The sequence below is a fragment of the Natator depressus genome, chromosome 5 (assembly GCF_965152275.1).
Source record: "Natator depressus isolate rNatDep1 chromosome 5, rNatDep2.hap1, whole genome shotgun sequence".
NCBI classification, from domain to species: domain Eukaryota; kingdom Metazoa; phylum Chordata; order Testudines; family Cheloniidae; genus Natator; species Natator depressus.
In genome coordinates, this window is record NC_134238.1 from 106147938 (window position 1) to 106436295 (window position 288358).

Below are 288358 nucleotides of genomic sequence, written 5' to 3' on the forward strand. Positions count from 1 at the left end.
ACTTAAACTGGGAACTAGGACTAAGACAAGACCATCAGCTCATCACACACAGGTCATATGGCAACAACTCTTGATTTTTTTTTTTTTTTTTACTCCCTTGAAAGTTCTACTGGGACTATGCAGGATTCCAATCATGTTATGAATGCCCAGATCCCATTACCTAAAAAGGTTTAAGAAAGATAATTCTTTAGCATAAAGAGAGAGGGTGCTAAGCTAGTTCTTAAGATTCCTCTTGACATTCAATAAGATTTGGTAAAACTAAGTGGGAAGCTGTAGTTAAAGAAAGGGTATTCTGTCCTTTCCCTGTGTATTCTGTCCTATATAAATTGCATCACACTGAACAGCAATTTGTAGGGTTAGGATTTTTGTTTTAGTTTTCTGGGGCTTGGGGCCCTTCTTTCATAAACTGTCCCCAACGACTGTCTCAAATGTATTCATTGTTCAGAATTATTCAACAAGGCCTAGATTTTTAGAGATATTTAGGTGTTGCTCTGCACAGCTCCTCTAAAAAATTGGGCCCAATTACTTCATGAAAACATAGTTCAGAATATGGTTCATAAACCACTTGCCAGAGCATTGCTTCATGTATCTGAGGCACATGATTTGTAATTTGAACTATTTATATCAGAAGCACAGAGAACCTATATCCAGCTTGGTATCTTTCCATGCCCTGACTAGTTGAGTACCACCTCCGTTCACAGGAGGGGAAAGACAAAGGAGCCTGATTCTCCATATGTCACAATCTTGTAATGATATTGAGTGTAATGGCGTCAAAAATACAGAGCCTGAGAAACAAGTAGAAGAAATTACTCCTTTGTGCATCTGTTGTAAAACTGAGCTAGCACAGCAATCTAGTGGATTAGGACTGGACTGGGAGTTGGAGGCATCTTGTTCTGACAGATTTCCTGCCTAAGCCTCTGGTTCCTCATTTGCAAGTCCTCCTTTTCTTTTAACTAATGTTTGTAATTGCAAAGTAAATGATGAGTGGGAACAGAACTCAAACTTTTTGTCCCAGTCCTATGCTAATTATTCTAGTCCACAGAAGTTCTAGAGGTAGGTTCTACAGGTGGCTTCTCAACAAACTCTTCACTTGTGAAAGGGTCACCTTGACATTTTTGGTTTGTGCTTTTGTTTGCAGTCTCTTTGCTACAAGAAACGTACTCTCTTGAAATTTCACAGAAATAGAAATTGTTTAATTATAGGCACTACTATACTAGCAACAAATTTACAATTGTATTGCCTTTGGTCACCAGCACACAATCTTAACTGTGGTTAGCACAGGACAAAATAATCAGTACCCAGAGCAAACCAATCTCATCCACTTCAAGGTAAATTGTGGAGGTAAAATCTGCTTAGTTATACTCCAGATTTACACTGTAACATCACTGGAGTTACTGCAGATTTACAGCAGTGTAACAAAGCAGAATTTGGTCGATCTCCCACGTTTGTTTGGAGAGGATGGGGCGAGCACACGTCCAGACCTTTGAACTCACAAAATGTTTGTGGGTTTTTTTTCTGTTCCCCTCACACACATCCCAGATGTACTCCGTAACTGGTAGAATCCAAAGTAATGTCTGCTGAGAATACAAAGCATGTGGAAGAACTGACTTCTTACTTGGCTATCCCTGCCAACATGTTGGTTTTGCATCCAATTTGGAATAAAGCCTGATGCCTTAAAGTTTGGCTTCCAATAAGAGAGTCGTGGTTTTTTTTCCCCCCTATAAACACTCCGATTCATCCTGGTGACCTCCATGTCAAGGCATACATCTTTACTTTTTCTTTTTTTTTTTTTTTTCTTCATGCTGTTACAAAATTTCCACACCTGGACTACTTTCTGCAGTAACAATCTGCTAAATCTCAAAAATTGATTTCAACTTGTCAGAAAGGTCTACAGGAATGTTGTGGCGCACAGGGGGAATAGTTGAAGTATGTAGTAAGTTTAGGGCTCTCGTCCCTTCTATTATTCCCCTTACCTTGTAACTAGTCAGCACATTTGGGTTCAGTTTGTAACATACCATTTTACAACCTCTCCAGAGGCCTCGGGTAGCTCAGCTTGCATCTTCCTCTGTAACTGAGGTCTCTCTTGAAGGACTGCTTATTTCCATTCCCAGTTGTATCCTCTGAAAGCCACCTTTTCCTCTTTAAGATTATATACTGTGCTTCCAACGCATGCCCAAGCTCTTACTGATATCAGGGTACATTCAGATTGAATAAAGAATTGTCCCATGTGAGCTGCCACTTGACAGATATCAGATTCATGCTCCCTCCATACAAATTCCCTCTTCTCCTTCAGGATGCTGGGTACCCCGATGCCTCTCATTAAAATGAGGTGGGTCCAGTTTACAAGGTACGTTCATTACAATCACCTTCATATGAGTGGTGTACCTATCCATTTCTATCTTTAGATAAGAAATAGAATGCTATAAGGGACTGCCCTAACCATTATTCCCTCTGAGTTCTATGTAGCTATTGTGTAGCTGTAGCTATGCAGTTCTCCAATAAGTACAGCACTGATGTACCAAGCACATAACTGATAGTCTGATGATGATCAGGTTTAACTGAAAGTATTTCTTCTAGGAATATACAATATTCCCAACCCAAACGCTGAAAAATACTGAGTCAGGACCCCCAAAGTCATGTGTTGCTTAAAAATCATGGGTTTTTAAATGATAAAATGCAGGCTGGTTTTTATTTTCATTTGGTTTGAGCCATTTAGGGTGAACTTGCTTCATACTGCCAAGCTTTTCATCACACCCATGAAGTCTAGGTACTTTTTTTTTTTTTTTTTTTTTTTTTAAGTGAAAGGTGAGATTCTCATTCAATCTCTTGGGGGTTTTTTTTGTTTTTTTTAAAAGCAGCTAAGACTTTAAGAAAAGCACCAAATATCATCCGAGTTGGCAACTCTGAGAATAGCATGTGATTGAAGTAGCTGTAGGATTTTTTTTTTTAAACAAAAAGGTTGCATTTATATTTTGAAATTACTGGTCAGGACAATATTTATTTTGTGGTCAGAGTTAAAGGTGTTGACAAAATATGCAGTACTTTTTGCTTACATGTGGTGTAAGACTTATGTTCTTAACTACTTGTTTCCTGCTTAAGAGCTTGAGTTTTTTGTAAATGATGGGATGGCTATGTAGATTGTTGTCATTCATCAGCCTCCATCTATTTTAAAATTCAATAATTTGTCTTTGAAACTTCCCAGGGTTTCCCCTTCCCACCCTCCCCCCACTGCCCCCGGCAGAGATTTGGAGGAGGGTTGTTCTGGAACTAAATGAAGACAAACTGAATTTAAATGAAAAATAGTTCTGGCTAGTTTGGAGGTGGATGATTAACTTATTCTTTGTATCCATATCTCTTTCACATCAGTTATGTTGAGAGTCATGTTTAGTTTTCAAATAGTGATAATTCCATAAATGCTTGACTATTCCTGCCTGCCTCAAACTGCCTCTTGCATACGCCAATGTTAAAACCAATTTGTTTCCAACTTTTTGGGGTAAAGTGACTTTGCTGATAGGAAGGATACTGAAAATCATTAGGCACTAACTACCAAAAAGAACCCATAAAGGAACAGTTTCATTTTTTTTTTTCACCTCAAAAAGTACTTTGTCATTTTTTTTCAAGATTTTTTAAAATTGTCAATGCAACTTACTCTTTCAATGTAAAAGCATAATGTGAGAGTTATACCTATTGTCAGGAACTTCATAAGGTATGCAGAAAAGAGGCCATTCCTGCAGTCTGTAGGACGTCCCAGGCTTGAGCAATTGATTCTTCTTGCAAGGCCCAGAACCCAATATTTACTGTGCCCTCAATTTTGACTTTCATGCACCCAGCCAGTCATACCCATCTACTTCATACCTCTAAAGATTCAGTGGAGATATTATGAAGACTAGCAAGTTCATGAGGCTTACACACAGTACGTTGCTCCTTTTAAAATGCACTTGGTATTCCCTGAAGGCCTGGGGAATCCTTACATTGGCTTTCAATGGAAAGATCATTAGGGATCTGATTGTGTCCACTGAAGTCAATGGCAAAGCTGCCATTTCTCTGAACTTTTGAAGCAAGAATTAAACTCCAAAAGTCTTCCTAGTCTTAGAGAAGTATAAGAAAATGATATCCTGGTTCAAAAGAATAATAGTAATAAAACAGGGTTAAACACTCAGTCTCATAGGTAAAGTCTCTTAGTTTGAAAGCCTTGTTGCTTGTCAACAAACGTGATCTGTCTTGAAGACAAAGGAACTTTTGAATTAAACTGAAAACTATAGGTTAGGTAATTTATTTTTCTCAGTTGCTATTTTCTTACTGGGGGAATTATATCTGCTTTCAGTCACTAAATAATAAAAAGCAGTGGGTTCTGGCAACACATCCTTTTCCCTATTTTCCACTTGGTTTATCATACCAGGGAAGGTTTTTTTTACAAGTGCTCTTTTGACTGCATTCAAAATAAAATTCTTCAAGAAAGAAATTCTTGGCTTGCTTCAAGAAAGAGTGTATTGATTGGTGGTATTTTACTTAGCCACTGAGTTTAAAAAAAAAAAGCAAAAAACCTCTTCCATCACACATAACTTGATGAATGGGTTTGGAGGAGAGCAGAACTGATTGTACTCTCTCCATTTGTTGTTCCAGTTGACACTTGTGGCTGGACGAGGGAAGTATCCATTTCATCAATAGAGCAAATGAGTCATGCAGATGCTATTCAGTTTAGGAGCACTATGGGAGGACATACATCTTTTCTGAGAGCTGCCATATGCTTTTCTCTCTTATGTGGATGAGAAATAAATAGCCATGAACATGCCCTTCCAACAATACACTGAGAGTGCACTTGTATTTAAATTTAAAATGCTCTATTCCCCATAAACAGACTTCGGTGCTCATTGAAATGGAGAGAGGGCTAAAGTGAAGCTACTCACTCAATCTGCATTTCATCATCACTTTAGTCTCCATTCTGTGTGTCACAGTGGCCTCATTTTAGCATGTATTTACATTTTAAGCATGAGTAGTCCTGTTTAAATCAGTGGGACTACTCACGTGCCTAGGAATTTAGCTGGATCAGGGCCAGTAAGTATTTGTCATTTTTCAGCATGTGCTAACTATGAAAATGTGTCAAAAACCCCTACTAATAACTTGAACTCTCTGGATTATTTACAAATCTAAAGGATTGATTAACCTAAATAAGGATTAATTTTTCCTTCTATGGATTTTGAATGGCTTTTAAAATTAAAAAGTCAGCATCTGCATTACTGACCCTCATGCATCTTTCATCTTGTTTTTCTGTCTTGTGGATTTAAAAGATTTTTTAAATTGCAACAAGTCTACTTATCTCTGTGCAAATCCTGCTGAAACATCTGTCTCCTACTTCAATAAAACTTCAGACACCTTAACAATCTCAACTTTGGAAAAGTGCATATAAAAATGTGTACAGATTATTTTAAATCAGTTGAAACAGAATACCAACAAGCTAATGAGTTAGATATGTCATCATAGAAATGTTCAGGTATTAAAATGTGCACAACCCTAAGGATACATACCCAGTTCTTGTCCTTATGCCAGATATTTGGCTGTCCCACCTAGCTGATATCATTGTCTATTATTCAGACAAATATTGTCTCATTGTTTCCTTGTATTCCCCCATCTTTCAGTTGTCTCTTATTTACACACACACTTTAAAAATATCCCTGCCAGAAAGAGTTAAATTGTATTCTGTAGTACAGTGGAGACCGTGGTACATGACTAGGACTCCTATGTGCTACAATAATAAAAATAATAAAGAATTTATTCCCGAACCACAAAACATCCACCATAACTTATCAACTTGGAAAGCAGACATGAGTTCTGGGACATCTTAAAAAAACATTTTATTCAGTGAAGATCTCTTCCCATTTTCCACCTTCTCCAAGTCTGTCTGCTTAGAGACAGTGGTGTGTTTTTTGCCATCTGAAGAATGCCTACTCATGCTAGCGCTCATTAAGCTAGCTTGCCAAAAACAGAGCAACAGTGGCATGGGCTTGCTACCCTGTATAAACCCACCTGCACCCCAAGGGCGCATATTTGGGGCATCTAACCTGTGCCTCCACTTGCCGCTGCCCATGCTACCATGGCTACATTACTAGTTCTAGCCCACTAATTCTCATCGAGATAGCATGAGGATATCTACATGAGCTTGGAATCATGCCTCTAGCTCCAAGTGAAGGCGTAGTCTATGTGTCATGGCAATTTTCCTTCAGCTAGGGAGTCCTCTGGTATGGTAATTAATAAAACAAAAGGGACTCAAATTATGCAACGTGTGTTCCCAGGCTCCCCTGCTTGGGGAGTGAGGTTTTTTGTTGTATTTTTTTTAAGACAGTTTGTTTCTCTAACCCCTATTCCCAGTCACTTTGTGGTGGGGAGTACTGAAAAGGTGTATTATATATGAAAATATGCACAAAAATCTGTCTTAGTGTTCGGCACTACAGAAAAAACTATAGCATCTAGGACATGACTTACTCTAAAGGAATAAAATTGACTGCAGCCCATTAGAACATTTTGTATAACACTTTGTGTTTCTGTCCACAGCCTGCAAATGGTTAGAATGGACAGCCTTTCAGTAGGTTTAATAAATAGGTACAGCTTCACTGTTGCAGTGTGAACCAATTGAGAACTGGCTAGAAAAGGGAAATCCAAAATGAAAATGTGTTTCCCCCCCCCCCCCCCAAGTTCTGTATCAGAATAATAAATCAAACATTTTTTTGCAGTAAGGGATTTCCCAAAACATTCAGTTTGGGGACAACCAATATAGAATCCTTCCTCCCAGAAGGCTTTTGTCAATTTAACTTTCAGCCTGCAGGGAGAAAACACAGCTGACAAGACCCTCTCAGGCACATAGCCACCAGCTAGCTGTCATTTTGATTTTTCTGCAAATTTGTGTGTGTGTGCATGTGTGTGTGTAAAAAGGGCATTTGCCATCAGCAGATTATTCTGATGGAAAATTCCCAACCACCTGTATTGAGAACACAATAACTAACTGAATCAATTCCATTTGTTGTTCCATAGTGCACTGGTGGCCTGAAATCTTCCATAATGCAGTACTTCAGGGAGCTGAGTGAGGAATGAAGGGGTAGATACCCAAAAGACATTGCAACTGAAATGGTTTAAGGCAGTACTAGTGTAGACAGAGGGCAGAATTTAAACTGTTTCTGCATGACTAATGTGTGTGGTTAGACATTGATAGACGTTTGGCTGCATGTGTGTGTTCTCTCTGTATGCTGCCCAAGCCCTGCACAGACAGCTGGCATGGCAGACCTCAAGCTAACTACCCCATGACTACAAGATCCATTAAGGGATGAAGGCACCCAGCCAGGTTTATTGACGATGAAGCACGGTACTAGTATCCCACAGACTTTACCAGACCCTAATACTTGTATGCCCATAACAATGGACCATCTCATTGAATGGCGGGACTTTCCATTCCTCCCTAGGCTAGAAAAAGATTCCCTCCTGAGATACATTTTTATACTCCCATACAAACAAGTTAGTACTGCTCCTCTGATATAGTTAGTTACCACCCCCTGAGGTCACCTAGTTATCACCCATCATCGTGTACCTGTTGGTTCAATCAAAACATCTCTATTATGTACTGTCATTCTGACCTATCTTTTAGGAGTGGTCAGTGTGTTCCTGTTCTCCTCGGGGAATGTTTTTCTACCACACGTGATATCAGGATGTTCTGGTACTACTTGATATTGGTATGTATGTGCATGAGCACTCTGTGTGACTAGCACTTCTTAGGGATGTGTATTTCTTCAATATCAGCCCTGTTCTTACCAAATTCTGTGAGCAGGTCCTGCCTCATACCAGGCCTCTGATATAAGAATTCGTCTCAGGCTCTCTTCCAATTATATTGTGAACCAACTGAAATGTTAGGTTTCAGAGTAGCAGCCGTTTTAGTCTATATTCGCAAAAAGAAAAGGAGTACTAGTGGCACCTTAGAGACTAACCAATTTATTTGAGCATAAGCTTTTGTGAGCTTATGCTCAAATAAATTGGTTAGTCTCTAAGGTGCCACTAGTACTCCTTTTCTTTTAACTGAAATGTTAGTAATTGAGGCAGTTCAAGCACAAACTGTTCAGGTCTCTAATATAGCTGAGTATGCATGCTTAGGTCTCAGTGCCTAGGAGCCATGCACACCTATGATACTGTAGTAGTAATTCAGTGATGTATTTAATCTTCCATGGGTGATACATATGGAGAAATAAGTTCATCTCAAGCCATCTCAGTTTTTTCTGTGCATGGTTTAAAAATCTGATAGTCATTCTCCTGGACTCCTTGAAGAGTTCCCCCATCACTGGCAATTAGTAGTACTTTTCCAACTTCTGTAGCTAGCCAACAAGTCTCCAAATCATGAGATCATGCAATATCTTTTTTGCATGCAGAGGACAGAATACTTTTTAATATGGGTTTTTACCCTTTGACTTGACAAGGGGACAGCATTCCAAATGTCTCTGTAAGCTAACAAGAGCCTCCATAATGAGGAATGGAGAGTAATAAACTTTTTTTTTCTCTGTCGCAAATCACTAAGCAATTAATATAATCTTTCAAATTTAGGCTTCATAAGCAAGGAGGGAGATCGGGAGACTAATTTATAATCCAGATGTCATAATTTTAATAAAAAAATTTAGTTTGCTCGTTGGAAAGAGGTCTGGCTTCAGTTTCTAATCTTCTTATACTCTCTTAAAAGACTTATTTTCCCTCTGACAATCATACCTTGGAAACAGAAACCTTTAAAATGTTTTACCAGATAAGTCCTGGTGCAGTTTTCTGTATGATACTTGCAGTGCAGCTTCAAGGAAAATTTGACACACTTTCTTGGAGCAGGAATGAAAGCTGAGATTTCCTTGTGTGTCCACATTTTTTGGAAATATGACATAAGTGAAATATAACCAACATTATTCCCAGGGCTAATTGGACTGATTATCATGGCTTCTGTCCAGTCCTACATAAATCTGTTTTTTTAAGTTACTAAAATTAGAAACAACATGTTTTCAAGGGCCCATATTTTTTTAAAGAATTCGTCTTGCTGTGCTGAGAGTAGCAGTGCCTAACTGATATAGGAGCCTAAATCTCAAGTGCTTCAATCCATTGTGAATATGAGGTTTAGGCTCCTAAATTAGGCATTGCTGCTCACAGCACAGCCACACTGGGGACCAGATTTTTTTTAAACAAGGTGTTTAAGTGCCCTAGTAGACATAATCAAGTGATGGGAATAAGAAATCTACTCTAAGGCACCAGTTCCAGGAAGATGAATTATTTTTAAAACTGTGTGTGTCTAATATATATAATATATCAGAAATGAACAGGCTTTAGGGCTAAATCCTCTACTGGGGTAAATTGGTATCGTGCCGTAGACTTTTATGGAGCTATGCCAATTTACCTCAGCTGAGGATCTAGCCCGTATATAATATATGGGCTACTGTATTCTCTATGTTGTCCTCATTTAGTTTTTCATATGCCACAGATTCTTTCTGTTGACAAACGCACACTGTATATAACGTGATGCAGTGTTTTTAGGTCTGTAGACAGCATGAAATGAGAGTTTTGAATGCTATGAACTGACCTGCTTACTTCACCTTTATGTCTAGAGAGTCTGGAAAATTCACTGCACCTCTATTAAATATCAGCCTTTTAGAACTTAGTGTTGCTGGGAAAGGGTGTGAGAGATGCTCTTGTATTGGGCTTCAACTGCTGATGCAGAGAGTCCTATGCCAGTAAAAATGAATACAATTGTTTGCAATAAGCATAGGAATTATGGGCCAAATGGTGAACTACTTAGCTTTCACTTAGTTTTATGGGTAAATCTCACCCTCTTTTTGTGCACTTCAGTGGTGCATGGGCCTTGCATTGGTCCACGGCACGGGAGGGAATTTCTCCCTTATTCATGCAATGCACATTGTCATTAATAGGAATAAAAGCACTGAAAGATTTAACATTTGGCTGGATGCAAACATCTATTTTTTTTTATTTTATTTTATTTTTTATTCCAAAAGTTGGATATGATCATGAGCTCCCTCTAGCTCTCTTGTCTAGGTACATTTGCACTCCTATGGCCATCCTGAGCACCTGCTGTATGTGTGATACAAATCTGAAGATGTTTGCCAAATCTGCTGGTCCCAGCCAGTAGTGAGTACCTGGTATGCAAAGATGAAAAAATATTTGGATGAGGGTTATCTGATACGTTGTAACAATATTTGTATGTGCTGAACTCAGGGGTGAGTTCACCTCCAAAGCAGGGTATGTTATAGTTTCACATCGCATGAGCTCTGCTGGATGAGGGCGGCTTTAATCTCTGCCAGAAGCTCAATAGGACCCCAGCTGACACAGGCTGCCATGGCACTGTGCTGAATTGCCACATCCTTCCCCTAGATGCCCCCTCATTAAGAACACACAACCTCTTCTCACCTAAACCCCCAAACTCTGCACCACTACAGTCCACTCCAGGCAGATTTTCTTCTGCTGAGATGTACCTTATGTGAACCTGGTTCATAAACTTCACACTGCTGCAATTCTGAGCTTCCTAACGTTTTAACACCCACATTCCCAGCATAGGTTACTCACCATATATAATGTCTTTTATTTTACAAAGTGGAAAATTATATGCATAATAAACCAGCAAGAAACCTCCTTGCAAATTCTGCACTGTCCTCTCCAGTAGGGATGGTATGATTTCCCCTTAGCGGCTCTCTTGCTGCAATGAGTTTCACACTTAAACACTGCTTTACACAATGGCCATGTGTAAAAGAGATACCTGGGACTTGTATTACCCTGGTTTTTTTGTGTGAATACTTGTCATTCATTCACCCTGCTGAAAGCTTTGAAGTTAACTATTTTTGTTTTAATTTACAATATATCTTTGTTTTCAATTCAACATTTCCAGCTAAATAAACATGGACCGAAAAGTGCAATTGTGCTTTGAAATATGTCTCTCTAAAAATGGCATTACCAGCCGACATTCCTGAAACAATGTTAGATCAATTGTGCTGCGTTTACACATGAAAAGATTTTTTTGTTTTTTCTAACATGAAGTCCTGTAAACTCAGTCTGGATTCTGAGTTAAGCTGGGTTCTCATTCTTCTGGATCATTGATAGTAATGAAGGTTTTGCAGACCAAATTAGTCCCTATGTAATCCCAATGCAATCCCTTTTACCTTCATCGGTCATAAGGAATTCTGTTAATGCATAAGGTGGAGTAGAATCCATCTGCGCTCGTGCGCTCTCTCCTCCCCCTATGAATTCTGCAGGGCTTACAGAAATAAATACCAGTAAAAACTTATGCAAAATGAGTAGATTTGAGTAAGGTGGTATATGTTTTAGACAGTCATTTTGCAAAATAAAATCATGTTTAATTTTAAATATTTAAGCCATTTCTTAGGCTGAAGACCTTTCAATCTAACGTGCTCTTTAAAAAGGTCAGATCTAAACACAGTTCAGATGCAGATCAGAACTCTGCCAGTGGAATCCATCCCTAGAAACAAACCTTTTTAGAATAATGATTTTGCTCAACTTTCAGAGAGAGGCAGCTTATCTAAAATGGGGATTTGTGGCTCTCAATATGCTGTTTTTTTTTTCTAGCCGAAATCTGCCAAGCACAAGGACGTTGGTGTGGGGGAAGGGCCTGGTGTGTTATGCTAAAGAGTAAAACTGTAAATATGTAATACCCAATGCAAACAGCTGTTGTCTTGGTAACAAGACAAACTCAAACTACACTCACACTGACACCATGAGACGTTATTAGATTTCTTTCTAGGGTACATGTGAGCTTACTTGGCTGTTATCCTATCAGGGGGGCACCAAGTGGAGTGAGATGGGAATCTGCACAGCCATTGCTTGCAGAAGTGCCTGCCCAGCAAACAAACTACTGCAAACCAGCATGCCTACTGCCTTGCAAACTCAGTAAACAATCCCAAGGTAGCCACAGTGGTAGGGTTTGTGTGAAACCAAGATTTCATTGTAATATTGAACTGAAAACCAGGATCTCTGCGCAGGGCGGGGTAGACTCCTACAGCAGTTTATCTTCCAGTCAAAATAAATCCATCCTGCATAAATGTACAGGATGTCAGTGTCAAATACTGTACCTGGATTTTTAAACGGGCAAGATAATTTTATGGTAAATAAAGGTTGGGCTGAAGGGGAAGAAGCTTATCATAAGCCTCCTGCCATTCATACACATCAATGCACTATGCGGGCTTTCATATGAGGTATTGGCCATTGCTAGATGCCAGATACTAGACATAATGTACCAATGATTTGATACAATATGTCAAATTCTATGTTCCTGGCCAATGAGGTAATGGCAGTGAAATTGCCATGTACATAATTTCCTTCAAAATGAACCTCTTTCCAATTGATTATTAGTTCTTCTAATATTTCTTCCTCATTACTAGTAGATCCCTGCTGACACACATTGTTTGTTCTGGCATGGATTCTATTATCAGAGAGCCAATTGCTTTAATATTCTATTCCAACTTATGTTCGCTTACATAAGGCTTGATTAACCAAACGCGTTAAGCTGTCTGAAAGACAAAATTAGAGCTAAATGAGTTTGGAAAACCACCGCTGTGAAGAGAGTGCTTCATAAAAATAATACTGGGGTTTTTTTGTTTTTGTTTTTTCTTTTGAAAGCTCTCCAAGTGTGTGACGCTGAAGAGAGCTTTAGGAAAGCCATGGTTGCACAGCTCCAAAAAGCTTATTTTAGAGCAAACCCAGCAAAAGTGGTGTGAAAAATAAGTTTTGCAAAAAGCAACATGTTTTCTCTCTCATAGTTCAGACCTTCTACAAACCTTCATCTTCTCCAATGTCCCATTCACATTTTGACAACTTTAGATTGTTGAAAAACAGCTGAGGAAAGGAGGGCTTCAATTTTCAAAATGTTGCATGAAAAATATAAAATGTCCGTGTATTTTGTGGCATGAATGCAAACTTCATTGGAATTATACAACACAAAGCTTCAACTTAGCACAAAAATATGGCCTATCCACATTTTCCAACGCCTCTGTTTTTGCAATGAAAGTTAATTTTTAAGCAGCTGTATTCTCCACTCCCCCCCTCCCCTCGTTATTTATAAAGCGGCTATTGCCACTGTACCTATGTCCACACCACACACGACTTTCAGCAGTGTGTAGGATACGTGTAGCTATACACTGCATTGAAAAGCAAGCTGTGTCCTCATGGGGGTGTGTACCTACATGTGTCAGTGACAGGCTCTGGCAGGAGGGAGGCAGCAAGGAAAGGCTGAGCCTTTTTCCCAGCAGGTCCTGGCAACGGGGAGCTTTCTCCTCTGCTGGAGTCTTACCCACTGCTGGAGCATTTCCCCACTGTGGGGAAGCTGCCAGAGCCTTTTCCCCATTGCTGCGTCTTTGCCAGAGTCTTTTCCTGGGGCCGGGAAAGGCACCAGTAGCAGGGAGGCAGTGCACCACCACGTGACTAACAATAGCAGTGTAGATGGGAGGACACAGCATGGGTAAGCAGAGAGCCATGTAGGTTATATACTCGGATACCTACCCATCCCCTTCACGTGCATCTATACTCAATGTGCAAAAGCTGTGCCTGGCTGGCACCACTGCTCCTTAAATCTGCCGACATACTCTACATGCCATCGAAAGAGGCGTGAAGTGTAGGTGTAGCCTATAGGTACTTGCATACCACAAACAATGCAAAATGTTTATAGGTAGGATGTAGGCATCTATATAAATAAAAGGCATCTGGACATTGATCTGGATCCACTCCACTCTTTTACAGAGAGGGAACTGGTCAGTCTTCTAGATTGACCAGCTGGTATCTGCTAAAGGGCCTCAAAGATTCTGGCACCCATATTGCTTCTAGAAAGAAATATGCTTTAGTATGAGTGTCTATTATATACATTTTATTAAAACTTTTGACTACAATTAAAATCAAGAAAACCAAGTTATTAGCATTTTCTTAGTTAACTTTAAAATAAAACAAATTTCTTTCAGTATTGGAGTGGAGTTAAATGATAAAATAAGTACCAAAAATAATTAGTCCTCAATGAAGTTCTAAGAGGAAGGTTGAGGGTGGAAGTTGTTTGGTAAAATTTGTTAGCTGGGCTTTATAACTAAAGCCAATCAAATCTGTAATTTCAGACTAAGTCACTTAATACTACAATCAAAATATCACATGTCTGAACCATAATCTCAGTTAATTTCCTAAAGCTTCCCTTTCAAACCTCAATTCTTTTGTAGTGGCTAAATCTTTCCTCCCCCCTAAGAATGGATATTGTAATACAGACTTTAACAGACCACTCTTGATGAGCAGAAATTTAACAATGCTTATTTACCAACAATTATGGTAATTTTCAGGTCTTTCAGGCCAAGTAAAGGCATTCTTTAAAGCATGCTCAATGTTTAAAAGATGATATTTAGGGCTGTACGGACCTGGAAACTCTTTTGGGTATCTTCCCTGTCTGGACTCTGTGGGTGAGCTCACACACCTACATGCACATACACACTTTCATCCTAAAAATAAAGAAAATGGAATGTTTCGCTTTGACATTTTTGGCACTCGCCTAGTCCGGTTGGCGGTTCTGTCACCATCTGCCATGTAACTTTCGGAAGCCTTTGTGCCTTTGCAGATATGGGTCAGTGCCCTGACACCAATAGCCAGCCCACAAGCATAAGGTCTAATCCTGTTTCTCACTAGCCTAGTTATTTCTTGTAGGTTGATACCAACAGTCCTTCCACACTGAAGTCTCCCCAAATACATCCTCCCTGAATTCTTAATTACCAGACATTTGGACTGTTCCCGTGTATGTGTGTGACACACACACACCCTCCACTGAAACCAGTTCACTTGGAAATACATACACATGTAGTTTTGCAAACCAGAGACCTGCTTGCATGAAAATAAACAAGTTTTTGTTTAATAGAAAAACCACAGATTCAAAGATGAAATAGTAAGGGAGAGAACCTGTACAAGTTACACAGAAAATAAACATAAAGATGAAACTCAGGTATTACTCTTTCATATTAGATACAATCCCTTTTCTAATACAAGTTACCTATTGCCTTATAAACAGTTTCTCAGCATAGCCCTTAGCTAGAGGAGGGATCTAGTGGTCATGGACAGTATCCAACCTCGAGACTGATGGTTTTTAACCACAATCTGAGGGACAATGTCAGATCTGTTTTTAAAAGGCTTTTGCCTTTTTATTTTCCTTCCTTCCTTCCCTGTTCTCTGTTTATGGTGACTCATGATTATTTAGAGTGGGGACATTCTGTCTTGATGTGAGAGCCAGGGTGGCGTTTTCAGTTGTCTCAACGTCTTTCCATTAATTCTAACGGTCCATCATTGTCTCTTTCTGGGCTGGCCCAGGATAGTTGGGAGATGCTCCTCCCTGCCTGACTGCTCAAGGCCCTGCTTTATGAGACATAGCAAAGATTATGAGCACAATTTTCTAGATACACAAATACATAAAGTCACAACCACAGTCTGTATTCATATCTCAATGACCATCAAGATCGGAACATTACATGCTTTCCTAAAAGACCTTACTCAATATATTTTTATAGTACAATAGCATTGTAAGCAATCAATTGATTTTTAACTGCCCATTTCAGGTGTTTTAAACTTTTTGTTCTCCCCTTGGGAAGTCTGGACCTGACAGTCACCCTAGATCTCTGCCAGTCCCCTCTTTCTTGCAGAACCTCTCTATAGGGCCTTTGGGGAAACCCAATATGAGGCCTTCTCTGGATCCATGCAACTCCGTCCAATCAAGTTTGAATTCAGTTGTAGTTTGCAAGCATCAGTTTGGAAATGTCCCATTTAAACCAGCAATTTTAGTTACTTTGAAAGCACATCAAGGTGCAACCCATTTAAAATATACAATTGTATATTTATATAAGGTCCATATGCTCATACAAGCTCTTCTCCTCACACAAACCATTTCAGTTCTTCATCCTGTTCTAAGTGTAGTCCCAACCCCTGATTCCAAGCACAATATTAGTTCTCCAACCTCTGTAGGTTCATTCATCAGATGTCATTGAGCGTGCTATCAGAATTTCTTCTACTCCGTATTTTTTTTTAGGGAATACTACAGCAGAGAAGTGTGTTTCACAGTATGACCTCAAAATACACAGGGATCCAGGGAAATAGGAGGAGGATGATTTATTTATATTGCAGTAATGCCAATAGGCCGCAGCCAGTGATTGCCGCTCCATTTTGCGAGGCACAGTACCAATGAGTAAAACAAAATAGTCGGTCTCTGCCTCAGAGTTCATAGTCTATAATTAAGAAAGATACAACTGGTGGCCAAACAGACAATTTTGTACGGGATGGTAGACCAGTTGAAACTAAGGACAGGTATATTTGCATAAAATTAGTAGTCTGAGTGTCTCCAGGCTAGCCAATGATAGAAGGATGTGCTCTGCAGGCACCAGAGCAGAAGACGGTTTTGAGGAGGGATTTAAAAGAAGACAAAGGTGGTGACTCTATGAATTTCAACTGTGTAAGAGTCAGCAGAGGAGAAACCAGGGAAGTGTTTGCAGGGAAACAAATAGGAGAACAAGGCTGGAGTCATTAGCAGACCAGGGATGGGAGTTGACATTGCAATAAGAAATTCAATTTGGTATGTATGGTGGAGGTAAATAGTTAAGGCCCATAGAAGTGCTTAAAAATAAAACACAAACAAAAAAAACCCTTGTCTTTGATGTAGCAAAGAACTTGTTATACACAAATAAGGTTCAGAAAAAAGGGCCAGGAAGAGGAGCCAGAAGCATTTTGAATAGACTTGAGGGAGAGGCTCAAGGATGTTCCTGAGTTTTGGGCTTGCTGCTATGTCTCTAACTCCCACAAGTCTGTATCTAGTTTCTGATTAAACATAGTGTACTACATATCATAACTACCATGAAGTGTTCCTGAAGGAGAAGCAGTCTGTGAGGTAATGTGGGCCTAGCTCAATGAAGGCTTTGTATTATTTGCTATTACAGTAGCACCTACAATGTGCTAAGCACTGTCCACCCACACATGGGAACTCAGAGTACAGCACTATCTCATGTTTTAAGAATTCTCCAGTGAGTTGGGTTCAGATAACATTTTATGAACATATACATTGAGATCCAGTCTTACTGCCTAACAGCTCAGGAATCAACTGTTCAGTCAGCTGCTCCTGTCACTCAGAACATTGGGAAAACCTTAAAGGTACAATTGCCCACTATGGTCCTGATCCAACTCCCATTAAAATCAAATAGTTTTTATTGAACCAGGCACCTAGGAAGCAGGCATTCTAGGCCCTGATTCAGTAAAGCATTAAGGTCAATGGGGGTTTAAGTATGTGCTTAAATGCTAGGCTGAGTAGAAACATTTTGTTCAATTGGGACCCTCGGTACAGTTGCAACATTGGCTTTTTAGTGAGTGGGGTCAAAGATTTAGTTGACCATATCTGCAAACTGATTAGGCCTTGATCCTGATTTTTTCCCCTCAGGTTTTAACCACTGTAACTACAGTTTCAGAGTAGCAGCCGTGTTAGTCTGTATTCACAAAAAGAAAAGGAGTACTTGTGGCGCCTTAGAGACTAACAAATTTATTTGAGCATAAGCTTTCGTGAGCTACAGCTCACTTCATCGGATGCATTCAGTGGAAAATACAGTGGGGAGATTTATATACACAGAGAACATGAAACAATGGGTGTTACCATACACACTGTAACAAGAGAGTGATCACTTAAGATGAGCTAATACCAGCAGGAGAGTGGGGCGGGGGGGAGAAAACCTTTTGTAGTGATAATCAAGGTGGGCCATTTCCAGCAGTTCACAGAACATCTGAGGAACAGTTTCGGGGGGGAATAAACATGGGGAAATAGTTTTACTTTGTGTAATGACCCATCCACTCCCAGTCTCTATTCAAGCCTAAGTTAATTTTATCCAGTTTGCAAATTAATTCCAATTCAGCAGTCTCTTGTTGGAGTCTGTTTTTGAAATTTTTTTGTTGAAGAATTGCCACCTTTTAGGTCTCTAATCGAGTGACCAGAGAGATTAAAATGTTCTCCAACTGGTTTTTGATTTTAAATGGAATTACTCCTGATTTTCTGACTGTGAAATAAGAATACAGGCTTGATAATTAGCATGATCAAGTATAGCCATCCCCTTTGTTTTTATTTTTCATCATTCATTTTCAAACCTGTGGAGATCCTAGTTCTAGTGACAGCCATTTGATTCACAATTAGTAATAACCAGAGTAAAAATATGGTATTCTACCAATAAATACTTGTAAATGGCTATTTTCCCTGCTTACCTTATTACAAAAATCCCATCGCTAACAATGATCCCATTAAAATGCCTGAAATACAAATGTAGAGGTATGCTAAAACCTAAAGTCATTTTGCACGTTACAGTATTACTTTTTCTAAAAGAAAATATTCTGCACCTCATTCTGCTCCCATTTATTTTGGAGTAAATCCAGAATAACTCCACTGGCTTCCATGGAGCTGCTTTGGATCTCCATTAGTGTCAGTGATATCAGATCCTCGCTCTCTGGGGAGATTGAGATATGTTCATAAGTTTCATACGTTGAGTTTGTGACACGGATCTCAATGTTTTTCGCAGGTGGTATGTATCTTTATTTTATTACCCTTGATGATGGATTTCCAACTGACATGCCAACTAATTTTCTGAATCTCTCTCTTATGATAGTGTTTAAATATCGCTGATCACTAAGGTCCAAATCCTTTTCTCAAGGTGCAGCCCAGTTAAACAGCTTGTGTGCTGGGAGCTTTTGCGAAACCTGGTAGGACAATAACGCTCAGCAGCACAAGAGCCCGTCTGGGATAATTAGTTACTAGGGTTGTAGTTGCTGTGCGGGCTTCCATGAGGGGTTTTGGCCAGTGGATCCACAGTCCCAAATCCATCAGCCAAAGCATAACTCTAGCCTATGGCACTGGAACCCTGTGGACCTATGTTCTTTGGGTGCGTGGGATATGTAGAATAGCTGCACAGGCTTCCTGCATAGGCTCCCTACCCTCTCCATACTTCCACTACAATGACTGGTGTGAAGTCATTATTCTTGTTTGGACTGAAGAATTTGGGCCAAAGGAAAAATCCCCCCCGAACAGAGTGCTGGGAATGTGTACCTGACAAGGATTCTTTCCAACAAATTCTTTTCTAACTATGCAAGAAGAATAATTCTCCCTTTTGATTTGCAGATTGTTGCCAAGACTTCACAACATCTGTTTTCAGTCTAAAATCTGAGGTTTTTTTTTATTATTATTAAAATCCCAGCTTTCCTCCAGTAATGGTTATCTTAAATTGGGAGGCTTGTGAATGTTTTTTTTTTTAAAAAAAAATCTAATCTTCTAATTTTGGAGCATCTGTAGTCACTAAAATAAAATGACAAGAAAATGTATTATAAATTGATATAAATTAGAGAGGGGAAAAGACCAGATTCATCCCTGGTGCAAGTTGCTGACGTCAGGCACTCAGTAACTGAACTAACGAGCATAGTATAAAGCTTAGATAGATTAGGTGTCTGGTGTCTGAAGAGTACTGCACTGAGGAAGAATTTAACCATTTAGGTGTAGCCCATTACATTGTCAGTACAAGATTTTGTTTCCTTCTGAGAACAAGCTCACGTGGAACCACATCATACATACTGGAGTTCAGCAAAGCTCTCCCATTGCACCATTCTTTAGGAGGGTGCATCATATCCTGTCCTCCATGGTTAGTCAGCTCCACACGTCAGCTAGTGGGGAGGGCAGAATAGCAGATCTGCCTACTTTTGACTCTTTAGGGATGCCTTGCACCCCAAGGCATGCTGGGAGGGGAGCAATCACTGTGCCGGGTAAAGCACAGGGACTGCTAGGGGGGGCTGGTCCAGGCTCATTACACCTTACCACACCCATGGAAAGGCCAGTTATGATCTAGACCTAGAAAATTAGCAACATCCTGGAATTGCAGCAGAAACATGCTCATTAAACCAATAAATAACCACACACACACAAAAAACATGAGAAAAATGAGCTAAACCTCACCTTGTCGCTCTTATAAATAAGCTGTGCCACCGTAGAGTTTGTGTAGACGCTACCTATTCCAATGGGAGAGGCTATCCCATTGGCATAGTTAATCACTTCCCTGAGAGGCTGTAGCTAGGTCAACGGAAGAAGCACTATCTACATGGGGACTTTGGTCAGCTCAACAATGCCATTTGGGGGGTGAATTTTTCACACCCCGACTGACTTCGTTAAACTGATTATAATTTTCTAGTATAGACCAGGTTTAAGTGACTTGCCCAAGAATGCAAGAGGTCTCTAATAAAGCCAAGATTTGAACTCAAAGTTTGAGTCTTTTGCCAAGTGCCTTCAGCACAAGGCCATGCTTCCTTGACTGCCTCAGTTTGGTTACCATGATCCATAGATGAATCTGGTTCTTCTGCTTACAATCAGTGAGTAATATTTTACATGGGTATGACACTCTGTATCTCAGGGGAATGCCCTGCACCCTCATGTTCATCCTTATAATACAATTGTGTGGTATCTAATGCAAAGTTTGTTATGTCGGGTGTCTTCATAAGGCTCATGATGCACTGAGCATTGTTGTTATAGTAATGTTATAGGTTGTAATTTCATATATATAGTTATGAGCCTGAAAATGCGTCCTCATGGATTAAAACAAGCCCAGGCAAAACTCTCTAGGAGCAGAGAGACTGTTCACACCTCATCAGGGCATGTATGAGACAAACCCAGCCCAGCCTCACGGGAACAAAGGACACTGGCCTAGGCAGCAACAAAGGATCTGTTGGACTCTCCAGTGAGTCACCTCACTTCCCTTGGTCAGTCAGGGACTACGATGAGGTAATGCTTACCTGACCCTGAAGGGGGGGGCACAAAGCCAAGAGGGAAGAAAGAACATGATAAAAAGGACATGTTTAATATGCTTTTCCTCTCTCTTCCACCTCCATCTACAGACATCACCAAGCAACCGAAGGGCTGATCAAAGGGGAGAGCCTGGCTGAAGGGCAATCGGACAGCCTGTGGTGAAAAGCATCTAAGTTTGTAAGGGCATTGAAAGTGTTAAGATCAGCTTAGAATGTGTTTTGCTTTTATTTCATTTGACCAAATCCGACACGTTTGTGCTTTGACTTATAATCACTTAATCTATCTTTTATAGTTAATAAATGTGTTTGTTTTTATTCTACCTGAAGCAGTGCATTTGATTTGACGCATCAGAGACTACTCTGGGGATAATAAGCCTGGTACATATCAATTTCTTTGTTCAAATTGATGAACTCATATAAGCTTGCAGTGTCTAGTGGGCATAACTGGACACTGCGAGATGGAAGTTCCTGGGGTTGTGTCTGAGACAGGAGATATTGTCATTTGGTTGCACAATCCAAGCATTTTATATGCCAGAAGCTGTGTGTGAACAGCCCAGGAGTGGGGGTTCTCACAGCAGAGCAGGTAAGGTTGGCTCCCAGAGTAAAGGATTGGAGTGACCTAGCAGATCACCAGTCCAGATAACACGAGGGGAATGTTACAATGGGCAACTGACATGGCAGCACTTTTAGAGAGATGTTCAGTTAATGAAAGGAAAAAACTAGAAAAACAAGAACCTTAAATTCATTCTCTCTTTGTTTTTCCCTCTTTCATTCTCTGAGATAAAGAAATCTCTGTGTGTGGACTAACATCCTTATTTTCTGCAGACCCACGTCTTAAAATAACATGAAGAAAATTTTCTGGCACCTTGAAAAAGTTAAACATAAACCCATTACACTGAGCATTTGTTCTCTTGATTCACTTACTCATATTGGAGGGCTGCGTTCTTTCAAAAATTGGAACAGTATGGCAGATGTGGCTAAAAGAAAATTTAAAAATTTAATAGTACTTAAATTTTCTTGTTTTATCTTCTGGGACACAGGCCCTAGCATTTGCCTTGTGTGTTTTGATACTTCAATTTCTGATCTCGGCTAAACCTGGGTAAAAATCCCACAAAGCTCAAAAACATTTCTGAAGTTTGCTTATTTCATGTGAATTAGTTCACCTGTCCTGAATAATATGCCAATTGCAATAAAAAAAGCTTCTAAGACAGAAAATGCCTTCGAGAGACATATGGCAATTGAAAAGTTAAGTTTGTATGTAGTCTGGAAAAAAAGTTATATAATTTTCAACAAGCAAACCCCAATGTCCTTGTATCAACATTCTGTCATGTACTAAAAACCCTAGCCAGTTTGCTTTAACATTGAACACTAAAAGCTTTTGCTTGAGGTTTGAATATCTCAACTTAAAGTTATCTGAATTCTTGTATTCCTGACACCCATTGCAAGCCCCAAGCCTGTGAAATTTGTTGATGAAGAAGGCTATTGAATATGGAAGTCCCTATTCATAAACACATTCCTCTCCTGATAAGTCAGTTATTTAGGGCTGAATGTTCAGTGTGATGTATAAGGAAATTCATGTGCAGTGCTTGGCATTCCTATTTCGTTATGCATGATTCCCACCAATCTTGGTGGAAAATGGCTCTTCATTCTATTAGGCTATAAATTGCAAATTCCCTTGTCACTTTGATATAGTATATTAATACACAAATCTCAATTTTAACCATTTATTTACATAGTACATCTTTAATTTATCACATGAAGAGCACTGTGTGTTTTGAGATCACCCAGAACATGCAAAAGATAAGACTTCTAAGGTTGCTTATTGCTTTCCTTAATTCTTAAATACGTCCATGAATCTTGTAGCATCCAGATGAGGTACTAGTAACACTGGCTTGAGTCAGAATTGCATTACAGAGAATCTCTCTCAGATGAGATTCAATTCCTAGTGTAACTCCAATGAAGTCAATGGAATTATACCAGGCCAATAGTGTACGAAAATTATAAAGTTATTAAGGTAACTAAGACATGAAATGTTGAGATCTCTAATTGAAATAGGTAGCAAAGATATTCCCAAAGCTGAACTCTGGATCCAAACCCAACCTACCACTGCAAAAATATTAGCTGATTTTCCAGTCTGGATCCACATTTTTTGCTCATTCCCACCATTAATATTTGCACAGAACTCTGGGCATATCTGAAAGGTTTTTCTCCGCTTACTGTGCTTTAGCTACCCTCAGAACCTGGAGTGAAATGACTCCAATGGCTGATGGTTCTCTCACAAAAGCTGTATAAATAGACATATGAGTAATTTAAATCAGATTTTATGTATTTTGGGAATTTTTTTTAGGATTAAATTCTGCATTATTAGCAAGTGACAACCCAAATCTTAATCCAAAACCAATACACACTTTCATTAGGTTTAAATATACTTTTTTGTGCTTACTTAGCTTTTTCACAAAAAGTGACTTAGTTTAGTGGCATGGTGGTACTAAATAAAACAATTGTAGCTAATATTAATATCTGATTTTTTTTTTATTTCCAGAAATAAACTTTATTAAGCTAGTGTTAAGGTTAGGAGCAGACATCAGAAACTCAAGGTTGTGGGAGGGGGATGAAGTCATACAAGATTGTCATGTCATCTTTAACTGCATGCCAAAAGTTTCAAACGGTAGTTCATCAAAGCACACTATGGGGCTCGTAGTGCATGGTAACAGACTCCACGCCGCCAGTTAGTGCTGGCATGCTAGTGCACTATAGATTCAATTCTCAGGCTTGCTGCACATTAAATAAGTCCGTAATGACTGGGAGAAACCTGTTCAGTACACAAGGTGTGGCAAATACTTGTTGACAGGTGGTGGGTAAAGAGATGTTTAAGTATATCTGAAAAGGGGAGTTCCTCTGGAGATGATTAAGCATCCTGGCATAGTTGTCAACATGATAAATGCATTTGAATGAGCTAAAACATCCCCAATCAGTGAAGTGGTGAAAGAGGAGGGTGGGGTTGTATCTGTGGGGTGGTTTATGCCAGGTGGGAGTAGGGACCAATTTGGGACACTTCTAAAAAGTGATGCAGTGTTCCAAGAATTTCCCCAAGCACCTCATGTAATCAGCACATTTCTACAGTCTCATGTTTGGTGGTATATGTTTCTGCTCAGTTAAGCTGTAGGAAACACCTACCAGTATGTGCATGGAAGCGTACACTGGGGCAGGGGTTGCCAGACACATGGCAGACAAATGGAGAAAACGTTCCATGCCATGTTCTAGGCCACTGAGTGCTGTACAGCTATTATTCATGGCCTGTCTCTGCTCTCTCCAGCAATAATACTAGGATACCCTTCCCTAGCCACATGCACAGTGTGAATCTAAACTTATTAGTCACTATCCTGGTTCCAACTTAGTCCATCCTTCACTTTAGAACCAGGGGTTGGTTTGTTATCCTTTATTGCAGTCACACCCCTGTAGACTATTCAATGATCCTTTTCTCACCTAATCCTATGTGTTTGCACAATGGGCCCCTGATCTTCATTGAGACCTTTATCACTGCTAAGTACCACAACGTACATAATATAATTTTAAAAAAATCCCTTGACTTTTCAGTTTATTCTTGTATTTTTTTCCATCTTCCTTTTGTTCAGTAACTCAGCCACCAATCCTAATAGCTGCTGTCAGTTTACACTGAAGAAGTCCTCGCCACCAAAGTGTGCTTCTTTATGCGCAATCTTCCCTTTTAAGGGAGTAATCACCTCAAAATTGCTTTTAATTATATAAAATCTTAACAATTTCCTTTTTTCTCTACTTTTTCTTATATCAAACTTAAACCTACTTTTTAGTTTAAATTATCAGATTAATGAAAGTTATTAGATGAGAATTGGATCTTATTTAAAGAAAAAAGTCTTTTAAAATTCAGGGAATTGTGTGTGTGACTAAATCAAGTATAGACAAAAACTCTTGACAGCACTCCAGATTGTTTGTACTCTGTCTTATGTATACCCTGGCCAAGAATTAAACATCACATCTGTTATATTGTGTGTGTCTGTGTGTGTGTGTGTGTGTGTGTGTGTGTGTGTGTGTGTGTGTGTGTGTGTGTGAAAATATATAAAATATAAAAAAATATATGGCCTCAGGAACAGCAATTCACAGCTTTCCACACACCTACTCCTGACTGGGGTCAGGGCTAGAAAAAGCTTACAGTGGCTGCATTCTCTTACCAGCACCCTCACCGTTCCGATCAGCAGAAAGCAAGGAATTCAGCAGGTGGTTGGAAAAGTTAGGAAAGGAATGGTGACTCTACAGTGCTTATAATGTTATAAACTTATAATGTTGCACTTTTTTATTGCTCACTCTATCCAACAACAATGGAAAAAGATATTTGTTTGATCTTTCTGATAGGATGATCAGCTATGATCTAGTTAATGTCATTGAGCAACTTGATATTACCAACAGCCAATGTTAATCATGAGATTTTGGTTGGTTCTTTGACCCTTTGGGGAGTCACATTGTCAAGACTTTTCTCTGCAGCCATGAAGACTGGACACTTTTTTTTTTTTTTAAATAAAAAGAGAGGAAATTCTCACATACTCACAGGTCTCCAGATGCTGGGGCTTTAAGAAAAACACCAAATAGTGCAAAACTCACATTAAAGCTGTGCAAAGTTGGCAACATTTACTTGTTTCAAAGTTAACACCCTGTGAGAGGATTGTGGAAAGTTCACACCCCTCTTACAGCTGCTGTTTTGAGCTATGTGCGGGTGCAGGAAGAGAAAATTCCAATGTTTTATATTTGAAAGATTTCCCTGGAAACCAGAAGGGCTGGGCTATTTAATTTTTGAATAGTAGTAGGGATAATATAAACCTCCAGGAAGTCCCAGTGCAGCACCAGTCTGAACAGTGGGCAAGACAAGAAAAGTAGAGCTATGTTCATCAGCATTGTGATGAAAAATGTAACTTGCCTTTGCAACAAGCCAGATCTTTTCTCACATAGCTCTCTATTTCTGAGTTCTTGCACCACACCTAATGATGACATCTGCATGAAGAAAGGCAAAGAATTACCCAGGTATTTCAAAGTCTATATGTATCCCCTGGATTTTCGGTTACTAAACTGCACCCAGTACATTGTGTTTTATGTATCACCTGGATGTATCCCATGTCAGTGAAGAAAACAAATAATTGAAGCATTATGTGCCTTGTAAACCACCGTTCTTCAAGAGGAATAAAATGTGTCAGACAATTGAGAAGAACTAGTGTGAATTTAGGGTGGGATTTTCAAAAATGCTGACACGAATTAGGAGCACAAAGCTCATTGACTTTCAGTGGGACTTGTGCTCCTAAATCACTTAGGTTGGGTGCTTTTGAAAATCCCACCCTACCTCTCATCTCTGTTGTATCTGAAGTCATGTTAAAGTCAACAACAGAGAAAATAGTAACCAATTCTCTGACAACAATCCACAGAGAAAAAATTAAATAAGAAATACTGGATTTGGTGATTGCATTTTTTTAATCATGGTTTCGTGTAAGTCAAATGCCAGGTTCAAAGCAAAATAACTAGTTAATCTGTATCTATTGCCCTAGAGAAATTGGTATCTTAGGGTTAGGGTCAAGGACAGCAAACTATAGCTAGTGTTATGGAAATGTAATGTTCTGTGACTTAACAATACAGGCTTCTGCTACCCAAATAAATCTGATGTAAAATTATTTGAGGGGTGGGGATTAACCCTTCATTCCAGTCTGATTTTTCTATGGCATGTTGATGCAACCTCTGAGTAATGCTTTATATATTCTAAATAATAAGCAAATGGATGGAAATAGCATGGGCCAAGTTATCTGTGGCATAACTGCATCCAAATGAAATCAATGGTGGTGTTCTGTAGTGTCACTTACAATGAACCACACTGTATATCAATTATAAGTAATTTGGCTATTGTTCTTGTTCCTTTTCCTGTAACCTTGGTCTATTGTCTATCCTTGGATTATGAACTCCTTAAACCAAACACTGTTCTTGAATTTTTTGGAAAGTGCCTGGAATGTTGTGGGTGCTGCAGTAAATGAATAAGTAATAATGAGTCCACAACTCCAATTTCTGAAGACTTTTTTTCTAAACAGAATAGCTACCCTAAGAAAAATATGTACAAGTTAAATATTTGGCGAGATCTTCAAGTCACTGGAGCTATGGTGACTTATACTCGCTGAGGCACTAGCTATCTTTCTTTATTTTACTTAATTTTCTTTTGCAAACCTAGCTTGCAATAACCAATATGACTTTTTCTTCTGATCTGAACTGAAGGCATTGTGTTTTGTTTAAAACTTAGTAATTAGCATATTTTAAAAAAAGTAGTTACTTAACAAAAAGAACGTGTATATTTTAAGGTTTGTACTAACCAACCTATCCACACCAGCACAATTACACCACAGTATTTATAAAATGACTAAATAGGGCCAGATCTGTGCCTGAACTCCCTTGAATTTTGTAGAGGTTCTGAGCCAGAGCCATGTTCTTCTGTTTGCAGCCATCACTGTAAGATGGAGCTGATCCAGAATGCTAGACCCTAGCCCCTTCAAATTTTGGGAAATTCCATTAGATTTAAATGGAGATCTTTACTTTTCTTCTAAGAAAAGCCAGCCTATCATAACACACTTTCTTTATAAAGAATTATAAAATGAGCTATGCAGTTGGTATCCATGTGCTTGAATATGTGTGAGAGAAACTAAAGTCACTTTTGAGAAAGGGAACAATGTGTTGTATTAAGCAGAAAATACAATAAAAAGCATATTTCATCGACAGGAGTGCATAGATTTTCATGCTAATTTGTTGGAAATAAATTGTGATGCCCTAAAACTAAAATACGCAACCAGTGGTTACACACCCTGTTTTAAAAAAAAAACAGACCTCTATTTATATGTGTGTAGCATGATTTTTGTTTGTTAATTTTGGCACTTATTTGTTTAACATTCGTTCTTTCAAGATCCATCAACTTCAGTAAGTTTGTTGATACCTGTGGGAAATAAATTTAATCCATCTAGAAAAATATTTCCATGCTAGTACACATCTATCTTTCTTTCTAGGTATTTCTACTATGTACATCACTGTGCTGTGCAACAATAAAAAAGAAATTAAACTTATCAGCACAGATCACTAACCTCTTTTCTGATGCTTGTTATGAGACCACAGTTACGTTATATAAGCCTGATCCCATGTCATGTGACTAGGGCCAGGAAATGAAGATCAGTCTGTAATCAGCACTCCAGTGTGTCACCCCTTAATTATAGGGACTACCACATGCCTTACTAAACATACAATCCTATGCCCTTGAAGTAAGTGAAAATTTGCCACTGACTTCAGTGGGGCTGGGAGTGATTGCTTGTATACAGTTCTACCACGCCAATCAACATGTTGGTTTATATCAGAGGTGGACAAACTATGGCCTGTGGGCCACATCCAGCCCACGGGACTGTCCTGCCTGGCCCTTGAGCTCCCAGCCAGGGAGGTTAGCCCCTGTCCCCTCTCTTGCCATGCCGCCAGCACTCTGGACGGTGGGGCTGTGAGCTCCTGCCAGGGAGCACGGTGATGTGGCTGGCTCTGGCTGAGCCATGCGGCTGCCAGATGTGCTGCTCTGAGCGGCATGGTAAGGGGGCGGGGAGCGGGGGGGCTGGATAAGGGGCAGGGGGTCTCGGGGGGGCAGTCAGGGGAAAGGGAGCAGGGGGCAGTTTTATGGAGCAGAGGTTGGGGGGGTCAGACGATGGGGAATGGGGGGTTGGATAGGCGTGGGAGTCCCGGGGGGTGTGGATAGGGGTTGGGGCAGTCAGGGGACAGGGAGTAGGGGGGGTTGGGGTCCCAGGGGGCTCCCAGCAGGGAGCGATCAGGGGATAAGGGGCGGGTTGCATGGGTTGGAGGTTCTGAGGGGGGCAGTTAGGGGGTGGGAAGTGGGAGGGTGCAGATAGGGGGCAGGTGCCAGGATGTTTGGGGAGGCACAGCCTTCCCTACCCGACCCTCCATAGAATTTCAGAACCCTGATGTGGCCCTCAGGCCAAAAGGTTTGCCCATCCCTGGTTTATATTAACTAATAAAACTAGAATCTGGTTTCTCAACATTGTTAGGCCACTCTGCTTGATTGGTAGTTTCTAAAGGAAAATACAACACTTTGATATTTGTGTGTTCAAACTATAGGCATGAACTACTACCCTCGTCCAAGCACCCTTAAACATTGGTGAAGGCTTTGAAATCTAGTTCTAAATTTCATGGCTTTGGCCCACTTCTGCTGTAGGCTTTGCCTGCGTGGTGGGATGGGACAGAAGAATTCAAGAGTGATGTTAAGAACAAACCACTGGGCATCTCTACCAATTAAAATTTTCATCAAACAAGAATGAATCCAGGAATTCTGGACTATTAATTCTGAGCACAAATCTTTTGGTTCACAACATTCTCCTCTCCTGAGAACATATGGCGTGCAACATATTTACCAGCTTTTCTCATGAGATAACTGTGACAAGTGACATAATTACATTATTACAGAGCTGTTACAAATAGACAAGCAAAGCATGATAAAAATAAAAGTTGTAAATCACTAACTGTAAATCATCAAGTTTCAAGAACAGCACCAGGGAGTGTTTAAGTAACTCCAGCTGTTCTAACTCTATGAGGTTTGGACAGGCTTAGATAATACATAGTTTATCATGTCCTAATAAGGACTATTTCATTTTCAGAGGAAAGGAAGCAGAAAGAAAGAGAGAAAGCAAGTGTGAGAAAGCAAATGTCTTTCTTTTCATAAAAAGACTTTGAGGTTTTAAATCGAAATGCTCCTTACATAAATAGCTGGACTGTTGTGTTCTTTCTCCAGGTCAGGCTATCAGGATGATGACAGGCAACAACTTAGTGGATTTTTAACTCTGACGCTCTCTCCCAGGAGATGGTCATTTAAATCCTAGAGCCATGAATATTCTCCCATCCTCAAAGCTTTGCCTTGTTAAAGAAGAATGGAGAGGATTCTCTTCAGTGCCCAACCGTATGGCCTTTAGGCTCCATCTCCCCATGTTGCTGTAGCCAAGCCATAGGATGCGCCTATGATAGTAAAACAGCAAGTTCTAACAGTCCATTAAAACAAGGCCCCATTACCCAACAGGGAAATTATTGGGCTCAGAATAAGAGTAACTGAGTTATATACAGGAGGTCAGAGTAGATGATCTAATGGTCCTTCTGGCCTTAAACGCTGTGAATCTAGGAAAATATTAAATGGTTAGAATTTATATCTATGCTATATGAGGATAATATGATGCATCATATGTTAGATGACCAACTTTCATATATATATATATATACAGTGGTTACAGAAAAGCCCTAAAATCAGTATGAAAAATTCTTTCAAAACTAAAGACAGTAATATTTTAGCAGTTCCTCTGAGGCCTGGTCTATAATTCATAGTTAGGCTGACATAAGGATTTTACATCAACCTAACTCAGTAAGCATCTACGCTAAAATGTAGCTCCCAATACACTGACTTAATAACTCCGCCGCCGCGAGAGGCACAGCGCTCAGGTCGATGTAGTTTGGGTCAATGCAGTGTCAGTGTAGACACTGCGTTGTTTACATTGACTGTTGCTTCTTTTCAGAAGCTGTCCCAAAATGCCCTACACTGGCAGTTAAATCTGTGCAAGCGCTCCTGGTGAAGACGTGCACCACTGACGCAAGAAGTGTAGTGTGGACATGCAAAAGCGATTTAATTATTGTGGTGGCTGTATGGTAACGTAACTTAGGTTGACTAAGCGTAGACTTAGATTTTGTAGTATAGACTTGCCTTAAGCTTTCTTTAATAACGACTTCCTTCTGAATGTCAAGCTTTTCAGAATGTGAATTTCCTGTGAATTTCAACAATCTTCTGAGCTGGAGCTCTGATTTAGAAGCAGTAATTCAAGGTGGTATAAATCTGATGAGTTGATTAAGGGACCGATTAACACTGATGTAAATTGGGAGCAACTCCATGGCAGTCAATGGACTTACCCCAGGATCAGGCCCTAAATTATACTACTCAAGTGGTAAGAGAGAGTGGAGAATACTTGGGACCCATGCTAACAGAGATTGTAACTGTGATCTGTTGTGGTCACTCTGTCACTGCTTCTCACACTGTTGTGGTCACTCTGTCACTCTCTGCACTGCAGCTCCTCTTAGTGGGACCAGTTAGGAGGGGCAGGGGGGCAAATGCCCTCCCCCCCCCCGCCAAAAAAAAAGATTTTTGCTCAAAGTTCTGTAGTCTGCATAGCTACGGAGGCCACAGACCAGCCACTTTTAAGGAGTGGTCCGGTACTAAATCTGTGAGGCTGCTTCTGGAGTGGTTTGGATCTCTGGCTGTGTGGTCACAACGCCACTGAAATTTGATCCAGCCATTCCTCTGTACAGATGGAGGAACAGGTGGGCCAAATTTCAGTGAGTGGTGGTGTGACCTAGTGCTGGGTTTACAATGGCACCAGTGGCACCCTGGATCTGGGCCCATGCTCAGAAGGCCCCGACCTGCTCCACTTGCACTGCGCCCTGAGACCCCACCAGCCCGCTGGATCCCCCCTGCCCACCACTTGCTCCTTTCGGCCTAAAGGGTTGTGCAAGGTGCTGTGCATTTGTGAGGTGGGGCTATGGCCATAGGGAGTCAGGGGGGGTGGTTTTACAGAACTGCTGAATTTCCCTGGGGGTGCTTGACCCCAGTTCTGCCCCAGGCCCCGCCCCCACTCCACCCCTGCCCTGCTTCTTCCTGCCCCATTCCACACCCTCCCCTGAGCACCCTCCGCCTCTTCCTGCCCCTGTTCTTCCCTCTCTTCCCCAATGCCTCCTGCCTACTGCTGAACAGCTGATCAGAAGTGGGCAGGAGGCGCTGGGGGCGAGGGGAAGGATCTGAGCAGCGGGGCCATCAGTGGGTGTTCAGCACACACTATTTTGGCACCCAGGGAGTTGGCACCAATGGGGTTTTGGGCAGGAGGGCTGTGTGGCATGGCATGGGCTTGCCCCTGAGGAGAAGGAGCATGCTGGCAGCACAGGGCCGGGCAGGCCACTGTGCGTCTGGCAAAGGCAGTTTGTAAATAGTGCCCTCACACTGGGCTGGGCAGGGTGGGGCCACCCCTGCCATGCCATGCCATGCCATGCCATGCCACATTGACCCTGGCTGGCCCCTTGCTCCAGGGACTGACCTCCCCGTGCCATGCTCTACTGCCCCCATGGGGGCCCACAAATATGTTTGGTGCTGGGCCCACAAAAGGTTAATCTGGCCCTGTTGTGATCAGGCACATGGGGTCACAATGCTACTAAAATTTGGCACTGCTGTCCTGCCCTCCAGACGAAGGAGCGGCTGAGCCAAATGGTGCTTCAACCTAAAGTACAGGGAGTCTGATCCCCTACAGCAGAGTGCAGGGGAGCCTACCGAGAACTCAGCTCCTGGTGGCATCACCTCATGCATTATGTGGATGAGAGAGAGAGAGGAGGTTCCTCGACGAAAGGAGACCCAAGGTCCCTGTTGGAGTGTGGAGGGGGAACAAGCAGGGACCAGGGCAGGGTCCCTCCTCCTCCCTGCTCCCAAGAAAAATCTGTGTTAGCACCACTGGCTCCTCTCCTCTTATTTTTTATTTTACTGCACATTGTGTGGCACTTGCTTACTTGTCGTTGAACGTTACCATTATGGTTTTGTATGATGCAGTTGCTGTTTGTGTCATGCCAAATCTGCTTGCTGTCGTGAATAGTAAGTGTGTTGCAATTCATCATACTTCCTGGAAGCAGATGGACCTGACATCCTTTACAGCATCCTTTACAGCATCCTTTGCACAGGGCAATTAAAAAATGTATCCATTGTTGAAAATGGGTATCAGCAACTGCTCCAGCTGAACCAGTGCTGAATGGGGTTTAACTGCAAGCATAGACGAAAACTATTCAAATCTGAAACTGTTTCAGGAAACCCTAGTTCAAACTGGTTAAAATCTATGGATGAAATACTGTGTATAAGAGCTTAAGTGTTATAATTAGATCATTTCAAACCTCTTTCCTTTGAAAGAGGACACACATGGGGGACATAGGCCCAGGGTGCCTTGTGTCACTATCACAGCTCTCTGACACTCCTCAAACTCATCCCTAGATCTCCTCATCTCACAATCATGGCTCTTCCAAGCTGTTCCAACTAATCCCTCCACCATTCAACACAGTTACACCTAACAATAAATGCAGCTGGAGTGCATGCGGATAATTCCCAGTGGCTATTAACTGGGGAAGAGTTAAGGTTTCACGAGCATTTACCTTAAGTCTGTGTTTCGTGGTTTTCAGAAGTTTGAGTTTTGCTGAGCTCATCATTCTGGAAGGGCACAAACTATCACCGGGCCACCTGAACTCTGCATTAATGAAGTTTTTTGCCATGTAATCTGGAAGCTTTTCTTGGTTAAAATCAATATAAACTCATGGAGAGAGACTCAGGGGTATACAGTATCACTGTTTTGAGACTTTTGGAGATGAGAAGATCCCATGTCCTTGATCCATATTTTCAAAATGTGAAATTCAGAGGGACTCGGTCTGGAGGTGACAGAATGTGCCATATCTAGGACACAGTCCTGCACACTCTCAACACACCTTGAAGTCAGTGAAAGTTGAGGGGACACAGTACTTTTGCAGGATTGATTGTGCATACAGACTTAGCAGGTAGGGGTAAAGCAAGGATGAGCTAAGAGGACAGTGTTTGATAGTGTACTGGACTTGAGAAATAAAGAAAGACTCTTGACATCTGTCCCCAGTCAAAAGGATGAACAGCACGGTGGAAAAATGTTAGTGACTTTTTTGCTATGCTTTTTGTATAATACTGTAGTTTACGTGAAGACAGTTTGACTGTATTGGAAGCTGCTATGTAATATGAGGGCGGTTTGATTAATAGCTGTTGAGAAGATGTTATACATAACCAAATTTTCATGGAAGGCACAGCTCACAGAGTTTAATTTCCAGCATATAAATTCTATTGGCATGTCTTTCCATTCTCAGTATTCCACCAACCTCAATTCCTCAAAATGAAAGACCGCATGAACCTCTACATAAATTGATACATATAATTGGTCAGTCCTGTTGCCTGAGAAATATTAAGGATCCTTTGTGCACCATATATTTAAGAACAGGTCCAGCAGTATATTGTATTTTGTGGTCCTCTTAGTGACGATTTATTATTAACAATAGCAGCCAAAACTAGATGCATTCCTGACACAGTTAGAGAGGTCCCTGTTCTGAAGAGTTTACATCTATTGAGGCAATATGCAGAAAATGGAGCAGGGGTGAGCAAGGGATACAATATTGTCCTGTTTTTCCTTAACCCCTATTATACTACCTCTCAGTCCTTGAACTTTGCCTAATCTTATTTACAGTTTTCTCTGTTTTTATTGCTTAACCTGTTTTCCCTCAAACCTTGTCCAGTCACCATTTGCTTTTTGCTTTTAGCTCCCTATTCCTTTCCAGATTTTTTAAAACCCACTAACCACCCTTCTTATTTAGAACACATCCTATTCACATCACATCCTCCGCCACCCAACCCCAGTACACACAGCAACCCCGATCCGCTCTTCCAGCATTATGGGCTCAATTCTGCAAGGTGCTGAGCACTCTAGCATAATATAGCAAAACATTGAAGCACATGCGTCCCTTTAGGCATGTGAGTAGTTCCACTGAAGTCTATGTATGTGTTTTAAGTGTTTTCTGTTGGACATTAAGTGAGACTTTGGCTATGTCTAGACTGCAAAATAAAAAACCACCACCACCACCATCACCAGTGGCAGTGAGTCCCAGAGCCCAGGTCAATTGACTCAGGATCATGGGTCTTGGGCTACAAGGCTAAATAGCAGTGTAGATGTTCCCAGTCAGGCTCTGAAACCCAGCAAGCAGGGGTGGGTCTCAGAGCCTAAGCTCCAACTTGATCAGGAATGTCTACACTGCTATTTTTAGCTCTGTAGCATGAGCCCGAGTCAGTTAGCCTGGGCTCTGAGACTCGCTGATGCCTTCCCCCCCCCCCCCCGGCCCCGTTTGTTTTTGCAGTGTAGATGTACCTTTAAGGCCTTGTGGGTGAGTGAGTGGCACAGGAAGGCAACTTCAAAGCCCTCCAGGGTGAAATGTACAAATGTCAGCTGGCAGCTACTGATGGGAAATTCGGACAGTCTTCTTTTCAAATTACTTTCAGATTTTTTCCTGAGAGTTGCAGCAAAGCATTCAAAGATGGCATGAACACAGAAAATTAATTACCTTCTCAGCAGTGCCAATTCACATGATTTTATCACAAGTCTCACTGTTTTGCTTAAAGTCCCAGCTCCTGGAGTCATGTATTTATGAGAGAATCTCAACTTTCATTTTAAAAAGAATAAATGTCTAGCCCTCTTGTTTGCAGTGAAAAGCTTGAAAACATGCTATGTATACTACCGGCTAAGAAATGAGAAGACAAATACAATTAACTGAAAATATATTATTAAAAACATCTCATGGGTTTGGTTTGGTTTAGGCCTGTCTAATGGTTTTGGAATACTTGTGGATGCCAATACTCCTTCTCACCATCCAGGTAAGAGTTAAAGTGCATTGGCAAGGCAGTGTGGTGAGGGATAAATATTTCAGTGCTGTACAGCCACAAGAGCCTTTACTTCTAAACCTGAATCTTAAATTTAGTCTTTGCCCACACAGGCAGCTAGAGAAGTCATTCATTGCAACAGCGTGTGGGCAGGACTCTCTCTGTCTACTTCAGGCAATAGCTGAGCGGCTTCTATCTGCACTAGCTACAAAACGTAGACCAGCCTTATTAAGTAGCTTATAGTTGGTTCCTGCACAAAGCAGATCTATCCCAGCAAAGTAACAACTAGTTTTTCTGTAGTTCATAGCAAGGCAATGTGACAGATATGAAGTACTTCTCTATTTTGTGGCCTGGCTGGCAGTTTCAAAAGCACTAAGAATGGCATTTGAGAGTGAGTGGCTCTTGGTAGACACCTGATCAGGACAAAGGTGTTCTCTCTTCTGAAAGTCAAAGATCGTTCTATGACACATCTTTTCCAAACGTATGTTACGTTAGTAAAGCATTAGCTAACAGCTCAAATAGTTTTCGTCAAGGCAGTGAAGTTATCCATTATACAGGAGAACTTGTGCAACACAGAACAAATGAGGTCAGAAATCTGTGAATTTATATAACGTGATTTTTTTAGAACGGGGAAGGACATTTGCCCTGTCTGAAATAAATACGTGGTTGGAAAAATCTTGTCAACTTTACTGCACTGGACAAAAGTGACCTGTTTTAACACTAAATAAAATGAGTGCAAATGAGGACCAACAAGTCCATGGTAAAACCACATTGGTTCCAGAACAGCTGCAGTCACAGCACCAACAGTGTCTGCAATTATTTTTCCCACAGCAAAAGACAGACACATTACCCTGTCCTAAGTAACTACGCTGCTTTAAAAATGAATCCTCTTTTTTAAAACCTTCATGGACCTAGCCTAACTTCCTTCATTGACCGTGACTTTCTCTAGACTCACATTTCTGGTCCTGGAATTTGTCTAGTGCTGCCTGCTTGTCTCGTAATGCCGTATCACCACTTAGGGCATGAGAACCTTTTCCTTCGCAGCTTCTGCCTTCCTGGCTCTGTGCAAATCTCATCTGAATATATGGGGGGCTCTTGCCCCAGTGCCAGTACGTCTTTCTGTCTCACTCCCTTCTCCTGTTCATTATTCTGTCACTCTCCGACTGTTAACAATGTTTAAACGTTTTGCGATACCTTGAGTTCAATGGAGCCAGGATTTCAGTCTTTCTTCTGTGCTCAAGTCTCTCTAGCTTGGGCCAAGGGGTTCAGGCCGGCTCGTAGTCAGGCAGCTTGTGCATACTGCTGCCTGTGCTGCGATGCCCGCACTGCTAGCTTGAGCAGTGCTAGCATGTGTCTGTCTGGTTACATCCACAGGAGAGTGCTTCCTAGCCCAGGCAGACAGACACGTGCTAGGTCTGCTTGAGCTAGTAGACTAAAAATAGCAGTGTAGGCATTGTAACAGGCTGTGGTACAAGCTAGCTGCCCCAGTCAGTACAAGCCTACCCGATTCCCTCAGCCCAAGTTTGGGTGGCTAGTCTGAGCCGCCACCCATGCCGCAACATTTGGGGGGAGGGATAGCTCAGTGGTTTGAGCATTAGCCTGCTAAACCCAGGGTTGTGAGTTCAATCCTTGAGGGGGCCATTTAGGGATCTGGGGCAAAAATTGGGGATTGGTCCTGCTTTGAGCAGGGGGTTGGACTAGATGACCTCCTGAGGTCCCTTCCAACCCTGATATTCTATGATCCTCACAGCTATTTTTAGCATGCTAGCTTCAGTAGAGCTCTACCTGAGCTGTGAGGTATGCTCCTGGCTGCAGTGTAGACACACGCTTTGAGTTCAAATGTTGTGCTGCCTGGGGACCCCAATGTGCAGCATGGAGGTGAAAGACAAAGACTAGCACAAGCTTTGAAGCAAAACAATTCTCATACAAGCAGAAAGATTGGAATCCACTGAGTATGCAGGTGGGTATATTTACCTGAAATGGAAGGTGGCCAGGCTATGGGAGGACTAGCAAGGCAAGGATTAGCATGTGTGAACTGGCTCTCTTGCACTGCAGTATGGCTCCAATGTCAGTAATAGCAAAACCAAACCAGAGAGCAGAGCTTGGGAGATAAATCCCACTTTGATTTGCTCTTTGACAGTGGCTATCTAATGGTACATAAAACCCCCTGAGATATAAATTACAGCTTGTTTTTAAAAAGTTCCCATCCTTTGCTAAGATCAGTGTTGTTTTCCCCCACATAATGTAGGTGTTATACTGATAGAAATTAGAGGTGGAAAAGATCTTTTAAGTCTAGTTTTTCCTTTGTTAGCGTAAGATTTTTCCCAAAAGGTCCCCCCCACCCCACGCTTTATCAAGTCGAGTTTTAAAATAATTTCTACCACTTGCTTTTGAGATTATTCCAGCCTCTAATAGGTCTCACTTTTAGGAAATATTTCCTAGATATTCAACTTAAATAATCCTCTTCTGAATTTCATCCTATAACTCTTAGATAGAAGTTCCCACCCCACTCCTTTCTCCCTCTTGAGTGTTTTCATTTTTCAAATGCTTCCAAACCATCATTATTTCACGCTGGCCTTCACTTAGCCAAGTTCAATTATATTGGTTCTTTAGTCTTTACTTCTAAGATTTTCTAACACGCCCCCCCCCAACCATTTTTTTACTGTGCTCTGAATTTCCTCCAGTTTGTTGACATTTTTCTTGTAGTGAGGTTCCAGAATTGAATGCAATTTTTTAGGTATGATATCATATAAAGAGACTAAACCCGCTATTAGATTAATGTTATATAGATTTACACACACTCTATTTTAAGGCTTATAGAGAGGCAGCTTTGTATAGATTTTCAAATGCACCTGAGAAGATGTGTGCTGCAGGGATACTGGCTGGAGTTTTTAGACCTTTGTGGAATGAAGAGAATGTGATACGGCCAGGCCTTACCACAGTGGGTGAAATTCTGGCTTTTATTATTTATACTGGAGATTACTTGGAGGTCCATAAAGATTTCATAATCTGATTAACTGATATTCAGAGATGCTGCACAGCACCAGCTCCTGTTGACTTTAAGAAGCTACCTGTGTACTGCAGGAGGGAGGAGAGAGTCACTTAAGTAGTAGGTACCTTGATCTAGTTTTCTAACTTTAGGTTCCCAAATTTGGAAAATTTTAGCGAGAATAGAGTTTCTCCTCCTAAAATATTTTAAATGAAATATTGCACTTTACCAGGCCTTCCCCAAGGAAATATTACACTTAGATTTTGTGGTTAAATAAGGATGTGATTTAGGAAAAGGCTAATGCACACTGTCACAACAGTGTTGCAGATATCTCTTGATCTGTTTAGCTGCATAAACTATCTTACGCATGTTGCTGTATCTTATGATGGCCGTTAGTCATTGCAGTCATTAACACAATGCTGCTTCTTCACCTTTGCTTTCTCCCATGAATTGGGGTTGTCAGCTCTTGATCTTTGTTTCCAAGCTTTCCTGTCAAGTGCATCTTCCAAGCTCACACTGACCTTCATATCCTCAAACCACCTTTTTCTGGGTCTTTCTAATGGTCTCTGTCCTATGACTATTAGATGTTGTACATGTTAGCCAATATAGCCCACATCTCATCTCATATGACTCAGCCATCTCAGTTGGTACTCCCTCAGCTTTTCTGTGAGGAGGCGCTATCTGCATCGTGATTTATAGGCTATGCAATTAAATGTGATCAGCTCTTGTCTTACCCAGTTTCCACCTGCGCATTCTCCCACAATTGAGGAAGAAGGCAGTTTTAGGTTAAAAAAGCACCTGCTGTAGATGGGAGTGAAGGCAGCTATATATATATATATATATTTGTTTATATATATATAACAAATGGAAGAAAGAGGGTATTATCAGAAGGTATGCATTGTAGAAAATTGATAAGGGAAGCAAGGGGACACAAAGAGAAATCTATAGCCAGTAGAGTTGAGGACATTCAGGAGTTTTTAAAGTGTATTAGGAGCAAAAAGAATCCTAGCACAGGTATTGGTCCATTAGTAGGTGGAAATGGTCATCAATGAAAAGGAAGAAGTGTTCAATCAACATTTCTATTCTGCATTTGGGGAAAAAAACATGTAGTCCTATCATATGATCACACTTTTTCCATTCCACCAGTATCTCAGGAGGAAGTTACACAGCAGCTACTACACTTATACATTTTAAAATCAGCAGGTCCAGATAACTAGCATCCAAGAATTTTAAAAGAGCTAATGGTCAGATTGGGGAAAATATAATAATATTTGGCATCCATGGATCTCAAAGCTCAGTTTTACAGATAGTGAAACTGAGGCACAGAAAGTGACTTGCTCAAGGTCAGACAGTTGTTAGTAGCAAACTGACAAAGAAAACCCATCAATCCTTCCAGTCTGGTGTCCCATCCAATAAAGTAAATGGCCTCTAGTGAAAACAAATTTCCACTTATGATCCCAGGATATACTACTCACCATGGTCACAATCCCATTCCCTTACTTACCACAGCCACTTCCCATATGCTGCTCCAAATCTCAGCCAAAGCAGAGCAACATATGAAACTAACAGCTTCTGAGGCACTAATGATACCATGCTTGGCTACAGGTGAGAAGTGGAGCAGTGTGGGGATGAAGGGCAAGATTTACACTAGTGTAACAGAGCAGAATCGGACCCTATTCATGGTTGCCTGATAGCTGAAATTAAAATCCAAGCTGAGAAACATTTAAAAACTCCATGTACTGAATACCTGAAGATACTAGCATGATGTGATTAGGAGAAAGAAGTGGATAGAAAATGTGTGCACCCTAGATGACCAGCTAGCATGGCTGCTGTTGCACTTGCATATCAGTAATTCTGATCTAGTTAAACCCAACCTGAGTCACAGTGTAAAAGTTATTGTCAGAGTAGGAAGTGAAACCAAATGCACTGATAAGATTAGTCTGAAGCATACTACTTGAAACGTCCACTATCTTGTAAATAGCATTTTGTAACTCAGGAACATTGGTTTAAGGCCAGTTTCTATGCTAGATCTTCCCACTATTGATTCTGAGGAATGTTTAGCACAGAAAACAATACATTTTAACTAATTTTTAAAAAAATCCTAATAAATTCCCTTGGTACTTCCTGGTTCACCGGTTTATAACCACAACATTCCCTGTAACATTTCTAAGTACCACCCTTTTCCTTCTGTCTAGAAAGTAAAAACTCTTATTAAGGTCATATCTCCCTTTTTATCACTCTAACATTCTCCTCTGCGCCCCCCGCCCCGTCCCATTATAGTGTTTTAGGCCAGAAGGGACCACAAGGTCATCTAGTCTGACCTTCTGTATATCACAGCCACCAACACCACCCACACACTAACCGAACAGTCAAAATGAGACCATAGTATTACAGCCCACAGGAGAATAAACTATTATGTTAGGCAGAGAATAGGAAGGACTTGGGTGCATCAGTGCCTCAGGCCCCCACAGGGGCAAAGAAATCATTAAGTGAGATATACCCAGATAATCCTGTCAAATGACCTGCACCCACACACTGCAGAGAAAATTGAAAACCCTCTAAGGCCACTCACTGTCAGTTTGACCTGGGGGAAAATTCCTTCCCAGACCCAACCAGGCCATCAGTTAGACCCTAAGCATGTGAACGAGAACAAGCCAGCCAAGTACCTCAGAGAAAAACTCCTCAGAACACTTTCCCAATGTCCCATCTCCAGCTGTGGCCATCCCTGATGCTTCAGGGGAAGGAGATTTTTAAAAAATCCCTCCCAGAATACATACAAAATGCAGCTACTAAGATTATCTTCCTTCTTTGCTGTTTTAATTATATTGCTTCCCCAGTGCTCTGGAACTGACTCCCTATAGATTTCTGCATAGAGTTTAAGGTGTTGATTTTGACCTATAAAGCCCTAAATAAATATTGGGTCCTGCCTGCCTGAGACATCACATCTCTGTCCCCAGGCCATTTTACTACAGCCAGAACTCCAGATGCCCCGCAACTGACGTCTCCTGGTATAAAGGTGAATGAGCTCCCAACAGGGTCATCATCATCCTCATGTTCCGATTATGCCTCTGTTGTTTAGGATAGCGACGAACTTCCTCTACTCCTGTCTGTTTCTGGTAAGTTTTACAATGGTTCCCCAGCTGTGCCACAGGTTTTGCAGCTCAGCTTCCACAGCTCTTGGCCAAGTTGTTTTCGGGCAGCCTCATTTTCGCTTGCCTTCAGGTGTCCATCTTATTGATACTCTGGTGATGGAATCAGTTTCCACCTGAAGCACATGGCAAATCCATGTCCAGTGCCTCCTGGCAATGATGGTGCTCATATCCTCTTGGCTGCACTGTGTCAATAGATCTTGGTTTGAGACTGGGCCAAAAGATATGGAGGATTTTTCTGAGGCAGGTTATATGGAATGAAGGGTGTTACCCATAAACTGACCTCATTTTTAGACCCTTTTCCCCCATCTTGGTTCAAAATAGCCTGAATGTGTTGACTGTCAAGTCAGGGTACTGTCAGAGCTAAGATTTGTGGGACAAGGGAGTGTTGTTTGAACTTAATTATTCTGTTTAGAATTGTTTCCCCTGATCTTGGTGAGGGGGAGGGGACAGGAACTGCTACTGATTCTCTCTTTATTTGATTGTCATTTTAGTTTTTGTCAAAAAGCCAGGAGAGTCCCTTTTTAGTGCATATTTAAGATATATCACAATAAATAAATCAAGGGACTTTCTGAGTTTGCCCAAGGTGCCTTTACAACTGCCAAAGCAAGACATGGGGACAGACTCAGTCTTTTAGGTAGCCAGGACTCAGACCATATGGAGCTTTATATGTCAATATCAAAAGGAAAGAGGCTCCTTTCTTTAAAGGCCCCTGTTTCAGGAAAGCTTCTATGTTCAGATCAGCTGGTAAGCACATGCTTAATTCCCAGTGTTTAAAGTTATGCACATGCTTAAGCATATGCTTAAATGATCTAGTACCACCATACTTTGGAGAAAAGACTAGAAATTTGGGGGTGGGAAGTTAGTGGGTTTCAGAGATATCTCTGATACCAGTAACTAACATATCTTTTGCAGTTCCCATGCCTACCTCTGGCCCAGTTATAAGCCCTTGAAAAATCTCAATTTATACATTCTCAGAAGAGACTTGTTAGCGTTTGGCAGCTAAATTCTCCAAAGGTTGCATCTGTACTGGGCATGCTTCAATCTGGCAATAGAGGGTGGAGCAGGACTTCCTTTGCAATTGCTGCTTCCTGCTGCCAGGGGCCAAATGCAGAAGTACAAGAGCCGGACGGTGGGGGCAAGGGCAGTGGAGGGAATAGATTGTGAAAAGAATCCTCATGATTATTGGACTGGGGTGGGTGGTGGAGACTAGGACTGGCTGGGCAAAAAGACTGGGACTAGAAGCTGATGGGGAAATAATATGTGATCGTGTAATTAAAGATGGCTTCATAACGGGTCTGCACAAGGGGCTGGATTAAGGTTGCTTCTTGTTTGTTCTGGTTAAATAAGAATCACGTCAAAATCAAAATTTCCTAGTTTCAGAATGTGGCATGCTCCTTTATGTCATAATAAACCTGACAGATCTTTCCACTAGCCTTTCTCTAATGTGCTGTGTCTGTAGCCTTGATGTTTCCGGGTGTTTGGCAGGATTTACATCACAACCAGACTTTGGCTTAAAATATGTACATTTGGATGTAACATAGACAAGTGATGTGGCCATCACTAGAAAGAGCCAAGAATGTGTTATGTGAGCCAGCAAACTGAATGTTCCTTACTGCACTTGAACTCTCACTGATTGCTGTTTTATTGTCTGTAACAGTAGTTGCAGATATTTATTTATGGGGATATTTATACTGTGAGCACTGGAAGCTTTCAGTGAGCAGATGTAACACACCCTGCACCATGGTCAGTTTTGCCACAAGGTAAGTTTATGCTTTACAGATCTACTTCAAAATTGTGCTATTTCATTTAATCACTTAATGCAAAGGCAGCTGTATATTATATTTGCTTTAACTCTACTTATATGGATTATCTGTCAAACGCCTCATTATAGTATTCTGAAAGATGTGGAGGGGGAGGGAAACTAATTATACAGGCTGAGGGGAAATGAACATTTTGAAGCTGAAATTCAGATTTAACCTTCCCAGGTTACACACAAATACTGGCAGTCTAGAAAATTGTCAATGAAATGCGAGTATTCCATATGAGACACTCCACTTTAGAAATGTGCTTGTCTTTAAATATCTGCCACCCTACAGAATATTTGCTGCCTAGCCACAATTGGCCTCCTGTCTGAGTGTCACTGCACTGCACTGCATGAGGGACTGCACTCTGCAAAGGGCATATGCAATGTACTGGAGACCATAAAGGAAGGCTAGCTAACCCTCTCTGTGCTTGAACTTGTGCTAACCAGCCTGGCCTAACTTTAATTTTAGTTTGGTTTAGGAATCCAAATGCAAAATTCTGACTTTCTGAGTGAAAGATGCTGGGGAAAGGAGTGGAGTGCTAGTGGATTTGGGGAGGGTTTTCTCTTTTTGCCTGAGTAGGACAGAATAGCTCAGGATGCCGAAGGGAAACGTGCTCGGCAGAGCTCCTCCTTGATACTCTGAAGTGAAGAAGTTCTACAGAGTACCTGCTGCCACCCACAGCCCCTGTGCGGGGAGGGGAGGGGAGGTGGGGTAGGCCAGGTCACCAAGTCAGCTGATGCACTAGGGTTGTAAGCCCTGGGAATGGGATGATGGGTGGGTGTATAAAGCCTCCCCACAGCCAGTCCCCAACCCACCCATGCAAGATAGAGCAGAATTGTGCCCATAATCTTTTCAGTTGATTAATGCTTACTCTTCCCATTATACAATCCATCCATCATTGACGCACAGTTTTGTGTATTTGTGTACTCTCAAGTCATCTTTCCATCTAGTTTTGGTCCATAAGCAGCTTGTCTATGGATTACATTAATTCCAGCCTCCATTTATCAATAAATAATGTGCTGTCTTTATGATACTTAAGAGTTGCTACAACTGAATCAGAACTCACAATTTAGGCACAAAGAAAATTAAGACCCCACCTACACTGGACTGAGAATTATGTTTAATTACCATTCATTCATTTTTAAATGTATAAAGAGTGCTTACCACAATTGTCCCTGGACACATACAGTGTGCCAAATCCTGAAGTCCTTGTTATGTGGTTGTAGGGTGACCAGATGACAAGAACAAAATATCGGGACACATGGGGGGGCAGCCACAGGCTCACCGCCGTACCAGGGCCAGCTCTAGGTTTTTTGCCACCCCAAGGGAAAAAAAAAGCTGTCGAAGCAAAATATCGGGACAAATGGCGTCCCGACCGTACATCAGTCAGGATGCGGGATAAACAACTAAATATTGGGACGTCTGGTCACCCTATGTGGTTGGCATTCTTGCAGTCTTGAGGTAGTGAATGAGCCTGGCCCACGCAATGTGTTATGGTCCTGACTTTACAACATAAAGAGAGAGCTTCACTATTTCCCATCTTTCTTTTCTTCATGGGGCCCCTCCCAATTTTCAGTGTGGCTTCACTCATAGCCAGGATGCTTCATTGAGTGTAATGGAAAAGCCTAGCTCATGAAAAAGAAATAGACTCACTCACTTGGGCAGCTGTGGCCCTTGTTCACTTTTTGGGGAAGGGGCCTGACTTCCTAAAGAGACTTGAAGACAAAGGAAACAAGTTTGTCAAGTTAATTTTCCTCTGGTTTTTACTGCTGATTTTTTTCTCTGCTTCTCAAGGGAACCAAGTGGGGCTATAAGGCCCCAAATCACCTTGTATTCTGATGCTCATGATTTCTGAACCCCTTACTGTGTGGCTCTCCACTGACCATAAAACCTCAACCAGCAGTGGCCTCTTGTAAACATTGTCAAGGCCAAGGGATTAGTCAGCAGTGTTCCCAGAATTCTGATTTCTGGTTCGTTCTTGTGTTGAAAAGTGAAGTGAGCAAAGTTTTCCACGTGGTGAGTTTTTAAAAGCAATCTATTTGGCATTGGTGAGGCCTCATCTGAAGTACTGTGTCCAGTTTTGGGCCCCATGCTACAAGAAGGTTGTGGAAAAATTGGAAAGAGTCCAGCAGAGGGCAATGAAAATGATAAGGGGGCTCAAGCACGTGATTTATGAGGCAAGGCTGAGGGAACTGGGATTATTGAGTCTGCAAAAGAGAAGAACGAGGGAGGATTTGATAGCTACTTTCAACTACCTGAAAGGAGGTTCCAAAGAGGATGGATCTAGACTTTTCTCAGTGGTAGCAGACGACAGAACAAGGAGTAATGGTCTCAATTTGCAGTGGGGGAGGTTTAGGTTGGGTATTAGGAAAAACTTTTTCACTAGGAGGGTGGAGAAGTACTGGAATGGGTTACCTAGGGAGCTGGTGAAAGCTCCTTCCTTAGAGGTTTTTAAGGTGGGGCTTGACAAAGCCCTGGCTGGGATGATTTAGTTGGGGATTGGTCCTGCTTTGAGCAGGGGGTTGGACTATACAACCTCCCGAGTTCCCTTCCAACTCTGATATACTATGATTCTATCATGGTGAAGCCTCACTGAAAGCTGGACTGATGCCAGTGGAAAGGCATCTGTACTCAAAGGGGAAGGCCAGATGCAGTTTGCTGAGTTCTGGTCTCACTTACCCAAGTATAAATCTGGAGTAACTCCATTGTCTTCAGTAGAGTTAATCTGTAGTTACACCAGTGTAAATGACATCAGAGTTTGGCACTCAATAGGAATTTATGTACTCTTAGATCTTAACAGTTTTTTTGTATTTTAAGTAAAGGCTTTTAAGTGTTGGTGTCCTTTTAAAGAAAGGTCAAACATAAATGGAATGGAAGCCTTGGAGAAACTTTTAAGTGGCTATTTAAATTTTGAGGTTACTGATTTAGATTGGTCCTTAGTTTGGATTTCACAGTAGCTAAGAAATAAAATAAAACTGAAAAAATGTTAAAGGACTAGATTTTCTTCTCATTTAAATTGTGTTACCTCCACTGATTTTAATAGAAACACACCTGATTTACACCAGACGAAGAGGAGAATCTTAATAGCTTTTTTTGCTATTCCTACTGATATTATTTGTACTGCTACTACAATTTCTTTGTACAGACTGGAATCCAATAAGACATTTTGTTTAAAAAACAGACTTTAAATGTAAAAGCCCATTAGTTATATATTATTGGATATGGTGATGAACTGGCTATGCACATTACTGCTCTCTGTTGGACAAAATCAGAACTCCTTTTCTTGGTGTCAAAGTCCGTTATATTGTTAGCAGCAATTCTCCTTAACTCCAGTTTAATAATGGCTTGCACTTCTGGAGAGGGAGCACCACAAAAAAAAAAAAACAAATTTAGAGAAAGAAACCTTTCTATTTAAAGTAATAGAATTTAAGGCCAGAAATGACCATCAGATCACACCAGATCATCATCCTGTATATCCTAGGCCACCAACACCACCAAGCACCCGCACGTGGAACCCAATAACCAAAATTACAACATAGTATGTCAGCACACAAGAGACTAGACTATTAGTTGGTGGCAGCAGGTCCCATAATCAAGACTGTCCTTCATATGAAGTTACTGAATTACATAATGCATCTCTTATAAGTGACCCCCAAACACAGCCCAGCAGAGAAGTTGCAGGCTCATATCATTTTATTATTACTATGTTTTTAAAAAAAATAGCTTGGACCTTTTCCCTACCCTATTATGAGTTAGAATGGGTGTAAAAACAATGTCAGTCTGTGCCACTTTCTTTTGGTTAAATTTTAATCTTTTAATCATAAAGGATTGTTCTCAGCCTCTTTCACCACTCAATTAATAAACACAGCCTTTTCAACAGGATCTGATAAAGATCAGTTTTGCTGGAACTTGTTTTTAATGCTCTTAGCTACCAAACAGCTTCCCGGCCATTGGCATCTGGAGGGAAATGAATCATGGCACAACCTCTCTGTAAAGCTTGCTGCATTTCAGAGTGCAGTAGAATTGTATGGCCAAGACATGCTTAGTATAATTGTATATGTGCAATAAATGAATAAGCCCACAAAGGGCAGGGGGTGGGGGCTTGTTGTGAAGCATTTGAGGTACATGCTGATTTTTAGCCCATCTTCTAGTCTGCATTTAACTGTTTTGCTAGTTTGCCTGCTGTGACTAGCTGTCCATTAAACAAGAATGCCTGCCACTGGCTACAAGAATGATTGGCAGATCTTGTTCCCCTCCAAGTTAGTGTAGACCCTTATCACCAAGGAAAGTTTGCCCCTTCAAGCCAGAATGGAGGGCATTGGCAAGGGGGTGTATTCATTCAACTTTAACGGTGGAGAAATAGATGAGCAATCCTTAGTACTGCTTAATCCCTTATCATGTTTAAACACACTCTTCCTTCAGTCACTGAAAGGAAAAGTTGAATTTTCACAGAAAACTGTCAAGCAGTGATGCTCTGGATGGGCTGTGTTTGCAAGCAAACCTCAAGACTTCCCCTGCATCATCTGATAACAGGTTGTTATTTCTGGAAGAAACAGCTCACTGGCTGAAATTCTTCATGTTTAAACAGCATTGACTCATGAGCCTCTGAAAAGCTTCATCAGCAACAGCCAAGGCACTGTTCTTGAAGGCCAATGTCAAGGAAATGAAGCATGCTACAGCAAATTAGCCTCTGGAATAATTGCATATGCTTGGGTGTTAATCTGTTTAATATAATTTTATCAGCAAAACACTAGAGCTTGATGACTTGTCTTGATTACAAGTCTGCCCTTGGATATAAGCATATGGGAGGTTTAACTGCATCCACGCTCCCATCAATCACTTCCAAACTGGAACATTTCATGTTCATGCCATTAACTGTAGAGGTAAATTTTCAAAGTACCACCTGGGAATTATGTGTACAAATCCTGTTAATGAATAATAACAGGATTTGTGAGTACCTACAGCAGAATGCTTTGAAAATGTATCCAGTCACGTATTTTTCAGGGGCTAACAGAGTTTGGTGCAAATTTCTTATCACTATGTGGGCAAAGTACTACACTCCAGCGTATGTATATTCCTGCACACTGCCATAAAATCTGCGTATAGAATGCACAGATAAAACACTAGATTCTGCTGTGTCAGGATGTGAGCCAGTTGAAAAAGATGAGCCATATGCAGGCAGGCAGGCATACATACATATACAGTACAAATAGATGATGATCCAAACATCTGTGAACTTCCGCTTTTCTGATGCATGCCTCTGGAGTTGATTGGATTGATTTAGATGGTCTTTTATTGACGAAATGTGTCATTATTGTTTTACCTTTTAAAAGCATTAGATTAAAACCATCAGTCACTAGTAGTGCTTCCTGGGTTTTCACTAGTAAAGTCAGTGATAGTACTATGTAACCTCGTCTGTGTCACCATGGCTTGAATTTAGCTTTTCAGCAAAAATGTATCAGAGAATTTTATAAGGGCTGGAGTGAAGCTTCAGAAGTGACAGGCATAATTGACATTTTTTTGTTTAGTTCTTGCTCGAACTCATTTCAAGAACAAAGGACAACCATATGCTTATGTTTTGGTTGTTGGGTTGTTTGTTGTTGTCGTCGTTATTGTTTAACCCTCCAAAGCATTCACTTTTGAAGCCCTTGATTTCAGTGGGCTTTGGAGCAAGCCTTATAATATTGAGAAGAGGACTGGAGTGAGGATGTAGGTATCTCTGTTTGTCTAATTTCATTTTGTTTAAGTGGGGAGGCGGTTATATGGAAGTTTTAAATCTAGGAGCAGGTGCAATAAACTCACATGAATAGTCTGAATAGTCACCATTAGGCCACTGGTCAGAGTTAAAGCACTAAGCAAGGCAGTCCTGGTGGTTGTTTTTTTGTTTGGTTCCCCCCCCCCCCCCCGCCATAATAAACTTTCAGATCCTACACTAGTGACAAGTTACCTTGATTCTCTAGTGCTATCTAGTGGTCAAAGAGGAAAAACAGTTAACATGCATAGATGCAAGTAGACAGGTCTCCTTAGTTTGGGCAGTAGTTTTCAAACTTTTTAGTCTGAGTACCCCTTTCCAAATAATGTAGTCTACTGCATACCCCCCATCTGCGATAGGATCATAATATACCTGTAAAACAGAAAAAAAAGGTCTGTAAGGGATAACACAATGCAACACAATGCACAAGCCTTGGAGCATATTGTCCAGGATACTATTATTATTTATTATTATAATGAACAATTTTATTATATATACTTTTGATTTGGATAAAAATAATCCTTCAAACAAGTTTCTGTTTGTTGTAAACATTAAACTGGAAATGTTCAATATCATTTTATTGTAATTAATTAAAATGAATGAAGCCTCTGCTGCAGGCTCTATTCTGAAGGCAGCACCCCCATCAGCAGCTGCGCAGAAGTAAGGCGAGCAATGAGGGCGCTCTCTGCCTGTGTCTGGGCGTAGGGGGTGTTCTGTCCCATCTGCATGACAGTGCAGGGGCTCTCCAGCCATTTGCCTGGAGGTTTAGCGGTTTTGAATCCCTTTGGTGGCGAAGGGGAGATTTGGGGTCCTCTCATCCCCTTGCAGGAATGTCTGAGGACTCCAATCCCTCTGCATGGGTGAGTGGGGAGGGTTGGGGGTGTTCCCATCCCACTGCACGGGAGTTCAGAGAGTGGGTAAGTTGTGGTGAGGCGACATCTGCTGAGGGCAGCACATCCAGGAACAATTGCAGGGGCAATTTTAGAGGCCTGGAGAGGGACTGGGATCCCGCAGGTCCTGTAGAACCCACTACCATAATAGCAGGAGCAGATAAAATTTCAATAAACAATGTGGGACTGGATATTGCGAGGCGGGACAGGAGTGGGATTTAAAAAAATAGTCCTCCCCTCCAGCAAACCACCTAAATACCCCCGCCAGCAGCTGCTGCTCTCTGGCTGCCCAGCTCTGAAGTTCTGCACTGCTGCGGGCGGCAGCGGTGCCTTCAGAGCTGGGCATCTGGAGAGCAGCGGCTGCAGGCCAGGAGCCCTGTGGCGCTTCCCCCTCCCCCGCCTATAGAAATCAAACTACACCTATGAATGTCCACCATTACAGGGTTTTTCTTGTGTACTCCCTGACACGAACTCGGGTACCCCTAGAGCTACGCATACCCCAGTTTGAAAATCACTGAGGGGGGGGTTAGGGTATGTCTACACAGCAGCTGGGAGTGTGCCTTCGAGCCTGGGTCCACAGTCCTGTGGTCGTGGGGCACATGCTAAATATAGCTGTGTAGACGTCACTTTGAGGTTCCATCTTGGGCTGGCGCTTGGGCTCTCCAGCCCTCCTTAGGCATGAGACCCCACGCTGCAATTTCTATACAGCTCCCTGGCAGCAGAACTGGTATGGTTCTGCTGAGTTGGCAAGGGACTGGGTGTAGGGAATGAGTAGTCACTGCCACCGAGCTTTGCTCTGCATGAGCTCCCTTTGTAGATCCCCCATCTTGCCCTAAGGGGCGGGGGGCTGTATATGAGCACTCTGAAGCCTCAGAAAGAGGATTCCTCCTGATTGCCCCCATGCATCTGCCCAGGGCCTAAACTGTCTTTGTGGCCCAGGTAGTGCGTTCAGGCCTCATGCTTAGCTCAGCACTAAGCTCAAGTGAAGGGGGTGTCATAAAATAAGAACTGTGAATGGGGGATTCATCAAGGCCAGGGGCTGCAGTTGTGGCGCCACAGGTCATGGAATGGCATCCTGCTACTGCAGCCTTGGGCTTGCCACAGACCCTATGGCTGCAGCCCACCTCTTCTATGGGGGGAGTGGGAGAAGTGGCCAATAGAGCCACATTATTACAGCGCCACCAGTTTCACCTCCGCTCTCAGGCGCTGTGCTGCCACGGCCCCACCCTGAAACACCCCAGTTCACAGGGGGGAAAAAAATCCCGTGCTCTGCAGCACACACGGGTAAGTGAATAAGCTTCCCAAATCATCCACCGTGTTTAATGGAACCCCTCTTGGTCCATTAGCGGTAGGCCCGCTGTAGCCATTAAGGAGTGGGCAAGATTTATCCCTTAAATAGTAAAAATTGTCCCCAATATTATAAGCATGGACTTGGCATCAGTGTATGGGGCTTGATGGCCCACTCTATTATTCAAGCTGTGTGCCACTGTAACTCCACTAACTTTAAGGGTATTCTACCACCATCAAACTGGAGTAACAGTGGTGAATCAAACCCATTAGTGCCAGTGAGAGTCCCAACTGTGGGTGCCGATGCAGGCACTGGATCACATACATGTTCCCTAATTGATCAGCAACGACTCAGCGTTAACCGGGACAACTTTAATTGAGGAGTAGCTGTACTGCCAGTATCTAACTCATTACTGTGCACAGCACTTGGTAAATTGGTGCATGAAAGGTCCACTCGGCTGCTAAAGTTTAACTTGCTTCCGTAGTGAGTCAGTAGAAGGGTTTTGGCTGAGGTGTGTGCATCATGGTAAAAACTATCCAATCTGTCAATATACTTAAGTGATTGCTGAAAAAATGTTACCTCTACTGTCATTGGAAAGGTTAAATTATCAAGAGCACTGTGCATTAAGTTAGGACTAACTTCATTGAAAGAATTCCTATCACACAATCATGCTTCACAGACGTCATCCGTCTCCCCCCTGATATTTTTCTTCCTTTGTTGTGTTACTTATATTGAAAAGTGTACTGTATAGGCATTAGGTAAAGTGGTTTGGGTGCCCACTTATGGGGCCTTCGTTAAGAAGCCATTCAGAACCCTGCTTGAGCAGCAGTGTACACAGGGAGTTGGGTCTTGCATGTTTGTACATAAAGCTTAAACGAAGATGACATCAAAACCATACACGTCCTAGTGTTTAGCGTGACTATTTATACTAAAGAGTGGGCCAACCCAAAACTAAGGGTGAAAATGCCATTGAACTGGACATACTAGAAATGTGAACCTGGAGCAAATTTTACAGATGACCCCTTTGCTCATAAGTGTATGTGTGTGTGTGTGTGTCTGAAGGGAAAGGACACAAATCCAGACTCGGATCTAGCCTCTATCAATAGTAAAAGTGCATCAATGACTGACAAAAAGAAGACCATGATTGGATTGTTGTATATGAAAAGGAGAAGTACATGGGCTGTGCTCTCGCCCTGCTGGAGCCCCTACAGTTGGTTTTGGGGGGAAAAAATCATGAGAAATGTGCGCGGGACACAGCTTCCCTCCCTGAAATTAGCTAGAGCAAAACCAGAAACCTAGCTCCCCGTTAGGCACCTAGGACCTGGGCTCAGGTGAACACATGATGCTGTATTTTATATTCAAATGAGGTTTTACTAATAAATGTAAAGCTTTGTAGTGTTCATAATAATTAAGTATGCACCGTCTGCCTACCTCTGCACGTGCAGCAAGCTCACCCCAAAACAACCTTAATTTTACTCCACGAATACATGTCACTTGCCCATGTCAATCCCAAGCTACAAAAATTGACATATCCAGTGTGATATCCCAATTGGTGGACTTCCTAGGGAGAAATCTAATATAAGGAGTTGTATTATTCTTGTTTGTTGCAGGTAACAGAACTGGCAAAGATTAGTACATATTTGAAACTAGCCTCGCTTTAATCCTCAGAATAATTTCATTCAAACAATATTTCTTTGTGGCTGTACGGAGTCTTTGAGTTAAAGAATCAGATTTTGAAAACCCAGCTTCCATTTTGTCTGCTGGAAATACTTGGGAGTCATAACTACACCGAAGGGTGACACATCATGAACTGAATGGTCTACCTCGAATGCGTGACCTGGGTCACAAAGGTTAATAATACCCTTACCCTGTGACAGGGATCAGTATCCTCTGACTCTGTGGTTCCTGAGAGTCAATTCTTGCAGGTGCAAGTTCATAGCAAATATTATGTATGAGCACTCATATCATCTCAACATCTATGCATCTCATTAGCTGTCTAATTCATTTAAAGCACATCCTCATTTGTACCCAAAAAACTGCAGTTGCCAAAAACCAAGGCATGGTTGAGTACAGGCTGAAAATCTGGCCCACAGGGTGTGCTGCAGAACCTGGTCAGTAAGAAAAGGTAGAGACAGGATCATGAAGTTTGGGATGATTCAGAAGAAAAATGAATATGGGTAGATGAGCCACACACAAGAATCAGTGATTGTCGCCCCATCTACTGTACGTCCCAGGCACTGGCTACATTTTCACCCCCAGCTCCTGTTCCCTTCCACACAGAATTATTCACACATTATTGATCTTTACAGAAATACCAGCGCGTTAGAAGAATTGTAACCCAAAGAGAGCCAACTGTTTTAATATGAAAAATTAAACCAAATGAAATATGTTAATATGTGAGGGGTAGACTTTAGGCATTGTTGTATTATCACAGAAACCCCCATGGCTAACGCACCTGTTTGTTATGGATGCCATGTGAAGTACTACATCTTTACTTTAGGTTTTTTTTCTGCTGAAAAACACTCTACAAAGTAGTTACATAAAACCTGCATATATTATCATAGACCTCATTCATTTTCCACTTCATCAGCTGTTTGAAAATTACTGTATTTACTATTTGGGTTTAGTACTAAGCCTGCACTTTAAGTGCTAATAGAAAGTTCCCAAATTCCTTAATCTCAGTTGTGTGTGGGCAGACGTGTAGACCAAGTGATTTATTCAGGGTCAAGCCAGCTATCTGGCAGAGCCAGAATTAGAACTCAGCTTGATTCCTATCCCATGACATGCTTCCTCCCATGGAATAAGTTCTAGATTTAACCCACTTCCCAAGTGAAGTGCACAAAAGCACCATGAATAGACAAAAAACTGTGTATCACAATAGCTGTGTTGGGCTATCCCATTACCCCATGGACTATTTTTATATGCTGAAGGCATAGGGCTGGTTAAGTCTGCCAAGATGGGCAGAGAGAGAAAAAAATTAACCAATGTTTCCAAATAAACATAGTTTTTACCCAATCAGAATGCATTCTTAAATAAGTGGATAACAAGTCAGACATTTACTCGCTGAGCACTGAAATTGAAACTGGTCCTCACCTGCTTTTAGCAGGCCAGCTGCTAATTCTGCAGCAGGCGAATGATGTTTGCAATCACCTAACTGCAGATGCCCTTTCAGCTTCTAAATGCAATCAGACACTAACACCTCTAGTATAGCACTCAGTTACTTAAGGTTAGTTATATTGATAAGTAATGCAAATCGCACATTCATGGCCTTTAAAAAAAAAATCTTTTGTACAGAATTCACTATTCCTGATCTAATACCGTCACTGTGTCGCACAGATTTTATTGCTAAAGGCTGTTTTCTAAAATGTGGCTCAAAGGAGAAGATTAGGTGGGTTTCTTTCTTGTAAAAACATTTTGCCACTGAAGTAATTTTTTGGTATGACAATGCTGGCAATAAAAAACAGCAGTCAAGCAAAAATAAAGAAAGGTTGTAGTGTGCCAGTATCTTCCCTCTGAGACGTAAACAAAGTTTTCAGGGTCTGCACTGTCTAATCTCATATCCGTTCTCTTTAATTGCTATTCAGCATTATTAGGGGAACCGCATCCATTTTTTATGTATAGTTTCAAATTATTATTCTGTCAGGAATAACAATATTGATCCCATTGTGGAAGCATTTTCCCTAGTGAAAAGAAAGGTTGAGGGCAGGGGAGGAGGAAAACAATTCAAAGGGAAGCTTGTCCTAGTTCTGCAGTAGAAATGAGGTCATATTCCATCACCAGAGACATTATTACAATAAAGTCTGAAATTTGTGTGTCCACTGTCAGTAAGTGGAAGTTTTGCTAAAATCAATAGGATATTGTTACATGCTTACAGCAACCTTACTATAGTGACCAGTAACTCCAAACATTTGAGATCTGGAAAGGTGCCATGGCAGATCCATGATCCAGTAGTTGGAAAGGAACAAAAATAAATATATGTATAATGTAGTTTTAAAGGCTTTTATGCACTAAAGTGGTCCCTGTGTGCAACGTCCTTAGTAACATTTGTAAAAGTAAGTCTTCATCTCTTCCCAACTGCATCATATGTGCCATGGGCAAGAAACAGACTCATAGATACTAAGGTCAGAAGGGACCATTATGATCATCTAATACTTGATATACAGAAATAACTTAGCCATTCTACAAAAATGTGGGTTTTGTTTCTACAAATCAGTGGAAAGGAAAAGAACTGTGTAACATGGATTACATCTTCTAGCTTGGCAAAATATTGGATTTGCAAAACGTAACAGTTTGGTTAATCATTGCTGAATATTTAGCCATTGTGCTCTGTTCCTGCAACAGTACGTGCCCCTTTGCCATTGAAGAGCAGAACAAATAGGTCCATTAAGCAGGTGCAATTTTTGCCGTGTAATATATACAGCTCATGTTCTTGTTTTTATGGGCGTGATTCCTGCAGAGGATGAATAATCTCAACCCCACTGGATTCAGCACTGATCTGGCCTGCTGTGAAACCCCAACAGGGCTGTCCTTACCCCTATGCAAAGCATGCAGCTGTGTAGGGCACCAGGAAATTTGGGGCACCACATTTCCTTGTGCCCTGCGTAGCTGCGTGCTGCTCCAGCTCTTCCCCAGGGTCCTGCCCCTACTCCACCCCCTGACCTCTTCCCCTAGGCCCCCTCCCAGCCCCACCCCTGCGAGCTCTTCAGCTGGGCTGGGCCTGCACTCACCGCAGCGGGAATGTAGTGACCTGGCCTCAGCCACGCTGCCGGTGAATGGTGGTGGGGGGGGGGGGATAGCCCTGAATTGCTAGGGATAGCCCTGAACCCCAACCACAAATTAAAGCCTTCTTTCCCTGATGGACAGCCTCTTGCAAAACAGGACTATCATTGCCGGGGGTGAGAAATTTGCACCCCTGCAAGTCAGCTGTGTTCAATCCAGACCCACATTTTTCACACATCTGTTTATCTTATTAAAAGTCAAGCACTTAGCAGGATTCAACTAAAGGGTGAGAGATCTCTATGGGTTTGGCCCTCTGAAATGTTGAGCCTTCCTTCTGATGCCAATCCTCCAAAGCACTACTTAACTTTAAGCACAGGAGTAGAGCCATCAAAGTAACTGAAAAACGAGTGCTTTGCAGAATCAGGGCCACAGGGCTTAGCACCTTGCAGGACCGAGTCCAATTACGTTAGATAGGGTTAACTACACAATAATGAAAGAGAAAAAAAAGTTTGGCTGGATAATCAGCCCCTTGCCATCAGTGGTTGGTGTATACACTGCAGCATAAGTGATTCCATAGTTGTCCACTATGTGGTATCTTGTGCGTTTCTCTGAGGAAGCAGTATAGCCACGGTCAAAGACAGTCTAGCTGGGTCACTGCTCCAGCAATTCCTGTGTCCCTAATCTAATTTTATTTTCACTGATTTTTCCATTTGACAACTTGGAGAAAAAGAACTTGCCAATTTCACATTTACTTCTAGTCCAATGGTTCTCAAACGTCTTTTTTTGCGAACCACTTGAAAATTGCTGAGGGTCTTGGCAGACTACTTAATGATCTTTCCAAATGTTGCCTGTACCATCTGCTAACTATTGTGAAGCGCTTTGGATAAAAGCACTATATAAAAAAAACCCTAATAATAAACAACTTTTTTTGTTCTACAAATAAAAGCATACAACTCATATTTTAATAATAATTAGTCTTACCTTTCTAATGCGATGGATGTGCCCTCCCTGGCCACTGCAGCCCTGCATGTCCCAAATCCCCCCCCCCACTCCCTCTTCTCACCCCACTACCCCCTCCCAATTACTGCCTATTCCCCCCAAGGCCACTACCTACCTCACTGTGCATCCTTTCCAGGGTCCAGGCACCTAATTAGTGGAGCCATGCCTGCGCAGCTCCACTAATTAGGTGGGTGGCCCTTCATTCTCTCATGTGCGGTCGCCCAGGCACGCATTTTAGAGGGAACTATCCGCGGACCACCTGAATGGAGCTTGCAGACCATGGGTGGTCCACGGACCACAGTTTGAGAACCTCTGTTCTAGTCAGTTTTGATGTCTGGGTCTCCAGAATTAGCTGGAAGACAGTACTGCAGTGTTTGGAATGCAGCTATGCAACATTTAAATATAGTTTTTAGTGGAAAAGTTAAAAGAATTCTTGATGCATTTATAGCATTAATCCCAGTTTTGTTAAATCTGATGATGTTATTTTACAAAACCTAAATTGTGGGCCTAATACCAACCCTTTAATAATGGGAAAAAACAACTCCATCACAAAGCAACCACAAATACACCTGTAACTTTATTAATTCACCACTTACAGCTTCATATTTATTTTCTTGAATCCTGCATTTAGACACAAAGGCAATAATAAAATATCTGTACACTACTTCTGTTACAAATATAGATAATATTTGAAGAGACTTTACATACTCTAACTTAGGCATTTCACACACTACACTGGAATGAGTACAGGCTAATAATGCATCACCAGTTGCCTCAAGTACTGGCACCATCTGTTTTTCTTAGCCTATTGTATGGTAACATCTCAAATAATTACTGAAAAAGAGAGATTTTTTAGTTAATCCACTTATATTTAGCTATCAATTCACAAGTAATAGCTCTCAAACACTCCTAACCCTGCTGTTTTTCACTCAGTAAAATTGCATATTTCTCTAGCACAGTTTGAATGTGCCCCCGCTTTAGAACTCAATAATTAAATATTATAAACAACTGACATGGTGCTCCAGCTGCTATAGGGGTTTGCTGGTCAATATGCAATCTTGCAGCTACATGAATGTACACCGTGGGCGGCACCCTCGCCTAAAGGAACACCAGTGCTCACATGACCTTTGACATTTCTTCCTCTCTAAAGGTTTTAAAGACATATTGTATTTAGTGACAAGGTTCAATCACAGATGGGGCTTGACCAAGCAGATACATATGAGGCAAAAGTGGGGAAACTGACCGTTAGGGAATCCACAAGTAAGGTCCAGGGACAACACTTTATAGTGAGAAGCCAGGAGCATTGTTCCTAGATCTTTACAGGGCTCCATCTTACATATCAGTGTCTGGCTTGTAAGTGTTCAATAATTTAGAACTCCTTCCAGCAGCTGGAAGGACTAAGGGACTTCTTTCTCTGCCCATCCTTTCCTCTCCTGCATGCTTTCTGACTAGGGTGAAGATGAAGAGGAACCTCTATCATTTGCCCTACTTTTGGACTCCTCTCTACTGGGGGGGGGGGTCTTTATTACTCTACCCCTCCTCTATCCCTTCTTTTGGGTCCTCCTCCTCTCTGAATGTCTTCAGTATCTGCTTCTGCTTAGACCAGTGGTGAGCCACATGTGGCCCATAAGGGTAATCTGATTGTGGGCCACGAGACATTTTACTGGCATTGGCCATCTGCAGGCATGGCTCCCCGCAGCTCCCAGTAGCAGTCACAGTTTGCCTTTCCCGCCCACTGGGAGCTGCGGGGAGCCATGCGTGGGGATGGTCAACGTCAGCAAAATGTCTCACGGCCTGCAATCAGATTACTGTGATGGGCTGCATGTGGCCCGTGGGCCGCAGGTTGTCCACCACTGGCTTAGAGCAATAGCAGCAGCATGAAATTGACTCCACACCTGTTTCCACTGGGCTCTGACTAGTGACACGGTAGCTAGCCAGAGTGGTTAATTTTTGCTGTTGCTTCAAGAAGCTCTGAGCAGCAGTGACACTGGAGCTGCCATTCTGCAAACTTAGGAAGAGGACAGTGTTCATTTTACTGTTCACATCGGGAACATTATCTTCACACCCACCAAGCTTAGGAACTTCACTACTTTAAAAGAGAAGCCTAAATCCTTGTGATATTGCAGGTGCAGTAGGGCTCCCTCATTCACCAGGGAAAGTTTCCTGCAAGTGGATTTTTCAACCCCCGAGCACCAAAAAAACCAACCCTACCTCTCCATTATTTTGCTTCTGGAGCATGGAATTAGCAGCACTGACTTTCTAACTAATTTTTCCATCTATCTTCTTTTGTTCAACTGTTGTTCCTCCTGTGACTTTATTTCTGCTTTTTAAATATTCTTAGTTATCTCCTTCCCCCTTGACTGTTTAGTGCACACATTCTCCCTCCCACACCTATCTCAAATATTCAAAGCCTCTTTGCAAAACATTCCAGTTTTGCAATGTGGTTACTAATGTAAACTTTCATGTTCTGGTGGATCACTGTATTCATTACAATAATAATAAAAAACCTTAAGTCTTTGCCAGAGACTACATAAGCCCATCCAGTGATTCGACAGTAGGACAAATACTTCTATTGTGTTCAAAAATACAATTAAGTGTTATTTTTTTCTTCAGTGATGTAACAGTCTGGTCAAGCTGGAATAGTAAGATGGCTACATAAACTTTGCTATGTGGAATGTAGATAATGGGATCTTGTTGATCCTATTCTTTGGACAGCCAATTCATGAGAGAACAGTCAGAGTGACAGTCCCTTTTGTCCTTTTTAGAAGAGCAACTGCTTCTTCATGGGTCACCCCTTCTAAGCTCTGCCCATTGACAGCAATGATTTGATCCCCTCTCTTCAGCCGTCCGTCCTCTGCTGCTGCACCCTGAAATTAAACAGCATGTAACTGCAGACATGCATTTCTGAAACTCCTGGTTTTATAGCTGTTCACAGAGAAATCTAAAGAGGATCTTAGTAAGATGGGTTCAATATACAGCACACATTAAACTTTTCTGCTTGAGAAAGGCTACGCTGATCAGTTTTCACTATTACAAACCCAGGCTCATTTTGTCCTTAGTAGGTGCTGGTTCTACCTGCCTATAGGTTTTTGCATAAAGTTTCCACTGTGCAAACTAAGCAGGTGGATTCACGAAAGTCCTCATCACCTTATTAGTGGAATGAAATTTACAGCATGGGAACGATGTACTACATACATTCTATAAGTCAGATCTATGGAATTTTTAAACTCCTTCAGCCATCTTGGTTTGGCTGGCAAAGTTCTCAACAATTCAAATTAGAAATCGAATCCAGATCTGAACCTAAACGTCAAGGTATGGAGGTCTTCCAACTTGGTTATCTGACTCAGGCCTGCTATACACCAAGTTCAGATGAGGATGTGAACTTCTCCAAAGTTAAGATTTGGATCCAGTGTTTCTGGCCTATATTTGATTCCAATATTCATAGCAAATAATTCAAACTAACCCCAAGCACTGCTTGAAGAGAATGCAAACTAAACGGAGGAAGGGGAGGGTGCAATTGTCCAAAGTGGACAACTAAATTACAACCTCAAATCCAAGTGTTTGATGGGAGCAAATGGGAATTCTGAAAATTGGGCCCAGTTTACTTAAAGCCTCAAACTGCAGACACAATTTAAAATGGTATCTGCATTCCTGCTTGGAGAAGACAAACAATGAAATAAACAGTCCAGAACCCACTGGCTTTTCCCCAGGCCGTATTAATAAACCAGCTGCTGAGCATGAGCACTGAATTGTTTGAGTAGTTTTACACCTGTGCACTTACCTTTGCAAATACTGTCTTAACGTAGATGGGTAAATCTCCATGAGGACTGCCATATCCTCCCACAATACTAAAGCCTAGACCATCCTGTCCTCGATCTAGAGTAATGGTCTTATACTGAGGGGGCCTACAACAGAGAAAAGAAGTTATCCTGTTTCTTTTGTGAATGTCTAGTCCAGTATGTGGATTGTTCAGCAAAGAGGCTCTTAAACTTTCCTTTGCTGAGAACTCTACATAGGATTTTAAGTATATTGCAGTGAATAGTTCAGTTCATGTCAACCACTGTAATCCTGCTTAATGCCATAGGCTGGTTACTTATTTACAGTTTCCTTTCATAACTTCTCCATGGTATTTAACCTTCTGTCTGCAGAAGTTTATTCATTCTGTCATTTAATTCACTGCATAATTGTATGATGCTTATTACCTATGGATAAGTAAGTATCATGGAGCTCAGAGAGAAACAAAATAAACCCCACAAAAACTACATTATTTTAAAAAACCCTCCCTCCCCCAAAACTCATATATAAGAGAAAATCAAAAATAGCTCCAACCAATTCCTAAGTCTGGGTTAGTCATTCCTGTTCTCTTCTGTTGCTTGGCCTTGTATTTTTATAAATTTGCAATGTTTTGACAGACTAAAAGAACTATAGAACTTACAATTTGAATCACATGTTTTTCACCACTCCTCCAGTAGATAATATACACTGTATACCTAGAAGTTTGTGGGCTGATTTTCAGTGATGGTCTACTTTGAAATAATTTAATTTTTCAACCACAAAGAACTGTGCCCATATTTTCATACTCAGGATGGGAATATTAGCAGATAGGCATCCAACTATTTGTTTGCGCACACACATCAAGTATTTAAATATCAACTAATGTTTGTGTCTGCAATAAACTGCAGGTACAATTTTGTATAAAATTAAAACACCAACACCCTGCCCCAAGAACAAAAAAAACCCCAACCACTGCGGAGGTTGTGTTGGCCCAGGAAATCAGGTGACCTATCAAAATCTATGAAGCCCCCAAAACACTCTCTCGGGCAGTAAATGGACTGCTGTGCCTTCCAGCATACCCGACAAGTCAACAAACTCAGGCTCTGATGGACTGGCAGGGAGAGTGAGTTCTAGAGTCAACAGCCACGTACTTAAAATGCCCTGACATTTAAGCCAGGGGGCAATTAGCTTAAGTACTTCAGCTAATCTCAAGTACAACACAAGGAATGAAGCAGTCTCTGCGGTGCTGCAATCAAATTGTATCATAGCTCTCTGGGTCAAAACCAGCATAGTGAATTGTACTCTGAAATGAACCAGAATGTCCTATGTGGCCTAAGGAGCCCAGTTATATGCTTCCTGTGACAGTCATGACTAGGCTGGCAGGACACCTCACTCTGAACATGCTGCAAATTCTAGGCAGTTTTCAAGAGCAGTCCCAGCTAGTGGGCCCTACAGTAACCCAATTAGAAAGGATCCATCAAGGATAATATATGCACTTACCCTAAATCATCCTGAAAGATGCTGCTTGAGGTGAGTGCTGCAAATGAAAGGCTGGAAGCTGGTGGATCCTGTTGCTGACCAGTTACGACACTTACATCCCCTCCGGCCACCACCTGAGAGGGCACATTGTAGATAGCAGTGAAATGAGGAAGGTGACGCTCGGACAACTGAGCCCACCATGATTAACACCACAGTATTTACAAAGGTGAAATGACCAAAACAGGTTTTTGCAACAAATGAGACTTTTCTTCCTTTCAGCTAAAATAAGACTAAGTGGTAACTTTGGAGCAAAATATGGAGAGGATGTGAAAACTGCACAACATAACCCTCCAACCCCCTATATTCTCTGGCTACATTTTCCTCAGAACTGGGCAGTTGTGTGTTACTTTTGGTTTTTCAGCCTCAGAATCAAAACTGCAAAGTGCATTCTAAACATCAGTGCAGAGAAACTCCTTACCTGCAGTTCAACAGTGCCTGAAGCATTTTTCAGTAGGCTGACAGCTTGGGAGTGTGTCATGCCCTCAGTGGATGTTCCACAAATATTAACAATCCTATCCCCAACCTACAGAAGAGAAAATTAAAGAGCTAGCCATTAATAAGAAGCTATGTCACCAAGATCTACATGCCATTTTTACAACACAAAATAAGAGGATATCCTTTCCATGAAGAATACTTGAACTGAGTAACTGGATCTTGCTAGCAGGATTTGCAAAAAATATATCATATCAAGGAAATATTTACCACCTGTCTACAGCATATTCTTGATCTTAGATACAACAAAGTCTTTGGCCCAGATCTTCAGCTGGTTTAAATCAATGCAGCTTTAGTGAATTCAATAAAGCTTCAGCAATTTACGCCACCTGAGAATCTGGCCCTTTGATTCCAGTGCAAGTCATAATTCTCTAGTGGTAACTGGTGAAACAGCCCTGATTCTGTAGTAGTTATTGAGGTTTATATCCTCAAAGACCTGAATCTACTTGTGGATAATATAATCACATACACTACAGAGATGTCAGTATTATAGTTTGCATAGCTGTCATTAGACATTAGAAGTCAACACATACATACCTCTGATATTTCAATCAGTAGACGACAGTCATACATTTACACATTCTGGGAAAACAGACCAATGTAGCATATTATCATCAGGTCCCCCAGGTTCAAATGCAGCTTGGAATAATCCAGTGCAACTCTCAGGGGAATACATGGGCCACATTCAGTGGTGATGCAAACTGGTCTTAAACCAGACATAAATGGCTGCAAGTGGTAATACACTAATTCATACCAATTTTGCACTCAGTGGGTGTATAAAACAAGAATAGCCTACACACAGAGATGGGTAAGTTGAATGTGCTGCAGGAAAAGCAACTAACAGAAGGATGTAAAATAAATCGCATAATTGCAGGCATTGGGGAGGCTGCTGACTGCTGTGCCAATAATCAGGACAGATGTGGGATCTATTTATCTACACATAAGAGCTGCCATATGGGATAGCTCAGGATACTGGGCAAGATTAACCATATCTCTGACAGTGGCCCATATCAGAGCTTTAGGGGGAGTGTATAGAACAATGCAATTATAGAGTGATCCACCCGTTCCCTCCCCCCCCCGGCTTCTGGTAGTCAGAGGTTTAAGGTCAACCCAAAAATGGGGTTGCATTTTTGACCATCTTGGCTAATAGCCATTGATGGACGTACCCTCCATGAATTTATCCAGCTCTTTTTGAACCCAGTTATACATTTGGCAATCACAACACCTCATGGCAATGACTTCCACAGTTGTGTGTGGTATGAAAAAGTATTTCCTCTTGTTTGTATTTAACCAACTGCCTATTAATTTCATTGAGTGATACCTGGTTTTTGTATTGTGTGAAAGGATAAATAACACTTCTCTATTAACTTTCTCCACCAAGCTCTTCATTTTGGTATCTGAAAGCCATGCTGGCTCCATATTCCAAGGTTGCTTTAAGGTTTTCTCCCGAATTGCTAATGTTTGTGAAAAAAAATTCTGTACTCTAAACCGATCTAAAACTACTATACTCTTGATTTGAATGGGAGAAATTCCTGGCATGGCCTGAAGTGCTAGTGAATACACCATGTATTCTACTCCAGAAGTGGGCAAACTATGGCCCGCGGGATACATCTGGCCCACGGGACTGTCCTGCCCAGCCCTTGAGCTCCCAGCTGGGGAGGCTAGCCCCCGGCCCCTCCCGCGCAGCCTCAGCTCACCACGCCGCCAGTGCTCTGACCTGCTGATCCTGCCGGGCTTTCCAATAAGCCAGTCCTGCTGCTCTGAGCAGCATGGTAAGGGGGCAGGGAGCAGAGGGGTTGGATAAAGGCAGGAGGTCCCGGGGGGCAGGGAGCAGTTAGGGGCAGGGGATACCGGGGGGCAGACAGAGGGGCGACTGGATGGGGCAGAGGTTCTGGGGGACGGGGGGGCGGTCAGGGGACGGGGAACAGGGCGGTTGGATATGTGTGGGAGACCTGCGGGGCCTGTCAGGGGGCGGGGGTGTGGACAGAGGTCAGAGCAGTCAGGGGACAGGGAACGGGGTGGGGGGGTGGGTTGGATAGGGGGTGGGATTCCAGGGGTGGTTAGGGGCGGGGGGTCCCAGGAGGGGGCAGTCAGGGAACAAGGAGCAGGGGGGGTTGGATGGGTCGGGGGTGAGGAGGGCAGTCAGGGGGCGGGAAGTAGGAGGGGTGGGTAGGAGCGGGGGCCAGGCTGTTTGGGGAGGCACAGCTTTCCCTACCTGGCCCTCCATACAATTTTGCAACCCCGATGTGGCCCTTGGGCCAAAAAGTTTGCCCACCCCTGCTCTACTCTGTGACCAAGGCAGAGTAATTTATTCAGCATCATCATATTAAGCTTTTTTACCAACCTCCTTTCTTAGCAATTAACTTACTCTGAGTTTCTGAGTTTGAGCTGCAACTCCATTTGGGTGCATCATGGCAATAAATATGGGAACATCTCCCAGGGGACTTCCTACTCCTCCAGCAATGCTCACTCCTAGGGAATCTGCAGGACCCTGTTACAGTAAGGAAAACAGATTAAGACACTGCTTGAGAGAAAATACACAATTACCTTTAGGCCCAGATTTTCAAGACTGACTAGTGATTTTGGGTACCCAACTTAAAGCCTCTAAAAGGGGCCTGATTTTCAGACAGCACTGAACACCCACCCTCAAAGTCAGGCCTCTTTACAGTGTCTTAAGACAGGCACCCTAAAACTAATGAATGGAAAAAATAACTATTCACTTATGAAGAATTCAGTCCTAATTCCTTCAGGTCAATGTACAGGGAGGGGATATGGCACTCCTACTCCTCTTCACTTTCATTCCACTATTGCAAATTCCTCAAAGCTTGTCAGTTTGTCTTCATGAAGGGTCTTTCACATAGTGTGTCACAAGAAACTTCACCGAGAGAAGTAGGAGAAAGCACCCTGTTTTTTAAAATAGTTTCTCAGGGAGAAAAAAAGGAAAAATAAAGTTGAAATGTAAAACGTGTACAGATGCTAGTAAGCAAGCAACAGAGTACAGGGACGGGAGAATGGAAAATAGTAATGGGAGAAGGAACAATGAATTGTTTGGTTCACTACCACTGAGAATTTTTTACTCTAACCAAGAAGATGCGAATCTCTGTTCCTTCTACCTTCACTGTTGCCCTGTAGATTGCCTGGCAGGCATTTTGAGCTCACACCTCTGTGACATCTGACTGGCTATTCTGTCTTGATTTTTTACTATACAGAGCCCTTATTGCTGAAGTTGCAGAATGAAGCCTCTGATAACCACTGGGCAGAATAAGGCTCCCTCGCACCAATGACTGGGAAGCGTAGCCAATAATGAGGTTTAGTAAATGTGATACTGTGGGGTAGGGCGGGAGTGTTGGCTTGTAGACTCACCCAAAGCTTTTATAACAATGACACAAGCACTGAGGAAGCCATGTAACAATTTAACTCCCCTTGCACAATGTTCATCTCTCAGGGGAAATAAAAGAGATGAGAAAAAGAGCAAACTTGTCCACAGTGAAAGAATCAAGAATCTCAACCTAAAGCTGTTTAGCTTAAGTTCTGCTAAAAAAAAAAAAAAAAATTCAGACATGATTCAATCCAGCTGCCATTTGTGTGGTGCAAATTACATGTGTATGTATCACATTTGCATGAAATTGGTTTCACTTTGCAGCCTGATTTTCCCCTCCCCCCCCCACACCCCTTCTTACATTGTTTTTACACCTATGCAACTCCCTGACTTCAGGGGAGTTGCTCCTGATTTTATAACCAGGCCTATCAATCATGCACACCAGTGACAGACTATACATGAGCAAAATCTATTTGAGCTCAATTTATATGAACAAACTAGGTTTTGAGCATGCAGATTCTGTCACTGCACTCAAATAGCGGCCATGATTTGAAATTGCCCCCTTATAGGCCTGTGCTTTAAGAAGAGGATCTACCGATTTTGTATCTGTAAGTAATAGGGCTAGCTGTGGTGATGTACACTACTTTCGTAACACTGCAAATATAGAAAGAGGAAGCATACTCCTCCTAGTGTATTGCTGCTGTATGACACACACAGCAGTAACAGCTTTAGAAAGTTCAAAATAACATTTCAGCACAGTGTAAAAATCTATTTATAGAAGGGACAGAGAGAATAAAGTAGCTAAAATAAATCCATGCAATGAAAAGCCCTGAATGTCAAGCCAACTGAAACAATAAATAATACTGGGAAAATAAAAGAGCCTGATTTTGCTGATATTTGCATATAAATCAGGAAGTCAGTGGAACTGCACAGGTGTAAAACTGGTGTGAGAAACTGATTTCAGAATCTGTATACTGATGATTTTATTAAATATACAGTACAGTTAAAAATAGTCATAGTATAAGTACATCCTAACTGAAAATGATTCAATAAGAAAAATATGATAAAAAGTGGGACTGTAAATCCTAAACTCTGTTTACTCTGGATTTAACTCAATGTGACAAAAATAAAAATATGGCTCAAACTCATGCTAATTCTTTGTCCCTTAAATTTTCAAAGTAGGTTATAGGAATCTAGATGCTTGACTCAGACTGATATTAAACCTAGGGGCTGGATGTAAACCTGCCAATAGTGTGTTTGTTCTATAAAATGGATTAACTAACAAAACTAGACATATGTTCATGAAAACCTAAAATATCTTTCACAAGTCTCAGGACATGGCACTGCCTCTCTCCAATAGGTAAAAATCTAGGACCAGAGCCTCGGTGGGTGTAAACACACTAATTTATAGCGGCTGAGGGGTTCCAGTTCCCTGCACATTTTTACAGTATGACTTACCTTTTTTATTTCAACCGTTCTTAATCCTTGTATTTCAGATGATACTGTGAAACGATAAAAATAAATATATAAAAGGTTGGGTAAGATTTTAAAGTAAGCTCTCCATTATAGCCATAAAAACAGTTATAATGATTTTAGCTTTTGCTCTATTATAGTAACGTGCCTGGACATCTGCTCTCATTACATTAATAAGACTGAACTACTTTTGAGATGGCAGGGACTAGGTGTATTTTACACAAAAATAAAAAAGATACCCAGTCATTCATTTTCTGAATAATATATATATTCTGGAATAAAGACGGTCAGGTTTATTCAATCTGAGCAATTAACAAAACAGACTTAGGGCAATAATGACTTCCTTGTAATTTAAACATGAGAAAACTGTTACTCATCTTTCCTGATTTAACTACACAAAATCTGCTACTGTCCACAGATTCACATGTGGGATGCATGAGATAGTTTAATGGAAGATATACTTACTTTTGATGAGAGTCTCTGATTTAACAACTTGCGTTCTTATAATACAACATAAGGTATGACAAGCTGCCACAGTTATGCTTATAAAGGGCTATAAAATGATACCTATGTGGGTTTTTTTTTTTTTTTTTTACAATAATTGCCCTATCAGCATTTTGGACTTGAATTACAAGGAACTGTTTTTATGCCTACAGTTCAAAAGAGTATCTAGCACTTCAGACAAACAAAAAAGATACCTCAGCTACTGATTCACAGACAGGATAACGGGGAGAAGTTTTAGATATAGAATATGAAAGGCACCAAATGAATCTTACGTGCATTCTTCTTAAGACCGCTTTCAAAGCCCTCAGATGGGTTGGAACCAGAAGGTGGGAAACTGAATGATGACAGGCTGCCACTTCCTTCACTCACCTAAAATATAACATCACATTGGGATTATACCATAGTCTTCAAACTTCTAGCTTGCTGGAAAGTAAAATTATGAGCTCCAGTGCTATTTTACTACCTTCCTCTTGTGCCTAGTAAGAAATGATGTACTGTGAGACTAACAATAACTCCTCTATATCCTCAGAGCATTCTGGAGGGCTCTCTTAGTTGAAGGTTTGTGGTTGCATAGCTAAAACCTTCCACAGCCTTTAGAAATATTGCTTCTAGGAGCCCAAATTCTGCCCTCAGATTAACTCATGGAACTTCCTATGACTTTGCTGGAGTTTTATGGGTGTAACTGATGACAATGTTCTGACAAAAGTTAAAAAATGAAGGACAGAGTATAGAACATTGACAAAGAAGATAGGGGCACCCTAACAAATGATTCTATTGTTTCTCTCTTTCTCCTGGAAATCAATCCACACCATCCATTTGCCTCCACTGTCTGTAACCACATCATCAGCCATGACTATAAAAATACTTTCTCCTCCCCATATCTTCTTTGTCTTAAAATCTGCTCTGTAATTCTTGTGATTTTAATTTCTCCATTCAGTTTACATTTCAACTGAAAACACGCATTTTGCCCTAGTATGTACTCACTTGTTAATTCAGAAGCTATATAAATAAAGTTTTGAGGCCAGACTGTCCTCTCAGCTGTGTGTGCATACCTCTCATTAGAACTCTGACATCAGTTGCGCGTGTACACATATCTGAGGGGACAAGGTGACTGATTATAGAATATCAGGGTTGGAAGGGACCTCAAGAGGTCATCTAGTCCAAACCCCTGCTCAAAGCAGGACCAATCCCCAATTTTTGCCCCAGATCCCTAAATGGCCCCCTCAAGGATTGAACTCACAACCCTGGGTTTAGCAGGCCTATGCTCAAACCACTGAGCTATCCCTCCCCCGATGTTGTGTTACTTTATGTCATTACTAGACTAAAAGGCTTTATAGATATTTCAAGTAAAAATTACTCATTATACATTTCTACTGGCTTAACGGCCTGGGTTACAGCTTGATTCTGCATTTTCACCTTAGCCAAATTCTGAAGGTCCATATATATTTAAGGAGGACCAAATGCTGCAGTCCTTACTCAATCCTAACTCCTAGTGAAAAATGCATCCAGGTCAAATCCTGCAATCTTCACCTCAATCCTAACTAATCTGACCTGAGTTTTTTAGGCTCAGGTCCTTGATGGTCTTTGCTGATGAACATTTTTAGGCAGAGAAATCTTCATAAAAATTCTGAGTCTTTGAAAAATAAAGTTTATAATGAAAACACTGAGGCACATCACCATAGCAGTACAATCTGAACTGTTTAATATCAAGAACACATTCAAGCTATGCCCCGCGTGCGCCCCCTCCCTGCCACGGTATTGGTATAAACAGCAGTGTAGATGACAAAGCACTGCTTAGACATGCCAGAACCTTAGGGTATATACCAGAGGTGGGCAAACTGCGGCCCTCCTGCCTGGCCCCTGAGCTCCTCCCCCACTGTTCCCCCTCCCCCACAGCCTCAGCTCACTGCGCTGCTGGTGCAATGCTCTGGGCGGCGAGCTCCTGGGCAGCACAGCTGCAGAGCCCGGCCTGACCCGGTGCTGCGCAGGGTGTGGCTGACTCCAGCCAGGTGGCATGGCTGTAGCGCCGCCAGCCACCGGTGCTCCAGGCAGCACTGTAAGGGGACAGGGAGCGAGGGGCAGAGGGGGTTGGATAGAGGGAAGGGGCGGTGGTCAGGGGATGGAGGTGTGGATAGGGGTCAGGGCGGTCAGAGGGCAGGGAACAGGGGGTTGAATGGGGGCAGAGTTCCCGAGGGGGCAGACAGGAAGGAGGGGAGTTGGATGGGGCGGTGGGGGGCAGTCAGGGGCAGGGGTTCCGGGGGCGGTTAAGGAGAAGGGGTGATTGGATGGGGCAGGCTACCAGGGGGGCAGTCAGGAATGAGAGGAGGGGTTGGATGGGGTGGCGGGGGGCTGTCAGGGGCAGGGGTTCTGGGGGAGGTCAGGGGACAGGGAACAGGGGGGTTTGGATGGAGCAGGAGTCCGGGGGGCCCAGCAGGGGGCCAGAAGCGGGGGGGGGGTGCATTGAGGGTGGGGGCCGGGCCACACCCCCCTCCCCTAACCGGCCCTCCATACAATTTCCAAAACCCGATGCAGCCCTCAGGCCAAAAAGTTTGCCTGTCCCTGGTATATAACCTACATGGCTCTCTACATGCCCACGTCTACACTACTATTTTTAGCAATGTAATGTCCCGTTACCTCAGCCCTTCCCCGCAACGGGCAAAGGCTTCAATAGCAGGGAAAGACTCTGGTAGAGTAGCAGGGAAAGTCTCTGACAGCTCCCCATTGCTGGAGTTTTTCCCCACTGCAGGGAGGTGCTGGAGCCTTTCCCTGCCCAAGGGAAATACTCTGGCATCAGGGAAAGGCTCTGGTGGGGGAGGCAGAGGGGAAAGGCACCGGGACCTGCCGTAGCCAGAACCTTTCCTCCCTGCCAGAGCCTTTCACTCCCCTGTATAGCAACGCACTGCAGTGTGGATGCAGCCTGTTTTTCACTGCAGTGTTTAGCTGCACGTACCCTGCATGTCATCCACAGTGCAGAAAAGGCATCAGATATGGAAACTGATAAAGATCAAACACTTTTTAGTTATGTCAGAATTAATTAGTAGAGCTGATTGGAAAAGCTTGACAAAGACCAAAATTTCTATTTTCTGACTGGGTCTATTAACCATTTAAAACCCTGTTGTTTTCTCAGTCTTTTCAATGGATTGCACACTTCTGTAGGAATATCAGAGCAGTGTGGTAGAGAGCTGAATAAAATACCTAATGGACAGTAATCTAGAACAGAAGGGGCATTCTTAAGTTAAGGGCCTGACCCAGCTAGAATATGAGCACCCTCCAATTCTCACTGATTTCAGTGGGAGTTAGAGTTCTCTGCACCTCCTAGGAGAGGGCCCTAAAATCATGACCAGGCAATGCAGCAAAGGGGTAAACTTTATCCATGGGATAATATTTGGCTGTATCATGCTTTCAACACATAATATGATAAAGTTAACATACGACATGGCTATGAAAAAGCTGTGAAGTACATAAAAGCTGCTTTTTTTTAATCTCATCCTCGGCACACCTATATGGAAAATCTTTGTCACTTTAAAAATCAATAAAAGCAAATAAAGGGAATTATTTAACCAGAGTTGATTTCTTCCAAACTAAACAGCTTCACAGTTACAAACCTGGCTGCTTTGGGATGTTCTTCTCTCAGAATGGAATGGACCTGCTTTTATTCTTCCAACTTCTAGTCTTACAATACCTAATGAACACTGAAGAACAGGAAATTTATAACGCAGTTCCCAACCGTGAAAGGACCCATTAATGTACTAATATTAAAAGGCATATATTAGTTACTGATGATGGAAATAATAAGACTTATGGAAGGTGTATAAACACAGGCCCCAATCCTGCAATACGGACTGCACAGGTAAAGCTCATTGCAGGATCAGAGCCAGAACTGGACAGTATTTTTCCAATTATATACTGTGAAATAAAATACATGGCAGAATATTTGGATTAAAAATGAACATTACAGTTCAGATGCCAAAATTACACTAAGGGCGTAATCCTGTTCCCATTCACTTAAATGGGAGTAGCATGTAAAATTCACTTTCAAGATGTAGCTATTCAGTAAACAAAAACATTTTTAAAAATCATGAAAGTGAAGAATTTTCGAATTCCGGGTACCAAAACAGGCCATATAATCTACAGATTTACTCCACATTTACGATAGTGTAACTGAGAACATGGCATTTAAATTGGTATTTAGAAATGTAAAATGGCAACTGAAACTAGTATCTACCTTTGCTTAACACCAATGTAACTGAAATGAGGATCTGCAGGGAGATTTTTAATGCACAAATGTGGTGTGAGTGCCCTACTCCTTCAGACTTCCAATGGGAAATTGGTCCTTAAATGCCATTCGGACCTTTGAAAAATCTCTTCTTTTGTGTTTAAGCTTCCAATTGTACGATTTGGATGCACACATTAGATGGCCACAAGGAAACTGATGTTACATTAGGAATGAATTTAGTTCACAGAAATGAAGAAAACTTTGATAGAATGGTGAAGGAACTTAACATACATGTAAGCACAAAGATACCAGAATGGTAGGTTCACTATAACAACCTAGACAAACATAAAGACATTACAATGTTGCAGACAGTTGTTTGTAAAAACAACTTAATCTTCGGTGTAAAGGCCTATTTTGCAGCCCATTTAAATATAGAGATTTCAGGCTTTTGTCACTGTTTTGCTTTTCCTCCTTCTCTTCCTTTGGGAGTTCACTATTATAAAATCCTATTTCCACGTAGGTGAGTGTGCAGCGATTTGAGAGGATTGCAGAAGTGCCATTACTCTGTTATGGTTTAGCTGTATTACCTTAAGAGAGGCTCACAACTTGTACTCCAGGGCCACCTGGAGGTGGGGAGGGAGTGGCAACAAGCCCCAAACAGAGGGGTGTTGTGACCTGGTGTACAGGTTTGCAGCACCACTCAGATTTGGCCCAGGGGAACCACCAAGGCCCATGATGGAGGAACTACCAAGTTAAATGTGAGTAGTGCTGCGACCCCATGCACCAGCTCTCAATGCCCAGAGCAGGAAGCCGGACTCAGCCCCGTGGGACAGGAGGTGAGCTGCCGCTTTGCAGTGAGTGCGGTGCAAACTCACTCTCCAACGCCCTCTCGACCATAGCCTCCCCTTAGTGGTAATTTTTTTGGAAGGGTGGAGGGGCCTCATTTTCAGATATTGCCCGTGGCCCCCCACACCGTCAGTGCAGCCCTGATTAAGAGAATTGGCTGAAGAACTCTAATTTTTAGCAGATCTTGGAACAATGGGGAAGTTCAAGAGGACTGGGAAAAAAGCTAATGTGCCAATATTTAAGAAGGGTAAATGTGGCTACCTGGAAACTATGGGCTGGTTAAACCTGACATCAACCCCCAGAACAAAATGAAGGAAAAGGCCGATATGGGACTAAATCAGTAAAGAATTAAAATATGGTAGCATTATTAATACCAAACAATATAGTTTTATGGAAAATAGGTTTTGTCAGACAAATCTGATTTTGAGAGATCACAATTGATAAAAGCACCTGTACCTACATAATATAATTTGACTTAGTCCTGAATGACATTCTGATGATAAAAATATTACCCTTAAACAAAAATCAATGCAATCCATATAAAATGGATTAAGAATTGGTTAAATCATAGATCACAAAAAGTAACTGTAAATGGGGAATCATCATCCAATTGGGATAATCTAGCTGGGTCATGAAGAACCTGGTTTTGGCCCAGTGCTATTCAATATCTTTACCAATGATCTGGAAGAAAATATAAAATCATTGATGGTAAAATTTGCAGATGACAGAAAAAATAGGTGAAGTGGTAAACAATGAAGTGGACAGGTCAGTTACACAGACTGACCTAGATCGCTTGGAAAGGTGGGATCCACTGAACACCATGAGTTTTAACATAGCCAAATGCCAAGGCACACATCTCAGAATAAAGATCATAGGTCACATTTATAAAATGGGGTTGGGTAGAGAAACTGTGTCCTCGAAATCAAATGACTCTAAAAAGGACTGAGGGGCCTGGTAGATAACAGCTGAACATGAGCTCCCAATGTAACGTTGTAGCTAAGAGGACAAATGCAATTCTGGGATGTACAAGTAGGGGAATATCAAGAGGAGTAGGGAGATAGTATTACCTCCATATACAGAACTAGTGAGACTGTTACTGGAATAGTGTGTCCAGTTCTGGTGTTCACACTTAAAGGAGGCAGAAAATATAGAAAGGGTCAGAAGAGAGCTCCAAAAATAAATCTGAGGTCTGAAAAATACATCTTATGAGAGATGAAAGAAGCTCCATCTATTTAATTTATCCAAGAGAAGGCTATGAGAAGAGCTGATTGAAAAATCTTCCAACACAATAGTTTTCTGTTAGAAAATACTGCTACAAAAGAATCAAAATGCTGTGCAGGAACAAAACAAAAAAGTCAAATGCAAAGCTCCTCATCGGGCAGAAATTCCAGTTCTCGAACTGTTCTAGTTATGAGGTTACTTCATCATAATGCACAAGTACCTATAACAGGAAGAGATTTCTCATGGACAGCTCTTTAATTTAGCAGAAAAACATACAGCAAGATCCAGAGGCTGGAAGCTGAAGCTCGGGAAGTGCAGACTAGAAATAAGGGGCACATTTTTAACCGTGAGTGTCCTTAATCACTGGAACAATTTACCTAGGGATGTGGTGGGTTCCCCATCATGTGAAGTCTTTAAAACAAGACTGGATGTTTTTCTAAAAAATATGCTATAGTTCAATCAGAAGTTATGGGCTTGAGACAGAAATTACTGGGTGAGGTTCTTTGGCCTGCGTTATTCAGGAAGTCAGACTAGATGATCTTCTAGATTTAAGATATATGAATCTGTGTGCCACCAACACGACTAATTTCAGCTAGGAATATGCATAAGGTAAAACACCAAATCTGTACACCTTTATAGTTTGGGGAAGTTCAGATCTGGCTCCAAAGTTCTTCACTACCTCATCCCGCTCTATGATGGTCTGAATATGAACCCTGGATCCAATCTGAACTTCGAGACAGTTTGACTCCAGATCTAAACTCTGCAGCTAGTCCCCACCTCTGTTTTTACAATTACCTTTAACAAAGCAGCAACAGCCTCCTGGTTAGCATTTCGAACATCTTCTCCATTTACTGTTAATATCTGGTCTCCCTGCATCAGTCTCCCATCTGTATCTGCTATTCCTCCTTTGACAATGTCTGACACAAACACCCCTGTATCATTTCTGAAAACACATAATTTTATTCTGCTTTAAACTTGTCACTCTTTGTACCATTTCATTATCCATATTGTAATAAGACTTTTGCTTAGAACTGAGAAACTGTTTACTAGAATTTCTGGTTAGTAAATGTGGGCTAGATCTCACCATTCCACCCTTACTCACATGGAGTAGTATCTTACTTCCGGAGTAATCCCCTGAAAAGGGGGCCAAATAATTGTTTTTTTATTTTTGTTTTGTTTAAAAAAGAAACAACTGACATTGTTTGACAACATGCTAGCACAGAGCAGATTTACTGAGACAGACAATTTGTGTATGGTGGAGGAGCAAAGTTTGAGGAGGGAAGGTTCATCTGTTCATTCCCCTAACCCTGGGCTGGCTCTGTGGTCCAAGGGTTAGGTCTTGAGTAGGGTACATCAGTGTAGTTCCATTGACTTCATACCTTTTCCCAACAATACTTAATCCAAGGCCTTTGCCTGGCTTCTTTTGAAGCTCTATATTCAGTACGTCATACATATCTTCCTCCTTGTACTGGGCCTCATCCCTGTAGACAGTGAGACGGACTTTTTGGGGTGTCTGTCTGAGAACACTTATTGCTTCATCATGCGTGGCATTCCTGAGGTCAATTCCATTCACCTGCAATGTAACCACATGTTGATTGAGTACCTTCCTGAGTTAAATGACTAAAGAGTTCATAGGGATTTAAAAGTGATATACACAAGACTGCACCTCTAAAATCTGATCTCCCGCCCAGAGCCTTCCATCTTTGGATGCTGCTCCTTCTTCATATACTTCATGGATAATAATAGCTCCCTGTGGATTAACAATAAAAATACATAGCACACAGAAGAACACCTCTCATATGCACGGCAACTGGTCGAAGCTTTGGCTTTGGAGAAAGCTTTTGAAAAATCCTAGTATGAGAAGACAAGACTGTAACCAAATACAGGCAAACTAAGTAATCAGCAGGCTGTAAGAGAACTCAGGTTCTCAATTCTAAAGGCAAAAGATCTTTAAAGAAGTCACTTTCTTCTGCTTTAAAAAGTGTGATTACAAAAATATTTGTGGTTCAAGCTTAAATCAATTCAGAGCAGCAAGTCTCAGACAGACAGATATTGTCTCCAGTCACTTGTTGAAATAATATATTCACCTTCAGAGAAACATTCTCTATTAGGGACTTTAAATTGGTACTGTCATCTCATTATGAAGTATCACTGATTTTTACGAACCAGTAAGGTGTCTGCTCCCCCAACAATGCTCAATCCAAGTCCAGTGCGTCCCTTGGAGATATCAATGGTTGTTTCACATCCTGGGATGATGGGACAAGTAGCTGGGTCAGAGGCTAATGTGGCTGGAGTTGAGGACCTGCTTGTATCTAAACACAGCAATTAAACATGCTGGTTACAGTGAGTGGCCACAATAACTGGGAAAAAAAAGAACTTTAAAATAACATTTTGAGAGATCATTGACAGCCTTACAAGAATAGCTGCAAATGGACCCAAAATTCAACCTACCCTAATTACTTATCTGATTTTAAAAATACTCCCAAGAAATAAAATTATACAGCCTCTGGTCCTCCCCTTTCTCCAAAAGAAGAGCTGTGCTCTGGTTAAAATCACAATTCCTAATCTTGGTGCCCAACCATCACCAGGTCCATGATACTCAGTTTGTTGAGATTGCGGACAAAGATGTGTACACTGCATGTGGCCTTATTTCTTCACTGCCTGGGCCACACCTTGCTCTCATGCATGTGCATACAATGTGCAGCCAGTGAAGTTACCAGAAGCTGTGTGCACTTATCTGAGGGCAGATTTGGCACCAATGTATCTGCTCCAAAAAAAGAGTAATTCATAGATTCAAAGGTCAGAAGGGACCATTAGGATCATCTAGTCTGACCTCCTGCACAACGCAGGCCACAGAATCTCACCCACCCACCCACTCCTGCGATAAACCTCTCACCTATGTCTGAGCTATTGAAGTCCTCAAATCATGGTTTAAAGACTTCCAGGAGCAGAGAATCCTCCAGCAAGTGACCCGTGCCCCATGCTATAGAGGAAGGCGAAAAACCTCCAGGGCCTCTTCCAATCTGCCCTGGAGGAAAATTCCTTCCTGACCCAAATATGGCGAACAGCTGAACCCTGAGCATATGGGCAAGATTCACCAGCCAGATACCCAGGAAAGAATTCTCTGTAGTAACTCAGATCCCATCCCATCTAACATCCCATCACAGGCCATTGGGCCTTTTTACCATGGATATTTAAAGATCAATTAATTGTGAAAAACATATTATCCCATCATACCATCTCCTCCATAAACTTATCAAGTTTAATCTTAAAGCCAGATAGGTCTTTTGCCCCCACTGCTTCCCTTGGAAGGCTATTCCAAAACTTCACTCCTCTGATGGTTAGAAACCTTCGCCTAATTTCAAGTTTAAACTTCCCAATGACCAGTTTATATCCATTTGTTCTTGTGTCCACATTGGTACTAAGCTTAAATAATTCCTCTCCTCTCCGGTATTTATGTTCTCTATAAATACACCAGAGGGAATCATGTCTCCCCTCAACCTTCTTTTGGTTAGGCTAAACAAGCCAAGCTCCTTGAGTCTCCTTTCATAAGACAAGTTTTCCATTCCTCGGATCATCCTAGTAGCCCTTCTCTGTACCTGTTCCAGTTTGAATTCATCCTTCTTAAACATGGGAGACCAGAACTGCACACAGTATTCCAGGTGAGGTCTCACCAGTGTCTTGTATAACAGTACTAAAACCTCCTTATCTCTACTGGAAATACCTCGCCTAATGCATCCCAAGACCGCATTAGTTTTTTTTCACAGCCATATCACATTGGCGGCTCATAGTCATCCTGTGATCAACCAATACTCCAAGGTCCTTCTCCTCCTCCGTTACTTCTAATTGATGCATCCCCAGCTTATAACTAAAATTCTTGTTATTAATCCCTAAATGCATGACCTTACACTTCTCACTATTAAATTTCATCCTATTACTATTACTCCAGTTTACAAGGTCATCCAGATCTTCCTGTATGATAGCCCAGTCTCTCTCTAAATTGGCAATACCTCCCAGCTTTGTATCATCCGCAAACTTTATTAGCACACTCCCACTTTTTGTGCCGAGGTCCGTAATAAAAAGATTAAATAAGATTGGTCCCAAAACCGATCCCTGAGGAACTCCACTGGTAACCTCCCTGCAGCCTGACAGTTCACCTTTCAGTATGACCCGCTGTAGTCTCCCTGTTAACCAATTCCTTATCCATCTTTCAGCTTTCATATTGATCTCCATCTTTCCCAATTTAACTAATAATTCCCCATGTGGCACAGTATCAAACGCCTTACTGAAATCTAGGTAAATTAGATCCACTGTGTTTCCGTTGTCTAAAAAGTCTGTTACTTTCTCAAAGAAAGAGATCAGGTTGGTTTGGCATGATCTACCTTTTGTAAAATCATGTTGTATTTTGTCCCATTTACCATTGACCTCAATGTCCTTAACTACTTTTTCCTTCAAAATTTTTTCCAAGACCGTGCATATTACAGATGTCAAACTAACAGGCCTGTAGTTACCCGGATCACCTTTTTTTCCCTTACTTAAAAACAGGAACTATGTTAGCAATTCTCCAATCATACGGTACAACCCGAGTTTACAGATTCATTAAAAATTCTTGCTAATGGGCTTGCAATTTCATGTGCCAATTCCTTTAATATTCTTGGATGACGATTATCTGGGCCCCCCGCTTTAGTCCCATTAAGCTGTTCGAGTTTCTCTTCTACCTCAGATATGCTAATATCTACCTCCATATCCTCAGTCCCATTTGTCATGCTACCATTATCCCTAAGATCCTCATTAGCCGTATTAAAGACTGAGGCAAAGTATTTGTTTAGATATTGGGCCATGCCTAGATTATCCTTGACCTCCACTCCATCCTCAGTGTTTAGCGGTCCCACTTCTTCTTTCTTTGTTTTCTTCTTATTTATATGGCTATAGAACCTTTTACTATTGGTTTTAATTCCCTTTGCAAGGTCCAACTGTACTTGACTTTTAGCCTGTCTCACTTTATCCCTACGTGTTCTGACCTCAATAAGGTAGTTTTCCTTGCTGATCCCTCCCATCTTCCACTCCCTCTATGCTTTCTGCTTTTTCTTAATCACCTCTCTGAGATGCTTGCTCATCCAGCTTGGTCTACAACTCCTACCTATGAATTTTTTCCTCTTTCTTGGGATGCAGGCTTCTGATAGCTTCTGCAGCTTTGTTTTAAAGTAATCCCAGGCCTCCTCTGCCTTTAGATCCATAAGTTCTTCAGTCCAATCCACTTCCTAACTAATTTCCTTAATTTTTGAAAGTCAGCCCTTTTGAAATCAAAAACCCTAGTCACCCATTTATTTTTATCCTTCCGTTCAGTTTGAACTGAATTAGCTCATGATCACTTGAACCAAGATTGTCACCTACAACCATTTCTTCTATGAGGTCCTCACTACTCACCAAAACCAAATCTCAAATGGCATCCCCTCTAGTCGGTTCAGCAACTACTTGATAAAGGAATCCATCAGCTATCGCATCTAGGAAAATCTGAGCCCTAATATTATTACTAGCACTTGTCCTCCAGTCTATATCTGGGAAGTTAAAGTCTCCCATGATCATACAGTTTCCATTAGTATTTACTCCATTAAAAACGTTAAAAAGGGCTCTGTCCATATCCAAATTAGATCCCGGCAGTCTATAGCACACCCCAAGCACTATCACAGGGGAGGCTCTAGTAGTTTTCTTCCGCAATGTGATTTTTGCCCAGACGGACTCTATCTTATCCTTTCTATTGCTTCTTATTTCTTTACATCCTACCTCATCATTGATATACAATGCTACTCTACCACCTTTACCTTTATTTCTGTCTTTCCTAAACAGCACATACCCTTCAATACCTGTAGTCCAGTCATGACTACTAATCCACGATGTTTCTGTTACCCCTATAATATCTGGTTTCATTTCCTGCACCAGTAGCTCTAGTTCCTCCATTTTGCTACCTAGGCTCCTCGCACTGGTGTACAAATGTCTTAATTTTTGCTGTTTGGCCTTGCTCACATTCTGTACCCGATTAGGCACGGTCATTCTACAGCCATTCTTATCACAGGTAACAAGTGCCTACTATACTGTAATGTCATGCATGCATGTACACTGTCCCTGGTTTTACAACATATGCCTATATACAGCAATATACCTGATCAATTGGGGCCATTGGATGGATATCCTTGCTTTCCTTTATGCTTTGAAAAATGTATTAGGGAGGCAGTGTTGCTGAATCATGGAAGTCTAGGGCTGGACGGGACCTCAAGAGGTCATCTAGTCCAACCTCCTATGCGGAGGCAGGATTAAGTATACCTAGGCAATCCCTGACAGGTGTTTGTCTATGACCAGAGAAGGGGATTAGGAATGAGAACTTCTGGGTTTTATTTCTACCTGTACCACTGATGAGCTAGAGTGCCCACAACCAAGTCATTTAACCAAAGTTTTCAAACTTGGCTGTCTAAAGTTAGGCACCTAAATCCTAAATAAATAGAAGGAAGCTGATTTTTAGAGGTTCCACTCAAGCAGCTAGAGGGAAACTAGAAAAATAAATAATTGTTTATATCAGCATATGCACCTATTTTCATTGTATGCATGTAGGGCCAGATTGTTTCACTCAGATCGCGGCCTAGACTGGTGGTGCTGCAGTGCCCACTGCTCCAGGAAGAACAAGAGTATCCAACCGTTCACTAACATATAGGGGGAAACGGAACTCCTGCACAATCCTTTAGGATGGAGCAGGATGCTTTTCTCTGTCTTCCTCCCTCTGCACCTGGGCAGTGTGGAGGTAGAGTAAGGTCATAGCCCTGTTGCTTTCCTGCTCCACTTAGGTTGCTCACCAACCATAATGTGCTAGAAAGGAAGCAATTTCTGCACTCAGAAAAGCACAGGGATGCAATTGTGACTGGTCTGGGAGCAGAGGTGCAAGAAAGTGAAGGAAAGCTCTGAAGACATTCATAAGGCTCTTCATTTTTTATCACTTAGCCCACTGTTGAGACTATAGACAACAGAAGTGCTCTTACTTTTAATTGTCTCTGGTTCTGGTGATCCAGAAGAAGGAATCATCAGCGACTGTTGGATGTTCTTCCGCTCGCCTGTGTTAGCACTGCAAAGTGGTGGTGTTGGTGTTTGAAGAGATGTTTGACTATCATGTTCAACTGAGTTGATTGTGAGCTTCACTGTGGTCTTTGATGTCTTCAGCAGACTGATAAACTTATTGAATAATAAAGAGAACAGCCAATGATCCAACTGTAACACTTACAGAGATCAGTCATAGCAATTGCTCCATGATCAGGAGCAAAAGGTCAGACACACCTGTTGTTCTTGGAGACAGGAATGAAGAAGATCAATATTTTGGATGATGAGTGGCAAAACAGTTAATTATTGTGGGCCAGACCATTATCTGGTGTAAATCAGATTAGCTCAACTGACTTCAGTGAAACTATGCCCATTTCTACTGAGGATATGGCACACAATCTATGTTAGCCTTCCTGGATGCTACACTATACGTTGATAGTTATTAGAACAAAATCAGAAAACTAGGAGTAAGTACTAATGTTGGTGCAGACCCCAATACTGCTCCCACTGAAGTAAATGTCAAAACTGACATCAATAGGAGTAGGAGCAGGCCATCCAATGGCTTTGATTAAATGTTTGGTTTGGGGGGGAAAATATGGTAAAACTAATATTTGAATTATGGAGGGGATGTTGGAGAGGAAAGCAAGGTGGGGGCAAATACAGGGCCTTGTTGTGAGGCCCAGCGGGTCTCAAATGCAGGCCTGCAAAACTGTCAGGCAGCAGACACCTCCATGCTGCCATACTGTGTCAGCTATGACCAGCTCATGCTCAATTACCCACAATCCACTGAGGACACAAGACCACAGAAAGTCCCTCCTCAAAAAGTATGACAGGAAGCAGCCTCATGGCTCCTGATTGGCTCCTTACCCTATATAACCCCAAGGGGAATCCCAGGAAGCATCCAGGCAACAGCGCAGATCTCCTGTTGCTGCTATGACCATTCCTACTCCCTGTTCTTGAACTCCGGGCTTCAATCTCGGCTTAACTTGGATCTCGCCTCCTGACCAGGTCCCCGAAACCTCACTCAGACTCTGATCCCCGATATCAACCCCAGCCCAACTTGACTACGAAATCCTCTGGTATTCAGCTTTAGAGTTGATCCTGCTCTGACCTGTGGTCCCAACTTCCCTAGGTCATGATCCTGACAGACATATAGAGCATCCTTCAAATCCCATTGACTTCAAAATTACTTCAGTGAGAGTGGATGGTGCTCAGCACCTCCCAGGATCATGCTTTTAAAGTATATTTCAAATTGGAACAGTGACTTTGTAAAATTGACACCTTGGGCAACAGATCTGTTCTTTACTCCAAACCACATCTGCTTCCTCTACAGATAACAATGAATTTTACTGTCTGCTAACTCTGCAGAGCCAATACAGGTCTGGGAGAGAGAGATGGATTCTATTCCAGCTGTGCTGTATCCAACAGAATTTGCTAACTCAGTTCTAACTGCAGAGTGACTATTAGTGTAACAAAGAATGAGCCAGAAAGAGCCCAGGTTGAGTTTGCAGAGCTGGAAATTAGGGGGGCGGAAATTGCCCATTGAGTTAAATTTTATCTGGAAGCCACAGAGCCAACGAACTTGGAACCCCACAATACCATTTTTACAGTCATTTCGCAGAGTGTCACCACAGTATAATGATTTGCTGTCAGGAATTATGCTTTCCCAAAGAGAATGACATGTTACTGTAGAATACATGTGTGTGGTTCTAATACTAAGGGACCATCATCCTCAGGCTAACATCCACACTCCAGTGCTCAGCCAGAGCATAACCACATAAGATTTCCTGCACAGGGTGCTCTGCAATTTTAGAAGAAGGGTCTGAATTTGCCTCATACAACTGCTATAGTCCTTTTATTCCTAAAGTACCTTTTCTATAGGATAGCCCACAACAACTTCATCATCCACTGCAAGGACCTGATCCCCAACTCTGATCCGTCCATCCTGGGAAATAAAATTGACCAAAAAAAGATTAATGCAGGATTTTTCTTCCTCAATGGTTTACCATCCTCTTTCCCAAATGGGACTTCATTTACAATTCTCACCTTTGCTGCTGCACCATGATCTGTTAAGCTTTTAATAACCACTCCATTAAGTGTGTCTTCTTCACTGATGGCAATACCCAGTCCCCCTTGATCCTGTGGGAATAGGAATGTACAGTCAATAAGGTGCTACATTTATCAAAGTTGAACTACACATATTCACATGAGCCTACTGAAGTTTGTAGATGTCACAGAAGTTTGAGGTTTCATGAAGGACTCAAAGCTTGAAAAAAATATTAAAGACTTATTTGGAAAGGACTCGCTTTCTCATGAACAGGATAGAGAATCTCAATAAGCTTGAAATGCTTTGAATTCTAAATTTCAGTGAGGGGAAAAGCGGTGGACATGTTGTTCCTTGACTTTAGCAAAGCTTTTGACACTGTCTCCCACAGTATTCTTGCCAGCAAGTTAAAGAAGTATGGGCTAGATGAATGGACTATAAGGTGGATAGAAAGTTGGCTAAATTGTCGGGCTCAATGGGTAGTGATCAATGGCTCCGTGTCTAGTTGGCAGCCGGTATCAAGTGGAGTGCCCCAAGGGTTGGTCCTCGGGCCGGTTTTGTTCAATATCTTCATAAATGATCTGGAGGATGGTGTGGATTGCACCCTCAGCAAGTTTGCAGATGACACTAAACTGGGAGGAGAGGTAGATACGCTGGAGGGTAGGGATAGGATACAGAGGGACCTAGACAAATTAGAGGATTGGGCCAAAAGAAATCTGATGAGGTTCAACAAGGACAAGTGCAGAGTCCTGACAAGTATACATTATTCCTGGATATGCTGTCCTTAGGATTTGGTGCTTACAGTCTGCTAATTAAGTTACTTGGAGCAATTTAGTCAATGATTTCACCTGGACAGTCACAGGTAAGTCCTAACCAAACTTTGCTCTGTGCTCTCAATCCAAACAGTTTTGTTTAGGTCAAACAAGTTCACAGAAGGAAGGAGATGGTGCAACCCCAAAATGTACCATGGAGGTTCTACCACACTTAGTTTTCCAGTGCAGCATAGCTGGCCTTCCTACATCTGTCTCCTGACTCCCTTGCCTACCTTTTCTTGATTGCACTGAGACCTCCAAAATCTCCAGAAGTGTCTGTGCTGGGGCCCCTGCTGCTGTTTACTGACAACTTTGCATCTGAGACAAGCAGTGCATTATTCCTGGGAAATATAGCTATGGGACGTGCTAGATTTCAACTACATGGGAGGAGGGCCTAGCTGAGATGCTGAGGAGTTCTGGGCACAACTGCTGCTTTAGGAAGAGTTTTTGGGACCACCTGCAAATAGAATAAAATTGCCAGTGGTCCGTCTCATCCTCCAAGGGAAGGGACAGTCCCTCTGTTTCCAAAGGGACATAATCACAGAAGAGAAACCCTGTGGCAATAATCTTGCACTGATCTAAATTTAGTTAAAATATAAATTTACCTTGGGGAGTTCCACATGCTGAATATTTGTATATATATTGAAGTCTATTGCCGTAACAGGACTTGTAGCACTTGGTTCACCCTGAGAGAGGAAGACAATTTAGCAATGCACAACTGTATTTTAAAAATAGGCATTTGGTGTACCCTTAAAAATTGAACAAGCATACATAGATATGGTGAGTCTGACTCCCCCCTCAAGCCAATTTTACCCTGGTATAATTTCAATGACTTTCCTGGAGCTACTCCTTATTTACATCAGTGTAAATTGAGAGCAGAATCAGGACCAAAATGTTGAACAGCTGTGCTAAAACCCCATTTGGTTTTCCACAAGGACTTTTTCTGCTGTAAAATATAACAACTATTAGAGTATTTTTCTACCCAGAAAGCTGTTAATCAGCTCAAATAGACTCACACAATGTTTAGATTACCTCTTGATTTTGAGGAGTCCCTGCGGGGGAAGGTAAAGATTCTACTGATTTCCCAGGGCAAACGGCCATCTGATTCACTGCATCTTTATTTCTGCAATATATTAAAGCATATATGTGTTGAAGCATCACCATAGTTCTTTTCACAAGTTTAATTTTGCTACCCTTCATTTCTTATTTTGTTTTATTTTTGGCAGTCACTATGCAGATCAAAATACAAAAAAGAAAATACATAACCTGTAAAGTCCAAATGTTGGACTTACAGAAGTACATCACCAAAATTACCTGGGTGACAAAACTGTGATATTGGGAAGACTTTTTTATATAAAAACAGCTTGTGAAAAAACTTCATTTTAAACATGTTAAAGATTACTATCTCTAGGAAAGACACTTTAAGCACTGCTTACCTGATAAAGATGATTTTTACTTTAGATGGTGCACATTTGATTATCGAGGAAGCATTCTGATGAGTTCTTCCATAGAGAATTTGTCCATTGATCTAGATGAAGGAGAATGGCAAATATGGCTCAGAATGTGTATTTCCTTAAATTTTCACCAGTTTAAAAGTGATCTACAACAAACACTTATCTTCTTTCACCATCACGAGCTAAACATCATTTTGAAAATTTACTCTGCAATATACAACACTCTGTTTTCACCCCTCTAGTTCACAACATTCCTCCCAATTGCTTGTCTGGCTATAGACTCTCTCTCTGCTGAAAATGTCCTTCTCTAGGTTACAATGGCTTGCCTTTAGGCATATCATTTATTTCCATTTGTCATTGATCACCTCATGACTCACTAGCAGTGGATATAACAGAGTCATAGGAAAAGGCTACCAGTTATAAGTACAAGTAAATGAACTGCCTCTATCCAACAAGAAAGTTGTTATTATTCATTGATCCTCAAAACAGTGCCCAGAACTTTACAAAAAGGGTTCCCACTGTAAAGCACTGAGAGCTGGATCCTGTAACCATTTATGCACATGTGCAACTTTACTTGCTTGAGTAGTCTTATTGAAGCTGAAGGGAATTTTCATGTCAGGAAAGTTACTCCTGTGTTTTTGCACAATCAGGCACTCATTTACTCAGACAATGCTGTTTACAAGCAACACTTGATGGCGCAATCACAAAAGCTGTGGTGAGCACCTGGAGAGAGAATTGTGGAAGCATTTTAAAGGAAGGATTTGAAGGAGAGTATGGAGGCATGAGGAGAAGGAAGGAATTACAAGCACAGAAGTAGCATGGAAGACAGCTACAAAGAGACGTGTGAGGGGAGGACAGGAGAGGGGGTGGTTAGCAGGAAGGCTCTGGAGGAGCAAAAGTAGTGAGATCATCATAAGAACGGCAATACTGTGTCAGAGCAAAGGTCCACCTAGCCCAGTATCCTGATTTCTGACAGTAACCAATGTCAGGTGCACCAGAGGGAATGAACACAACAGGTAATCATCAAGTGATCCATGCCCTGTTGCCCATTCCCAGCTTCTGGCAAACAGAGGCTAGGGACACCATCCCTGCCCATCCTGGCTAATAGCCACTGATGGACCTATCCTCCATGAATTTATCTAGTTCTTTTTTGAACCCTGTTATAGTCTTGGCCTTCACAAGATTGGTGTGGCAGAGAGCCCTCAGTGTCCATTTAGCGCAGCAATGAATGAATGAATGGCTCCAGCTCTCAGTGCCTTAGGGTGGGAACTCTTGTTTGTACAGTTCTGGGCACTGTTTGGAGGGTCAATGAATGTTGATCCCGCACGATCAAGCCCTATATGAAAAGGGATTTTGACTGATTTGAACAAGTCCTTTGTAGTGAAAACTGGGCCCTGCAGCCAGTATGTGAATACACTCATCTCAGTGGATCCCCCCAGTCACAGATCCCATAGCGCTTCCGCTGGTCTGAAAGTGCTTGTTTCTGCATCAGCCTATTTGGAACTGGTACAGTGCCTCTCAGGAGTTGCTGAGCCTCCCTGCCCCCACATCCCCTCTCCACTGGCATTCCCTTTTGCACAGCTTTTGCACATTCCCACCACACAGCTGAAGTGCTAGGGATGGCCTTGCCAGGTCTGTGCAACAGGCAGAATCTCACCCTTCACCAAAAGGAAAAGGAGTGCAAACGTTATAAGAGAGCAACTGCTGCAACTGCCATCTATTGAACTGAGACAATATTTTAAAAAAAATGTGGTTTAGAATGAGGCTCCTGTCTGTGCAATGAGGGTCCTGATATCATTGGATACCATGTGAAAGCAGCCTGAATAGGTTATTAAATCATTAGAGCCCAGTATACAAATACAGCTGTTCCAGATTTCTTTCTTCCTTTTCATTTCTTGTGACAGATGTATAAACAATACATATATATTACAACATTTTTAAGCAGACAGAGCTGTAACTAGAATGGCTTGCAGCAGTCCACAGAACCTAGTGGGAGAGCCTCAGAAGGACTATCACTGTATGACCCACTACTTTTCTTAGTTCACAAACTAACTCCTCCTTCTCACCCTGCCCCATGATGCCAAAGCTGCGTTCTTCACTTATTGTATATCAAATTTTATGCAGTAGTGGTCTGACTGAAGAAAATAAAACTCCCAACCCCAACCATTAGGCACATACCAGAATGAAAATGTGATTTCAAAGAAATAATGATCGTATTACTCAATAGTTAACTCAAGGCTATATATTGCACCAAGAAACTACCACTCTACTGCCTTTATAGTCAACATGTTTGGTTTTAAGTACAATTGCTAGAAACTTACCTCTAGTAACTCATCTGCAATCTGTAACCTGCCATCTTTTCCAGCTGCCCCATTTGGATCAATTCCCACTATGAAGACACTCATCCTGGACCGATCCTTGTTGCCAGCAAGGCTAAGTCCCAAACCAGTCCTTCCTTTTTCCAGCTCTATCATGTGCAGGTCCCCTGGTAGATTTCCATAACGCTGTGTGATCTTTTCTAAATGTAAGGGGGAGAAAAGTTGTGGGCAGAAGGGCTTGAATTCATATTAGAACACTTTACAGGTCATTCAGCTCATCAGCTTTAGTGTGCAACAGGCATTATCCAACAGCATAATCCCTGCATGACTGAAGCAGCACAAACCACTCCCTTTTCAAGCTAAAACTGTCACCTGTAACAATGCTTCCAGTTGCTTGGGGGCTGGGTATAATATGAACATTTTTTAAATTCTTTTCTCTGGGTTTGTTCCCTGATACCAATAAATAAAACATCTTTCACATGGACACATGGCTGGTGAGACAAAGGCAGCTGGGAGACTGAGTCAGCCAGTTGAGCTCCTCAGCAAAGGAAAGCAGGTTTTTCCCCCTTAACTGGTAGGTACTCTGCAAGAACGGATCTTCAATGGCAGGAAAACATTGCACTGCGAACACCACTGCTAGCTCTTCCTCAGCCTGTACCTGTGGGGTCCCTGCCCAGAGAGGCATCCTGATCCTGTAGGCTCCCACCCAGCTCATGGTCTTGACCTGCTGGGAATGCAGCCTGCACGTCCTTGCTGAAGAAAGCCAGGAAGGGAGAACCCCCCAGTGCAAGAGGCATCTGTTGGTGGAGTCACTCAGGAAGCAGGTAAGAGAGCTGCAGGAGGCTCATTTGCCAGGAGTACAAGGACTTCACTGACAGGATGCACATGAAGACGTCCAGGATGGATGATGCAGTCAGCTGAAACAGAATACAGCAGCACCAGAGGAAGGAGGAGGACCAGCTGCTCTGTGGGGAGGAGACAACTGGCTGCTAGCTAGCTTGGGCAGCAGACAGTGCTCCAGTCCACACCCAAGAACTGGTATGCTGTACAGAAAACAGGAGGAGAGGAGCAGGCCCCAATGGCTGAGGAGCCAACTCATGCCAGGGCTGCGAGGTTCACGGCCACCACACCTAAGAGGAAGAGATATAGGGGGGTGATGGTCAGGGACTCCCTTTTGAGGGGGATGGAGGCATCCATCTTCTGACCTGATGTCCCAGGAGATGTGCTGCCTGACTGGAGCCCATGTCTGAGACTTTGTGGAAAAGCTGCCAAGGCTCATCTGTCCCTCTGACAACAACCCCATGCTGCTCATTGATGTGGGCATTTGAGAACTCATTGAGGACAGATGAGGTCCCAGAGGACTGGAGAAGGGCAAACATAGTACCTATCTTTAAAAAGGGAAACAAAGGGGATCCAGGGAATTATAAACCAACCAGTCTAACTTTGATACCTGGAAAGATACTGGAACAAATTATTAAACAATCTACAGGATAATAGGGTAATAAGTAACAACCAACATGAATTTGTCAAGAACAAACCTTGCCAAACCAATCTCTTTTCCATTTTTAACAGGGTTACTAGCCAAATGGATGGGGGTGAAGCTGGAGATGTGATATATCTTGATTTTAGTAAGGCTTTTGACAGTCCCAAATGAGACTCTTATAAGCAAACTAGGGAAATCTGATCTAGATGAAATTACTATAAAGATACATACATAACTGGTTGAAAGACCATATCAAAGCATAATTATTAATGGTTCACTGTCAAACTGGGAGGATGTTGCTAGTGGGGTCTCGCAGTGTTCTGTTCTGAAACCAGTATTATTCAATATTTTCATTCATGACTTAGATAATGGGGTGGACCGTATACATATAAAATTTGTGGATGATGCCAAGCCTGGAGGGATCACAAGCATTCTGGAGGACAGAATTAGAATTCAAAATGGCCACGACAAACTGGTGAACTGGTCTGAAATCAACAAGATGAAATTCAATAAAAACGAGCGAAGAACTTCACTTAGGAAGGAAAAATCAAAGCAGCCAATCAGAGCCCAGCAGGCTCAGATAAAAGGAGCTGCAAGGTCTGAACAGGTCAGTCCCTGGCTAGGACCAGAGGGGCAAGGAAAGGTGGAAGGTGCCCCACTCTAAAGCCCTGCAGCAGGACTGGAATCCCGCAGGACCGCTGCCATAATAGCAGGAGTGGTATTTAAAAAAAAAAAAAATCCCATGCAGGGCTCTACTCCACTCTGGTCAAAAGAGCTTGATGGGTTGCATTTGCTAGGAGCTCTAGCCTTAAGGTATTGAACAGAGGTAAAAAAGAGACCGGAAGGGAAGACGCCCAGGGAACGCAGCAGTGACCAACCAAGGAAGCAGTAAGTGGCTGCTGTTTATAGGGTCCATAGGTTGGGACCCGGAGTAGTGAACAGGCCCAAGTTCCCCCACCAGCCACTGGGAAAGTGGCCTAAGGCCTGAAAAGGGAACAGGGCTTGGTTAGAAGACCGAGTGAAGGGCGGGACTTAAAAGGACTGAGGACCCTGGTGAAAGCTGACATTTTGTTGAACTCTTTGCTACCCTGGAAGGGGTTCATCCATTTTGACTCTGGGACCTAGCTGGAGGGCTGAGCCACTGAAGACCTGCCTAGCAAAGTCAACAACCTACAAAAGGTGTCCAGAGCAGGAAAAGGCCTGAAGTATCAGAAGGCACTCAAGATGTGACTCCATGACAGATGGTCTGGGTACACTTGGTACTCAGTCAGTGTGGGAGAATGGACTAGGCAACCTCTCGAGGTCCCTTCCATTCCCACGTTTCTAGGAGTCTATGGTTACCTCCCACCCCAAAGATTTTTTCTAAAAGCACTAGTCCCCCTGCCTGCCCACCCACACCCATATTTTAACTGCAGGTGAGATTACATTCAGATAACAGAACTGTATATGCGATTACCATGGGTGACATATACTACACTGAAATTGTTATTGCGGTTCATTATGTGCAGGGCAGAACCTACATTTACCAGGACTAGCAGTGAAACTGAATGCACAGAACAAGGGCAAATGATTTTGTGTTTCAAGAATGTGCAGCTGTCCAAGCAAAGTGAAAGCTGAAAGTCACATTTTATACCCAGATAGATGAAAATGAAGGAGTTCAACCTGAGCCCCAACCTACTCCACATCATTGCTATTTCAATGCTGAACTTTTCAAATAGCACAAAAAATAAACTTACTCCAGCTGTAACCAAACTCATCATCATCTTCCACATCCTCTTCCATTTTGCTGGAAGATGATTGTGCAATTTCACAGCTCATTCCTGAAAATGCTGAAGGAGGGGGCAGAGGCAAGTTACTAAATGAAGTCTTTCCTGGCTCTGAATCTGACTGACTGGATGCCTGTGGAGAACAAGAAAAATGCCATGACTAAATATATGCAGACTCTAGAGCAGAGCAATCTAGTACATGAAAATATCAAAACGGCAATGACTATGGCTTTGAAATTAAATAACAAGCACCAGGAATTCTAAACAAAACACAGAGAGGCATCGGGAGATCAGAGATGTAAAGAACACTAGGCAAGAAGGAGTAAGTCTCCAAATGTATTTTTAACCAAACAGAACTGACATTAAAAGCCCAATTCAGTGAAGTTTTGTGTGTTGCTTTATGCCTGAGAAACAACCTTGTGTGAAAACTTAATTGAATTTTTTCAATATTCAATTTGCACAGACTTTCTTTTTTTATATCTAAAGAAAAAAATTGACAATTTCTTCTGCTATAATTTTGTATATACACAAACAAGGGAGAGATGGAGGAATGGAGTTAAGGTAGCTTTGAAGAATCTTGTAAAAAAGAAGACTATTTAGTTGAAATGTTGGTAGAACGGCCAATTAAAAAAAAAAAAAAAAAAGACTGTGAAGAACACAAGAATACCTTCTTCCAAGGTATTCTTGTGTTCTATACTTTCTTTACTTGTCTTCTATACAACCTATGAATAATCATGTCAAAAGGGAGAAAGATTTGGCCATAAAAAGGGGTGGGGGAACACCTACTCTTGGTCTTGTGGTTAATTTCTATTAAAAAAAATAAAAAACAAAACTATATGCACACAAATTACTACTGCAAATCATGGTCAAATCCTCAACTCCTTAGTCCTGGCAAAACTTCCATTATACAGTCAGGTTGCTTGAGGGAAATGTGATCAAGAACTGTATGATTTGGCTCCATCTTCTTAACTTGTATCATTTTTATTTATTTGGCACTGTGATCAATAGTAAACAATAGGCCAGAATGGGCCATGAGGGCTTGGTAATTGATAAGTCAGGTGATGAGAATCGCAACTGATAGATGTCCTATGAAAAACAGTACCATTTTAGGTTTCAGAGTAGCAGCCGTGTTAGTCTGTATCCGCAAAAAGAAAAGGAGTACTTGTGGCACCTTAGAGACTAACAAATTTATTTGAGCATCAGCTTTCTTGAGCTACAGCTCACTTCATCGGATGCATGCAGTGGAAAATACAGTGGGGAGATTTTATATACACAGAGAACATGAAACAATGGGTGTTACCATACACACTGTAACAAGAGTGATCAGGTAAGGTGAGCTATTACCAGCAGGAGAGTCGGAGGGGGGTGGGGGAGGGAGGAACCTTTTGTAGTGATAATCAAGGTGAACCATTTCCAGCAGTTGACAAGAACGTGTGAGGAACAGTATTGGGGGGGGAGGATATAAACATGGGGAAATAGTTTTACTTTGTGTAATGACACATCCACACCCAGTCTTTATTCAAGCCTAAGTTAATTGTATCCAGTTTGCAAATTAATTCCAATTCAGCAGTCTCTCGTTGGAGTCTGTTTCTGAAGTTTTTTTATTGAAGAATTGCCACTTTTAGGTCTGTAATCGAGTGACCAAAGACATAGGGTAGGGTAGGTTCCTATATTTCCCTATACCGGAAACCTATTGATCGCTATGCCTACCTACATGCCTCCAGCTTTCATCCAGACCACATCACACGATCCATTGTCTACCGCCAAGCTCTAAGATACAACTGCATTTGCTCCAACTCCTCAGATAGAGACAAACATCTACAAGATCTCTATCAAGCATTCTTACAACTACAGTACCCACCTGCTGAAGTGAAGAAACAGATTGACAGAGCCAGAAGAGTACCCAGAAGTTACCTGCTACAGGACAGGCCCAAAGAAGAAAATAACAGAACACCACTAGCCATCACCTTCAGCCCCCAACTAAAACCTCTCCAACACATCATCAAGGATCTACAACCTATCCTGAAGGACGACCCATCACGCTCACAGATCTTGGGAGACAGGCCAGTCCTTGCTTACAGACAGCCCCCCAACCTGAAGCAAATACTCACCAGCAACCACACAACAAAAACACTAACCCAGGAACCTATCCTTGCAACAAAGCCTGTTGCCAACTATGTCCACATATCTATTCAGGGGACACCATCATAGGGCCTAATCACATCAGTCACACTGTCAGAGCTTGTTCACCTGCACATCTATCAATGTGATATATGCCAGCAATGCCCCTCTGCCATGTACATTGGCCAAACTGGACAGTCTCTACATAAAAGGATAAATGGACACAAATCAGACATCAAGAATTATAACATTCAAAAACCAGTCGAAGAACACTTCAATCTCTTTGGTCACTCGATTACAGACCTAAAAGTGGCAATTCTTCAACAAAAAAAACTTCAAAAACAGACTCCAACGAGAGAATTAATTTGCAAACTGGATACAATTAACTTAGGCTTGAATAAAGACTGGGAGTGGATGTGTCATTACACAAAGTAAAACTATTTCCCCATGTTTATTTTCCCCCCTACTGTTCCTCACACGTTCTTGTCAACTGCTGGAAATGGCCCACCTTGATTATCACTACAAAAGGTTCCTCCTGCCCTCCAGCCCCCCCCCCCCCCCGGCTCTCCTGCTGGTAATAGCTCACCTTACCTGATCACTCTTGTTAAAGTGTGTTTGGTAACACCCATTGTTTCATGTTCTCTGTGTATATAGGTTTCAGAGTAACAGCCGTGTTAGTCTGTATTTGCAAAAAGAAAAGGAGTACTTGTGGCACCTTAGAGACTAACCAATTTATTTGAGCATAAGCTTTCGTGAGCTACAGCTCACTTCATCCTTCATCACTTCATATCCCTCACATTAGATATAGCACACACTTAGAACAACAAGACAGATGCTGGTGGCTGACAGAATGGTACAAAAGACTCAGTCTTACACAAGCAATTACTGCTATACACAACCTTCCCTTGGCACTTGGAGCTTTAAGTGAATGTGAGACATTTGAATTGTTTTGAATACATTGTGCAGAAAGCATCTGAGAGTTCAAAGCAAACTGCTGAAATTCCTAAATGCCAGCTGGGATGATGTAGGGTATTAGATCAGTCTTTATGAGAACTGAGATACTTACTAGAACCTAAATTGTGGGAGCACTCTCTGAAAAACTCAAAACACCAATGTGGACACGGAGGGTGATGTTTCATAAACCAGTGGTTCCCAAAGCTGGTCCGCCGCTTGTTCAGGGAAAGCCCCTGGCGCGCCGGACGGGTTTGTTTACTTGCCGCATCTGCAGGTTCAGCCGATCGCGGCTCCCACTGGCCAGGGTTCACCATTCCAGGCCAGTGGGGGCTGCGGAAAGCGGCGCGGGCCAAGGGACACGCTGGCTGCCCTTCCCGCAGCCCCCATTGGCCTGGAGCAGCGAACCGTGGCCAGTGGGAGCCACGATCAGCCGAACCTGCGGACGTGGCAGGTAAACAAATTGGTCCGGTGTGCCAGGGGCTTTCCCTGAACAAGCGGCGGACCAGCTTTGAGAACCACTGTCATAAACCACACTTACTACAAAAGAGTTCCTAAACTTCAGAATTGTTAGCAAAAGCACACATTAGCGTTCATGCTGTACTTTTATGCTTAAAATGCATATTCCTAACTGAAAAAAGTAAGTAGAAGAATTTTACCTCAAGGTGAGGGTACAGGAGTTCCAGAAACTCAATAAGCACTTCCTATATATTCACTGGAGGCCATATAACCTTAAATTAATGCAGGTGTTTGTGGGAGGGTGGGGGGAGCGGGGGGAGTCTACACAAAGATTAGAGAAGGACATGAAACAACTAACTCAGTGTAGTACACAATTTCTAACTCAAAGTAATGCATCATTTTAGTCTTGCTCTTTGTGAACAATGGAAGTGCCTAAAATGTTGCAGTACTCAATACAATGATCAAGACAACAATAAGATGGTTTGCTATCCAGTAGCTCTGGAAAGATGGGTGTACTTCTGTATGTACGAATGAAATTCCAGTGGATTTATCATTAAAATAAAGCACAAAGTGCCATATATTGATGAACAAGGAACATTTCCTTATGTCTCGCTATATGTACATGTATAAACTCTGCACCTGTTTAAGTTTAAGCAAATGCTGATATGAAAGCCAATGAATGCTCGAAGTCTTCTCTGCAAGCAAAGAGTAAAACAAATAAGGTCCTAACAATAATTAAAAATGTACAGGACCAAATTCTGTATTCCAAATCACTGTAAGTTATGCATGCATCTCCAAGGACAGAATCTGGCCCTTTTATTTACACACAAGACTTCTGTTCTCTGAATTGGGCCCTAACACAAGGCTAAAATATTTTGACTCTTGACATACCGAAATGCAAACATCTGACAACACATGGAGCCTTCTGGCTACCCATGGGGCTCTGGTCACAACCAAGCATGTATTTATAATGGCAGTGAATGGATAGCAGTATCACTTTCAATGTAGCAGACCCATTTGGAAGGAAGATCAGTACTTTCCAAAATTACCACAGGCCACGTACAAACAGGCATAAACAAAACACAGCACAAAAAGGATGTGTGACACAATCACAAGTTACTGTAACTTTCACATGGAGACAAACCTTAAATGGTGTGGGGGCAAAAGGGTTAGTTGGGGAACAATGGAAGGCAACCCTAACAGGATTCTGCACATCCTACAGTAACAGAAAACAGCAATCCATATATTACAGTACCTTTGACAATATGTAGCATTAGCAATATGAACTCATGTTCATATATTTTTAAGTGACAGGTGCATTTTATAAACTGCAGTAAATTCACACATTTTATTTCAAAATGGACAAAATAGCTTACATGACCTAATTAACCCCTGATTCAGCAAGGTATCTTACTGAATCAGGGCCTTCATAACTTTCTCCACAAAAATCTGGCAGAAAAACCAAAAAAATGTCCTCGGGGGTAGGGTTCAGATGGCGGTGGCAGGTGGTTTTGACTTTTCTAATATTTGCAAGCACATAAGTTTTTGCATGTAATTATGTGCAACATAATTTTTTTGTAATAACTGTTTATTTAGAAATTATATGCAATTACCTCTGTTACACTTCTACTGTCACTACGTCAAAACTATAAGTGTGGGTATAGATTTCAAAAACATACATACGCAGTTTTACAGTCAGTCTATGCTCTTTATACATTTTGAGATTTTGTTATGAGATTAAGGGAAAAATACAAAAATTGAAGAAGCACGGATTTACAGCTGAATTGATCCCCCAGATGCATGAGCAGCTACAAGTGACTGTGCAAAATCAGAGCTGTATGCATGTACATGCAGATAGGATTTGGCCTTTAATCAGAGATGCGTCAGAGGTCTAGTTGCATTAGCACCAATTACGAAGAGAAGAATCTAACTTTTCTAGATTTCAAAAAAATTTTGGCACCCTGCTTGTGGTACAGGGCAAGAATTTCCAAAAAAACCCTCAAAAAGTTGTCACCATCTTACAATGTGAGGTATTGACACATTGTTCATGGCAAAAATAAAATAGGAAATTCCCAACCACACTCATACAGAGAAAGGACCAACATACAAACAACTGATAACAAAGTACCTCTGTCCTTGAAAAAAGCCATTTCATATTAGGCTGAGATTTTCAAAACTACCAAACTCCTCTAGGGGGCTCTGAAAATCTCAGTCTTAAGAGGTTACGATTACATATCTGGCATTTGTACAATACTTCTACACATTCTTATTTATCATGGAAAATTTCCATCCTCACCAGCACAGAATTTTACCCAAATGTGGAAAAAATACAAACAGAGAAGGACACACAAGTGGTGCAGAAGCACATAAATAACGTTTGGTGAACCAATAAAGACCATCAGGTGTCATCCAACCTTGTTAGTGTTGAACGGAGGAGAATCAGCGAATGGCTTAGTGCTGCTGATGGTAGCAGGCCCATAGAAAAGGTTGTGCTGCGTGAAAGGCAGCTACAAAGAAAACAAAAGGAACCAAACAACAAAGAAGGTAGGTTTAAAATAAAACCTTGTGGCTTACAGAACAGACCACAAGGTTTCTTGTGTTAACAATGCCCATGTCATACGCTATGCTAAAGACATCTGTGAGCGAAGGCAGGCGAGGCTGTACATTTACATTTGTCTGATACACATTGGTGACATTAAATGATGGGGAGAAGAACAGTCTACCAGTTTTATCCTCCTCATAGATTATGGCCCTCTTCCCTCATTCTATAGGAAGTATGAAGTTAGTATTTCTTTTCCACTATTACATATAGGGAGGATTTCTAAAGGCACAAATGGCAGTCAGGCACCCAACTCCCACTGAAAGCCAACAGGAATTAGGCACATAAGTGCCATTTGTACCTCCGAAAATCTCCCCTTATAGTCTTTTGATCCAATCCTCATGGTCCTTACTTAGGTCAAACTCCCATTGATATAAATGGCAGCTTTTTTGCTGAATAAGGAATTCAGAATTGGTATACAGAGCATAGAAGCACATTCATAAACATACTAAGTGTCTTAAAATGTCATGAGTGAGAAGATGAAAAATTTGCCTTCTTTGATTATTATCTGATGATAGCCAAATGCTTCAATGAATCTATATTGAAACGTCACTAATTCACATTTATGACCTGGATACAAATTCTGCAAATCAGGAAAAGAATAAACATAAGAACAATTTGTAGAAAATGTAGTGCAAAATTTAGGTTGTGCTTTTATTTTGACAAGTAAACAGCAGCATACTAATAAATGGGCAGCAGGATATTTTCCAGAAGTAATTAAGTTTTAGTAATACAGGATCTTATTATAGCACATTGTCATTAAATATGTGCAGCTAAGTGGGAGGGACCACTTTTTTAGTAAGCTTTATTGGGTTTATGGCTAAACAAAATAAGAATTAGCTGGCTTTTCCTAAGACAATGCTAGTTACTTTCCTCTTGTCATTTACTGTCAACATTTTTAACCTTTGGTTTCTGCCATTGATGCAGTTCTCGTACTGTATTGTAGGACCAGAATGGTTTTGAAACAAACGTGCTCACTTAAAAGAAAGAGGCAACCACTCTGATGTTCTATAGTAGATGGGAGTGTCCTAAATTCATGCAAATAAATTGTACAAGGGAACCAGCTGCTATGCTGGCCAAAATTCTTTGCAGCTATGAGCCTAACACTTTTGGAAAACAGGCAGCGCAGTGCTTAGAAAGGAATACCCCTTGTACCACAGTTACATAATCAAGACATGCTTAAGTAGTGGGTAAAAGGAAAAGTGCAAACTTTAGTACGGATAAAAGGAAAAAAGATAAAAAACAGCAGGAGAATTTTTTTGGGGGGGAATACATCAAAAATCACTGTTATCTGGGCCTGTCTGCTCAGCGGAGTAATGAACCTTATGGGGGTCTGACTTCTGAAGTGCACGAACATGTTGCACATTAATTGCTCCATACAGAGCCTGCTGGTGCACATCAAAGGTTCCCTACCACCCTCTGATGTACTAGCGGTGTGCACTGCTGCTCTGTATAGAAAAGCCCTTTATCTTACCATGTAAAGGAATCTCTGAACCAGCTAAAACATTTGTTGTTTTTCAAAAAACACTAAAAATTGGAAAATACATTGTTCAATATTCATATTCAGGCATCAGTTTACCAAATAAAATTGATCTAATTTGCCAGTGTAACATTTCTTGGATCTACAGTATTTTACAGTTTGAAGGACGGAGCGATGTTAAGACAAGGGATCCATTGTGACAATGCCACTCACAAACTTGAGAGAGAACATTTTCCCTATGAGAAGAATTTCTGTTTACACATGCAATGTCTTCTAAGTACTATTTGTGAAATTAATATTCCTATGTAACCATCAGATTTGCCGCCTGCATTAAGAGTTTAAACTATCTTGACAGAGTGTTATATAAATAAAATTAACATAACACATATTTTGTGCATAAATAATCAAGCTCTAGTAATAACACAGAAAATCAATCCCCAACCATTCATATTTGTGCCTCAAATATTTCTGACATAATGATATGTCAACGAAAAAACACTGGCTGCCCTGACTTCTATCCCATGCCACTATGTTGAAGTTATTGAGACTGTGCAAGGGGTAAATCAGGGCACTGTTTAGGGAATTACCTTCATGTAATCTAAAAAAGATTGTTGTCAACAATACCATCGTGCAAGAAAGCACACTTGTACATAGCAAAACAAAAGGAACCACTAGCATAAAAATATTTAGTTATTTGAGCAAACAAAGCATTCAAAAAATGCATAAGGGTGAAGCCCTGCAATGTGGCTGGAGATACGCTCATCTCAATCGGTAATTCTTACTTAAAAATAAACAGAGCAGAGTCATTATGTAGCACAGATGTGGCGCATAACTGCTTGCATGGAGAACTACTAAATTTGTTTCCAGCAGACAACACAGCCCATTCATATTATCTGGGCCACACTCTAATCTCCATGTACAATATCTTGAAGAATACAACGGTGGAAAATCTGACTCTCTTTAAACAGTCATTTTTAGCAGATGTGTTGTTGCACCATACTAAAGACTGTTATTGTCTGCATGCAGCTAGCTGTCTGGATGAGTACACATGAACGAAGACTGGAAATTCCCTCACAAGTTCTTACTATATGTACAGATGTAAGTTTCAAATGATTAAGATAGTAAAAAGTGTTGTTTTAAAAATTATATCACAAAGCATGTGTACAGTGAAAAGCATGTGCAATGCCTTGCTTTACATACGAAAGTATGGATATTTTAATAAACAGTCAATTTTAAAATACAGTAAAGCTAGTTGGGGGTAGAGAAACAGAACAAGTAGAACTGTAATTTTAAAAATTCCTGAAGGAACATTCATATATACACAAAAAGTCATCTGTGATGAAGTAAAAGCATCACTCTCATCCTAAACATTCATTAAACAACATCAATCTTGCCCATATCTTAGCAAATGCACAATACTCATTTTAGCAGCCTGAGTATCAATAGCCAACATTCAGGAAAACTATTCCATGCAACGTTACCTGAGATGACTGACGATAAAATGGGTTAGTAGGTTTCTGCCCACTGAGAGCAGAGGTTGATGAAGAGCTATTGAGAGATTCTGGCTGGGAAACAAAAGTTATGAGACAACTAGTAAATAAACATGCAGATTACATAGATTCTACAATGAGGAAGTTTAGTTTCAGGTGATGCAAGCTACTATTTTAAAGCTTATTAGCTTGTGTTTGCATTTTCCATGCAGTTTAATGAAGGAAAAATTATCTTTGTGTACTTCTAGGTCCTTTCATTAATGCTCACTTAATATAACAACAATTGTTGCCGTATATTTCGCATGCATTTGGACACAATATCAATCTCTAAGACTTGTTTTTAGATAGGCTCCTTCCTTTCTCCTCAACAATCAATCATTCTGGAGGCTTTTCAAAATACTTTGAAGCAAGCATACTATAGGTCAATTCCAAATCAATTTCATTCTAAATGGAAATAATATTTAAAAATCAAACCTTTGTTCCTATAATGCTCTGTTTGAGATGGAACCTGCAGGATTAAATATCTCCCCCCACCCCAAAAATAATATCAGCTTGGACATTTATTTAAACTATCCCTATTTTTTGTCTCTTTTTCACATTTAAGATGCTTACCCTTGATCTGTTTATAATGCTCTGTACCATAAAGACTACAGGGTTGCCTGCCTTCCGTATGGCTTCCACAGCTTGTTCATGGCTTGCGTCTCTGAGGTCAATTCCATCCACCTGAAAATCGGAAGGCCTCAGCTTAACATTACACAAAACTTAAAGTATAATGAAGCAACTTCTAAGATTTTGATTTTGGATCGTCTATTGCAGCCTGAGCCAAAGGCCTCTGCACTCAGCAGAACGATCCCCACTGACTTCAACATATGTTGAATCAGGTCCTTAGGCACCAACAACGTACAGACTGGATTTTCAAAGGCCTCTAAGAGCTTATCTACATGGCACAGCAATGCACACTAGAGGGATGTGAATTCTAAAATGCATCAACATGCTATGCACTAACTGCCACACGTAGACCCCACCGGTGCACACTAAACGTTCCCTAGTGTATGTTAACTTAGGGTATGTCCACACTGGCAAGTTTCTGAGCAACAAGTGATACCACTTTTATTAAAGCTCTGGAATTAATAAACAATTGTCGCATGCTCACACTGTGCTCCTTGTGATGGTGGACCGCATCCACATTAGCAGCTCTTGCAACGGCGAAGAGAGCAGTGCATTGTGGTAGCTATCCCACTGTGGGACTAGCTGCAGGGTGCTTTGGGAAGGGTTTGCAATGCCTCATGGGGCAGGCACAGCATCACATGATGCAGGTTTCCCAATCCCATTGTTCCATGGACATCCTACTGCACGGTCAGCTGCTTTTCAACTGAAGTGGGGGGCGGGGAGGGCAGAGTGTGTGACAGGGAGTGTGTGTGTGTATGGAGTGGGGGGAGAGACTTTCTGCGCTGTAATGTCTTTACACTGCCAATACAGCGCTGGAACCTCTGCGCTTTAAGGCTTATGACTCTCGTCAAGGTGGGTTTTTTTGCAACACTCTAACTGAGGAGTTTCTGCGCACTAAGTGGCTTGACAGTGTGTACACTTTGGGAGTTACACTGCAGAAAGCTGCTTTACTGTGCAGTAACTTGCCAGTGTAGACAAGGCCTTACTGTTGCTACATTAGACAAGTCCAAAGGGACACAGACACCCACCTTTAATTCTGGGAATTTTGGTGCCTATCGCCCTTAGGCTCTTTTGAAATCCCAGCCATATAATTTAGGCTTTCAATATTCTAAAGGATTTTAGAACTGGCTATTCATCTGCTTCATTCAAGTTCCATGTCGATATTTTGTCCCAAAAGCCATGGTTATAGAATATGTAATAATATGAAAGCAATGTCAGAGTTTGCCAACAATTGCTTCAAGTCATTTATGGCTCAGAATCAGGGCTGTTTATACCTACCTCACTGAGTGAATGTGAGGTTTAATTATATGATACTTACAAAGCACGTGAAGATCCCTGGTGGAGGAGGAGCATTATATAAGTGCAAAGTACTATTTTTTAATGTTAGACAATTTTTCCTTGTTACATTCCCCTCTGCCCCCCAAAACTAGTTTTAGCTCAGAATTGAAAAAATTTCTTCCTCCCTAAACAAAATATTTACAAAGGATGGCTAAGAACAATTCTTTGAGATGTAACATACTCTCTCTTTCGCTCTCCGTATAACATGTACTGATGTGATGATTAAAAAAAAGTTTATCTTGGTATCCAAGGAAAATCCTTGTTATGGTGAGGTTAGCATTAGAAAAGCATATTCATAATGGCTATAATAATAGCTAAAAACCAAGATACAAGTGTTATTTGTTAGTAGTACTTGCATAAGAAGCCATATAGTGAGAGTTACTTCTGCCTCTTTAATTTCATACGTTATCTGAGACTTAACCATCCAATGTAAAATAAAGAGAAGGAAAACCATTTAAGATAGCAGATTCTAAATCTATTAGGAAAAAAACAGTATTGTTATCACTCTATCACTTCCAATGACCGAAGTAGTGGCAGGTGCTAACTAGAGAGCAGAGCCAGGTTATGTTACAGTATAAGAAAGGGAAACTATACGTACATGTCCAGACATACATGGTCACTATATATATCTATATATAGATATATATATACGCGCATACACACACACTATATCTATAGTCGTCTAGTTAACATGTGTATTCCCCCACATACACTTCTGCAAGTTTCATTTTCTGGGACAGTCCATATGCTCATTAAAACCAAATGACTCACTTATATTGACCATTAATGGCATTTCTAGCCATTCTGCAAAGTAAAAGCAGTTCTCATCCTTGATATAACCAATGTGTTCATACATCAGAGACAGACCAAAACATTTAGGCCAACGTCAGCCATTACTGAATACTAGTCTATTTGTGCTATTATATAAAACCAATACCTAATAGAGCTCTGCACTGGTGCTTAGATAGGAGGTCATCTAAGTGCCTGGATGAAGCTGTAACTTTTTATTATGTAAGTGCTTATTTATACAATGTGTTATAAATGGGTCCTCTCCAGCCCAAATTCCACCTTCATACCTGTTGGCCAATGGAAGCTCTGCAGTCCTCTCTGGCTGTTTACTGTAGAAGCTATTCTGACGCCCTGCATCTCTGTCCTATACACTGTCCATGTAATTCCAGTTTAAACATTACCCACTTAAAACCACCCTATCTGAGAGGCAGAATCACAGACTCTGCCATCTGGGTTGCCATGTACTTAATGAATGGCAACCAGGGTCCAGACGTCATAAAGAATAGTGCATTTCCTGACAACCTAAGATACGGGGTGGAGTATTAACTGACAGCCAGCTGAAAAACAGTTTTAGGAAGAATGTCGCTAAATCTTGGCTGCCAACTTTGCTCCAAAGCTGAACCAGGGTGGAGTGAAGGTGAGGGCATCATCCCTGCAGAGATGGCAAAAAGGGGATCAGTGTTCAGGAGAAAAAAGTCTCCCCCTAACCTAGTTGCAGGGGTGGAAAAGTTTCTCTGTGTCCCACAAGTTTGGCTCTAACCCCCTCTCTATTAGCAGCTAAGCAGAGCTTTATGTACTCCCACCCGGACACGGAGACTAAGTGGAGATGAAAGACAGGGTCTGGATAGGCGCTAACATGCAGGTAAGTGGGATGTCTATTTGCAGTTCTCCTCCTCTTTATGGCCATCTCTTTAACTACCCTATGCAGCTGCATGAAACATGGTAATCGTTCTCCTGAATCAGCTGGTCTAAATAGGGGCTAGGATCCAGGACCTTGTGCATCCCTGTGTTACTCTGAAGACTATGTACATTTGAGGCTGTATGTAAGCCTCAGGCCCTTTGCATGTAAAACACACACAGGATAGGACTATGGTTATAATGCAGTAACTACATTTGGTATACCACGTGGTAAAACTCTTAAGGGCTGCCAGTAGTGCGGACAGTAATGGAGACATTGGAGGGGTGCGGTACTCAGAGTGCTACCTACATTCCATTGTGGTGGTGGTGGTGGTTTTATATTCAGAAATATTTAAATAAAAAAGTGACAACTGTACGCCATGTAGGCCCTGGGTTTGTAGGCACAAAATCTAGTTGCTGGCCCTGTACCATGATGGCTGATGAGAAAAAAAAATCACAATCACTTGCTTTGCCATAACAAAATGATGTCCACAAGCAGACATTTGCAAGGTTGATGTATATACATGGGAAAAATTAAAGCACATTATAAGTTTGCATGGTACCTCCACTATTCTATCTCCAGTTTTTAAAGTTCCATTTTTGCCAGCGGGGCTGTCTTCCAGAATGTGTTTGATAAAGATTCCCCTCATCACTTCACCATTGCTCAGCCGACTCCCCATCCCTCGTCCACCAACGATGCTGATTCCCAACGACTTGCTAGGTTCTCTCCAAAGCTCAACCCTACAATGACAAAAAAAACAAAAAGGAATGCATTGTATCTACATCACAGCCTCTCGTCTACAAATTCCAAAGGCCTGTCATTTGTACAATTCTATGGAACATATCTGAGAAAAATTCTTCCTTGGATGTTTTCATGCCTTTCTAGGACAGTGGGTTGGGAATGACCAACAAGTCTATTTAGTGTCTAACTTTTGTCTACTGCCCTCCATTTATTTTGGGCTTCTAGCTAACCCTCGTATATCCTATGTGAGCTACAGCAAGAATAACATATTCTGAAACTGCGAAACCACCTGAACAACATCCTATACAGATACAGAAAACACCCTCCTGGCCACTATGGATGCCCTCTACACAAACATTCCACACAAAGATGGACTACAGGCCATCAGGATCAGTATCCCCGATAGTGTCACGGAAAATCTGGTGGCTGACCTTTGTGACTTTGTCCTCACCCATAACTATTTCACATTTGGGGACAATATATACCTTCAAGTCAGCGGCACTGCTATGGGTACCCGCATGGCCCCACAGTATGCTAACATTTTTGTGGCCGACTTAGAACAACGCTTCCTTAGCTCTTGTCCCCTAATGCCCCTACTCTTCTTGCGCTACACTAATGACATCTTCATCATCTGGACCCATGGAAAAGAAGCCTTTTAGGAATTCCACCAGGATTTCAACAATTTCCATCCCACGATCAACCTCAGCCTAGACCATCCACACAAGTGGATTGACCTCAGCCTAGACCAATCCACACATTTCCTGGACACTACTGTGCTAATAAGCAATGGTCACATAAACACCACCCTATACTGGAAACCTACTGACCACCTACATGCCTCCAGCTTCCAGGACACACCACACGATCCATTGTCGACAGCCAAGCTCTACGATACAACCGTATTTGCTCCAATCCCTCAGACAGAGACAAACACCTACAAGATCTCCATCAAGCATTCTTAAAACTACAATACCCACCTGCTGAAGTGAAAAAAACAGATTGACAGAGCCAGAAGAGTACCCAGAAGTCACCTACTACAGGACAGGCCCAACAAAGAAAATAACAGAATGCCACTAGCTGTCACCTTCAGCCCCCAACTAAAACATCTCCAGTGCATCATCAAGGATCTACAACCTATCCTGAAGGACAATCCCTCACTCACAGACCTTGGGAGGCAGGTCACTTACAGACAGCCCCCCAACCTGAAGCAAATACTCACCAGTAACCACACACCACACAACAAAACACTAACCCAGGAACCTATCCTTGCAACAAAGCCCGATGCCAACTCTGTCCACATATTTATTCAAGTGACACCATCAAAGGACCTAATCACATTAGCCACGCCATCAGGGGCTCGTTCACCTGCACATCTACCAATGTGATATATGTCATCATGTGCCAGCAATGCCCCTCTGCCATGTACATTGGCCAAACCGGACAGTCTCTACGCAAAAGAATAAATGGACACAAATCTGACATCAGGAATCAGAACATTCAAAAACTGGTAGGAGAACACTTCAACCTCTCTGGCCACTCAGTAAAAGATGTAAGGGTGGCAATTTTGCAACAGAAAAGCTTCAAAAACAGACTCCAACGAGAAACTGCTGAGCTTGAATTAATATGCAAAACTAGATACCATTAACTTGGGTTTGAACAGAGATTGGGAGTGGCTGGGTCATTACACATGACCTATTTCCTTAAGTTAAGTATCCTCACACCTTCTTGTCGTGAACTGTCTAAATGGGCCATCTTGATTATCACTACAAAAGTTTTTTTCTCCTCCTGATAATAGCTCATCTTAACTAATTAGCCTCTCTCAGTTTGTATGGTAACTTCCAACTTATCTGTATGTATACATATATCTTACTATATGTTCCATTCTATGCATCCGATGAAGTGGGCTGTAGCCCACGAAAGCTTGTGCTCTAATAAATTTGTTTGTCTCTAAGGTGCCACAAGTACTCCTGCTCTTTTTATAACTGGAAGGCTACCTCCAAGAGCTTGGATATCATCCCACTCATATATGTAAAGAGTTAATTTTGTAGTCCCCTGGCTTAGGCTTATCAGTGCAAATTAAATTTAAAACTAATCTTCCCAGGCACTCAGCACACAAGTTGGATCACAGGGATTTAGGCTGACTGCAGTAAAAATAAATATGCCCTATTTGTGTAATGCACAGATATAAACACTATTTTGACTGCTTCCTTATTTACTTTACAGTATTGGAAAGGATCCACTATAGTTCCAATTTCAATACACCGATGTTTATGAGAGAGTGTCATTCAACTGGGAATCCATACTCACCGTCTGGGCTGGTTCCAGTGACTGTAAGCTGCATTCTGAAGTTCGCTTTCTTCTCCCTCCCCCTCTTCACGTTCAGGTAGTTCTGGAATTTCTCTGCTAATAAATAAGAGCAAACAAAGTACATTTAAAATCCTAATAAATTCCCAGGTGTCGTTATGCAACGAACACCAAACGGATCTAACGGACAGAATGAGAATTTTTACAGATTATGGAGGTAGCCGTGCTTTTACATGAGAAAATAGCGAGTAAAAAAGTGCTTTAGTATCTAGCACATTTCTAAGTGTTCCCCTTATATTGTAAGAAAGATTTTAAATTCTTATGGTACAGCTGTGAACCATCTGGAGTCACCACCCTCCCAGTAAGCTTCTGATATAATATATCCTGTGTGTAGGAATTCCTGTTCCACTCTCTTCAATTAAGCTTTCACCAATGACAACCACAGAGTAGAATACTCTGCATTTCTAAATGGGAGTGGAGCCAAAATTTAAACAAATTGAAGTTTAGTTTCCAAAGGGAAAAAAATAACAGCTATAATTTTCAAAAGTGATAAGTGGTTTTGGTACCCAACTTGAAACACTCTGAAGGTGATCTGCACCCTCTCTCTCTCTGAAAATCAGGTTTGTTTAAAGTGTCTCAAGCTGAGATGGAGGCATGCAGTATTGTTAGTCACTTTTGAAAATCCTGGCCAATAATTCTAATGATTTTCTGAGGCCTAGGAGAATGCTGAGAAAAGTTCATTCTGTGACTAGAAATTCACATCTAATTGTTGCAACATACATTCTAGATGGAACAGAAATGTCATTTTCAAATTTTGAAAGAGTACAGCTAATAAGACATAATATTTGAATTTTTTTCTGAAACCCCCCTCCCCATCCCCTATAACTGCTTGATTTCACAGAATATTCCCATTGTCTCACAAATCTGACAATGTTGAAATATCAGTATTTTTTCAGTATTTTGTTGCTTTAAAAAACTATTTAATTAATGAAGCGTATTCCCAACCAATATTTACATACACACCATCTTCTAATTCAGTGAGAGGCCTAGAAAGGGATGAAGTTAACTAGAATAGGATATAAATGGTGTATACTCACCTCTTTTCAGACACATATATATTAACCTTACAAAAATGTAATGGAAAACTTCTAGCCAGGCACAAAAATCTACTTATAGAATCACAGAATATTAGGGTTGGAATGGAACTCGGGAGGTCATCTAGTCCAACCCCCTGCTCAAAGCAGGACTAATCCCCAACTAAATCATCCCAGCCAGGGCTTTGTCAAGCCTGACCTTAAAAACCTCTAAGGAAGGAGATTCCACCACCTCCCTAGGTAACCCATTCCAGTGGTTCACCACCTTCCGAGTGAAATAGTGTTTCCTAATATCCAACCTAAACCTCCCCCACTGCAACTTGAGACCATTACTCCTTGTTCTGTCATCTGCTACCACTGAGAACAGTCTAGATCCATCCTCTTTGGAACCCCCTTTCAGGTAGTTGAAATTAGCTATCAAATCCCCCCTCATTCTTCTCTTCTGCAGACTAGGTAATCCCAGTTCCCTCAGTCTCTCCTCATAAGTCATGTGCTCCAGCCCCCTAATCATTTTTGTTGCCCTCTGCTGGACTCTATAATTTTTCCACATCCTTCTTGTAGTGTGGGGTCCAAAACTGGACACAGTACTCCAGATGAGGCCTCACCAATGCCGAATAGAGGGGAACGATCACGTCCCTTGATCTGCTGGCAATGCCCCTACTTATACAGCCCAAAATGCCATTACCCTTCTTGGCAACAAGGGCATACTGTTGACTCATATCCAGCTTCTTGTCCACTGTAACCCCTAGGTCCTTTTCTGCAGAACTGCTGCCTAGCCACTCATTCCCTAGTCTGTAGCAGTGCATGAGATTCTTCCATCTTAAGTGCAGGACTCTGCACTTATCCTTGTTTAACCTTATCAAATTTCTTTTGGCCCAATCCTTTAATTTGTCTAGGTCCCTCTGTATCCTATCCCTACCCTCCAGCATATTTTACCACTCCTCCCAGTTTAGTGTCATCTGCAAACTTGCTGAGGGTGCAATCCACACCATCCTCCATATTAATATTAATGAAGATATTGAACAAAACCAGCCCCCGGACCGACCCTTGGGGCACTCCACTTGACACTGGCTGCCAACTAGACATGGAGCCGTTGATCACTACCTGTTGAGCCCGATGATCTAGCCAGGTTTCTATCCATCTTACAGTTCATTCATTCAGTCCATACTTCTTTAACTTGCTGGCAAGAATACTGGAAGAGTGCTTTACTTGCCAGTGCTTTACCATAATGATAAAGAAAAAATATTGATATGAGCAAAAGTCTGCAATACTGATGTCCATGCATGGGAAGAGTTAAAGCAAAGAGCCCTTACAGTAGGATAATAGGAGAACATATTGATTCACCTTACAGTGTGTGCAGAAAAGAGATTGAGTGGTATTGTGTCTTCTGGTTGTTGTCCCAAACTGGCTTTGTACTCTTCCAAATGTTCTGCTGGCACATATATAATCCTGCAATAAAACACAAAACAAAAACACACAAAAGCAAAACAGAAGTCATGGGTCATGCCTCAGGTAACCTAAGGAAACGCTGAGTGATAGCCTTTTCAGACCACCTCAAGTATCAATTGATGTGAAACGGATAGCCCAGGTACAAGGAAGGACGATTTGCAACTATGCAAACCATATCCCTAATTAAGCAGTCACATTACTATGCATCTGTAGTCATGTTAGCTCCTGTCCACTTCATCAAGCTATCTGGTGCTCATCACACCATTTTTCATTTCTAATACTGGAAGTTGTACAGTTCAGTCATGGCAAAGATTGTCCTGCTGAAGGACTGGTTTACAACAAAAAGCCCTCGGCATCAACATGCTGAAGAACATGACTGGTGTGCAGCAGTGCTACTGTCCCTTTCTGGAAGCTTGTTTACACACATTTTACAGTAGCTTTTATGATTTCCATCAAGGTTTGATTTTTGTTCTCCACAGTTCCTGTGAAAACACTCTAACAAACAGAAAAAGAATGGCAGGTAGATGCAATAACAGCCGTGAGGGTGATGCATACACAGAGTAAGAAGCCTGAACAACACATCATCAGCAAAACAGTAGAGGGGAAGAGAGTACAGGAAAATAATACCGGTTCCTCGTTTTTCAGCCAGTGCTAATGACAATGGTGTCTTTATGGGGGCAGGGAGGAGTCCAAAAAGCCCTTCAGCATTCTTACCAATTAAAAGAATGGATCATTCCAATATAGTCAAACAGGAGAATGATGCTGATAGAACATTCTCTGCAGCTGGGTATTTGAGAACAGTTCCAAAGAATATGACAAGAACCTAAATAACCTGGGGAATCACAGTTTCTTTCCCCATTTTTTCCCGAAAAACTCTTAAAAGTTCCAGAAAACAAAAATCTTTTGGTCCAGATCTTGTCCTACACTGGAAGAAAAAACTTACTAGTTTCAAACTGAGGTCTACCCTGCCAGTCATCTGGTTGTGGAAAAGGCAAGGCAATTTATTCTCCCACAGAATGGGCATGGAGACAAGCCTGGCAAATGCACAGACATCCCAAGTTCCAGGAGAAGGGAAATCCTGCAACACTCAGTGTATCTGTACAGGCCTGGGATATTTGCATAGAAGCCCAATTCCTTTTCACTACTCCACAAAAGTATCCCTTATCTTGTGCTCCCATTTGTTTTCAACTGCACATGATAAGGGAGTAAAGGGAAGAGCACGTAGAAGGAACTTACATAAAACAATGCTGTCAACCCTACAGCTTTGCGGTATAAAATTGATGGCAAAGAAAAGCTCCCTCCACTGTCCCTGACAAGGCATGCACCACTCCCCACCATACAATCAAAGTGTCTCAAAAATGCACAAGGGGCTTCCACTGAGGAAGGGAGAAATAATGCCCCTTCTACTCAATCCTCTCTAATAAAATAGTTTCCCTTTGGCTGAAATTCCAGGTTTTCCCACCCTCCATGTTGTTTGGTTTTATTTCTTAAGACCTATAGCCTTTTGTGCCTGGGCCATCATGAAAATGCCCCCATTCAAACACTAGTGCCAATTACTGAGTGCTTTTCAGTTCTGAAACACAAAATGCCAATACAAAACTTTCAGAGCAACGCCACAGCCTGCTACTTGCATTTCCTCAAGAGTAGGACATCAATAGGAATCTTAGTTTTATATGATAAAAAAAACCTCTGATAATAAACAACATAAAAATCTGCATCTTTCCACGATTAAAATGAAATGCTGAACTTTTTCATTTCCCTAGTCACAATATATACAGGTATCACTTGAACACAATGTTTTATTGACAGTAGAACCCTGTTTATCGGAGCCTCCATTATTTGGCTCTCCATATTAACTGAATCACGAGCCACCCAGAGCTGAGGTGGAGGCTGGCTACCCAACCCCAAAGCTGCTGTCAGCCCCAGGCAGGTGGTAGCATAGTTAATACAGAGAGACAGATATGGAGGCTCAGATAAATGGAGTTCTACCGTATATGTTTTTATTTTTTCACAAAATGTAAAAACTAAAGATTCTCACAAATGTTTTTCCATGGCGAACAGATTTCTAGGATTCTTGTACATCACTAATGGACATACACTACTACAACACATTTATATTATCAGGCCTAGGTTCTGAAATGGAAAAAAAAAAGACCAAATCAAACTTTTCATAAAACTATTTTGTTTTTGTTCCCTTTGTTTCTCCACATTTTACAATAAGTTCCCTTGTCACTCAACCTCACCTCTCCAGCTGTGAGTGTCATAAATGGGAACAAAGAGTTAGAGCTGCTCTGACATAGCAACACAACTACTACTTTTGCAGGCTAGCTCATAAGAATTCCTGCCATTATAAAAGCCATAAAAACATTAAAATGTCATTTAAACAAGAGAAAAGCATCCATTGATCTAGTTATTTCCACCCTTCACTCAAATTAATCAAATTCACCTTAATACAAATGCAGACATAAACAGCAAACCATAATAAAGTATTTTTAAAAGGTATCTGCTATAAAGAATTCAGGACCATAAACAGCCCTGAGGCTGCTCTAAATTGTGCTTGCAGGTGGTCTGACCCCCAGGGTCATGAGACTGCCATGGTGATATAATTCCACCTTTGTCTCCCCTGGAGTCTTCCACCAAGAGCTCATCCATACCCAAGAATCAGGACCTAAAAGACCAGATTAAAAAGAAAAAAAAAACCAACAGTGTATTGTTTCAAGGGATCACATCTACAAAAGTCTCACAAGTGTCTTATCTTCATCATTATGTTTGCAAATGTGAACATGGTAAACCAGACTTCCTAATTAATTCCATTATAATGTTTTATATAAACAATATGGTCCAAATTTTGCCCTGAGATAGGCACAAACAAATCCTACTGATTTAAATCAGTGGAAGCTATTCTCATGTGTCTGAAGAAAGAACTGGACCCAACAGCTCAAGTTTTACCAGTCCTCTGTCTACAGTAAATATACCAAAGCAAACACATAATTTGAATGCACTTAGCACTTAAATAAATACAGTACAACTTTGCTAATTTAAATTGCCCTAATCCACACACCCTATCATTTGCACACAAAATCTGCCTCTCTCTTCTCAGCTAAGACTTGATAGAGGTGTCCATTTGTGAATTTGTTTTTTATGTAGCCAATTATAAAGGCTTCAGTTATTTTACAAAATATGCTACAGAATATTTGGTAGTACACCAGAAAGTATCAGCATGAATAAAAAATGAAGTTATGCTTGTCATACATGAAGTTATATTCTGTGTGGGGAGGTTACTGCGATTAGCAAGTCAACAATTTCCAAAATTCAGTCATCTGTAATCAACTCCCCAGTCATTCCTGCGATTAGCTAGGTTCTACTGTAACGTTAGTACCATTTAGAATTCTCCCCCCTTTCTCCCTATATTTACACCATGTTACTCAAATGAAATTATAGAACTAGATCTAGTGGAATAACCAAAATTGTAGGGAGGTAGGCTCTGCATGAGAGCATACGGTACAATGCCCTAACAAAGGAAAACTATTAAAAGCCCTCTTTTATTGGGGCTGCTCTCTTTGGGACAGATTATGGGCTAGTCTCTGCAAGATGTTGACTGCCATTTTCAGTGAGAGCTGGGGGCACTCAGTGCCTCCAGGAATTGCTCAATACCTTGAATGATCAAATCATCGGTGACCAGGGGCCTAGGACTCTGAGGGTTCCCAGGCATTGGGCCACTGGAACACTGTGGTTCTTAGTGCTGAGAGACAGAAATAAAGATAACATTGTTCTACTCCAACATTGAAAAGGCTCATCCATAGGAGAAACTGACACCAGCTTTAAAACTTACTCCAAAATGTGGTCAGGAAGAAGGATGGAGAAGTGAAACAAACTGCTGGGGGGGAGGGGATTGGGGAGACAGGGAGGACATACAAATCAGAGAAACAAGGGTAAATGAGTGAATTATAGTTGCATTGTATTTCTGATCTGTAAGAGGTTAAAATGTCGAAGTTTAATAACTTCCTCTCCTTTATAACAGTCAGTTTTATATTGAAAATGTTGCTATTTCCTTTCTGATGAGATGTAAAAAAAATGTTTTAACATACACTTTGCAAAGAAAGCAGTGACAATGGAAACACCAAATGGTGTAGATATAAAAACATTTCGTAAACACAACACCGCATGCAGTACAAAAGGAACATTCATTGCATGCTTGGTCAAACAGCCACACAAAAACCTTTAAACACTGAGAGAAGAAACAAACTGAGTAACGAAGTATGTACACATTCAGGACAAGTTACTGGAGTCAACATACAGTTTACTTTATAACTACACCAAACCTTTTTGTTACATGTGGAGAAAATAAAACATTAGTGCCAAAGAAAATATGACACTGAGATTAATCCAGATATCAGTACATCCACATATGTATCAATTCCAATGATTGTTCTCTTACACACAAGCTATTAGGATACATTCTATATGGATAATACGACTGAAATAAAATAAAGTAAAAATCAGCAATTTTTCAGAAACCAGTGTTTTTAATACAGTCTGAGGAAGTATGCTCCAATCTGCATGCTTAAAAGCCATATATATATCTACTGTACCTATATCTGGATACATCCCTGACATTTTGGGTGTTATAAAAGCATGAAATGATTTACAGACAAATTGCAACATAGAGCCATAATGAGCTTTTGAATCACCGATACTCACACATAAAAGGGGGCCTGATCATCAGCAGGTGCTGGAGAAGATCTAGAATGTGAAGCATACGATGCAGCATCTTTTTACAATGGTCTTAACAAATGTCAGTGTCTCAGGCTGAATGTGAGTTGCATACATATGTAGTTAAAAGTGTGAGCTTCTGTTTATTTATTTTATTTATTTATTTATTTTCACCCCTTCCACCAACATTCCATCTACACCTCCCCCGGAAAGCATCTGCTCTTTATTGGTGTCTATAGCAGTGATTATTAACAAGCATGGGAAAATGGAACTGCAATCAATCTTTTATTCCTTGATCAGGAATTCATCCACACACTTTAGGTTAAGGCAGGTGAATTTTGATTCAGCTCAGTAATTATCTGGCAGATGTTACTAGCAGCTGCTGCTGAGCAAAAAACCCTGGCTATTATTACAGAAATATAACAGCCTCTGGCAAGGTGGAGTGAGAAGTGAAAAAAAATGCATTCTGGCAAGGCCACACATCTGGTTTCCCCCCCAAAAATAATGAAACCTGGAATTCAAGCTGGCTGGTCTTGAACTCCTGAAACTCAAATATCCTTGAGTAAAAATAAAACAAAGGTGCAATCTGCAATAGGTGCACAGTACAAATGTTTTGGGTGGTTTTTCAACAAATCAGGTTCCCCATAAAATATGCAACACAACTTTGTAAGTGAAATGTTTCATTTAAGCCCCACCCATGCCTCAACAACTTCACATCTGAGGCCCTACAGTGCAGCCCCCTCCCTATATGCTGTAAGTTAATCAGGACTGTGATGGGAATGATTTGATTCCTCTCCCCACAGGCTAAGCATGCTGCCTCCCACACGACTGTTAACCCGTTAGTCTGAAAGACTGGGCATTGAACCACTAGGGTCTCCTGCATGGCAGGGCAGAATACTTTCATTGGCCTCCAGACTGATATGGGCTAGGTTATGCACCCTGTTCAGCAATCAGCAATCACTACAGTTCTGCATAATCAGAGCTCTCCAGTTTGGGCATTTGCAGAAAAATCCAGGTGTATTTTTGTGATACTGTAATTCAGTGTTTTTCTGGCAACAGTGCTCTTGACAGTGTGAAATGAACGAGAAGTGATGCTGTACTGACAAAAGAGGGTAACAAGAGCAAGAGCAAAACCAGAGTCATTTAGAGCCAAATGTCACAGCCCTTGCTCCTGCAAGACTCCCAGTGAAGTCACAGCAGGGTTTGGCCTTTTATTTTGGTTATTTCTTTGCAGTGGAGGGAGCAGGCTTCAACTTGTGAAGTTTTATTAAGCAGGCTTTTAACAGATAACTGTAGATGTCAAATGAAAACTTGACATATTCAGCATTATAATGACAAATGCCCTGTTTCTTTGAGATTTTCTACATCCATCAAATCTCTGATAGAACAACCACCACCCTGACTACAACATCAAATTTTCATTTAAAAATCTACATTTACCAGTTAAAAAACCGACCGAAGAAATCTTCAAAAATGAACCTGTATCAATGGTACTTAGACAAGTTGAAGTCTGTTCCTCCCACATGGCAAAGAAATAACCAGGGTAAAAAAATCCTGGTACAGCTGCACCCACAGCTGTCCCAAGCCATGCCCTTTGCAATTTAAAGCAATACAACCGTTATGTGCTACATTTAATTGCAACACATCGTCAACCTTTTGCTCACTACTTTTTAAAAACTGTGTATTTCCATATCTTTTGCCTTATTTGTATCTTAATTTCCCTGTCTCCCTTTACACCACATTTTCTTTCTTACCACAGATGCTGATGCATATTTTCCTGCATTGTCTTAAGTAACTGTTTCCTCTTTTCCTTCTCTCCCTCTCTCTCTCCTCCTTTTCATACATGTTCTCTACCCCGTCATATATTTTCTGTTCTTTTCCCCCTTTCCACGTCTCCCCTCAAAATCTTTATGTTAATTTCTCTTTTCTAATCCCATCAATCTTTCCCTCTCCACTACTCCCATGCCCGCTCACAGACCCATTTACCTCTACATTTTATTTAGACACCTAACAATCACTGGATTAAATGTACTATTCAAAGATTCAGACAAAAATGGGCAGCCTGCACTGTGCAAGGACAAAAACCAGATGAGAAGCAAGCTTTCTTCTCCAGCATCATGCTGGGACAGAGGAGTGTGCTGGGGTTCCCAGCAGGGTCCTCTCCTTGACCATGATTGGGTCCATCTTTCTTATCAAATGCTAGTGATACTCCCAGTTCTCTTTAGTTGCTGTGGAAAGACGCAGTCTATCTTTGGTTTCATCTTTCTGATGCAAGGGTAGGTGGGAGGGCTACACTGCTCTATCCCTCCCCTCCCCTTCTGATTGTTGTGACTGGAGTGTGTGTGCGGGGGGGGGGGGGGGGGGGGGGCGACGACTCTGCTACTCTAACCCTTTCTCATTCTCTTAAATCTCTCTCCCTTTCCCCACTCCCCATGAATATCTCCAGTTACTGCTACTGGGGCTGCTATACTTATGTCTACACAACCTGTAGCCATGAGCCTCCCAGTTGCTCTTCAAAAGGTTTTTTTACCTTGTTCTTGAGTGAAGACAGGCAGAGCAATGCTGATGACAGCAAAGGAAATGCACAGGTAGACAGACGTGTGGATTTCACAACCGTGCTAAAAATAGCGGTGTCGATGTTGCAGCTCAGGCTCTGAAGCCTTAGGAGGGTGGTGGGCTTCAGAGGACAAGCCACAACTTCAAAGTATTGTCTACACAAGCTATTTGCAGCACAGTAGAATGAGCCCTGTGAGCCAGAGTCTGACAACCCAGTCTGGGAGGCTGGGTGCCATGGGCTGCACACACATATCCTCTTAGGAATTGTCTATACTAGAGAAGCACACCAAATCAATTTAACAATGATTTAACCCTTGCTTGCATTGATTTAGCTTATGTCAGCAAATTACCAATTTAAATTTATTCAATATAAGCAAAGATTATCATGGTTTTAAGTGTCAACATAGGGGTTTGCACTGATTTTGCGAGACTGAGTTTTAAATCAATTCAAACCAGTGTACTTTTGTAGTACAGACAATGCCTTTTCTTCTCCTCCTCCCCACAAAGGAGCTGAAGTGAAACTGGCCTGATGCTTGTCAATTTCACTGCTGCCCACAGGGTTCAGAAAACTAACAGGACTGATCAGCTTGGCAAAGCTCTAAGCAGCAGCAGTACAGGCTCTGGAGCTTGCTCTCTGCAGACTCAGGAAGACATCACTGAATCCCTTTACAGATGGTTCATGTTTGGAAGGTTATCTCCACAACTATAAGAGCTACACACATAATTTTATTTTAAAACAGAAGCTCAGATTCTGAAATTGACAAAATATACGGTGGGGGGGGATGGGGAGGGAAACGGGGACACTTACTCTCCACATGCAAGTGGATTTTTCAAGCCCTGTATTAAATCTTGCACATTCTAAAAAATTTGTTCTTTGGAGTGCTATTATTACAATAGTAGCTCCTTTTTATGTACCAACAGAGAACTGGAAAAGCCTTCACAAGATGTACTGTATTTCTGCCTTTTGTCATAGATGTACTGAAAATATCCTTTCAACGTTCTTTTTCTGCATTAATATCATGTGTCATACTTTCTGTTTGGCAACCAGCAAAGATGAGCTCATTATAAAGATATTCTGCAAAGAAAAACACTTGTGCTATGGCAAGAACAATTCACATTTCAGAATCACAAATCCCCAACTAAAGTCTTCTTATTTTCTTGATATGAAAAGTTTTTTTCTAAAAGCCACATGGCAAGTGGAAAATTCTAGTTGCAGCTCCCTAATCAGAGGTAAATAGAAATGTTGGGACTTGAATGAGCCTGATTTGAGAAAGTTGCTCTTTAAAAGGTTTTGATTACCTTGTTCTCGAGTAAAGACAGGCAGAGCAGAGCAATGATAATAGCACCAAAGGAAACACACAAAACCTTTCACAAATGATTTCAACTTTCAATTATATAAAGCCCCAATTTAAAGATAACTTTAATTTTCAGGAGCAAAAAACTCCCCAAAAGCCTGTCTTGATTAGAATATTGACTTGCACTATGTTTCTTGACTGCAAGTCCCTTCCCACCACAATTCTTACCCTTGCTTTACCTACTTTATATCAGATCCAATGAGTGAATGTCTCCTCAGCATAGCCCGGGCCTGTGCATTGGTTAAATTAGTGGTTGTCTCTTCATTAATGGATAGAATACAATCCCCCACACCGATTCGTCCATCACGACTTATGGAACCGCCATGGATGATGCTGCGGACTATCATTCCTGAGCCGTCTTTATTGGAACTTACGGTCATACCTATTATAAGACAGGCATGGAGCAGATTATTGTGTATATAAATAAGGAACACAGTGTATAAAGTGAAATACACTCCACCTGCACTGAGCCATAATGGAGTGTGCAGATGAAGGAGATGTGAATTCCACCCCCTAAATCTGGGTCTGGTGAACAGGATTCAATGCACTCTACAGGCCCAAAGATGCTAATCCAGCCTGTGGGCAGGAACAGCAGTCACAGCCCTAGACAAAGACATTATTTTTGAACTTTCATACCAAAAGCAAAATGTAACTGAAGTGGTATTTAAAACAGAGAGAAACAAAAATAAAAAAAGCTTGAGTGAGAGAGAGATAAATTGCTTCTAAACATGATCAGCTAGATCAGTCTTAGATGGTAAAGGTAATTTTATTTATTTTAATTATATTAGAGAGGGTTTTTAAAAAACAAAACCAGAAAAATCCTGAGGTTTGAAACGAAGTCAGGATCAATAAATAGGAACAGAAAAGTCAATACACCTAACGCTGATCAACATATTCTTGGTGCGTATAAAATGCCTGATCCAATGTCCATTGAAGTTCATGGGCATCTTCCGATTGATTTCAATGGACACTGGATCAAGTAGTGCCTTATGATTTAGGTTAGAGCGTGTTCTGTTGAGAGAGAGATCATATGTCAGTTATATACACTTTAGCTAGGTCACGCAGTACCTTATAAGCCTACACTTACAGTCAATCCTTGTTTACATCTTCCTTTCACTACAGGAAGTAGGGAAGACAGATGCTGCTCACTATTTTGGTTGATTCTGACTCATACTCACTGAAGGATTTCAAGTATGCTTGTGTGTTCGGGTATTTTTAAATATAAGTTTTTTCATTTTTTATTTTTGAGCACATTTAGTGTTCATGAAAAGTACCTGACTGTCATTCTCCAGAGCTGTCTTTCTCTAATAATCTACAGAACAGGCAAAAGAAAGGTACCTGTAGGACAGCAGGTCAAGCTCCTCTACTCAGCACTGCCAATGAACCTCTAGGGATGGGAGGTTAATACTATCTCCTTAACCAAGTCTGTCTTTGTCCTCTCTAGTAAGAGTGCCACAAAGCGTGCCAGTTAACACCAAGGGCAACTATTTCAAACATAAGCACCTAAAGTTAGGCTCTTAAATCCATGTTTAGTCTCCTAAATAACAATGACCTGATTTGTAGAGTTCTGACTACCCACAGCTCCCACCGACTTTAGTGGGAACTAAAGGAACTCATTGCTTCTGCAAAGCAAATCAGGTTTATGTAGGGGGCCTAAATGTAGATATAGGAGCCAGCACCCAAATTCTGAAAATTTTGTCCAGCACACCAAGACCCTGGAACACTCATTAAGGTTATACTCAGCCTACTTACACCCCTAGAGCTTTTGAAAACAGGCATAAAAGGTGAGGTAAACAAAACTGGGCACCTATAAGCACCACCATAAAGGTTCTTTCACACTCATAGAACAGAATCATAGAATATCAGGGGTGGAAGGGACCTCAGGAGGTCATCTAGTCCAACCCCCAAATAAAAAGTGAAGAACACATTTTGAAAGGGGGAAATGTTGTAATGATTTAAAGAAACAAGTAACAATAGGCCAAATACTGGCTTGTCCTATGCATGGACTCATGCCAGAAACTATAAAGCTCTTATTAAGTGGCTCCTGATTACATGAAACCACCTCTCTCCCCATTTGCAGTTGAGCTCAATGGAGGCTACTGAGACGGAGCCTCCTGAGTTGAAGCAGGGGGCTGCTGCTAGCAGGGCACGGCCCTGAACTCTGGAATGGTCTTCCTTGCTTTGGCATGCCAGGGCCCAGATTTATTAACCTCCCAGGCACACTGCAAAGCTCATCTCTTTTTCAGGGCATTTAATAATAAAATAGATGGAAGGACACAAGGTTATTTGGGGTAGAGGACTCATGTTTGGCAGGTATTTTGAGCTCTGGGCAGGTTCTCTGATTGTCTCAATGAACATGTACATATGTATTTTAATCTACTGCAAAACACCCAGAGGAAAGGATGCTTTCGATTTTCATAAATTCTTCTACCCCATGGCTAGTAGTGGAGTACAGGACAGAAGTCAGCTACCTTTATTCTGCCACCTAGGTTAGTTATGTTCAAAACAAATGCTGCACACATGACAGATGGCCAGCATAGGCTGTGGTCTGGGGGCATCGTCCATATGTTTATTCTCACACACTCCCGCATCCAACGCTAATCTCTGGGCAGATCCACTTGCATGCGTTATTCGTAGTGGAAACAGAATGCACATGTAGTTCTATGCTGAGTTGCACTCAGCCAGAACACAGGCAGCATGTGTGTTCCTTTCTGTGGGCATTACCCCTTTCCCGGGTGCCAACGAAAATCTCTCTCCAGATTATGAACCCAGTTTCTCCCTTGGGTAAATGGGCACAGCTCCACTGTAATCAACACAATCATACCAACGACAAATTTGGCCCATTGCCTATGAGATCACATCAATATTAAACTTTACTTGCATGTCTGATGTCACATCCATGACTTCAGAAGAACAAGCAAAGAAAAAAAATTAAATGCCACTGCTGGTGCATCAACAGCTTTCACTAATATATTACCAGAGCAATGACACTTTACCTTTCATTATATCTGAACCTCCCAACATAGGTTTTTTAACTAAACCGCAAGCTCACAGTGTTGTGTCTGAGTTTGAAGCCATGACCGATGCCATTTAAAGAAACAAAATGCCAGTTCTCAACTGAAATAATTGACACAGCTGCAGCTTTCAACACCATTATACAGCACTTGATTTAGCTCCTTTACTAAAAGTGAAAGTTAAAAGCAGTGCAGCCATGTGTGCAAAACGTTGGCCAGGCCCCAGCAGCACTAGGGTCCAGAACAGGAAGGGGTTGCAAGGGGAAGAGGGAGGGGACAGCCAAAAGCTAGATTCTTTTATTTTCACATTATATCATACATACTATGACTAAGGAATTCCAGCTTTTTGCCATTTAACTTTGGACTACATATAAATACACTACACACTTTGGACTACATATAATTGGGTGTTCTTATGTTTATGTTTCACTGACATGCTACTTACTGACCCTACTCACTGCACCTACAGTACATGTGGACAGTATGGAGTGCTTAGGTATTCTTGGCAAAGGCTGGACTTTGGACTACATTGTGATCTCCAGCTATATGGTGGGGAGCAGGGAGAGTAAGAGCTCCCCATCCATCTTTGCACACCTTGGGTAAGGATATCTAGAATCATACGGTTTGCATTTGAAGGGACAGCTGTCAAGATACACCTCTCCTGGGAGTAACTCAGCAGAAAGAAGGCAGGCCAGGGCTCCCCCTACATGCTTCAGTCATCAATACATGACTGTTAGCTGTTTAGCTAACTAGAAGGAAATGACTACACAGGGCTACTGTGTGCCCTACTTTGGGGGCAGTCCAGAGCTGCACTGCCCCATGTGGAACACCATGAGGCATTCTGGTGCAGTGCCTCCTGCGATTGACTAGATGCACTGTAAAGGGAATAATTTTCCACAACCTTTAAGGGGGGCCACCTACATCCCTCTCCATACAGCCAGCCAGCCAGCTTTGCTAGCCAATACATGGGGGGTGGGGGGAGAGGAGGGGATGGAGCTCCACCTCTTTTCTGCAGAGTTGTTTCCATCAAATGGCCACGTTGGCTGTAGTCCCGCATACCCAGGTGCAGGGGCTGAGATGGCCCTTATACAGGCCATACCAAATGGAGCAGGGAGCTATTCCTGTCTATTCCCCACTGCAGGGCCACTGAAGGGCAGAGTACAATCTAGCCCAAAATGTTTCAACTTGTCAACTGAGCCTGTGCACGCCATACTAGTCATATTGTGGGTGCAGTCAGTAGGGTCAGGAAGTTACACATCCCAGATAAACATAAAACCATAAAGTCTGGAATAAGGTCTAACAATTATTGAGTCTTTGAACTCAAAATATTATCCATTAAAGAGATAAAGGGCAGCTTTTTCAAATGTATTTAGACACCTAAAGATGAAAACAGAAGTCACATGAAATCAATAGGAGTTAGGTGCTCAACCTACTTAGGCCCTGTTGAAAATCCCCCTAGATAACTATCTGTATGCTTAGGTGCCTAAATACCCTTGAAAATCTGGCCCAGAGTCCTTTGACCCAAGTCCTTTTCATGCTCCAGTGCAGAACTCCTCAACCCTCTGACAGCCAATTATACAAACTGCTTAGTCTCATTTTCCTCAAGTTTCAGTCATGACCTTAATTTTATTTTATTCCATCTAAATCAGTTAATATAAATGATGATGGTAACGAAGAAAAATATTAAAAGTATTAGACTTTTTTTTACAAAACAGCTCAGTGTAGAAGTTCCTCCATTTTTTGATTTATTAGAAGGAAATATATTTGGTTGGACTATCAAGCACTTTGCTTTTTTTTTTTTATTGTTGATTTTTATTTTATTATTGGAGCTTAACTGACTGATGAGACAACACCTGCTTTCACCACTCTCAATGTACTGAGACCAGGAGAGGACAGAGTATAAAGGCAAGGGTACACCTACTATACTACAGTGAAGATCTTCAGAAGTAACTGGAGTAGGCTGAAAACTGAAGACAACAGGCCATACAGACAGGGAAATATTAGCCAAGAAAGAGCAATCACACCAATGATCAGATACTCTACCTAGACTTGAATTGCCTTTTGCAATAGTGATAGTCTTCTCATGCATGTTTTTGGGTGTATTTTGGATTGTGGAACTTCCCTCAGTAGTAGATGTCAGGTAGCTCTTTTCCATTAAATACACTGCATCCTAATACAAAGAAAAAACAACATTTCAATTCAAAACAGCAAGTTCAAAATATGACTGAACTTAATAGGATGTAAAAATCACAAATATTTGACAATAAGCCAAGCTTTAAGAATAACAACCACAGTTACCAACTTTCACGCAGTAAGTAAGCACCCCGACTTTCACAACAAGCCAAAAATCAAGCTAATCCCATTTCAAAACAAGGTCAAAACAAGTCAATCCCTAAGAACCTCAACACCCAATGTGACTAGATCCCCTTGGCGTACAGTCTGGGACTGTGGTGATCCCACTGTGCACCCCTGACTCTCTCCCCCCTGCTTGCCAGGTGAGCTGATCAAAAAGAAAAAAGAAGCAACAAGCTACGACAAGCAACAAGCTACAAGCCAAAAACTAGTCAACAAGCAACTTACAAGCCAATTAAGCAAAAAACAAGCCCAATTTCTGTTTTTTTCCCCAAGGTTTGGCATGTCTGATAACAACAGCTAATTTCATAAGAAACTGCAATTTATTTATTTTTTTAAATGAAAATCACACTGAGCCAAAGGAAAGAAAATATACATCAAAGTGGATGTCATTAAAAACCTAATAGTTTGCACAGAGTAGTATCTAAGCTTGTTTGTGAACTGAACTATATGTTTATATGAGGCGGTCAGATGCGAGAACTCCCTTTTCACATCTCATGCACTACCCAGGCCTTGAGCTGAGGCATACAGAAGAAAGCGGGTTAGTATGGCTAAAGCCTTTGCTCCATTTCCCCTATTTGCCCAGCCTGTGTGTAGTGATTTATTGCTGGTATAGGCCAGCAATGAATTCCTTTACTAGCTTCTCCATTCCCCCAGAGCAAGGAGGGCAGAGGAAGAACTGTGATTCATGGATGTGTCTCTCAGCTACACCACCTGACAGGGCTACTACTGGGCTGGTAGTCCTTGCTCTGGCTTGTGCCTAAAGTCACAATCCAGCTATGAGATACCACAGATGACTCCCAGAAATAACTTTATGTTCGCCAGGACGTAGCTGTGAGCAAATGTTGATTTTTCACAATGACCATGGCACGTAAATAATATTATCTGTATAAAAGCCATACAACAGGATCTTTACTTTTCCAGTAAGGTCAGGGTGCGCTGTGATAGCAGAGTTTGTATTTTGTGCAACTTCGGCTGACACCTGAGGTTCCATCCAAGCAGCTATGTTTTCATATTCAGCATGTTTCTCAGGAACATCTGAAGGCAGAGGACCCTTTTTGGAAACACCACCAGCAGGTATCATGCTCGTGTCCTCTAAGGATTGGTTCTCTCCCACTCCCTGGATTAGATCCACGTTGTATAGATTCTTGTTGGATGGTTGGAAATCAGTTGAGGCATTTGAGGAATCTTCACCAACACCCTGTTAAACAGAATCAGGAATAGTGAATAAAAAAAAATTAACGATCTTATATAGTTAGGGTCCTACCAAATTAGCGGCCACAAAAAAAGTGTCACGGACTGTGAAATCTGGTCTTTTGTGTTCTTTTACCCTATACCATACAGATTTTACCAGGGAGACCATCATTTCTCAAATTGGGGGTCCAGACCCAAAAGGCAGTTGCAGGGGGATTGCCAGGTAATTTTAGGGGGTTGAAAGGTTATTTTATGTCACCCTTATTTCTGCACTGCCTTCAGAGCTGGGCAGTCAGAGAGCGGTGGCTGTTGGCCGGGTGCCCAGCTCTGAAGGCAGCGCCCACCAGCAGCAGCGCAGAAGTAAGGGTGGCAATACCATACCATGTCACCCTTACTCCTGCACTGCTGCCTTCAGATCTGGGCGGCCGGACAGTGGCGGCTGCTAACTGAGGGCCCAGCTCTGCAGGCAGCTGCACAGAACTAAGGGTGGCAATACCATACTGTGCCAGTCTTACTTCTGCGCGGCTGCTGGCGGCGGCTCTGCCTGCAGAGCTGGGCTCCCGGCAAGCAGCCTGCTGTCAGCAGCTGCGCAGGAGTAAGGGGTAGCAGTACTGCAACTCCCCGCTACAATAACCTTGCAACCCCCTTCCCTCCAACTCTTTTTTGGGTCAGGACCCCTACAATGACAACACCATGAAATTTCAGTTGAAATAGCTGAAAACATGAAATTTAAGATTTTTAAATTTCTATGACTGTGAAATTGACTAAAATGGACTGTGAATTTGGTAGGGCCCTATATATAGTATTGTTAAAATGGATATTTTATGCTAAATATGTTAAACTGAAGCTAAAGCTTTTTGAACTCTTAAGTACAACTACTTGTTATCAAATCAAATACAGTGTCTTCACAGATCACTGACCGTCATTTTACTATAACAAGATTTTCTTTTATAAACATTTTCTTCTTTTGTTGCATTTTTTCTACTATTACAATATTTATGGCAGAAAATATTTACAGGCCAGATCCTCAGCTGGTATAAACTGGCATAGCTCTAGAGACTTTCTACATCAATATTTATATGCTTGTCCTGCAACAGGGCATACTTGCAGTAGATGGACGGGGAATATAAAAGACCAGACGACCCAATGCTGAACAAACAAGTGTGGATGTTTTCAAGTTTGCCAAGCTTTCTTTGATAATCCACATTTTTATTTAAAAGAGAGGTCAAGCAGTATTTACTCCAAATTTCACTGACCTGGGCTGCATTACCACAGTAAATCTTTTCATACAAGATTGGCTGAAAATTTTAAACCTGACTATTGGTTTAGGGGGTCTTGATTTTTGGATGCACAGTTTACAACACCTTAAAGGGCCTGGTTTTAGCACTTGCTGAAAGTCAGGCCCTTTACAGTTGCGACCTGGCATGCAAAGTCCCTAGTCATTTTTGAAAATGCAGGCTACTAAACAATGTATCAAAGACATTAAAGCATTTTCCTTCACCATCAGAAATAGTGCGCAATTTCTCTTATTCCATCTCTTTCCTTCTTCAGCATATTTCAATAGTTACAAGAACTCTCCCCTCCCCTTAATTCTCCTACACTGCTCTCACAATATCCCCTATTCCTCTCTCAGATATCATTCGTTTTATATATGACACAAAGTGCACAGCAAGCAGTAGTGTTTTGTGATATTTTACATCAGAAGGCATTAAAATTTATTTTCACTGGCTTTTTATGATGTTCTGCTTGCTCCTAGTCCCATCACCAAGTGTGAGCAAATGCACAAGCAGTACAGCAGATGTGAAGGCATCAGTTCTCATTGATGTCAGTGAAAGTTTTTTTCATTGATTTCAATGGGAGCTGGATCAATCCCTTTCAGAGTAAATACAGTGTTAAAGTAGGAATGGCAGCTGTCTTTCAAGCATGCTGATGATGACTAAATAGATTAGGATTCCGGTGTTCTGTTCTATAAATGGTAGGAGGTGATTTTATTTCTATTGTACCATGTTGATTAGAAGGATTTAGGCTTTTATCTCTTCAAATGCAACTTAGATGGATCACTCAAATGTGGGCCTGTTTTGATGACTATCCAGACAGTTTTGATGACCATCTTCCGAAATTGTTTCTTTGTGCATATCTACCTTTTTCTCCTTTCCATGTATCTACTACACTGAATACCAGCACACTGAAAATCATAGTCATGCATGGACATATGGGTGGGCATTGGATAGGTGGCTGAGTATAGCTATCATATATCAGTACAGGGATTCTCCTTTTTATATATATAACTGCAAGAGAATGCTGTAAGTTTTAACACATAAACTGAGAATTCACATGTCTTTAGGAAGAAAGAGGCAACTTCTTTTAGACTGTCATTGACTTCAATGCATGGTACAGATATGGCTCATTTCATGGTACAAGGATGGGAAAGCTACATCAGACATGGTCTGTTCATGTTTATTCTCCTGATGATGCTATTTCTGCTGCCTGAAAACCTTTAGGTTCTATACTTTAGTGCACATGCAGCTACAAATGAATTACACTGGTGCCACTCCCTACATTTTTTGTTACTCTGTAACAGTAGGTCACCACTTTAAAATTTGCAACTTATATTTTATTTATTTGAGGAAAATGCACCTGATTATTTTGATTTAAAACATTTTTCTTTAGTTATTTTGAAAACAATAAAGCACTCAAAAGCCTGTATTCCAGTGACCTATCATATGAGATGCACTTTCCAAATGGCTAGACACATCCAGTTTCACTGTGTTCTCATACTGCCTATAACATACACTTCTTTGGGTTGTACTGCATCAGCCACTTGTTTCAGAGGTCTCCTTGTTAACACTAGTTTCTCCACTGCCTTACACCATGTGTAGTTGTTTACACTTCTGCAGAGAGTTGAAAGTGCTACCAGATTAGAATATTAACATTTTATACCCATTGTGCACTGATGTAAATAGCTGCACAAGGAGCCAGGCAGTGGAGAATCAGACCCATAAATTTTAAAAGCTCAAATAAAAATGGCCTTTAAAAAATGTTGAAAAAAACTGAAGACTTCAGGGAGCCCCAGCACCATACATTTAGTAAGACCAGCCTTTGTCCTGCAAAATGTATGTTTCTCAGCATGCATAGTGCATAATCCCTTTAAGTAACAATTACTAAGTTAAACAATACAATCTGTCCCATTGGCAGAGCAAAGGTACACTCTATTGTGGATTAGGAGATTCCATTAGGAGATGAACTCAGCTTTCAGTCCCATGGATAGTAAAGACTGAACACATTCCAGAAAGGATAAAGCCAGCCACTGAGTCTCAGGTGTGCAGGAAGATGCAGCAGCTGCTCTATTCAAGATTACATACTGCAAACCATCCAAGAAAACTACATGGTGTTGCCCACAAAGATGATCACAGGTCTACCTCAAATACTTGAAGAAACACACTGGAAAAGTCCTGGCTAAAAAAAATTAATAGTTTTCTAACAAACGGAGAAAAAGCAATGACTGGGAGGAACAAAAAAAGGGATCATCAATACACAAAAGCAATTCAATATGGGTATGTGAGTGGCACAAAAATAAAAAATATTTTTTGTATTTCTTAGGAACTTGTTCTTTGCTGATTAACTGAGTTTAACTGCTAATGGAATCTCAATCAGCAATTAATTACAGCATCATTGTCTCAGGAACACAGTAAATTAACATAATTCTAACTACTACATAATAAAGATATGCAGAAAATGAGAGTAACTTTTGCTTTCATGCCTAAACTATTGTACCTGTAATAGAATGCAATTTTTCTGTGTACAGCCATTTATGTAGCCAGTCTTTAATATGCTCTGAAATTTAATAACAATTTACATTTTTGTAGCAGATTACTCAGCACAAATTTGATGTTACAAATTGTCTCCAAACAGGTTAACTTTCTGGTGATACAAAATACAATCAAAGCTTTGAACCGTCTATCTCCTTCTCTCTCTGACATACAAGTCTGAAAGGTATCCAATCAACACTACCTAAATGAAATTGCACTTTAATCTGATAACGAACCTATGAGCAGATGGAACTGTGGCAACATAATGCCTCTACATTTAATACAGCAGCTAGACATAAACATTGAGTTTTTTATACTTCTAATCAAGGTCTGCCATCAATAAAATTATATTTTCTTTTTACCTTGGGAGTTGATGATGGAAGAGAGAGGCTATAGTTCAGACCATCACTACAGCTACTGCCGTGCAGAGCTAACACAGAAGCCTGGAAGGTGTCATCATTGTCTGAAGTATACTGTGATTCAAAGGTGGATTCATCCGCTAGATCTGCCTCACTTGAGTCCACCTAATAACAAAAGGCAATTTAATCAGGCTATCTGCTACTTTCAGACCACATAAGCCCCAAACACTTGCACATGTGTGGCTAAATCCTTGCTGGTACTTTGCTTAATATTTTTCTGTTTTATACAAACAGTGGACCAAATTCTACATGCAATTACACCTACGTAACCCCAAACAGAATAGAGGTTGCACAGGTGTATTGAAAGCCAAACCTGGCTCTGAGTTTTTGCAAATACTACAGAGCAGAGATGGGCTAACAGCCATGACCACGGATATTAGATAGTGGAAAAATGCTGCTTTATTCCATGCCGTCAACAAATCCCGGAGACTTTTGTTTGTTTGTTTTCCTTCTTGGTGAATAAATGCTACAAAAATGGGAATCTTCACTTACTGCCACATTTTAGGGACAAATTAATTTCCCTCCCCCTAGTAGTTTGTTTAAATAGGCTTGGTGGTTTTTAAAAGGTACAGAAATTTTTTAAAGGTACAGAAATATTTTAAAAAATACAAACTTCTGGGGTTTTAGGCCCTTTACTTTGTTCCCATATTTCCAAAGTAGCTTATATTATTAAGAAGATTTGCAAGCTATTATCTTTTAACATGAGATAATAACTAATATGACAGATAGCACGATTTTAAAACCTCACTATATGCATGTACAATTACTACAGTTTCATAAGGCTTGTCATATGCATTTACTAGTACAGTGGCAACTGTATTATTCTGTACTTTATCATCTATATACTATGTTCCTGTTTCTAATCTAATTCACACCAATATAAATCAGGAATTACACTATTGTAAAACAGGTATATACCAGAATCATACCTACATGGTCAACTCCAAAAGAAGCAAATACAGCCAACTCTGTTGATAATCCACAGGTTAAGACCCTTCTAAATAGAGCTGGTAACACAGCTCATAATACTGTATTTTATTTTATATGGTTAACCATATTATTAATTAGTAATTTCAGATTTCCAATTATGATAATTGTCACAATGGACTGTAACGGCTCAAAAGGATTGATTCCTTCTGTTGCATCAATGATCCATGGATTAGAGCAGTGTTTCCCAAACTTGGGATGCCACTTGTGCAGGGAAAGCCCCTGGCGGGCCGGGCCGGTTTGTTTACCTGCCGCGTCCACAGGTTTGGCCAATCGCGGCTCCCACTGGCCACGGTTCGCTGCTGCAGGCCAATGGGGGCTGCGGGAAGCAGCGTGGGCCGAGGGACGTACCGGCCGCCGCTGGAGATGCAAACCGCAGCGAGTGCGAGCAGTGATCGGCCGAACCTGCGGATGTGGCAGGTAAACAAACCGGCCCGGCCCGCCAGGGGCTTTCCCTGCACAAGCAGCATCCCAAGTTTGGGAAACACTGGATTAGAGCAATGTCTTTTATATTTCCACTATGACCCTTGTGCTAATGCAAATGGACCTCTCTCATAACAGACTCAAGTTTATCAAAGGTGTATGTAGAAATTTTTTTTTAAAAAGGTACTATCTTGCATCCCTGTACAATTCAGAGTGAGTGTTTACATTCAGTCTTCAACTGACTCTGTTGTGTTTAGGTACAACAGCATATGCAGTACGCTCTTCCGCTAGGTAGATTATGCTCTAAAATATATATAATATAACATACCTAACTCAGACTCCTGAAATATATGTTGCTAGGTCACAACAGACCGGATGAAGGATGAAGTCAAAGACTTTCCTCTGAATTTTTAAAAAAGCATGCCTAAACTGCATGTGTAAAACCTACAGGCCAAATCCTGGGCTTATTGCTTAGTTTTAACTGAGGCTCTTTTAAAAATTTTACTGAGTCCCATTTTCAAAAGTGATTTAAACATTTAAGTGTCAGATTTTTAAGGGTATTTAGGCACCTATCTCCCACTTCAATTGGAGTAAGATGCCTAAATATCATTAAAAATCTGGCCCTTAGAAGCCTAAATGCAATTGACTTCCAAGGAGATTTAGGCACGTAAGAGCCTAGGTCACCTTTGAAAATACATCTTAGGAAGCGAAGTACCTTAGGTGTTTTGGAGAATTTTACCCTTCAGTCCATATTCAGGCAAACTTAGACTGAAGTCTAAACTGTGCCTGAATAAAAATTGAGTAAAGTGAAAAAGGACTTCAGTATTTGGCCCTATATTTGCAAATGGAAAACAAGTAACTGCATATACTTTGCAGTCTCCGGATCTTGAATTTGTAACTGCCGATGCAAATTCCCATTTTGCAGATACAATTTAGGCACCCAGTTTCGAAAATTTAAACCTTATAATTATTTCATTTTTTGTATTGTTATTAATATATCAGCATTATTTTCAAACGTTTTTCACATTCCATGTCCGGAAAGGATCATCTTTCTGACCTCCAATACAATATAGGCCACAGAACTTTTTCCAAATAATTACTACAGCAGATCTTTAAGAAAAACATCCAATCTTGATTAAACAATTGTCAGTCATGGAGAATCCATTTTGACACTTAGCAAATTGTTCCAATTGTTAATTACTCTCACTGTCAAAAATGTCCATCTTATTTCCTGTCTGAATTTATCTCGCTTCAACTTCTAGCCATTGGATCATGACTTACCTTTCTGTGGTAGATTGAAAAGCACATTATTAAATATGTGTTCCTCATGTAGATACTCAGACTATAATCAAGTTACCCCTTAACCTTCCCTTTGTTAAACTAAATCGATAGACTCAAAGAGCTCAATCTATCACTATAACTCACATTTTTCCTAATCCTTTACTCATTCTCCAGACTCTTCTCTGAACCCTCTCAAATTCACCAACATCCTTCTTGAAATGTGAGCACCTGAGTTGCATGAACAAAACCTGTGGGCCAAATTCTGAGCTCAGTTTTTACTCAATCCTTACTCAGCCAACTAGCAATAAAGGACATTTCTCACTTACAACCTAGTTTCTCTTTGATGTATCAATAAAGTCATAATCTTGTTGTCGGGAAAACAACTGTGATATTATAAATGCTGTACCATGATAGCAAGGCAAGATTAAACAGGAAGAGGATAGGGACAGTGGAATTTAAAGACATTGTTAGAAAAAAGCACTTTTGTAATTCACAAACATGAAAAACTATGACAAACACGTGGAAGGATTTAATTCTCCTTTTCAACAGTTTTTTTCTGTATGAAACATCCTCTTTAAGGATGCTGATGATTTTTTATAAATTTAACTTAAACTTCTCAATTCATAACTGTATCAAAATATGACTTCAACGGGAGCTGAAGGTACTCAATATTTCTTAGTAAGTGCTCAGCATCATGCAAGTTCAGGACCCAGAACTGAGCAAATAAAGAGAAGAATACATTAAAAATCTGGATTCCTATTGGCAGTTTCTGGAGACGAGGAAAAGTATCTACGCTTCATGTAAGTTGCTTGCACTGTAAAAATCCAGTTTTTATACTCACAAATCTTGTGATCACTGAACAATCTTGTAGTGTAAATACAGCTATTAAAAAAAGAAATGCAGGCAACTTTTAAATAAAGTTGCATAGCAAGAATGCCATTTAGAGGCAAAACAGAGTTCCACCAACTTTTCAAACTATTAAAAAAAGAGACATCCACATTATCACATGTTGGTAAATAGAAGTTTCTACTATGTAGTTAAATAAAAGCTTACGTACAAAGGACAAGGTTTTTTGAAGACACCTATGAAGTTTGAATGCCCAATGCCCATCATTACAATTGGAACTGGGCATAGAAATCTCTTAGCTGGCTTTGAAAAAATCTCAGCCAAATATTTTCTTATTTTCTAGTCGCTAAAACATTCTGGCTAGAGAATCATCTGGTGCAAACTGGTGGAGCTCTACTGATTTCAATGGATCTTTGCCAGTTTACAGCATTTGGCTATCTGGTGAGATCATGATAGGTCACATGTGAAGTGAGGCTAAACGCTTTAAAAAAAAATCATAAGCAGAGTGACGAAAAAGACTTTTCATTACATTTGGACAAGGCAAAAAACAATGTTAAAAGGGTTTCAACAGAAATCTTGATAAATTTTGCCCACTAACCAGAGCCAGCTCAGCACGGAAGAGGGCTGCATCAACTGGCCCTTCCTCCTCAAGTGACTGGGCAGTGTAGAAAAAGGAATCTTCCTTAGCAGAAACATAACCCTCTTCTGGTGAAAGCTGCAGAAAGAATGAAGCTCTGAGTTGGATGAGTGGCCAGTGTATAGGACATGCAGAGTCAGCAATGTTAAGGGAGTTTTAGAAATGCAAATAAATACCAAGTACAGAAGAGAAATCATCTCAATCAAAATCATAGTGTGGGATAAGTAAAATGATACATATTTTAACCTTCACATGTTGTTTTACCTGCTGTAGTACTCAGAACCCATAATATACTGTACAAATAAGTTTAAGGCTTTTGTATTCTTTGCCCATAATTAAGCATTTACAAAAACAGTCATCACATGGTCCACCCAGAGCACAGAGCACAGAATTTTAATCACTGAAACGATAGGCCTCTATTACTAGAGCTAAAGGAGTAACTGTTAGCTGGTCACAGTAGTGAGCTCTTATCCTCTATGTAGGCCAGCCACTAGAGGAGGACAAAATATACTTTGTCAGTGTGGTACAGATGCATCAATTTTTTTCCAGGTAATTTGCTGCTGCTGTTAGGTGCGTCTGTCCAACACCCCTGTAGAGCAAAATATTATTTCTAGTGTGGCGGAACTCAGCAAGTATAACGTGTTAAATATTTAATGCTGAACCTTTATACAAAGCCAGAGAAAAGTAACACTTAATCATGCCTCATCCTCTTTCATGCTTTAAAAAAGATATTAATTCTGAAAAATTTGTTTTGCAAGAAACATTACTGTGCAACATGGAGCATTCATTCTAATCTGCAAACGTTTTTTTACAGGAAACAAGTTAAAAATATCTCTTTCAACTACAAAAAATACAAAATTCCTTGTAAATTTTGTTATTACTACAGGGTTAACTGCTAAGAGCCAGAATCTGAAATCAAGGAGAATTCTGTGCAGGGAAGGATTGTGGGCTTGTAACATGAGAGAGAGAGAGAAAAAAATAATTCAGTCTTATAATAAAATGGGCCACATCCTCAGATGGTGGAAACTGGTGTAGCTCCACTGATTCCAACTTAAACCAAGGGAGAATCTGGTCAAATATTTTGTTTTTACTCTGTAATTATTCAAAGAAGCATTATTCCAAAGGCTTTGTTTGATTTCCCTGGTCAGTGAGGAAGGGAGTATGGTTCAATGAGCTCTGGCTTCTATTCATGTCTCTCTCTAATACTCTCACTATGTGGTCTTGAGCAAGCTATTTACCCTCTTGGTAGTGCTTTAATTTCTCTCTCTCTAAAATGTGAAAAAAGAAAAGGAGTACTTGTGGCACCTTAGAGACTAACAAATTTATTTGAGCATAAGCTTTCGTGAGCTACAGCTCACTTCATTGGATAAGTGAGCTGTAGCTCACGAAAGCTTATGCTCAAGTAAATTTGTTAGTCTCTAAGGTGCCTCAAGTACTCCTTTTCTTTTTGCGGATACAGACTAATACGGCTGCTACTTTGAAATCTAAAATGTGAGTAATCTTGCTTACCAAAGGAGGACTATTTGAGGTTTAATTAATGTTTGTAAAGTATTTTGAATTCATCGTTCAAATTAGGACCCCCCAGCCAGAGTGCACAGAAGTGAATTAATAACAGATAACAGTTATAGGTCAGTAACTGCACAACATCCTCACACTCTGATTAGCTGAAATACTATACCATTTCAGTATAACTATTAGGTTTATACTGGATGAACTGAAATGTACATATAAATTTTTAACATAAAGAGCATAATCTAAATATGTTTGATATTAAATACGTATATGTTTCAGCATAAATCCTGACTAAAACCAGAGCGAGCACAGCTCTGGAAAGGTGATACAAGGTTGGCTTTAAACCACCTTCACATACCCTCATATCTGAGAGCAACCTCAGGACAATGCTAAGTTATGCCTCGCTATCCACAGCCCTAGGTGTCTGCATTGGTAGCTGTGATGCTCCAAAGGCATAGGGATGCTCCAATCATTCCCCTTCCCCCAGCAACACCCCGTAGATTGGGGGCAGGAGTGAAGGTTTGTAAAAGTACTACACCAGCTCTGTACCACCTAGGGATTTCCCACAGGAAGGAGAAGATTCAGTGAGTCAGCTAAAACAGCTTTTGGCAGCTTTATGCTATCTGAGTGGCACAAAAGCAGTCATAGATTAAGCAAAGACATTGGCCAGCAACATATGAAAATCAATCATCTAGCACCCAATCCTTACAGGCAGTGGTTTGGCAACTCCTATTCTAACTGTTCCTACTGGTGCTCCTTTCAGTGCTTGTACAGCTTCCTCCAGGTTGCCATTTTCCAAGTTGATATCATTAACAAACATCAGCCGATCTCCAGGAAGAAGTCTGCCATCTTGTTCAGCAACGCCACCAGGAACCAATGAGCGGATTACAATTACTGTGTTTGCCGGGTCCACTGGGTCCTAATTGAAAACAAAGTGAGGAAACCAGTTCACGTGCTTATTTTTAATTCATAAAAAGTTACCTAACCTGTATGGGCCAACTCCCGAGGTCCTGACTCAGTCCCTACTCAGGCAAACTGCAGATGACTCTTCAAAGTGAGCTTACTTCAGCAATGGCTCAGGACACTTAGAAAAGGCCTCTGGATTTGCCCCTATTATTATTTAGTCATTTATTTTGATACATAAAAGCACAAATAATTAGTCCTCACATGCGCTGAGTGCTTTTACATCATCTAGTTTCACAGTAAAACTACTGAATCGTGGACTGCACTTCCCATGTAGCAAATAATTACATGCCAGCAATTAAAACAAACACCTTCCACAGTAACATCATCTCTACAGCCCTCAACCTTCTACATGCTCAAATGCCTGGGGATAAAGGCTTGGAAGGTTAATACATCTGGGCTCTGATGGACCAAAGGGTTTATTTAGAGACTCCTTGCAGCTCGTAGTACGTGATCTCACTCAGTCATGAAGGGACTTTATAATAAGAGAGAATCCCTTATATGTACATGAGACAGACATTTTAATAGAGATCGACACATACCATTGTAAAGTAAGTTTATAAAGCATTTTATAAACAATGCAATACAAAAAGAGTAAAGTTTACTTTTAACAGTTAAAAATATAATCCCCACTCCCTGACACACACATTTTAATTAAACATACTGTGATCAAAGACCAAGAACTGGAACTTAATCTCTATAACAAATTCTACCGTATCAGAGTTATATACATTTGCATAATACGGCACAGAAACTCACAAGGACCATAGTTAGAACATCAGACGTTAATTTTTCACAATATGTTACTTTCATTCCACTGCGCAAGCACAGTAGGATATTACATAATACAGTATAAGCTTTGTTAATTCTAAAAGCTTAGTGACTAAAACCCTAAATTACATAGTGGTACCTAGATCAACACATTTAGCAATTTCAACTTAGATATAGTAGCAACTTTCCTTGCCAATATATTAAGTACTGGAAAAGATGCTAGTTTAGCACTGCAAGTTGTACAACTGAAAATATGGAAATAAGTGACTCTTGAGAGTTAATATGAAGAAATGACAAGATCCCCGAAAACCCATGGGAATTAGTATGATGTAATAAGGTAGGATCCATGAGACTGTGGTTAACAATACAGTATAATCAGTGTCTTACAGAGTGTAATGCAAGTAGCATCTCTCTGGAGACATTACTTGAGTGGGCAGTAGCCCTCACAACTTCATCCAAGAACATTTACAGCATCATCTGAGATGGGACTGCATTTTACCTGTGTCACACTGAATATCCTCTCCCCTTTCAAGGAATCTGCTTACAGTTATCAACATTAGGGTTGCTAACTTTCTGACCAAATAAAACCGAACACCCTTGCTCTGCCCCTTCTCTGAGGCCTCACCCTGTTCACTGCATTCCCCCCCCTTCCTCTGTCACTCCCTCTCCCCCACCCTTACTCACTCGTTCATTTTCAGCAGGAGTGGGAGGGGAAAACCACTCATGCTAATGTAACTGTAACTATAGTCAAAATTAAGAATTAACTGAAAATTTGCTAGAAATAAAGATAAAACTTCTTCCAAATATAAAATATACTGTAAATTTAGCTCATCATTCATATTCCTGAGAGAAAAAAGCATAAATATTGTGAATGACTTTTCCATCTTATACATGAGAACAGTGAATCAATTTCATGAAATCTCCAAGAACTGATAAGAGATAAATATGAAATATGTTCACAGTAAATACCAAAATGTTCACAAGAACTGTACATTTCTCTGATAATCTCCAGAATTCAGAATATGCAACTATTACTAGACAATGTAACCTTTATTACATTCCTTAATTGCTCACTACATAAAGAAATACTGTGGAGGGGTGTTTTCAAAAGATCCACCCTCTAGCCAACCCATAAGAAATGAAGTGTGGGCATAATTTGCAACTGCAGTTGAGCTCTGGATGCAAACCAGAACACTTGTGCCTCTCAGTACTTAACTGCAGATGCAAATCACATGGTTAGAACCCCTGAATTGTGTGCACAACTCATTGCACTCCAAGAATAGGAAGAAGCGCCTTTTAAAAACCTAGCCCTCTATGTGAATATTTATTTATTTGAGCTGGACTGATACTCTGTGCTCTTAATATAATAAGAGGAATGAAGAATATAGTTAATGAGATGTCTGAGTAAGACCCAGGAGGAGTATGAAAATTTTTATTACCTGCTTACTCTAGCATATGAGAATATTGTCTGGTTTGCATTCACCTCGCATATAATGGATGGGATCTACATTCAATAAAAAATATTTTACCTTCTTCTGCTGAAATAAGGAATATAGATGTTACCTGGTAGTCTAATATGCTAAAGCCAAGTCCCATGCTCCCTTTCTCCAGCTCAACATGTTGTATTTCTGTTTCCCACATTGCCAAAGGAGATCCTTGCACCTCATCGATATTCTGACCTACATCAGCCATTTCCAAGCCAGGACCCTCTGTCTCTGAGGAGCCAATGACTTCATCAAGGTCTACATGAGACTGGAAAGACAAAGAAAACCCACCAACCCCATAATATTAATGTGGCACATGCCAAATTTCATGAATTACCAGTACCCAAGTGATGCACACCAAAATGGAGATAAAAGCTCAGAGGTTATATTCCATTTTATCTGATGGTGCTGAGTATCTAGGAAGTGTAACAAACAAAAGTACATAATAAAACTAATACAGAAGGATTAAACATCATTGCTCAAGTGTTTTAATATCAAAGTTATACTTTTAAAGAACAGGGTTCATGCTTGTCATAAAACATGCAAACCCACAGGAAATTGCACTCCCGACATGGGGTATTGTGCATTCGAATAGATTCTTGCATGCAGAATTAATCATTCTCTCTAGCTATCTACACGTTTATACTACATCTATCATCTCAGACTCTTAGAAAAATGTATAGTTCACATCTGCAATCTGCACCCTGTCTAACTGATTTAATAATATTGACAGAAGAGCACAGAAGCAACAGTATTCATTCCTTTAGTGGCATACAGATGCTTAGCAGTGAGGAGACACATTTTGCTCCATATGCCATATAAGCACAGAATTCAAAATTCATGGTGGATCTCCCTCTACAGAAACTGCCCTACACTACTCCAACATACTTAACATACAGATATGCTAAGTGGGTAAAGTTTGCAAACATCGTTTCTGAGGTAATGAATTATGCCTTAACCCACATTCTACCACTGTGGTGTACGCAATCAAAAGAAGATGCCACAGTTATGTGGCTATAATGTGCAATACCAGCTGTATGACTAAGAATGATACCAAATGCAATGGCATCTCAACAGGAGCAAGGCATTCAGATGTACTATTGAGAGCACCAACAAGAAGTTACTCACATTGTGCAGTAACGAGGGTTCTTTGAGATGTGTCCCCCTATGGGTGCTCCACTGTAGGTGCGCTTGCATCCCTGCACTGCTGATTGGAGAAGTTCGGTATCAGTGTCTGTTAGGCCTGGACATGCGCTGTCCTTCCTCGTGCTGCACCACGAAGACAGACAGAGCACGGGAGGTAACCCCCCTCAGTTACACCTCCACCACAGAGTCATTGACAAGAGCTCTGAAGTAGAGGGGAGGAGGGTGGGTTGTGGAGGACCCATAGGGACACATTGTGATGGTTAGAAACCTCTGTCTAATTTCAAGCCTAAACTTGTTGACATTCAGTTTATATCCATTTGTTCTTGTGTCAACACTGGTCCTTAACTCAAATAACTCCTCTCCCTCTTTGGTAATTATCTCTCTGATGTATTTACAGAGAGCAAATCATATCTCCCCTCAGTCTTCAACTGATTAGGCTAAACAAGCCAAGCTCCTCTCATAAGCTAAGTTTTCCATTACTCTGATCATCCCAGTGGCCCTTCTCTGCACCTGATCCAGTTTGAATTCATCTTTCTAAAACATGGGAGGCCAGAATTGCACACAGTTTTCCAGATGAGGTCTCATTAGCACCTTGTTTAATGGTACGAACAACTCCCTGTCTCTATTGGAAATATCTTGCCTGATGCATCCTAAGATGGCATTAGCCTATTTCATGGCCACATCACATTGCTGGCTAATAGTCATCCTGTGATTGACCAATACATCTAGGTCTTTCTCCTCCTCAGTCACTTCCAACTAACACATCCTCAGCTTATAACAACAAGAATTTTTGTTAGTCCCTAAGTGCATGACCTTGCACTTAGCACTATTAAATTTTATCCCATTTTTATTACTCCAGTTTTTAAGATCCTCCAGATCTTGTATGATATTTTGGTCCTCTTCCATATTGGTTATACCCCAACTTTGGGTCATCTGTGAATTTTATTAGCATAATCCTCCTTTTTGTGCCAAGGTCATGAATGAAAATGTTAAATAAGATTGGCCCCAAGACCAGTCCCGGAGGAACTCCACTAGCTAACTCCCTTCAGCCTGACAGTTCATCTTTCAATATGACCCATTATAGTCTCCCCTTTTACCAGTTCCTTATCTACCTTTCAATTCCCATATTAATCCCCATCTTCTCCAATTTAACTAATAATTTCACATGTGGAACCAAATCAAATACCTTACAGAAATTCAGGCAGATCAGATCGATTGCATTTCCTTTGACTAAAAAAAAGTTATCGTCTCGAAGAAGGAGATCAGGTTCGTCTGGCACGATCTACCTTTTCTAAAAACCACACCATAATTACTGCTTACATCTATGTCTTAACTACTTTCTTTTGTTCCAAGACCTTGCATACAACTGAGATCAAACTAACAGGCCTGTAGTTCCATGGATCTTTTCCCACTTGCTTAAAAATAGGCTCTGTACTAGCAATTCTCCAGTCATAGGGTACAACCCCCGAATTTACAAATTCACTAAAAAAATCCTTGCTATGAAGTTTCTCAGACCTTGATTCTGGAATTGTTCCTCCACCAGGAATCAAATGGAGATTATGTCCATTTCTCTTAGGGCACGATTAAGGGTATGATTCTGTCACGGAGGCTGCGGATTCCATGAGTTTCTGGGACCTCCGTGACTTCTTCTGTGGTGGCCAGCCTCAGGGCCGCCAGAGCAGCTGGCCAGCGATTGGCCCAGGGCCAGAGCAGCAGCTCCAGGACTGAAGCAACAGCCATGGTTGGGTCAACATCCCCCCACACACTCAGGGCAGGAGTAGTGGCAGGACTGGAACAGCTGCTGGAGGTCAACCCCTGGCACCGCTCCACTGTTAGTTTCCCCCACGCTATTTTTTTAGTAAAAGTCACAGAGAGGTTGTGGGCTTCTGTGAATTTTTGTTTATTGCCCACGACCTGTCTCTGACTTTTACTGAAAACACCCGTAACAAAATCTTAACTGTAGGCATGATGCAAGGCAATCACTTCTTTTGCATTAATCAGAGCTGGTGAGTTCGTATATGGTTTGAGAGAAAGTTTGAACTTTTCCATCACTAATTTAAAACCATAATGGTCTTTCAAATCTTTGTACATGAAATCTTGTTGGTTTATAATAAGGTACATTTTAAAATAAAAATAAATAAATGAGGTGCTGCTTTTTAAGTTTACAGCAGTACCTTTTCTGTGAGCTGAACCTCTGAGAGGGTCAGATTGTCCAACTCTGACTGACTGACGGGGGGAGCAATGGGACGGCAGCAGACCATTGTCACCTTGATAGGCAGCTCTTTTAAAATATTTACCACATCCTTGTGATTTTCCCCAAGCAAAGATATTTCATTCACCTGGGGAAAAACAGAACAAAACACATTCAGCAGAAATACAAAGAATAAAAATGAGAATAAACTTGTTAGCATGGATTTACAGATTCTAAGGCCAGAAAGGACTACTGTGATCATCTAGACTGACCTCATACATAACAGAGATCATAAAACATTCCTGAAATATCAGTTGAACTAGAGACACTCTTTTAGAAAAGCATGCAAAGGTGATTTTAAAATTGCCAGTGATGGAGAACTCACCACAATCCTTGGTAGATTGTTCCAATGGTTTGTGAATCTGGCCCTTTTTAAAGCAAGCAAGCAGGGGGAAGCAGGTGAGGGAGGCAGAGAGAGAGGGAGAGAGAGACATGCGCGACCTCTTGTACTTAAGCTACTACTAATTTATAGTTACGTAATCAATAATTCTTTATCCATCAGGATGAAGTCTAACATAGAATTTTCTCCCTTCCCCCCATGTTGGACACAACACTTCTTGAGTTAGGAAACTCACCTATAGTATGTAGAAATAGCAAGGATGTTTTAATAGGTCATTCAGTTTGAAGTTCCCCATGATCACACAGCTTTTCTTCCTATACAGGTAGGCCCCTAAGGAGCCAGTCATCCTGTTCCCCTGTGATTTATCGGTCTGTGGCAAGACTCAGTTAGTACCCCATGTGCTTTATCTCTTAGAACACTGATCCATAAGCATTCAAAATCATTTTCTTCTGAGTTTTCAGTGACTCAAACAGCTAATGCCATTTTTGACACAGAGTGCCACTCCGCTACCCCTTTTGCTTACTCAATCCCTCCTAAATAGGTTATAACCATTGATTTTAATATTCCAGTCAAGCAAATCATCCCACCAGGTTTCGGTAATACCAGCTAGATTGAACTGATGCACACAGATGAGCAATTCTGATTCCTCTTGTTTGTTACCCAAGCTCCCGGCATCAGTCTACAGCCAATTAAAGAATTTCTTCTCTTCACTTCCTTTGTTTTTTTGACTTGTGCACAAATACATCAAGATAGGACCCTATCCTGCTTCTACAAAAGTCCATTGAGCAGGCTCAGATCCAAAATAAGCTTTAAACTGAAGAGTCAAAAGTGGGTAATGAGTTTGGTCATTTCATAAAAAAACATGTATTCACATCACAAACCACCATAAATTTTAGCTTGAATGGGACTATTCTCTGAAGAGAGCCCCCCAGGAAAGGAAAAGAAAAGACAGAGCAGGTAAAGACTGAACAACATTATCAGAGCTAGGTAGGAACAGTAACATTATGTATGGACCAAGATGAATCTTATTGTTCTCTTGCCTTCATGAAAACCAAACTTACACCAATTTTTTAAAATTATGTTTTGACTAAATCCAGAATTTTTGTACACTTCTTGACCCATTACATACTGTACCTTTGAAAATTCAACTAGTAGCTGCTCATTTTTTTATTATTTTATTTAATTTAATTTAAAGAACTGTGTGTTACAAGAGATGCCACGTGAGAAATTAGGCCACCTTTTCAGGACCTTGCTATATAAAGGAGCAAAGAAAGTGGGAATTCTCCCTTACTTCCAGGAGTTCATCTCCACTGAACAGCTTGCCACATCGTCCAACTGGCCCTTCTGGTAAAACAGATCGGATGAAATGATGTCCCACGGCAGCTTCCAAGCTTATCCCTAACCCGCTGCTTTCACTAAATTTGTTAACTTCAGCCACCTAAAAAGATTGAGAAAGAGAGAGTTATTTTTCAGTCAAATTCACATACAAAGAAGCAGTAGTTTTAGAAGAGAAATATAAGACTTGCCAGATATATTCTGCTTTTAAATTACAAGTTCACTCATTTGAAAGAGCATCTTTGCTCATTCGTTTTACATCAAACACAAGATGGAATCACAACAGATGCTGAAAGGAAGCAGCCAGCTGTAACTTCCCATTCTACTTAGAGGACTACAACTGCTGGTAGCAAAGACTACCCTATAGATAAAAGGCATCCAGGTGGAACTCCAAACAAATGGAATGAAGGCTAAACTCAAAGGGCTCAATCAGCAGAAATTATGCAGCTGCAAAGGCTAATACAGTTTTTTTTAAAAGGAATGTCTTCTGTGCTTGCAGTGTTGTTGTAGCTGTGTTGGTCCCAGGATATGAGAGACAGAGAGAAGACGGGTGAGGTAATATCTTTTATTGAACCAACTTATGCTGTTGAAGAGACAAGCTTTCGGGCTCCACAGAGCTCTCCCCAGACCCAAAGGACAACTCTTTGGAGCTTGAAAGCTGGTCCAATAAAATATATTTCCTCATCCGCCTTGTCTCTCTCAGGTCTTCTACACAACAGACATGGATTCACAATTAGGTGTTCCACACAGACACTTCCCTACCGGAGCTCTCAAGCAGAGTGTGGCTGCACATGTGATGCCACACAAGTCTGTAAAATGAAATTTACTATGTTTGTAGATTGCCAGCTCTACTAGTCAGTGAATAGGGGTGGAGAGATTGGAGCCATGGCCCTACCTCCCACTGCCCTGCATGCTCCTTTGAGGTGCTGCATATTTCCAGGGAGTACAGAGGAGAAAAGGCTTTGTAATTTCCTGAGCACAGAAACTGAAATTCTGCCTACCCCTACACTGCCCGCACAAGAGCTGAGGCTCTTTCCACCTAAATTCAGTACATACCGGTACTATTTTCACAACTGCATATACAAATAGTGGAACTGCTTGTACTAATGGACTGTTACATAAGTACCTGGTCATTATCACACAAAATTACCCCTTTAGCCTGTACACATGCAGTCACTGTACATAAAAATTAGATTGCAATAGAGCACACATTTTAGAGTGTATACTTGTGGGCGTGCACTTTTGAAAAATCAATCCCTTCATTGAGTGTGTTTTCATTGTTTATTATAAATGCCTCATGCAGTAGTTTGATCATTATACCAATCACAACAATTCACTCGTTACATAGAGTGGATGGAGGGTCCTAAGTAGAGTTGAGTGAATATGATTGTTCAGTTCAGTGACTGATCAAAAATCTGACACAAATATGGTTCGTTCTGAACCAAAACTGTATATTTTCATTTTTTCTTACCAACATGAAAACCTTTTATTCAGGTTGAACAAAATATCCGGAATGCTGATTTGAAACGATATGTTCAAAATGAAATGACGTTTCATTTCCAAAATACTGTTTTGAAATGAAGTGTAAAAGGGTTTGTTCAAATATATCAAAGCATTTTGACACTTCCGAATTTTTATTTTGCATTTGGCCAAAATTATTCACTAAACTTGTGAATTGTTTCAGCACCCAAAAAATCCATAGTAAATTTGCTCAGAAGCCTGCGCTTATTTTTTTGCTTGTCTGGCTTACTGCATAAAAATGTATTTAGGAGAAAAATTACATCTTTACATTCAGCATTTAAAATGAAAAAACCTCACATTTCATGAGTCAGTAGTTTAAAATGCACACACAAAAATGGAAAATTGAATGCAGTAAATGTTATAGGTAAGCACTATAAAGAACATTTAATAGTAATAATTAGGGTTTTACATACCACTATCTCATAATTTGTACCCATAATCCTCTGCCATTTATTCTGCAATACTGCTTCTCCTGTGGAAGTTAGCTGGAAACCTAGAAGTTGCATTGAGATTACTACAATGAAAACCTGACAATCTTATTTTTATAGTGAGTAAAGTACCTGGACTGTGGCAAGACTTGCACAGTATTCCATAATACTTAAAATACTATCATACATTATTTAAAAGTGCAACATACGTTTCCTCCCCAGTTTTAGATTTAGCATACAGGAACGTTAACAATTTTAACGTGGAAAAAGGGTTGGAAATACGGTTTGCTCCATTACAGCTTTAGAGTTCCACCTGCAGCACACAAACATTTTGTCTATATAATATACTTGTCAAATTATTTTTAATACTACTTATACTATTTGTTTCTATCGCTACCCTTAGTAGTATATTCAAACATTACACATTTGCAGAGTGAAGCGCTCACACAAATTCCTTTAGAAAAATATCTTTTTAGCTTACTTTTGTGTCTCTTTGTTTTTTATATTTAATACTAGCCCAAATAGCCTTCAACCCCTACTAACCCTTATTCCATTCAGTGCTGTGTATGCTTCAAGGAGCTTCTTTCAATTCCTCTCTTCCAAAGAATGCAGTCCTCACTTATCTGACTTTCCTGAATAACTAAGACCCTGGGGGTCTCTCTGGTTACCTTCTACTGTGCCATCCCCATTTCTATTAATGGAGAAACTGCAAGTACCTTCTACCTTTTTTATAACATAACCCACTTCTTTGAACTGTGAGGTAAAGATTGCAACAGTGGTAGCTCTAAATGCTTTTACCTATTACACTGACGTACTCTTTCAGTTTAATAAAAATCATATTATATCATAGGTAGGTCTAAATTATACTATTGCGTGCTGATGTAAAATGAAAACTGGTAGCAGTAAGATACAGTATAAAGCTTTAAATATATGCTTTTCCCACACACATGAAGTCCAAACAAAAAGCTAGAAGTATAGGTCAGAAAAAGTCATAAGGATGACTCCTGGGGCCAAATATTCAAAAGTAGCCTCAATCCAACCTCAAAATGTGGAGGGACAAGTTAGAAGCATGCCCCAAATGTATGAGTCTCTCTCACACACCCACACACAGCATGTGTGCCAGTTCGATGTTTAAATACCTAAGGTGCTGATACTACAAACTGCTCCTTGTGAGCAGGCCCCTGTGCGAATGTTGAGCAGCTTATATGACAAGAGTCTAAGTACCCAATTCACACACATGAATCTAAGTTTTCAAGCCCTCAGAATTGGGAGCACACATTTAGAGGTTGCTTTTGAAACTGTGGTCCCTAGAGGGCAGTGGAAGAATGAAATCCCGAAGTCAAATTTTCTTCATAAAAAGAGAAAAAACATACATCAGAGGTCATGGGAACAACAAAGGCTTTATTAGAAAAGAAGGAGGGGGGGGGAAGAGAAGAATGCTGTGAGAAACAATCATGTGCTAGGCAAGGCAGTAAACTCCAGTCACTCTAACATAATCTAAAGTTTATATGCAACTGAAAACTACAAAGAAATAGCAGGTCTCTGTTGTTCATTTTTTCTCATTTAAATTGATTCAATTCTAGGAAGGGAAACAACAGTGTTTAGATAAAAGAGCTAACAGACACAGACATGGAGAGTCGGATTCTCATGATGATACTGACACAAACCAATGAGAACCTAGAATGACCAAGAAAAAAGCCACGATATCAAAGCTACAAAGATTGATTTGTTAGTACAATACTAAGAACAAATTCTCCAAACATGGGTGCTAATGACAGGCTCAGGTCAAAATCCCAGCTTTAGTTGCCTAACAGAGCTAGGTTCTCAACTCTCATCAACTTTCAATGGGAACTGGCTCTCTAATTCCCTCAGGCTACTTTAAAAATCCCAGCTCTAGTCTATATTTAGGCACTTAAATAAAAATAAGGCCATTTATTTAGATGTCCACTGGTACTCAAGTTTGAAATATTTTCCCAAGATCAGAAGACTCAGTTGGGAACGAAGCATCTGAGTGGAACCTCTTAAAAATAAATAAATGAATACATTTGATCATCTATCTAGAATGACAAAAAGCAGCTGACAGAGAACTCAGAAAAGTAGTAAATTAATTTAGAGAACTAGCTGGGACGGCATTTTTCAGTTGCTCTCTAGGTATGGAATGTACAGAACATTTACATGCCAATCAAGAAACTGTAAGAGCACGGTATTAGATAATATATCCTTCCATAGCACATCAATGAGACGTAGCAGCTCAAGAGATAGGAGGAATGGAAGATAGAAAATAAGAATTTCAGGAAAGAGAACAGGAAAGTCACAGTGTTCCAATGAGCAAGAAGTGTCTCAATTTCAAACACTATCAGAGAATAGAGACCACCAAAATAAAGGCAGTTTAGGAGATATATCACAGGGAAGTCTATCACAAGAATTACAACTGTTGGATGGTCACAGAGGATTGGAATGAAAATGCTTAACATGGAAAATAAAGAATTTAATGAGTAAGACCAATTGGAATTAGTTTACTAAACTAAAAGGATATTTGCCAAAGCAAAACTGCTCACATTTCGCCTTAAACACTGAGATATACATCTTAGTCTTAACTATATACAATTACACTCAATGACAATGCTTGCTTTCATACAACCAGATTTTGGAATCTCTCTTCTGGGTTTGGTTACTTCCATTGTCCACCTGTATAATCTGAAACACGTACTGGGGAACCTGTACAAAATGACTGCTTTTTATGTAAGCACATACCAGTGCATTTCCACAGGAAAAATGCTATTGAATATTAAGAACCTGATTCTTGTTGTTTACTGTCCTCTCCAATGTGTACCACACCAGCACTGCACGGCAGTGGTGGAGATCCCTGCTCTCTTTCACACTGTTCTGGAAAAGAAGAAGAAGATCCTCAGCCATTCTATGCATTTTAATGCTCATCAAGATCTCTGTCATGCCATCCTGTAAGGTGCTAAGTGATCAAGCTACTTGGGTGTCAATGCCTTGTAGGGTCTGGCTCTGTACTGCAGTGTTGAAGAAATGGTTGCAGGATGTGGTGCATTTAAAAAGAAGTTTTGTTTTCTTTTAAATGTTGTTTTTTATGACAAGTTTTCAAGAAAAAGAAAGAAAGAAAGAAAGTTGCTAGATCCATTATTGTTATTTGGAGGTATAACGACATGATTGCTGGATACTGAGGAAATGCAACTCTCATTAACATTCATCTACCAATTCTTATTTTTCTGTCAAGGTGCTGATATTGACCTATAAAGTCACATATCCTTTTGGCCCTGGCTAATTCATACACTGCTTTTCCCTTTATGTGCCACTATGGCAAATCAAGATTTGCTAAACTGCAGTCACCAGGTTTGGACATCTCTGGGCAGTAAGCACATTATCTTCGAAGGAGGGCCGTTGGCCATGCAATTTATTTTCTTTACGGCTTCAGCTGAGTCTGAGGAGTGCTAACCTTCAAGACACAGTGGAAAGGGATTCTATTCTTTCAAGATTTTACATGAAGGGGATGATTATATTTTAACTTGTGAGTTGGGATCTATTTCTGTACACAATAATCAATGAATTAAATGAGTTTTTTTTAAGAATTCTTTACATACATACAGAGCCTATATGATGGGAGCACTGTATCATCTAAAATATTAACGAATTACTGGCCCTACACATGCAGCTCAAGAAGTGAATACATGATATGATGTTAGGTGCTTCCAGTAAAACCTTGCTAATCTGCATTTCAGTCACTGGCATGCCTTACATTTCACAAGGTCTTCTGACCTGGGTACACCTAATACACCGAAAGCACTGTCCAAGACAGTCATCAATTGTCCAGGATGTGCCCATTCTCTCCCCACACACCACTCCCCTTTTATACCCTGTGCCCTTATACCCTGGAGATTTACCTCTGCTCACTGCAGAAGGTAAGTCTTTGCTAACCTTATTTGTCCTTGTATAGCTTCACTTACACTTGAGCCATGACACAACTTTGCATTCACTGCCTCAGATGATGCAAGGACTTGAAAGACCAAAGCCTTAGTGCAAATTAGCAGACTAGTGCACAGATTTCAAAATCTGCTTCAGAAATGTAATGAATAATGCCACTGATTCTCAAAACTGATTAAACTTTACCGGGCTGAATTCATCCCTCGTGAAGCAGCACTGAACTCAATTGAGTTACACTAGGAATTAACTAGGCTCAACATTTCCAATTCATACCCCGTGAAGAAAAATACTTCCAGCTACCCTACAGTAAAGCCAGTTTTAATTACCTTTGGCTGTGCCATTATCCATAGTTTGGAAAATTAAGTCCTTTTCAACAGCAGCAGTGAAGTCCTCATGGGGCTGAATGTGATTTTCCTGCTTAAGCCCTCTTCTGATCAAAGTGAGTCGAACCGTTTGTCCTGTGTGCCGCAAAACCTCTACAGCTTGTTGGTTAGTAAAACCCTGAAGATTTGTTCCATCCACCTGAAGGATTAAACATCTTATTAACCAGCAAGCCACTACATGGATAAAATATTCAAAAAAAATAAATCTCATTTTTCTCCAAGGCAAAATAAAATGCCCAGGGCACTACTTGTTTAATCTGAGCACAAAACAAACAGGGTCAGAGGAAAAAAAAACCCCAATGCCACTGTGACCTTATCTATACCAGGCACTGTGCCTATAATAGCCCACTACTACTACTGCCATAATAGCAATGGTGAAAGTTGACTCCCAGTGGCAACCAGGGTTCTTAGCCCTTTATCATGTAGGCCTACTCTGAGTAGGATTCCATAGCAAAGCACTTAAAATGCTGGTGGGCCTCCAGTAGCTCTGTTCACACTAGGGCTCCCAACTGTCTGGAAAGTGAATGTATTTAAAAAAAAAAAAAAAAAAGTCAAGAACAAATGTCCTGTGATTACTGGATTAGGGCAGGAGATAAGAAGGAAAGAATGGAAGCACCTCTTAGTTGTCTAGAAATATTCCTATTGTATGCAATATTTAAAACTTCAAAACCTCTTCCCCGTTTATTTGCTGTTTATCAAAGCTTCACAGAAATTAGGTATGGAAAGATGTTTTAGTCTAGGCCATCAAGTCCAATTCCTCAACCAATCAAGGATTACATTACATGGTTTTTGTCTAGTCCATGGTTTTTAAAGGGCTGAACAATGGGGCCTACACCACTGCCACTGTGAAACTCTTGTACGGCCTAACAAGCCTAAGTTTTCTTTTGCTCAAATTCATTCCATAACTCTTAATAATATACTCTTCCTCCTCCCCACAAGAGCTAAAACACCCTAAACTATTCCCCTCCCTCCTTGCTATCTTTATCTTTCAAAAACTTACCAATGATATCATATCCCTTCACTCTAGTAATTGTCTTATCTACAGAATACACATACTTCATACTCTGTTATTTTAATTGTGTATATGCATGTGCGCGTTCACATACTGTAGTTTCCTTCTCCTCTTTCTTTGCACATAGCTAAGAGGCCAATTCTGACATCTTCAAGACAAAAATTATTCCTGCATTTGTATTCTGAATCCCCCCGCACAATACATCTTATGAAGAACCTTCAGAGAAGTTAAAAAAAAAACCTTCCAGGCTTTCACCCTTAATATCAGTATTTTTAAAAAGATTTTCTTTCATCTCAGAGCAGCTAAAGAACTGTAGTGGCATATTTTATTAGGTCTGCTTGGAACTACTGAACAACCATGTATTTTGTGGAAATAAAGAACTCTCTATTGCCAAGAGAAAACAAAGTGTCATTGATTTCTTACAAAACAGGGGAAAAAATTCCCCACTTATTTATATGGCTAGCCTGACCAGAAAGATAGTGTGACAAAATATTCAATCAAAACGAAGGAGCTGTCATTTCACACCCAATCTTTATCTGTTTGAATAGGTATTCTAAAATGATACTAGCATATCTACCAAAAACAACAACAACCCTCCCACAGTAACTGGAGGGATTTTCTCATGCAAATAACTTCACATACTCAGAGCTGGCTGTGTAAGTCTTATCCCCGTATTTACTTACCGCTATAATTTGATCTCCAATATGGATTCTACCATCATGTTCAACAGCACTGTCTTTTGTAATGCTTTTCACAAAAATACCAGAAGGTTCTGGGATTTTAAAAAAGAAAAAGTTATTTAATACCAAAGGTTGTCCAAATTCTGTAACAATATTTCCTTCCCCCCGCCCCTCAAAAAAAATGTGGTATCAAAGTAAGGTAAGGAAAAAGCCATAAAGGAAGTGTAGATTTTAATGAAAGCAGGACTAGACCTTTTATAGTAAGCAAATATTCTAATCATGACTGACAAAATTGACGATAAAAACTCCACAGAACCCTTGTTACAGATCTGACCTAACCCCAAAAGGCAAGGAAATTTAGCATGCATCATACATACATCCACTGGTTTGTTTATTGTAAATATGACAAAGCCACATGGTTCCTTTTCGATTATATTTTAAAATGTCTGAGTGAACAAATATGTGCTTGGCTTTGCAGAGGGAAGAACTTACAGATAGAAAAAGCTGCCTATGTAAATTAGGATAGCACTGTAACTAGAACTAGGCAAAAAGAGGAGTTTCCATCCCAAAGAAAATTTTGCATTTGCAAAAAAATATTTCATTCCAATTTGGAATGAAAAGTCAGATATGCAAAATTTTCTGTAGGAGGAACATTTTCAAAAAATTCTGTTTCAGAAGGACCAAAACAAAGTTTTTCAGAAATTTCCAGTCCTGGCTCCACTGAGCTGCGGAGCCCAATGAGCCAGAGGACCCAGTGAGCCACAGGAACTGCAGATGGGGCTATCAAGTAGTGCAGAGCCTGGTAGTCCAGGCCACCCACTGCCCAAGGAGGCGAGGAGCTGCCTGTCTAGGAAGCCAGCTGAGCAGCCCAGAGAGCCAGACAGCCTGCCTGCAGGTCTGGTTTCAGCCAAAAGTTTCAATGGAATTGACACATTCCTGTGGGATGTTTCTATTCACCCTAATCAGCGTTTTCCAATGGAAAACTGTTGCATCAAAAAAATTTCAACCAGCTCTACTTCTAATCTGTCTTGGCATAGCTGGAATTCATGTCTTAACCTACCCCCAAAACACCTAAATGACAACAGATAGCACAGGGGCACTGCACACAAATAGGGCGACCAGGTGTCCGGTTTTGGACTGGAACACTCAGTCAAAAAGGGACCGCGGATCAGGCCATTGACTGTCCAGTTGGCGGCGCCGCTGCACCACGCAGCGGGGCAGGCAGGCTCCTTGCTAGCCTCAGACACACACACACACACACACATTCTGTCAGCTGCGTCTAGTCTCCAATGCTGCCATCCTGTCTCCCTTAGTCACCTGACAGAGAACACGGGAGCCAGGAAGGCCAGTGAGGTTATAGAGAGTATACTCTGAGGGATAACTGGCAGGTAAGTAGGGACGTGGGATGGTGAACATGGAGTTAGGAAGAAAGAGCAGGCCTTGGGGAGGCATAAGGAGTTGATTACAGCTTTTGTGGGAGCTGGAGTATTAAACATGGATATATATGGAAGAAAGAGGGTTTTTCATTGGGTTATATGTGTTAGAATGGTCCACAGCTTTGCAGGAGGTCTGGGATTGGGGGAGGGGGGAAGCTGAGTGCCTTTGCACTAGGGAAACACAGCTAAAAGGCTCCCAAGCGCTGCTGCCTCAACATACCACGCAATGATAAAGGAGCCGGTTAGCTCCACACCAAAAATGCAGTTGTAGCTTGCAAGGGCTAGAAAATGACTCAAATAGTGATCTCCCAACTTTTTAAAGGTGTGTTGGTGCTTCTGTGCAACCACGGCTGTTCTTTAACAAAGGTTTTTGGTTGGAGGAATAAGTAAGTTTATCAGCCATTCCCTGAGGCAGTAAGATTTCCTAATATACCAAGGTGCAATGGAGCAATTCAATTAGCAACATTTCAGACATACATCATCACTTTTGTGAATCAGATATCAGATCCACAACATGTTCTACACTTGAGATTTAATCTGCCTTTTTAAAGATGATAGTAGGTGGTGCTAGAAGGGGAATACATAAATTGTGTTCCTTCCGTGCTATGGCGATGGAGGCTTCTTTTGATCTGATAGGTCAGTGGACTAGTAAGATTTAGTCAAGATATCTGCATTACTACTCCGAACCCTCAAAAGGAATGATGATAGTGATTACTGTACTAACAAACGTTTCTTATTATCGAAATGCCATTTCTTTGTGTTTTTCTCAATATATACCAGGACAGAAAACATAGCAGCAGCTATTTGAAAATCATTATAGGGCAATCTATTAATGTCATTTAATAAGAGTACGGCATCAATTTGCCTCATAAGGATGTGTGATACATTTTTACATCGGTTCTCCCAAAAATGTAGTTGAAATTATTAGAAAAATAAATTACTATATGTGCACATTAGATTTTTTTTTCCAAAAAACTCAGTGGGCCAGATTCTGCTTTGAGTTGCACCAGGGCAAGTTTGAAATAACCCAATTGAAATCAATGGAGATAGCGGACATCTGTACTGATGTAAACAAAAGCAGAATTTGGTTCACTGATTTAAAAACAACATCAACTGGAACTGCCTGCAATACTGCAAATATAAGGAGTATATTTATATACTCCTGCAATTTACTCTCTCCAAAATTCCCTTTAAAATAAAAATAATTTTTAAAAATAGTCATATACTTTAAAATGGCTATATCAATTTTTAGAAATGTTTTTTTCAAAAATGCATGTCAAGGTTCAACCAAGAAATGATTTTCAAGACTGCTACAAAATCTTAAAACAGAGTTTCATGGTGAAAGACTGATTGATCCTAACCTATCTGAAGTTACAACTCCTAAAATAATCCTTAACAAGTTTTTTTTTTTAAATGAAGCTTTTTTTCCTTTATGTACCAGAAAGTCTAAATCGAATTAGAAATGCATACAGGCTGTTGTAAGCTCCAGCGATATAAAAGCAAACTTCAGGAATTTATTTTAACTTTACCTGAGGATTTGTCTCCAATGTAACCAGCAATAGTTATTCCTAATCCTTGGAGGTTTTTAGTGAGTTCTACATCAAATTTCTCTCCATCTTCATCAATATCAAAAGAAGTCTCTGCCTAACAAGAGAGAGTGTAATGAAAAAGGAAATCTTTTTTTAAAAAAAGAAGCTGCATTCCATGAAGTCAAACATTAGAGACAAATGTCAAAGACAAAGTAGCAACTTTTCTTCTGCTCCAACCCTGACACTGAGACAGACAGCCATACTGTACACAGACAACATTCCTCACCAGAAAGTTACTGGGATCCTGACACTTCTCAACACACACACACACACACACAATAAATGACAGATGAAGCTCTAACAAGCTGAGCAATATATGTCTTGAACAATAATATGCACAATACACGCTTAAATACAGTGATGCATACAGTTCTGAGACTCCTTTAATCTCAGCTTTCAACAGATCACAAAGGCTTGTGCTAAATTTAAAATAACCACAAATAAAAAGGTTTTTTTAAAACTCGTAATTTTTCAAATAAATGGCCAGTAATTTTAGTTATTTTTTTCTTATAAATGCCAAGTTTGAAACATAATGGAATCTATTTCCAGTGAAACAATTATGTTTCCTGTTTTTAGCAAGACTTGAAATTTCTATTTTAGAAGGTGGCAATTATACTTCCAGCTATTTAAATTATGATAATCACCGCTAACACCCATTATAGTCCTCTGAACTTCTGTGACAGAAAAGGCTGTTGGTAACTAATTCGTTTATTTATTGCTAACGGAAGTGCTTTGATTACAACAGGAGAATGCCCATTAAATGCCCATGTCAATAATAAATGTCTTATTAAAAAAATTCAGAAAACTTAACTTCGAGGCATTAAGTATATCACTTTCATAGAACTGGCTTTTTTCTGGTGTTTTAGATAAATGTTCAGTGGCCAGATTACCAATTTGAGTAAATCAGTGTAACTCCACTGTAGTCAATAGAGCTATGCTAATATACATCAGCAGAAGATCTGACCCATTTCTTTATCTGAATAACTCCATCCAAAAATACAGTCAAGCACAAGCAAAGCAACTAATTCTGCAGCTCTAAACCTACTTCCTTCATATTACAGGGTTATTTGGATGGCACATAAATTATAACAATCCATGTTTAGAGCCCAATAATTGCTTCCATTTCCATTAGCTGATTAGTTTCCAGAATTACTAATCTCTCCTGAGAATCATGAAGAAGGGTGCCAGTTTCATGGCACCATCCCTGTGTTATTGATGTCCTGTAGAAGCCCCTTTGCTGTAGCCTCACCCGGTTAAGGCCCATCCTCCCATCCTGCATTTAAGAGTGAGCCACGGATGCCTGAGGGGGAGCTGTATCAGAGGCATTCTCCAAAACATTGGTGGTAAATGTCCACACATAAGTTACTGCGGCTTTCAGCATCATTAACTGAGTTTCTATATTCAGCAAGGGAGATTTTGTGCAGACGTAGGGCAGCTTCCCAAACACAACACACCTCCTGCCAGGGACATGGTGGTGAACTGAGGAAAAAAAAAAAAGACAGGAGGGAAGAGGAGGCTAAAAAATAAAAGTGAGGTTTTGGCATTATTTCCGTAGTAGTAATGGAAGCACTGGATTATATCATCCTCATGATTGCAACCTCTGATACCAGCATTTCACACCATGTAACAGCCAGAACAACATAAATCTAGATGTTTTGATACATGAAGTATTGAGAATCAGCTGCTTTTCTAAAAGTACTGTTTTACAGCTAAATAATATATGCTGGTGGTTATTGACTCCTCTATTTGATGTTTCCCACAAAGAAAACTTCTGTTGAAATGCTCTGAATTGAGACATTTCCCTTCTAAAAAGGGGGACAGTTTTGATTTGCAAACAAGGGTCAGAAGAGCTAACTTCTCTTCACCCCCCCTTCCCCCCGCTTAACCTTTAGGCACTGTGAAAATAGTAATCTCCTCTCAAACTGTTTCAACACCACCTAATGGGAACAGAAGCCTGCCTATAATAGAACAGGAGGGGTGAAGTTATCTGCCTATTCTATCCTCTTTCTGCAACACGAAATAGCTATGGGTCTACAATCAGTTATCGAGGGGAGATTGGTTTTGTTTTGTTTTGTTTTTTAAACAGGTAAAAGGAATTTTCTCAAAGTAGTCTAACTTAAAAAAGTGTTTTAAATTCACTGACATCAGTAGACATATTCCTAGAAATAGTAAGGAAAGCTGAAATGAGAAATTTATTATGGAGTATAAATAAGATCTATTTTAGTCTTAAAAGTTTAACAATCTTCTCTCGTTTCATTCATTTATCTACATGTGGCTGTGTGTGTGCGCTCATTATGGGACTGATACTGCCACACTTAAGTTGAGTAGGTACTCACTGCATTGAACTAGGCTATGTTATATACACACACAAAGATTTTCAGCTTCCTATTTTAAATTTACAACTCATTGTGACACACCTACTATAGTGTGCTTCATGAAAAAGTGGTAATTCTCATGATAGCAAACATCTGAATAAGTGAACTTGACATATGAATTGCGCTTAAATTACAAATGCTTTCACTTTCCTGTATTTTCCATTTTTTCCCTATGTTGAAATCTTCTCCCTCAGCATTTTTTTCTGAAATTTAAAGGAAGAAATCATGGAGGGGAGGCACTGGTAGATAGGGTATATTTTGGGGGAGTCAGGAGAGAGAGAAACAGAACAATGGAGGAAAGAGGGAGTGTCAGAACATCGGAAGAGGAATAAGGGTAGCAGCTGGGTGACTGTCTGGCATTTGGCTAGCTCATGAAGCTGTGTCAGGTTACCAAGGAAAGGAGCTGCAGCTGTGTGCTGGCTGGCACAGTGAGGAGCTGTCTGACGGATGGTGATGACAATACGGGGATGAAGAGATGTGCCTGGGGAGGAGGAGACAGAGAGGCAGACAGAGGAAAGGACTGCAGATTCAGCTGGCCCACTCTAGAGAAAGGGTTGCAAACTTCAGGGAGGTGCTGCAACACATTAATCATTCAGCTGTCCCAAAGCACCACTAACGGGCACATCCAGGTTAATGGGCTAATCAACCTGGATGCTTAAAAAATTATTTCTACCACACACATATCTTCAAGCCTGGATCCTGAAAGAACTCCATCCACACAACTTCCACTCACGTCACTGGGGCTCCTTACACACTGGGCTTGTAGGATCCTGCTTTCCATAGCTAAAGGATGAAAACATGGCTACTGGTCATTAAAACACTGGTCCCTGATACAAATGTAATATTATCCAACTGGTAACAGAGTGACAGTTGCCACATCTTAATATGTGTTTATATGTACCTGTTTCTCTGGTATGGAAGTTGGTACGGGGGTAGATGGAGGGACGGCTGGTGGAGGTGGTTCCTCTACGGGACCTCTTGCAATGACCAACTTCACTCGATTTCCACACTGTCTCAGAACTTGTGCCACTTGTTCACTGCTCATTCCAGCCAGGTCTGTATCGCCAATTTTCAGGATGTGGTCTCCACTGCATAACCTTCCATGCTGGACAAGGAAGTAACCAGACAACCAGTCACAATTATAATAAAAACCTCTAGCAATCATTTTCCCTCTTCCCTCACACAAACAGTCATATTGGTCAATTTAAAATGTGTGAGCTCTGCAACTAGTTTTTAAATGTCAGACCATACACTCATGGTGGGGCAGAGGAAAAAGAATATGCCCATGTGTGATATAAGTGCAGCTGTATGTGCACAGGAAAATATTTTTAGAAGTGGAGACCAACTTCTGCATACAAAACTGTCTATAATTATGTAAACTGCTTACACATTTAGCAATTTTATACAAAGATGGGAATTTTGTCTTCAAAATACCCTTGCATACCCACTAGTGCCTGACTTGCACCTGTAATTTCAATTATTTTGTGCACTGTCATTTGTGCACACACAAACACGCATTTGTGTGTGTATAGATCGTGGGCCTCTTGTTTAAGAGCTGGCCCTTGGGGGGAGGGATAGCTCAGTGGTTTGAGCATTGGCCTGCTAAACCCAGGGTTGTGAGTTCAATCCTTGAGGGGGCTATTTAGTGATCTGGGGCAAAAATTGGGGACTGGTCCTGCTTTGAACAGGGGGTTGGACTAGATGACCTCCTAAGGTCCCTTCCAACCCTGATATTCTATGATTAACCATGTTTTTAAAATAAATTATATTTCTCATTTAGTGTGATATTACAGTTATGCATATTGCTTTAAAAACATTCTTCATTTATTTCTTGTTTCTTTTACTTTAAACTAAAAAAATGTTTTAAGTGAATTTAGTGCCCATGAGGTATTAAAACTGACAGAACTCATCTGTTGGTCCGCAGAACACATGCAGCATGGACATCAGCAGCATGAGCTACCCACAGACAGAGCAGTGTTTGGTATGTCACTACTACAACTGCAAATGTGACTGCAGTACGTGTATACGTACCCAAGCTAGCTTTCATCTAGCTGGCATAAGAACCAATAGCAGTGAAGCCATAGCAGCATGGGTTAGCCCATGCTGAAGTCCATGTTGCCATGGTTTCACTGCTATTGGTAATTGCACTAGATAGATTAAAGCTAACTTGGGTACGTCTACTTGTGCTGCAAACACACCTCCGATTGCAGTGTAGACATTACCTTAATGCCTCAATCCTGATCTACAAAGACCTACAGGTCAGAGGAACAATCTGTCTCCGAGCCCATTCAATCCTTGCGCTCCTTGCCATAATTGCTGACAGGGTGCCCTGGGTGGTGGTTTTGTGTTATAGACACCTTCACACTGGGAAATGGAGCGAGATCACCAAACTCATCTCACACAGGTCACTATGATAGTAATTACCTTTGGTCATTTCCAACTTGGGTTGGATTAGACAGGTGAAAGACTATTGGGCTATTTATTTCAGAGTTAGAAATGATATACTTATCAGCACACAATAGGAGTGGTGCAAAGTAATAGATTTAGGAGAGTGACTGAAGGCCAGATTCCGCTTTTGGGTTTGTACGTGCAGATCCCACATTCTATACATGATCATTAATAAGAGTAATTTGCCCATATACATTACTAGCATCATCTTTTTCTTTCAGCCTACAAGGAAGAAAACTGTCACTTAACATTACTGTGGCAGATTTACATGATAAATTTACCCCACACTAAACAGTAAAGAAGAAATTGTAGAAGAAGATTACCTGATCAGCTACTCCTCCTGGGAGGATGGTTTTAACTATCACTCCAGCTGACTTTCCTCCCACTATCCCAAATCCCAAACCTGATCCATCATTCACCAACTCAATGGTCTCCACATGCTGCCAGTGGACCTACAAGGAGTAAACTTGTAAATAAGCTTGTAAATGACTTAGAACACACCTATTCAGTCTCATCACAAGATACTTACACAGTATTTCTATGACATATTTTTGAAAAGAGGGGGGAAAGAAAGACTAAGGGTGGCTCTATATCAGTTACTACTAGCCCACTGGAAAGGCAGGTGGGCATTTAACAAGAAGAATTTCTTCACTATGTAGCCTCTCCATGAATCTGTTTACAGATCAAATTCTTAGGGATACTGAGAGGTGCTGCGTGCCTTCAACGCCCAACACAGTCAAAAGGAATAAAATGTGCTTAATACTTGTCAAAGCTGAATCCCCACTCTAGCACTTCAAGTACAGAAGGTGGGGGCCCGCACGGATTCTAAAAATTAATACTTGCCACTCTAGGCTTGTATTAAACTCCCAAGGTTCCAGCTTTTCTGACCTTGGCTTGGTAAACGTTGCCACCACCCAAATGCAAAAAAAAAAAAACCAAAAAACTTTGGACTCAGGAAGGAGCACTTGGGAATTTCTCCCTGTGGGGTACCCTCAAGCCCTTTCACACCCCCTCTGGGGAAGAGCTGAGAAAGAAAACAAAGGAAATTAGCTGTTGCCACCAGCTAATCGAACAGCATATGCACAAACCTCTTAGGACATTAAAAATCCAATCCTGTTCTTAAAAAAGGTGAATTTTATTAACAACAAAAAGAAAGAAAATACATTTGGAACGTAGGCTTTTGCTAGATTTTAAAAGAACAAATTCCAAAAATTAAGCACCCCAAATAGCTTTCTTGGGGATTCAGCTTAAAGGTTACAAGCAAACAAAAGCATCTGGGTTTAGCACAAAGGAGATCCACAAGCCAAAATAAAAAAATAAACCTGATCACGTTTACCTAAACATTCCCTATCCAAATGATTCCTTCTAGGTATGGAAAATAATTTTTCATACCTGGTTCAAAGCTCACATAGCATTCCTGCTTATAGCATTGCTGCTCTGTGTCCCTGCAGCCCAGAAAGAGCAACCACAGACAAAGGGAAAGTTTTCTTTTCCCATTTTAAAAAGTTCTAGCCTTCTCACTGACTCTTTTGGTCAGATGCCCGCTTTTTTTTCCCTCTACCTGGGGGATTTTTTAACCCTTTACAGGTAAATCAAGTAAAGAACAGCTACGAAGAGGGATTTTACAGCTACCGTTCCCCCCTTTATTTATTACAATACCCTATGGGAAGCATTTAGCATCTCACTGGAATGGGACTCAAAGTCTCCTCTAATGTAGATGCATCACTCCCACCAGAAGTCACATGCATGCACTGAAAAGAGGCTGTGGACTCAATTCTCAGCTACAACTGAAGGGGAGACTGCAAGAGGGCCAGTTCTCCTCCATCCCCAGCATAGATGAGAGCAGCCTGGCAGCTGCTGTAAATGACACACACTGGCTATGACTCCGTAGGGGACCATTCATCCAACAGAAATAGCTGAAGCACAGCTCACTCTAGCCAAACCCCAACCCCAACATCAGGAGGCTGCAGGACTGCCTATGCCAACTCTGTTCTCCTTGAGGAGTCCTCCATGCCAGAGATAACCTCAACAAGGAAAATTCAACAAGCTTTCTACTCCCTTTACACCATGAGAGTAGCATGGGTTAGAAAATCTGTGTCTATTCAAAGAAATTAGGACATGAACAGTACTATTCGTTTAAGTGGTGTAAATCATTATGATTACATCACACAGCATCAGGCATTTTCAGCCACTGAAAAGGACGAAAGCCTCTTCAGTGTAGATCCAAATAATCAGCTGTCATTCATTTCACATTCCACTTCAAATCAACAGCTTTGTGCACAGGCAGAATTGTCCCTTGAGTGGTAAACAGAGGTTCCCAGGCTACAACGGGTAGTCTGAGGTTGATATGATGAGCATGGAATATTTGTTGCCTGATGGCTTTCTTTCTGGACTTGACATTGTGATAGAAGTGGAGCTGTTCTGCAATGATTTATGGATACTCCATGCTATATGTTGACCTGCTTATTGGGGTGTTCACTATATGAATACAATTGTTTCATTTAATAGTGCTCTGTAAGGAAAAACAAGCAAGCTCAAGATAAGCCACTTCTCCGCAAATTCTTGAAGGTTGTTAAGAGACAACACCAGAACAGGAAAAGGTCCACGCTCAGAGGAGATCAACAGACCTGTGGCAAGTTTCAAAATGAACACACTTTCAGAGAGGGGTGAATTTGGGGAAACCAGATTGAGAGACAGGTATCTGCTGGGAACATCAGAAAAACTTAAGCCTTCTGAGGCTATAGTCGGGGGACGGTAAGACAGACATGCATGCAAATTTAAAAAACAAAAACAAAAAAACCACCACTGTCTAGATGCTTTGCTCCTATTGTCAAAATAAACAATACTTGGTTTTGAAAAGGCTCTCTGGTCACGACATACACCGCTGGTCACAGGCTGCCAAAAAGAAGAGTTCATATTCAGTTGGAACTGCAGCGTAAGAGCTGTTGTTACACAAGGTACTGTAGCCCAGTCTAAGAGTGGGAGAATTGTGGATTTCTTCCCTGGTATAGACCTGACACCTGAGAGGGTGCACTCAGAGAGACCAGAAAAGGAGACAGAGGTGCAGCTATAGCCCTGTAATCATGACAGATGTCTCCCCCAATCTGAGACATTTAGCCTATGCCTCCCTTCCCACACACTGGCCTTCTGCATGGTCTATTTGGTCTTCTCTGCCATATGAGAATGAGAGCATAAACAGGGAGAATGAGCCTGGCTGCTGGTATAGATCAGATTGCAAAGCCCCACAAGTTTCTGTTCCCTAAAAGGAGAGATGTAGATCACAGGAGGAGATTCCATTTACTGCTGTTTCCAAAAAAGCTTTAAAAGCTGAGACTGCAATGGATAAAGCAGAAGTGCTCTATTTGCCTCTTTGAAGACAGAGAATTTGACACATGGGAAGAAAGGACATGACCAAGCACCAAAGCCTCCTGAACAATCCTGAAATGTTTCCAGTATTTACAGGCGGAAAGGTACAGCCCAAATGGCCTATTTTGGGAGAAAGAGGCCAGGAGCAGGGGGAAAAAATACATGGGTTACATAGTACTGGATATTGTAAGCTTATATGCACCCAAAACTGAAAACATACACTGCCCTTACATTTGGGAGGTACTCACCGGGTTGGAATGGGCAGAGACTGTGCTAGCAGCAGATGGAGATCGAGAAACTACAGGACTGATGAGCTGAGGCAAGGAACCCCTGGCCACAACTAGCTGGACATTATCTTTTGCCTTCTGCAGGATGCTGATAGCCTGTTGATGAGTAACTGTCTGATCAAGGGCTTGTCCATTAATAGCAAGGATTTGATCTGCTTCCTTCAGCCTTCCATCTCTGTCACAAACATATAACCAAAACAAAAAACCACACAAGAAAAAAAAATGTTGCTACAGACATAGTATTTTGACAATTTTCCAGTATTTTTTATCCTGTTTTCTATTTTCCCCACTTCTTAATCTTTCCCTGCAGTTTTGCTACAAGGAGCTATTGTGGCACTCTGGTGATCAGCTCCCTTTGAAGCTAATCCCACTGCCACTCTCTCATGGCTGCTACCCCCTAGCTAGCTCCCTTCACCCTGCACCCCCATCTGAGACTAAGCATATTAGATCCGAGTTGCTCCCAACCATAGCCTGGGAACTTATGTTTATTCTTGACTTTGAGCTTGCTTAACAGACCAAGTGCTCTACTTTGTTCAGTGTGCAAGTTCTGAATATTCATCAAACCATGTAGTGGAAAACACTTTCATCAAGATCTTAGGAAAAACAATTTTCTTTTCAGCAAGACGGAGAGAATGTATGGTAAAACAGATCCCTTTTAAATGAAACACCTACATAAATTATAAAATAAATCATTTTGTGGCAAATGAAGTACTGATGTACAGTCACACATTGAGCCCTTTCCCAGACCTACTTCAAAAGAATGTGTATGAAATCTACAGATGAGTTACTCTTAACCTTTATTGCTTCAGAAAGATTCAAAGAAGCAAAGGCTCTTTTTCAAAATATATACATGACAATTCTCTGTGAAACACACATGAAGTCGTAAATTTTTTTACTCCATATCACATACTTCTTTGGTTGCCTGGCCTGGAAAAGGGGCCAAAGTACTTAGAAGTGACCAGGAAGAAATGTCCTCTAGCCCTAATCGAGAATATTTTGCTGGGAACTGAAATCCTCTGTAAGATTTATTGCTTCAGGGACTCTCTAATTTACATCACAGTAGTTGAACAGTTCTGTACCCCACTAAAGTGACCCGAGAACTGACATAGTACTTGTTTTTGCTTCACAAATCAATAAGGAGTTGATTCAATAAAAACATGTTTCAGCTTAACCCTTTGCATAAGGCAACACAGACCACTTGCATGGAAAAGTAATCTGAAGGTGGGCCTTAAACAGTCTAGAAAAGATTGTTGCGATGAAGAGCAAACCATATGTTGCTGAATTTAACTCTAGGGCCCGTACACTGCACTCACTTGAATGGCTGCGTTCAGACCAAAAGCAGTTTAAATACTAACCTGTGGCCCAGAGAGGTAAGCAGGGAGATCCCATGCTGCATATAACAGAGAGGATATCCACAGGGACTTCCCATGGCCACAGAGAGATAAACTTAGGCAGGGGCATAGCCAGTGGGTTCATGCACATTGCAAATCCACTGGGTAACAAACAATCTGGGGCTGGAGGGGGAGAGTACAGTGGACCAACTCTCCTACACCTCCTAATAGTCTCTAGGAGTACGGGCTTTCCTATGTAGCTCCTAAGCCCAAAAGTTCTTTGTTCAAGCCTAGCTTGTGAGACCAAGATTAAGGTATAAAGGATATTTTCACAAACAATAATTATTGGTGAGTTCCAGGTAACGTTGTCTGGCTATATTTGGTTAATTCCATCCACTTTTTTTTTGAAAAGTGTAAGCATATTAGGTTAAGCACTGTTTGTAATGACATTCTGATCCCCTTATAGCTGCTCTACAGTACCTTACTCTACAAGCAGCAATGGTAACTCCAGTGGGGATACTCCTCCTATTTAAAGTAAGGATACTATTTAAAGTAAAGAATCTTGGTCAAAAACAATTGCCTCAAACATACATCTTTGAAACTATTTTTTAAGAATTGAGGAGACTATTCTATCTTTAAAGGTACAGAATATTCCCCAGCAATACAAACAGATGTTGTACCAGGGTACTGAGATCAGAATCAGCTCCTTCATCTGGTAGAATAAATTTTAAAAATACTACATAAGTGATCATATATAGCTCTAATCCAATGCAATAATATGATACTATGATTACATTTATGATTGAAAATTTATTAATGTAAATCTTAAATCTCAATTTAAAAGCAGACTTTAAATGTCTTGGGCCTAAGAGTAAAAGAGAATGTGTGGTGGTACTGTGAATAATGACAAAGCACAAACAAGGACACCAATGACTAAGTTACATTATGATGTCATTATTCAGAATCAATGATCTCACCTATATGCCACGCTTCCTTCTTGGATCTCCTGCACAAATATTCCCAGTTCCCCTCTGTTTTCACTCTTCAATCCCACAACACTAAAGCCCAGCCCACCACTTGGAGGTTTAACCAGCTCTAAGGTCTCAACGAGGCGACCCTGTTCAAGCAAAATAAACAAAAAGGTACAAACGTTAAATATACTCAAAAGCAGCATTGATGAACCATTTTAACAAACTCTTACAACCGGAGTAGACTTCGCTCAAGTCAATAAATTAATAACTTATTGGAACATATAGCAAAACCATGGAATGCTGCATCCAGTTCTTATATCTCTGGGCCATACAAAAGTTAATAGAAGGATTTCAGAGAAGAGCAACAAAGTTGTTATAGCCTGGAAGAAAAGGCTGAAAAGAGCTAGATACATATAGCTTGGCTGAGTGGTGACTAAAGGGAAACCTTAAATGTCTATAAATACTTGAAGGAGGAAGAGCAATTACAGAGTATAAGTAGGTATAATGGAATGAAATTCAAAAAGAGAACATTTAGGCCATCAGGAGAAGCTTCCTGACAGTATTGTCTATTAGACTGGGAAAGACTCTCCCAAGGGAAGTGATGGAAAACCTCTCCCCTGAGTCTCTTAAAAATAAACTGGAAATGCACTGAAAGAACTTCTTGGCCAAACTTTAACCTAACGTCCCTTTGTACAACCTGATTGAAGTCAATGGAGTTGTAAGTCAAGGCAGACTTTGGCCCACTATAATGGCAGAGAGATGGACTAGATGGCTTAATAGGTCTTTTTCACATCTAATTCCTGATTTTATTATATACTTTATTAATCCTGTAATACCCCATAACAGCAAAATTCCACTGTGAGAGCCACACAATTGATAGACTCTGATAATCCACACTCTTTCATATATGGAATGGCAGTTCTTCACATATGATGAAAGAAGAATACCGGAGTGCAGATCTGCTGTGAAAATATTGCTCCATTAAGAGAAGTGTAGTTAACCATGCGGTAAATAATAAATAGCATAGTATCAATGCTATTTCGTTGAGAATATTTCCATGTTTATTCTAAAACTCCAAGTGCTTCTCAAATAAAAAGGCTAGAAATATTTTGTTTCACACAGCAAAACAGTTTAAATGGGGAGGGGGTGTTTGCTTTTAAATACTGTAATTCATTTCTCTTTAAGTAGAAGCATAAAAATGAAAATATTTTGAATTCATTCAACAATAACTTTGTGGTTACCATATGTTATCAAATACATCAATGGAAAATTTAACTATTTGCAGGCATATTGGCTTACCTGTGACATATTTCTGATTAGTTGCTCCAACTCATCACTGGAGCTGGAGGATTTCCCATTAATCTGAGGAGTAACAGATCTCACAGATGCTTCTAGCACATTAGCAGGGCTGCCATTCTGCTGAGCCAATAAATAGGATTCGTTATGTGGCAAGGAATCCACACTAGGACCATGATGGGGAAGCTGTGGGAACTCGCCAGCCGAATGTATGGATGGTGCGACATTTACCTGAAGATGATTCACAACATTATAGAATTTTAGTCTTACAGTTTGGCAAAAAAATAATTATGGATAAACCGCATCATGATTAACAGATCTTCTTGCCACGACAAAAAGAACACAAAAATGATCTTAGATTTTTTTTAAATGACACACTTTTTCCTCATACACACAATATGTTCATTGATATCAAGTTGTGAACCATAAAAATATATAAGTAAAAAATCAAGGAAACAGTTTGCAAGCATCATCTGTATCCTATATTAAAAGTATTTGTTCCTTTTAGTGTAAACAGCCAGAACTGTTCTAGCACTGTGGTAATTCAGGACAAATTTGAACAGAGCTGTTGTCACCATACCAGAGAGTCTTTTAAAACCAACTTAACCCTCTTAAATAAAATCTGGATTTATCTTGGGGAGAGAAACCTCACCAATGATGACGGAATTAGAGGTCTCACTGAGAGTTCATGGGTCTGGTCTTTTGTGTCACCATATACTAAGACTGTCACACTCTATTAACCTCTCAGTCAGCTCAAGGGTTTAATTTAAAACTAATGGATGATGTGTCTAAATCCCCTAGACTACTTTGCAAATATTTCAACTCTAGTTTATACCTTTACTATCTGCCCTGAGAAAAGGGCTTGTACATCGTGCTGCCCCTAGAGCCGACCAGAGAATAAACTGACTCAGAGGATCACAATCCTTGCCCTGCTTGCCCTTGGCCAGAAGCAGATTACTTTTTTTTTTAAATGTACAAGTAGAGCTATGCTGACTAGCACTTTGAAGGCAGGGAGTCAAGACTCTGTCTGTTCCCCACTCACAGAAGCTCTGGAACACCTGCTCTCCCTCCTGCACTGTGACTAGTAATTATGGACTTATTTTGCTATTTACAACAGCAAACACTGTACCAAAACACTTGCACCATGTCCTATAATGCCAAAGGAAAAATTAGGTAAAATAACAGATTGTAGTTTTCCTTCTTTAGCTTTAAAGTTGTCATCATAGTTTCAAATATCAATAGAAAATCTAAACACTCCTGGTTTTTTTTAAATCATTTTCTTAATCCTAATAGTATTATATCAACTCCAATATCACTGCCCAAACTACTGTACTTACACTGGGTAATGAAATTAATCAAATCATCTTGCTATTATTTCTGCCATTCTATAATCACTATTTTGTTCCATCACTTATCTCCTTCTTCAGCTTTAAACTTTCACGTTACCTGCAACTGTCACTCTAGTAAACATCCTCCAACGTATCCAAATGCAGCAGAAGAGTATTTCATTCTATTCATTCTCATTTCAAAGAAAATGTAGACTGAACACACTCTCAGACTGTGAAGTAGTATCCTAAGGTTAATGGTGCAAGTCTCTTTGCTTGAGTTATTTAGAATTGGACAGGGCTGAACAGAGCACTTAAAAATACACTGTAGGACACAATCCTGCATTGACAGGAAGATGGACAAGAATACCCGATAGACATTAAGGCTGAAAATTGCCTATGATTCTATGACTCTTCTTTCTGTCACAAAATGCTAACTCTGTTCATATTTTATTATCTCTATTAATAATTAATCATCTGATTCTTTTCTACTCCTCAGAACAGGGGCTGAGCCAGAAGGTCTCTGAGTGGTTTTGGAGCAGAGGCTCTGCTACGCCCTGTTACAATCTCTAATTCAGACATCTGTATCCCTGATTGCACCCTCAAGTCAGAAATTTAACCTTCTAAAGGGCCCATAATTATGTGCGGAATACAATGTCCAAAATTATTTGTCTGTGCAATTTACACCCACAGAACTGGAGGCCAGGATTTGAAAATCTGGTCCTTGGAATCTAAATTCTTGGAATCTATCTGACCCTTGGAATCTAAATTCAAAACCCAATCCTTGCTTGCTGCCAAATATAGTATAATGATATGAAGGGATGACCTACTCCCTATTGTGCAGCTAATATAATCCAATCAAGTGACATAACTTGACAGTTTGAAGGTTAGTAAACATTTTATTTGCTCTATATCCCTCTCTGTACGCTCCATCTTCAAATGTCAATAACAGTCATGTTTCTTATCATAACACATTTTAAAGGGCCTGATTCTCATTTACAATAAGGCCATTTTACACACTCCTAATCATGTAAAGCACCCTTAAAGCAGGTGTGATAGTTCACTCCCACATTACAGTCCCAGAGCAGTGTGAAGTGGCCTGAGTGTAAATGAGAATCATACCCAAAAAGTTTTAGATGTGCAACCTGAGGTCACAACACATGGACCTAAAGCTGCAAACCCCAACAGGCACCTTGCACAACTGTTTTTAGAAATGTGTGTTATAATTGTTTTACCTATGAAAATAATCGAATAGAAGTGTATGCAATTATTTTATCCTTAGACTTATACTTGGGGGCCATTATTCTTCATTTAATCTCAGAATGCCAAGGTGTCTCTTACACTACACATGGTTGGCAGGGACCCTCCCTTCCAGGAGAGATTTTACCCTGAGCATATAGAGTGGGGGAAATGTTGTCTTAGTGCCCCCATTTTCCCCTTTCCCTGATACTCCACGGAAGCCTCACCACTGTGTGTGGTTCTCAAGCCACCCCCTTTGATGGGATGTGTAAAATCGCCCTCCAAGACAAAGTCAGAAAAGCACAGAAAGTCTGAAAATAACGCTGATGAAGAGACAAATTTTGGACCACCTGAACAAAGCTAAATAGAGATGCCTTACATAGAAGATCATCCTACAGGTGAGGAAGAATAGTATCCTGCCTTCCTAACATACAGAGCTGGCTGCAGCCACACAACTATGCTCCTCTACCATCATCCCTGACCAGCACATCCCCATAGTCGTAGACCCACTGGCCTCATCCCTGCACTCTCACCATGCTCTTTAGGAACAGCTGCCATTGAAAAGTGCTCTCAATCTCACGTGGGACATGGATTGCCTCTGAACAGCCTCTCTGCAGCCTGTCTCCCCACAAAGAGTGACAGTAATGCCTGTCCTGCTTCTAGAACTTTCCATATTGGCAGATAGAAGAGCTAGATGTACCAGCATCCCAACTGGAGTGAACCACAGTGACTCCCTGGGTCTGACCTTTTTAGGAACAGCAGCTCGTCTAAATCATCAAGGTATTGTTTCTCCTCCCTGTTATAGAATAAATCACTTACTTTGCTGGGAGGGCAAGGAGCTTGGTAAAAAAAAAAATCCCTTAGTGTATCCAAAAATGAAAAGCACAAGGTGAGAAAAGCTTCTCCTATGTATGAATTTACAGGAGGAATACTGACATGCCCCTTGGATACACTATAAAAAAAGACTAAAATCATAGATGCTCTTAAAACTACACTCACAAGAAGACTTCTTTTCTTAAAAAAATCTTTCAGCAAAACACTGACTATAGCACAGCTATGATGCATTATTGAATACTAGCTCTTCTACTGTAATTGATGGTGGCACTCCACTTTAGTGATCTTTATCTTTAAAGCTAATTGAAGAAATTGAGTTGAACGTTCAATGGGGATTAGCTTAATGTGAGAGGACTATGTCAAAGTAGCTTTTGACTCCTGATCGCAACTTGGGGGAAAAAAAAATGTTGAAAAAGTAAAGTTTTTCACACATATTCAGAACTTAATCTCTCTCTCTCTCTGTCACACACACACACACACACACACACACACACACACACACACACACTTAATGTTTTGTTTTGTTTTTAAGTATTGATACTGTGCAAAGCCATCTTGCTATATGGTACCTGTCCCTTGGCATATGCCATGAGTTCTTCCCCTGAAGGATGTTAACACCCAGGGGAACTGAAAACAAGGAAGGTCATGACCATACTCCCTTTCTTTATGGCTAAATAGGAAGGGGATCCTGATTTGTTTGTTTGTTTTCTTTTGGTAAGGATCACAGTATAGAAAAGGTTGAGAACCACTGGTGAACACAACTCTTAATCACACAGATAGAGGTCATTCCCGGGGGCCATTAAACCACAAATGGCAGTCCTACAAAAATGATGCTTTTGGGTTATAAGAAATATTTTTCACAACATATAAATTGCACTGCTTGGCAGTAATAAAACCATTATAACACCGTTATAAAGTAGCTTTATAGCCCTGCGATTATGTAAGTACTGTAAGAAGGAACATTACTTTGTTCTATAATTTGGCTTATGCTAATTTGCCTTGATTGGCTTTCCTTTACTGTATGTAACATCTGCAATATTGACATAATTTGGCATTAGACGAAAAGAAAATTCACTGATACTACACAGTGTGTTAAAACTTATGTTACAGTTGCATAGTTAGACTCTCAATGCAATCAAATACTACTTTCATTTGGTTGTTCAAAATGTTTTTAATAAAAAAAATCCTATTCCAGTCATATCCTTAGTACATCAGCATTTAAAGAAACATACTGGTAATCAAAATTTTTAGGTCTATCAAAATTAGTTTGTTTAAAACTTAAGTGTTTGTGTGCGTCAGGCTGAGCAGGTGTCACTATTTCCCAAGACCACACAGACCTCAATATAGTATTTAATCTGGTATTTGTGTCTCCTAAAATAATCAAGCATATTATAATCAAGCGTGCATAATCATAAAGGGTCAAATCATCCTGAAAAACAGGTGTCACTATTTCCCAAGACCACACAGGTCTTGGGGTGTCACTATTTCCCAAGCAGGTGTCACTATTTCCCAAGACCACACAGACCTCAATATAGTATTTAATCTGGTATTTGTGTCTCCTAAAATAATCAAGCATATTATAATCAAGCATGCATAATCATAAAGGGTCAAATCATCCTGAAAAACCTGAAATGAGAGGCTAACTCTGCAAAGTTCTCTTTGTAATGTTTTCTCTTCATTTTTTTCTGTAGGGGGTACCGAGCACTCAAAAAAGAAAAAAGGGGAAAAAAAAAAAAAAGACCTTAGGACTGGCCCCAAACCCCAACACCGCCCACCCGAGCTCCTTAAAAATGAGCATGTTGTTCAATGGAGGTTAGCAGCATTACCTACATAGCAGCCGTAATCTTCAGTGCCAGCTCAGTATCCCTGGAATCCCGTCCCCCACACCCCGATCCCCGGCAGCACAGTTCCAAAAGAGCCATGCTGATTGCCCCTGCCACTCATACCTCACTGAATCACATGGAGAGTTTTTAGGTCAGAGTAAATTTAGTTTTATGAGCATGTGAAAGATTCCAGGACCAACAGTCACTACTGCAGTGGAAAGACAACAAAACAGTAACTGCGAGTGCTTTTTGTGTGTAATGCTTTGCAGGAATTTCACTGGTTCATCACATCACCTTTCACAGGCAAAAAAATTTTTGTTTCCCAGTGCCTATGTTTGATTTCTTTGCTGTACAGCCTTTATAGCACTGAGCACCTGACCACTGTGGGCAAGCTAGCATATGTCTGCATTGCAGGGGTTATTTTTCCATTCCTGAATCATATGTAAAATGGTCATAGTTCCAAGGGAGAAAAATCTGAGGAATGCAGTCCAGCCAAGGAAGGGATTTTTCTCATTAGCAGTGCCTTGAGCTCTTAAGATGGGGGGAGGAGGGGAAGCACAGAGTGAAAGACAGAAAGGAGAAGGGAGGATTGCCATTTCTGGGTGATTAATATGTTTAGAATATTTTTACATGGTGAAAAATTAAATCAAATTATTTAAAATTTGAGAAGTTCAACAAACCACAAGGCAGAATTTCTATTTGTCTTTTCTGTCGCTCCCTTATCTTCAAACACCGAGCTTGCTCTGTAGCATCAGAAAGCAAACATTCAGTAAAGAGAGAGGCTGCTGGGGGGAGGGGGGGGGATGGAGAGAGCATCCTGGCTGCTTTAGTACACTTATATGCAAATGAGTGCTGAAGGCATGATGTTACTAGGAACTGAACTGAATCCATGCTTTTTCTTAGTGGGAAAAAGTATTTTTCCTATTCCATCTCCTAACTCTGCATTGTAAGAATCTCAAAATAACCTACAAAAATTGTTTATTTTAATTAAAGTATTTATAGGGCATCTAAGCAATATACTAAAAGGCAGTGCACAACATCAACACCAAAATAAACAAATCAGCAGACCAAAACCAAATGGTCTAGAACAAATTCAAACCCTAGAGGTCTCAGGTAAGCCCACCTCTCCTGATGAAAGGGATCAATTCTCAATTAACACAAATAAGAAGGATGGAAAGGTGACAGGAAGCATAAAAACCTCAAGAGAACAGAGGAAATATAAGGGAATGAAAACACAGAGTGGCTCTCTGTGAACTAAAATAGGGAGTCTAATTTTCTGGACCCCAAAGAGGTGGCAACGACCTCTTAAGTACAGTGCAAGTGATATTTGTATATTAGGACTATGTGTTTACCTGATCTCCTGGAGGCTTACTAGCAAATTTTAAATATTTATCAAAGATACATTTAAGAATTAAGCTTCTCACATAATCACCTCCATCCCTTCCCCACACAGCCCCTATGCATGGTACAGCCCCTCCTGAGTTCAGGGAGGTAGCCACGGCAGGGGCCTCTTGCAAGACTTTCTGAAAGACCCACTTCTGCAGTGTTGTTTAAAGTGAATCAATGGGACTTTTATATTAAATTGCCATCATTGTTCTCCTTCCCCTAACTTCAGTCTGCATGTCTCTCTCATCTTATCTTCTCTTGAATATTCAACAAACACCTAGTACATGACGGGCAATCACATAAATAATCCTCAGACAACATTAAGTAGTGGACAGGTTAATGCACCTGCTCTTCTGCTTTCAGACCCTAGAGACCACTGCTCAAATCTCTGTTCAGTTTTAAGGGAAAATAAATTTGACACGTTCATCTTAATACCTACTGTGCACAAAACTATCATACAACTTCATTCCTCAACAGGAGCCCAGAGCTTGAACAACAAAAGTATGCTGCATTTCTTTCCTGACTCTGGTACAGGGGTGGGCAAACTTTTTGGCCTGAGGGCCACATCTGGGTATGGAAATTGTATGGTGGGCCATGAATGCTCATGGTTCCTGGCCAATGGGAGCTGCGCAGGTGGACCTTGGGGCAGGGGCAGCGTGCGGAGTTCCCTGGCTGCCCCTATGCATAGGAGCCGGCGGGAGGACACACTGCTGCTTCTGGGAGCCGTGCGGAGCCACGGCACGCATGGAGCAGGTCAAGCCCCGGATCCCATTCCTTGTCGGGAGCTCGAGGGTCAGGTTAAAATATCTGAGGGGCCGGATGCAGCCCCCAAGCCATAGTTTGCCCACCCCTGCTCTAGTACACCACGTGTCTTCCTTGTCAGTTACACTAGAAAGTAACTTTAGTCAATCTTTTCAAGAGCACGACATTTACACAGCATATACAAAGAAAATAAGATTGGACAAAATTGAAACCTAGGAAATTCCTTGGGAATTTCATTTTGATTTTCTTTAATTGAGCTTCCTGCTTTTCTTTCTTTTTTAAAAATAATTGTCAATTGTATTGTTGGAAAACATTTAAATAAGAAAAAATAGCAACCTCAGATAGAATGCTCTTTACAGAGACAGAGAGAGATGCATTTTTAAAAACAGATCCATGCACAGTTGCACACCTATATTTGCAAATGCTTCTGCTCGTGCTGGTGCATGCAGATTAGGTAAATTCACATGCAGATAGCTCACTGGACACCCAAACTGTATTAAAATCACCCAATTTGCAAGCACCATCACAGTAGCAGACTGTCTGAATATAGCTGTGCAATTGCATACGTATGTCCTCAGATAAACCTTTCACTTTTAAAAAATTGTCTCCCTCAAAGAGGGTGTTTGTGTTCCAGATTTGATAAATACTCCATTCACCTAAATTAGTAAAATCATTTAAATAGAGAAAAATCCCATTTATCTCCCCACCCGACACATAGTAATACAAATTCCATTCACTTTTCAGCAAATTCCTGATAACAGTTTCTGGCGCACCTTTATTTCAGATGGCGTGCTCCTACAGACATCAACCACATAACTCATTCTGTGCCTTTTTTAAAGTCAGCATTAAATTTTCATTCACTAATTGTGCATTATGTTCACCTCAGAATTTCAACAGACTGTTTTTTGGTAAGATTTTATTATTATTGCTGTAATGCTCTCAGGCAACTAGTTCCTCCATATCAAATACACGAAGAGTGAAACTTACAATAAAATAGTGTTGTAAATACTTTACAAAAGTATTTGTTTCCCATGTGAAATAGCATCAAGATTAAATCCAAGAACTACAGGAAACCAAGGGCCAGATTATGCCCGGCTGCTGCACAGCTGTATGAGAGGCCAGGAATCTTTTACCAGTTTCACTCCCCAAGCAAGGACCAGTCACAGCTGCAGTCCCATATGCTTCAGAATACAGGGACTGCTTCCTCCTACTGCCCCTGGAGCACGGACTAACCTGAAGGGAATTGTGGGATTTCTGCATCCAATAGCCATAGCTATGCCCCTCTCACACAGGTCAGTGGAACAGCTGGATGCTGAGGCAGATGCACAATCTGGTCCTAAATGTTATTCATTAAACTAATTTTTACTCAAGCTCTCTCTCAAGACAAAAAAAAAAAAATCTAACTCAGCCAATATAACAGAAATGTCTGCTTTCTTACTCATGCTGATAAAGAGCTGAAAATGTAATGTCATATTTTGTGCCTTTTTGTTGCCTACTTACTATTTGTTATTTCTGTATAAGTAAATGGCTCCATTGTGCTTGTGGATCTCAACCTTCCATGAGAAGTAATGGCCACTCCAGTCAGTCTTTCTATACCACCAAAGGCCATACCTCCATTAGGGAAAAGATACAGTGTAGCACAAAAGGATCATGGTCACAGATCTTTAGAACTAAGCTCTTCCTTTCCATGTGTTTGTAACAAAAGGGAAGCAGGATCTGGCCCAAAACGATCATTCAATGTGAAGGAAAATAGGAGTGACTGTCCATCCTCAGATTTGATTTCTATATGCAAACCCATGTTTAAACAATATGGTATTCTTGCCTACAAGTATGATAAATCACACGAAGAGTGCATGCCCATTGATGGATATAAACCCCCAGATTCTCATCTGATGTAAATCGGGGTAGTTCCATGGAAGGAAATGGTGCTATTGCAGCGAACCATCTGTCCCTAATGCTATAGTAATTTATCATGAGTGTATCCTTTTCCTTCTTTTTTGAGTGCTGGTAGAAGTCAGCCTTCCAACAACTTTCCACATGTTGTCATCATTTTCCTACAGTACACAGCAATAAGCTACAGGCAAACAGCTAGAAAAAGCTATACATATACATGAGCTTTAGTACTTGAGCTAAAGTCTTCTGAAGTCAGTGGGAGTCTTTCCATTGATTTTAATGGGCTTTGGATCAGTCCTTCAGTTTTAGTTATTTAATTTTACTGTTCAACACGCGTTTTGTTAATTTATCACACGCCGCAATCAGATAAACATAAGCTTTTACTACATTTTATCTTTTCTCTTCTCCCCAAGATACTACAGTCCTACCTGATCTCTCAACTGGTGGACAGACGTCTGAAGGTTCAGGATCTGGTTGAAGAGAGGGCTCTGAAGCACTGATTTTAGCAAGCTCAACTTCTCCTCATTTGCTAAGTCACCTCGTTCCCGCAGTTTCGCCTGCAGGCGCTCCACTGCCCGCAGGGCCCGATGTGTATCTGCAGTGATATTCATTACCAGTCAGCAGTAGCTTACAAAAGCTCACATGCAGCTAGCAAAGACTATATAAACAACATCCCTTTCCTACCAGCTAAAACTAGAGATGGGTGATATTTTACAAATTTTAACATTAAGTGAAAAATATTGAACATCAAAAAACAATTTAAAAAAGACCGATTCTGCCCTCAATTGCGTGGGTGCAATTCCCATGGACATCAATGGACGGGCAGAAGCCAATAGTAGTGGCAGAATTAAGTCCTATATGTGAAAAATTGTTCATGTAAACTCAGGTGCAGGAATCACAGCTAGTGAGCTTTCAATCGACTGTTGTAACACGAACACCAGTAAGTAGAGATATTGTGGTTTGTTTGTTTTTAATTTTCACAAAAGATTTACACAATTTTCCATCTAGCTCTATTATTAAATATGAAAAAATAAAACTGAAACAGACAATAAGAGATAGATCATCAGGAATAACGTACATAACCTAGAAAATGATGTGCACTTCAAAATACATGCATGAACCCAAGAATCCAAACACATCCGATATTTCTATGTACAGTAGCTATGTTTGTCACAATGTAGCTCAATTATCTTATACAGTAATGTCTTAAGTCCACATCTTTCGTATAAACCTAGTTTGGCCACAAACATAAAACCTCACCTATTGCTTCCAGCATGTTTTCCACTGCTCAGTTTCTATCCCAAAATTGGAAATGGCAGCTAATATACTTCCCTAAAAATAACAGAAGTAGAAAAGAAAGTGATCACATTAAGAGAATTTTAAGAATCAAATCTTAAAACACTGAAGTTCTTGAAAAACAATCAACACAACCACTCTTTCAACGATTAAAATAAGCTAGCAGCTGATTATATTCTGAAAGTCACTTTTGAACCTGAAAATTAAGAATGGAAACTAGTTTTTTAGGAGCATTCATAATGTTTCTAAATTTCCATAACAATGGTGTTCTTGCCTACTGATGTGCAAGGTGTAGTTTACTATTTTAACCAGACGTTGTAAAATTAGTTTCCAAGTTTCAGAGTAGTTTCCGAATGAGTTTCCAAGTGACACTGTACAAAACTTGATGGCTTTGTTTGCTTGAGCACGTGACATACTTCCTGCAATATCAATTTCCACATGTTACATGCACAATTTATGTTTTGAAGTTTTGAGTTCCAACTGTCAGAATCCATGGTTTTGCATCAAAACAAAGCAAAACTATGAGTTTCAAAGGAATATATGCAATCAGTATCTTTATTTATTATTTACACAGCATCAAAAATCTGATAGCACTTCATAATCAAGAGGTTACAATCTAAACTGACAATGTACAAACAAAGGATGGAAGACAGGATAGAACAAAAAAACCAAAGGGATGGAAAGGTAAAGACTAGGATGTATCTTGTTAGTTCCATGATTGTTGTGTGCTTACACTGAATACATGCTGGTGTAAACGTCTTTATCAGCACAAGTTTGAGATGTCTCAATTACTCATGGAGTAGTGAAGCCACATGTAAGCTATGCATGTCATCCAAAATTACTTCCATTAAAACCTTTATCCAACATTATACCAGCACGTCTTTTGTTTATGTGATACACTTACAGACTATTTTACAAACGTTTTACAAAGATTTTAAAATTATTATTGGGTCTATTTTTTTTTTTAAATCCATCCACCTGAAAAGTCAGGAGCTTCACTTACCATGAAGCCAACTGTACAAGATCTCAGAAGGAGCCACAGAAAATTCATAAAATTACCTTACATAGATTTTTTTAAAAATAGAAAAGCTATGTTTAAAATGTAATACCTTGCAGCCCTGCAGGACTAGAATAGGATAATTCCCATCTCAAGCTCTACAGTACCAAGAGACATTGGATTTTAAATCCATCACTGGTCCAGGATTGAATTTTGCCATCTTGACTCTCAGACAGATGCAATTTTATTTGCAGCAGAGATTTGGGTGGAGAGAGGGGAGGAATTCCATATGTGGAGGAAACATTTTTTCGATATTTTCATTTAATTATGGTGCGTTTCTGAAGTTGCTGAAAAGTTTGGAGCATTTGGGTGCTGGGAAGGTGAATTAGTGGGCAGAGTGCGGGCAAGTACATGATAAAATGTATCTATCACATGGATATTACCTCCGTATCTGTAACAATATTATGTTCCTATGTGATATATATGCAATATATTGTATCCTAACTTAAATTTGGTTAACACATCAATGTGTAAAGAACCGTGGTCTATAGGTGTTTAGAAGAAGAGTATTGTCAAGGAGACCAGAGAGGTGGGAGACATGGTGAACCTGGTCATTTAAGAATTCTATGTGGTGGGGCACAGATGAAGGCATGGGGGCAGGAACAGGAGAACAACCCCACAGGGCAATTAATTATGCAGTTTGGAAAGAATAAGAATGTAAGGGGAATCCCTCCCTACATAGAAACCGAGAAAAGCTCTACCTGCCCAGATTCATTTGAACAAGTCATGAACAATGGAAAGTGGCTGATAAACCTGGACTGTGTTTTGAGTTAGTAGAGAAACCCAAAATCTAGTGGGTTTAAATACAGTTTAAGTGTAAACATCTCTTTAGTTCCAACAAGTCTTAACATTTCACACCATTTTATTTTTGGATGCTTTCAATGATTCACAGTTAGTAGAATTGTCTTTTTCATGACAATTTATCACTTCAGATCAAGCTTGGAATTCAGATTCTCCAAGTGACTGAATGAAAAGTAACCTTATTTCATGACCCACACTACACTGACACACAGAGCAGTAACGGACACTACACGCACTATTGAATTTGTTCTCTCATTTCATCTGGCAGAGCCGATGCCCATACATGCCTATCAGATCTCAAGAAGTCTAAAACTGAAGGAGGCCATGGTTTCCATGGATCAACTTCCATAATATTGCATATAGCTACATTTTATAAGAGAGTGGATAGATTAGGTGGTTTTAAATATTGAAGAGGAACTGGCTTCCCCAAATCAGTCTGTCCAGTTACCTTTCTTGCCAGATACGCAAATACCTAAATTTATCAAATCAAATCCTTTATTCAAAGCACGTATTTGGGCGTAGAGAGGTTTCTGTAATTTGATGGACAAGTCTGCAGTTCTCTCGCCATTGTAATCCATTCATACCAATTATGTTTCCCTCAAGCCCAGCCAAGCCCCATTTTGAAAACAAGTAGGGAGTAAGTCCCCATTCCTCATGTGCAGCAAAAGAGAACATAGCCTAGCTCAGGAGGGACACGAAAAGGTGTCCACAATCCTAAAGCTGCTGTACACTAGAACAGTCCATGAACATTTAAGGTTGGTCAGAATGACTCCACTTGCCAGGAGCTCTTATATCAGCTCTCCAATAAATTCTGCCTAAATTAAGGTGACCCTCCTGTGAGTGAATTCTCTTCCAGATAGAACAAAAAGTATTGATGAGTGAGAGGTGGAGGAACTGGTATGGGAACAGTCCTGTAATTGTGCATGTTGAAAGATGAGTATGTTAATGGATGAGAAGCAGATTGTTCTTTATAGATGTATTGATATGTGAAGCTGATACACACAAGATGAGGAGCTTGTCTGGGTTTTATTTATTGGGGGGGGGGGGCAGGTAGGTGAGATAAAATTTAAAATGTTAGGTTCCAGATACTTTGTCTCATTAGTATATTGTTATGTTCTGTCATACTATAGTCTCTTTTAGAGTTTGCTGTTTATATGATCCTTTAAGTTCTGGATACTTGCTATATAGTGGTCACTTCGTCAGCAAACCAATTATTTACTTTAATTTGGTATTTCTATATTTCATTAAGGGTCTCTCATTAACTGATCCCAACAGTGAAATAAAAGCCTACTGTGTTCTTTTGTTGGTTGGTTATGTCAGTAATCTGACCAGGACTGAAGCAGAGCAATCAGTAGCTTCTCAATCATAACAGCTTTTGCTACTATGCCTTGGCCGAGCTCTGTATTTAACCACACAAACACCATGAGCAGTTACAACAAAAGCTCTTGGCTCGTTAAAAAAAAAAAAGTCTTATTTTAATAGTTTTCCGGTATTTTACTCTCTGCCCATTGGGACAAATTCTACCTTCAGATATGGAGGCATAGCTGAATTTACAACTGTATATTTGAGGGCAGGATTCAGTGTATTGTTTGTATTACACTCTTAGAAGATTGAAAATAAGGTGCATGTTCTTTTTTATTTTCTCATTTTCAATATGGCTACTCTGATTAGTTATTTGTATTAAAGTAGCACCTAGAGGTGCCAATCCAGCTTTTTTATAGACATATCTGATTAAAACACAGTCCCTGCCCCTAAGAGTTTACTATCTTAACTTCACATAGATTCTACTACTCTGTTTCTGCCGAGCTGAAGTCACCATTTCTAACAACTACTCTATGCACTAGCTTCATCAGTATTGCCGATGCTAATATGCAGAACCATAGCAATGTTAATTGGACACCTGTTGCTGTAATGTTAACAGGTCATTTGTGTGTTATTGTTGGCTGGATTAATAAGGAAGGTTTTGGGGTGTTATACAATTATGTTATCTATGTCTGATTGCTAAATTATCAAACAACAAGATCTTTCAGGTGAAATGTTTAAAAGCTTTCAGTGCTCCCACTTCAGCCAATGATAAGACTCCCTCTGATTTCATGGGGAGCAGAGTTAAGCCAATGCTGAGTAGAAATGCTTTAGAAAAATCCTGGCCTTATAATCTCCACCACTGGAGCCTGCAGTATTTAATGTTATTGTCTTTTTTATTAGGCTAACACTTATAAGCCCTAATCAAGGGTCAGGGCCCCACTATGCTAGGCACTGAAGAGATTAATCAGTGGACAACCCCTGCCCCAGGGAGCTTACTGTCTGATGTGACAGAAAAGGTGGACAAAACAAATAAACGGGGTGGGGTGAATGGGAGGATGAGGTAAAAAAATTTAGAGCATTGCAGAAAAAACAGCAGTCATGGGTTGGTGATGGTGATAAGACAACAAAATTAGGCATTAGTCTAGATTCCCTCAATAACTGGAAAGAGAAGTGAAACTGCCCTCTGTTATCATTGTACAAGCCAATAAAAAGTGAAATGGACACTCACCATTTTAAGTTATAATTTAAGCAATGATTTAATAATCATTCAGTTATCACTAAAGCAGCAGAGGCAATGATAATCATCAGGATTATTTAAATATGAGGTTAAATTCACACCAGGGTTTATGATGGCACAGGCTACTGGAAGGACACGGAGGTGGCAAAAGTGGCAGCACCTTTTCCCTTCTGCTGGGGAAGGACAACACGGGACCAAAACAGCAACAAAATGTAGGTGATACTGGCTAGAAAGAGGCTTGGTGAGGGCAAATTCAGGGCCTCCCATCCACCAATCTCCTAGAGAGGTTACCTCCAACATCCTAGACATAGACGTTAAAGCCGGTCCCCCTAGAATAATCTCAAAGGGAGGCAGCAGCAGCAATGCACTTGCTCTCCTCTGGGTCGAATCCTCCTTTGTTGGACCAGGAGAATGTAATTTACACCTCCTTATTTCAACTTTAGGGCAAATTCTGCAGAGTGATTGGCAAGAAGTGTTCAGCATGTTGCAGCTTTGAACGCTTAGTGCCTGATCCTGCACCACTGACATCAACGGGCGCAGGAGTAGGGCCTTCTTGAATCTAGCCGTGAGTTTTATGTTGACAGTACCCCTTTAATTACAGCAGTGAAACCATTTAACGCAACCATCAAAAGCTTCACCAAAAAGAAAAACTGGCCCACATCTAATGAGTTCTTTTATGTTTGATTATATAATTTCCAAGAGAGCGCTTCATCCTGCTTCATTGATTGGTACTCTATCCAGTATTTCACAAATCCTTTTTAAGATAAATACCTTGGAAACTAATGCTTATAGCGCTGGATTAGCAAACACGCAATGCCGAAGATAGAAAGCACTGTAATAGGCTTTATCCTACAGCCATTACTGTACTGGTAGCTTTTTCAGAATAGAGCAGAAATGCCTGTATTAAGACGGATATCCAGGCCCAAATGTTGGCTATAAGGCTTAGAGACTAAACAGAAATCTGCTTCAATTAAACAAAAAGAATATTCAGGACACACATTTTATATATACTAAGGCCAACATTTCCAAATGTTCAATCTACATTTACACTTGAATTTGGCCTGCTTAGCACGCCTTTTTTCATCCTGTCCTCCTCCCCGCCCCTGTTGTCTGGCTGCCATCCTGTGGTCGTCGTCAGTGGCACTGAGCAAAACTGCAACCCACAAGTAGGGGACGCTACTATCTACTGCCAAGTCTCCCTGCCACTACAGCTTGCAATCTCCAAAGGTAAGCTTGTTGTCACCTAGCCTCACTACCACCACTGGCTGCAACCCCAGAGGGGGAGGCAAACATTGAACTCTGGGCTCCCACAAGGCATACAAATGTTGTTTTGCTTTGATCATGTTACTTTGTTTCTAAGGTATATAGGTAGGTTAATTTGGGCACAGGATAAAGAAAATCCCACTTTTCCCACAGAACCCTGCTATATTCTTACTTTCACCTCCATGGAGAATCATGGCTATGCAACTGCCTGAAGTGCTTTTCTAGGAGTGCCTACAAAAGTTGAGTGAAACAAACAAGAATTGCACGGACTGCTTTACTTTTACTGTGCTCAGTAAACGCTATGCACAAATCACAACCTTCTGCTGGTGGTGCTTGGAGCGACTTGGGAATGGCAACGGGTAAATGGGGAAGAGCAGAGACAAGGGAGGTAAGAAGAAACATAGGAGCGATATAAAGAGGGGAAGGCACAAGAAAGGAGCTTTACTGACAGGACATCCATGTTCCAGATTGAGATTAACCACGTGTTCCCTCAGCCAGTAGAGTCTAGAGCACACCCTTCTGCATGATGGGAGGAGGACTGATTTAATACAAGCAAAAGCAATTTGCACTGAGGATTTAATATAAGCAAAAGCAATTTGCACTGTCTACACAGTTCATGAACCAAGCATATTTCCCTTGACTAAAGTATGTAACTGACAGGCCCAAAAAGCCTGAAATCTAAATTTTAAAAGTTACACCAATAAAAGAGGATTTTGAGACCCTTAAAGTAAAAAAGCAATTAAGTATTTAAAAAATTGACAGTTCACAAACCACTGTAGATCATATTAAGACTGTAAATAATTCAATATGAAAAGCTTTATTCCCAATCTCTGCAAATTTAGCAGAATTTTGTATGAACCAAGATGAAAAAAGATGCACAAAATAAAAGAGAATGCATTGAGCATATATTAATTATGACAGTGAATAAAAAAATGTTTTACTTTTGCTAAAAGTCATGTTAAATATTTTTGAGGGATGGATGAAAAATAATGTTAATATTTAAATTAGCTTCTAGTTTTATTTAGTTTATTTTTATAAGTTTTATTTTGTTAACGCTTTCGTATAAATCATACTGCTGTTTAACTGGAACTTACCACAACACTGTATGAAAAAGTTATCTGTTCTGTGATAAGACACAAGAACATTCAAGTACTCTATTTACTAACACGTAATTTTTAATTAAGTATATTTTTAGTGTGATTCAAAATTTTAAACACATTTAAGGTTGTTTTTTTTTCCCTACTGACAAATGCACCTGATTCCATTTATTCAGAATTATTTTAACTACTATTAACTGCAAGCAGTATTATAAAATGGAAATCTATTAGGCGAACTGAATTTTTCATAAGGAAATTACATTATATTTTGGTAAACTACTTTTTAAAAATAGCATCTATATGAAATGCAAACTTATATTACATGGATGGAATTACAGTACATATCTGTGTCACTTCAACCAATTATAAAGCTAACCACAAGATGTAAAACAAGGAAAGCTTTTCAACAAATATACTTTGGTCATTAGTATTTCAAATCCAAACATGTTTACACTCTTAAACATTTATAAATTGAACCATTTCCTCTAGGACTCCTAAAACATCTACATATTTTACAGGACATTAAATAGTTCCCAGCACAGTAAGCAATAGTTCAAAAAAAGGTCTCTCAAAGATTCAGTGTTTTTCTTACAACTGAAGGACATGAAAATATAAAACAATGTTTTCTGTACTAAAAGACTATTAAATTCAGCATATTTTTCCAATGCCATATTAGAATATGTAACAGGTTTCCTCTGACTATGCTAATGTTTTTAATGGAAAGACCTGCTCCAAATAACAATGAGAATTCCACCAACTTAGCACCTTAATTCTTTTTGGGCCACTTATTTCTCAACTACCAGCCAAAAGAGCCCCAAATCTTCTTTCCAAGATAGTGGAGGGCACATATTTACACATAAATGTATAGACATGTACAAAAGGAACAAAATTAAATATTACTATATGATCTGGGAAGGAGTCCCAGTGAGTGAAATAAAAATATCATTGCTATGAATATTAAATTAATGAGGTCATATTCATTAAACATGGTAGCCTGCTGACTTCACGTACCTCAGTAGGATGCTCGTAAAAGTCACTTAAGCAGCTGATTTATTGAACTCTTGTGAATTTCACAGAAATCATAATCTATTGGGTAACAACTGTATTTTGTATTTTACTTTTTTGGAGCATGGACTGGATGATCCTGAAAGCCTTCAGATGGTTTTAAATCTGATTATTAAAATGTGGCCTGTGTGTGAGGAGATTTATTCTACAACAAAATATTGAAACTGGTCTATAAATTGATAAGCTGTAAAAAGTTTCATTGAACTGTGTTCTGTGGATTTCAAAGAAACACAAAACCAGAAAAAAAAAATAAGGGGCATGTACTAGCATTAAAGCAAAGCTTTTTCTTGTTTCCTCATGCTGATATCAATTAGATGGCCTAGGGCAGATTTTATACCAAAGGAGGAAAAATGTATTCAGACAAAAATCTTCTCAATAGTAGGCTGGAGTGTAAGGTTCTGGGAGCATATCATAAAAGCCAGTGACATAAGTAACTGATTATAGGCACATTTCTCTGCTAGCAAAAAGGAAAAGCATTAGCACGGTACCAAAATGGATAATCAGCAAGGGAAAAAATCCATGTAGGAAGACCAAAGTAGGTAGGTAGCTGTAGGTGCATTTTTTCCTCTCTCTAAATAAAGCTGGGATGCTGAAAGAAAAGAAGTAAACTCTTTGAAAATATCTTTCTATGGTATTTATTATCTGACCATGCCTGGGCTATCATATAAATTAGTCACTTTCATTATATAATTACTCTAGTATGCATTTTGAACCATTCTTCCATACAAAAATAAGCATGGCAGCTATAGCAACTTAACATCAACTATCCCAGACAGCTGTAAAATAAAAATGACAGTCACACACACTGGATATCTAATTCTCCAAATAAATATATTTTAACTCTAACAGAATATGTCTGTACAGTTTGAATTATTTCATAATTTTATTTTCTTAGGCACATTAAACTAAAACACTACAAATTGCATCGTTTTCTCTATCTTGCTAACAAATGTTTTTTTCTCTTAAGTGACTGACTTTTTTCCCCCCCATTTCCCTTCACATAAATTGTCGGCTAATCAGGAAAGTTTTCAGGACATATAATATGCAAACTCAGACATTTAATGACAAATACATTAATGTTGAAGCTAAATAGGAAGTGGAAGCTCATTTTCTAAAATACAGTATTTGTTTAATTAAATATTTAAAAACTACGTTACTTTTTCTCTTGTACCCATTCTCGTTTTCAAATGTAAAGCAAATCATTATTCTAAAGTAACATTCCCCCACTTTTTCTTTTTTAGTTTTGATTCCCCCTCCCCCCCCCCCCCCCCCGGCCACAAGTTGTCCATCTGAGAAGTGAGTAAAGTGGGTATTCACCCACGAAAGTTTATACTCCAATACCATTGTTAGTCTATAAAGTGCCACAGGACTCTTTGCCGCTTTTATAGTAATGCAATGGGTCTTGTCCTGCTAAAAATTATATCAATGGACATTTTAACGCTGATTTCAGTGGGAGCAGGATTGGACCCTTACAGATACTACTTAGACTGTAATATCTCCAGGGCAGGGGTTGTCTTTTTATTCTCTTTGTACAGCATCTAGCAACTTGGGGTCCTGGTCCATGACTAAGGACCCCAGGTAATACAAATAAATAATAATAATGGACCCTAATTAGCAATCGGTGCTCAAGCAAAACTTCACGGAAGGGGTTGCTATTCTTCTCTCTCACATTCCTCTTACTTTATAAGAAATTCCAGCAAAACTAACATTTTCTTTTCAACTGGCAGCAGGCAAACAAACTAGTGCTGTATGAGGTACCATTTTTAAAACTGGAGGGTAAATACATCACAACACCAGTCAGAAACTAATGCGTCCATCTCCTGAAATGTAAATATGAAACAGAGTGCAAACAACGTTACCTTTCCCTCAAAAAGTATTATAGCTTATGCCACACCTATGTAATCAGTTTAATCTTCTCAAGTGTTTAAAAGCATATAAACCTAAGTAAACATAATAAATAAAATAAAGTTATCCAGACACAAGGCCAAATTCTATCCTCTGATACCTTGCACAATTCCCACAGGGCAAACATGACTACCTGTGGGCAGAAACTGGCCCTTGTTTGTACTCTGCTAGAAAAATGTCTAAATATGTTGATTCAAAGAAATATTTTTTCAAGATCAGAATTCCTGAAATTGCAGTGAAATTGTGAACACAGAGTCATCACGATTTCCCAACACCAAATGTAGTTTATTTATCACAAGATAGGCTACAAATAGCTTTGCATTCTTATTTGCAGCTCCATCAAGTTCTTCGGCTTCAGCTTTTATGGAGTCTCTCATACAAACATTCTGCCTGCAGACACTAATCTGGGGAATATGGGGTGGAGAAGGGTTTTCTTTTTTAGCCAAGTGGTTCAAAGACAAATAATCACAAGAATTTGGGGAAGGATTTGTGCATTCCTAGGTTCATCCACTCACTACAACTCAAAGCAAAAGGTTTTTCAGATTCACCACACGTGCAGTTCTTCTTCCCAGCAGACCAAGAGCACCGTGCAAATTCTGTAGGACTGATGGTGTGGATGGGGGATGCTCCTCATAACCTGCATTCTCACCTTTCTGTCTACTCCAGGAATTTAGGAGTGCAATATGTTCATTGACACGCTTAAATTGGAGCTCAGACTTTATCCTGTTGAATGAGGGAGCATGGGGGAGGCGGGGAGAGCTGAGTAACACAAGATCGTTTGCAAAATACCAAAATAAAAACAGGGTTTGTGCGTGCCTAGCCCACGAGGCGAGCTGGGTGGAGAGGGGGGGGGCTCCGGTCCGCTCGGGGGGTTACAAAATGTCCACGCCAGAAGCTACTTGCGATACCCGGCGGAGACGTGGCTTTTTGTTTACAGCAGGATCTCTCCTGGCCCAGGCCGGCGATGGAGCAGCAGTGACCAGTATCCCTTCGCCGCCTCCAGGGACGCGCCCTTAAGAGCCAAGCCGAGTAAACATTCGCGGTAGAGCATCTTTCCCCAGTTCTCCCCGCTCCTCCCCCGCGCTTTCCGGCAGCCCCGGGTCTAGCAAGCGCCAGCCGGCCAGCGTGGCCCGCGGCGGCAGCCTCGCACGGGCGCTGCACGCCAGCCACCCGCCCGAAAGCCCAAGAAAGAAGCAACAGGCTCAGCCCACCAGCAGCGGCTTCCCCTGTTCGGCGCAAGGCCTTGTGGCGCCCTCCCCTCCTCCTAGCAACACCCGGGGGGCACAACCCCAGCGCCCCCCCCCCACAGGAAACTTTAAGGGGGGGAGGGTGTTATGGCTAAATCCCTTCTTTGGGGTGAGAGGGGAACATGCCCGAACCCCTCCCCACCCTCCGCATCCTTTTACAGTTACACCGAAAGGGGCAGCCGGGGGCGGGGGGGAGACAAAGGCAGAGCCCCCCCCCCCGGAGCAAAGACACCCAGGCGCCTCTCCCTCGGCGCCCACCGAACGTTCCCCGGGCGGAGCGAGCGCTACCCTCCGGGGCACCCCCCGGGCTCGCCGCCGCCCCGCCCCGCCGCGCTCAGCTTACCCGGCTTGCTGCTCCAGGCACCCCGCAGCCGAGCCGGGGGATGGGAGGGAGTGGGGTGACGGGGGGGGGGGAGAAGACCACTTGCAGCCCTCGTCTGCTGGCTCTGCAGACCTTCCTGCCCCCCGCCCCCCAAGTAACGGCCCTGAGAGGAGGTGCAGGATAAACACGCAGAGGCTACCATGAAACTTAATCCTGCCCAACCATCAGGCCGCTAGACGGCGAGCCGCCCCCTCCCCCTTCCCTCTCCCTCCCAGCGACCAGACGTTCTTAAGCCGAGCCCCGCAGAAGTGGGAGTAGGAACCGGCTGCAAAGAAGCAACCATGACAACAGCAGCCAGCAACAGGAGGGGGGCCCCCACTTGCTGCCCTCGCCCTCCTTGTGCCGCGTCTGCCCTGCGCCCTGCCTGCTATGAGGGAAGATGCCGGAGGGCCGCGGAGCTGCTCTGCTCAGGAGCACATTTGCAAAGTGGCGGCCTCCGCATTCGCATGCCCACAAGCGTGTCTTCGGGGGGCGATGGCTCCTGGAACACATTACACTTACACACACACACCGGTACCTCACATGTGCAGTTTGTGGAGACAACACGCAGAGTGCTGCATAGTGCCGTCCCGCTGGAGGTTGCAAATTCAGGCCCCGATCCCGCAAACACACAGGACTACTCTAATCAGGAAAGTAATGCACACGCTTTTGCGCAGGATTGGGGCTTTAGTGGCCTTTTGAAAACTCGGTTCAAGCTGGTCTGGCCTCACACAGCTTTTAAGCGTTATTCCCTATAGCCATTTAGCTAGTTCTCGTTCCACTCTAATTTTAAAGGGACATCAACTTGCAATCCAATCATTTTTTTAGAAGTTATTTGTCTCAGCCTGAGCTGCCTCCTCTCCTGACAGTTACTGTGGTTTTGCAGTCACCTTTTCCTATTTTTTTTGCAAGTGACTATACCAAGTGAAATGTATAAAGGAAATTGGAAAAAAAAATAGTGCCAGAGTGATTGTTTCCCCTACTTCCTCTGAGAAACTGTTCCACCATCAAATAGGTTTTACCACTAGTACATTTGGGCCTAATCTTGTATGTCTTACTCAGGCAACACTTTTATTAATTCAGGAAAGACTGCATAAATGACCCCTCCCCAACTTGTATGCTACAGTTTTCTTGTTACTGTTTTCCCTTCTAAAATTGACTAAATGTGAAGAGATTTTTCTTATAGAGAAAAAAATTGGGGAGGGATAGGTGTATTATACTGTACAAAGTAAATAAGGGAACCATGCTTCCTGCTGTTTGTTCAGGGAAAGGGATATTTTGTTCAGGGTTTGAACAGAGAAGGGAAGAAGAGAAAAAACTTGAATTTTTTTTTTGTTATTAAATAGGATTGCAGGGCTAAACGAAAGGGGAGGTCTTGGGGGTTTTTTCAAGCTTTTATTTGAATTTGAAATAATATCCAAAAAACACAGATGGAGATCACTATGTTCCCTTCACATATATATACACACAAACATCCCTAGAATAAAATACAACAAATATGTAAGTGGAATAAGAGCAATGACAGTGAAATTTATTTTCAGCACAAAAAAGGAATGCTAATGCTTGTTTTCCTTTGTTTGCTGAGCATTTTGCTTCCTATCTGATGTACTTTTTTATTTAGTAACTATCACTAGGGTCATTATTGTCCTTTATATTGCCAAGAAATCACCTCTTGTTCCATTTACTCAGGCAGCTCTGTTGTGATAGCATCCTTAGTACCAGAAAGAAAGCAGGCTCGCCCTGCTGAATACCTCATGTTGCAGTTGACTGGGGCCTGGTACTGGGTGTTGATTTGCTTGTTTTTGTTTTGATTTCATTTACTTTGTCAAAACTCAACTGAATTGTAAACATTGCCAAGTAGGTCAATAAAAGACACCATTGTGTTCTTCAGCTCAAATACGGTAAAAAATATTGTCCTTTAGCTAAATGGGATTGTACTGGACTATGGCTGAACAGAGATCCTACAAATACAGCCATGGTATTAAGCTCACAAAACAGAACCTTCCAGGTTGTAAATGTTTCTCTTCGTCCATTAATGTTCTGGTTTGTCCACTGACTTTTTAAATTAAATAGCAGGATTATATTTGGCACAGTGACAGTTCCGTATGCTACTGGGCTTCTATAAGTTCCCCAGTAATTTTGAAGTTTACACACACTTTTTTTGTACCAGTCCAAAATTTAAAAAAGTAAACTACAGCTTGTTTACTTGTATAATTACTAGCTGTAATATTACTCACATAAAATAACTTACAGAAGAACAGAAACACAGGAGCAGACTATGTGCGTTAGTGACTGTTCCATATCACGGCAGTGAAAAAGTTGCAGAGTACCTGTGGCCAGGATGCACTGTGCCTTGGTGAAGCAGAATGCTTCCTGGAGCTCTTTGACACCCATTGTACCATCACTTATAGGATGCAGCATGCATCACCCTCTGTAGCTACCCTGCTCCACTGATCAGTAGGGGTAATGGGGGTAGGGACACCACCTACATAGAAAATTTGGAGTCACTTGCAGCCCAGGTGCTGCTAACTGGGAATGGTACTTGTGCTCTGGGGAGTGCAGTTGATCTTGCACAGAAATTAAGGGGTACCACCACCCAGGTAAGCAGGGCCAGAAGACTTAGGTCTCTTAGTCTCATCAGGTAAATGCCAAAATCCTTCAGACAATATTGCAAATGAAATCAATGGAAGTTTAGGCGTGCAGACCTTTAGAAAATCTGGACACTTTATTTAGGAGCCTAGCTGATGGAGGGAGACTTTTGTTTTTAATTCTTAGCCTAGGGATTTTGTTTTTCCTGTTAGGAACCCTTATCAATTCATTGCAAATGTGAGATGTGGTAGCACATGCTATAGTACATTGTGTAGCAAAGCTTAGGGGTTAACAAGACGTGTTTTTTTTTTTTTTTTAATTTTCAGCAGAAAAGAAAGAATTAACAAGTTGGGAAAGTGGAGGAAGCCAGGCCCATGCTGCAAGGGCACACAGGTGGAATGGAGGAATCCCACCCACAGCTAGGGCATACCTTCTAACTGGTATAAGGAGGCTGATGCTTCTTCATACACTGATGACATCACTCCTGGGAATGTTAAACTTGACAGAAAAACTGGCTGTGGGGATAGGGGTTAGATCATTAGGACAAGGAGACAGTTGGGAATGTGGTGACCATAAGAACCAGTTAGTGATCTCTGCATGCCAATTTCAAAAGGTGGTTGGTAGATACAGTAGTACAAGTAGAATTTATTCAGTACTGTAGATACAGGTGGTGGTTGGTAGATATCAACCATCTACTTCACACCACTCCAGCTAAAAGGTGGGGGAGGGGCACGTGACCCCCTCACATGACCCCACATGACTCCTCATGCCCCATGTTCTCCCCCTTGCTTCCCCATGATCCATCCCATGTTACTGGGGTGGGGCCTCTGTCCTCCTCCCGCTGCGCTGGAGACTTCTGAACTGCAGGGCTCTCCCAGGAGCAGCAGCAACGAGCAGAATGTGGTGCCACTGGGTGGCCCCCACTGGCAGCTCCTCCAGCATGGTTGTACCTCCCCCAGCCCTGTCCTCCTTGGGGGCTGTTGTACAGACCCCAGACAGGAGATGTAGCTGTGTGGAAGGGCTGGGGGTGGTACAGCCATGCTGGAGGAGCTGCCGGCATGGGGACACTGGCAGCCCCTTTTTCTGCTCCTCCTGTGTCTTTCCAGTACGGAGTACCAACTATAAATATCTAACTGGTATGGCATACTGCCCTACTTGCACCACTCGGTCAATACTATGTTGTTTTCAGTGGAGGGAAAGATGTGAACTTCTCAGACACCTTATAATGGTCTAAATTAACTGTATCAACTCAGGAAAGCAATCTGAATTCATTGTAAACAGCTCTGGTCAATGTGCAGCTTTGGTTTAAAAAAAAAAAAAACACATGGTGTTGGAGGGTGAGACTTTGGTTGGGGGTAGATTATCCCATGTCTGCCTACTGTGGAATTCTGGTACTCTCCTCGGACACTGCTGCTGCCAGCATCTGTTAGAGACAGGATATTGGCCTGAGTGGACCACAGATATGATCCAGAATGGTAATTCCTGTGTTCCTAGGGGAATCAATTAGAGCTTGCTTTTTTACCTAGATCAAAGTGACTTAAAGTGCTTACTGGAAAAACATTAGTTCAGTAAGGTCAAGTTCTAGTCTGGTTTACACTCCATGACATCCCACCGGTCAAAGACAATGAAGTCAATAGACTTACAGGAAATGTAAGGTAATTATCCATGTTAGGTATATAACAATATCTACTGTATGACAACTTCCAAGTTTACTGTTTAGGTGCAGTGGTCTATTTTAAAAATCTTTTTAATGTGCATAATATTGGGTGAGGCATGTTCCTTAAGTTCTCAAGTAAAATCACATTTACAATTCAGCTTTTGCCATGTCTCTTGATTTATACATTAGGCAGGTTATATCTATTAAAATTAAAAAAAAAAAACTTACTTTTAGCCCTTGCTTATATTAAATTGGTGTAGTTATAGACAGTACAAGTTAAGTATACTGTCTGTAGCAGGAGTTTGTGTTATGCAAGATCTACTTCACACCACTTCAACATGTCTAGATTAGAAATTTGTACAAGTATAACAAAAAATGTTACACCAGCCTGGCTTCTCTTCAGCCTTTATAAAGGAAAATATGCAGAAATAAATTACATAGATCCATTAGTAAATGGGGACAGTCTAGGGGAGTGGCTAGGAAGACTGTTGATAAGCAATCTGATGGTTGAGTAATTAGTTAGTTTATTCTGTTTTTCCTTTTTAGATGAGGTCCTACCACACAGGGCAGAAGAATAAAATGATTCACTCAGATTCCTTCGAGAACAATATCTCCCCGACCCAACCCTTCCCCAGAAACAGGATGACACAAGGCTTCTAGGATTTGCTGGCTGTTGTATGAAACAATGTATTTTCTCAGGTCTTTTCTTTTTGTGTAACTGTACTGAAGAAAATATAAATTTGAGCCATTGTATTTTTTTCCCCAAAATCAAGGACATTAACTCAAAATATGTTCAAATGTTAACCATAAAAATACATAACTATTTATGTTATAGATAAAAACCAAAACACTAAAATCATTTCATAAGCCATGTGAGTTTTCCTAAATTACAGGAGTATTGCCCCCCAAAAAGGGCTTGCCTGGCCCTTTGAAAGGTTTGAAAACAGTGATAGTACAACTTTCAGTATAGAAACATACATTCAAATGCAAAATAATGTTCCCCTATATTTTCAGCATAAAAAAAATCATGCTTCAAAATCAGAGGGCAAAACAGACAGCAGTGCAGCTGGTGGTAACATCCTTGATGTTATTATGTAAAGTTAAAATTAGGAACTCTGTCAAGGTTGGTGTTAGGATTCATTCCACTTTTGGTTTATTGTACTGGCAAGTACAGAATATTAGTTTGATTTATTGGAGCATATATTTTGGCAAGAGTATTGCCTAGATTTGCATTTGGGGGGTCGGGAGGGAGGAAGATTGTCTCCAGGGGAGACATACTCTAGCTGTTATTGCTATTGGTGGTTACACATTGCCTGAAGGGTAGAGTATGCCTTAAGGTGGAACAGAATCAAAAAATCTCATAAAAGGTATGTTAATTATTTATAACTACAGAACAAATTTGAAATTACAACAAATTAAAAGGGCATTTATTTACATACAAACATGATGGTTTAAAACCATAGGCCTGGCTCTTAGTAGAATAGTGTAGCCAAATAAGTGACAAAGCACATTAACCTTATCATAGATTATTCAGACTGAGAATACCTACAAGGAGAGTCTGGTTTCGTCAGATTAAGGCTATTTTAAGAACGGTTGTACTTTCTGCAAAGTGACCACAGATTTGACAGACCCCAGTCGCAGACCACTATATTTAAAGACATGTTTTAGAAATGCTGCAAGGGATGCAGTCCAGATATAATGCGACATGGGAGACTCATTAATACAACAGTTGTTCCAGGATTTAAAGCAACAAGATGTCTTTTTAATAAAGTTTGGAGTAGAAAAATGGATAGTGCCTAGATTAGGGAGACCATGGATTTAAAAGAAAAAGAAGGGGAGCTGACCAATTCTGTGGCTTTTTATGTTGTCCTGGGTGTTAACATGGTGTCATGTGGTTAAGTGACATTGTATTCCTTTGTCTCCATTCTCTGTCATCTCATCACTCAGGAGGATACATTCAGCTGAGAAGAGTCCATGCTAAACCAAAAATGTATTTGCGAGGGAGGGAAACCATATTTGCAAGGACATTTCCCCAGCAAATTGATTTATTTTTAGAATAAACTCTTATGATGGATTTAATGTTCACTAAGGTGAAGCAGTCCACTGTGTATAGCTACAGTTCATCACATGGATATCACCACCTCCATATGTGATACAAAAGCAGTCAGTCAAATAATTTCTTATTTAACAAAAAAAGGCAACATTTGACAAATCAAGGTTTCTGATGTTCAATTAGCACTGATATTGATCATACAGTACATAAATATGGAACCACAGCCTTCTTTGAGTTATAAATGTTCTCACCTCACTCCATGCCTGCTTCCCCCTCCCTCCAAAATTGAGGGTGGACTGTTTTGTTTGGATTTCCTGGGATAGCCTTTTTGTCATACCTTCACTAAAAAGCATGTGGTCAATTGACTCTCCATTCACTAACATGTGCCACAGAATGCTGACACCCTCACACATTTTAGATAAGCAGTTTCCATTCCTTGGAGTATCAGAAATATGATTTCCAGTTCTAAGCCAAAATCAGCAATAGGACTCCAGGTTGATAGAGCAGGCAATGAATAGCTGCAGAATTTAAGAATCCATTACAATCTACATACCACACAGACTATGCTGACAGATTGTGCCACACACTCTCAAAGACACTGTGGAACCACCTGATCAACATCCTCTACAGCAAACAGGGAAAGATTAAGAATGAGCTCTCAAAACTGGATACTCTCATAAAAAAACCTTCCACACAAACTTCCTCATGGCTGGACTTCTGAAAAACTAGACAAGCCATTTACAACACAGTTTGCTTCTCTAAAAAGGACACTAAACTACTACATGCCACAAGGGGCCACAACAGTGGTTCCCTTAACCTGCTCAAAATTGTTAATCTATCGAGCTCTTAGCCCAGCAGAAGAATCTGTCCTATCTCAGGGCCTTTCCTTCTGCCCCTCCACCACCATGAACATGATAGAGTTCTGTGGTGACCCAGAATCTGACTTTTGACATCTCTGACTCAAGGAATATTTCAAACACACCTCTGAACAGCATACTAACCCACAGAGACCTTCCTACCAACACTATAAAAAGAAGGATTCTGTGTGGACTCCTCCTGAAGGTTGAAACAGACTGGACTTCTACACAGAGTGCTTCCACCACTGTGCACAGGCTGAAATTATGGAAAAGCAGCATCACTTGCCCCATAACCTCAGCCGTGCAGAACACAATGCCATCCACAGCCTGAGGAACAACTCTGACATCATAATCAAAAAGGCTGGCAAAGGAGGTGCTGTCGTCATAATGAATAGGTCGGAATACGAACAAGAGGCTGCTCGGCAGCTCTCCAACACCACATTCTACAGGCCATTACCCTCTGATCCCACTGAGGGTTACCAAAAGAAATGACACCATCTGCTCAAGCAACTCCCTGAAAAAGCACAGGAACAAATCTGCACAGACACACCCCTAGAATCCCAGCGAGGGGTATTCTATCTGCTACCCAAGATCCATAAACCTGGGAATCCTGGACACCCCATCCTCTCAGGCATTGGCACCCTGACAGCAGGATTGTCTGGCTATGCGGACTCTCTCCTCGGGCCCTACGCTACCAGCACTCCCTGCCATCTTTGAGACTCCACTGACTTCCTGAGGAAACTACAATCCATTCGTGATCTTCCAGAAAACACCCTCCTGGCCACTATGGATGCCCTCTACACCAACATTCCACACAAAGATGGACTTCAGGCCATCAGGAACAGTATCCCTGATAATGTCATGGCAAACCTGGTAGATGAACTTTGTCCTCACCCACAACTATTTCACATTTGGGGACAATGTCTACCTTCAAGTCAGCGGCAATGCTATGGGTACCCGCGTGGCCCCACAGTATGCCAACTTTTTTATGGCTGACTTAGAACAATGCTTCCTCAGCTCTCGTCCCTTAACACCGCTACTCTACTTGTGCTACATTGATGACATCTGGACCCATGGAAAAGAAGCCCTTGAGGAATTCCATCATGATTTCAACAATTTCCATCCCACCATCAACCTCAGCCTGAACCAGTCCACACAAGAGATCCACTTCCTGGACACTACAGTGCTAACAAGCGATGGTCACACAACCACCACCCTATACCGGAAACCTACTGACTGCTATACTTACCTACATGCCTCCAGCTTTCATGCAGACCACACCACACGATCCATTGTCTACAGCCAAGTTCTAAGATACAACCGCATTTGCTCCAACTCCTCAGACAGAGACAAAACACCTACAAGATCTCTATCAAGTGTTCTTACAACTACAGTACCCACCTGCTGAAGTGAAGAAACAGATTGACAGAGCCAGAAGAGTACCCAGAAGTCACCTACTACAGGACAGGCCCAACAAAGAAAGTAACAGAACGCCACTAGCTGTCACTTTCAGCCCCCAACTAAAACCTCTCCAGCACATCATCAAGGATCTACAACCTATCCTGAAGGACAATCCCTCACTCACAGTCCTTGGGAGGCAGGTCACTTACAGACCGCCCCCCAACCTGAAGCAAATACTCACCAGTAACCACACACCACACAACAAAACACTAACCCAGGAACCTATCCTTGCAACAAAGCTTGTTGCCAACTCTGTCTGCATATCTATTCAAGGGACATCAGCCACACTATTAGAGGCTCATTCACCAGCACATCTACCAATGTGATATATGCCATCATGTGCCAGCAATGCCCCTCTGCCATGTACATTGGCCAAACTGGACAGTCTCCACATAAAAGACTAAATTGACACAAATCAGATGTCACGAATTATAACGTTCAAAAACCAGTCGGAAAACACTTCAATCTCTTTGGTCACTCGATTACAGACCTAAAAGTTGCTATTATTCAACAAAAAAAACTTCAGAAACAGACTCCAATGAGAAACTGCAGAACTGGAATTAATTTGAAAACTGGACACCATTACATTAGGCTTGAATAAAGACTGGGAGTGGATGAGTCATTACACAAACTAAAAACTATTTCCCCATACTAATTTTTCTCCCACTGTTACTCACACCTTCTTGTCAACTGTTTGAAATGGGCCATCCTGATTATCACTACAAACATTTTTCCCCCTCCTGCTGATAATAGCCCACCTTAATCGATGAATGGCAACACCCATTTTTTTCATGTTCTCCACACACACACACACACACACACACCACCCTTTCTACTGTATTTTCCACTGCATGCATCCGATGAAGTGGGCTTTAGCCCATGAAAGCTTATGCTCAAATAAATTTGTTAGTCTCTAGGGTGCCACAAATACTCCCTGTACCTTTTGCAGAATTTAAGAAGTGATATCTCAACTTCAGCAAGGCTTTTGATACCATCTCACATGACCGTCTCATAAACTAGAGAAACATATCTTAGTCAAATCTACTAGAAGGTGGGTTCACACCTAGTTGGAGAAGTGTATTCAGAGTAGTTATCAATGGTTCACAATTAAGCTGGAAGGGCATATCAAGTGGGGTCCCACAGGGATCTGACCTGGGTCTGGTTCTATTCAAGATTTTCATAAAATGATGTATATAGTGGCATATAGAGTACACTTATAAAGTTTGTGGACAACACCAAGCTGGGAGGTGTTGCAAGTGCTTTGGAGAACAGGATTAGAATTCAAAGTGAACTTGACAAACTGGAGAAATGGTATGAAATAAATAGGATGAAATTCAATAAGAACAAATGCAAGATAGTACACTTAGGAAGGAATAATCAATTACACAAATACAAAATGGGAAATGACTGCCTAGGAAGGAGTACTGCAGAAAAGGATCTGAGGGTTATAGTAAATCACAGACTACAAGTCAAAGTAAGGCTGTTGCAAAAAAACCACCCAACCCTGAGTCCTACCACATCCTCCCTGACATTACAGGAAATGTAATAAGTAGGGAGTTGTTTGAATAGACCCCACATGGTTTGACTTTTGATAAGCAGATTCTCTTGCAGATAAGAAATTATTCATTAATATTGGTGTGAAGCCACAGTAACCCTACTGCAGTCAATGGAGTTGCTGAGGATTTACATGTGTGTAACAGACCAGAGTTTCAGTCCATGCAATGCTCTATACATGCTAGAAATTGTACTTTTTTTTAAAAAAAAAGAAAAGTTAAATATACTACAGAAATACAAGAATTTGTTGGATAATCTGTGCCCTGGCATATTATTTTTCCAACAAATGTCTGGCTAGTTGAAGTCCCCCATCACCACCAAGTTCTGTGCTTTTGTTAGTTGTTTAAAATACCCTTTCTCTTCCTGGTTAGGTGGTCTGTAGTAAACTCCTACCCTTGTTTTTACCCCTTTTATCCTCACCCAGAGACTTTCAATAAGTCTGTCTCCTATTGCCATCTTAACCTCAGTCCAAGTGTACACATTTTTAATATAAGGCATTACCTCCTCCCTTCTTCCCCTGCCTGTCTTTCCTGAGCAAGCTGTACCCTCCTATGCCAATATTCCAGCCATGCGTATTATCCCATCAAGTCTCTGATGCCAAATATGTCATTGTTTATTAACTAGCATTTCAAGTTCTTGCTTATGCCCCATACATCTTGCATTAGTATTCAGACATCTAAGTCTGATTTGATTTCCCCCTACGTTGTCTCGTCTTTCCCTTATCCCTGCTATAATGGCACATGCTCCCCCCAGATTCTGAACCTTCTCCCAGGTATCGATGTTTTGGACTTACCCATGGGCTTTTATCACCTGTCCCCGTCGAACCTAGTTTAAAGGCCACCTCACTAGGTTAGCCAGTCTGTATCCAAAGATGCTCATCCTCGATAGGTGGGCTCCACCTCTGCTTAGCAGTTCTTGCTGGAACAGCATCCCGTGGTCAAGGAATCCTAAGACCTCCTGGTGACACCATCCTCGCAGCCAGGCATTCACCTCCAGGATGCATCTGTCTGCTTGGGGCCCCCCTACCCTTGACCAGAAGGATCAAAGAGAACACCATCTGCGCTCCAAACTCCTTCACCTGTACTCCTAGAGCCCTGTAGTCACTTCTGATCTGCTCAGGGTCATACCTCATGGTATCATTAGTGCCCACATGGATGAGTAGCACGGGGTAGTAATCAGATGGCTGGATGATCCTGACAATCCCTCCATAAGTCTCAGATATGGGCCCCTGGCAGGCAGTGTATCTCACAGGATGCCACGTCAGGGTGACTAATGGATGCCTCCGCCCCCCTCAGAAGAGAGTCACTACCACCACTACCCTATGTTTCCTCCTTGGAGAGGTGGCTGTGATCCTCCCATCCTTAGGGGTACATGGCTTCGCCTCCTCCACCTTTGGGGGTGATTCCTCGTTGCCAGGGCAGCATAACAGTTCATCACTATGGTGGGTGGATCGGGACTAGGGGTGGATCACTGCCTGCTGCAGAAACAGGCAGCCAGTGTCCTCCCTGTGACAGAGCCATATCTTCCTCCTGCGGTGGAATGACAACAGTCCTTTCTAGCTAGATAGCTTCCTCAACCTTGGACATCTCCATATGATTACTCTATGAATTTCTCATGGGCACGGATGCTCCTCAGCCTAGCCACTGCCTCCTGTAGCTCTCCTACCTGCTTCCTGAGAGATTCCACCAGCAGGCTCCTTTCACACTAGACTGTCCCCCAGCCTGTCTTTCTGAAAGTCGGACTGGCTACAGTCTCTCCAAATCCACACCAGGGTCTGGGTAGAAGTGTCCATGGTCAGGTTCTCTGTTTGGATACAGGAGGAGATGACAGGAGCAGTGTTAGCTAGTATGTTTCAGCACCAACAATGTCAATAACCAGCAGCTCTCAATTTTTGACTCCATCTACAAATCAGTGCCTGTCAGAGTCCCTACAGCACTGAGAGAAAAGCAGAGAGTTCTGGGTCCCTCATAAAACATCTTTTCAATTTTCTGGCGTGAGTGAATAATCAAATCTACAGCCAGTAATCTTCTCAGTGTGCTATGAAAAGAAAGCCTCAGCTGGGCTGTGATTTCCCCCACATCCTGCCTGCATCAGATGCTTGCTTTTAGGTTTGTCCCCTTAGCGAAAAAAAATAAGGACATGGATTTAAGAATTCCAAAGTGATGAATTTTGAATCGGATGTTACTAATATTTTAACACCATATAATTTATAAGCAGAGAGGAAATAATAAAAATTCTGTTTTAGAAAATAAACTTTCTGATGGGGGGTGCTGCTGTCTGACACCTACATCATTTTGGGAACTTTGATTTTATTGATTTTGCAGGTCTAAATTGCAAAATAGTATTAAAAAGTTGAAAAAATTAATGTCACTAAACATATGGGGAGAGAAAGAATGCTAAAAGGTAGAAAATTCAGTCAGATCTTAGCTCTTGAGAGATATAACCCTATATTGCATTAACATAGGAGTTTCTTAAACACATGGTACCCAGTTCTGGCCCCCAGCCCACACCCTATATGTTACTCTGCTGGCATATAAGGGTTGTACAGGTGCTGCAGAATTCTCCCAGTGCAAGAGCAGCGTAGGATTGCTGTCTGGCCCCCAGCACAGCCCTCAGCTAAGAGATGTGCCAAGGTAGATCCAGGGAGAAGCATGTTAGGGGCAGAAGTTGAATATCTATAGTACTGAGTATTATGGCAATTCTGGACTGCTCCAGGCTGTGGTACAGCCTATGGATAGCCTAGATAAGGCTGCCATAAGTTAGAACAGGAACTGCAATAGCCTACAGCCAGCCCAGAATCTTTTTCCTGCTCTTCCCCTGGACTGCACCTTCTGTGCTGCGCCTATTCGGAGGCATCTGTGACAGTTCGTTGTTCCACACTGGAACAACTGTGGGTCATATTCTGATCCTAGTTACACTGGTGCAAGTCAAATAGCTACACTAGTGTAAGTGACAGCAGAATTAGTCCCTATACAACTTTTACTAAAAATAGAGACAGGCACAAACTGGAACTGCCAAATCTAAAATCTGAATCCACAACCATATCTGGTCTGCATATCTTGGGTCCATATCTGTAGTAGTCTCAAATTATTCTTCTTCAACGCTTAGCCAGGCGGTCGGACATACCAACTGTTCATCATTTGGTCCGTTCCTGAGCAACTGCCAAGGCTTGATTGTCTGAGTGTTCAACTGGAGAGTCCAGTCTCAAATTAGATTACCTAATTCAAACAACCCCTCAATGTTTGGGAAAAAAATTGATTTGGATCTAGTTTTAATTTATAAAGGAAAACCAAGAAATATTTTTAATTGGCAAACCAGTGTTCATGGCAGTTGAGGCTCTGTTGGCGGTATGCAGAGAGTAACTTACTCTGTTTTGAGTCAGATACAGGATCTTTATGTTTCCCAATCCTGCAACAAATAAATTTGGAGAATAACTTCATGTGTCAGTTTTGCCTACCCACTTTCACATGTCACTAACTTCTTCTAGGCATCAGCAGTCAGCTAGAGAAGCAAGTACTAAGTATGGGAATAACACTTATGCATTGCTTACAAGAGGGTCTTCCATAAAAACTCAGCATTAGTCACAGGGGGTAAGTTATTTTTCACTCTTCATGGGAGTTTTGAGAAATCAAATTTTTTGGGAGAACATAAAAGTCTTGTAACCCAGAGTACTGAAGGAACTCATTAAGACCGGGGGGACTTGCAAACTCTAGAAATTAAAGAATTTGAACATCTGTTAAAGCTCAGTAAGTGTTTCTCCAATGAGAAAAATAATAAATCGGGTAGACTTTCAGCATAGAAGCTCAAACAAAAAAACCAAAACAACAAAAAGATAGATACTTCAAATTAATTTGGCAGATGGCTCAGTAAATTAGGATCTGGGACAATTCTCAGAAAGTCTTAATTTCTCTTCAAAATTGTGAATACATCAACTGAACACCCCAGAAACACTAAGAAATTTAAGGATTACATTTCCCAGGACTGTCAGATAAGATGAAGCGTGCACTACAGGCAAACACTCATCACTGGAATTCACTACATCTATTACAGAATCATAAAATGGGAAAGGCAGCCAGTCCAGATTAGCTTCTCTATTTAATCAGGCATCCAGCAGGCTTCAGACATAGTGTAGGGTTTATCCTGCCTCTTCATAGTCAGAGCTATTGTTACCTAGCACTAAATGTAATATTAACATTTCACTAATTCACATGGGGAGAAACTCTCGCAGCGTGTGGAAGCTATTGACATTTACCATTGTTAAATTACAATATGATAAAATATTGGTAACATTTCTAACTGAAGAGTGAAGATGGGATATGCAAAAGAGCTGACCAGAACTGGATTTAATAGTTTACCTAATGCCAGGTGCAGAAATAGTTGTCACAGTCATTGCTTGTAAAGAGGTGAGGCTGACTGAAGGGATGCAAGAATATTCTGTCTTCGCCACATTTTTGACTCATACAGTAAATGCACATCAAATTCAGCCCTGGCATGAGTAACTGGAACTCCCATCAAAGTCCGTGGAAGTTGGCTCTTCTGCCAATACTGAACTTGACCCTAACTCTAGAGGCAGATAAAGCCACAGTGTCTTGCACCAATATGTGGCTTGCTCAAATCAAACCAGCTGAAGTCTCTTTCAACAGCATCAAAGGAGAGGAACTAGTACTAATAATGCTCTATATTTACAAAGCACCTTTCATCAAGAAGAGCCAGACCACAGAGTGATTAAGAATAATTAAACTAATAAATTGACCAAGACATCAATTCCTGAGTTTATCAGTGCTGTTATTTAAATGATAGAACTAATAAGATATTAAAGTATTAAAATTATATTTTATATTTCCAGTGGAGGAAGGTGAAGCCAGACAAATTCAAAACAGAAACAAACAGTGAGGGTGATTAACCATGGGAACAAACTATCAAGGAAAGTTGTGGATTCTCTAGTTCTTGACGTCTTCAAGACTGGATCCCTTTCTGGAAAATATGTTTTAGCCAGACACAAGTTATTGCACTCAATACAGGAGTAACTGGGTGAAATTTAATAGCCTGTGATGTACAGGAGGTCAGGCTAGATGATATAATGATCCCTTCAGGCCTTACTCTCTGAATGTATGAATACAGACTAGGAGTCCCACTGAAGCTACCTCCTCCATCTTCTCCCTCTGCCTGTCACCAAGATGCTGTCCTTGAGAGGCAGGCCTAATACCATTACTACTTAGCAATATACCAATTGGCCTCATATGCTGGAATATGTGTCACTGAAATAAAGTCAACATATGGACTACTGCAGTGTATTACATTCTCATTTGTAGTGAAAGATATGAACCATTTCTAAAGTTGTTATACCATTTAACAGTTCCCAGTATCCTCTCACGGTGCCAAATCCAAAGACCCACTGAAATCAGCTGAAAGATTTCCAGTGTTTGAAAGAATGCAAGCTCAGATTTAAAGTTGTTTGTGGAAAACTTAATTCTGAGTCTCCTCAATTTCAAACATTTGAATTTTGAACATTTCAATAATGTTTTGAATTAATGATGTATTTGCACCCTTAACTCTAAGATTTGCCCCCCTGCCGCCCCAATACTTACTGGATTTATGAAAAAAAGAAAAAAGTGCACAAGCAAATAAGTTTAGGTTAAAGGACAGGACTGGCACTTGGGAGATCTGAGTTCTAGCCCCAAATTCCCAAAGCAAATTGGGGAAGTTAAGAAAGTCATTTAATCTCCCTATGTCTTATCTGTAAAATGGGAATAATACACATCTACTACATAGTTTTAGTTGGACACTTAATTCATTAATGTTTCTAAGTGCTTTGAGATCCTCAGACATGCAAAATATGATTTTAAGGAAAAATAATGAAGACCTGATGTCCTGCTTGTTTCTTTTTTTCAGATTAAGTTCATAATAGAGTAATTCTTGTTTAGTTCCAAAACAAGCATAAGTCATCATTTAAAAGGTAGCTCTGTTCAGTTTAACAGGGGTCCCTAGTATGTTATGTTGACTTTTTTGTACTACTTGTTTGAGGTAAATTTTATGAAGATAATAAACAAAATCAAGCAAAATCAAGCTACTATTGAGGTCCCACAACTTATCTCATTTTAAAAGGGCTGTTAAGACCATTCCAAGAGCCCCACATTCACGTTATAAGTACCTTAGGTACACATCAGCATATAGTTCTTCATTAAGTCAGCAAGGGATCCAATTTCTTAGTCTTGCTTCTCCATTCTAATGGAATTGGCATTGCTACTGTCATGCCTCCCCTCTCTGCAGAAGATTAAGAATATTGTTTTACAGTCTGGAGAGCCTCAACTAAAATTAGAGAGAACATTACTAACTTTAAAAATTTTGTTTCGCGTTCCTATGAAATCTAGTAAGGAAACATTTTAAAAAGGTAGCACAATTTTAGATTTATTTCTCTGTAAACTACAGTGAAAGTTAGATGTTAGGAGTCTGCAGACAAGGCTTTTTTAAAAAACTAAAAACAAAAGCCACCAATCTCCACCTGGGAATGTTTTGGCCAAATTCAACCCTGCTGTAACTCCACGGATGTCACAGTGTATTTGGCCAGCTGAGCGTTAAAAGTCTCCTCCTTCAAGCAGCACCCAAATATAACAGTTCAGGGGGATCAGTGAAGGGATAGGAGGAAGTACTTCTCCCTTCAGGTCAAAAGTCAGGGTGTCGGGCATATTCACAGCCAATGAGAAGAAGATGTATCAGCTATGGCTCACTAGGGTCTCACTTCAGCAATGTACTTAAGCGTGTGAGTGGTCCCTTTAACTTCACTGGGACTAATCATGTGCTTTAATAAAAGGTACATGCCTAAGAAGCACCTTGCTGAATCAGGACCTACATACATGGTATGTGACCAGTAGAGCCTGCGTTTTGTAGACCCAGCAAGCACGGCCCTGCCACTTCCCTAGCCAATCCATAATGTAACCCCACCCTCCCACATGCTCCTGTTCCATGGATCACCATGGAGATTGTCTCAGCAATATACAGAGTTTTGCAGAATTCCATAGAAGACCTTTGTGCTGCCTGATTACCAAACACTGCAGAGCCACACCGTTCGGCTGCACTTAATGCCTTTCCTTCCGCAGCCCTGCTTCAGCTATGAAATTTTCTCCAGCACCTTTTACCATTGCATTTTTCTGAGGGCAAAAATTTAAATGAATTATTAGCAGTTAAAGGCAATTGCGGAATCAGGTACTACATTGACTGGGGCTGGTGGAATGAGGGCCCCAGATGACCTGCTGTGTCAAATCAGAGACTGAGTTATGCTAGCCACACCTTTAAGCAATTTTCTGTGAGGTAGGGATCTGACAATCACCACCATTTAAGGCTGATGACAGAGGGGTCAGATAAATTTAAACACAGAATGACCTCATTTTGCCTGAACCCTAAGGATACATCAACACAGGGATAAAAGACTTGCAGCACAGCTGCAGCTGGCCCAGTTCAGCTGACTTGGACTCACAGGGCTTGGCTACAGGTCTTTTATCCCTGTTTAGACACACCCTTAGCTACAGTATCATTGCATTTTCCTTTGCTAGCTTAAGTGATGTTAACAACAATTACCCTACAGAAATAAGAACATACATTTCTTCACCACTTTGCTAAAATACATGCAATACTGAAGTGGTATATTTAATTTCAAATCTTCTCAAGCAATACAATTGTTTGACAGTACATTTCATTTAGAACGAAATATTTTTAAAAAATAACTTATTAACAAGTGATTGGCAAGGTTAACAAATTGGTCATATTTTGTCTCAAATATTATGTAGAAGAGTTATAAATATTATTGTACCAGTAGATGTCACTACAGTCATGGAACTCAATTACTAGACTGTGGAAAGTGGTTTCCTTATTTAGTATTGTATGCAGGAAATTTATTCAGACAATGAGTATGATCATGAGCTAATATTGGTTAGTTTTAGTAGAACTTGTTTTAGGTCAGATAACTGGTTGGGGCTTGAGATGATTTGCCAAATATACCTAACTGAATTTGAAGGACATTTGCCTAGACATATTGTGTGTGGTTATTTCAGAAGTTTTGCTAAATATCATGTAGCTCCTCCTGTTCAGATGTACTCAATTTTACTAGAATCCTTAATCCTTCAAACACACAAAAATATAAACAGCCTAAATATAAAGATAAGCCTGGCTGAAAGAGCAGGGAATGACCATAATTCTCAAGCTATTCTCAAAATCATTTAGCTGTAAATTTGGTAATGCACAACAGATGCAAAACATTTGGCTTATTTGTTATGAAAAAATTAGAAATTGCAGCTATTTTGAAAAACATTATCTTTTGTAAGACAAGATAAATGACTGACCTATTCAGCTATCCAGTCACAAGACTGGATCAAGAGGTCCTTAAACTTGGATTTTGTTCAGTCTTAAAACTACCTCCCACTTACTTCAAAGGGAGGGTGTCTGAGTAAGGACTGAGCAAAGTCTGAGATAAAGAATGAGTAAGGCCTTCAGAATTTGACCCACAAAGAGTGAGATGGGGTAGGAGAACCTTCTATTTTTCCAGTCAGGGAGCTAAAGGTTTGACAAAACTCAGGGGTAAGTTGTGACTTTTAAGCCAAGTGTGTAAGGGGTAGTGCAGATCCACATCACCATCACTGTGCCTTAAAGGCCTCTCTTTAGTCACAAAGGGAATGCAATCTGCTCCATTCATTACAGTGAACTAAATTGTCTCCCCACACTATATGGCCATGGCCTCACCTCTTCCCAGCCCCTTTACAGCATCCTACTCCCCAGGGGAGCAGGAGCAACCAGTCTCTACACTCCCCAAAGCGCAGGGAGCTTAGAAATTGCTGTTGTGAGTGGCTTGCTTCCAGATAATTATGCAAGAAAGGGGGAAGATTTATTCTTGCCCTTGTACAGTCAACCAGGGCCAGAGCTCCTAGAGAGAGTAATACCTTAGCAGAAGTTAATCTGTAACATACCTATAGAAGCTGTATTGTATCCACATACATGTATGGCGTGAATCGTAAGTCTGGACCCAAACCCTGCGTCTCAACAACCCTTAACTTTGGGGATTGAAATCCATCCACAGATCCCATTACACAGGTCCCTCCACTTAACATAGGCTGAATCCCTGATCCGAACACATGCAGGCTGTGCAGTGCTTGAGAGCGTACTGCTGATCCAAATTTTGCAACTTGAGTCCCTCTCTCCTAAAAACAAGCTAAAATATACATGCTACCAATCACGTCCATTATTGGGTAGAACCTGAGAAGGCGTTTCTTTACAATGCACGGTTTTAGCACTGCATATAGCACATTTATATCTAAGGACTCCAATGAGTAAACAGAGACAGATATTACAATGTACAGAGTCTCTCTCTCTCTCTCTCTCTCTCCTCTCAGGTACTTATAACCACCATTACACCTGCTATTTGAATGCCTCCCTGACATGCCTAATGCGGAACGCAGCTGCAGTCTTTGCACAGCTTTAGGTTTTAGTGATGTCATTAACTATTGACAGAGGAACACAAAAGCCTGAACTCGCATCTTGGCAGACTAAAACGTTCTCACTCTACGAATCGGGTTCCATGATGCTCATGAAGAATGAGAATTGTGGAGGTATGTTCTTAAAGCCAAATGCAAGGAAGAAAACCACACACAAGTGTGTGAACTATAAAACAGCCATGTTAGAAGAAGCTCGACCATATACAAGGTCAAGTTAAACAAAATTATAATTTGCTTCAGCTCCCTAAATGTCAAACTGACAACACAGGAGCTCTGAATTCAGAAGTAGAGACCTCATTACGCCAATTGTGTGATCTCCCTCTTTGTTCCAAGAGCACTCACCACAAATACCACTATTCTGATCCTTAATTGGTATCTCGGGCCTCAACAAGCCCCAGCCATGCCTCAGACCAAGTCATTAAGTTGAGGAGGAAGGTTTCAGAGATGTCAGAGAAATGCACATCAGTCACAAAAGAGGCCAGGATAATCAAATGGTATGCTTTAACACATAGTTGCCAAAAGAGCACATGGAACACTTCAGCTCATGATGAATATCTTTTTCCTGGCCCCATCTCTCTTTTAAACTTAACATAGTGAGAGTTCAGACCATACTAATAACCTGTTCACAGCTGCAAACATTCTCCTCAGGACAGTCCATTCGTATGTCACTCAATAACCAGCCCTCTCTAGTGGGCATTACTGGATCATTATCATTAATATGTAGAGCAATTGCATCTAGTACAGTATGGCAGTTGCAGAGCTTGTGGACAATGGGTATGCCTTTAATCACATTTAGTTCCCAAATACCTGGAGTAGGTGCATGTACCAGAGGCTTATGTAACGGGCCACAGACTTTCCCAGACAGCCAGCAGGAGGTGCTGCTGGGTATTAGCTCTTTTTACCAGCTCCGGAGCACCCTCTGCCAGTGTCTCGCTGTCACTGGCCCTCATGTCCCTCCTGGACCCCAGTGCCCTTTTACCTGGTGTGCTACCCCTCCAGGCAATACCCCACAGATCTGGGTCTCCCCTCCCACCCTCTATCCCCACACTGCCTCAGCCTATGGGCTACTGCCAGTCACCATCTAGCCCCCTTTCACTGGGGCCAACTGCAGTCTGTATAAGCCAGTCATCATAGGTAAGGGGGGTTTGGACCTGCTGCCTCCACCTACCCTTGGGATGCCCTGTTGTAACCCCAGTACCCTGTCTTAAGCCATCTGCCAGGCCTGCAGCCTGGGGCTTTTCCAGTCTGGAGCCTCCCAGCTCCTCTGGCCTTCCCCAGCCCTGCTTCACCTCAGGTACGCTCCCCAGCAGCCAGGCCCATCTCCCTCCACAGATGGAGTAGACTCTATATGCTCCTGGCCCACTGCCCTCTTATAAGGGCCAGCTGGGCCCTGATTAAGCCAGCGTGGCCTGATTGGGGCATTGCCTCCAGCTGAGGCTGCTTCTCCCAATCAGCCCTGCTTTTCCTTCCCTGCCACAGCCCTCTCCCCAGGCTGTTTTAAGACTTTTAAGGCAGGAGCAAGCAGGGCTGGCTCTAGGCACCAGCAAACCAAGCACGAGCTTTGGGTGGCACTTTTTAAGGGGTGGCACTCTGCCCCCCCCCCCGTTTTTTTTTTGCACTTCAGCTTTTTTTGTGTGTGTGTGTGTGCTTGGGGTGGCAAAAAACATAGAGCTGGCCCTGAGAGCGAGTGACCACCCTGCTACAGCTTACTTTAACGGCCAATGTGTGGTGCCATGCCCATGATCCAGTCAGAAGAGATGGAGATAAGCTTCCAGGACATATGGACAGCACTGGGGCGGGCAGGCGGGAGGGGGAGATGAAAGCAGGCACCAGAGACCTTGAGACAACCTATGGGGATGGGCCATATTAGAGCAGGGATTACACCTAACATACTCCTGAAAGGACGTGGAATGCCATGTATCTAAGGCCTGAGGCTCACTAATCAGGAACCCAGGAAAGGTCCTGATTCAGGTACTCCAGCACCTTGAACAACAGAGACAGGAACTGATACCATGTGGGAAGGACAAGTCCCTGTGAAGAACACAAAGCCTCGTTGTCTAGAAAGAAAAACCTCTGGAGCAGTTACCAAACAGACCAGATTACCTGGCAACCTACATAAGGGAAACAGTCTCTGCAACATCCAGATTCATTTTACAGAGAGGTGCAGGTTAAAACTACCAGACAAAGGTATGTATGCTGTGGAACATGTCCTGAGCAAGGAATGGAGGCCATAAATACAGAGTGGGGCAGTGAAAAGCAGTGAGTCTGAAAAGGATTTAGGGGTCAGAATGGACAAGCAATTCAAGGTGAGCTCCCACAGCAATGCTGTAGCACAAAGGGTTAATGCAATTCTTGGCTGTATAAACAGGGCGAAATCAGTGTATTAGTCTCCATAGAGAGCCAATACTCATACATACCTTTCCCTCATGTTGGTACCCCATGAGAATGTCCAGTGGGTCTGGCATAGGCCTCAAGCACTGAGAAAATTTCTGCTGGGTCATCAGGGAGTGGAGAGAATTGGGCTGACGAGAGGTTTCTTGATCTCTGTGTTGTATGCTCTTATCACACACTATAGGAAAAAGCAAGGCGGTGGCATGGCAATGCTGCAGCAGCAGGAACAGCCTCAGCTTGGAGAACCGCAAGGCCATCCAGTTAATTGGACAGAATCTTAGACATCCAGCATTGCAAAAGACAGTACAAATGGGGCATTTGATGCAGCCTATGCTTGTTGGCTCTTTCCAGCACCAGAAGTAAAGGGCAGCAGCAGGGCTCAGAACGGACAGCAGCTTGTATCGGAGGCAATAGTTTCACCATCCCAAGCAGGAGGCACTAAGTGGCAGCAGCAGAAGAAAATGGGTTATGTTATGAAAGCACAAGATATGAGCAAGCAGCAAACAATGTTGGTGATTCTGCCTGTTGCACCCTGTTGTCTAGGTGCAAGCAGGTATCCAGTTGATTGATGCTCGTTCTTGCAAGAGTGGGAAAGATTAGCTAAAAGAAAAGGAGTACTTGTGGCACCTTAAAGGCTAACCAATTTATTTGAGCATAAGCTTTCGTGAGCTAGAGCTCACTTCATCGGATTAGCTAGTGAGAGCCAAAGTTTGTGTGCTATTGGCTTGCACATTGGCAGCACTACTTTTGGAGTCCTCTGGCAGTATCCCAGAAACTTGGCACCAGGTTAGAGGCTGAGAGCATTTCTAAATGCTTGGGATTAAATAGCATGTTTTGTGTTAGGAAAGTAATAGAAATTGATCTCTCTTTGGGCCAACGGAGACACGTTATTAGCTTGACTGCTGATGCTTACCGGGCATGCAATGAAAGATGAACCTGGGAGAGCTGACTTAAGCACAGATGAGAGAGTTCATGTACCTGATAGAACTCACTGAATTTTTCTTAGGACACAGCCACAAGAGAGAGAGCATTACCATAACTATCTAACCATGACAAAAATGATTACACAATTTTTTTTTTAACAGGGGAAGAGAGAAAAGTCTTCACTGTATTTTGAGGGAAATGAGGTTTTCACGTAGAGATGGGGCAGAACCAAAACCACAGATGATCTGTACACACCAGAATATGGGGATTGTTCAGAATCCCAACCACAATGCCAATTTCACCTTTATTTTTACAATGGGCTGAATGAAATGCCAGGATCAGAACGCTTTGGACATACAGTATAGTCCCATCTACTTTTAAGGATACCTCCACCTCTGTGTGGACAGTGCATTTTGGAGACCTATATGATTTTAAGAATGACAGCACCCCAGTTCTGCATAAATTAAAGAGCAGCACCAGATAACAAAGCTTTCCCTTTTACATTATGTCTCAGTTCCAAATCCATGGGACAGCAATGAGATCAACATAGGTCCAGAAATTGGAAAGCTGTGGGACTTTTATGTACACAACATAGGAGCAAATGGCTGTTCCACAGATGACAGAGTATGTAGTTGCATCTCCCTATCATGGATGCCAATGCTCAGGAAGATGAAGCCATAAGCACCCCCAAGAAGCCTTTGCTGGCTAGGACAGATGCTAGGTCTGCACAAAGGGTTTGCAAGAATCAAGCTTTTCATCTCTTCTTTAGCTCTCCACTTTTAGAGCTTCTCTAGATGGGAAAATTGACCAGCACAGTTCTACCAAAGTAACTATTCTGCTATAGCTATGCTGGTATAACTCTCCCCTGTGGACACTTCTTTATTCTGGAATAATTACCCTGCTTTGGAGTTTCCATTTCAGTTGATAATGCAAACAACAAACCCAAAGGTTTTCGTCTCTGAAGATTCCTTAGGCACAAAGTTGCAAAGAACAATTCCTGAGAATGAGGAAGACACAGAAATATGAGAAACCACTTTTGTACCCTAAACTATTTCCCACGCATCTGTTATATAAAACACTGTTAGATCTGACACGCATGCAAACAATTAGACATAACCAGCAGAGAGAATTTTATTTAAGGGAAAGTAAGGAAATTTTTTAAGTGCAGGATCCAGGACATTCTCCAGACAAACTCTGAAATACTAAATGCAATTGCTTGTAGACGTCTTTAAGACATTTAAGAGCAAACGTTTTATACTGAAACATGGAAGCCAATTGGTATTTATCTGAGATTCCATGGTAAGTTTTGTTCTAACCATACATTTGTTCTAATGATACAATAAAACCACAGGGCCCCCAACACATTGGCATATTTCCTGTCAGTTGCAAACAAATACGTATGTATGGATATCACATCATCATCATCATCACAAGAAACATATATGAAAGCATTTTATTTTAAATAAAAATAACAGCCTTTCCCTACTGAAGCAGGAGACTTCATAGATATGAAACTAGGGCCCTGGCCCACTTCTCCACTCTGGTTGGGTCTCCTAAACCACCTTCAACCCCTGCCTTCTTCTTACACAATCATTTATCTTGACTGTCCAGATGTATTTCTGAGTGCTTTTGGTGCAGATGCTGCTTTTAGTATCAAACTTCAGTGGCACAATTTTTAAAATATAGTATGTTCTTTCTTTCTCCCCTCTTTCTTTCCTTGATTCAAATTCATTTTTTCTTCTTATCACCGCTATGTTATAGATTGGTAAATTGAGGCATGGAGCACTTAGGTGTTTTGTCCATGGTCACACAACAAGTCAATGGCAGAGCAGGTATATTGTGGTGTAACTTATTCTCTGCCTTCTTCTATGTTTGCTTACGTTAGTCTAATTTTTCTACAATATCTATTCAATGTACATTTGCATTTCATTTTACTAAGAACATTCATCTTTCATCTCTTTTCTGAGCCCAATACTCTTCCTTTCTTTTTCTCTTCTGCATTTCCATATGGCTACTTATTCCCCCCATCCTTGGCTTTTTTCTTAAGCGTTCTGAGACATAACTGACAGTAGGTTCTCTGTTTGCAGTGTTATTCTAGCTATGTCGGTCCCTGGTTATAAGAGACAAGGCAGGTGAAATTATAAAAGGAGATGTTACCTCACCCACCTTGTCTCCCTAGTAGTTTCTCTGTCAAACTTATTTCTTCTCTTCCTTGTCCACCTCACTCCCCTTTCTGAAAACCCTTCAGACCAATTCCTCTCATCTTCCCCTTCTACTCTCTTTCAGACCCCCTAAGACTTATGTTTAGTTAGCACTATTAATGTTAATTATACAGATCCTCAGCCAATTATACCAATTGAGTTTGTTTTGTTTTGTTTTTAAATCAAAATCTACTAGCCTACGACCTGGATGCTGCTGACAAAACTCCTCATTTTGTTTTTAAGCTAAGTTTCTCTACTGGCACAGGAGACGGTGCTGGAGTTCTGCCAGAGCTGAACCCCAGTAACACAAGAGGCCGCCATGGTGCAGAGGTGAGGCTCACTGAAAACAGCACCCTTCCCTATTCCTGTCAGCTGAGTTCCAGCACTGCATAAACAGCCCTTCTCTGTTTGATTATAGGCAACCAGACCCTCCTCCAAGGTTCTCCATTTTTAAAAACTTCTTTCATGAAGCCATATGGCAGGCTCTCTGCAGGCTGCTCACATACAGGACAGCTCTCATCAATCAGCCCTGGAGTGCCCTCTCATTTCTGCTAACTTAATTGAATGCTCAGTTGAGCCCCTATGATAATGGGCCACCTTCCAACTTTGAACATGACTCATAGAAGACATGTCTCAAAGGTCTTGGAAAGGAAATACAATGAAATAGACAGAAGGGGGCAAATTTATCCCTGGTGTATCAGTGGAATGACACCAGGGAGAAATCTGGCTCAGATTTTTTTTTTTTTTTTTTTTTGGTCAATGGTCAGAGACTTAAAAAAAGGAGATGCTGTGCAGGAGGTACTTACGGCATATGTACTATTAAAAGCTTTTTCTATTTTTAAGGTTATTTTATATTAGACTCATGTCTGTATTAAGAAACCAAATATTTTACTGGCATTAATTCCATAAAATGTTTCCTACATACAGATCCAGCACTTGGCATATATAGACTAAGAAACTACTTATGGTCCCAAGTAGCTCAAGGGGGCACCCTATTCGCTTATTAAGTATGTGTTGGGGGGGGGGGGTGTGTGCAAATATTCCTACTTAGATCCCCCAATGGACTAGCACTACCTCTGCATACATACAGCCACACACACAATCTGATAGGCAGGGCTGGAGTGGCATAGTTAGGGGTTGAAATTGGAAGCGGAAAGGCGGGTATCAAGTGTAGTGGTAAATTCTCACATATCGCCAACATACTTCCACAGTAAAAAAGGCAAAAATCAAAAGGAGAGCACTGTTGAGCACTCACAGTAAATTTCCATATAAAGAACTGAATCCTGTTCTCAATTACACTGGTGTAAATCCAGAATAACTATCCCTATTTGAGGAGAATTTGGACTGAGACCTTTATATCGGCCTTTTTTCGTCTCACTGAAAAGACAATAATAAAGCAAATAGTTTATAAGAAGGCAAAAATCAGGCAACTCCTTTTTTAACATAGAAAAGTGTCCTCTAATGGCTCAACTGGGAAAAAAAATATCCCTGTTGCTATGAAATATAGTAAACTAGCACTTGGCTTTTGTTATATTTCAAGTTCCTTGGTTTAAAGTTGACCCATTTATTGGCACCCAATGCAGTTACAGAGGAGTTTTATTTGGAAATTCAACTGAGTATTGGCCACATTAATTTCAGTTTAATTTTGGGAGATTTTCACCTTTCTTGGATCTACAATGGCTGGCACTGTCCCAGCTGTAATCTACTAGAATTATGTAATCAGGTTTTTTAAAAAGAGTTAGGAGTTTTTCGGAACTGCTCATGTCACTTTCTCTCTTTTTTAAATATAGTATAATTTTTGTTTGCACTGTAGAACTTCATAACCTGAAAAAGTATTTCCAGTGGCGTGCAGCACATCTTATGAGTAATGATAGGGAAATCCCAACAATTTGGGAAGTATATGGCCCAAACCTGCAAGGAGCTGAGCACCCCCAACTCTGATTGAGCACCCCCAATGCTGGAGTACTGTATCCAGTTTGGGGCCCCACACTACAAGAAGGATGTGGAAAAATTGGAAAGTGTCCAGCGGAGGACAACAAAAATGATTAGGGGACTGGAACACATGACTTATGAGGAGAGGCTGAGGGAACAGGGATTGTTTAGTCTGCAGAGGAGAAGAATGAGGGAGGATTTGATAGTTGCTTTCAACTACCTGAAAGGGGGTTCCAAAGAGGATGGATCTAGACTGTTCTCAGTGGCAGCAGATGACAGAACAAGGAGTAATGGTGTCAAGTGGGGGGAGGGATAGCTCAGTGGTTTGAGCTTTGGCCTGCTAAACTCAGGGTTGTGAGTTCAATCCTTGAGGGGGCCATTTGGGATCTGGGGCAAAAATTGGGGATTCATCCTGCTTTGAGCAGGGGGTTGGACTAGATGACCTCCTTAGGTCCCTTCCAACCGTGGTATTCTATGATTCTATTCTATGATTCTAAGTTGCAGTGGGGGAGGTTTAGGTTGAATATTAGGAAAAACTTTTTCACTAGGATGGTAATGAAGCACTGGAATGGGTTACCTAGGGAGGTGGTGGACTCTCCTTCCTTTGAGGTTTTAAGGCCCGGTTTGACAAAGCCATGGCTGGGGATTTAGTTGGGGATTGGTCCTGCTTTGAGCAGGGGGTTGGACTAGATAACCTCCTGAGGTCCCTTCCAACCCTGATATTCTATGATTGAGATCAATCTGTTCATGAGCAATTTGCAAACAGACAAAAAGCAAAATCTGTTGAACAAATTATTGTTAATATTTATTCAGCCAGTTCTACCCATAACTTATTTATTAGGATCCACAATGGGTACCGTAATGGCACCTCATTTTCCACTAGATTTAATTATCTGGGTTGTTTATTTTAACAGGCTGCTCCCTAAATATGTTATGGTTTTTGTGGGGGACTTCCCAAGATACTCATTAAAGTTAAAAATGACCATTAGCTCAAGCCCTATCTCTCTCCTTGAAAAACTACCCCAAAAAGCCTGGTGAAGGAGCGTCTGTACTGTGTGAGCAGACACATTGAGTACTGTATCACATGAGTATGTAGTTTAGTTTTTTTTAAAGTTTGTGTTAATAAAGATATAAAAGGCCAGGAATGCTTATGGTATAAGAGCCTTTTATCTCTAGGTAACTAATTTGAATCCAGAGTAAGCCCATAAATGAAAGTCAGATAGCTGACCAGTGGCTTATGTGAAATGATCCTAGTTCAATTCTCATAGACAGGATTAAACAAAAAACCACCCCTGATACAAATAGCATATGGGAATTTAAGATGAGGATGTTCTAGGCAAGCATACTCTTTCCTCATTCTGAGCGTTATTCCTCCTGGAAAGTGCCAGTAGGCTAGTGTGGGTTGTCTGGCTCCTAACCATACTGGAACTGTTCTATAGAGAATCAGAGGACTTCAGTTTAGAGTGCCATCAAACTCATCTTTCACAAGCGTTAAATACAAATATAATTTTTATTTTTATTTTAAAAAACCACTTTTGCAGTCCACTAACTTACTGAAAATCACATAAGAAAAAGGAAACCATCTTAAGGAATTATCTGACCAAGGCAGAAAGCTAAAATGGGAGCTCTATGCTTAAAATAGTAAAATACAATTAATATGCAGACCTTATGAGAATAAAGCAGCTCATAGAAGAAAGTTGCACCGCATCAGTTAATGCCAAAGGCATTATCACATGTGCAATAAAGCCATCACATAGGTACTGGACCATGAAATAAGAATAGGAGGAAATATAGTACACGGGCAGAGATGATGGACTAGATGGGTCTTTGATGCTATATGACATGACATTGCCTTTCATTTACATATAAACACACTTCTTACGGCAGAATGGTAAATGATTTGGCTCTAGGCAAAACTAATTAAGAATGATAAACTTTCAATCACCCAAGTTAGGGAAAACTCATCTTATGACAATATTCATGGGATAATGTAGACCATAGGGCAATTTTGCCCCATTATATTCACCGCCTTGCCTTTTATTATATTCAGCTGTAACACAAGAAACCTACAGGCCTGTATCCTGTAAGATATTAGCTGGAGCATACATTTGCATAAGTGTGGTTAAGTAGGCCGTAACCCTTGGCACAGATCAATAGTTACCTTTAGATTTTGGGTACTAAGAAGAGCTTGCTCAATGGTAGGAGTCAGAATATTCCAGTCAGTGCAACTGCAAGGAACATGGAAGTAATGACCGCAAATCCGCTTAAGCGAGGGATGACAGGTAGGATCATGTGCTGAAATGGTAGTTACCCATATCAATATGTTAACCTATAGAATAAATACACCCCAGTATTATATTTGTGAAAAGGCTAAATATGGGCATAATAATGGGCATGGAGGACTGAGCATGAGCAGATGATGCTCAGGCCCCATAACAGGGCAGTCACCATGTGGTCTGGGGCTGTTCTTTCCTGGGCCTCTTCCATTGCTGTCTGCTTCTTTTCTCCTTGACCCTTCAACTCATTGGGGAACTTGTGCCATTGGAGACAGGGATGGTGCTCAACTAAGAGTATGTCTTCACTAGCCGCCGGATCGGGTAATCCAGCGGGGATCGATTTATCACGTCTAGACTAGACGCGATAAATCGAAACCTGAGCACTCTCCCATCGACTCCTGTACTCCAGCACCATGAGAGGCGCAGGCAGAGTCCACGGGGGAGCGGCAGCAGTCTACTCCCCGCAGTGAAGACACCACGATAAGTCAATCTAAGTAAGTCGACTTCAGTTACGTTATTCACATAGCTGAAGTTGCGTAACTTAGATTTATCCCCCCACTCCCCCAGTGTAGACCAGGGCTAAGAGTGTGAGTATGCATTTCTAAAAGCTTGTGCAGAGAAGGATATCACAGATTATCCCAATCCTGTATTATCTTTATCTTGTTATGTGACTTGGATCTTTTCTAGCTTTCACTATTATTTTAATAAAGGTATCTAAGGATTTACTTTGCCCTCAGTGTGAGTGTCCTTGATATCCACCCCGAGACACCACACAAGATAATGAACTCCACAGTGTGAATTCAGTGAAGCCTGATTTGGGGGGAAGAGTCTTATTGTAGTCAGATCAATTGGTCATTAATTGAAACAATATCAACCTTAAAAAGGGTCAGGCAACAACATGCAGGAGTGGGAGTCAGGGGTGCTGTGAAAAATCTTCATTTTCAAATCTCAAGTCTCCAAAGTTAACTGCTTCTGTTGGGTGTTACCTGTCTGGAAATAAAAGTTCCCCATCCAGAAATGTACTTTACTTTTATATACTTCAGGAAGGAATGTGCTTTGGAGAGGAGGAAAGCAGGAAATGAATGGTGAAAAGTGATAAACCTTGAAATCAACCATCAAATCTATCTATATATAAATACCCAGTGTGAGATCAGGAAACAGGAAATGTGCATAGTGTTTATTACCACACAGAGTAGTGAGCCCAGCTGGCTACATGTCCTGGAATGGCCAGGATAATCCTGTAATTAACATGCATGCCATACTGGTAAAACACAACTAATAATCTGACTTTGTTTGGGAGAGGGGGCAGCCAACATTAAAAGTCTCAGAATTTTTAAGGAATTCACTCCATGTAGTGTTGAAATTACCATGTTCCTGCAGCTAGACCCATTGCCTCCAGAAGCCTGGAAAGTTTCTAAGGAACTAGCATCAGGATGTCCTGTTTCTTAAATGCAGAAATGCAAACAGTATTTCCACAGCAGTGATCTCTTGGCTTCCAAGCTTAATTTAATTAGAAAGAGAATTCTGCCAACACTTGGAGGTGACTGAAAGTTATTGGTTATTACTGCTGTTCTTATTAAAAACAAACAAACAAAAATCAAATAACTGGTTCCCCAGTTACTGGCAGTCATATTACAAAGACCCCATGGATTGAGATTGCTAGAGTGTGGTGCTGAGCCTGTTCTTCTTAAAGGCAATGTACAAACAGATACATCTAAAGAAAGGAATAATTTTGATCAAAAAGCTGGAGGTGACAGATACATTCCTTTACAGCACCTTGAGACCACTCTTCTTCAGTGAAACCCTGAAAACATGCCAACCTATGTTCCTGTAATAGGGTGCATGGAGGGCTGGGCAGCCTGGTGGTTGGTGCACCTGACTTCCGGCCCCTTGCTTCGCTGGCAGAGGTACCTCAGCCCCCCTAGCACAACTCCATAAGGGCTCAGACCCTCCCTTTCCACCAGGTCCCAGCCCATGGCCCTGTGTGAAGCAACACTGGCAGCAGGCTCCCAGCAGAGAGTCTAAGTCCACTGCTCTGGGCTACCTCTGTTTCTTCAGTTTGGGGCATGAAGTGACTCAGCTCAGGTCTCCTTGTGGACCTTTTGCAGCATCCTGCCACAGCCTCAGATCCCTCAGGGCAGGACAGATGTAAGACTGGAAGGGTCTAACCCCACAACATCTCTACAGTTCAGTAACAGAGTTTCATAGATTCATAGATATTTAGGTCAGAAGGGACCATTATGATCATCTAGTCTGACCTCCTGCACAACGCAGGCCACAGAATTTCACCCACCACTCCTTCATTCACTGCTGCGCACCCCTGAGTCGCCCTCAGTCAGGGACACAGTGCTTCTTCCCTGGTGGCTGCCGCAGCTGTCACACTTCTAGTGACGCTCTCCTCACATAGGAAGGCAACCAGCTCCTGCATCTTCATCAGTCAGCCCTGAACTGAGCCAGGTTCTCTCCTTTTGTTTCCCCTCCAGATCTGGCATTCACTGCGGGATGGGGTTAGCTGGGCCCATAGGCATTTTTTAACCCTTTTCATGCTGGTGTGACTGTTTTCCCTTCTCTCCAGTCCCCTTAAAATACATAAAACATTCTTTTGGGAAGTGGTTAAAGTTGCTAAATACATAACACAAACCCCCAAAAGGAAGGAAATGAAACATTAAACCTCCTGCTTATTCATACACTCTGTTCCTCCTCCCAGAGGCACACACCTTTGAATTACCACAATTGCCATACACCACAGACCACAACCTCAATCTTGGCCTCCCCAGCCCATCCTGTTGACCTGATTATTTTCCCCTACACCAAACTGCTACATTTGGTGTAGCAGTTGATTGTGTTGGAAGGGTAATTTGGTAAACATACGTTTGCAGAGGACTAGGCAGCTCCACAATCAGCTACATTTCAATGGTTTTTAGGCTGAACCTTCCTGTTGCATTTGCTTGTTTGTAAATGAAATTTAAGATTGTGAAGAAGTTGATGCTGTTGATCATACCCACCTGAGGAAGCTGCCTCCTCTTGCAAGTGTTCTCAGTGTTCCGCTTCTGGAAGGAGGTTCATCTCGCTGTCTCAGAAGGCATTTATGCTCACCCATAATAAAATACAATAATAATTAGTAATTATACATAATTATGTAAGTTATGAGCCCAACCTCTTGCTTCCCCACCCACCACATGTGCAATCTGAATACCTCTGACTTTACAGTGCAAAGGGGGATAAAGATTCTGAACCTGGATTTTAATTTCACAGCTGTATGATGGTTTAATCAAGGCACCATATCTTAATGGAGGTGCCACAGGGAAGGAATCCTACCATCACCAAGGGCACAGAGCAGCTGCAAAACTACTCTGTGGAAGTTACTTCAGTCCAGTGACTGCAGTGCATCTCCATAGTCCCAATAATCCTTCCACACAGAGTTCACCAGTAGGGCATAGAACTGTAGGATCCAGATATCAGCTGATCCTCTGGCCCTGATGTTCCTCAGTTCACCCATACTATACCCCAACCTACCCACTGGATAATGTTGCATTCAGAACCCTTGTGAAGACAGACCCCATAGTGAGGAGCACTCCCCGCATACACACTCAAATCCCTTTTGCCCACTCTCTCCACCCAATGCAGCAGAAATGCCTAATTTCTGCTGCTAGTGAGACTGCCCTGAGTGCTGTATTGTCCCACAATGCCGATGTTGTAAATGTTGGAGGGAGACCATGTGATCATCGCTGTAAGGATGAATATCAAATGAATTACTGATGGCGTCTCACTTACAAACCACACTTTTGGGGAGATTTTCAAAATGTTATGCCTCTAGCTCTCATTGGCTTCAATGGGAGCAGAGGGGCTAAAACCCCAACAGTCATTTAATAAGTTATTTCTTCATCTTAAATTTCCATTAGTTCACTTGTTTCTCACCCCAATGGAGCTACTTGCAAACCTGATGCTCTTCCCTTCCCTCCCTGATTTAAATCCCCTCTGTCCACATCAGAGCCATCATTCTGCCAGCCGAGGAGAATGGGTTGCGATTACCTTTGGAATCCATCTGCGCTGCTCCTTAATTGGCTGCGTTTGAGCACTGTGAGGAGCTCTTTCCTCTACAGGGGCTGATTGTGCTACCTCCTCAGAGCTCTTATTACCTGCCAGCAAGCAGAGATTGAAGCCAGCCTTGGTCATCATCAAATATGCATCTTCTGCATAGTTAAATACAACATGTAATAGAATTCATAGGGAAGAATATATGGCATCCACATAAATATAACATTAATTAATTGGTTTTATTGTTATTATACTTAGTACAAGGCACAAAGTGCTCTTGTCCTGCATGGATTATAGTAGATAATAAATAGCCATTAAATACCTCCACCTACCCAGGGGTGTCAAAAAGAGAATAAAATCAGGGCATATAGAGAAGGAGGCAGCTCTAGTGATGAAGTTGTGATGCTGGGAGACCAGATGCCAGCTCATGCCAAGGCCGCTAGGCCGCACTGAACACTGACAAATGCATAGCTGGAAACCAGTCTGGCGCACCTGTGCATTAGCATTGTTAAAATAGATGTTAAGTTGATAAGAATATGTTTAGACTTGATGAAATCCTAGTAGGATGCTACATATATTGATCTCACTTTTAACATCTGTAGCCCATGATATAAAGTTATATTGAGTGTCTGTATTGTAAAGCTCTAGAATTGTATAACTTGTCAAACAGGAAAGAAATGTTAATTAATATGTGAAGTGCTTATCCAGCACACAAAAAGGCCCATTGAACAAAGGACAAAGACTTTGTTCATTGCCCCTTCTCATACACCCCTATGAAGAGGTGAGAGGTGCCAACACTTGTCCAATCAGTTTGAACTCTGGGGGAAGGGAATAAAAATCCCTAATCAGTAGGAACTGGATTACTATGCTGCTTGGAATTTGGAGAGGGCAATATTTCTAAGCATAAGCAAGGAATCTCCAAGCTTTTTGGCTTGGGTTAGTCCTAAAGGACATGCAGAGCTTGTATATTACAGCAGCATAACGGTACCTTTTGGAATCAGGATATTGTTGTGATTTTTGGTGTGAGGACCATCTATCACAAAGGCAAGGTTGTCTCAGTGGCAAGATAAACTGGAGTACCCAAGGGACTGTCTGTAACTCCATGGTAATGGCTTATTTGGAATCAGGTTTCCAGTCAAAAGATTCATTTTCAGATTCAAGATTTCTCCTTCTACAATTACTTTGAAGTATTGGCTTAAAATTTGTGACTTCCCCCACTAATCCTAGCTGGAATATTCTCAGAAAAGGACACTAAAAGGGTTCATATGATGAAACAAACTCATTCTAATATTGGTGGTAAACGTTTGCCTTATTGACTGTAACAATTGAGTCCTTCCTTATTTTTAAGCTCCAAGTTTAGCTGTTCCTGCTTCACTCTAGTGACTGCAGTGCATCTCCATGGCCCCAACAACCCTTCCATCAGGGGTTGGAGGTGGCAGAACAAGAGTCCCACTTCCCCAGGTGATGGCTACTACATATTTCTTTCTTTCACCCCCGATACAAAATTAAGAGCTCTGCAGAACAGCTTCAGAATGCCTGAACAGGACCTATGGGCTACTTAAGCTCCCCTCTGGAAGGTTAAGTGACACCTAAGTGGTGCAGGAGTCTTGTGTGGGCCCTCTACTGGGTGGGAACTTCACCCTAAGAGAAGATGGAGTATGAATGTGCCGGAGGGGAAAGAATGACTACTGTATTCTGTTCACTACATTTTAAGCAATTCTGTAGAATCTCAGGAGTCTGGCCAAAAGAGAATTAATTATGTTTTCTTTTTTAACCAAAGAACTTAATGTCTTCACAGATGAGGTTTTCAGACATGAAAATATATTGTTGGAACAGGGTGTCTTGAAAGATGAACCCTATCTAATTAAAAAGGTGTCCTCTAGCACTGAAAGAAATATTTGCTGGACCTAGACCTGCCAGCTGAGATGCAGAGTCTTTTGTTGGGGGTAAAGAGAGGATATGCCCACAGAAACACCTCATTACTATAGTCATAGGTGAAACTTATGGCCCCAATTCTGTAAAGAGTTATGCAGATTTAATTTTACACAAGTTGCTTGGAGGTAGTGGGACTACTCATACAGCATAAAGTTAAGCACTTAGATAGTTATTTGCATGATTATGGCCTATATCTCTAGCTCAGAGGTGGGCAAACTACGGCCCGCGGGCCACATCCGGCCCATGGGACCATCCTGCCCAGCCCCTGAGCTCCTGGCCAGGGATGCTAGTCCCCGGCCTCTCCCCTGCTGTCCTCCCTCCCCACAGCCTCTGCTCACCATGCCGCCAGCGCTCTGGCCCGTCACTTCTGCCAGGCAGCGCAGCAGCATGGCTGGCTCTGGCATGGTAAAGGGACAGGGAGTGGGGAGTCCTGGGGGGGGCAGTCAGGGGACAGGGAGCGGTTCGATGGGGTGGAGGTTCTGGCGGGTGGGGTGGTCAGGGAACGGGAGGTGGAGGGTTGGATAGGCATGGGAGTCCCGGGGGGCCTGTCGAGGTGGGAGTGTGGATACGGGTCAGGGAAGGGAGGTTGAATAGGGGGTGGGGTCCCAGGAGGGGGCGGTTAGGGGTCAAGGAGTGGGAGGGGGTGGATAGGGGCAGAATCCAGACTGTTTGGGGAAGCACAGCCTTCCCTACCCAGCCCTCCATACAGTTGCGCAACCCCTATGTGGCCCTCGGGCCAAAAAGTTTGCCCACTCCTGCTCTAGCTGAATCATACTGCATAATTAGGAGGCAGCCGTTAAGGAATTGGATTGGACTGAAGAACTTACGGATCTAAAGGCAGAGGAGGCCTGGGATTACTTTAAATCAAAGCTGCAGAAGCTATCGGAAGCCTGCATCCCAAGAAAGGGGAAAAAATTCATAGGCAGGAGTTGTAGACCAAGCATCTCAGAGAAGTGATTAAGAAAAAGCAGAAGGCATACAGGGAGTGGAAGATGGGAGGGATCAGCAAGGAAAGCTACCTTATTGAGGTCAGAACATATAGGGATTAAGTGCGACAGGCTAAAAGTCAAGTACAGTTGGACCTTGCAAAGGGAATTAAAACCAATAGTAAAAGGTTCTATAGCCATATAAATAAGAAAAAAACCAAAGAAAAGAAGTGGGACCGCTAAACACTGAGGATGGAGTGGAGGTCAAGGATAATCTAGGCATGGCCCAATATCTAAACAAATACTTTGCCTCAGTCTTTAATAAGGCTAAAGAGGATCTTAGGGATAATGGTAGCATGACAAATGGGAATGAGGATATGGAGGTAGATATTAGCATATCTGAGGTAGAAGAGAAACTCGAACAGCTTAATGGGACTAAAGCGGGGGGCCCAGATAATCGTCATCCAAGAATATTAAAGGAATTGGCACCTGAAATTGCAAGCCCATTAGCAAGAATTTTTAATGAATCTGTAAACTCAGGGGTTGTACCGTATGATTGGAGAATTGCTAACATAGTTCCTATTTTTAAGAAAGGGAAAAAAGGTGATCCGGGTAACTACAGGCCTGTTAGTTTGACATCTGTAGTATGCAAGGTCTTGGAAAAATTTTGAAGGAGAAAGTAGTTAAGGACATTGAGGTCAATGGTAAATGGGACAAAATACAACATTGTTTTACAAAAGGTAGATCGTGCCAAACCAACCTGATCTTCTTTGAGAAAATAACAGACTTTTTAGACAAAGGAAACGCAGTGGATCTAATTTACCTAGATTTCAGTAAGGCGTTTGATACTGTGCCACATGGGGATATATTAGTTAAATTGGAAAAGATGGGGATCAATATGAAAATTGAAAGGTGGATAAGGAATTGGTTAAAGGGGAGACTACAACGGGTCCTACTGAAAGGTGAACTGTCAGGCTGGAGGGAGGTTACCAGTGGAGTTCCTCAAGGATCAGTTTTGGGACCAATCTTATTTAATCTTTTTATTACTGACCTCAGCACAAAAAGTGGGAGTGTGCTAATAAAGTTTGCGGATGATACAAAGCTGGGAGGTATTGCCAATTTAGAGAAGGACCAGGATATCATACAGGAGGATCTGGATGACCTTGTAAACTGGAGTAATAGTAATAGGATGAAATTTAATAGTGAGAAGTGTAAGGTTATGCATTTAGGGATTAATAACAAGAATTTTAGTTATAAGCTGGGGATGCATCAATTAGAAGTAACGGAGGAGGAGAAGGACCTTGGAGTATTGGTTGATCATAGGATGACTATGAGCCACCAATGTCATATAGCCGTGAAAAAAGCTAATGCGGTCTTGGGATGCATCAGGAGAGGTATTTCCAATAGAGATAAGGACGTTTTAATACCGTTATACAAGGCACTGGTGAGACCTCACCTGGAATACTGTGTGCAGGTTCTGGTCTCCCATGTTTAAGACGGATGAATTCAAACTGGAACAGGTACAGAGAAGGGCTACTAGGATGATCCGAGGAATGGAAAACTTGTCTTATGAAAGGAGACTCAAGGAGCTTGGCTTGTTTAGCCTAACTAAAAGAAGGTTGAGCGGAGATATGATTGCTCTCTATAAATATATCAGTGGGATAAATACCGGAGAGGGAGAGGAATTATTTAAGCTCAGTACCAATGTGGACACAAGAACAAATGGATATAAACTGGTCATTGGGAAGTTTAGACTTGAAATTAGACGAAGGTTTCTAACCATCAGAGGAGTGAAGTTTTGGAATAGCCTTCCAAGGGAAGCAGTGGGGGCAAAAGATCTATCTGGCTTTAAGATTAAACTTGATATGTTTATGGAGGAGATGGTTGATGGGATAACATGATTTTGGTAATTAATCGAGCTTAAATATTCATGGTAAATAGGCCTAATGGCCTGTGATGGGATGTTAGATGGGGTGGGATCTGAGTACCCAGGAAAGAATTTTCTGTAGTATCTGGCTGGTGAATCTTGCCCATATGCTCAGGGTTTAGCTGATCGCCATATTTGGGGTCGGGAAGGAATTTTCCTCCAGGGCAGATTGGAAGAGGCCCTGGAGGTTTTTCACCGTCCTCTGTAGCATGGGGCACGGGTCACTTGCTGGAGGATTCTCTGCTTCTTGAAGTCTTTAAACCACGATTTGAGGACTTCAATAGCTCAGACATAGGTGAGAGGTTTTTCGCAGGAGTGGGTGGGTGAGATTCTGTGGCCTACGTTGTGCAGGAGGTCAGACTAGATGATCATAATGGTCACTTCTGACCTTAGTATCTATGAATCTATGAATTAAAAACGATTGTAAAAAGAACCCCTTCAGTGTATGGAAATAAAAAATAAAACATCTATGACTACATTATTGTGAAATATTTTCTTTCTTATTGCCCCTTCACCCCACCCCATCCAGTTACAGCATCTGGAGTTGGTGAATGTATTTAATTTATAAAGATATGTCTAACAAACGTAACAGGAAAGAAATCATGTAGTACAATAGCATAATTCTACTGAGAGGTCCTGGTGGAATGATAAACCATGTGAGTAAACCCCCTACAATCCACCACAATCTCTTTTACAGTATGCTACAATATTCATAGAAAAATCCAAACTGTTCTGTCTTCTCACAGCACTGACTCACTGCCTGAACCTTGCCAGCATTCTTGTACAGACTGTGCTAGACAGAGCCTTGATCCAAAGTTGTGCTGGCCAGGTCTATTTTGTAAGTTGGGTCTCTTTTCTGTGCTTCCTCTTTAACCTTCACCAGGCAAGTATTTCAAAATGATCGCAAGGTGTAGACAGAGAGATACTACTATGATTTGCTTACATGTTTAAGAAAACACCAAAAAAAATGTTGCAATTGTATTGGGCTTACAACATCAAAGGTGACATTCTGGCCCTATTAAAAAAATCGTTGTGAGTTTTGCCAGTGATTTTAATAAGCCCAGTGTTTTAACCTAGAACTTTCATTTTAACTTTTTCAGACAAAGCCATAGTACTTTTCAAATATAAACCCGAACTCCAGACAATATTTCTGTATTATATTCATGTACATCTATAATAACCTCATTTTCAAACATGGGTACTGTGACAAAGCTCCATCCTTGCCTCCGTGGGTCCCACATTTCCTGGCGGATTTCGCTAGCCTCAGAGGCTTACTGTGACCCTCCATGTAACCCTTCTCTCTCTAGAGACAAGGGTCACAGTCTACTGAGCCATTTTCATCATAAGCCAGTGAGGGAGGTGAGGAGAAGTTATCCTTCCTTGCACAGTCTCTGTTGTCTCCCAGTCTCAGTGATTAATCAGGGGCAAAGGTGGGGGGGGAGAGCCAGGGCCCACCCTCTACTCCAGGCTCCAGCCCAGGGACCCTAATAGTATCAGCTATGGTAGCTGACCTTTTAGAAACATGACATGTACAATTCCCTGAGCTACTTCCCCCACAGCAGCCCTCACTTCCTCAAGCTCCACTTCACCCTTACCTCAGGGCCTCCTTCCTTGTGCCTGATATGGTGTGTACTACTCAGCCTCTCCAATAGCACAACTTCCTCCCACAGCTCCTGACATGTGCCCCCGCCTGACTAACTGGGAGGCTTTTAACTAGTTTCAGCCAGCCCCTGATTGGCTTCAGGTGTCCCAATCAACCTAGCATTCTCCCTGCCTTCTGGAAAGTTCTTAATTGGCCCCAGGTGTCTTAATTGACCTGGAGCAGCTGCCATTTCATATATCCTGGTACCAGGGATTTGTTTAGCCTGGAGCTAATATATCTATCTCCCACTACTTTTCTATAGCCATCTGGCCTTGCCCCGTCACAGTACCTAAACAGGCTGGCCAAATACCACATTTGGATGACCCCACTTAGGCACGATAATGACCATTTTAAATACCTGTGGCTAATACTATTTAGTGTGTCTAAATGCAAGATTTGGATAACTGATTAAGATGCCAACATTTGAAAATTGGGCTGATGGGATAAATAAGGCTATGATTTCAGCTATTTCAGCTCTGTATTTGATATCTGTATCAGAAATTCTGTTTTTGCTTTATGATCATACTGTAGGACATTTGAAATGACTAAAAGAAATGTTACTTCTTTTTTTAAATATGAAAGTTAAACATCCTAAATGCTTACAAATATTTATATTTTGCTGTTACTGTCATTTTCACTTCTAAAAGTGATCACCTTAAGTAGACAGCGGTGGATAGACAAAAATGACTCATAGCCTGAATCAGAGGCTAGGAACTGGAAAGGAAATCACTTAAGCACATGCATAATTTTAATCAAGTCAGTCTTCCTATTCACTTCAATGGAACCTAAGCATTAGTTTATAATTAAGCACCCAGTTAAGTGCTTAACTATGAATAAGTATGGGGACATAAGCATCTGCTTACATTCTTTAGAGCTTTGCAGAATTAGAGCCTTACTTCTGAAACAGCACACTTGACAAAGTGAAGTAACATGGAAAGACAACTTAATATTACACTCACAAATATAGAAGTTACAGCACATGTTGAAAGGAGAATACACAATTCTTTTAAAAGTATACAGTGAAGAGTCAGTAAAGAAAGTGCTGAGCACCTTACCTCTGAAAACACCTTTAGGGTGTCTTAAATTGGGCACCCAAAAATCACTGGTCATGACAATATTTGTGAATTAAGTTTTTAAAAATTTGACCAACTTAAATTGTTTCCATCTGATGGCAGTTTCCAGGCCTATGCAAATGCATCTGATGGTCTTAAACCACTTCCAGGCAGTAGATATCCATTGTACAAAAAATGCCCCATTTTAGCACTAATTCATACCTTTATGGGCAGTTTCAGCCAAGAAGAAAAGGGCTGAATGGGCATGGAGAGTGAACAATCCTGAGCCTCTTAGGGATGGCCTCTCCAGGTCAGGAAGGAGACACATTAGTGTGACAATGTGGGGAATCTGTGCAATACTTTTCTGTGGCTGTAAAGAAGACTTTAGACACCAGTTTAGCAAAGTACTGATACAACTTTGGGACTTAAGCACTGGCTTATGTCCTTTGCTGAACAGAAGTAGATGTAAACACATTCTGAAAGTTAAGCATGTTCTTAAGAAATTGGGATTTCAGTCTCTAGGACTATAAGTAACAGCTTTTATAAGCACTAAATTTACTCAAAAAGTTTTTAGAAACTCAATAGTCTTTAGTTGCTGATATTTCAAAATTTCACTTTATTGGCATGAAATTGAATTACCAAGTACTAGTAAAATGAGAGTTCTGCAGGAATGCAATACCCACTACTACAATCAAGGATAAATGAAAAAAATATATATACTATAAGCAAACCAATAGTTTGTTTCACTTGCCTGGTTGCTCCTCCAGTTACCCATAAGAACTTGTGATAGTCACTATCTGAAATATTGATCATACAAAGACTTCATGGAGCTTCAAAGGGCAAGAAAAGTTTTCAGTTAGTTACTGAAAAGAAAAAGAAATGACAGCGAGTCAAGAACTAAAAATTGAATTTCTAAAATGCAACTCTTTAAACTAAATTCTCTCTGCTAACAGCTGTGTAGGAAAAAGTTAGCAAGTACATCAATTGTTGTACCAGACTCCTTAATCCTCATTTGAATTTAGACTCAGTTTTAAATAAAAGAGGAGGGTGGGATATTGGACGAGAAACACAGGGAATAAACACTCTGGGGTAGCCTTCACAGCCACTGAATGTTGCAATAAGTTTTTGTAAGATCATATACAAGTGCTTTTATCTGGCTGTAAATAAGACTGGTCTTATAGATATTATTTCAAAGCGACACACGTCAGAGATGTGCTGATTATCCTAGGATGAGACAGAATTTCTGTCTTTTAAACCAAATGCATCCTTTAAAGATACAGTCCAATTTAAAAAAAAACAAGTTAAAAATCATTTAGAGGATTTACCATATATATTCATTCATAAGCGGCTCCCATTGGCTGGAAATGGCAAACCGCGGGCACTGGGAGTTGAGGGGCTCCATGCCTGTGAATGCTCCAGGTAAACAAAACGTCCCGACCTGCCAGCAGCTTACCCTGACGGGCCGGGAGCCAAAGTTTGCCAACCCCTGAAATATAGGGTCGGCTTATGAAAGGGTCATACAGTTTTTACTAATTTTTACCTATCCATCTTTGGGGAGGGGGGTCAGCTTGAACAGGCTAACGAACGAGTATATACGGTAATTTTTATTTAGTTTTACAATCACTTTTTTCGGGGGGTTCCCAGTGTTTTTCTCTCCCCTGTTGCTTTGTGCAAAAGTCACAAAACAAAAGGGAAAAATTATTTGTTGTGTCTTTTGCTCTTCACACAACAAAGTAACATGAAGAAATCACATGGGCACTGTTGGGTCCCAAATAGTATTTACTAAATATACACACAAACATACAAGGCCTAGCTACATACGTACTGCTGTTCTGATGGGTGTTTTGTGGCTTCTAAAACACAGAATGCAGTGAGCACCACTAGAAAGCTCACAGACTATTGAGATCCCTATTCTTAGACACTACACAGGGATAACAAGGGAAACTGAGTGTACACAAAATGGTGTCAAACGAACAAAGTAAACTGATAAAAACATAGAAAAATATTTTCTCTCTAAACTTTCACTTGCCGTAATCTTAGGAATTATTTGCAATATTGTAAATACAACACTTTCAGATGAAGTGTGATGTTTAAGTTGACATTGTCCCTTCCAAATGGGAGTTTGGAAGTGGCAGTAGCATTCATCTCTCATGCCTGGTATGTTGTCATCAAAGGTTGCAAGATATCAATAGCATCATAGATTCCTGCAGGGAAAATGAATGGGTGCTTTCACTACATGGTAATTTTTGACACGGTTGGAGGGGGCAGTAAATACAAACTTGATAGAGCTTCCAGAGTCTGATTTTCAGAGGTGCTGAGCATCCACTATTGGCCGTTAAAATCCATGGGCGTTGTGGGTTCTCAATACCACTAATAATTAGGCCCACGGTCTTCCTCAACATTACATTTGCTACTAGAGAGAATTACTTATACGCATGCACACCATTCACTAGAACTGTGAGAACATTTAGCCTTAGAGGAAGAGAGTTTGGTTGCTTAGGTGATCATGACTGTACTACTTTATTGTACATATAAAATAAACCGGCCCAAATTCTTCCCTTTGAGGCATAGTGTGAAGTCAAGTCAAATTGCAGGAAACCATCAGAATATGGGTGCACTCTCTCCTGACCCAAAGTGGGAAGTCTTTGGTGTGCTTTTTCTCTGCATATACCTGCATTTTTAAATTGTGAAATTTCACCAAAAGAAAATTTGACCACTTTGCTCATCTCCAGTACATGGTATAATGTGGATAAGAAATGCTCACTTACAGTACTATGAGTATTGCAGGAGTACAAACAGAACAAAAATAGTCCCTGCCCCAAAGATCTTACAGTACATAGTATAATGGATGTTTCAATGGTTGTGCATGTAACTAGGGTATATTGCTGATGTTATCAAATTTGGGGACACATGAAAGCACCAAAACCGGTAATAAAAACGGTCAGTGTCATACTGTATAGCACAGAGAACACTGAATATATCTGTATGGAATCGAATAAATGTATTTGCGGTGAATAGTCTTTTCCCTCTTCGTTCTTCTTCCGGCACTTCCAAGGAGTCGTTCTCCACTTAATTGATCCATCTGACCTGTGTTCTTCCTTTTAGCCTGAGGATCATCCATATCCGCCTCTGCTACAGCTCTTATCTTGGCAAACCCTGCTCCTTCATCCTAATCCTTTAGCCTACCAAATGGAGTTTCCGGTTTTCCACCACTGCTTACAGCAATCTCTGCCTTATCTCCCTGCTGGTTTCACTCTCAGTTCCATCTGTTCATTTGACATTTATGAACCTCATCAAGCATTTGTTTTCAAACCCATCTTACGCATCTTGTATTTGTGCTTGCTCGGTTCTCCCATTTATCAATGGGATGATAACTGTGCTGAATACCCTAAATTTGGTTCTGACTTAGGCTTCCTTTCTTTCCAAAAGCCTGCCGTTCTTTCAAAGCCTCACAGTTAGGTCCCCATGGCTAACACCATCTCTTTTTTGTTTTCTCTGCCTAACAGACAGACACTCTCCAGACACATGAACTTCTCATGGAAATAAAGCACCTCATCCTGCCCCCATGTACTGTCCCAGCAATAAAACGTGTTTCTTTGTCTTCATATATCATCAGATTTAGTCACATTCCCTCTGAGTTTCATATATTTAGTGTCTGATTTACACCCTGTTGGACAAGTTTTACCCTCTCAGGAACTGATCCTGCTTTCTCTGAACTTCCTGGGAAAACTCCTCCTCACCATTCTTCCTCCTCAGGAGGGTCCTTAACCAAACCTCAGATATAATATTTGGGTTTGGGTCAAGGGATCTGAACAGGTTTGAGGAGAGAGGGATAGTTCAAATAAACTAATTCACTCGTCTCTCTCATCTGCTTTGTTCCCATCTTAAATTTCGTTTGTTTCTCCACCAGTCTTAGCTGAAGTAAAGAGTTACATAGATAAAGGCAGGAAGGAGACATTGTGAGTTTAATTTACCCCTATTTTTATTTCAGATAAATCAGACTTAAATCCCTCAGTTATTGAACATGCCTCATTCCAATCATGTGATCCTTGCAGGATACCCAGAGATGTGCTGGAACCTAAAACACCAGCTCAAAAAAAATATAAAGTAAAGCCCTCGATTTTGGCATGTGCAGACCCAGGTTAAGATGTAGATTTTGTGGCTCAACAAATGAAAAGCCCTGAATTGCAATCTCCTGTTCTTTGCGGGAGTTTGGAACTCCACTAGATCCAAACTTTACAAATCAGCCCCATCTCTAGATATTCATAGAAAAGGCCTATTTAGTCATTCTAATAGATCTCTGTGTCAGGAAGTTATACTTGATATTCAGTCTAAATTTTCATTTTCTTAATTGCATCCCGTTACTCCTGCATCTCTAGCAGCACCAAAAAAATTCCCTCCCTCCTTCAAACTTCTGTAGACACTTACATTCCCCACTGCTAACAACTCGATTCTTACCAAACTAATCCAAACATACATTTAGCTTTTTAGGTGATCAGTAATGGTGAGTAATTTTTAGGTGCTCAGTAATGTAATATAAATATCTAGATAAATAAATTTGGAGATTTTATCATGAGTCAAGCGCATTATAAGTTTTGACAGTGTTCACTGAACTCCTTCTATTTTGTCTACAATTCATTATTTTCTCCAGAATTTTTCACCCTCATAATATTCTGTAATTTATAATGGACATTCAACAAGCAGACTTCTTATGTCTGTCAGTTTTCCTCTTTGATTTCTCAACATGTACTATAATTATCAAAATTAATTACTGTGGATGACATTTTGCAGTGGAAAAAAAAAGTTTACTAATTTCTGCCACTTTGCAGCTTATTATAAAAAATGATCAGGACAAAAACGAGAAGTTTCAAATCAGCACTAACAATCAGGTGATTGTCAAATTGCTATAAGCTTTGAAGCAGAGTGCTGTTGCCATCAGGTTTTACTATGTTTGCATAAAATACTAGTACATTTTATTAGGAGGAAGAAGCCATAAAACAGTAGCCATTAATGAAAGTATCCTTGTAATAAAAAATAAGGCAACGGACTAAAATTAAGCTCAAAAGGCCATAGCTTTGTACTCAGTACCTCATTAGCAACATGTGATTAATTAGTGACACTTGAGTGAATAATGTATCCATTCTAATGTTCACTTTTGACTCACCAGGGCATAAAATGGGGGCAACAGTGTACACTTGAGTGGTTAAAAGGCAAAAACCTGTGCTGACTTTTAAAGACTATGTACTCATCCAATTAAACAAAGCTCTGAGGTTTCAAGGGTCACTGCCTAAAACCAGCGGCTCCTCCTCTATTCGATGCAGTTACTTTCTTTTTTTGGACACTGTGCTACACACTTTATTATATTTTAGCTGTATTTTAACTGTTCTATGATTAAAGGCTTTTAAAGATTAGTAATGTCTCAATCTAATCTGTTTGGGAGGGGAGAGAAAGAAATGGATTGAGTGAGAAAAACTTCCATGCAATGAATGCCTGTACCAAATTTTCCCCTTCCCCACTCTGCTTCCTTATTGGAAGTTTCTGGATGTGCCTCTAGACAGCCTGAAGTAGTCAAAAGCCCAATTCAGAGTTTTCCAGAAGGCTGTCCACCAGTATTTCAAGACACCTATGACTACAAAGAAGTGTGACCAAACAAAAGGGAACGTAATAACAAATCACAACTATTCATTAGGACAGGGCAACAACAAACTTAGCAGACAGACCTGCCACAACTTTACTTGGCACTTGAGCACACATGAGGACTCTGGCTAGAGACTCCCTGGCACATAACAATGCAAACTCAACATTGGGATTGAGCACACTACATAGCTTCTGATTAGAAATTCCCATGTGCCATTTGTTATGCACCAGCTGTACTCTCCCAGCATGCACCAAACAAACAAAAAACCACACACATACATTTTGGGACTCACAGGTGAGGCAACTGCCAACAGCTGCTTCCCTGCAAGCAGATACACAATTAGAGGGATGGGACTTTCTGTGGATCTGCACAGCAAGCATGCAGTATGACGCCACAGTGCAACTGCAATAAAGAACAGAATCTGTATACTGCATTGTACCCAGGGATATATTTATAATCACTGGCAGCTAAGAAATTAGCCAGATGAACATCTCTCACAACATCTTGCTCATATATTGGAAAACAAGAAAGTGATTTCACTATGATTCAGTCTTCCTGTCTCTCCCTTCACTGCTCACAGCAGATACAGAATAATAGTTTTAAAAAAATAATAAAAATTCTCAGATACCCCAGGGCATCTGAATGGGTACAGAGCCACCTGATTTTAGGGTCACTTTCTCCTTGTAATAAAGCTGTGACCCATTGGAGTGCTGTGACCCACTGGAGTGCTAGCAAGAGGAAGAACTTTATTTCTTGGCTCCCAATCACCTGACATGGCTCAGGGTTACAAAAAAAATCCCTGTCACAGTTTGTGCTGATGCCACTGGCTACTGTTACACTACTGACAGAGAGAGAGTGTATTTGGAGTGTGAACTGATCTGTATTCAGCTCACTAGGCTTGGCCTAGGCAAAGACCAGGTACAGGAATCTTCACTCTTAGCAGTTGGCTTTCTCCCATCTGCCTGGGAACATGGAGCTAATCTGAAAATACACCTGCAGCCCTACTCACTCAGGAAGAATGGATATAAGAAAGGGACCTAAAGGTGAGAGAGCAACTGGGACTCAGTCCACCCTGCACCCCACCCACCAATGTGAGACACTAGAAATCACTCCCACCCACCATGTGATACTAGTCTCTTTCAGTGACCTGGAAGGGGTGAGACCTGAGAATAAGATGGGGGGAGTTGTTTTTGTTTTTTAAACTCCTCACTCTGTGGAGAGAAGGGGTTGGGCTGGAGACAAAAAGAGCTCAAGTTGGAACATATAAGGAGGGCAGGAAGGAAGAGGAAAGCAAAACTGGCGCTACCAAATAAAAGACCAACCAATTAACTTACAAAAGGACAGCAAAACAGAAAGAGCAGCCTAAGGCAGTGGTTCTCAACCAGGGGTCCAGGGGCCATGAGCAGGTTTCTGGGGGTCCACCAAGCAGGGCCAGCACTAGACTCACTGGGGCCCAGGGCAACAAGCCGAAGCCCCACTGCATGGGGCTGAAGCCTGAGGCCCTGAGCCCCACCACTTGGGGCTGAAGCCAAAGCCTGAGCAACTTAGCTTCAGAGGGCCCCCTGTGGCATGGGGCCCTGGAGGATTACCCGGCTTGCTACCTCCTAATGCTGGCCCTGGCTTTTACATGCAGAAAACCAGTTGTGGCACAGGTGGGCCATGGAGTTTTATATAGCATGTGTGTGTGTGGGGGGGGGGGGGGGATAATCTCAGAAAGAAAAAGGTTGAGAACCCCTGGCCTAAGGCATCTAGTCACTTCTGACACTAGGCGCCTATCTGCTTCTTTGGGTGCCTAAAGACCTTTAAAAATCTAGATGCCTAAATGCTCATTTCACCTAGGCCTTGTGTGTACAAAAACTGAAACTATACTAAATAACCCTGGAAATTACAACCAACCAAGTTATGTCAGTGCAGTCTGTGTATGGACCCTCTTATTTCACACTGAGAGTAGCCTACTTCAACATAATTTAAGGTGGTAAAAAATCAACTTAAGTTCTAGCACAAGAGAGCACTCTTACTGTGAAATGAGTGTCCACACACAAGCTTGCACCCAGATAACTAAAAGTGTGAATTACAACAGAGTTCACTATTTCACTTCCCATTATGACACAGTTTGAGCATCCAAATATAGGACTTGGATTGCCTTTCAAAGAGCTGAATTTGAATACTGAGCCCACAAGTTACTCTAGTGTAAAATAAATGCTGACTGAGTTGCCAGTAGACTGGTCCTTTTTAACCTCCACATTTTAAATTGGTTCCTATAATATGAGGCTTACTGGCATTAATTCATATTTTTCCATTCTGGATCTCATTTACCTCAATAATATTCCTTCATGTCTTATTTTTGCCTACAGGATTCAAGCCAGGGCTGGCTGATCTGGCTTCATTTTTTTAATTAACTATATATTGCATTTAAAAAATAATAAGCAGCATACATAAAACATATCCATACATCTGTGTTTGACAGGAAGAATGTGATTCTGCCTTGCAGTCACAAATAATACTGTTATATGAACATCATACGGCCTGGATCCTAACATTCTGTTTGTCTTCTGATGAACATTTGCAGTCTCACTCGTGATCAAACTGCACGCAGCAGTATTCCCAGCGAGCTCTCACTTAGTGCCCTCTCTGATGTCAAAACAACTTCAGCTCCATACCTCTAGGATTGTATCCAATGATCTGCCTTGCATTTTCTTTTTTAACTGCTGCCAAAGTTAGCAGATTGACAGCCTTGGAAACTGAAGTCCTCCATTTCTCCACAGAACAGTTAAAAGCACCGGCAGTAGTGCAGGTTTTCCCACATTTCCCCGCCCGTGTGTCTCAACCTTCCATTGATGGGACCACCTCTAGTGGTGGGAGTGTTCTTCATTTACTCAGACAATTCAGTTCTTGAGCTCTCTCATGAGACTGCCTGCACGGTGAGGTTAGTTAATGCCAGTTATGGTGGTATTGCACCTGATAAGAGCTGGAGTGTGGCCACCAACTTATTCCAAGTTCTGATTTCATTCATTCTGCTCAAACCAGAATTATGCTCATCTGCAGCCTAAAATCAAAACAATTTGAACCTTTAGCTCCTTAGTTTCGTCCTCCCTCCCCCAGTCCTTCACATCAAACTATTCTTCCCACGGTCACAGATATAACCATTTTGGAGCACAGCAAGTACTAAGCCTGTTCCAGCAGTTCTTCCATCCCTAGTTAATTTGCAAGGTCCCAGAATGCCACTTGATTCTGATGCATTAATGGGAATGGTTTGTCAATCCTCAGTCTGCTTGACAATGCTAATAAACCTCCTGATCACTGGGAAGGTTGGGCCATATTTCATCCTATCCTGTTTGAAATATGTGCCATAAAATTAAATTAAATAAATATTGCCTGTGTCAGTAATACAAGACTTTAATGGTACACTTAACTAATACTGAAGTATAATTGAACATCAATGGAGCACTTACAGAATCCACATTACTATGAAGTAAATTCATAATGATGTGACACTGAATCCCTCAGCCAGGCTCCTCCTCCCATTCATTTTCCCTATCTGAATAATAAGAACCAGGTTTTTGTAATTTTTCTTGCTTTTCATTTGTGTGTGCTGTCAAAATTAATGGAAAGAGGTATTTAGGCCACCTTCCATCACCACTTGTGACATCTTAAACCCACGCTTTAAAGGAATTAGGCCATCAAGATTCATGCCTATTTTCCTCTGCTGGATACCATTGAAAACTATACACAACCTATTAAAATCAGTTAGAACTCCCAGAGTTACCTAGCTATATTTTGGCAAGTTATATTTGTATGTGTGTGTCCCCCAAACTCTCTTTCTGATCAGAGTGACCCAGTGTACAGCAAGGCATTACAACCAAGCCCTGCGAGAGAGGGTATCGGAGGACTGCTAACAGTGGGGGGAAAAAAAAAATCTGTGAAGTCTGGCTGAACGTGATGTCCTCCTGATGGAGATAGTTTGTTTTCTCTTTTTTCCTGTGAACTACCATGGTCTAACAATTTGACCCCTCATTTATGAGAATTGTGGTAGTTCAAATCATCCTCGGTTTTCATAAATGCTCCCATAGGTAATGGCACAATGCGATCCAACAGGAACTAATTGAAGAATTGTGATTAAAACCCAGTCCTGGAAGCTATATGTGAGCTGACCTCCACAAATTCTTATTTGTGAAGTAAAGTTTCTTAAATCATAAGGCTTCTAATATTTTCCAAGGAATGAGACCACATTAAAAATCTTAATTAGTCCCTTAAGTTTAAGAATCGTTCACTTGCAGACATTTTATTTTTATGCCTAATGCCAGTTTAGCACAAAGTACTTTTGCAGTAATTTTCCTTTGGAAGTTTTTTTTTTTTTTTTAAACTTCTTTGAGGTTTCCTTTGAGGTTTATATAAAATGTGTGTGGGGACCACAAATGTTATATCAATCATATTTAATCATTCTTTTTTACAATGTTATGCACACACTGCAAACAAAGAAGGTATTGATACTAATGAAAGTAACAATTGCTGTCTGCAAACTATAAGGGGTTTATTATTATTATTTTACCTGTAGAATACATGACAAAGGATTTATTCATTGTTACAAGGTTGCAGTACTATTTGTTTTTTTCTCAGGAGATATATTGTTTCATATCAAACAAAGCGGAGTGGGTTTTATAAAAGGATACTGAACAGTTCTTTCATATTATCCCTTCCAAGAGATATCAAAATACTAGATGTATATATATATATATATATTTTTTTTTTTTTTGAAAAATACAAACCACTATCTTATAACAAAGACATGGTACCCATCTAGAGTGTGTATATATATATACACATTATATAAAAAAAGAGCTATTCTTTCTTTTCATCGACTGTCTGAGAGTTGGATGTTTATACCATATTAAATCATTTCCAATCTATTAATATACCGTATTGATCTACAATTCATCTGATTGTTGAGAGGACATTAAGGGTTTCCATTAGTCCATTTTCTAATTTCCACATGTTCTGATGATAATAAATCTTTACTTCATCCATTTACAAGAAGCAGCCAGTTCAAGCAGGATTGGCTGCACTGCAAATGATGGAGATTTCTAGAAGAAACAAAAAAGATTTTAGAGTAAGGGAGAAGAGCACAAACTTTTGTAAGGTCTGCCCAAGATAAAGAGGGTAGTCAAAAAAGGTAGTCATTAAGCTAAACAAAAGATGCTGGATACAGTGTGTATTTGGAAAGAGTAGGTCATCATCAGGGATTGTAGAAGTCCATTTGTCACAGAAAAATGTAGCAATGTTTTTACAGAGAACATTTACTTTTTACATTTTGTAAAAATAAAAATAAAAACATACAGTAGAACCCCATTTATCTGAGCCTCCATTATACAGCTCTCCATATCAACCAAGCCACCAGTTGCCTGGAGCTTCCAGTGGTGGGGCCTGTGGCCGGTGAGCCCCCCGCAGCTGGTGATTCAGTTCATACAGAGAGCCATATAATGGAGACTCGGATAAACAGGGTTCTACTATATATATATAAAATATATATATATATCAATAAAATGAGTTCAACTGATATCTATGTATATTGTGGCTAGGAAAACTAAAGTTCAGCCTTTCATTTTAATCACAGAAAAAAACACGGATTTATATTGTTGTTGTTTTTAAATCAGAATTTTGAAGGTTTTTTTAAAATCACAGAAAACTAGGAGCCCTGGTCATCAGAAACCTTGTAAAGTCAGTTGGAATGCTGCCTGACTAAGAAGTGTGGAACAGGATTCTTTTTGCATTTTCACCACAAACCCCGAATATATGCATGGTTTTGCACTTGCATCTTCCCGGAGTAATATTTCATTTTGTATTATTAAGCTAACTTCTGTTATATAACAGAAATATATTAATCTAACTCCAATGTTTTGGGAATGTGGTTTGAGTAGCTAGAGAGTTTAGACAGAGATTTTAAGTGAACTATATATTTAAGAAAGGTACAAAACTTCATAGGTTTGAAGAAGGAAGTCCTTTATTTATCCACCAACATGATACAAAACAGTTAGCAGCAGAAAAGTTTTCTTGCCTCAAACCTTCTCCAGATCCATTCAATCTCTGGTTTTTCCGTTCAGACTGCTTCAAAGGTATTAAATTAGTATCCAGTATGATGGTGGGTTTCATGTTCTATATTTCATCAACATGTTACTTTACTGGTGCAAATCAGGAGGAATTCATTGACATCAATAAGGTTGCAATGGTGTAAAAAGTAGCACGAGTGAGATTGGAATCATGCCTGATGGGAATTGCTATTTTGCTGTTCTGTACATTCACCAGTTGTAAATCACATACTGTCGTGTGCAAGGCAGAGTTCATACAGGGTTCTGCAGCACTCTAAAAATGTAAGGAATGATTCTGAGGATAGCATAGAAATATGCTTGATTTATTAACAGCAATTACAATCCTTCATGCATCACATTTGTCCATAGTAGAATATCAGAAAATACTAGATACTAATGCACTGTTGCCTTAGTGCATGTCCATACAGCCAATTTTCAAAAAAAAAAATAATCCTTGTTTTACGGGTCTACTCTAGTCTATATTTGATAGACAAAAGCCATCCATGCTTCAGTTAGTTTCACAACAACAACAAAACTGCACCACAGCAGCACTAATAACAATGAAGTAAGGTGACTGGAGTGGCTAAAAGGTAAGAACAGTAGAAATATCACTCCTTCTTCTTTAGCAAGGGACAGCAATAAAACCTCAAAGTTGTTTTCACTGTCAAAAATTCAAGCATAAGTCTCTAAAACACAGCTTCAATTGCCAGCATCTTCCTAAATCATATACATATAGAGCATTTGCCTAATTTTGAACCCATTTTCACATCACAGGTTTGAAAGCTGAACTTCTAAGTAAAACATTTCTGGGATTACCTTCCACTGGGAGAGACTATGGGAAAAAAGGAAAACAGTTCAACCTTTAAAAAAGAGATGAAAGAGTAAGGAGTGAGCAGAATGAAAACTAACACAAAGAGACTGTGAGATAAGAAGCAGAGAGAGAAAAATCTAATGAAAAAACATGTTATATAAGCCTCCACTCTACATAGGGCAAAATCTGAGTCAGGTTTGGTTTTGGAGTATTAGTCTATCCATAATATGCACATAGCATGTTATCTACAGATCATTTTTTAAAATGGAATCTAACTTAAAAAGACCCCCCCACACACACACACAATCAGTTTCAGGAGAAAATGGTTCATGAACTCCAGTAAGTTTTGCAATCTCTTCCAGCCCCCCCAAAATAGCTTAAAAGATTATTGAAAAAGTCTTCCAAACACCAAGAGGCCTGCATATGAATGATGCTGAGAGATTTTTTTTTTTCAAAGAATGAGCGAGAGCTGAATCTCCTAAAGAAACAAATGGTCATTAAATATTTAAGAGTAAACTATATCCAGGGAAGCTGAGAGCCTACAGACAGCAACCAGTGCAACTTAAAAGTGGTACCAACTATAAGTACAACTGAAAGAGGTGACTTGGTATGAGCAAGCTCCATTTTTTTATGAGCTATACATTTATTTTTAAAGCTTTTTACAATGTATTTCCACTTGAACTATAGATGTGGGGTCTTGCAAAACACAGTGCATGTTGGGGAAGTATGTCCAACTGCGAGAATATAAATGATCAGGAATCCTTTATGAAAAAGTCGTATAGAATGTAATAGATAACCTTCCCATACAGCCACCCTATAAGATTTAATAGAAAATTATATTTCTGCTAAAGAATGGCATAGGATGATTACAAAACAACTGTAAAAAGGATCTCTATTAAATGCAGTAGTGAAAATAGACTGAACAAGAAAGGGGAGTTCTCACTGCACCAGTCAAGAGGGGGAGCAGTTGGGAGAGTGCTGTTTACCCAAGCCAGGGAGAGAAAGGAAGGTCCCCTCCACTTTTAGCAGAGGAAGGGAAGCCCACACTCCCTTTCCCTGGTTAAATTCTATAGGTTTTTAGAACAGTATCTATTAACGGTCAGTAGAAGTCTATTGATTTCACCCTACTATATTCTATCGGAATTTCCATATGGAATTATGCTGTTAGTTTCATTTGGGGATTGATTTATGGTTAAACAATTAGCATTCACCAACGACTGGGCTTTGAAGTAAGAGGTTAACATTTGTTCTGCCAAGCTGGCAGGAAAGTGTGTAGCTCTGTAAATGGATGATCCCGTTGAGCTCCTGAAATCAAATAGCACATTGCAAATTAGATTACTGCATCAGAGTCTCACTTTGAGCATGATTTTTGTAGGGGTTGCAGAGGAAGGGAGGGAGGGAAAGTCAGACCTGAGAATGCAGTGGTGACATCAGTGAAAAGGACTGAAAAGAAGAAAGGAAAACAGTGGATGGAGGTAGCTGAAGGAGGGTGCGTATATGGAATCAATAGGGGAAGTGAGATTCCTAAAAGAAAGCTTAAGATCTTCATTTTTTCCCCTAACATGCCAGAGCCTAGAAAAGGAAATAGTAGAGCAACCTCTCCATGTTGCCCATAGGACACCAGCAATGTGCCAACTTCTTCACACATTGCCCCACTGATGGGTCTGCCATCTGTGCTGAAACATGTGGTGGTTTTGTGAGCACAAGAAGGAAAACACTAAAGTTCATTTGTCATCAAGGACTACACCCTCAGTCCCACTAAATGAGTGAGGGCAGACTCCACTCCATGGGACACTGGGCAAAAGAGTCCTCAGGCCTGGTAGGTCTAGTCCCTGATTCCTATACATAGCTACATGAGGTTTATGAATTTTTTATGGCAATGTGACCAGGAGCCAGGATTTGAATCCATATCTCCAGGTCTGAAATGGCTGGTGCAATAATCCACTGTTGAGCAAATTCTCAGCTGGCTATTTTCATATACTTTTCCCATTTCTATTAGCTTAGTCATTAATATTTTTCTCCTTTCATTCAGCTGCTTGGTAGTAAATACCCGCTATAGATTTATTCCAACAATAAATTCTGTCTTTGACCCTTTTAGAAAATGAGGCACCTTGTATTATTTTTTCCAGGCTCTAGACATGCTATCCTCATTCAATTGTCTGGACACTTTAGAGGGGAAAAAAAAAAAAGAGAGAGTGAGAGAGAGAGAGAACACAGTCACTGAATCTCAGCAGAGTCGATTTAACAAGAATATATGAAGTACTCTGTTTTACTGCAATCAGTTGCACAATGAGGGAAGGGATGGGGAGGAGCAACAGAAAGTTGCTAAACTAAGTGTGGTCATAGCAAAGCCTGCCACTCCCAAGTCTGGGAAGGGTAATCATGCAGCGAATATAGGTTAGTGCGATAGAGTCTTTTTAGAGGTTCAGGAGGTAAGCTTTTATTGTTTTGCATGTTTAGAATCCATTTGCCTCCTGAAAGGTGCAGCAAGAGGAATGGGGGCAAAGGTGGTTTTATGCTAACATTTTGTCCTCTGGATTCTGTCCTGCTGCAGGGCCAAAATAATCCCAGGCATACATCAGAGTATTCCCAGGGCTGCTCAGCAGCCCAGAATCCCCACTGCACTCAACTCTATGGGCACACTCTCTCCCTCTGACAGCCCCATCCATACACCATCCCCAATGCTGTGGCTTGCAGGGGAAACAGTGTAAGGCTGCTTACATTATCCCAATTTTGTTCCCGTGCTGGGGTAATTCTCCCTTATCCCCTTGCAGCTTGTGTATGGACTCTATATCTGCCACAGCAGCACATAAGGTCTAGAGTGGGAGGTAGAATCAGCCTCTGAGATCTTAATTATTGTAAAGACACTATAGAGCATCTGATCAGGGTAATTAAAAAAATAGAACTAAACTACATGAAAACACAGTCCTGTGAGTCAGAAGATCTGGGTTTTATTCCCTTCTCACCACAGGCTTCCACAAAAATTTCTCCATACCTCAGTGTGTCCTTTCCTTATGGAGATAGTTATACTTACCTATCTCACAGGGCGGTTGCACAGCTTAACTCAGCACTGTCTGTAAAATTCTTTGGGATCCTGAGATGGAAGGTGCTATAGAAACGCAAATTATCATAATCTACCATTAAGTATATGGGGTGGGGAAATTTTAAGACAGGCCATTGTGGAAGAACTGATGTGGGACAGAGTAAAAGGACACCTGAATTAGACGGTCATTTTAAAATGAGGAATGGAAAGGTTTGATAAATGAGAGATCATGTTTGACACCTTTTTGTTTTAAGGAAGTAGAAGAGAGCTGATGGAGAACAAATGGGTATGATTTCTCTGTTTTGGTAAAAGCCTCTAAAAAGGTGATTCACCAAAAGATTGATCTACAAGGTCAATAAGTATAGTACTTGAGAAGAAAAAAATTGGTTTCAAAGGCACATGGTACTTGTGAGTGAAAGCAGCTTGTTGTAGAAGAGGTATGTGTCTGAAAAAAGGCTACAAACTGAGAATTAGGGTGAATTAGTTTAGCTTTTTATAGCAATAACCTTGAGGAAGGAACATGCAGTAATGTGATGAAATTTCGTCTTAATGGGAAACTGTGGTAGGGCAGTCAATACAAAAGGACAGTGCAATAAAAATCAACATGACTTAGGTGAGGAGCAGGAGCCGATAAGTGGCTTATCCTATTCATGGTAGTGAAATGTTGGTAAATGATTCTAGGGACAGAGAGGAAATCGAGAGTATCTGCCTTGAATGATTATATACTACCTAAGCAGGAATGGTATCTAACAGTGGTATTAATACACTCTGTTCTCTTTTCGTCCAAAATATTTATATGTTCCTACATGATGTAGTCTATAAACTGTGGGAATTATATAAACTGCAAAGCTGTAACAGTGTATCCTAACCAATGTCTTTTTCTAGATTATTTTCATACAGGTGACAGACAGATGGATCGTGCTCAAGAATTAAACCTTATACTACACAAAGCAGCAATTAAGGACAAGTTAAACAATTTTTAACACCCCCCTCTTCCCTCATGAAATACATTATTTCAGGCTGCATGGATGCCTTCAGTGGTTTCCCAGTACAGATTGTTGATTCGGTGTAATTGTACATTTAGTGATTTTAGGCTATTGTTCACATGGAGTTTGGATGAGAATGACATTAACAAACTCACTTTCCTTGAAACCTGAGTCTGCATTTTAATATGGTCCAAAAGAATGAAAAGAGCAACACCTCGTAAGTTACACACAGGGTTGCAGTTCCTCCCCTGCTCCCGATTTGTCTTGCATTTGTGCTAATATACCATGATGATGGGCTCATTAAAAATAAAGAGCAGCACTCTTGGACATAGGGCTGAAAGTTGATAAACTGATATTTGTAGGCTAAGTTTATGGCTGTCACGAAAAAAAGCCTTCTCCTAATGTTAGCTATTATTAATGGGCCGAATCCGTAAGTGTCAATTCAGTTACTCAGCCAAAAGTCAGTGGGAGTTTTGCTTAAATAAAAAAGTAAGAACTTCCATATTATAAGATTACAAACTTGTGCATTTCTTCTGTAGTACCCATCTCTGAAATATCAGGGTGCATTTTACACATCAGGCTACTCCAAAGGGAAAAGCACTCTCCTCCCCTTTCATTACTCAGTCAGAGCTGCCTTCTTAGATGGATCAGACTTCCAGAAGAGCACTGCCTGGGTGACTCCACAAGCCTGTTATGGGAAGGCATGCACAAATAAAGGCCGCAAGTAGTTGCGCCAAAGTGAAATGCCGATATAGTTATTTAATATTAGGAATTATTCTAAAAGACTGCATATCACTGTGGGCAGATATAGTAATAATGTATACAAACCATTGTGACCTTTGGACTGCAATCCTGCAGTTGTCACTAATTCAAGGCAACACTCCATTTGTTCATGAAATCCACAAAAGCATTGCAAGGTGAATAAAACCTTGAAAAGCCAGGAGGGACAGTTGTGCACCTTGCTGACAAAAGGAAGCAAGGACTGCAGAGGATGCCTTGGAAGACCCGGAGGATGAGGTGAATGTGATTTTGCACCTCTGCCTGAAGGAGCCAATTGAGGAACTGCCCTGATGAACCAGAGGAGGATCCCAAGCCGTGGCAGGAGAACCCTGAGGCTGCTAAGATACAATGGACTGCCACCTTCCCCTGCCAATATCCTTTCTTGCTCTGGTGCTGCATTCCTGATTTTAAGTCCAGCCCCTGCCCCACTCCACCCCAAAATGGTCTCAGAGCAAGACACAACATAAACAAACTAGGTTATTGATTTCCGATGTACCCCTACTATGTGTTTGGCTGATCGATGGGTTCTCCCCAGGGTGCCAGTTGGAACTAGGGTACCACTGAGCACCCTTTTCCACCAGCCTGGGCTCCCTTACACTGTCCCGCTGAGCCAGGCCCTCAAGCCTCCTCCAGCACACACACAGGTGGGGACACACCCAGCTGCAGAAAAACACGCAGACACTGAAATCAGCACTGTATGGGAAGGCTTCAGCTAGGGAATTGCCCAACACTCAAGTGTACGCCCCCTCTGGAGTGTAAACCCAAAATTGTATCGTCTTGCACTGCACAGAGAACTATACAGTGTAAGCTCATTGAAATTTGCCCTCCCTCAATGTGAAGGAAGATGTGCACAGCTTTTGCATACCCACTCCCAGTTATGAATTCCACAAACTGGTTTTAGAGAAAACAAAAACAAGTTTATAACTACAAAAAAATAGATTTTAAGTGATTATAAGAGTTAGCAAACAGATCAAAGCAGGTTGCCTATCAAATGATACACACATGTGAACTAAGCTTAAGATACTAAAGAAACTGGTTACAAGCAGTGATTTTACACCCTAAATGTTGTTTTAGGCAGATTGCAGAGATCCTTGAAGGCAAGCTGCTCTTGCTTGCAGTTTAAAACTCCAGGTATTTCTTTCACAGGCCAGACGCCCTCCCGCCTGGGTTCAGTCCTTTCTTCCCCAGTTCAGTCTTAGGGCACATCTTCACGAGCAACGGTAAAGCGCTGCTGTGGCAGCACTTTAACGTGGCTTGTGTAGTTGCGGCAGAGCGCTGGGAGAGAGCTCTCCTAGTGCTATCAAAAAAAAACAAAACCCACCTCCATGAAGGGCGTAGAGCCCAGCTCCCAGCACTGGTGCACTGTCTACACTGGCATGTGACAACGCTGAAACCTGGGGCATGGCTACACCGGAAACTTCAAAGCACTGCCACGGGAATGCTTCAACTTTAAAGCGCTTAGACTTGCTGCGCTCAGGGGGGAGATTTTTCACACCCCTGAGTGAGAAAGTGCAGCGCTGCAAAGTGACAGTGTAGACAAGCCCTCAGGTTCTTAGATGTTCACAACAATCATCTTGGCTGGGGAGTCAGTGAAGAATGAACACTGATCATGTCACTCCCCTGCCTTAAAAAGGTTTTACATATGGCGGGAATCCTTTGTTTTCCAGTGTGTCTCCCCACCCACAGTGGAAAAATACTGGTATGCTATCATGGAGTCCAGTACCAGGTGACTTGATCACATGACACTGCAGTGTCAAAGCAGCCATGAGTCAGGGGCTGTTTGTAGCATCCCAGGAAAGATTCTCAGGAAGGTGGAAGATTAGCATCTTCAAAGACTACTGTTCTCCCTAATGGTCCTTGACTAATTCCCAGATAGTGAGCCAAACTGATTGCATTCTGGCTGGTGGACGTTCCCCAGGTGCAAACACTTTTGTAGTACAGATGTTTAGTCCTAACTTTGGATACAAAAGTGATACATGTATACAAATAGGGTAATCATATTCAGTAAATCATAACCTTTCCAATGATACCTCACATGACCTATCTTGCATAAAATACATTATGATTATGACACAATCATATCATAACATTACTATGAAAAATATGGGAAGCAGCATCACATGTCTTAAAAATAAATTGTTAACGAGCAATCATTATACCTTTGTGTCTGCTGGCTGAGAAATGCATAATTAGGCAGTGATAGTCCCAGGGGACAGGAGAGTGCACGTTAGAAAGGTCCTGGTTGGGGATGGAACAGTAGTTGTTTGTCTAAAGTTAGTAACAGCTGTCTTTTGTCCCTTAGAAGATTACATAGTTTCAACGCTTCTGCTACCCATCCTCTTGATCTTACCAACCCTTTTCAAAGAGGAGCTCTTCAGAATGTTGGGGATGGCGGAAGTGGAGGGTGTGCAGTTAGGTCCAGGAAGGATGGGAACACTTGAGTTGTCTGGAGAAAAGTTAGTCACAGCAGTCTTCTCTCCCTTGGAAGATTGCAAAATTGTTACAAATCCCCGTCCCTGGTGTCTAGCCTTTCCCTGCACCGAGCCATGCTGCACAAGTTGTGGGGAAATGGAGGTGGGAGAAGGATCTGGTCTGGCAGCTGCATAAACACCATACAGCGTCCCTTTGCGGTGGAGAGACGAGGGGCTTCTGGTGCAGATCTGAAATGTAAGGGAACCAAATAAAGTTGTAGCATGTCTTCTTCTTCCCCTGTCCATTTCAGCATTGTTAGGCAGACACAGGGGCAACACTTTCTGATGATGCTGGGGGTGTGTAGTTTTCATGGTTCTCATCTTCCTTTGCACGGAAATGTTGTATGCTAGTTGACCATATACTCAATTTCCAGTCAAATTGTCTCCCAGTCTTATAAGCACATTTCTGGTGCAACAGAAACTCCAGATGGGCCTTGAAGTTCAACAGCAGTGCAAATCTTCTTGGTTCAACTTCTTAGCTGACCAAAATCCTCTATTCGGCAATATGTAGAGGGGTGACATCTGTCTGAAATAGATTGCCTGATCTCAACATGATTGGAAAGCCACCTCTCTTTTCTATTCTGGTACCTCAAAAACTGCTATGTTCTCCAAACGATGGGCAGCCTTTAAAAAAAACCCTGCAAACTGGTAACCTAGCCCCTGGAAGGAACAGCCCTTCCCTCTCCACTCTGCCTTGAGACACTATGAAAATTATAATGTTTTAAAAAAACATTAGTACATTTATCTGCTCCTTCCTCATGGGCTGCAAAAACTGTCTGAGAACCAAAGGTTCTGTCACATTCCTGGAATAATGAAAAGTACCTAAATTGCGGCTTTCTACAGCAAAGGTATACTATGCAGGGAACATTTCTCAGTTTCTTCCAAAGGAACAAAATATTATATATATACACACATATATATACTACTCTTGTCTTTGAGGTGGCAGGACCTTTGGCTCCATGGAACGAAACCTTTCTGCTAACAGGGCAGGAACATCACCCCAGAGACAGCAGAGGCAGTTGGACAAAAACCCTGGAAGAACTGCTCATAGAGATGGGCAGGAAGAACCAAGAACAGTTTGAATTCCTGTGGGCATGGGAGGATCAGGTTCTTGAGCAGGAAGAGACTTTCAAGAACTGGTTCATGGAGCAGAAGGTACACCATAGGGAATGGAAGCATTCCATAATGGAGAGGTTAAAAGAACTGGTGGCCTAACAAATTCAGGAATCACCTGCTGCCATGGCCACTGCACCTGTCCATGAACTGCCATCTCTTCATCCTTTGGCTGCCACCCAGAGTGCTGCTGAGCCAAACGACCCAACCCCCTGAATGACCAGGACCACTGGAACTATGCCCTCCATCTGCACCCAAAATACCTCCAAGGGAGACCTGCCCCGAGGAGGGGAACACTGAGCCTGCCGGAGTCCCTGATCTCCACCAAGTGCCCCCCTCAAACCTTGCACAGGAGCCAGCCCTAGCTGTCCCCAAGCACTAATTTTCCCAGCTTTCCCCCATTATCAGGGAAGGGCAAGGAGATTGCACAGACACATCAACATTTGTGCAGTGTTCAGAGATTCAGTCCCATCATGTTTTAAATAATCTTGGTGGACACTGCACAAATGTTGATGTGTCTGTGCAATCTCCTTGCCCTCCCCTGATAATGGGGGAAAGCTGGGAAAATTAGTGCTTGGGGACAGCTAGGGCTGGCTCCTGTATATTACATTTAATAAATGTGATAAATTTCCCTGAGGTGCATGGACCCTCCCTTCCTAAGTGTGATGAACATAAGATATATTTTCACATTCAGAAATGGGCCCCATGCTTCACAGCACATGAATTGGAATAGTGTAACTGTCTGCTGGTGTCATACTGCAAAACACTTTTCTGTCTGTCCCACACTTATCCCATGTTCAGAAATATCCAAAGTCCTAAGGACACATGGGAGGGATGGGGAAAATGCAGTTAATGTTATATGCTTACAGAAAGCACGGCTCATTCTCAGTGCAACAGAAATCTACAACACAGAAAAATGGGTAGATAAATGTTTTTTATGGCTTAGTTCACATGCAGAAAATATAGGAATGGCTTGGTGATTAAATGGCCCCTCATTCCTCCCCCTATCCCTCCCTACCTTGACCAGTTTTTAGCCATAACAGCTGCAATGGGCAGTTAGACAATGAAATTTTAAAAAAATTGGTGCACCTCCCCTCCTGCCCCCACGCAACTGTTAAGGTCATTAAGAGAGACTGAGTGCTACATAAAAGAGGTTTGTAAATGAGTGTGAACAGCGAAGACAAAAACATTGCACAATAATCTCATTACAACTCAGCCACTACCCTTCACAGCACAAACCTAACCCCAAAGTGTTAATCCAGTGGAAGTGCTCTGGTATAAATTGTCTTTAATGTGTGAATTGTGCCACAAATGAATAGCTAATGACCATCCCCTATGAGGGAACAAAACCCCCATAAAGCTATGTAATCCTACAAGTATGTGCCAATGTTCTGTCATGTGCTTTTCCAGCAGTTGTACAGCATGTTAAGATGTCCCTCGACACAGGAAGATGTCATCCTCTGCCTCTCTGCTATGCCAAGATGTGCACATATGGCCCTGATTTCCCTCACTTGCTAGAAACCAGCAACCAGTATGTACGTGGGTGGGATCTGGCTGCCTGTACAGAGTTTGTAAGCCAGATTGAGCCCACTCAGGGTAGAAGCACTCCCCTGTCCTCACAAACGTTATGGAGCGTGCAGCAGGCAATGATTATATGAACAGTGTTCACCACATTGGCATCCAGACAGATGCATAAGCAATGCCAACAAGTTTTCAGTCTACTAAAAGCGCATTCCACAACCAGTCTGCAGCTACCGAGTTTGTAACTGAATTCTCTTTTTCCAGGGAATGTCCTGGGGTAGTTTCAGGAGCCACGTTAGGAGTGGCTATGCAGGATCCCCCAAAACAACAGTCAGCACAGACACTATACAGAAAATATCACTTTTGGGGAACAAAGTCCTCCCCTTCAAGTATAATCCCGATCTCAGTACCCGGGTGTCACAAATCTTTCCAGTGTTTTCCACATTTGTATTCATGAATCTGCTCCTGTCGTCTACTATGCCTTGCAGAACAAGTGAATGGTAGCCTTCTTTGCTTCACATACACACTTGCCCCTTATGGTGATCAAAGTGTTGTAGTATGGGTGCCATAAATGACCCCTGCACAGTTCAGAAACCCCATCTTCTCAAATATTGCTATTAAAGTGGTTTGCACAGATTCCACAGGGTATTCCAAGGGTAATAGCCATGCGCTTTGGCGCTGGTATGGCTTCCTTGAATGGAGTGTTCTGACCTTGGAGGTTTGGTGCAAGATCCTTACACATCTCCATGAAAGTCTGTTTCCTCGTTCAGAAGTTCTGAAGCCACTGTGGGTCATCCCAGGTTTCCAAAATGTGATCCCATCACACTGTACTGGTTCTCTTGCACCAGAAGCAATGGCCTATCAAAGTCATACCAGGCAATATTAGCATTCACCATATCCGTACCATGTGAGATGAATGAGTTGGCATTGACCTTCAAGGTCAACCATCTTTGAGGTGTCAGAAAATTCTGCTCAAATTCCATCCAGGATCTCGTTGGTTGCCTACTCCATTGAATAAGCATTTGTCTGCAACAAGGAGCAGGAGTAGAACCAGATCATCCCATTGCTCTACATCTTCAATCCAGTTTGGCAGGGAACAATGAGAAACCACCATCAGACACCACCGTCAGCAAACGTGTGATGGTGGGAGAAGTACCAGCACCTCATAGCAAAGCAGTCCTCCATGTCCCTGTGATTCATAGGCTCATAGATTTTAAGGTCAGAAGGGACCCATTATGATCGTCTAGTCTGACCTGCACAACACAGGCCACAGAACCTTACCCACTCACTCCTGTAACAAACCCCTAACCTATGTCTGAGCTATTGCAGTCCTCAAATCGTGGTTTAAAGACTTCAAGGTGCAGACAATCCTCCAGCAAGTGACCCGTACCCGATGCTGCAGAGGAAGACGAAAAACCCCCAGGGCCTCTGCCAATCTGCCCTGGAGTAAAATTCCTTCCTGACCTCAAATATGGCGATCAGCTAAACCCTGAGCATGTGGGCAAGACTCACCAGCCAGCCACCCAGGAAAGAATTCTCTGTAGTAACTTCAGATCCCACCCCATCTAACTTCCCATCAGAAGCCATTGGGCATATTTACCGCTAATAGTCAAATATCAATTAATTGCCAAAATTAGGCTATCCCATCATACCATCCCCTCCATAAACTTATCAAGCTTAGTCTTGAACCCTGGTATATCGTCCAAAGTGGCAGTGCTAACATCACACAACAGTGGCGGCGTGAACATGGGTATATACGTGTACACAGCATCTTACCCGTGTTCTGCACAGCATATGTGGACACTCGGCGCATTATGGGAAGCCTTCTCAAGAACGTACACATCCAGTAACCAAGTTTGCATGCCAGTGTTGACATAGCCTGATTTGTGGGCCCAGTGTTTTAGCCTGAGGTCCCTTTACGTCTGTCGCAACTGCTCCTGTAGTACCTTTTTACTCTGCCTATTTACTCAATTCATGTTTCCCAAAGCGAGTACAGGTAACAAATGCCATTATATAACTAACCAGTTTTCAAGTAGCTGTGTAAGTATGTTAACTTAAAAAAAAAAAAAAAAAAAAAAGACAGTCACTAGTCTATGCTATGGGTATATTTAGGCATTTTCTTACTTATAGAGAGTATACTTCAGAGACAGCAAAGATCAGAGAGTTTAAGGCCAGAAGAGGCCAGTCTAACCCCCTGTATATCACAGAACACTAAACCACCATCCAGCTGCCTCCACACCAAACCCAGCAAGTTCTGTATATGAATAAAATTATAGCAACTGTACATGTATTCCATATGTAGTGTTGAAATAATTATGTTAACTGCTCAATTCTGTTGTAGATATTACACCCAAATATAGAGGCGCACAAAAATTCCCATATTGCATCAGACCAGCGATCCACCTACTCCAACTTCCTGTTTTTGACAATGATAAGTAACAGATGTTTCAGAGGAAGGAGAAAAAAAATCCCAGGAATGGAGATACAGGACTATTTTCTTCCCTCTGATATGTGTGGGGCACCCACTAAAATCAATGGGATTTGTACATAGCATCTATCTAATCTATGTGGGTTTTTATACAGCACTGATCACTGTAAATCCGATGCTAGAGGCTCCTGCAAGGTGTTGAATGTCTGCAGTTCTGACTGCTGAGCGTGTGCATGATGTGTGTTCAAGAGTAGAAGTTGGCCCATGGTAGTTAAATAGTCAAGTCAATAAAATATACTTTAAAACTTAAATCTATAGTAATAGACATGTACTTTGTTACCTGAGGATAATTTCTTCCCTCACATAAAACATGGAACTGACCACAAATTTCTGTCATTGAGTTAAGTATAGTCATTGAAAAGTTGTACTCCTCAAAGCAATGTTACAATTGTAGTGAATCAGAGTTGCTATATCTTCTGAGTTGGCATTTCACAGATATCTTTCTTCCCTTACATACATTAACACAAATCTACCTCTCCGTAGGCATTGGCTTTTGAATCTATTATACCTTCTAAAGTTTGTGACCAATAGCAGCTATAATCTATTGTCATTATTAATCCTATCCGCAAGTGCCTGCTCCAATAAAATTGCTTCTATATACCAGATCTGTGGCCTCAACAAAATTGTGCTCATCTCTTTGGAAGGTATGGTCCTGTCTGTCACACAGGTTTATTTAAATAATTCAAAATCCTATGACTGAAATTTTAAAATGTGGATGCCTAAATTTAGGTTCTAAACTCCTATTTAGGCAGCTTTTTTTTAAAAAGGCCTGATTTTCAAATATGCTGCTCGTCTTTACTTCCCACTCACCTCAGTTAAATTTATGGCTGCTTATCTCTTTTGAAAGTCAGGCCACTTATATTTAGATATCCAAACATAACTTTAGGAATCTAGGTTTGAAATTTTTGTCTTGTGTCTTGAAGTCTAATGAAGACTAGGATTAGCCAGTACCCAGGGGACCTCTCTTTTACAATGTGCATCGCTATTTTTCCATCTGGTCTATCTAACCATCTAACATAAGCTTTTAAAATGATGCTCAAATCACCACAGTCTCTGACCAAAGAGTTGAAAGTCAAAGCCAAAATGGCCCTTGGCTTCATTTTCCTCCTTATTTCGCTTGAAGCAGTTGGGTGATTTTATTTTTTTTAACCATTTCCTTTTGCTCTCTCTTCTTCCCTGAATTTGTACAGTAGTAACCAAGCATGCTCAGTTGTGCTGCATCTAGTTTGATCATTGTATTCAACCTTCTTTAAACGTCCAAGATAGAGGCATTACTTTAGGCTGTTATTCTTGGGAAATTTCCTGTGTGGTAAATCATATCTTTATGGTGGATGTGTCATACAATGTTTTTTTTAGAAGAACCAAGATTAGCCTGAGATTAGCTGAGATTGCCTTTGAAGGGCTTTCCAATGTAGCAACTAAATTTATCTGTTAATAAGGATTAAATTCTCAGTGGTGCCGGGAGAGGTAGTTTGTACACAAATGCTATTTTGACAAACAGGGGAACAATGGAAATTAGGCCCCTTGGAATTCAGTTTAAAGTAAATCTCTTCTCTTGCGCTGATACAGAAGGAACAGGAGATTCTGAGAGAGCCACTGTAACCTTACATTACCCTGCTCAAATAATCTTCCACACAATTACAATAACCTCTGCCACCACCCTAAAAATAAAGACTCCACCAATGTAAGCAAGTGTACTTGTAAAACACACTTACCTTGGGATTAAAAGTGACAGGCTATTCACTCAGAAAAACTCCATTATCTCTCAGTTTGATGCACAATTTTAGATCTTCATTCCTAAAGTTTAAAGGTTTCATTTCATTGTGCATTTAAGTGAAATCTTTGTAATCCCTCATGTTATTTTATCATATCAGACTAGTCAAGTCACACTCATTTGAATGAGTGAGATTTGAAAAATTTGGAGTGTTACATTACTTTTTCCATTGATGTATGCAGTGAATCTTTATGGCTGCATGAAAATGATTCCAAAAGTAAGAGGAGACAGCTCACTTCAAATGAGTGAGGCTGGATACATCTGTCATATGTTGTTTCAGGTGCTCAGAGGATAGCAGTTCTAAGTAGAGGAGAGTGATGCAGTCAGAGCTTTGCATGGATTTGCCCATGAGATTCCAAGCCTGCTCTCCAGACCAAAAAGGTTTAGATAAGGAGGGAAAACTTTATTATAGAAGAAAAAAACAAACTTTTTGGATTAATATCCATGGTTAACTAACCCCCATGACCTTTAAGGTACAACCCCATGCTAAGGGAGACAAACTCCTGGAAAGCTCACTGTCCCTCAATAAGACAATGCTTTCCAGAGCTCCCCAGAGCATAAGTGGAGTCCACTTGCAGTGTAGCCTTTAAAAGATGGAAGCATATGCTCCCGTCCACGGCAGACCAGCTCTACTGGCTGCTGAGCAGGAGAGAACCCTGGCCCCACATCCTCCCCATCCCCTTTGCAGTGGCTAGGGTCTCAGAAGTGCCAGCAGTAAGCTGTCACTACACTCAAGAGAATGCAAAGACTACAGCTAGGCCTGGCCCCTGTGTGAGGTTCAAGGGTAGAATAGCCCAAGGCACTAGTGGGGTCAAAACAATTCACTACACAATTTACTCTAAACTTCAACCAGTTTTTATTACATTTTTTTATTTTCAAGGTGCCTCATGGTTGAAAATAAGATTTGCTCTCTCAAAACCACAATTATTGTTTTTCCCTTCCACAGCCAGTAGAGGGAGCTGTTGGCATTTGTTTTGCTATACCAATTGACTTCGTTGTTCTTTGCCGCTTAATTAATTCAATGTCTGAAATAAAACCACTGTTTAAAATGTAATGGTATTAATATGCAAGGGTAGACACATAAACGTGGAGGAGAATTTCCATTAAAACTTTCTACACAACCGCAAATTTCTAGTACGTTTGTGGGACATTTTTTGGAAAGTCCAGGCAGCAGACATGTTGGCTCTTATAACTAAAACCTCACAGAAATGGATTCAAGCTCTGAGGCATTGATTCAACATTTCTAAGACTGAATGCAAATCAAAGAAGTTTTTTTTTTTTTTTTTTTTTTTAGGAAGAAAGGATCTGACTTAAAGCAGCTTTTACATAGGTCAAGAATGTAGAACACTAACTAATTTAGAGGTGTTTTGTTTGTTTTTTGGCAATACTAAGATATACGGTAGCTAAAATTTAGGGCATATTCAAAGCCAGACTTGTGGTGAGATTAAGCATATCTGGTCATCATTTACCTTTCCAAAACAAAGCAAATCTTTGGTCAGTTCCTCAGCTGATGTAAATCAGTGTAACCCAAGGAAAGTCAAAAAGAAGCAATGCCAATTTATACCACCAGAGAATCTGGCTCTTCATACCTATTACCTTTTATTGCGATTGTCTAGAAATCTAGACTTTGGATATAGTTTTCTAGTTTGTACATTTTTAAATTAAATAATGCTACTGCTAAAATTAATGCTATTTCTTTTTATTTCCTTAAAAAGAACAAACAAATGTTAAACTTGGTTATAAACCTCAAGCTGAAATGGACACACAGGACTTGCTTCTGATCTTACTTAAACCAGATTTACACTGGTGTAACTTCACTGAAGTCAATGAAGTTGCATCTCATTGACATGGATGTTAAGTGAGATCAGAATGAGGCTCACATGTTGTACGAAGCCCTAGAATACATAGTGCTGTTCCTGAAGGGGCAGAAAAGCTGTGTGTGTTGATAACTCCTCTTTCTCAGCCACTCTGTAGATCTGCTTAGAAGTCAGTTAATCTCAATTAAAGTTGATCATGGAGAGATTAACACACTCACAGAGAGAGAGAGAGAGAGAGAGAGAGAGAGATTGATTCATCTGGAATTATTTTGCTTCCAGAACTGGAAACTACAGTTGAAGGAAATAAAACTAATTTGAAGGAACCAGTGGATTTCCTTCAACTGTAAAAGAGCTGAATGGAAAAAAAGATTTCTTCCTGTTACCATTGCCATTAAAAAGTGATTATCTGAAAAGTACAACTATTACCTGCAATGCAGACACTATATATAGACACTATCAGATCCTCCTAATTGAGCAAATATCATTAAATATCCCTGATCATGGGGATACCACCCATTCAAGCTCACGCTCTTTGCTACACCATTTCTTTTTGCTTTATGGCAGTACTTGTGGATACCGGTGAAACACAGAATTGTATTATGCTACTCACAAGTAGCTGCTATTTCACAGAGGTATAAAATTTGCCTAATTCTATTCCCATTTATACCAATGTTAAACTTGAGTAACTCAGCTAAAGTCAATGGAGTTACTCCAAGTTTACAGTGTTTGATCCAGTATCTCTACGTGCAAACAGGTGAGATCAGTTTATATATTGAATGATACCGAACCTCTGGATCAGTGCACCACACAGTATGTTGGCAGTAACAAACTGACACAAACACTAACATTTAGAAGGAACACAAGTTGTTTGGGGACAGCGGTTTGCATATTAGAAACAAGCAGCTATAGCATGGGAGTAGGGAGAATAGAAAAGAAACAGCTGTACTGGAAGTGTTTGTTCACCAAGTTCCTGAATTGAATTATTTTTTGAAAGGAACAATTTTAAATATATGACTTAGGGGTGGGAATTAGCTTTATGTGAAGCATTAGTTTTAACTGAAGCTTTAGATTTAAGATCTTTTATATTATTATTCAAAATTAAATTTAAATTGTAAATAGTGTCCAGATTCTAGTTGTTTCCTAGCTCAAATTCTTCAGCACATATGGCATTAGCATAAGCTTATGCCAGTCTGCCTACTCTGGGTAATTTTGCATGCGAATAGTTTAGTGCCTATGTTGAGGTGCTAGAACATGTTTAGTACACTTAAAAATATTTGCATTGCAAAAGGAGAGCTAATCTCCTGAGGAAAATCAAATTGATATTTGTATTAGGAGACTACTCGGAGCATTGTGTAGCACTGTTCTATGGAAAATGATGTTCACAGTAAAGCTTGCATTCTTAATTGACCTTCATAATATGCACTATGGCTTTGCCAAATTCATAAGCTATTGGAACATCATCCTCTAGTTGTCATTCACAACGGTGCGCTTGTGCTACTTTTGAATCTTTCCTCTGATAATTTCATCTTTCTGATAAGACTATTCCCTATGAACAGGTTTAGCAGTGATTGCAACATTTAGTACGTACTCAGAAGGTAGATAGGTGCTGTTTCTTTTTTCCAACCAATTAGTGGCATGAATAATTAGTGCAGCTGGGGCTGCTCAGGCTTCTGGAAACACCTCTTTCACAATGGAATTATTAGAGGCTCAACCCATAGCCACTCCAGTGCCTCCCTAATATTTTCTCATGATCCTGCTAGGGGGTGACAGAGGTAGTACAGAGTTGATGGAGCTTTATTTGTGGTTGTCATAGAGTTTCCCTTTGCACAAGTGCGATTCACTGAGGAGCACGTGCATCTGTGCTATGGCCCCTCTGCAGCAGAATAACTATAAATCTGCCCCAAATCTTTGCAGCTTCACCATCTTGTATAGGATTCCAAGGGTTTAAAGACAAAGATAAAAATAATACAAACAACCCACCTCACAATCTTTCAAATAATTTATAATGTGTTTCTACCATACATTTTTCTTTCCTCATTTTATTTACGCACAGGGAGTGTAATGATAGACAACCAACTGCAATTGATAACATGCCTTTCAATTTGGAGATAGTTGCTTTCTGCTTTGTTTAAGGATCTTAATTGAAATACAACTGGCTGCACTTGCTACCTAAGAAATTAATCTGGGCCCAAGTGAAGGCTGCTCTGTTGGGCTTGCATAAATAGGCAATTAAGGCAGGGTGTAAGCACCCGAGGGGATACCCCAGCAGCAACACCTCCAACTGCAGGGGACATTTGAGATCAGGGCAGAAGGAGATGTGTCCAGCTATGGGATTCACAACCCTGCAGTGGTCCATAGGGGCCACTGAAGCAGCGGTATAAGAGAGCAGCATTCAGGGAGCTGCGCTGGTCTGTCCCTTATCCCTTCCTTGGGCATCTGAAGATGATCTAACTGATTTAGTTAAATCTTGTATTTTAAAACCTGTCAATTGATGCCTGCTTGAATGCCCGTTTATTAAATAATTATACAGCAATTTACCTACAGGCTTGTTGGCTATCAACACACTTAGAATTTGTCCTAATATTTAATCTATACCAGTGATACTCAGACTGAGGCTCCTGAACCACAAGTGGCTCTTTAATGTATCTCCTGTGGCTCTTTGCAGAACATATTAAAACACTGTGTGATTTAATTATTAAACAATCTAAGTTATTAACCAGTCAGGAGGCTTTTACTGTGTTATTAACCAATTGTAGTTGGTCATTTTGCTGTGGGAATAATATTTATATATAAATAGTAACTGAAACAATGAATTCACATGACTATGGTTCTTTGGGGTAATGTTGACTGCTAATTTAGCTCCTGAACCACTAAGGTCTGAATATCACTGATCTATACCCATAAATCTGTGCAGATCCACTTTATCTTGTGCAGTTGGCATTTGAACAGGTATTTTTACTTAATCTGAATTAGCAATTCTTTGTTCTATTTATGTCCAGGACAGATAATGGCTGCTTAACCAAGTTCATGACTTTTTAAAATGCAGTGATATGAGTTTGCCTATACAAAGCTTTCTGAAGTCATTCATTGATCTTTATGATCCACAGCCCAAATTAAATCATCATCCATTACCCTTTAGCACTTTGTAATCCTTCAAAAATCTGGGAAATTATTCTTTAAAATACCTCAGGAGCAGAACTAATACCAAATAGCATTTGCTTAAACTTAAAGCCTCCAAAATGGTACATTAAAGTCATTGAAAACGTGACTCACGTTGCCAAAATGCAATCCTACATCTAAAACTGTAAATATTTAGAGATTAGCTGGTACTTTATCAATTTTCAGTGGATAATGCTCACATCTTTGTTTTGATAGAATTTCTGAGACCATGTAAATTTAAAACTTATTACCTGCATGACCATCCAACTCAGAATGTCGACTCTTCAGAGTTTAGAATATACAGTCCTCAATGGGCATGCTCAGAGGCCTTTTGGCCTGTGCAGACAAGACCTAAATTAGCTGGCAAGAGTCCTAGAATGATGCAGCAGGGATTCTGGAATTACGCAGCACTTCTTCCCAGGAAGCACTCTGTTCTTCACAGCACCTCCTAATACAGTACAGTACAATCAGTGCAGTATTCCAGATGTTATTTATTTTTTGTTAATGTCCATTTTATACTGGGAGACATTTCCAGTTGTCAGTAGCTGTAGTTTTTTTTGTTTTTGTTTTTTTAATACTACAATGGGAAACTATAGTAGAAAATGTTCGAGGGAAGTTGGAGATTTTAACTTTTGAGATTTAGGGGGCTTTTAGCATTTAGGAAGGCATGAAAGTTAAGTTTGGTTTTCAAGTGGTTGTGGAGTTTGGTAGTGGTGATGCTTCTCCAGTTACTTCCCGCTTTTGATGTGGAGGTGGAAGTGAAGTGACTATATCTGGGAGATGGAAGTGGAATTCTACGTTTCTCACACAGCAGCTCTTGACAACAAGCCTTTGCTGGACTACAACAGCCAACCATACGGATTAATGTTTCTGTTAAACAGGCTGTGAAACAATCAACAGTGTTGACATTTAAATCATCATTATATCATTATTAGTTCAGATTTTTAAATTTTTCTTTACCAGCATAAGACAAAAATCAAATTTTTAAAAAAATAAAATGAAAGCTGATCTTCCAGAGCACAATTATTCAACAACTAATGGGGAAAAAAAAATCTTCAAATGTGCATCCACGTGAGCAGGTGCATGATGACATCAAGGGCCTCGATATTAATGGATTTATTGGCATAATTACTATGGAAGTATCATTACCTGATCATTCGTATATTCAGTTCAATACTCGTATGATATCTGTCTTTGCTACAAGGTGCCAAACTAACAACAAAGAGACTGATGTGGAACAGCAGTTGTTCATTTGGGAGCCCTCAAATCCCATTTCTGATTTGCTGGAAACCAGCTAGTTTAGAATCTGAACTGAATCCAAACAACATGCATTTCTGGTATATGCCGTCAGCTGTGCTGCTCACTGATGCATTACTTAAGGTTAGGACTCATCAAAAGATGAGGAGAGCCAGGAACTCCTGGGATCCAATTCTGGCTCTGATGCTTTTCTGTTGTTTTGGGCAAGTCACTTAACATCTGTGCCTAACTTGTCCCATCTGTAAAATGGAGCTAAAAAACTACCTGCTTTATAGGCAGTGGTGAGAATTAATTAGTTCATCTTTGTATAGTTCTTTAAAGATTAAAAACTGCTGCATAAGTGCTACAATTATTGTTATTTGTGGGGGGAAAGCAAGAGGTACATGGACAAAAACCCTGGCACATTAAAGAGTTTTGTATACACATTTCTATCCAGGGTTTGAAAAACTGAGCTCCTTCAGCATACATAATAATTCACCACAAAGTGACAGAATAAGTAGTGAGGTACTGTAAAGAAATGAAGACAGAGAATCCTTCCCCCTCCCTGGCCCCCCAGTCACGACCTCTATCAGTTCTGGCAGTGAATATCCAGGGAAACAGGTTGGATGGTCACACAAAGCAGCAGATAAACTGAAATCTCCATTTTAGTAAATCAAAGTGTGAACTTCTCTGCCTGCACATCTCTCATCTGCTGATAAATGATGCCAGATGGAATTGTAATAACTCCCATTGTTGTGGAATGGCTCTATTACTTTCTGGAAAGCACAGTTCAAGAGAACTGCTTGCAGAGGGTGCCTATGTTGGCTTAAAACTATTGCCTATGTTCTAGGGCTTTCTGCTGCAGCCAACCACGTGCCTGGTGTAGGATTCTGTTTCAATGGGTAGTCAGTGACAGGTACTTTACATGAGCCAAAAGGAATTCATTATAAACAGAGAACAATAAGGAAGGTCTGATTTAGTGTGTTTGTGAAACTCCTGTCTGTTAGCAATTGACTTCCTTTTAAAAAACAGGGCCTCTGCTGCCTGAGGGATGCTGGCACATCAATCAATCCTTTAGGTAAGTAAATAAAGCAATAAACTAAAGAATAAATAATTTTCAAATTCCACAAGCAAAAACTTGACACATAAATTACCAGATTGAAATGACTCATGAACAGTTTGGAGGTTGCAGTGCGTTTTCAAAGTCCTGGGGCAAAGAAGGGGAGAAGAACAGCAGCACTTACTGTGAAACATTCATCTTTCTTTGATCCCCCAACTTTTTCTCATTCACACCCTGTTTGCAGGGGGAGGAGGGGATCCTGCAGCACGTTTCCTCTAGCACAGAAGGTGGGCAAGCTGATGCCACTGTTAACTTCCTGTGCTTGCTCCACTCACCTGAAAGCTCACACTAAGCCCCTGGATGGCCCACAGCATGTACTTCAAGCAAAGCGCTGAGCTTTCCTAGGGCTGCAGCATTCAGTGTTCTTACCAGCAGACACAATAGGCATATGAAATTGGGCCGCATGAATAATTCATCCCTGCTGTTGGACAAAACAAAGAAACAAGACTTTTGCTGGTTGATAACTGTGTGGCGGTATTTATAAACATAGCCCAGTTTGGCGTTAGAATTCTTCTGTTTCAGTGGATTAGTACGTTTGTTTAAAAAGTTTAGGAGATCAATATTACATTGTAAATTTAAGGTTTCCAGGTGAGCCATCTGATATTACATATATGGAAACACAGAAGACTTTTAAAAAGCAGGCCGCAAGATTTTAAGGTACAGAGCATTCTCCTCATTAACTGCGACCAGATTTGAGGCAGCTCAGCCCTCTGAAGATGTATAGAGCAATGCACTGCTTACTTAGCATTGTAAGACACTTCTCGGCGAGGTGATGTATTTTAATTGTAGGCAACTGGCATCCTTTCCAGGATGCTTACTAACAAAGTGGCATTACTGTTGATTAGAAAACAATGATGAATTGAATAGTACACTAAAGTGCAATTTTTTATTTGCATTTAAATATTACTAGAGTTGATACTTTTGTGAATTGGTCCCTAAATTGTTTTAGTGACACTTAAATACCCACTAATTTAACACGAGTTAAATTGGCAATAAAAACACCCCCCAACCGTGTTAAGCTGTCATCCTATTTATGTAAAATAGCTTTGAATCTTAATACTAACCACACAAAGCAATGCCACTGGGATGATATTAATGATGCATGTGCATAGTATATTCAAAATAAATAAATAAATAAAAAGTTATGAGGCTGCTCAGCCAAGTTATATTAATTAATTAAATTATATTTTAAAATAAATGTGCTTAGTTATTTTCCTGAAAACAAGCACAGGAGGGGAAAGTGATATATTTTTCCATTGACTTTGAAATAAGTCTTCACGGCAACATTTTCAACCTCATCCTGTCCTCTGCCAAATTTTAATTAGCGCGTCTTTGCTACCTTGTAGTTATGTATCTTCCTCAGGAATCAAAGGAGCAGCTTTGAGCATAATAACCTTTAATATCTGACTTTTAAGTTAACCATGAATTGTTTCATGTTTAGAAGGTGAAAAGTTTAGTGGTTAGAGCAAGGGACCTGCAGTAAGAATTCCTGGGTTCTACTCCCATCTCTGCTGATGAATCACTGTGTGACTTTGGTAAACTCATTTAACTTCCTTGTGCCTTTGTTTGCCTATTTCGAAAACAAGTCTAATGATAGTTGCCTGGAGTACATGGCCGGTGTGTCTTGAAAATTTAGCAATTAGAGATGAACCCAAACCAAAGCTTTGTATCTGACCAATATGAATTTTGCTGAAGTAGTGTCCAAATCTAAACTCTGTGGAAACCTTGTATTTTACCTGTAATAGGCTGAATCAAAACCACTGATCTGAATAACCCTGAACTGTGATGAAGTTTGGATCCAGATGCAGATCTGAATTTTACAGCTCAAGTCCATCTCTAATATTAATCCTTGTGAAGTGCTTGGAGATCTTTGGAGTAAAGGTGTGAAAGTGTTAAAGGAAACACTGTATGTACTACATTACAAATGTAATTGTTAATTATTAATAATGTTCCCCACATGGATGCATTTTGCATTGGGGAAGCTTGATTTTGATGCTCCTGCAAACAAATAGCAGCATGTAAAGAGCTCATCCATTGCATCTTTGGCTAAAGCAGGATTCTTTCTTGCTTTGAAGAGACTGTGTAGGTGCTCACTATAGGTAGCATTTCAGGTCAATGAGCACACTTAGTTATTAATATTCCTTATCCCAAAGCAGTGGCCTGACTCTTGTCAAGTTTCCCATTAAGGTGGGGAATTAAAGTATGAACAGCTTATGAATGAATTCCCACTTTGACTAGAATAGTTAAGGCATCAATGCTCTGCTGTAGCAGATTTGTAGGCACATTTGGATGATCAGAAAGAACATAAGTAGTGAGAGAGCCCTGGGAATTCTTTAATACAGAGAGAGAGAGAGAGAGAGGACGCGCAAGCGAGCGAGCACGTGCACACATATATGCACTACACATGGCTAAATCCCAATTTCGCTCTCCCCCCGCCCCCGCATTTGCCTCTCCCCCCCCCACCCCCCCAACTCAGCTCTTAACCTTTCTCCTAGTAAAAGCCAGTAGAGGTTGCTAGTGTACAGGCAGCTATCGCCTTCCTACGGAAGACTAGTTCTCATTTTATTTTGTGTTACATGCACGTTCTGCCCATCAGCCTGAGGACAGAGAAGTTCTGGGAGGCTTTTATGATTTCAGTTCTTGACCTATGGTATTATTAGGTTGGGCCATCAACACTGTCCAGTTGGTAAATTGCAAACCTCACCTGTGTATCTTCTCTACCTTTTACATGAGTGCTAATCCATTGGGTTCACTGTATCCAGGTATGGTGTTTTAGGAAAATAAAACAAAGCAAAACACCTTAACATTGACTCACATAGTAATCACAATTAAAAGGGATTTTCCCCCCCTTTAAATAAAATAGTCAGTGTGAGTAGCCCTACATTCAGAAATATTCTGATTGTAACAGAAAGCAGGGATGGAGTTAAAAAATGGTGGCAAGGAAACAGATTTGATGTTAAATTTCCAAGCAGTTGTTAAATACAACAGTGTCTAAAGCAATTATTTGAGAAATTAGGATAATGAAATCTTGAGAAAGTGATATCTTGTCACGGGTATTTTCAAATGAACCTGAAGCTCTATTTCCCAGAGGCAGGGAATGTCCCAAGGGGCCTCCTTGCTCTGGGATTCCTGTTGTATGGAGCATTTTCAAGAGGACGCTCTCATAATTTCACATTACACTGACCCATCTGTATCAGCTCCTTGTTCACAGTGCCATGGCCCAATAATAGTTCACTTTTAGGCTGGAGGGTGCCTGAGGAGATTTATTAGCAATAACCTACTTGGTAGAATTCAATCATGCTACTTACCCTCACTCAGCCACTTTCTCTCTGAGAAAAAAATCTGAGCAATTTACCACAGCACAGTTACAAGATACCATACAAGTACATTCAGGTTTTTAACTGCAACTTTAAAATATATTTTAATAATTAGCATCAATAAACCCTAATTGGGATGTAAGCCATTCTTGCATCAGCCAGAAAACTGTAGGTTTACTTCTGCACACCCACACTCAGTCAAGTGAAAATTACTTCAGTGCTTATCTTGTAATTACTGTGCTTAACATTCTTTGGAACTGTTTGAGATTAATTGATTTTTATTTTATTCTTAACCTCTGAACCTGTATCCAGAACAGTAAACATGAGTCTTTTCCTCAGTGAAGGCCTGTTTATAATGAATTGTTTGTAGACACAAAGGATCAATTCCTTACCTGCTAGTTTTGTTTCTCAGAGTTCTGCCATACCACATTAGTAGAAAGTACCTTTAACAGTGTTTTTCTATGTTCTTGGTTCTGCTGACTACTTTATGTGCTCTTCTGTGTTCTCAGTTCTGCTGACTACTTTATGTCTCATGGCCATATTTTTCTTTCCACAGGTCCTTTCCCTGAATACTATGGACAATATTCAGACAACAGAACAGATAATGTGTTGTAGATGGGCACATAAGAAAACAACAGGCCAAATTCATCTCAGCTGTAATTCCACTGACTGCTGTATTCTGCATAGTCTTAAGTGGAATTAGACAAGGGATTTATATGGCCCCAGGAATTCTAAATTTGCCCATATAGTTTTCAGAAAAACAACATTTGTATATACATCCACATTTTTGCTGTATGTGGCATTTTCTCACAAAGATGCAGCCTCTGTCAATGGGCGGAAGACCAGGAATTGCTTGTATTCACAGTAAATGATTCAGAGAAAGGTCTCACCACCAGTTTACTTGTATTATATTAGTAAGTGGATTAAGGGACACATTCTGGATCTTTATAGACTATGAGGAAAACCAAGAAGGCAAGTGGACAATGCCTCTAATAACATCACCATCATAAGTGAGTTCTGCCCTCTGCCATATCACTTCCAGCACCTGCAAGCTGGGATTTTGCCCCTGTTTTCTCTTTCAGGAGCATGTGGGTAGGAGTACAGCAGTAGCAGTTCTTAAAGTATAGAAGGATTTGCAGTATAAAAGGAGAAAAAGAACATTTCTAGCACTCCTAGGAAGAGTTACTCTATCATCCAGCAACCACTAGCACCTAGCCTACCAGGCCAGGCCTTGCCTGCATGGCCATTGGAGGATTTGGGGTGGTTCTGGGGGCCAGCAGCAGGGGGGAGGGGGACCGAGAGACTCCGGACAAGTCTGCCCAAGTGCCAGAGGTGTCTCCTTCATTTTGTGGGGGTCTGGGTCCCCCGTGGAGGAAGCCGGGGGGGGGAGATGGACACCTGCTACCCTGGCCTTCCAGACTAGCACAGTGAATTTCCCATTTCAGGTTGATGGGGTTTTTATAGTTCTTTTTTAAAAAACCTCGCCTCCATCCCAAGAGTATAATTACTGCTGGCGCAACATACATTAGCCAATGAGACATGGTAGTGGAATCTTGGAGGAGGATCTGTCTCCTCAGACACACCCAAAACAAAAAGCGTGTGAGAGTGAGAGAGAGACAGAGAGAGTATGGAACAAGATCTTTTCTTTAACTACACTGGGAGAACATTTTAAGAGGGAGTGGGACTTTCCTTCAAAAGGCCATGATAAATTGTTGGCCAACCAGAGGCAGAGTGAGAAGACATGTGTAATAAAAGACATACCCTTAGGTACAAGGTATGTCTACACATTGCAATAAAAGATTGAAGCATGGCCATAGCTGACCCCGGGTCAGAGAGCTCGGGCTTGCGGGGCTAGTATAGACATTCAGGTTTAGGCTGGAGTCCAGGCTCTGAAACCCTATGGGGGAGGGGAGGAATTCAGACCTTGGGCTCCACCTCAAGCATCTACACTGCAATTTTTTAGCCCTGCAGCCTGAGCCCGGGGAGCCAGAGTCAATTGATCCAGGTTCTGAGAATTAGTGCCGTGGGTTTTTGTTTTGTTTTTAATTGCAGTGTAGACATACCCTGTGATACTGGTGAAAATAGGTAAAATTGATTTTAAAAAGTTCCATTGCCCTCACTCTACTCCAGCCTTCTTAAAGTCTCCTTCTTTGTTATCTATTATTACTGTTTAATATTTATATTACAGTAGCACTCAGAGGCCTTAAGGGAGACTAGCCCCCATTCTAATGGGCACGGTACAAAGGAAGAAAGACATGGTCCCTACACTGAAAAGTATTGTTTGCTGCTCATAATGCTTTTCTCCCACTGCAGAGCCACAACAGAATTATAACAGCACAAGAGACATTACAGGAGGAACACTATGCTCTAGAGAGGACTGATTGAAAATGCTTTTCCTCACTGTACTTTCCCCCAATGCACTGTGATGTCTTGATCCAGGCCTTTTTGGCAAGATCGGAGAAGGAGATCTTGTTTTGAAAGATGACAATTCCCTCATCAATAGCATAATGTAGTAACTATGTGCTAGAAGGGCTACCTATTTTTAACCACTGGAATCTTCAAGGCAAAAAACACACTGTCTGTGCTATTGTAACTAGAGGGTACCACTTTACATTTAATTTACTGCAGCAGAATATTAGTGGGGAACAGGCAGCTCTGCATTGGGTAGTGGACAAAGAGCACCAAAGAGAATTTAGCGGGGATACCATTGCACAAATATACTGCAAAGGATATATAATTCTATATCCATAGCCATGCACACATACCAGTGACAAGTTTAATGTCCAGTGTCTGTTGATCCAATGGGGCTAGAAATGAGAGCACTATTAGTGTTGGACGTAGCAGATTCCCAGTAGGAAACACAGCACTAACTAGCTAGATCTCGAAGAGCCCAGACTAATATATATATATGATAGGAGCACGTATGAAAAAGCTGGTTTTGATAGAGATACCTTTTTCATTGTTGGAACAGTATTAATTTCTAGCACTAGGAGGATTCTGGTGAGATATCAGTCCAGAAAGTGACAGCATCCTGATTTACAGAGAAGCTATCCCAGAAAGCTTGTAGACATTCCAAAAAATTAGAATAATATTTTTCTCTGTCTGTAGAGTTGGACTCATAGCACTAAGGCAATCTAGATATCCATGGGGAGGGATATGAAAAAAGAAGAGAACAAACATTTTAAGATCTAAAATAGTCCTAATATTGCTTCTCTGTAAAATGCACTGCATTAAAAGAAAGGTTTGGCATGGTATAATGGTGTTGTTGGCCCTCATTTGTATAATTCATAGGAAAGGAGCTGGGCGTAAATATAGCTACCCCAAACATATGCCAGTAAAGAGCATCATCATGTAAGAGAAAGATTAGGATCTTTCCAAAAGTGAAAAATATTCATCTTCCTTAGAACTAAGTAAAACCTGAAATTAAAGAAAACTCTTAACAAAAAATTCAGCCCTGCTATTAACAACCACCACCAACACACTTACAATAGCCAAGGACAGGGGCTCCCCTGGAGGCAGCTGCACTGGAATCAGCATTGAAACTGGTCTAAAAAACAAACTCTGAAAAAAGATTCATAATGTTCAGGTTGTTTCCATTTCAGAAGATTCAAAATGGAAGAACGTTTCCATACTGTTGTAAATATATTTTCAAAAACTTTACAGATTAAAAAAAAAAATTACTCCCCCACCCCCCCTTGCCATTGAGTACAATACAAGGAACAATACCCAAGGTGGTCTCCCCACCACACACACACACTCCTCCCACCTTCCCCCCCCCCCGACTCTGTAACTTTCCAAAATTTCCCAACTTCAGAAAAATTCCAGATTAGCAGAATTATAGAGTGCCATTTTTTAATATTGCCACTCTAACTTTTCCAAAGTTTGGAGAAGTTTTGGAACATTTCAGAGTGCAAAAAGGAAAACAGAAAAAAACTGAGGTTGCGTATACTCATCCCTGTGGTGAATCACCAGAGATCTCTCCTTCATGGAGAAAATGAGCCTGGGCAGGCCTCCTTTGCAGACTCTCTGCAGTTCTTACACACTGCTCTGACGACCACTGCTTTTAAGTCTTATGTGTAGGGCGCTACCAAATTCACAGTACATGTTGGTCAACTTCACATCATAGGATTTTAAAAATAGTAAATTTCATGATTTTAGCTATTTAAATCTGAAATTTCACTATGTTGTAATTGTAGGGGTCCTGACCCAAAAAGCAGTTTCGGGGGGGGGGGTGTCACAAGTTTATTGTCTGTGTGGGGGGGGTAGGGGAGGGGGGGGAGTTGTGCTACTGCTACCCTTACTTCTGCGCTGCTGCTGGCGGGGTGCTGCCTTCAGAGCCAGGCACCTGAGCAACAGCTGAGGCTCTCCGGCCGCCCAGCTGTGAAGGCAGCACAGAAGTAAGGGTGGCAATACCGCAATCGCTCCTCAAATAACCTTGTGAACCCCCTGGAACTCCTTTTGGGTCAGGACCCCCAATTTGAAAATGCTAGCCCCCCCCATGAAAATCGGTATAGTATATGGGGAAAAAGCACACAAAAGACCAGATTTCATGGTCCGTGACACATTTTTCATGGCTGTGAATTTGGTAGGGCTCTACTTAGGAGTGCTCATGTAAGGTGTCCCAGGATTTAGCTCATGATCCTTACTGGACCATCTCATGGCATACGCTCCCCTCTCCCCCCAACGGGAACTCTGTGAAAAATTGATTGGGTACCTTCTACCCAACCTGTCCTGTTGTGGGTATTGAAGTAGGCAAGTCTATTTCTGAATTTTAATACCCCAACATTGTTACATTTTGGGTATATATACTGCTTAACTGGAGAAGAAATGGAATCAGCCCTTTGAAACACTTATCACTATAAATAATAAGTACCAGTGGATAGGAAATGACTGTAGCTCCCTAATCACTCTTTCTACACACAGATTGCCTTTCTGAAGAAGTTTGTTGTGTTCACAAGATAGTGGCAAGAAGAAAGAATGTTTGTAAAGAATCTGCAAGCTCAACACAGACTACTCCAGGCGTATTCTGCGTGCCTGTGTTTTTAATGATTTTTTTTTAAATGGTCAAGCTTAAAATGCTCAAAGGAGGTTTCCGTTTTTTAGGGAGCAGGCTGCATGTTTCAAAGGTAAACTCTTTGATCTACATGTTTTCTAACTTTACAACTTCAGAAATCAAGAGTCACTGTACAGATTTCTGGCTTTCTGTATTGTTTGTATTGGATATCAAACCTGAATGCTGCACTAGGAGATAATAACACAAAGTCTCACATGATCAGGTCAGCCTTACTTTGTGCTGTGGCACGGCATTGTAGGTGAGGAAAAACAAAACTGAGATGGCAGAACTACGTTTGAAAATAGTCTTTACTGCCTTTCTTCACTTACTTTTACAGTTCTCTCAGTTCTGTTGCATCTTGCTTTTCTCTCTTCTTCTCACTCCTGTCCATTTCATTGGTTATTTTGATTAAAAGGTGTATTTAAAATTTGGGTCTCATATTAGTCAAGTCTTATTCACTCAGGATACCCTCCCATAAGTTTCAATGGGAATGTGCCTAAAAGGAAAGCTGGCCAATCCAACCTGTATCCCAGCTATTGTATGGCTACTCTCACTCCTCCTACACAGCTGACTGTGCCTACCCGCAGTGCAGGTTTCAGCGTAGCAGCTGTGTTAGTCTGTATCCTCAAAAAGAAAAGGAGTACTTGTGGCATCTTAGAGACTAAAATTTGAGCATAAGCTTTCATGAGTTACAGCTCACTTCATCAGATGCATGCAGTGGAAAATACAGTGGGGAGATTTTATATACACAGAGAACATGAAACAATGGGTGTTACTATACACACTGTAACAAGAGTGATCAGGTAAGGTGAGCTATTGCCAGCAGGAGAAGGGAAAAAAACCCTTTTGTAGTGATAATCAAGGTGGGCCATTTCCAGCAGTTGACAAGAACGTGTGAGGAACAGTGGGTGGGGGGGGAATAAACATGGGGAAATAGTTTTACTTTACACACAGTGCAGTTCTGGATAAGGAACGGAACTCAGGATTTTATCCTTAATTAGGCATTATATAGAAATTCTGGCCTTATCTACATTGTGTATCTTTCTAGTGACTTCAATGAGATTTCAGGGAGTGATAAACCAGAGAAGAATTTGTATAGCTTGGTTTGACTGAATGTCACTGATCTGCCAGTTCAAGTATCTGGTGAAGTTTTATGTACTGTGACAGGGTCGGACCAGATGGCTACAGGATAGAAGGCAGATATATTAACCCCAGGTTGAGTAGGTCCCTTTTCCCTGGGTAAGGCAAAGGAAAGGTTCAAGAACAATCAGGAACTTTCTGGAAACAATTAAGACAGACAGGCTAATTAGAACACCTGCAGCCAATCAAGAAGATGCTAGAATCAATTAAGGCAGGCTAATCAGGGCACCTGGGTTTAAAAAGGAGCTCACTTCAGTTTGTGGTGCACGTGTGAGGAGCTGGGAGCAAGAGGCACTAGCAGCTGAGAGTGAGAAGGCGCATTGTTCGAGGACTGAGGAGTACAAGCATTATCAGACACCAGGAGGAAGGTCCTATGGTGAGGATAAAGAAGGTGTTGGGAGGAGGCCATGGGGAAGTAGCCCAGGGAGTTGTAGCTGTCGCACAGCTGTTCCAGGAGGCACTCTAGACAGCTGCATTCCACAGGGCCCTGGGCTGGAACCCGGAGTAGAGGGCGGGCCTCGGTTTCCCCAAACCTCCCAACTCCTGGTCAGATACAGGAGGAGTTGACCTGGACTGTGGGTTCATGAAAACAGCCAAACTGAGGACTGCCGTGAATCTCCGAGGAGAGCAAATCCGCCAATAAGCGCAAGACCCACCAAGGTAGAGGAGGAACTTTGTCACAGTACTTTTTTAAAAAAAAAAACAAATGAGAAAAATTACTTGGCAGACTGATCCTGATGTCGTAAGTGCTGCAGCTCGCTGATCTCTGGCTGTGTTGGTGGGGCATGTGATTTCCAAGGTAAAAATCAACAGTCTTTGACCCCAGAACATAATCTTATACCAAAACAATGCACTTGGATTTTATTCCATCATGCCACCAGATATGGGTCCTTCACACAAAACCTTCTGTACTTTCCAGTTAAGCAATCTAAATATGAAGAATTGACTTTGTTTGGGGCCTGATTTCCTCCCACAGAAATCAAAGGGAGATTTGCCATTGAAATCAATAGAAGTCAAGAGGTTTGGCACATACAGACCTCACGAGCATACCTTCCTGTTTTCTGTCCATTGATTTCACCAATCTGTGCTAAAGGCCCAATCCTACTCCACTGTAATGTAGGGCAAAAGTCCCACTGGCTGCTATGGGAGCGGGAGCGGGAGCAGGCCCCAAACAAAGTACAGTCCCTATACTTAATCTTTTTAAAGGGAAAGCACAGAAGGTTTTGTGTAACTGGTGGCATGTTAGAATGAAATGGATTACTGTGCTTTAGGGTTTTTGCTCAGGTAGCTGGGGATATGCCAAGTTATGGGAGAAATAATAAAAAATTTGCTAATGCTAACACAGGCCATTTGTATGAAAACACTGAGTGCTAGTGTGGTTATCAAACTTCTGTTGGTTTTCAATGAAATTCATCCTGGCAAAGTTAAACAGTAAAATACCCCTCCACTGACTGCCTAGGCATCCATCCCCCAAAGAGATATAATCTATGCATAACAATGCTTAAATCAATGTGACATTTACATTACATATTAAGTGGTTTGTTATTTATTTGAAGATTTTAATTGGCACAATATATTAATAGCATCCTTGCAACAATTCCACTTAAGGGCTTTTCCCTCTCCTCCCCACTGCGAATACAAAAAATAAAAATCAACCAGAATTACGCTGTAACCTTTAGCACAAATGAACTGTTTAAAAAACTATACACATAGAATCAATTCCACTTTATTGGAATCAGATATTTTTTTCTTGACATTTTACATAACCTGTTATTAGTTTTTTCCAAGGGAAAAAAATGGGGGGGGGAGAAACCCACCACTTTTCCTCCTAAATAGCTTCTTATTGTTCCATTTTTGTTGCTATTTAGAGTAAAAACTCATTAAAATATTATGAAGCACACAGCATAATTATATGGCAGCATTTGCCAATGAATAACATCTGCAACAATGTGTATGTATATTTATATTACAGTAAACTTGAACCTGCTCATTTATTTTTTCTGCTTTGCCTCTGTTTTAAAATTCTTTGTCCCAAGTAAAGCACTAAGCAATTGTATAAACCACACAGGCTACAGTGCAGCCATTGTTGCTGAGTTGTATCTGCTGGCCTGTGCCAAATGTTATTATTCCATCATTAGACTACAGTTCATGCCAGGGTAAACTATACTGTGTTAGATGTCTGCAAAGTGTTATTTGCTCTTTTTTATTATTCATATTATTATTTTAAACTTATCTACGTTGGGGTTGTGTGTGTGCACGCTCATGCGTATTCACTGTCTGTGTATTGTATCCCATAGAGAACTGCCTTTTTGAAAATCTGCAGACACGCTCACTATTCTCCGGCCCTCTCTTACAATAACAAAAATGGAGCCCCTCTTGTAATAAAAACACTGAGAGCAAGCATTTCACAAATATTTGCCTAAGCACACTACCAATTTTGTCTGACTATTCTTATTTGTTAACTCAGTTTAACAGCAATATCATCCTAAAACAAAACACAAAAAACAAAACAAAAAAATAATAAAACACCAAAAAACTGCCATTTGGGGAAGGGGGATGGAAAAACCTTGTAACATTAGAGAGAGATAATTAACACAATCTGTGTGACAGAGACAATAAAACACCAACTCTTTTTAGCTAGACACATGAAGCTAGCTAATCTATAGCATGCTGTATATGTGGGTAGATTATTTTTATTTTAAAAGAGCTATATAGACATAACAAACAAGATTGGGGTAATGGGTTGTGATTGGAATTTTCGTGGTGCTGAGGTCCTTTCAGGACCGTGTTCGCTCTCTCCCCAACACCACCCAAGAGCTGCAGTATCGACCGCTTGCCAAGAATCTGACACACACCTACCCTTCATTTAAATCTAGCAATCGTTTTCATGCTTATAAATAAAACATCTCAAACAGAATTTAGGTCTTAGGATAACTGATAATTTTTTTTTTTTAAAAAAAGCACAGTGCAACTCTGGTTTATGCCTTTCATTCTACTATATTATCCTTCCTATTGTTGCAAATACTGTCCTTTGGGAATATTCTTGGAGACTGGACTGTTCCCAGTTTTTCCTCCTTTGTCTGCCAGTTGTTTCTAGATATAAACCATTTTGCTAGACAATTAGTACCATATGCATTTTTTTAAAATAGTTTTTTTTAATTGAATTAAGTGTACAAAAAAATCAGAAGTTTCCCAAAGAGGTTTGTGTCCCCTCCACAACATGTAGTTAGAGTGCTTCAGTAAACAGGAAAAAAAAAAAAAAAAAAAAAAAGTGAGCCGGCAACAATTCCCTATCATACAGATTTAGAAGCAATGAACCTTGCAGGTCTGACCTAAGCTTTCTGGCATGTTTCAGCCAAACCCAGATTACAGACTGTTCATTTTGAAAGTTCCATCACCCAACTTTCTCAAAAATCACCACCACAGTTCCCTGTTTGAATTTCATCTGGACGGTCTCCGACAGCCCTAGCTGACCCCAACCATTTCCTTCACTTATTACAAACATGCCTCTCCCCACACGCACACTTGGTATGATCCTTTTCAGAGGGAAAGGATGAAGTTAGGGGGCAGTCTTTTGTTCCAGATGTAGAAATTTTTACAGGCAAAAAGAGATTTAAAAAGACACAGAAAACTAATCTTGTTGAACTCTGTACAGAAAAATTTAACCTTAATTTAACTTACGAGAATTAATTGATGAGGGCCTCAGGCCATAATTCTGCTCTCTGCTGCTTGAAGTTGCTGTTGGAGCTGGTTATGGTCCATGGGGCTGGGGTCTGGCACGCAAGAGTTACTTTATTTCAGTGTGAGAGTCCTAAAAAAAAGGAAGTGCTGGAATACACTTCTGGGACTATCACTCAGTATAGGAACACCTTTCTGGCTCCCCAGAAAAGTTCCAAAACAGTGTCCCAGAGCATTCTGGGATGACTAGAGCCTGGTTTAGATCTCTAAAGCTTATGTTGTATTTCTATAGCACTTTCCCTCTAAGCAACTTTTAAGTATCAATTAAGCCTCATTACCACCTCCCACACGCCCCCACCCCAAAAAAACCACACCCCCTTTATAAGGCAAGTGGAGAACATATAGCGATCACTGCAAATACCACTGCTGGCATGAAACACAGCAGCTTCCAACACCACAGCAATAATACCAAGCAAGGTACAGCAGAAAGAGGAAAGGAAAGCGGCTGCTGATGGGAAAAAAAAGCATGGAGAGTATAGATAGGTGGGAAGTAACTGAACAAATTAAAATGAGTCCAGAAAAAACGCCCTTCATCTTAGACAAAGAGCTATGGGATCTTAATGGTCATACCATTGGATGGGATTGTTCATAAAACATAAAACTAAGATTATGGTGGCTTATCTTAAAAACAGTAGGACAACCCTATAACCTGTAGCAAGGCTGTAGCATGTTGTGCAAGGGGCAATGTGAAAGAGAGGAAAGAGCAGGAAGATAGCATCACAAGTGTTGATCAAGTACAAGTAGAAGAAGAGTCAGGATTAGTGCTGGTGAAACTCAGAATTGAGAGCCTTGAATTAGTTTGGATAAGCCCCCAAAATGTCTGATACTAATCTGAAGTTACCTGAACCTCTTGAAGTCTCCTTTCCCCTCCTCTTTATTATGTCTTTCATGACTATCCAGGGTTAAAGATTGGAAAACACCAGCTGGCCCAGCAGAAAAGGCTAAGTTTCCTGAGGTTCCACAGTGGGAATAGTAGGAAATATTTGTGACACATCTTTGATAGATCCTTCCGCCCCCAGCACTTTTTGGTACTTGGCTGAGTCACAGGAAGTGTGAGAGAGAGAGAGAGAGACACATGGGAAAGAGAGAGAACCTTACAAACAGACAGGGAAGGACCAGAATCAGAAAGATTTGGGGACCTGAAAGTAAGGAAGTGGGGCGGTTGAAGACAAGAGACAAAAAACTTTGGAGGAAGAAATCCTAAAGAGCATTATCAAAGGATGTGGTGCAGTGAAGGGTTAATTCTCAGCAAAATAAATCTAACCTCCTATTTTCTCCCTTGGTCTTTGTAAAATGCAGAGAGATAAAATAATGTAGTTAGTGAGGAGGAAAAAAGTAAAAAACAGAATTTTCCTTTTTTCTACTTTTGCAGTTTGTGCGCTTTCCCTTTCAAATAGACAGTGTTGCCAGAATGCATGTAACACTGCACATTCACCAGCTTGGGAGGAATGCCAGTGGAAAAGTTTGGTGAGGTTCTTCCACACACCTCACTTTCTAAACAAGGCAAAAGCCAACTTGCCCCCAGCATGTTGGCATGAGTATGGTAGAAAGGAACCCACTCTTATCTTCTGGGCCTGCCCAGCAAATTGAGAACTCTGGGAGATTTAAAAAACAAAAACAAAACAAAAAATATTCCCATAAAATGTAAACACAATCATAACCATTTGACTTTACTGCTCAGGTTTTTCTGTTCGGCTGCAACCCAAGAGATAATTGGACAATTAAGGAATGCACAATAAGAATTCTTTTAACAGCCATAGTAATGTTTGTGCTCTTCACCCGGCTACAAACAGACCATTCTGTAAAACTCAGAAGTGGCTGCCAGCCTGAAAAGTCTGCTAGAGCAGAAGTGAGGCTCTTATCCTCTATCTTCCCAGCAGCCCATAGGTTTCTAAACACATTGTACTTGAGCTAAAATATGCTACAGGATGGTTCAGTTCAGGAAAACTATATATCACCACCTAGCTCTTATATAGCACTTCTAATTAGTAAATCTCAAAGAGCTAATAAAGGGAGGCACGTATCAGCCCCATTTTACAGATGGGGAAACGGAGGCAACAAAGGGTTAAACAGAATTGCTCAATGTCACCCAGCATGGTCTTCTCGTGTCCTTCCACCACAACCATAGGTTTTTCAGGTGTTGGGCACATGATATGGCCCAGGCGAGCTCTTCCATTCTGCATATTTCCTTCAGAAGCTGGCAGACCAACAGACATTCCATGGTTTGTGTTTCATGGGAGACATGCGTCTGGGTCAGTGGGGTAGCCCCATTTCCGCAGATTGACTTTTGACCTGCCAGCTCTTTTTTGGAAGTAATTTACAGATCTCCAGATTGACCAGTCCTTCTCCGCACAAGTGTGAAAGGTATCTGGCAACGTCAACGTATTTCGAGGCATGGATGCCACATTTCCAGTCATGTAGCAGTCAGTGATTTTTTTTTTAAGCTGTTCTGTTGCTGCCGGGAAGCTTTTCTGCAATTTCAGGCCACTAACTGCTGCGGTGTGTCAGGTACCTTCGACCAGTCATAATATTTTAATATTTTACTTGTGACTGCTCTCCTGATATCCGGTAGAGAGATTCCCATAAGTTCATATTGGCTGTTCACATTTGTTGGTTTTAGACAATCTTGTGATGTAGCAGCATCGGTCATTCAGCACAGGGTCAGCTTCTTTGCATGAACTGACCTTTCCCACACTGGTCACATGAATTCAGCTGTCAAATAGCAAAGCACAAGCGTGGTGGCTCTTAGTGTTGCTGGGTTAGTTCCACATTTTGAATTTGCAGCCTTCCTGAACATGCTATTCCAGGTGCTAGCTTTGCCTTTTGTCTTCTCTTCTCCACATGTGCCTTGAAGGAGAGTGTGCAGACTAGAATCACTCCAAGGTAAACAGGATTCCAGCAGTGGGTAATTGATACCCCTCTCCAAATGATGCTGAGTTGTCTATTGGCCTCATGATTCCAAAGATGGAAGAGAGTCACTTGCATTTTGGCTGGGTTGGCATGCAATTGATTTTTGGTGTAATGGACTGAGACAGCTCTGATGTCAGCATAACTTCAATCTGGGCAAAATCCTTGGCATGGGCAGTGATGCATAGGTCTTCTGCATAGATAAAAACTTCCTGTGCTAAGATGGATCAGCTGATCATTCATACAGATGTTAAAAAGTATTGGCAAGAGTACGCTCCCCGGTATAGGCCTTTTTTTTGTTGCCGCCATCACCTTCACTTCCCACATAGTTTGATGTAAAAACCCAGCAGGGTGACATTGTCTGACTGTGGGGTAGAGTTGCAGACTTATGTGATAGAAGAGTGCTCAGTTCGACATCTGGAGGGTGGTTTACAACACCTAGCCTCCCTTGATGCAGAGGCTATCCTCCAGTTACAGAATATGGGACAGAGTTCTGACATCTGCATACAAGAGAAGATGATTCAGCAGGGCAAGAGCAGAGCCAGAGATAGAACCCAGATCTCCCAAGTCCCAGTTTAGTGCTCTAGCAATTAGATCACACTGTCTTGCTCACATTTCATATGCTTAAGTTTGGCCATTTGAATAAATAAAAATACTATACTGTGTAAGATTGTATTTTATCATAATCACACAATTATCATGCTCCGCTAATATCTAAACAATCCTAGAACATTGAAATACATAGTTTATGAAAAATTCTCTCTGAATTTCCAATTCCTTTTTAGAATGACACAATGTCTCCACTCTGTACTTTGCTAGATTTAAGAATCAAAACTTATTCTGGTCCCAGAAATTGAGTTTCAAAAAGTTAATCTAACCAAGAAATAGGCTAGCAATGAAACATCCATATTGCCTTATACATCTATGTTCCAGGCTGGAATCCCTGCCACAAACAAACACCCATGTTCAAAATTATACCCTTGCTCCAAGAGCTGGGCAACAATTCTAGGGAGTGATGTCGAGTGGCTAACAGGCTGTGCTGGGATGCCCTTTCCTTTAAGCCAAAAAGGTAAGTAGTATGTTTTCCTTGGCAGGATTTTGAAGTATTGTTAGAGTTCCTCTGAGTACTATCCCCATGCATTTAGGAATGTTAAATTGAGTTAATCCTCAGTGTGATTCACTTTATAGTACAGTGATGGGCAGGGCTGGCCCACAACATTTTGGCACCTGAGGCGGGGAGCTCAAATGATGCCCCCATGCCTCCTCACTTGGGCCAAAACTTTGAAAGGTCTCAATTCTGCCTTCTTCCTGTTCTACTCCTCTCATGGTACTGCTCTGCTACTTACCCCAATAAAAGGAGAACTAACAACTTAAAATGCCTTGTTCAAAAATTTTAAGTAACACTTAACTTTCAAACACCTGAACACCAAATGTAACTTTTCTTGTCTGTATAGTAAACACTGGCATTTTTATCTGTTTGAATAATCAAAGTGGTGCTTTCTGTGCCTTCTTGGTTGCAAAGATTTGAACTGCTTCCTGAAGGTCCACAGTCTGGGCCAGCTCATGCTCTGCTGAGATGGTTGCAAGGCCGACCAGCCTCTCCTGTGTCATCATGGAGCGTAAATGAGTTTTTAGTAACTTCAGCTTGGAGAAGCTGCGCTCTCCACTGGCAACTGTTACAGGAGGTGTTAGAAGTATGCACAGAGCAACAAAAGCATTTGGAAAGAGGGTGGTCATCTTATTTGTGCACATATATTCCAGAACAGCCTTTGGAGTTGACCGTGCTGAAATGTATCTTGAAAGGGCTTTCAGTTCATCACCTAAATCACTCGCATCAATATCGCGCATGTCATCATGCGTCACTGTCTCTAGTGCCCTGCATTGCTGGTGTAGGTCTTCTTCAGGTATAGTGAGGCATTTTGGAATATCATAACAACATCCCAAATATACTGCTGTGTTCCTTGAGCTGCATGAAACGTTCTTCAGCTGACTGTATTGCACAATCTAGCACCTGGTTAAAGAATTCAACTTTGAATTGTTGTTTGGGATCTCTTATGGGATTATCCCGTGCCTCGTAATCAAAAAGTCGGTGACTCTTGTATTCTTGAATGGGTGGGAAAATAGCTTCAGTGTGAAGTTCCTCTGCCAAGTTCTGTGCACTCTTCAGAACATTTTGAAATCCCTTATCTGACCGGGAAGACTGTAGGTATAACTTTGTTTTGTCCAGTTATTCCATTGCTCCATATATATATAAAGGTCAACACCTTGGAGTCTCTTGCTTACAACATTTATTTCAAACGGTATGTCATGCCACAACACTAAGCCACACAGAAATTTGAAGTTATGTATGTTTCTGATGATTCCATTTCCCTCTATTCTCCCACAAACAGCTCCTGTCATAGCATTATCCTCCATAATTGCAACTATGGCAACATCTATCTTCCCAATTTGGTGTTTGATAGGCTTTATCGTCTCCACTCGACTTTCCGATTGTGTGGCACTCAGTGGTTTCAGTGTCAGAGAGGATGTTCCCAGATGTTGCTTCAAAATTTGCCACTCATGAGTTGATGCAGAGAAAAATACATAGATGCTTTAATTACATTAAAAAATTCAGCTGCCTCACTAAAAGCTGGTGCTGCATCACTGACCACCAAGTTCAATGAATGAGAACTGCATGGGACAAAAAAAGCTTGAGGGTTTAACTCTTGGATCCGTGTCTGCACTCCTCTGTTCTTTCCTCTCATGTTGGCACCATTATCATAGCCCTGACCTCTCATGTCAGCTATCATAATTCCCATATCTTCCAGCTTTTTAAGCAGCACATTTGTCATACCAGCTCCTATAGTATCAATGTCAAATTCTAGAAAATGCTCTGACAGTCACCATTGCAGTGACACTTTCACTAGGTTCTGTTGTTGTTACAAAATGCACCATTAACATCATTTGTTCCATATGGCGGATGTGAGGTGTGCAGTCCAGAATAACAGAGTAATATCTTGCTGACTTCAGATCTGCTACAATCTTCTGTTTCACTTTTGTTGCCGTATGATCTCATTTTGAATTGTTTTTCCAAGGTAGTAGTGTGCGTACATTTCTTGGGTGGTGACTCTTCTTAGATACTCCTGGAGTACAGCATCAACTCAGCCATCAACTCCACAATTTTAAGGAAGTTTCCATTGTTTAGCACATACAGCTGATTTGAAGTGCCATGCAGTGGCAGGTTTTGGGTAGCAAGCATTCTCACAATGGCAATGAGCCTTTTCAGAACATTTTGCCAGTGAAGGGACTCTGATGCAATCTTGTCTTGATGCTGATCATCTATGGTGGCCTTTAACCTTAGTCTCATCTCAAGCTCTTTCCACCTATGGAATGCTCTCTGGTGATTTGCTGCCTTCTCATGGCATGCCAGATTTCTAGCCAGATTTTTCCAGTCCTTTGTTCCTGTAGAACCCAATGGGGCTGGAATATTAGACTAAACAAAAACAGCATGCAGCATTCTGGGTTTTTGAGTACATAAGCCATGGCCTCTCCACTTTGTCATCACTGGGGATTTCATGCCAGTAACGTGTTGAATGGAAACTTCTATTTTCATTGTCTTTGGGGAACATGAAGTTTTTCATTTGCTGTGGCCCATGCAGTACAAGGAAGTCCCTCAGGCTACTGCTCAAGTGGGTCCACAGTCCTGGATCATCTAGACTTACGGAACTAAACTCAGCAGCAGCTGTTTCTTGCGCCTCCACCACACTCTTCTCTGAGCTACACTTTTCTTCAGGAATGTGCATGGTTACATCCATTTGAGATGGAGATATGGATGCTGCACTAGCTGCCAGGTCACCTGCACTCTGACTAACTGGACGATCAGGCATCTCCTCACCACTCACATCCTCACGAGGGCTGGAAGGCTGACTGAACATTTGTGTCTATGTATCTCAGGAGAGCGCCTTCCTGCTTAGATAAAAAAAGCTTCCTTTGCTTTCTTTCTTTTTCTGAATGCTGCCCCTGAGGGGCGTTTTCTTCTTTCACTCATGACTGCTGTTCTGTGCCAGCTATAGTGGCTCTAAACACTCAATTGAAGGGGACAAATAAGCAGGCTGGTAGCAGGGCATGAGTGAGGAAAGATATCAGCATCTTAAGGGCCTAACTGGCTCCTACTACTTCAGTTGACTGCCTGGTCTCCTCAAGTGGGTTCAGGGAAGCAGCAGGAAACAGGAAGCTCCCTGAGAAGCTGGTGTTAATCAGTCCAGGCTCCTGGGGGTGCTAGAGAGGTACATAAGAGGCTCCTCCTCCTCCTCTCTCTCCCTGCGGTTCCTGCTGCTTTGTGTTATTCCCTCTCACCTTTTCCCCTGGCTCTCTGTTATGTCTCTTGTGCCCTCCTTTCTCCAGCACAGCACTCCACCATCTCTGTGGATCTAGAGCAGAGAGAATACATATGCACCAGCAGCAGACAATTTTCTACACTCTTAGTGGTGCCCCCCTCCCCCCACCCCCGTCTGCTACCTGAGGCGGCTGCCTCAGTTCGCCTCATGGTAAGGCCAGTCCTGGTGATGGGAGAGGTATAAACCATTCTTTTATCTTAGTCATCAGCTGTACGGAGAAAAGACTTGCTTTAGAAGCAGAATTGGCCAATGTATAGTGAAGGGAAACCAGTCCCGTAGATCTAGGAGCTGGTATATATTTACAACCAAAACCCAATTCCTGCATTTCATTTTACTTTCAGACTTTCTAATTAGATGGTGAAGTTGGGATACAGATTAACTATGTCCTCCCATTTCAAATTTCACACAGTAATCCCATCAAATCCAACTGTATGTCTATTCGGAACAGATCACACAAGATTCCCAAAATTCACAGTACTGCTTTTAATTGAAAGTAACTAAAGATTTTATACCTTCCTAATGAATTTCAGTTAAAAGTTGTGTTTGTTGTTTCAAAATGTATCAGAATCTGGTGCAACTGATTCCTATTTTGCAAGTGACTGAACACTTCTACAGTGAAGCCATAGAACCCCCTGGATGCTCCGTGGTCAAAACCACAAACAATGGGACTATTGTCTAAACAGTCTACAATGAGGACTCTATAAACACGTGCACAATGTACAACACAACGGCTAGAAACTTAGACAGACACCTGAGTCAGTTCTAGTACACCAGAATCTATATGTCAGTGGCAACTATAGTAAATTTGACACGCTGATTTAGAGCTAAAACATTCAACACGATACACACAAACAAGGGAAAAACCATTTTGCTTTGCTGGATTAAAAGGCTATAATACATTTTGCTCTCTCAGTGGAGTAAATCAGGGCTGACTCTATTCATGTCAATAGAGTTTAAAAAGCCTAAGCAACAGGAGGGGCAGGCTCTTTGTGTGTAATTTGTTCCTTTCCCACATCAAAAACATGTCACAGTGAGTCAGTTCACCACAGTTACAGGAAAACTGTCTGAAAGTGGATAAACCTGGCGTGATGCACAGCACCACCACATCAGAACTGTTGAGAAAACTAAGAAAGGGAAAGTGATCACCAACTGACTCCACTGGAGAGATTCATTCCAGAGGCCGTACATCTGGATCCGACAGCTGCCATGCTCACAGTAACTGGCTAGTTCTAATGCTAGAGGTAAAGTGATAGCAGCAGCATGTCCACGGAAGACATTGAAAATATATGGGTATGACTGTTTGCTGCTGTGCTCTGTGTATTCCAGTATGCTTTGGAATTGTGAGACCGCGCATGTGTTTTCAGCACAACATTTGTGAGAAGAGACTGAAGCTATGTGCCAATCCACAGAAGCCTAAACTCCTAGAATCCAGAAGAAGAATAGAAGAGTTTGTCAGTAGCCATTTTCTAGGACAGAAAATGTCAGTTAGGAGGACAGTGATATGGGGCCTCATTTGAATTCCCATTGCTGTTATTAGCTCCATTGATAGAGCTGGTCCCAAAATGCCCCCGCCCCAAATGTAGATGAAAATGTAAATTTTTCTTTTTTGTCAAAACCTTCAGTGGAAGATTTTGACCGTCAACCCCACACCACACCACCACCCCCCAAAATATCCCCCTTCACCCCCCAAAAGGGGTGTTTGTTTTTAAATTGAAAGCTAGAAGGGGAAAATAAATCACTTTATGCAAAACATTTTTTTGCATAACCTCAGTTGTCCAGCCAAAAAAAAAAAATGTTAACAGGAAATTGTCAGCTAGCCCTACCCATTGGCTTCAGTAGAGTTACATTTCACTTACACTGGTGAAAGATCAGAGTCAGGACATGATCATGATTTTGCAACTATTTCCATGATACTGAAGTTCTGGGAGGAGATACGATGACATAACATGGAGTTTATTCTGTAGTTTTGTTCTAAACCTATAGTAGCTACCTTTTAAAAAAACAGAAAAGAAAAAACAGTTATCTTGTCAGCTAGATAGAAACATATTTTGAAGGCATGTACTTCTGCAAAATAAATATGCACTCTCAATGTTTGTGGCTTTCATATTCCCAAATGGATAATAAGTACTTGGAAGTAGACAAGTGTTCTTGGTGATTCTTATTGAGACATTCATCCCAGTGCATTGTTTAAGACTGAAAGTGAAATGAATGTTTTGAACTGATGTTATAGCTTCCAATAACTTCCTGAAGGATGGTGGGTACCTTCAAATTGTCCTTTTGTGTCATAGCTGCTGCTGTTTCCATTTGTGGTCAAGATCAGTGGAATGACATATGCCCAGCACAATTTTGTCTAACGTGCAAAATGGCTTTCTTGTGGGTTGTGGGGTTGTTCTTTATTTTTATTTTTTAAAATTGTGTATGATGCAATGGCCTGAATTACCGAACACAGAAAACTGATACAAAGCACTAGTTATGAAAAATGCTTCTATTGCAAGGTAGTCAGAAAAAATGCAAATTGACATCAAAATACAGCCTAATTGTTAGTCATTCCCAATTTTATTTAAATGCCACTTTTTCTCAATCTGTTTCTCGCTGACTTCAGTGAAGGCAGGATCTGGCCCTAAGGATTATATTTATTGGCTCTAGCTGTGTTTGTAATGTTCTCTGGTTTATACTATTACGTTTACCATGCTGCTTAAATACACACTGAATAATACTTAGCATCATTATTGCACTTTACGTGTTCAGAGCACTGCACAGACTTCACAACACACCTGAGAGGTGAGCGTATAAAATGGAGGTCACAATGCTATTGGGGAAACAGTCAGACTGTAAATCTGTCTTAACCAAGGCCACACAGAGAGTCAGTGGCAGAACCAGGAAGAGAACTCAGGATTTACACCCTGGAGAATGGAAAGCTAAATACTAGTTACACAGAACTCTAGAAGTTGCATGGGGGCATATAGAACAGTAAAATATTTCTAATCTGTGTGCCTATATAATCCTCATCACTTTAGTAGCTGAGCACCTCCGGTCATTGCATTACTTTTATCCTAAACACTGCTATTGAGTAGGGGAGCATTATGCCCCAAAAGTGAAGCACCAGGTAGATTAAGTGACTTGTCGAAGGCCACAAAAGAAGTCTGTGGCAACACTGGGAAACCCAGGGTCTTTAGAGTTCAAGTCCAGTGACTTAACTACAATATTCATCATCCCTATTGTCAGGCATGGTACAAATCTAATTTTCTTTAATATTTGGGAGAGAGGGTGAGTGCGCTTTTGAGAGATGGAGGGATAGGGAGATTTTGAGTAGCTTTATAACATTTGGCTGGGAACAAGTTGTGGGAGGAACCTTACACAAAGATGCTAGGATGAGGAACTGTCCATCGGAGCAGAATCCAAACTGCAGTTGGACCAACAGCATAACAAGATGGTAGGAAGAGGACACAAAGGAGCCCCTAGTATGACCACTGGGAGATGCTTAGAACACCAGAGACTGAGCAAAACCATGGGCTTTGGTGTCTCTCTCTCTCCTTCCTAAAGAAAGATGTCTTAAAGACCGAATTTGGATCCTAGATCCCTGAGGGTTATACCTTTTACTTTTGGACTACTCTGTAGGAGCATAACTTGAATATTCTTTACATTCATACTGTAACTGAAGTCTAAGCCCTGGTCTACACTACATGGTTAGGTCGAATTTAGCTGCATTCGGTCGATTTTATAATTAATGCATCTACACAAGCAACCCCGTTCTGTCAACCTAAAGGGCTCTTAAAATAGACTTCTGTACTCCTCCCCGGCGAGGGGAGTAGTGCTAAAATCGACCTTGCTGGGTCAAATTTGCGGTAGTGCAGATGCAAATTGACGTTATTGGCCTCCGGGAGCTATCCCTGAGTGCTCCAACGTGACCGCTCTGGATAGTGCTTTCAACTCCGATGCATTAGCCAGGTACACAAGAAAAGCCCCGGGAACTTTTGAATTTCATTTCCTGTTTGGTCAGCATGGCGAGCTCAGCAGCACAGGTAACCATGCAGTCCCCCCAGAATTGCAAACGAGCTCCAGCATGGAGCAAAAGGGAGACACTGGATCTGATTGCTGTATGGGGAGAAGAATCTGTGCAGGCAGAATTCCGATCAAAAAGAAGAAATGCTAATATATATGCCAAAATCGCACAGGGCATGGTGGAGAGGGGCTACACCAGGGACACACAGCAGCACCGCATGAAAGTCAAGGAGCTCAGGCAAGCCTACCAAAAGACAAAGGAGGCAAACAGGCACTCTGGGTCAGAGCCCCATACATGCTGCTTCTATGATCAGCTGCATGGTATTATAGGGAGGGACCCTACCACTACTCCACCACTGTCTGTGGACACCTGCAAGTGGGGAGTCTCACGCAACAGGAAGGAGGAGGAGGAGGAGGAGGAGAATGTGCAGCAGGCAAGCAGTGAATCCATTCTCCCCGGCAGCCAGGACCTTTTCATCACCCTGGAGCCAATATCCTCCTAAGGCAGGATCCCCGACCCCGAAGGTAGAGAAGGCACCTCTGGTGAGTGCACATTTGTAACTACAGTACAGAGTTTAAAAGCAATCGTGTTTAATGTTTGATTTGCCCTGAAGACTTGGGATGCATTTGCGGCCAGTACAGCTACTGGAAACGTCTGTTAACGTGTCTGGGGATGGAGCAGGAATGCTCCAGGGACATCTCCATGAAGCTCTCCTGGAGGTACTCTGAAAGCTTTTGCAGAGAGTTTTTAGGGAGGGCTGCCTTATTTCGTCCTCTGCGGTAGCACACTTTACCACGCCAAGCCAGTAGCAAGTAGTCTGGAATCA

At 41.0% G+C, this 288358-nt stretch overlaps 1 protein-coding gene across 16 annotated transcripts; it reads right to left on the reverse strand.

Annotated features, from left to right (window-relative positions):
• Positions 1-57576: 57576 nt before the first annotated feature.
• MPDZ (multiple PDZ domain crumbs cell polarity complex component) lies at positions 57577-188103 on the reverse strand. 16 transcript variants are annotated; one of them, XM_074953383.1, is made up of 50 exons: positions 188044-188098; positions 176688-176759; positions 175856-176022; positions 166169-166396; positions 164876-165015; positions 162529-162742; positions 159238-159366; positions 157368-157571; positions 154032-154146; positions 151070-151158; positions 149318-149513; positions 147840-147929; positions 145029-145108; positions 143051-143197; positions 141343-141507; positions 138102-138290; positions 135514-135723; positions 133254-133370; positions 129062-129223; positions 124613-124897; positions 123388-123514; positions 118514-118712; positions 114408-114449; positions 109602-109706; positions 107167-107262; positions 104681-104858; positions 101037-101147; positions 100416-100499; positions 97270-97362; positions 96000-96071; positions 91295-91457; positions 88079-88275; positions 85740-85831; positions 85336-85426; positions 84909-84989; positions 83494-83586; positions 83318-83392; positions 81393-81582; positions 76531-76676; positions 76031-76114; positions 75744-75937; positions 75160-75307; positions 71687-71773; positions 68354-68450; positions 67563-67606; positions 65154-65276; positions 62712-62816; positions 62255-62367; positions 60762-60885; positions 57577-59847 (listed from the first exon to the last, which is right to left on the reverse strand). In XM_074953383.1, exons 2-50 carry the CDS (start codon positions 176701-176703, stop codon positions 59701-59703), a joined length of 6444 nt encoding a protein of 2147 aa, XP_074809484.1. In that variant the 5' UTR covers positions 176704-176759; positions 188044-188098; the 3' UTR covers positions 57577-59700. The 16 variants fall into 16 exon arrangements, 15 of the variants coding, with proteins under 15 accessions (XP_074809484.1, XP_074809485.1, XP_074809486.1 ...); XM_074953384.1 differs by lacking the exon at positions 114408-114449 and having other exon boundaries at positions 188044-188099; XM_074953385.1 differs by lacking the exon at positions 71687-71773 and having other exon boundaries at positions 188044-188099.
• Between the last annotated feature and the right edge of the window lie 100255 nt (positions 188104-288358).

Coding starts and splice junctions, on each gene's coding strand:
- MPDZ (XM_074953383.1), bottom strand. Junction 145,109..147,839: donor CAGTAAACAACAAGAATCAG/GTTCTTAATATT, acceptor TGCAACTTCTAG/GTTTCCAGCTAACTTCCACA. Junction 81,583..83,317: donor TGGGCTATCCTATAGAAAAG/GTACTTTAGGAA, acceptor TTATTCAATAAG/TTTATCAGTCTGCTGAAGAC.